Source organism: Rhodnius prolixus, unplaced genomic scaffold (genome assembly GCF_049639745.1).
Source record: "Rhodnius prolixus isolate KJV_2025 unplaced genomic scaffold, Rpr scaffold_2, whole genome shotgun sequence".
Taxonomy (NCBI): domain Eukaryota; kingdom Metazoa; phylum Arthropoda; class Insecta; order Hemiptera; family Reduviidae; genus Rhodnius; species Rhodnius prolixus.
Window position 1 is genome coordinate 59,114,803 of NW_027411592.1, and position 278,209 is coordinate 59,393,011.

At 34.0% G+C, this 278,209-nt stretch overlaps 9 protein-coding genes, 1 long non-coding RNA gene and 1 pseudogene across 24 annotated transcripts in view; 8 read left to right on the top strand and 3 right to left on the bottom strand.

The window, feature by feature from the left end:
- Nucleotides 1-6,522, top strand: part of LOC141448560 (N-acetylgalactosamine kinase-like) — a 9,240-nt gene extending 2,718 nt beyond the window's left edge. The window contains exons 4-7 of the mRNA XM_074116986.1: nt 38-195; nt 2,502-2,642; nt 2,756-3,029; nt 5,644-6,522. Of these exons, the coding sequence (XP_073973087.1) occupies nt 38-195; nt 2,502-2,642; nt 2,756-3,029; nt 5,644-5,843 (773 nt within the window). The 3' untranslated portion in view covers nt 5,844-6,522. The remainder of the gene's footprint in view (nt 1-37; nt 196-2,501; nt 2,643-2,755; nt 3,030-5,643) is intronic.
- A 3,293-nt stretch (nt 6,523-9,815) lies between these two features.
- On the bottom strand, nt 9,816-12,513 carry Atg101 (autophagy-related protein 101). 5 transcript variants are annotated; one of them, XM_074117025.1, is made up of 2 exons: nt 12,360-12,513; nt 9,816-10,867 (listed from the first exon to the last, which is right to left on the bottom strand). In XM_074117025.1, exon 2 carries the CDS (start codon nt 10,777-10,779, stop codon nt 10,123-10,125), a length of 657 nt encoding a protein of 218 aa, XP_073973126.1. In that variant the 5' UTR covers nt 10,780-10,867; nt 12,360-12,513; the 3' UTR covers nt 9,816-10,122. The 5 variants fall into 5 exon arrangements, with proteins under 5 accessions (XP_073973126.1, XP_073973129.1, XP_073973127.1 ...); XM_074117028.1 differs by lacking the exon at nt 12,360-12,513 and adding an exon at nt 11,483-11,615; XM_074117026.1 differs by lacking the exon at nt 12,360-12,513 and adding an exon at nt 10,954-11,091.
- Nucleotides 12,514-19,641: 7,128 nt separating this feature from the next.
- On the bottom strand, nt 19,642-27,004 carry LOC141448582 (uncharacterized). Its single transcript, XR_012455141.1, has 2 exons — nt 26,886-27,004; nt 19,642-21,151 (listed from the first exon to the last, which is right to left on the bottom strand). It is a non-coding gene; the product is annotated as an uncharacterized lncRNA (long non-coding RNA).
- Nucleotides 20,533-45,555, top strand: Unr (cold shock domain-containing Unr). 3 transcript variants are annotated; one of them, XM_074116970.1, is made up of 13 exons: nt 20,533-20,915; nt 24,331-24,499; nt 25,207-25,386; nt 27,334-27,539; nt 29,131-29,338; nt 30,051-30,293; nt 31,384-31,674; nt 33,956-34,273; nt 34,359-34,714; nt 35,510-35,757; nt 35,864-36,034; nt 37,117-37,288; nt 41,853-45,555. In XM_074116970.1, the coding sequence occupies exons 1-13, from the start codon at nt 20,533-20,535 to the stop codon at nt 42,091-42,093; spliced, it is 3,186 nt and encodes a 1,061-aa protein (XP_073973071.1). In that variant the 3' UTR covers nt 42,094-45,555. The 3 variants fall into 3 exon arrangements, with proteins under 3 accessions (XP_073973071.1, XP_073973072.1, XP_073973073.1); XM_074116971.1 differs by having other exon boundaries at nt 31,384-31,632; nt 41,853-42,354; XM_074116972.1 differs by lacking the exon at nt 41,853-45,555 and adding an exon at nt 39,535-39,751.
- Nucleotides 45,556-51,575: 6,020 nt separating this feature from the next.
- trc (Serine/threonine-protein kinase tricornered) lies at nt 51,576-202,498 on the bottom strand. Of its 5 annotated transcripts, XM_074116990.1 has the most exons (12): nt 202,362-202,498; nt 198,890-198,999; nt 68,750-68,891; nt 67,269-67,443; nt 66,357-66,521; nt 65,932-66,232; nt 65,647-65,826; nt 63,521-63,835; nt 54,466-62,487; nt 53,867-54,145; nt 52,873-53,039; nt 51,576-51,709 (listed from the first exon to the last, which is right to left on the bottom strand). In XM_074116990.1, exons 3-9 carry the CDS (start codon nt 68,878-68,880, stop codon nt 62,372-62,374), a joined length of 1,383 nt encoding a protein of 460 aa, XP_073973091.1. In that variant the 5' UTR covers nt 68,881-68,891; nt 198,890-198,999; nt 202,362-202,498; the 3' UTR covers nt 51,576-51,709; nt 52,873-53,039; nt 53,867-54,145; nt 54,466-62,371. The 5 variants fall into 5 exon arrangements, with proteins under 5 accessions (XP_073973091.1, XP_073973090.1, XP_073973093.1 ...); XM_074116989.1 differs by lacking the exon at nt 53,867-54,145; XM_074116992.1 differs by lacking the exons at nt 53,867-54,145; nt 202,362-202,498 and adding an exon at nt 202,216-202,355.
- Nucleotides 202,499-202,549: 51 nt separating this feature from the next.
- On the top strand, nt 202,550-208,111 carry Taf11 (TATA-box binding protein associated factor 11). The gene is made up of 4 exons (XM_074117029.1): nt 202,550-203,240; nt 203,797-203,884; nt 205,957-206,053; nt 206,679-208,111. Exons 1-4 carry the CDS (start codon nt 202,939-202,941, stop codon nt 206,810-206,812), a joined length of 621 nt encoding a protein of 206 aa, XP_073973130.1. The 5' UTR covers nt 202,550-202,938; the 3' UTR covers nt 206,813-208,111.
- A 4,446-nt stretch (nt 208,112-212,557) lies between these two features.
- Nucleotides 212,558-214,169, top strand: LOC141450069 (histone-lysine N-methyltransferase SETMAR-like; annotated as a pseudogene).
- A 122-nt stretch (nt 214,170-214,291) lies between these two features.
- On the top strand, nt 214,292-228,429 carry LOC141450070 (uncharacterized). Its single transcript, XM_074120106.1, has 4 exons — nt 214,292-214,448; nt 214,934-215,077; nt 227,561-227,692; nt 228,183-228,429. Exons 1-4 carry the CDS (start codon nt 214,403-214,405, stop codon nt 228,239-228,241), a joined length of 381 nt encoding a protein of 126 aa, XP_073976207.1. The 5' UTR covers nt 214,292-214,402; the 3' UTR covers nt 228,242-228,429.
- A 2,051-nt stretch (nt 228,430-230,480) lies between these two features.
- Nucleotides 230,481-235,097, top strand: LOC141450068 (uncharacterized). The gene is made up of 5 exons (XM_074120105.1): nt 230,481-231,672; nt 231,894-231,993; nt 233,374-233,481; nt 233,586-233,741; nt 234,706-235,097. The coding sequence occupies exons 1-5, from the start codon at nt 230,816-230,818 to the stop codon at nt 234,757-234,759; spliced, it is 1,275 nt and encodes a 424-aa protein (XP_073976206.1). The 5' UTR covers nt 230,481-230,815; the 3' UTR covers nt 234,760-235,097.
- Nucleotides 235,098-236,006: 909 nt separating this feature from the next.
- On the top strand, nt 236,007-243,585 carry LOC141448567 (uncharacterized). Of its 4 annotated transcripts, XR_012455133.1 has the most exons (6): nt 236,007-236,873; nt 240,378-240,477; nt 241,335-241,442; nt 241,551-241,807; nt 241,887-242,013; nt 242,097-242,718. XR_012455133.1 is itself a non-coding variant. In XM_074116997.1 (5 exons), exons 1-5 carry the CDS (start codon nt 236,014-236,016, stop codon nt 242,788-242,790), a joined length of 1,278 nt encoding a protein of 425 aa, XP_073973098.1. In that variant the 5' UTR covers nt 236,007-236,013; the 3' UTR covers nt 242,791-243,585. The 4 variants fall into 4 exon arrangements, 1 of the variants encoding a protein (XP_073973098.1); XR_012455132.1 differs by having other exon boundaries at nt 241,887-242,719; XM_074116997.1 differs by lacking the exons at nt 241,887-242,013; nt 242,097-242,718 and adding an exon at nt 242,737-243,585 and having other exon boundaries at nt 241,551-241,706.
- A 5,441-nt stretch (nt 243,586-249,026) lies between these two features.
- LOC141448568 (uncharacterized) lies at nt 249,027-277,961 on the top strand. Of its 2 annotated transcripts, none has more exons than XM_074116999.1 (5): nt 249,027-249,925; nt 251,781-251,880; nt 253,239-253,346; nt 253,450-253,605; nt 277,726-277,961. In XM_074116999.1, exons 1-5 carry the CDS (start codon nt 249,069-249,071, stop codon nt 277,738-277,740), a joined length of 1,236 nt encoding a protein of 411 aa, XP_073973100.1. In that variant the 5' UTR covers nt 249,027-249,068; the 3' UTR covers nt 277,741-277,961. The 2 variants fall into 2 exon arrangements, with proteins under 2 accessions (XP_073973100.1, XP_073973099.1); XM_074116998.1 differs by lacking the exon at nt 277,726-277,961 and adding an exon at nt 254,564-254,943.
- Nucleotides 277,962-278,209: the final 248 nt, after the last annotated feature.

Below are 278,209 nucleotides of genomic sequence, written 5' to 3' on the forward strand. Positions count from 1 at the left end.
AATTTAACTCTTGATCTACTCTTCACTTTATTTGCAGGTTGTGCAAAACATATCCAATTCAATCCAATAAGAACGTTGGATGTAAAACTTCCAGAGAGTATAGTTTTTGTAATTGCACATAGTTTGGTTACAAAGAATAAAGCAGAGTCAGCTGAATTTAATACAAGGGTTACTGAGTGCAGACTAGCTACACAGGTAATTAAGATGATAGAATAAGAATTGTAGAATAAGAATGAGTATACAGGGTGGGGCAAAAGGTATGAACCGGTTTTAAAGGGATGTAAAACAAAAACAATTCAACTTACAGAAATTATGTTTATATTGTTTAATTCAGTACAGAATCTAGTTTTTTTACATTAAGTTTGAAAGATGATATCACGTAGGTGGTGGCCGTCAGCCGCGATGCACTCTTGAAGGCGAATTCTGAAGTTTTCAACCGCTCTTCTGCACATTTCGATGGGTATTGCCGTAACTTCCTCTCTGATTCTGTCCTTTATGGGGGTACATAAAGGAAAAAGTTTTTAAACATCGTCCACATACCCAGGAAGAACTTAAGAACACAAAACCAAAATTATGCAGTTTGTAAAAGTGTACATTACGCTGAAATGTAATTGTATAAAGAGGACTGACTACTCCAACCATGAAAATTGCCCTGAAACAAATACTTTAGAATAATTGAATAAAATACAAGTTATAAATTAAATTTAATGAATACGAGGGTCGTTTGAAAAGTCCGTGCAAAGTCAGAGAGATAGCACCACTGGCGCGTATCGAGGTTAGGTTTAGTTAGTAGCATCTCTTGGAAGAACACACACCAAGTTTCAGCCAGATCGGTCTATTTCTTTGTGTTTGGCATTCGTTTGAATCGAGGAAGTCGAGTGATTTTCAAAAAATGGACGAAAAAGAATTTCGTGTGTTGATTAAACACTACTTTATGAAAGGCAAAACGCCCCAGGAGACTAAAGAGAAGCTTGATAAACATTATGGTGACTCTGCACCTTCGATTAGAACAGTTTATAAGTGGTTTCAAAATTTTCGGAGTGGCCATATGGGCACAAGTGACGCTGAACGTTCTGGACGCCCTGTTGAGGTTACTACTCCAGAAATCATTGATAAAATCCATGATATGGTGATGGATGACAGAAGAGTGAAGGTGCGTGAGACTGCTAGTGCTGTGGGCATCTCGAATGAACGGGTACATAATATTTTGCATCAACATTTGGACATGACAAAGCTATCCGCAAGATGGGTGCCGCGATTGCTCACGCTGGACCAAAAACGAAATCGTGTGAAGTGTTGCAAGGACGGTTTGCAGCTGTTCCAGAAGAATCCGCAGGACTTTAAGCGTCGTTTCGTCACTGTGGATGAAATATGGATACATCACTACACTCCTAAGACCAAAGAACAATCTAAACAATGGGTTACCAAGGGGGAATCTGCGCCAAAAAAGGCGAAGACCGTTCCTTCGGCCGGAAAGATTATGGCGACTGTCTTTTGGGATTCGCAAGGAATAATCCTCATCGACTATCTGGAAAAGGGTAAAACTATTACAGGTGCATATTATTCATCGTTATTGGACCGTTTGAAAACCGAGCTGCAAGAAAAACGCCCACGATTGGCCCACAAAAAAGTCCTTTTCCATCACGACAACGCACCAGCTCACACCTCAGCAGTTGTGGTCGCAAAATTAATGGAAATAGGGTTCCAACTCGTTTCACATCCCCCCTATTCTCCAGACTTGGCTCCCTCGGACTACTATTTGTGAAGAAATGGCTGGCGGGAAAAAGATTTTATTGAAACGAGGAGGTGATTGCAGAAACGAATGGCTATTTTTCAGACTTGGACAAATCCTATTATTCGGAAGGGATCAACAAACTAGAGCAGCGTTGGACGAAGTGTATAAGCCTAAAAGGAGACTATGTTGAAAAATAAAAAAGGTTTACCCCAAAAAATTAAGTAGTTTTTATTTTTGCACGGACTTTTCAAACGACCCTCGTATGTGAAGTTTACCGGAGAAATCTTGAAAAATCCGGATCCATTTTGGGGGGAAATCTTGAAAAAACAAAGGAACATTGTAAAAAAGGAAGTTACCATAATGAAATTTTCATAAAAATCGCAATTTTACTTCTCATTTATATCCTCTTTAACAGTATACAAGAGAAAGGTTAAACATTATAGAAATACTGCATTTTAGAGAGGTTATATATTGTGAGAGAGAGGGAGAAAGTTATTAACTTATGTAAAGTAAACATAAGAGTCAAATTTGTAAAAACCTTTTCGAATTCGGGGGACCTCAGTAATCGATATTTTCAGTAAAAACTCATAATCGAAAAGCTGTATTCGAAATTTCTCTACCTCATAATCGATAGCAGAAATTGTTTTTACGAGTTGTAAAAGATAGTAATAAACCAGATACAGGTTTTAATATTAAGTTTTATTTATTTACTAATTTTATATATTTATTCCAGTCGCCTTATTTGTATTTTACTTTTTTTTAACAGATTCTCGCAAAACAAAATAATCTTGATTGGACCAAATTTTTGAAGATTTTTGACTTGCAGGAAGCTTTAGGATACAATCTAGATCAACTTTTAGATATATTCAGCAATTCATTGCATGATGGACACTATACCAAAGATGAAGTGAGTAGATGGATGTTATTGTGATTTGCTTTCTAAGTAAAGGAAATGGGAAATGTATAAACTTTTCTTTTTTTTTTTTTAAAAAAAAAAATGTGTATTTTAATTTGTAATAGGTATGCAAACTGTTGGATGTATCACCTACTGAACTTGAACAAATATCTCTACCTCCAAATACACGACATTTGACCAAATATCTACTTCATCCAAGAGTGATGCACGTAGTATCGGAAGCACAACGTGTTAATACTTGGATAAAATTGACAACATCAGCTAGCGTTTCTCCTGCTGAACTGGGTAGATTGATGTCCCAATCGCACGACTCAATGTCACGTCTGTACGAAGCTGGTCATCCAGAATGTGATAAATTGGTAGAAGTTTGTATTTCTGGTTAGTACGAGTTGATTTTTTTTTTTTAAATTTGTATTTAAATTCTAATTTTCAAAATTTTAAATTTTAAAAATGTACTTAGATTTCTTGAGTTAAAATAGTGACTCAGTTTTTAAATAGAAAAGAAGTAAAAGCCGTAGCCATTGTGACCAAATGATGTTTTTCGTTAAGTGTCGAGTGTTTTAAGCAGTAAATACAGTTGGCCGAATGTGTACATTGTCAGAAAAGATGAAAATGGTGTAATGTGTTTAATCAAAATGGCCTTCTCTTTTAAAAGGGGTACGAGAAACCTTTGAGATCCTGGCATCCTTGTTTGTTTTGTTTCTAGAAAATACAAAAAAATAAAATTCCCCAAATATAACAGTTTATCGTGAAGTTTACGGATACCTAACGAAAAAATAAATAACTACGAGGGTCGTTTGAAAAGTCCGTGCAAAAATAAAAACTACTTAATTTTTTGGGGTAAACCTTTTTTATTTTTCAACATAGTCTCCTTTTAGGCTTATACACTTCGTCCAACGCTGCTCTAGTTTGTTGATCCCTTCCGAATAATAGGATTTGTCCAAGTCTGAAAAAGTAGCCATTCGTTTCTGCAATCACCTCCTCGTTTGAATAAAATCTTTTTCCCGCCAGCCATTTCTTCATATTGGGGAACAAATAGTAGTCCGAGGGAGCCAAGTCTGGAGAATAGGGGGGATGTGAAACGAGTTGGAACCCTATTTCCATTAATTTTGCGACCACAACTGCTGAGGTGTGAGCTGGTGCGTTGTCGTGATGGAAAAGGACTTTTTTTGTGGGCCAATCGTGGGCGTTTTTCTTGCAGCTCGGTTTTCAAACGGTCCAATAACGATGAATAATATGCACCTGTAATAGTTTTACCCTTTTCCAGATAGTCGATGAGGATTATTCCTTGCGAATCCCAAAAGACAGTCGCCATAATCTTTCCGGCCGAAGGAACGGTCTTCGCCTTTTTTGGCGCAGATTCCCCCTTGGTAACCCATTGTTTATTGTTCTTTGGTCTCAGGAGTGTAGTGATGTATCCATGTTTCATCCACAGTGACGAAACGACGCTTAAAGTCCTGCGGATTCTTCTGGAACAGCTGCAAACCGTCCTTGCAACATTTCACACGATTTCGTTTTTGGTCAAGCGTGAGCAATCGCGGCACCCATCTTGCGGATAGCTTTGTCATGTCCAGAATGTTGATGCAAAATATTATGTACCCGTTCATTCGAGATGCCCACAGCACTAGCAATCTCACGCACCTTCACTCTTCTGTCATCCATCACCATATCATGGATTTTATCAATGATTTCTGGAGTAGTAACCTCAACAGGGCGTCCAGAACGTTCAGCGTCACTTGTGCCCATATGGCCACTCCGAAAATTTTGAAACCACTTATAAACTGTTCTAATCGAAGGTGCAGAGTCACCATAATGTTTATCAAGCTTCTCTTTAGTCTCCTGAGGCGTTTTGCCTTTCATAAAGTAGTGTTTAATCAACACACGAAATTCTTTTTCGTCCATTTTTTGAAAATCACTCGACTTCCTCGATTCAAACGAATGCCAAACACAAAGAAATAGACCGATCTGGCTGTAACTTGGTGTGTGTGCTTCCAAGAGATGCTACTAACTAAACATAACCTCGATACGCGCCAGTGGTGCTATCTCTCTGACTTTGCACGGACTTTTCAAACGACCCTCGTATATCTTCATATAATTATTTTACAGACGTGATATTAATGTTTAATGATACTGATGTTTTTATGGAATTAAAAAGAGCTATTTTTTAATTCAAACTATTTTATTCTTTAAAACTTCCGAACCACCCGGAGACGTCTTTTAATTTTGATGGAAGGAAAGAGCCGTAGCTTCCTCTTTAAACTATGATTTCTGTGAAATGTTAGTAAGAATTAAATATGTTTTGAAACCCTGTTAATGTTATTGAGTAGGAATAAGGGGAAGGCAGTATAAATCGAGCAATTAGCTGTAACGAGCGATTGCTATAAGGAAAAGAACAACTGTGAAATACAGAAGTGTATCCAACGACAAGGATACATATCCTCCAGCTGTCTAATTTTACATCAATATGGAGTTTTAGTTGGCTGTGCAAACAATGATTGCCACGTTTAGAGATTCAGTAATATGTAGCATTCTTATCGTTACAAAAAAACAGATGTAAGAAAACCGTGGTTTAAATTATTATGTTTTCTGTTTTGTAAAACCTGGATACTCCATTACTGAATGATGGAGTTTAGGCGTTAATCTGATAGGAAGTCCCGTCGGAATAGGGTAAAAAATGGTTGTTATAAGGGGAGATATGATTGTGGTACAAGAAGACATGCTGAAGACAATTCGAGAAAGGAGACGGCAATGGTAAGAAAGACCATTACCGCTGAAAGAAAGAAGAAATTTCGCCCAAAAATGTATTTCCTCCCTTGATTGCCTGCAAGAGGGAGGAAAAAGAGAAGGCCAAAGTTTAATTGGGGAAATCACCTTCAATGAGGACATGGCCGAAGATTTAGTGTCTGGCTGAGGTGAAAGCCTTAGATTGGGAACCTTCTAAGGGAAACATTTTGTTTTGTTTAATACAATTTTGTTTAAACTGTTGTAACAGGTCCTGGTTGTCTAGGCGCTAGAATCACCGGAGCTGGTTGGGGTGGAGCTGTGGTGGCCATGACTAATAGAAATTCTTTGAAGCCATTTCTTGAACACCTAAAGTCTAATTTCTATCAGAATTTCCACGGTTCAATGGATCAAATATTATTCTCCTCTGAACCACAACAGGGTGCAGAATTATACTTGACCACCGCTTGATTTAAAAACAAAAAATAAATATAAGTGAAGGTAATTAATAAAAGATGTTGCTTTAAAGGTAATTTTACTTTGTTAAGTTCACTACTTTATAGCTTTAAAATGTAATTCCGTAATCTCTACTACTATTTTTTATTTAGTGTGTTACATTATTTTACATACAAGAAAACATCACGCAGTAATTGGTTGCTTGTTTTGTCTCTTTATTTATCTTTGTTCCTTTTGTTTGATGTATTAACATTCATTCATTACATGTGATTTTTATGTATCCGTAAATAATTTATCATTTAATTTGGCAACCAAGTATGTGGTTTAATCAAAACATCGCAATGTAGAAAGTTAATCTTTAGTGTCTGAAATTAACAATAAACTCTCTTCCCTTAAAAAAAAATAAAAAGAAAAAAACTTATTTTAGTGTGCTATTTTTTTGCTTAAAAAAAGTTAATTAAGAATCAGAAAAAAAAGAAAAATAAATTATTTTAAATATGTTATATGATATATTTATTTATTAATTACAAATAATTAAAGCTATTAACCAGTTAAGCGTGTTTGACGTGTATACACGTCAAACCAAATCTCGTATTACGGTGCGTTCGACGTGTATACTCGTGAAAAATATAAAATTGCCATTAAATATAGAAACTCGAAACTTTTATTAAAATACAATAAGAATATTATTTGGTAGGATGTTTCCTTTATCTTACCAATTAGGACTGCTAACTATTTTAAACGGAAGGGTATGGTGGGTGTCAGCCAAATGATAAGTGGTTGGTACATGTTTGGTCTCCGCATTAGAGATTGGGGAATTAGGCACACAAAAAAGAAGCTCTCTACCCTTGTGCAATGCCCGTTTTTTTTTACCTTAGTGGTTCAGACCTCCACAGTACGAGCATGATTTCATTTTGCACAGAATTCAAAGCTCTCTTTTCTTCTTTGTAAATAAGCTCTTGCGTCCCTAGTTAACTAGGCAATGCATAACGTAAAGCGGTGCAAGATTTTGAATGGGCACAGAATGCTCTGGTAATCTGTAAGCCCCCCAGAGAGTTTGCAGAAAAAGTCGCTTGCAGTGACTATTTCGAGACGTTGTAAACTTTCAGTTGTTTTGCCCTGCGTTCGACGTGTGTATAGGTCATTGTCTTGATTTTAATTCCGCACTTATTATAAGTTATGTATAATAAGTTATTTTTTCACTTAATAGCTATTATTATTCATAAAAAAAAAAAAATGATAAAAATAAATAGCATATTCAAAATAATTTATTTTTCATTTTTTCTTTTTTTGATCATTAAAATATTTGTCTAAAGCAAGAAATGTCACAATGAAGTAAGTTTTAGGTGTGAATTTATGACTGAAATTGGCAATAATCCTTATTTCTTCTTCTTTTGTTAACTTATTTCATTTCATGCTTTAAAAAAATATTTTAACGATCAGAAAAAATAAAAAAATTATTTTGAATATATTTTATATATTTCTGTACCTCGGAGGGAAAAGGCACCATGTCACAAAAAGTAAATTTTACAGGGGAGCCAAATGAAGATATTTTTCCAAATTCATTTTTTGTTCCACTTTTCCGGTTGTACTCTTTCCTGTACTTCTCACCATAATTATTTCAGTTGGTATGGCCACTTAACCTCCCATATTTTAAAATATTTTATTTAGATCTCCATTGTGAAAAAAATTTATGCCCATGTAGTGCCTTTTACCCTTAAGTAATGAAGTATCATAGCGCTTTTTAAAAATACATAAATCGCTTAATAGTAAACATACGACATTGTGCTTTACACCTCTAGAAAGAGCAACAAAAAATTTGTAAAATGATGCCAAAATCTGAAAATCGAAAAAAATGGACATGGTGCCTTTTCCTTCCGAGGTACAGATTTATTTTTGTTTTTTTTAAAAATAATGGAAGCAATTAAATGATGAGATAATAACTTTGTAGCAATGTTTATTTTCCTTCATTTTGACTAGTTTTGGAATATTCATCCTAAGCTTGTTTCATCAAATTCAGAAACAAACATAAACGATCTTTATAAACTAAACACTGCAGATGGATGAAAATCCGAAATAAATCAGAATTGAATAAAATTGAATGTTATAATAGACGCTATTTCATCCAAAGATTTTCCTAAAATTTCAATAAAGAGAAAACTTTCAAAGGAGATAGATTTATCATGAGCACTATTACGAGGTTACTATATAAATTTGAAATTTAGAATAAAAGTGTTCCTCGATTAAGTGTTCTGCAGTAATCCTAAAATGAATATCTGCATATACCATCGTCAGGGGTATTACAGCAAAGGAATAGATTTTCATTTCGAGTTTTCCCATGCACATCCGTTTAGAGGAACTTTGAAGAGAAAAAAATGTTGTTTTTCAATGGCCAAGCATATCTCAGAATTGTAAAATGGTAAGTAAAACACAAATTCATATTTTTGCTGCATTTTGTTTCGATATCCTTCAGATAACCCTGTGTAATAATTTAAGTTTTTTTTGTTTTCTTAAAAAACGGCTACCATGGTTTTCTATAAATTTTAGAAAATCTTTGCCTTTTCAATTGCATTTAACTTTATCCTTGACTTACCCACATTACATGTACAATAACCTTACCTCCCATCATCTTTTGACAGTTCCAAACCACTTTCCTTGGAGCTGCTAGAGTAATACCATTGTAAATTATGTTTTATATTAGCGGAGTAAAATAAATCAAGTTAAGAATATTTAATACAGGTCAGAGCAATAATAGATTATGGAACTCTCTATTTTTGGAAGCTTAAGTATGTTAAAACAACAAGTAGTTCTACGTTTATATAGTACTACACTATTGAGAACCTAAGAATGGACCGGTGTTTTAAAACAAAAAGTACGCAATAAGGTAAGCTCCTATATTTGAAACTTTTAATGGAGTTGCAGGGAAAGGCCTAATCAAGCAGCCATGATATGATATGACTATGAAATGCTCACGTGAGTGAATTATATATTCTTCAGTAGTTCTAAGGGAACAGCTAGAAAAACAAGCCGAGATAGGCCTGGTGGCAAGAGGAACTATGGTAGGTCGTGGATATGACCGAAAGGAAAGACTTTTAAGGGATTCACCTAATTCAGAATTGGAAACTTTTCAAAGCTGTTAAATTTCTTAAGTTTTAAAATTAAATTCGACTGGCCACCTTTTCAATGGCAATACTTATATTAGGAAGTATGTTTGTTCTTCATTAGTTTATAATACATTTTTGACAAAAACTGCCAACAATATAACTTAAATGTTTGTGGAAGATATGATAAACATGCAATAACAATTTTTATCATTCGATGCCGGGCGCCACAGTAGTCGAGAGGTTAGAGGCGATACCTGCGAAGCTAAACATGTATTGTGATACTGGGTTCGATTCCCGGTCTTAGGCCCTTCGATTTTATTTAATGGTTAATAAAAGAAATTTACAGTAAAATATGTTTGCTAGCTGCCTCCGTCCATGACTCCTAATTTGGTAGTTGGACGTTAAGCCCCTCTTGAAAAAATGGGTGATTACTTTAATTTTCATTCCAAAAAAAAAAGGTTTATTAGATATGAAAATCCGTCAGAAATTGATTTAGTTCCTAAAATTAGAACACAAAAATAACTTGTATATAATTTCTAAGACCTATCCTATATCCGGTAATTATTTTGAAACGTTTTATAGGTTAAGTGAAAATATACAAAGAATTTCCCTTCGCTAGAAAATCTTTAATAGGATGCCATTTTCCAGAGTGCAATTGATACTGTCCAAAAATGAAACTACTGAAGAGCATAATTTACTTGCTAAATATGTACACAAATAAACTTAGCTGGATTTTTTTTAACAAGGACTCCAATTGATATTTTTTGAGGATGTTACCTGCATCTTAAGGACAGTCCTGATTTCTAATAAAAGGAAAGGAATTGTTTTAAAAAGTTAGTACTTTTTTTAAACAATATTTATATTTAAATCATAGTTTCATAATAATTACTATTATTTTACTTCAGTTTTGTACAAACATTATTTACAGCAAACAATTGTGTGACATTTTACACCATGAAATATAATTATTTTTCTTGTTTTTTTCTCACTATAAATAAATTATATAGTATTTGTTAAGGAATTAAAAATTAACTGAGATGTAAATATTTTTAATTAATATTTAAATTCAAAAAGTCTAAAAAAATAAAAACACAGAAAAGAACGCTAATCGTATTTACATTGTCTTTATATATAATACATAATTTTCTGTTTAATTTACACAGAGGTATGCTTTTTTGTAACTTTTTTAATTAGAATGATAAGGTTTCTTTGATTAATTTCTTCATAGTTGAACCAACGGTATTCATGGACGGTCCCGATGTTAAGAATGACAACTTAAATAGGTATGGCTGTAAATCGGGATATGTAGTGTCGAAAATGAGGTCCACTTCAGATTGATTTGGCATTTTGGGCACATAATCATGTCGATTCATTACTTCGGCAATGTATAATATTTTCTCCGATAATAGTTCGCCAATTTTCTCTCTGTACAATTGCCTTTCATTCTCGTTGTTCAATTTTATTAATTGTAATCTTACATTCCATACTTCCCATGGAATACATTCTGTATGGAAAGGCCACCTGGTTTTTTTCTTTTGGTAAAACTCTAAAGATATTTGCCCTTGGCCGGGTCCTTCATTACCACGCAGCGCTTCGGAAAATCCAGTAATTTCACTCTTTAGTGTACGATCAAGATTATAGGATGAACAGCGTACATAAGTGAAATCTATAAAATCACAATCTACATCTTCATAGCCCACCGTACCAACTGAATAGCTTACCTCTTGTTTGTAACAGAATTTGCCAAGACATCGATGCAATAGTACAGTATGAAATATACTTGCCACTGCTTCGTCCACTTGATGGCCTTCCAGTTCAAGCTCAAAAGTTTGTGAACGGGCATTCATTTTTGGAACTTTCACCCGGCGGATACTTTAATAACAATGAGCTCATGACTAGCGTCTCCCTCAAAAATTCTACCAGCAGATCAAGCTCCTAAAAATAAAAAAAAAGTAAACATTTTGTATATTCTGTTTACATTACTCTTAATTCTCATAAATATATTTACAACACTATATTACTAAAAATAAAGTAATTTTCATTTCTATCCACTTGAATGAAACATTTTGTTGGTTTATTCAACAAAGAGAAACATGTCAATGACTTTAGCACATATTAAATGCTAACTCCTAAAGGTTATTATTCACCTCCATCTTAAAGGTTATAAATTATAACTGAGGAAAATAGTGACAGTAGAAGCTAAACTATGACAATTGATAATCTTAAGTAATGAAACCTTATTTTCACTATTTATTGAAGATGAAGAAACCAAAAAATAAAAAATCATATAGGGCAAAAACTAAAAATTATTTATTTAAAAAAAAGTTTTTGTTTACTTACAGATAAAGTCTACGATGATCAACGAGATATTACTAATCGACGTAACTTAAATAAAGGTAACGGTAATATATTAATGTTCTTACTAAACCTAATTTGTAAAATGTAACGCTATGTTATTTATATATTTACAACCCTAAAAACTATCAACAAATGTACAAAATGTTCAGCGAGAAGTAAAATCAGTCAGTGTTGCCATGTTGTTGATCTTACCTCTGTATTCACCTTCATACTACTACACCGATGAAATGTTAGTGCTTGGTTGTATGGATCATTCAGTAAAGCAATAATGTGGAGGGGAGAAAATAACTTCTTTTTTTTCTATTTTATTGTAGAAATTATATTAAATTTTAATCCCTCCAAATTTGTCTAAGTAATGATTAATAGCTAAAAAAAACTTATACATATTCGTGACTAGGCCATATTTTGCTCACATTTTCTATTTTTTTTTTTATAAACAAATCCATCATCATCATGTTCTTTTAATGAGTATTAATTGTTATTATTTATGTTTTAGGAATAAAATTTAAACAATTGATTCAGAACAGAAAAGCTTTTAATTGGACAATTGCATAAAATATAAAATCAAAACAAAATTTAATTGTTAAAATATTTTTGAACATTTAGAAAATTGTAAGCAATGGAGAGGGGCGCACATTTCATTAAATGAGAAGTTTGGTATCCTTGATCTTCGTAAACGAACGTAGTAAAAGAATTGGTTAATTATGCGATAAAATTAGTGGAAGACTAATGGATTAATTTTACAAATTGTAGCACACATGCTTAGCAGGTAAACAAGTTACAGTACACTCTTTAAACTTAATTTTTTTTTTAAATTTAAAATTTTGTTTCAATTTTTTAACTATCCTATAGAGGACAGTTTTTTTAAAAATGTTAAATAGAAATTCTTATTTTCCTACACTCATTATCAGTGGGATTGGAGCGTCAGCAAAAGTTGGTCACTTAAAAGAGAATAATAGTAGGAGAATTCGACTTTATTTATTAATAACTTTGTTTATTTAATAACTTTATTCGACTTTATTTCATGATAACTTTGGTAATCATGAAAACATAATGAAATTTAACATACTTGTTTAGTAGCTATACAATTCAATGCAACTGGAATCAACATCACTATGGTCTTCACTGTATGGCTCACAAAGAATTACTAGATATTACATCATACCAGAAGAGCGTGAGAAAGAAAAAAGATAAAGAAAAACTGACTCCACATAATGAATCAAAGTAAAAAAAAAGTAACTCAGAATTAAAATGATATGCGTATTAGACATATTGTAGAATTAATTTAAATGATCTTTAGATAAATAGATCATTGATAGTAGCAGAGGTCGCATTGAAAGTAGTTAATACCTAATATTGTGTTTAGTAGTTACAACAAAAGGAAATCATTCATGTGCGAACGCTCAAATGTCAACTTTCTTCAATCTAAATTCGTTAAACAAATCGCTAAAACTACATAAATTGTTCATTTAAGTGGAAAATACAATTAATCAAAAATTCGACAGCTACACTTTCACTTTCCTTCAAATTTAGAATTTCAACTTCAGATTCATTTTTATTGTAGATAATAGAATTAAGGCTTAAAACTTTCTCCTTAGACGAAAGCTTAAATTCCGCTCATTCTGAATCTGTCCTAATTCTGGAAAAAATATTTATCAAATGAAAATAAAAGAGGCTAAAATGTTCGGAATGTGGTAATCAAAATTTGATTTATCCCAGTTGATATTTATATGATGCCTACCATAGTATGTTTTTTCTTTTTTTATCTATGAAGTTCTCCTGTTTAGTTATTTGAGTTTTGGTGAATTTATTTGAGCGTTTAATTTTTAGTAATGTTCATTTTTCGTAAAATAAAAAAATGAGAGAATAAATTTAATAAATTTGAGAATCTGGTTTCCAACGTGGAGATCCCGGGTTCGAATCCAACCTTTTCTCTTCCTAGGAGCTTCTTACAGCTCCTGTTTGGTGATGGATAGTGTTTTCTGTAACGAGAGAACACTGTTCCGAGGCCAGCAGTTCACTAAAAAAAGCTCTGGGCAGCAATGACCTCAGATGTTAAAGCGTTTTAAATAAATACATTTTTAAGAAACTATTGATCAAAGCCAATAATTCAAGTAAGTAAGAACTTGTCATTTCTTCAAACTAGGAATGAATTATATATATTCATATATTTATCAAATCTTTTATTAAAAAATACTGGAAAATATATTTTAAATTGTGTTAAAGAAAACACTGCTCTTAACGATTGATTTTCAGTAATCACAAATTAACGATCTTTCTCGCCTCCTCAAGTTTCAGATCAGCTGATTTGACCAACAACTACTTAACTTTATAACATTTAAATTTACCGCCCTAGATAAAACATATGATAAGAAATTAATAAGGTTAAAACTTGTTAATTATTCTTTAATTAGTGTAAATGTTCATGTTTGTACATATCAATTTAAATTGCTTAAAAAACTTTAATAACCGATTCCTTACGAAATGAAGTTAAGTGAATACAATAAACACTTTTATTAATAATTTTTAATTTTAAATATTTGTAAGAATTTGGAAATGAAAAAAGAAATTTAGTTTCTAATAATTTCTCAAATATTTAATTAATAAATACGCATTAAATACATATTTACAGGATTAATCGGTTTGCCGCTGAGTATATCAAGATCTTGTGTTGACACCAATATGGCGGCATGTCGTCAGTGCTATGCTGTGTTGTGGTAAGTGAGATTTTTTAAATATTGCTTGAAATATATTTGAAAACTGATTAAAAATGTGTTTAATAAGTAGAAAAAATAATCTATTTATTTAATAATCAGAAAAACAACATGATAATATCGTATCTACAACAACTGGGTTAAATAAATGTACTATTCATTCCCCCCCACTCAGTTTTTCCTTAAATTATTTTAATTAATTTAAAAGAAGGATGTTGAAAATTTAGAAATTATTTAACTTGAAATAAAAAAGTTGAAAAATTTATTTTTAATCTTATGTCTCTCGGCTACTGAATAGAATGTAAAACATGTCGATTTTTTTTTTTTTTTTCATTTTTTGCTTTTTTAAGAAGTTACTTTCATAAATGAATTCGGTTAGATTTCTTTTTTATTTTTTACAAAAGATGCTTATTTCTATTTAGTTAGTGAAAAATTTGGTTTTAAAATCATATGGTTTGTAAATTTTCCAATAAATAATAAAATGGAATGATTTTGGAAATTCAAAAAACAAGTGGATTAACCTTGTTGGGAAATTAAGTGCTCTACTTTTTTCCATTTAACTATTGTATTTTAAGGAGTACGTATTTTTTTTTTTTTTTATTTTTAGAGTTTTTTAATTTTATCTTTTTTGTGTTTTATTTTTGTGAAAAACCCCATTTCAGTTGAGCTTTCCTATCCCCAGTTTAAATTTAATATCGTTTTATAATATTTTTTCTCTGCTAATGTTGATTAGGAATCTAATGATTTTTTAATGTTTTAAAACTGCTACCAACATAGAATAGTTTTAAAATCTGTTGTGCTAAAAACATTTTTAAAAGAAACGCGTCTTTTCATGTTGGTACAAGCTAAAAGAGATTTGTACGAAGTATTAGCTTCAAAGATTCTGAATTTTTCGTTTATTATATTTCCCGTGCACGAACCAATAAAAAAAACCTAAAAATTTGCAATTCAATGAAAACGTGATTGACAATTATGGTGATTAGTGTAAGATAAGCGTACCAGGTAATGATAAAAATGGATATTTATTTTGTTACTTCAGGCCTTCACTACTTACGACGATGACACTGTATGTTGGTAGTAGTCCTTCAAAGGTTTTTTTCTCTAGGAAGTAATAGAATTTGAAAAGGTACCATTTGGATAATTTATTATTCTAATGCCGGTTGAAGTTCATGGAATAAGATCGTAAGCTGTAAGAAATGTGAAAAGTCCCCACATCCTTCAAACTTGTAGGCCCGTAAAAGATTTCCAAGCTGTTTTTTAATAGATTGATCGCTTACTTCACAAAATGACTGTTGCTGTGTAAGTGGATGCATTTTCCTATTTACACGGTTATTGATATCTACTACTAAATACAGTACAGTAATAATCTAAGGTAGATGTAAGAGTACTAAGTGTTGATATAGATGAGTAATTTGCATCTGGTCATCAATACTTCAGGCTGTAGCATTCCTTCCACTACTATTATAACTAGGATTAGCCCAGAACTGTTCACCTAAGAAGGATATGGGAAAAGAAAGTAAAAAAGCAGTCCTTGATTGTAAGTCTTGAGTAAATATTTCCATTCAATGAGGAATTGTTTTCATTACCATTATAATTCTATGTTCGGTCATAGTACAATTTAAGCCTTGTCTTCTCCAGGAATTTCATTTTTTTTTTTTCATTTCTTTTTGAACTTGGTTCAATCCACCAAACTTAAGGTCGCCTATTTTGCTTTTCCCAATCTGATCGTAAGACAGCACTTCTTAGGATTGTAATCCTCTTTTACTCGCTGCCTATCTGAGATTATTTATTTGTTCGGACCATGCTTTGGCCGTGACCTTGAATAAATTTTAAATACTGCATACTCTCCTAAGAATTATCTTCTACAAGTATTTGTCCAAGTATTGGTGGAATTGTAAATATTTCAACCCTTACCAATCCCTGATCTCGAGTGTTGGTTATCGCTTGGAGCAGATCCCAGTTTCATTAAATAGTAATAAAAACGTTAGAAGTTTACTCAGAATATTAATTTATGAATTAAAACTATGTATGACTCAAAATTCTATTTTATTCTCAATATTAACACATTTTGGGCTACTTTCGCCTATCTTCAATGTAGAATATTGGGCCAATTTGGGCTTCGTCTGCATTTTTTATTCATTCATTCATTCATACTGTACTGTAAAGAATTTAAAATTTTTGTTTAAACTTATTTTAAATTCGTATAAATATAGATGTGTTTTGCTTACCATGTAAAAATAGTTTTTATAACGATAGTAAAAACGGTTTTTCTTTGGTTAGATTTGTTAAGTAAACTTTACTATTTTAATACAATTTTTTGTTCTTTCCAAACTCACTTGTAGTTCGAAATATATAGGCAGGGGTGGTTTTTGAACTTTTGTATTATGAAATATATAAATAGAATAGTGGAGACTGGAATCAATAACTAGTTTAAAGGATAATCCCTGTACCATGGTTCCAGCGTTCCTGGAATCGTATTTCCAGTATCCTGAGATCATCATTCTTTCGTGTTTGTCACTTACTGCGCCTATATTTTGTAGAAATATCCAAATGCAAGGGCAAAAAAATGCCACATCCTAATAGTTAATAGTTTTTTTTTAAAGAATTCATGTATGAAGGTTTAATAGTTCTCATCTCACTACAATTAGAAAACAATCTTAAGCTGTCAGTTCCTTGTCATTTATTAATATAAAAGTTTCTTGTTTGAGATATAATGAAAGGATGCCTTTTCTAGTTTTGAATAACTGGGGAAAATGTTTTTTTTTTTAGGTATTTGAACATTTTTTTTTCTTTGTACACAGCTCTAACAGTTTTTCATTTATCCAAGCCTATTGTGATGTGGGGTAAGCACCATTTTATGGGTGGGGAAGGGGATTAAAAAGAGGAAGAACATTTTGTGTTGCCAGTGTTGCCTCGTTCAAAGGAAGTTTTATGGGACAGCCGTCTTATTTAAAAGTTGTTTTATTAGTGATCTGCCCCATAGGCTTTATAATAATTCACTTAAATTCTTATTGAAGCCTTAGTAATATATTAATAAATCGCTACAAATATCTCATTGATACTGTTCATATTTAAATCTTTTTAATCGATAGCTTAGTTATCGTAGTATTCATTCAATGTCACTGATTCGAATTAAGGAATCAATTATTTTGTTCCCATAATGAAACAAGACTGTTTTAAATCTATTTAGAACGTCACTCGGAAGGTACAGGTTATTTATTATGTTCATTCATTGAATCTTCAATGTCAAAACATACGCTGCGATCCTTCTCTTTTTATAACCTTGAAAAGGTTATATTTTTCGTTTTCCTTAAAGTGAAACACTTATAGGTACCATTGTTAAAATCTAGAACCAAATTTAGATTTTTGTTTTTGTGAAACCCAGGTCTTCCACCAATCATTTAAGTGATTCTAAGTTCATGGAGGATCAGAACCTGTTGAAGAATTAGAATCATTTCGAAATAAAACATTATCGAAGGTTGAAAGCACAATAGATATTTTAATTAATGCCCCTTAATTCGTGGGTATGAGGAACTGGCCTTTAGTGTAGAAGGCAAATCGGATACTGAGTTCTGCCTTTTTTGCTATTTTGAATACCCTTCTGTTATTGGCTATACAGATGTAGTAATTTTGTAACATGGTCAAAAAAAAGAAGTTCCCTTTATATGCCGAGCAAACGTCATTCAGAAATTTTCTTGCATGCAATCCTCTGCGCAAAATTTATATGACAGTTCACACAGCAAACATGAGGGGGCCCAAAATTTTATCGTGATCACCAATTTGGCACTTTAAAATATAAAAATAAGCTTTTTCAACATTTCCGGTTATAAATATAGTTTTATCTTTAAAATAAATCGTCCACGTATGAAACTTATGCGTTAGATCTTTGCAACAATTGACGATTAGAATTTGCCCTTTTTTTTTATGTAAAATAGCAAAAAACATTCAACTACTAATATGACAAAATCAAACTAAACAGTAAAGAAACATACCCATGTTGCCCTCGAAGGTCCGTAGAATACATTAGAAATACCCACGGCTACCTCTGGTAATTTTTTACCTACTTCGGGTAAAGCCAGGTCAAAATACTTTAAGCAATCCCACCATAAAAGGGACAAAGAAGTACTCGAAAATGGGACGTTGTAGGGCATTTCTGTACTTAAATAACCACCAAAATGCACCCTAAAAAAAGCGTTGATGTTGAGTAGTACCACCAGTAAAATTATCTGTAGTCTAGTAACTTAACTAACAATACTTTTCAAATGTGTAATCTGTTTTAGAACGGTTTTCCCAAATTTTTGTAGATATTATATTTTAAATATAATAAAATTTCAAAAGTATTAATAAATATTTTATTAAGTTACCCCTACAGTGTTATCATAATTTCTGACCTTGAATTGAAAATTATTATTTTCGCTTTAAACATTTCTTTATTAAGCAAGATAAGAAACACAGTTACAAGCAACGCATTTTTACTGTCGAGAAAATAACCTCTATAGGTTAAAGTCTAGTGTGGTAGGCTCCGACAGTTTAGTTTTTTTTTTCCCGTTGTGATCGACACTTTTTTTTAAATATTTATATTTAGATTTTACTCACTTAAGCCTCGATGTTCGGAAGCAAAGAAGTCAATACTGTTAGAGTTGTAGGTGTATAAAAAATCAAAACATGGTTTTTTTGTTTTTTATTTATCATCAGTGGTTGTGATTCGCCAGTTTGATGCAGGACTACATATATCGTCAGAAAATGTATGTATGACAGAAACATAGTGAAAGTCATATTGTCTGCACCAAATTGACAAATAATCTTATGATAGATGGATAGGAAATTTATCGTAAACGTAGAAAAAAAAAGTGCAATCTACGACACATACAGCTAATTCGGGACATCTGGGCGCCTCAAATCGGTTTTGCCCTAATCAAAAAGAAAAAAAAAGAAGCGTCTCTTTAAAATCTATGCACAATAAAAGGCACATTTTAAATTGTGGTCATATTTTATATTTACTATTTGGATATACAGGGTGATTGGAAACCAGTGGTCCTTATGAAACCCCAATCGGGTTTTTGGCCGTAACTCCGCCAAAAATGAAGATACAGCATCGGAGGTGGAAAATTTGAAAACTAGACAAAAAAAACAACATATAGTTTACTTCGTGGGTTTTTTTTTTCGAAATTCCGCTTTCCTAAAAAGTTATTAGCGATTGGTGCGTTTTAAATGGATCACCCTGTATATTTGCCTAGTCATGTTTTGGAGTTTATCACAATACTCCCAATGTTCTTTTAAAAATTTTATCGTTTTAGTTGTAAGTTTTTCATACTAAATATCTTGTGATTTATTTCTAATGTTTTATTTTTATTTCATTCTGTTTCAGCTTGTGTATCTTTTAGATTAGGCAAAAGAAAAGTAAACAAAAAAGTTAAAATAAGCAGCAAAAACTTTTACATATATAGAAAGAAACAACCAAAAACACAAAAGCAACGATAAAATATTTTTAAAAAGAAAACAAAAAAGAAGCTCGACTTTAAAGAAACAAGAAATTTTAAAAAAGAAGAAAACTAAAAGGAAGAACTTTGTTAAGAAAAAAAATTAAAAAACACAATCGAACCCAGCAAGCATTGAAGACATCTGAGGATTTAATCATTATTATTTTTTCTTTTTTTTTTTTTTCTTTTTTAGTTGATATTCTAATTTAATAAAAAATTTATAAATTTAAAAGAACATCAAAGTCCCTAAATTATATCTGTGACTTTTTTTTAAAAGAAGAAAAATTGTACAAAAGAAAAGATTAAAATATAATTATATTAAAAGCTTAGATGTTTCAAGTGCTTTTTGTTTTAATTTATATGTAATAAATTGAATATAATTAAAAATACATAGAATATATACAAAAACAAAATACGTAAATATTAAGAGAAGTAATAAATTTTTAAAAAAAATCCAAAAAAAGTACCATAAACTACTTTATTTATCCCTCTCACAGGCTTTTCTTTTCCTGTCTTTTTTTATTTTTTTAAAAAAGAAGCCTGGAGAGGTTTTTGAAAACCATATAAGATTGGAATAGTGGCTTTATTTGTATATTTTAAGGAGTCTATTCTGTGATAAATAAATTATAAAAAAAAAAATAAAAAAAATAAAAACAAAAAATAAAAATTAAAAAAAAAGTAACAAATCTAGTTTAAGTAATAAGATATATATATATATTACAAAAAAAAAAGTGAATTTACAACTAAAATATATATTAAAAGAAGAAACGAAAAACCAAAAAAAAAAAAATATAAAAAAAATTAATAAATAAAAAATAAAAGAAAAAAAAAGTAAAATAAAGATCTTAACGTGAGTTTGAGTTTTATTTTAAAAGTAATTAGTAGGTTTTATTAAAAATATAAGTCCTTAAGTGTTAATGAAAATTCCCCTTAAATCCTTGTATGATTCAAAGTAAATAATTAAAAAATTAAAATAAAAAAAAACCCTTATTAAACTAGGTATTTAATTTATAAAAGTGCATACAAAAATATAAGAACAAAACGGAAAATGTCGAGCAATCCTCAGTGGAAATCATTCCAGCCGCCAACACTTACTGACACTTCAATCATTGACTACAAACCTATGCGTAATAGCGGAGGATACATTGGTGGAGGAGGAGGTGGTGGAGCAGGAGCAGGAGGAGGAGGAGGTAGCGGTGCCCGTACAAACAGTGCAGGAGGAGGTTATGGTACAGCCACAGGACCGGCTGGTTTTGTTGAATCTTCAGCCGTCATGAAAGATATGGTGGCCAATAATCTGTACGCCCAAACGCACAACAATTACGCAAATTATAATGTTTATGGAGGTGCTGCCGGAGGAGGTGGTGGTGGTGGTGGTCCTGCCAGTAATCCATCTTCTGGCCAACAATCAAATAATTCATCAACTGCGAGGTAAACAAATATCAATACTTTTACTAGACTCTTTGTTATTTTTATGTATGTTTTTTTCTTCTTTGGCCCCAATTGATTCTGTACATATTCTGCACATAGAGGCCCTTTTCCTTCGTCATCAAGGCGATATTTCACTTCCATGTTCTGAGTACATCGGGGTTGGAAACCAGTTGTGGAAGATGTCGCTGCGGTCCACGTACTTTGAAGATGTTAAATCTCGCTGACTGATACTGTTTCTGGAAACCATTAGGTTCTACATATTAAATGGTTCTTGTTCTCCAAAACAAACAAAAAAAAAGCTACAATGGTTTTTAGACCCTTCCAAATCATTTGCGATCAATTTTAGAAAAGAATGGATCATTCCAGAAGGAAGTAGATAGCAGAATCCACTCTTCAGAAACTTGTTTGCCCGAACCAAGAGGACTGGTGTTATCAATCTTACAGAGAATTGTACTGTAGGGTACAGAAAATTGGGTTTACTGAAGAAGAGTCCAGCACGAGAGACACTCCTGGCAATAGAATTGAACATTTATGGGAATTCAGCTGTTCAAAGCGAAAATGATCATGAAAGTGTAAAAAAGACTTCTCAGGCGTGAATATTAATATTATTATTATTATTTTTTTTTTTTTTTTGGCGCATCAACAGCTGAGGTCATTAGCGCCCGGAGCTTTTTCCAGTGCACTGCCGGCCTCCGGACAGTGTTCTCTCGTTACAGACAACACTGTCCATCACCGGACAGTGAGCTGTAAGAAGCTCCTAGGAAGAGAAAATCTAAGGGTCAGCTGCTGGATTCGAACCCGGGACCTCCGCGTGGGAGTCCAGTATGCTAACCTCATAGCTAATCCCTTCCCTTTTTTTTTTTTTATTTTTATTATTATTTTTATTAAAAAAGAAAGATAGAGAACGAAGTTGAAAGAAAAGTTAGAAATTTAAGAATCGTGAGAGAATGTCGTTATTTTATTGTTTAAAAGAAATTTCTGATTGTGACAACAAATCGAATTATCAGAATGTCTTGGTACTGAATGGTGTCTGAAAAAAGGAATTGTAGTTTTGTTCGGCGAAACAAATAACCCAGTATGTACAAAGAAATAATTCCACAACACTTGAAAAAACTACTTATGTTTGTTTGTACAATAAATCTTGCATTTGCAGATTCTTATAATAATAAAAAGAATCTTAATCTTTTTTAAAGAGTCCTTCTGACAAAATTTGATGACGAACTTAGGCCAAATAAGTAGGTAATTGTTTACCAAAAGAAAAACAATGAGAATTTTTTTTTTTTTTTGTATCTTTTAATAACTCAAAAATCTTAATACGAGATGTGTGGTAAAATTATTGTGTACTTTTAATACGGTGTATCATTGTTTAGTTGATTTGAGACGTGTGACTTGAAGTTTTAAGATTGTTAAATGATAAACAAATACACAAAAATTAAAAAACATGTTCTTATTTATAAATTAGATCAATGTTATGTTGTTTAGTCTTTTTTATCAGTATCACCTGCAAATTTCTGTGCCTGGGTTGATTGAGGGAGAAGTGTTCTGATAAGAAATCGTTATGCGGCAATATAATTTAATACATACAATTCGTATTAAATTGGATATTCAAATTCTCAATAGCTACGAGGGGGTACCCAAAAATAACCGGAATTGCGTTGCCGCGCATGGAGCTTATGTAGTACGCATTTCTGCCGCTAGACGTGTATAGCGCAATTCCTTGCCAGTTCAGTCCTGCCTGTGTTGTCTGCCTGGCTTGTTCTGTTCATCTGCAGAGATTGTTTTTACCAGCGCTGTTTTGTTCTTTTTTCGTTTTTTATGATGGCAAGTTTAAGTGAACAACGTGCAGCTCTGAAATTTTGTTTTCTACTCGGCAAAAATGCTGCTGAAAGTGTTTTAATGTTGAAAACAGCTTACAAAGATGACGCTATGGGAAAAACTCAAGTATACGAGTGGTTTACTCGGTTTAAAAATGTCGTCAAGTCAAGTCAAACATCAAAACAATGCTGATTTGCTTTTTTGATGCCAAAGGCGTAGTCCATTCAGAGTTTGTCCCCCCAGGTCAGACCGTCAATCAAACCTTGTATTTGGAAGTTTTGAAAAGATTGCGCAATAGTGTTCGCCAAAAAAGACCCGATTTGTGGCAAACAGGAGACTGGTTCTTCTTCCACCACGACAATGCACCTGCACACACAGCCATCTCTGTTACACAGTTTTTGGCTAAAAATGGCATGGTTCCGCTGCCCCACGCACCTTACTCGCCTGACCTGGCTCCGTGCGACTTTTTCTTATTTCCACGCATGAAAAAGGGCATGAAAGGTCACCGATTTGACAACATTGAAGAAGTCAAGAAAAAAAAGAAGAAGGAGCTGTCAGCCATTTCTAAAGATGACTACAAAAAATGTTTCGAACAGTGAAAGCACCGGTGGGACAAATGTATTAGTTGTAATGGAGAGTATTTTGAAGGGGATAAGGTTGTTCTGTAAAAAATTTGTAAATAAATAGCTTTTAAAAAATAATTCCGGTTTTTTTTGGGTACCCCCTCGTATTTATCAATATATTTTTATTTTAATATTACTTCAACAGAAGTACAAAATTAATCGCAAGTCTGAAATTCCCTTCATTTAGAAATGTGTTTATCATTTAATGATATACAAAAATAATTAAGTACTTCAGCTATCCGTCTATGCCAATCTCATTGGTAGTTGGATGTAAAGGCCTATAAAAATGTAGGCATTACATTACACTGTTCACTCGTTATTTATATTAGTTTTGTCCGTTTGTTTTTAATGATATTTTTGCAAACAGTTAAAATTAGTAACGCGAATAACATTTGTAACCTATAAAGATAGGTTACATTAATAGATTTATAGATTTAAAAAAAAACTCTTCAGTTTCATTTGGGTAAATATGCCATTTTTCTTTTAGTTAATTCTAGTTTGAACTATTTCTGTAGCTCTAAATGAAATAATTTTTAATTCTAATTCAGTTTTAATTTTTTATATGTATATATATTTTATTTACCCTGCAAAAGAGAAGGTAATAAACTATATTGTCGAGTTTCACTTTTTTTGAGTTTTCATTCCGTTTTAAGCTCCCTGTGAGGTGGTTCCCATTGGGAAACATGATTTGGTACATGCCAGTGACAATTTTGGACAGAATCTACTAACTGATGAAAGTGCAACTCGATTTTTGAGTTTATATATTTTACTCGAAACAGCTTCAACGATTTTAAACAACATAGTTGCTAATCAAGTTCAAAATTGAAATTAAAAGCTATCTATAATAACTTTTACTTGTATTTAACTTTTACATTTTTTACATAAAAGAAGCCTCAATTTTGATTGTCATTCCACCACTTTTGTTCATTAAATGTATTTTCTAATTAAATTTTATCAATAATTATTAACAATTTCAGATTCCCAATTGGTACATTCACCACATCCGACGGAGCAGATCTTTACAATGGAGACACAAGTTCGAATAACTCATACAATATGGGCAACTCTTCTAACAATACAGTCTACAACGATACATCTTTAAATAATCAGGGTACACGAGAGACTGGGATTATTGAAAAATTATTGGTAAATTTATTTTGAAAATTATTATTTAGTTTTAATTGTAGTATTGTCTGCCATTTATCAATGAATGAATGGTGATTAATTTTGGTTGAAGTAAATCCTACGAAATTTTCTCAAACATTGGCAACGGACTTAACTTTTTCTCAGGTATCTTGGCGTCCTTGAGCATATCCTAGCACAAAATAAGTCCTAACTCATACAATTCTAGCACTAAAAGAATAATTACGCCTAACATCAGGTGTTTGATTGGTTTTGGTGCAATGCCAAACAATAACCTTCAGTATATAAGCACTGATTGATTACTAAAATACAAATTGATATTTCTTTCAAACATTTTTCTGACAAGAAGTAACAGCTGTGTTGGGAGTTTGTGGAAATTTGCGATTAGACTTCTCTCTATATTGGCTTATCAGGAGAATGTGGCGTATTAAAAACAGTACGAGAATTTAAAGGAAGAAATTTTAATAAAAATTCCAAATATTTAAAACAAAATGCCAGTGAGAAATGAGAAATTATGGCCATGCTTTTTTTGTTTGAAGTGACAATAATAGCCCAATATTTTTCTTAACTTTAAACATTATTATTTACCATTTTCTCTATAAAAGTTTATTTTGTGTGTGGTATTTTTGTTAGGCAGATATAAGCTGCCGTCCACTTAAAAGTGTTTTTCTAAAATATTATTCTAAAATTTTATCATGTGCCTGTTATAGCATTCATACGGATTTATACAATGTTGCGAACGCCAAGCAAGACTTTTCTTCCACTTCAGCCAGTTTAGTGGCAATATTGAACACTTGAAGATTGGTGATCCTGTAGAGTTTGAAATGACATATGATAGAAGAACTGGAAAACCAATAGCCAGTATTGTTTCAAAAATAGCTCCAGAAGTGGTTAGTAAAATATTATAATTAGGTTTTGGTCTAGCGTATTATTTTGAAATTGAAAATATTTTGACATACTACTTCGAATAACAAATGGAATCGTGAACTGCACGAAAACTTGAGATTCCTCAAAACGGTTAATTCGATTTGTATTACGAGGTGTGGCTATTAAATAACGGGACTATTGCTGTAAAACATTTTATTTTAAATTTATACATATTTACTTATTATCACCTTCAATATACACCCCTTCCCTATCCCCACAACGCTCCATGCGAATTTACCATTGTTCCGAAACAGTGCTGGAAGTATCTTTTTCTGTGAACTCCTGCATGACGCGTGCCGCTTTTTCTTTCACAGCTTCAACGGACTGAAATCGTGTTCCTTTTAATGCAGATTTGACTTTGGGGAACAGATAAAAGTCACATGGGGCCAGGTAATGTTGGCCTAAAACTGGGATGTTGTACTTGTGAGACAATGCAGTGTGAGCCGGCGCGTTGTCTTGATGGAGAACCTATGACTTGTTCTTCCACAAATCGGGTCGTTTTTTCCTTACTGTTTCACGGAGTTGAGCAAGCACCTCACGGTAGTAATGTTGATTAATTAAAATCGATATTTTCATCCGTTTAGGACGTGGAAGGGCGACCCGGGCGGTCACCATCTTCGACGTCTTTTCGGCCATCTTGGAAACGCTTGAACCAACCAAAAAAACTCGCGCAAGGAATTAACATTCATCGCCTTAAACTTCTTTCAATAAAAGATAAGTTTCAGTAGCGGTTTTACCAAAGTTTCGATGTGAAATTTCACGACAATTCGTTGCTCTACTACATGTGTAGTATCATGTTTTCGGCAAAACGAAACTAACACCTCTTACACAAACAGACGGTTCCGTTCAGACAGATTTCTCTGCAAAACACGTGAGACGCTGCAAAGAGAAGGCTTTACGCTGCACAGCTGTCGGTTGTTAAGATTTGGCGCATGCATAGTTTTTCTGTAGAGCAGCATCATTCTTGTTATTTAATAGCCACATCTCGTAAAGAACTTTTAGAGATAAAGAACATAAAAATTTACAACTTTTATTTCTAATATTTTTCTTGAATATTCGATTAAGGGTAATTTTTTTTAGTAGGTGAGGGGGGAAATTAGAATTAGAAAAGGGACTGGACAGATACCCCACGGCACCACAGCCCCAAAAGCCTTCTTGACTTCTTGTGGGGGGCGATTAAGGAATACTTTTTTTAAAAAAAAAATCGTAGGTAATGCTTTCCAAAATTTCTACTAAATTTACAAGTGGCTCTACGGCTTTAATTTTGTTATTTTAATTAAGTATTACTACTTCGTTACCTGTTCACTATTGATAGAAATTAAATTTTTAAGTAAAATTCCAAATTTGTGATTTTTCTAAGTCCCAAAAATAATTTTTGAGGTTAGTAGCTACTTTTTTCTCTTATAAACTCTTCAGATTAATCAAAATTAAATGCTTAATTTACAGTAAGAAAAAGACTTACTTACGATCCTTTTCTTTTTAAAAAATGGAATGAAAAAAAATTCGAATCATTTTCTATTTACATTGACATATTCATGTGTTTATAAAATTAAAATAGCTTATTTCAATGTTTGTTACATCCGCTGATAAAATAAATATCCATATGTGATAAAAGTGATTATTTGTTTTATCATGTTAAGCTGCGGATGCAAAGTTATGTTTTTTTTATTTGTATATAAAATAAATATTTGTGTATATGTCTATATTGGCTGAATTAACATTCTTTATATATTACACTTTGTTAAGTATAATCTATCTGTAGTATGGATTTAGTAAATAACGAACAATTTAACAGTTCTGTTTCGGTAAGTATAACTGTAATTTCATTTTTAGCTTTTTGTTGAAAAGTAGTTTTTTACCTGAATAGTGTTTTTATTTTAATAATTTAAAATGTAAATAATTTATTAAAGGTTTTAAGTGAAGAACGTGTAACCGGGACTGTAACCACAGAATTACGAGCTGATGGATCCACAGCCGGCGGAGATTCACAAGGTAGGATCTCGTATGAGAATAGGGGAGAATGTTTCTTCTTACCATATACCAAGGATGATGTTGAAGGAAATGTTACCTTAAGGACTGGTGACAAAGTGTCGTTTCAGATCGCCACGAACCCTAGGTACATACATCATATGTTATTAGGTGTGTAAATGAGCAGGTATTGCATGCAATTTTTTTTTTTTTTTTCTGTTCCCACTCATTACTTACACATTATTTTTCTCTTCACTTTTCTCATATCTCTCAAAATAATTTAAAGAAATTAAAATAATAATATTTTATCTATGAAGGTGAAGGTTATTTTGTCATGGTAACCAGCTGTTTTAACCTTTGCGTTTTAACAATTCAACCCACTTGCTTGATTTAAGTTGTTTCATTTATCTATTCCCAAATGAGTTGTTTTATGGACCGCCAAAAGTTTCTTTCACTGTAGTTTGTGTGATTCACTGGCACTATATCATGATCGATGGTAGTTTAGAAGAATTGAAGCTGCAATCAATATATTAGACATCGTTTTAAGCCACTTATACTGACTACAATTGCTATCTGCTAAGTTTTTGTGCGGTTAGTTGGTATTTGATGTATTTTTTTTTTCTTTTGTTAACCATTTTATATGCATTAAACATACAAAAAGCTTACTCTGAACATGGTTAGATCCTGCATGTTTATTAATTATTATTATATATTAGTTAATGAATAAAAAGATTTAATGTAAATAAAAAGCAAAACATTAATAAATAACTCGGATTGGTCTAATAGTCCTAAATTTCTTATAATATATATTTCTGAATAATATGACAGAATTGAAGACGAACAAGCTGTGATTAAATTTAGGAAAAATATATTGTGTTCTGCGATATTGTATAAAACTTTTCCAGTTGTATTACAGTCATCCCTCTGTTATCGCGGTTAATAGGGACCAGAACCGACCGCGATAAGTGAAAAACCGCGAAGAAGAGTCATCCTCTCATTTTTAACATACTTACATTTTTAGTGAATGTATAATATCAATAAGTGTATATGAAACCATATAAGTGCATAGGTTATCATTAGAACATTAAAGAATAGTTTCAAACATGTAAATAAAATATTAATAGTATAAATAACATACATAAAATCATGTATAAATGATATAAATATGATACATGTGTTTGTGTAACTTACGTAGATGTAACTAAAGTGTACATACTGTAAATATGTTTTTTTAGAACTCTTTTAATCTAGATTTTGAATTGTGTGGGCACTCCCTGCCTTCTGCTAGCGTGCGGGGGCAACTTTCGTGCCATAATTCCTAAATTTGGAATTTTTGAACAATCCGCGATGTACTGAGGCCGCGTTAAATGAACCACGAAGAAGCGGAGGGATGACTGTACCTCTTTGTAAAGAATTTAAGCTCTATGTTTGATGAAACAAAGCAACTCATTAAGTATTTATACTTCCTTTTATCTAGAGTTGGAAAAGTCTTGCGACCCAGTAACATTGATTTGTTTTGGTTTTCTCTCTTACTCTCTCAGAAAACTAAGTTTTCCCTGTAATCCTTTGAATAATTTATGTCTTTCAAGTAGCTAGTGCTTTTCTTTTTCTTTTATCCCGTTGCAAACAAAGCAAATATCGTTGATTTAATATTTTCAAACAAACAAATTCTCAAGTACTTCACAAAAAAATTAATAATAATACAATCATTAAAATCTTAATTTTTATAAACTTTATAGGGGTAACCTTGGTGCAACACATGTACGTTTAGAAAATCCAGCTCATCCTGTCAAATATCAAGGAGTAATCTGTTCAATGAAAGAGTCGTTCGGTTTTATTGAACGAGCGGATGTAGTAAAAGAGATTTTCTTTCATTTTTCGGAAGCTAAGACAAAGGAAGAGTTACAATTAGGCGATGATGTAGAATTTATTATACAGACTAGAAATGTAAGTATTTATAACTATTTATTTATGTAAAATTACTGTTCGCTTATACATTCATTTAAATGATTTCAAACACCTCTCTGAGTGAGGTATTGTGGTGATTTAAGGTATTTTTCATTGTGTTTGATAGGAATAAAGTAGAATTTACTTGTAGATAGATACTTTAAATCCAGCTAGTTGCTCAAATGAGCAGTGTCTGTTTGTAATGCGCGTTAGGTCTTTGGTGTTACGATGTGCATGTGCTATGTTTTGCGAGTGTTTTAGTTAGTGTGAATGTGGTAGGTTGGATATGTTATTGTGGCTGATTGATTAAATGTTAAATAATCAACGAAGTATAAATATGTTAAAGTAGTTTATGCATCTACTGGCGCAACACACACTGATTACCCAGCGACAATTAGTTGTGTCTAAACGTCGTACCCAACTGAATAGGAAACCTCCTGTTCTTCATAACAACTATTAGACAGGCAGAAACGTGTTTGTGGTAGTAGGTTTTTGTAATTTTGTTACTTTAATACTATAGTTTTTTTGTACTTAATTCTACCTTCCATAAGTAAAATAGTTAACGATACCTCATATAATTGTAATTGATGAAACAGCAAAATATTACATCAACGTTTAGCTCAGTGTAATTGGTAGTTACAGAGAAGAAGACCAAGTAAGTGTTTCACATCCTTTTTTGAAAAAATAAAGTATCATTCTTTAATATTTTTAGGGAAAAGAAGTTGCCTGTAACATAACCACACTTCCGCCAGGAACTGTTGTTTTTGAAGACATTTGTGATGAAACAGTAAAAGGACAAGTATTAAAACCATTAGAACGTGGCCCACGATCTCATCAAAATACGGATCCATTACCGGGTAGAATTAGATACCGTGCACCCGATCATTCAGAAGTTGAAGTGCCATTTGGAGATAAAGATCAATTACGAGACTTTACATTAAGACATGGAGATTGGGTAAGTCCTATAAATATTTTTTGATGTCTAAAGGGAAAGGTGGAAAAGTTCTCGGCTAGACTTATTTTTAAAAAAATAAAAATAGGGACATTTATTTTTATATGTAAGTCAAGTCCCTTTGAAATTTCAAGGAATTTGTGAATTTGATTGGTGCATAGTAACCAGATTCACCCATTGTATTTATTAATGTTTCCTTTCTGGCGTGCAGTTGTTAACCCACGATTCATCCACATTGATGAGTCGACGTACAAAATCAGTTGGTTCTTTCTAATAAAGAGGTCTCATCTTTTTTGTAAAATTCGTTTTTATGTGATTCTCGTTTTAACAGATGTAGTCAGCCATCTTGTACAATGCTTTCTTATTTTTAATGGAAAATGTTCCATACTCTTTTCTTCTGATATGTTCGTCATATCAGCCATTTTATACAACTTTAATGGTCGATCGTTCACTTTATCGATAGTGTATTGTGCACCTTAACGATGTTTTCCTCTATCATTGCATTTTTGTGTAGTCCTTCACATGGTGAAATGTTATCACTTAGATATTCAGCTTCACTGTTGAAAACGAAGATCAAACTCCTTTTGTAAACCTATATTATTTTTGAAAATGTCGTTTGTTCCAATTTTTAGCATCGTTTTTCTTGAAATCTAGATGATCTGTTTTGTTGCATATGAAATTTGGGAATTTCATATTTTATAGAAAAGGAGAAAAAATATCGCTTGTACGTAATTTTTTTTCGATCTACCTTTATACAACTGACCGACAGAACAGTTTTAAAATGCTATATGGTTATAAGCCTGAAATTCTAATGAAGAGTATCCATTTTAACGATATAGCACACGTCTTTATTTGAGAAGCCGTGTAAACAAAGATTTTGTTCTTTGTCCAAGTACTTTGGTTAAAAATTTGTACTTCAATCCAGTACTTTATTGCTTAAGGATACCAACATTGAAAAACAAAATTATCGATAATAAGCCTTTTATTTGAACGGCTAAAGAACTTTTAACCTGCTCTGTTAGTTTTTGTATTTTTTAAAATATATAATGTAAAAATAAAAATTTATAACCCTAATAATTTTTTTCACAAACAGGTTTCTTTCCGTATTGCTACCGACCGACGAGACCAACTTCAAAGAGCTACCAACATTTCATTACTATTGGAATCGTTTGAGGTGTCCGGCGAAAGAAGAGAAAGAGGTGCTGTTGTCGCTCGTAAAGATAATTTCGGCTTTATTCGTTGTGCAGATCGTGATGCACGTATCTATTTCAACTATTCTGAAGTACTGGACATGGATGTAGACATACAAGTTGACATGGAAGTTGAATTCACCGTTGCACAGGTCTGGCGCTGCAAGTGCACTGAATTTTCTATATATGAATTGGTGTGTGCGAACTAAATTTTCTGAAGAATTGTGTTAGGTGTGATTGGGTTTTGGTCTTTTTAATAAGTTCAATTTTAAGATAATCCCCCTCCCCCAAAAAAATATATATTGCATTGGGGTTTTTGAGATATTTACAGTTTTCTTTTACTTTTTGCTTTCTGATTGGTAAGGAGTCGGAGAAATCGGAGAAAAGTAGTTTTAATAAAATTTTGTGTATTGTATCTCAAAAACTGAAAGCCGTAAGGAAAATGAAGCTTTAGATTGGGTCTGACCAGAGGATCTTACGGTGTCGAAGCGATAAGAATCCAGAAACCAGATAAACCACAGTTCTGAAAGAATTATTTACTTGTTTTTCTTCTTTTTTTTTTAGATATTCTCAAAGATGGCTCTATCCATTTTCTTTAAAATCTGTATTGTCTGCAACTCAAGAATGGTCGTAAATGAATGAGTTGTGAGTGTTGTTTACGCAATATTCGTAAAGTAAAATTGATGTAAAAGAACTCCTGAATGTTGTGCCATAAACAGCTTATTTGTATAAAAGGGACAGTAAAATAAAGTAATCGCTTAGTTATTCATGCAGGGCTTCCAAAAGAAACAGTTTTCGTTTTACCTTTTGCTAACGAATCCTTAACTGTTGAAGGAGCTGTTTTTACTGTCTTTACCATTGAAGTGTCATGGCGAAATAAAATCCTCTAACTAGAATTATATATGATTAGAGTTTGAGAAAAAAAAATAAACTTTTTAACTTAGTTAAACCTTTGGAGTAATAATGAAAGAAAGTACACTCCAGCTTTGTTTTTGTTCTGAGATGTGAAAACTTAGGCTTGTAAATGTTGATATGTAGCCTCAATAACGCAGAGCGTTTATGCTAGCAATTTGTGAAGTCAAACTTGCTGCTGCTATTGGGATCAAATTGACTAGTTTAACTAGCTACACGGTTTTTTCCTGGCTGGTAAAGCGAGTATTCCTGCAGTTCGTTTGGAGCTGCAAGACTATCACATCAATAATTGCAAAATGACGACAGAAGAGGTGTAGTTAAAGGCTTAGGGTTGGCTCTTGCCCACGTTAATTAGGAAGTAGTAAAAAAAAAAAAATCGTAACAAAATAGGTAGGAAAAGCGGTAAGAAGAATGACGCATCCATTAGTTTATTGAAAGAAAATTAAAGATCATCCTGCGTCTTTCAAGAATGTCTTTAAACCTAACAGTAAGCAGAATGAAGATTTATAATGCAATGAATGATCACACCCATTTGCTGTAGGTGTAGCGAAGTCTTCAGCTTTTGGTTGCTGAATGAGTTCAAAGGTTGTGTGTGAATCACTTCCCTACTTATTTCTAGGAAATAGCCTATAAACACGGCCAGTGTAAACAAGTTTAAGAGGAGCTAAAAAAAAATAAGGTAGTTTCTGAAAGTAATGTAGTAAAGTATGGAATGAATGAGTATTAAAATAGTTAAATTTTTATTTTTTTGTATAATTTTTTATTGAAACAATCTAATAATTCAACATTAAATTTGTACTTGCATAGATTCGTGAAGTACTTAAAACCAGGTCCTTAAAACAAATTTTTGACAATCTTCAATCCAATTTCGATCTGTTAACTTCAATAGCATTAATAATTATCATTCTTTATGCAAAATTTAATTTGTATTTTCATAATGGAATATTCAAATCGGAATTTTCTTTTAATTTCCTCTAATTTCATTTACGACGCGTAATTTTTTTTAAATGAACACAAAATATATTATGTTTATTTATTTTACTAAACAATACGTAATAATATGTATCTTAAAACAAATGCACGAAATAATGTGCACATTATAACCTGCTAATTGTGAAACTTCCCTTTGAAGTAAAGAAATAAATTTGTTTATTCGTTATATGGTGCATTAACGGTACAATATTTTTTGAATTACAGCTAGTAAATATGGTAAATATTATTTGTTAATTTTGACATATGTATCGTTTAAGTTTAATTTAAGAATGATTTAGCAATTTTTTTAATCAAATTATGTGAAAATTTAGAAACATTAAATTTAGGTTAAATATTATCGTGTATTTTTATAAAATTATCTTATTCTTAACTTCGAACCGCCAAGTTTGCCTTTAAATTATAATTCTTGTAAATTAATTTAAAAAAAAAATAAATAAAATTTATTGTTCTTAATGAAGTACCTGTTTGAAATTAATGGACCAGTTCTTGGTAATTATTAAGCTTATAAAGTTTTAAATTTCAAAAACACATGAATAAATCAATTAATATGTATTTTAAAATATATTTCAGGATGCTATGTCTAATTTTGCTAATCAGAAACAAAGCGCTATTAGAATAAAGACATTACCTAGAGGATCGGTTGTATTTGAGACTGTAGTGGAACGAGGTTGTGAAGGTTTGGTGACCAAAGAAGCGGCCTGGGTTAGCAATACCGGTGGTTGGATGAATAGGCCTGGTGTAGGTGCGAATATCACCAATGATAAATGTATGCAAGGTCCTCACGAAAATGGACTTATATTGTACACATCAAGGGATGGTACGAAAAGGTCTATACCTTTTAGCCCGACAGCTTGTATGGGTCAAGCATTACCTGCTCTTGGTGATAAAGTAAGTTGTTGGTTTTTTACAATTTTTTCAGAATATTTTTTTTAAATATTATTTATTTATTAAAAAAATAAATTCTTTTGCATAGGTTGAATTTAATGTGGCACAAGTAAAGAGAACGAAAGAATTAAAAGCTGTAGATGTTAATCTTGAACCAGTAAACAATAGCACAATGAACGGGCCATTAAACAATGGAATCTCCTTACCAGTATCACCGCCAACACAGCAACAACAACAACAACAACAACAACAACAACCGCAACAACTCCAAAACAACAACAATAACAATAACAACAATATTAATAATGGAATAAGAAATGGAAATGCGGCTGTAGGACATCACAATTCGACTGCACACTATCAAGGCTTCATTGCTGCGTTAAAGGACGGTTTTGGCTTCATAGAGACAAACACCCATGATTCAGAAGTTTTCTTTCACTTTAGGTTGGTGTTCATTTTGTTTCAAAGTTATTCATTATATATTAAAAGTAATGGAGATTTAATGATACAATTTTGAGAGTTTACTCAAAACCGACGTTATTTGCCTACAATTTAAAAGCCCAAATAGCGGACTAGGTATCAAAACGCAAAAATGTTTTAGTAATAATTTTTTGCTGATACGTTACTAACCCTGACTTCATACGTCATCCTGAAATGAAGACAATTCTTCCAAACTCTCAGACAGCTCTATCGTTTAATTAACCGACGGACATGTCTAAAACTCCCATGTCCTCCATTCGTGTATGCATTTACAGACCACCCGAACGGGTGGGAGTCGGTTAATCTACAAGCATTCCGAAGCAAAGTATCTCCTAGTGGATTCCGTGATTTCATCGATTGATTCAGCCATTCGACATGCATTATTGAGAACATTCTTTTCAACGGATACAGATTTGCCTGGCAGGCTGAAAATATTTTCTATAATTTATATTTCATCACATAGTGTTCAGCAGTTTCGATTTTTATCAAATAACCGGGACAAAATCATACATCGGCCATATCTTTAATCGGGACAACTCTGGTCCAAACGAGACGTTCGGTAAGTCTAGATATTACGGATCAATCATACTTGTCTAAAGATGTTAAACTTCAGACACCTTATAAGTAGCATTTAAAAAAGGAAACGGGCGTTCAATTTGCTCTTTAAAAAAAATGACCAAATCTAGAAACAAAATGCTTAGTTTTGAATTTCGAATCTTTCTTCCTTAATTTTTCTAGTACCATAATTTCCTGTTTCAGTAATTTTGATGGCGATACATCGTGCCTTGAGCTTGGCTCAGAAGTGGAATACACTGTTGGCAGCAGGACTAGTAGCGGTGGATCTTGCGCTTCTGCAGAGAACGTTACTTTACTGCCAAAGGGTACTATAGCTCCACACGTTACAATTGGTGAAGAAGTATTCACTGGTAAGATAGTTCGTCCATTGAGATGTGTAAATCCTGAACAGGCGACTTACTGTGGACTTATTACAGCTAATACTCCTTCAGGTTGGTTTGTGTAATGGATAAATAAGATCAATTTCGGTCTAGGAAATTTCTTTCTTTCTTTATATATCACAATTAAAAACTCACAGATGTAACTATTTTTCCGTAGATAACAGTGAAGATCATGTTGAATACGAGTTTGGTATCGTTGGGCTGCAGAATAAAAGGGAACTATTACAGGTCGGTGATGCTGTTAATTTCCAAGTGGATAGCGAAGGAAGAGCAGTCAATATTTCAGCAATCAGGAAGAAAAAAAAGTCAACAGTGGATTCAATAAAAGGTAATTATGGAAAGAGACTATAATGATACAAAACGTTTTTGGAGTTTTTGGTTTATTTTTTTAGTTAATTTTAAAGTATATCTAAAATTGCTCACATAAATTTTAAGGCAGTCGCATCCTTATACATTGAACATATTACGTGTTGAACTCCGTATTTTCAATGGGGGTTCTTACACCATAAGAACATTTGGCAGACAGACATTTTGCCGCGCAATATGAGACGTTTCCGGAGGATGTCAACCAAATCCCTTCCTTGAAGTTTATCTTGCTGTTAGTCTTATAAACTGAAACCAGCTGTTCTTTCTACTGGAACAATCTCAAAATGTGAAATACTTTCATAGCTTCACTATACCAGATGCTTACTTCTGATCTTGAGTAAAAATGGGAAGAAAATGTCAAAATAATCATTACATTGCTTATTTTGGAACTAAATTCTAAGGTTAAACCCATGAGTAGTGGTGAAAATACTACAAAAAAAATTCTACTTGGAATCCGGAGACTGTACTCGTACTTCTTTCATTACGATGTGACTTGGAATTTATTATAGCACTGCCTAAATGGTTTGTATAGGGATAAATAAGATCAATTTCGGTCCAGGAAATCTTTACCTAAAAAGATCCAACTTACGAATCCTGCTCCCATATCAACCGATTCCTTATCATTAAAAAACTAAGGGAAATTTTGAACCTGATTCCACCTCAAACAGTAGTGATGATTTAGACTTTTTCATTTTTTCAATCTCTTACCTCTGTACAAATTTCTTTGACAAATCTCCGGTACGTTCTCCCCAATAATGTCGTAAAACTTACAATTTTTTCTGATATTTTGGTTACAGATTAAAATAGCAAAGGTTAGATAATTGGATAAAATAATTAATCAAAGTAAATATTGATAAATTAAGAAAAAATGTGTCTTGTTCTGTGCAAATGAGAGTTTTGGGTTTAATTTGTAGTTTATTAGAAATCAAATATAATCAAAAAACCAGCAATCTATTAATAATACATTTTCAAATTCGAACTTTAAATAAAAAATAAATCAAAAAATCTGGTTGATTAATCAAGTATTTCTTGTAAAATTTATAGGGCAGTTTGGTTTTCTTTCTTATGAACTGGAAGAAGGAAAGAAATTGTTTTTCCACATGTCGGAGGTAAAAGATGGACAGAACAGTTTACAAGCTGGAGATAGTGTTGAATTTGTTGTGGTTACAAATCAAAGAAACGGCAAATCGTTCGCCTGTAATGTGTCAAAAATTGGGTAAGAAAATTCTAAACAACTTTAATTTTTTTAAGCACTATTTATTTCTAAAGAACTTTTATTACAGTAAAATTGAAGATTATATAAGCATGCAGTAAATTAAGTAATGAAACATATAATTAAATGTTGTCCCTTTTTAGCATAATCAAAATTTATTATGAAATTAATCCCTGATTAAAGTTGAAACATAGGATATCTTATGTACTTGTCAAAAAAAAACGCTGGATCCAGAAGATAGATTTTTTTTCAGTTGAGATTTATTAAAAATAGTATGTTAGTAGTCAGAAGTTTGAAGTATGGAATTTTGTTACTTGGATTGTGGTTGTTTGTCAAATGGTCCATCCAAGGAGTTGGTAATCTCGTCAGGTAAACCTTGAATTCACTTTCCTGGACAGATTACTACCTTCTTCCGCAGATTATAGCTCTATTGGCCGAAGGCATTTCAAAAGAGTAGCATGACGTTTATTTTTCCAAAAATGATTGGCAGAAAAGACACATGGTTTAGTGTAAGTAGATGTGTGTTTGTGCCCAATTTGGAGTGGAATAGTTTGTAGGTCGGTATGTTAGTTAAAAATAGTATACAAATAAATAGACCAAGGATGTAGCGTGTTTGTATCCTCCTCATACGACAGGCTTGTCAAGTTTCTGTTTTTTCGGCAATTCTTCAAGTAAATGTTTATTTTCTTATATTCTTGTGATCCATGGATTTTTGATCTTCCTGAGTTTAAAATGCCCTTGGATGAGAGTGTTTGGTGGCACCTCTATCTGAGGGCAGGGCTGTGAAATCGCCTAGCAGGTTCAACTTGTGAAGATGTTTGTTGAAGACTAAGTACCATAATCTTCTATAAATACTTATAAAAAAAATTGTGTTTTCCGTTTTCATCTTGATTTATAATTTGAATTTCCATCAATTAAAATTTCTAATTGTCTAGACAGTGATTTTCTTAATAGTCTACAACTCGTAGAAAATAATGATAAGAATAACACGCATATTGTTCAAATCATCAGGACGTTATTCAGTAGGAATATATTTTTTAAAAAAATGTATTAAGGATTTCTGTGGGTCTCTCAGCCATTTGGCTAAAGGATGTTTAATTTATATAAATGGCGAAAAAGATCGTAACTTCTGAATTAAAAGAATTTTTTTATTTATTTTCTTATATAGAAATAGAATATGGTAAGTTACAAATTTTAGGTTTCTGCCGAGAATCGTGAATTAGAAATGAACTAGCAAAATCTACTAAAATAGTAACCAGAATAATATAGTTTTCGTGACCGCAAATTTTCCATCCTAAATAGAAACCAGAGTTCATTGATGAATTCTCATTCATCGCCCATCCAGATTTCTCCAGATTTTCCGGGAAGATTATGGAAAAGTTATCCACTGATAAGAAATGAATCTTAAGGCAGATTAAAAATTAAATATGCCCCCCCCAAGCTAAATTAAATAAACTAATAAAATTAATTTAATTACCTGAAATAAATCCAATTAATTTTCTAAGTTTGTTTAAAAATTACGAATAGTGTGTAAATGAAATTTGTATGTATGATTTTAGCAAGTCTTTAAAAACTTACTAGTTTTTTTATATAAATTTCTTCATGGTAAATTTAATTTTAATTTAATAAGAATTATTTAAACAATAAAATTAAAAATGAAGAAATTCAAAAATATTTAAAAAAAAATCATACGATAATTTGGTAGGGAAATTTTGATACTTCCAGTGGCTTACCTGATACTCTAGTAACCTTGTGCATTGACTAAGCCGACGAATAACCTTCCTTCCTTTAAGTTACACATGGTTTATACCATTCTACAATTTGTGTTTGTCATGTTAGGAGAAGTTAGTTGATTAGTAACTAGTTGAAACAGTGTTTAGGTAGTTTTTATATTAGTGTTATACTATTTAATAATTTTCAAAATGGGGAAAAGAAAATGGAAAAAGTCAGCAGCTGTGGCAATTTTAAGGTGAATATAAAAACTTTTGCTAATCAGAAAACGAGCACTTTATTTAATGTTTTTCATTAAATTGATTTGCAAATTCGTTAAATTTGGTGCGGTCTGTTAAGCGTATTAAGAGTATTTGACAATTTTTCGGTATTCGCTACAATAAAGAAGTCTTCAAGTAATTTGTTTTCAGGGGATCGTTAAATATTTTAAAATAATGTTTTTATTTATGATAAGATTTTTTAGTTTTCATTACAAAATAAGTAATCATTACTTATTGTCCATTATTAATTTTTGATAGATGGGCATTATCGAGAATTGCAACATATCACAAGGAGTACGTAAACAACAATAATTGGTGGTTTTTATCGCTTCTATCATCCTATTAGAACTGAGATATGTTTTTGTTATTTAATTAATAATGGACTGAGTGGGAAAAAAATGAATAGCTATCGAAATTATTGCGCAATTGTCTGTTATTATTTTAATTGATGGTAATATATTTTCGACTATATACATATTTTTGTTTTTCTTTTACTAAGTAAGAGTAGGTATTGGAAATCATGCAGGTTTTCGATTTTGAGTTTTTTTTGTGGTCCCCTGAGTCCGAATAAGAGATTAAAAATTACTAAATTAGAAAAAATTCGCTGTCTACTTAGTCTTTCAATATCCGTCGTAACTCTGAAAAGAATAATCACACGAAGTTTAAACTTTATATATTGGTTAGGTATCAAAATGTTGTTGGAGAATGGTTTGTTAGAAAACCTTTCATTGTTAATTGCACTATATTCTACCTATATTATAATAACATTATAATGTTTGTATCTTAATTTAAAGAAAATCGGCTGAATTAAAAGAAAAAAGACGCTTAACTAAGTAGGTTTTTTTTTAATGATGCATCCAATTTTATGGAAACATCCTGCAGTGATTAAGAAACACATATAACTGTACAGCTATTATTTAAAACGCTTGCCATAAAATTCTTTTAATGGCCTCTTCTGATAAAGGAGATTGTTAAAGCAATTTTATTGACATGATACTTTGAAGGCAATTAAAATACATAAAAAAATGGATCTTTCTATGAGTTATGCTCCATAATATCCACAATGCAAGAGACGCATGCACAAATGAAACGAATATTTTTGAAAGCAGCGTGTTGCAGCGTCAGTATTGCAAAGTGAGATCTCGTAGCACTTATAGACCAAAAGAGATTTCAGATAAGTATTTTTATGGCCTGCATACATAAAAAAAAAAAAAACAATGTGAAAGGGCCAGTCATACACTTTACTAATACAAATACAGCTATTCTTCACAGATGGAATTCAGTTACTTAGTACATAGTAGAATCCTCAATTTACTTACTCTCATTTTGACTTCACTTTAACCTTCGTGTAACCTCCTTACTCAGTCAGCAAGTGTATTGCGAGACGGGAACAAAATTGAAGTCAAAATTACGACAACAGACTGATTAATCTACCTCTCTGATGACGGATGAAAGTCCGAATCCGTTCAGGAAGACAAACATTGATGCTACAATCGATAAAGTCGAAAGATATCATCTAACATTGCGGATCGAACCAAATTTTCAATAATAACTTTTTTTTTTTTTTTGTAATCTATTTTAAAAGAAAATCTAGTTTAAGAAGGCTCTGGGCGGATGCAGTTATTGTTTTTCTCTCCCTAAAGTTGTGATATTTCTGTTTTCTGTGCCGTGTTACATGTAATTTTAAAGGAAATGAAAAGATGTTGCCAGAATTCAAGTTTGGCTGAAAATATATTTTTTTTAAGGAAACTTAGTATAAACAGGAGTTCTACAAACCATTTAGATGAACATTGTTTACACCTAGAATAAACAATATTTAGCCATCTTTTATGAGCAAGCATTTATTGTTTATTTATTATTTCGTTCATGACTAATTCATTTAAGGTTTATTAGGAATGACTGGATCAGTAAAAAATGCATTTCCTTTACGCATTTATAAATGGTAACCTAAAAATACCTCGTATTTTGTGGTGAATATTTTTTATTTTTGAAATATTTCTTATTTTAAAGTAATTTTGTTTAAAAAAAAAAAATATAAGTATATTTTAATGAATTAATATATTGGTTTCGTCACCGTAAATTATTAAATTAAGGATTCAAAATTGGCGAGGAGTCTTGTGTTTTCTGTAGCTCAACCAACCCGCACAGCCAGGTCCTGAAGAAGACGAATATATTTGTCGAAATGTTGGCAAAAAGACCGAGTTGTTGTTTTTATTTGGTCCGATTTCTCGCCAATTTTTAATCTTAAGTATATTTATTAAAAAGGATTACAACAGCAACCCTTCGCTGGTGGTAATTTTTTTAGCCATTAAAAGACTGAAGATAGCTCTAAGAAGTCGTGAAATATTTTGTTTTTAAAAATTGTAATGATTAATACTGACAAATTTTTGGTTTTATTCAACCCTGGAACAATTAAAAAATTATTTTTAGATTTCTCTACTAAATTTACAAGATCTTTTGCATTGAGGCGTGAACTCATCGTGTTTTTCATTATCTGTATTTGCCCTGGACTCTTTCTAGTATTTATATTAATTAAACGAAAATGTTTTTTTTATATCGCTTTATTTGAATTTTAGTGATGGTTCAAATGGAAGTGGTACTGCAACGCAAGCTCCCCGGCCAGAACGTTTGATGTTAAGGCGATCATTACCTAGTGGCGATGAAAACGGTCCAAGATTGGTAGTTGTACGTCAACCAAAAGGACCATCCGATCAACCATGGTCCAAATCAGCTAGATGTCCTCGATGCCCTGGCCAGTTATTACCAATTTTGGCTGGCGGTAATGCAACATCTGCTACGGCTACCGCAGCAGAGTGATATCACGTTATTAGGCCGCATTTAAAACAAAAGCAGATACAAAAGTCTGCGATCTGAAAGAACAAAAAAAAAAAAAAAATCAACAAAAAAAGAGAAAGCTTTTCTATAATTTGAAGAAAAACTTAAGACCAAAAAAAAAAAAAAAAATTAAAGCAAGAACTAAGAAACAAAGAAAATTAATTAGGAAACGAGAGAGGAAAACAAGAAAATAGCCAGTAGCCGCAAAAATTTTGTCCCTTTTACTTCTCTGCTTCCTTTTTTTTTTTTTTTTTTTAAAAAAAAAAATTAAAAATGACAAAAAATAAAATTAAAAGAAGTTCCTCCCAACAGTTTTTTCGATGTTATTCGCAAATTCCTTATACGTTTTTTCTTTTTGAAAAGAAGGTGGTATACTTTTAAAAATGCTGTAATACTTCCTGAGAATTATCACGATAAAAAGAAAAAATAGATGAAGAAAAGTTGATTTTTTACAAAAAAGAAAAAAAAAGTACTACTTACTTATTAAATTTAAGACATACTTTTCTCTCCAGGGTGCCCAGACCGTCGGTGTGTCTTTGAATTTATGAATTTGTTTCCATGAAAGTGAGAAAGTTAAATATATATATATTTATAGAAATGCACTTGTGTTTTCAATAGTTTTTTTTTCTATTAATAATAAATTTAAAGTTGTTCTGTTCAAAAAAACACAAAAGAGAACTTTCTGCCCCGTGTGTTTGCAAAAGAGAAAAAAAGTCATTTACCTAGGTCCCTTAAGTCATTAATTATTTTGTTTTAATTTTGTTAAGACTAGAAAGTATATTTCTGTGATATATAAGGAGAGAGAGAGAGAGAGAGGGAGAATAAACAAAACAAACATGAGTATGTATTTTGTAGATAATACGTATTTAAGAAAATATAAAATAATTCAAACTCATGGGTTACACATTTTTATTTTTCAATTTTTAGTTGTTTTTCTCATTAAAAAAAATAAATAAATAAAAAAATGCTTAGGTAAAAGGAAGTCAAAATTTAGGGGTAAAAAAAGAGGAAGTAATTGCTTGATATTATATCCTATTATATTTTTTTTTTTTTTTTTAAATAATTAAGAATAATAAAGAATTTCAATCTAATGAAAAATTTACCTGCATTGTATGTAACAAGAAAAATAATTTAAAAAAAAAATGTAAAAAAAAATTTTTTTAAGGATTCGTGGCAAGTGGTAGTCTTCAATAACCTAAAATATATTAAGGTTATGATAGTTATAAAAATATATTTAGTCAATAAGGTGACGTTTTGTTTTGTTCCCAAATTTTTTTTTTTTTTTTGTGGATTACAATTTTTTCCCCCCCCCCAATTTATGTGAATTATATATTTTATTTTGATTCTTACTGCTAAAAATGAAATTGTGTTTCTAAAAAGGGGGAAAATGAGGTTGGTTAATTTTTTTTTATAATATGGGGTGGGATTATACATGTTGTCTAGATTAAAAAAAAAAAAAGACGCTGGTGTGGTAACCGTAGTACATATTTTGAAAGAGTTTGTTCCAACAAATATTTTTTTTTAAACTACTAATCTCGCAACTGATTTCGTGAACGGTTTTTGATCATAATTGGACGCAAATGTACGTACGCATTTTGAATACATGTGTAGTGTTATTTTGGTTACAGGAAGTTAAGTGAAAATTTTAAATACGTCTTTAAATAATGATAATAAGGAAGCGCCGCCAATGCACTGAAAAAAAAGCCCCGGGCGCCAATAACCTTAAGATGTTGACGCACCTTAAATCATTTTTTAAAAATAATAATAATGGAACTTAAAATCAAGATCTGACTTTACTGGCTTTAAACTTAAGCCAGGTCTTTCAGAGAATAATGCAGAGGAATTAGACTTCCGAGTTTGTAATCTCAACTTTTTCAGGGGGAGTGGAGTGACAATATAATTTTTATTTTTTCCATTAGTGCTTTAATTACTTCAAAATTTGATGCGGTAATTACTCATGTTGAAATAATTACTCTTAAATTTCTGTTAAATTTTTTTTTTTTTTATGTCAGTTGCAGAGCAGAAAGAAATATTTTTTGTTAGCCTTCTCAAAAGTAGCATGTTTTCCAGGATAGCAGTAGAATGCTTAGTGGTTATTTGGAGAAAAGCCTTATTAACGTAACTTAGTTTACAGGTTATTAAATGCCGGATCATTGATTTTAGAGAGAGAGAATTTAAGTAAAGGTTTCTCTAGAAAGCTACTTTCTTTTATGGGGAACCTGCGCAAAATATTTAGTAAAGGATTTAAAAATTTTAACGCATTAAAGTTGAAAATTTTTGTACGGATAGTTAATAATTTGTGAGCTAAATAGACGTGTTTTGCTTATTACATATATAGCGCCCTCGGTTAAAGTTCAGAATATCTGGTCACTTTCATAACTTTTTTTTTTTTGAAGTGACTACTTACTGTCTGTGAATATGACAAAAATAAAAAACGATAATAAGTAAATTTCTTAAAAACAGAATTTTGTGTTTTAGTTGGATTTAATTTGATCGAAGAACGTCAGAAGCTTATGTTAAAAAAAAAGAACGAGATTTGTAATCCCATTATAAAACAGTACCTTTAACTGTTCGTTGAAGCTTCTGCAACAGTGTTCCAAAATGATTCAAATACGAGTAATTCAGGAATTCTTATTCAGGAGCTTATTGTAATGTAATCAGTTGGGAAATTTTCAATTTGTTGGAACAGAACCCTATAATCGTTCACAAAATTGTAAGAAAATGTAAGTATTCGTTCCTTTCACATGTAAAATTGTAAAAATTTTTTTTTTTTGCTTAGAAAATGAAATTATATTCTTGTTTAAGTGATGCGTGTATTGTTGGAAGTACGAAATATTTTGAAATAATTAAATATAAATGGGCTCCATGAACTTTTGAATTTTTTAAGAAATAGTTTATTTTTAGCTCATTTAAAATTTTGAAAATAATTTTGTTCTTAAATATTTGTCGACTCTTTGTAATTTTTTAGTGTTGCAATGATGGTGGTATATCCTAAATTATATTACAAAATTGTGCTATCCCCCGCCCCCTCTTGCGTTGTTTTTGTTACAATCAGACACACCTTTAGGCACCGATGTTTTTAAGGAATTGGTATTTATTTCTTATGTATATATATTTAAATATATAATGTAAGGAACATTCAAAATACATATACTATATGTGCATGTAAACAAAACAAAAAAGAATCTAAAAAAACGTTAAATATTATTTTAAAAAAACGCTGCAACTTGATTTGATGATACAAGTCCTGTAATGGATTAATATAAATACATTATATAAATAAGAAAATTTCAAAAGAAAAAAAAATTGTACATCGTCGTAATGAGAACAAAACAAAGAAACTATTGTATTTATGAAAATTTATTCTCTCCTCAAAAAAGAAAAAAGAAAAGTCAAAATATGTTGAAAAATCAATAAAAGAAAACTAAAGACTTCATTTGAATATTGGACGCTAGTCAACATTCGAAGAATGTTTTTCTTTATTCAAACATTTCCCTTTTTTTAATTTTTCAGCGACAGATCGATCAGCTACTTGTTTTTGCGATATAGTTCAAACTCTCCATGTAATTCTTTCTCTTTCTGGCCCATCTTATAAAAAAGATGAATTTTGGGCCTTCGCGGAGCCAATCCAAAATATCCGGTATGTTATAAAAAAAAAAGGTGTTTATTAGAATTGTTTAAAAAAATTTATTTATTTTTTGCATTAGCTTTTCTGCACAAGCTTTTTTTTCAGCTTATGCAGCTTTTTTTACGGTTCTTAATTTTGAATTGCGCGCTCCCTGAATCCGTATGTTCACTATAACAATGGCGGTGGTACATGTGTGCATGTAACCTTCCCTTGGAAGGTTCACTGTCGCCGAAAGTTTCCGTGTCGTGCTGCTGCTGATAATAATGTCATTCTGTATGAGTTAAGTGTAAGAGTTAGTTAAGAAGTGGAATCCATATTTAAATGATAACGAAGGGTCATTAGGTTTTTGGTCAAATTTAGTTGACATAGCTTATTATTAGAAGAATCACCACGTAAATAAAGTATTGCTATCATGTCAAATTTTTGGTCTTGACTATTCTGTAGGAAATACGAGTCCCAGAAATGTATGAGAACACTAGCCTAAGTACGAAAAATTGCTGGAAGTTCGTACTTACTATTCACTTAGGAAATCCTTCATCCGGTACTGCCACTTTTCAGAATAGATACTTCAGTATGAGTAGGTAAGTAAATCTATTAAAGTACTATTAAAATGATTTATATTATTAAGAAGTTTTAAGTTAGTGTTTTCAAATTTAACGTGAAACTTGTAGGATGACCACATTTCATTTTATTTCTAATTCCAAACTAAATCCTTTAGTTGCTATTGAAAAAAATAGATGCTACGTTAACGTCTATTTGCTAATATTTACAAACAACAATCCCTATTGTTGCAAAAAAATTACAGTTATAAAGGAGGCTTTGCTCTATAATTTAAAGAAAATTTGGGAATTTTATCTTTTATAGAAAAAGAGAAAAAAATTGTCAAAGTTGGGTGTTTTTAAACGTTACGCTTTTTCGTGCAGTTTTTGATGATCAACCCTTATACAACTGTCCTACCGGACAGTTTTAATTATGAAGTGTGTGTTATACATAAAGTCGAGATTTCCAAATTCTGTGTCGACATGATTGATCATAAAAAAAAAGTGAGTCCGACTCGTAAAGTTATATAGTAAATATATAGTAAATTTAATTTCTTTCATTTACTATTTGTGATGCGACGTTTGCTTTTTCTTTAGAGAATGATATTATTTCAGTCAGAAGAATAATTTTTTGCTTTCACGTTTTACTGATTCAGTGTTACCTAATTTTCCCGATAAACTGTTTTTTTTTAGTTTGCCATCTTTGTTTTTCTCTTTTTCGCAGTTTGAACTTTTAAATGAAGCCAGATGTGTTCAATTGAAATCAATCTGGTTACTTGAGTGTTAAATCACTTTTGGGACTAATAAGAGCAATAATTTCTTTACATGCTAAGCGACGAAGCTTAGGATGATTATCCTATTGTAAAATTTAAAATGCTTGAGGTTCCTAATTTTGTTCCACACTTTGCTTTTACAAAATGTAACCCATATTCTTTTTTATCCATTATGCCTTCAACAAAAAAACAAAGCCCACAACGTAAGCTGTAAAGCACTCCGTCCTTTGCAAGTGCTGATTCCTCTCATACAATTAAATTGTAGGTACAATTATTTTTTTCTGTCAAATTCAGAAATAGTCTTTCTTCTACTTTTATCCGTATTTTTATCTTCCTAAAAAGAAAAGTTTGCTCTATCAAAGAGTATTAATTCTTTCCAGTTTCTTAAATCAATTGTCCCACTCATTTAATTAGATCGTTGAATAAATATTCGTTCCTGCATATTGTAAATTTTTTTTACCTCAACTAGTGACTGCCACTAGTTAATTTAATAAAAGTGTGGATTCGTAAAGAATAAAACTCGCCTGATTTATTAACGCATTAACATTTACTAGCAACTATTACTACTCACTACATTTACCATTCACAACAGTTTACTGTTACACACTTACTACGTAAATACACCACAAAAACTGTTCAACGACTGACTACTGGTCCGCACTGCAATGAATTGCACTAGACTCAACTGACTAACCGCCTAACTGGCTAACCCAACTGACTAACTGGCTAACTCTGAAGCACTCCACTCTGAAAAACTGACTCTCTCAAACTCTGTGACTAACTAACCGGCTAACAGCCCAACTGGCTAACTCTGCAGAACTCCCGACCCAACTCTGACTGACTCCAGCTGTGATTCCTCACTCCAACTGCGACTGTCTTACTCTTCCCCCAGTAACCCATTGGGGGGGGGGGGGCGCTCCCTTGGCTTTTACATGGGGTGGACCGTTATAGGCTTCGGTCATTAAACTCCCAGAACAATCTAGCCCTTTCTTCTCTCGCTCAGGTCAACTTCGTTACAATATATTTAGTCAGGTAACTAGTTTTCAAAAACCTCTGTCTGTAACTGTTTAATCCGAATTGTTGACAAACTGAAATTTGAAAATTATAACGACGTAATAGTTAAGAAATGCCTTTGAAATTTACTTTAATTGTCCAAAAAGTACATACTTTGTACACACCACGTACATACGTCTAGAGATAGGAATGGCACCTTAAAAGACGGTTAGTTTACAAAATTGTTATTCGAATTCTGGTATAAATCAAACTTTAATGATAATAATACTGAATACTTATTGCTCGTCGAATATTGGTCTGGGTAGAAAAATACTTGTACCAATTTTTGGGATTATTTATTTCAGTCTAGGTTTACATGTAAAAGGATTACGAATTTAGGTAATATTTTAGACTGCTTTTGTAGTGGGTATTAACTTTTATTTTATCATTGCAATGTCGTAATTGCAAAAAAGGTTTCAAAATGGAAATAAAGAAGTTTTTTATATTTGTAAAATTAACATGATTTTTATATAGTACTGTTTTCTTCGTCGCCCGTTCTTTCCTTCGCTGGTTTCTTGTCAACCATGATGTCTCAACAACCAACACAAGTTGAGGTGATTTCCTTCAATTTCTACTGTGAATAAATAAGCAAATGAAGAACTCTATGTACTTACCAAGCTGTCTTGTGGAACTGTTTTCAAGGTAGTCTTTTCAATTATTTAACAAATTCTAAGTATTTTCATTGAAAATAAAACCTTTTTTTTTTTAGGTAAATTAATCTAAATTAGAAAGGTTTTAATTTGATTGAAAAATACAGCAAAGTAAATACATGAATGCCGCCTGTAACGTTTTTCAATCAGACAATTTTTAGCAAAATTTAAACTTTTCATCCAAATAAAACCTCTTTTCTGGTATATTAATTCTGTTTTCGAGTAAACTAATCAAAAAATTATTCAATTTAATTTCTTGAAAAAAAGGTTCCATTGAAAAACGGTATATTTAAAGGTATATGAATAATATATTTTTGGACAAATTAACCCAATTCTCTATAAAATCGTACTGTATTCATGGAAATTCATACATTTGCATTGTTTAAAAATTATTTAACATCTTATAATCACATATTACTTACAGTGGCTCACAGTCAAAATGATACACCAGGTTATTTGTTAGAAATTGTTGAATAAGTAGTTCAAAATTATATTTAATTGAAAAAAAATTATTTATTTCAATTAATAAACAATAAAAATGAACCAATGATTTATTAATAAGAATAAACACATTTGTTTACAATTGACTAAGCTTACAGTGAAAATGATACACCGTTCTTTGCCCCTATCAACGCTGCAACTCTGTTTTAGCCATGTTCATTTAATTTAGTGAAAAATTAATTTACATGTATTTTACTATAAGCTACTATAATCATTTTTAACCAAATGCAACCTTTTTCCCAAATATAAATTTAATTTAGTTGTAGCTGATTTAAACTGCTTAAAAAGAGGTAGAATCTGATAGAAAGATGCTACGATTGCTGAAGTAAGTCTGAATGTAATTCAAATTATCTTCTACAATAATTTAATGTTCTATTATTTTTTTGATCCAGTGCTTTTCCTATGGGCTCTTTCTTCAGCCCTTTGCTGGCTTGCTGCTCAATAAAGTTCAGCTTTCATCTGGAATAATTACCTTTGAGGACTCTTCTTTACATTGACTGTAAATATGCTGAGGTGATTCGCATCTATTCCTACTCCTAGCACTAAGGACATCCATGAACCTTACTCCATACTACGTGATCTTCACACTGTTCTTCAGGTAATCTTATCCATTATTTAGTACTTTTAAAGGCATGTAACAGTAAATGAAACCTTTTTCGGGTAGCTTTCTTTTCCTTTCAATTAATTTTGCAGAAAGAAGTTTTTTTATTTTATTGAAAAATATGTCAACCGTACATATAAATACTGCATTATTTTTCAATCCCATATAACTGTTAAAATTTGTCAATAAATAAACCTAATTGTCAATAAAAATATGTGTAAAATTGAATTCATTACCATAGATAAAAAGGTTTTAGGTTCCTAAAAAAATTAGTTACGTTTAAATTTCAATGCTACAGCTAAAGTTATATTCATATTTCATTTTAATGAAAAATAGTTCATTAATTTACCTTTTTTCATTTTAATTAAGAAATTTAAACTAAATTGATCTTGTTACAAGAAAATTGAATGCAAGATAATTTATTTTGATCGAAAAATACTTCATTTTAAAAAAGTAAGGTTTAATAATACAAAGTTTTCTATTGCTTCTTTCTACAATTAATTCTTTCAGGAGATTTAAGTTTTAATTTATCGTTTCAAAGAAGAGAAAGCTTCTTAATAAACCATTGATTACATTCTATAATGTTGATTTTCAGATTATAAGCAGCTAATAATGGTGTAGTGCATGCAAAACTGTTCATCAACCTAAGCTAAAATGAAAAAGACAATGGGATTCTATCCGAAACAAATACACAAACAAAGTTTATTGATTGTTATTAAAAAAAAAATTATTGTAGTTGTAAAATGAATTGTAAAAACTTAATTTAACAGATGTAGCTTTTATGTAAACAAAAAAGGATGTATAGTTGGTAACAGAATAAAAAAAAACGTTATACTTGAAAAAATGTTTTTTATTTACCTAATTTTACATTAATTTAATGATTATACATTTTAAAAATCAAAATTGATGTAAAAATAACCAAATATTTAAAAGAATACAAAGAAAAATGGTTAAAACACTAAAAATTAAGAATAGTTCCAAAAATCGCCACCAGGTAGCAGCACTTGCTGGACTTGTATATATACAACAGTTCCAAAAATCGCCACCAGGTAACAGCACTTGCTGGACTTTTATATGGAACAGCTGTTTTAAAAATGGCCTCCTGGTAACACTATAAATACAGGTGCAAGAGCCATTTTCATTCAGTACGACTTGAGTGATGCAGGGGGGTATATCGCTCGTCTCTCCAAACATATCTAGTCTAGTCTAACATCCAACACCTCTCTCCCAAAGAATCATGAAGTTGAGTGTAATGGTTATGGAGATGTTGTCGCTTCGACGGTTCTCCCCACCCTGCCCCGCCCTCCCAGCGAACTTAGTTATATAGCCTCCCAGAGCAAGATGGCGGCCAATAAACTCACCTGTTCACCAGTGCCCACTAGATCGCCCAGCTGTGACTGTTCCTCTTGTACACTCTCACGACTCGGCCGGCCATTTTTAATTTTCCTTTTTGGTTTTCTTTTTTACTTCTACCACTCTCTAGACTGTGTAACCTACCTTTTAGGTTATCCTTTCTATTTTTTCGCATTTTCTTCACCACTTTGAATATTAATAAAACATTATCAACTATTTTCGTTTTATTTTTACTTTTTCATATTAATTAACAGATTTGATGGAAAATTAAATAAAATTATTTTTTTAAAGACTTTTTTAATAATTTTTTTTAACATGCAATTTTTAATTTTGATAAAATCATGCATATTACGTATAACTACTTACTTTTTTCTTTTTTTGATTCCTAACCAATGTTTACTGTTATATTCACACTGGATTGATGATTTAGGTCTTTTCACTAGGGCTTCCATTGATGAACAATTTTGTAGGCAGCACTCTGGGTATCACCAGTATTAATTCTGAAAATAATTATTAATTGTAATTTAAATAATTAAAATGTTTACTCAGTTTTACCTAGCATAAGAAGCTAGAGAAACACATATGTAACAATTTATGTATACTATAAAAATTGAATAAATAAGAATATTATTAAACTAAAAATTTTTTTTTTTTAAATAACCTAAAACTTTTCATGCAATGAAAATAAAATATATATCTCAAAAACACATGATTCCTTATTAATAAAATTAATTTGAATGGAAATATAAAATAAATCACATAGTTTTTGTCAATCTATCTACTAAACATCTCTCCAATTATTATGCCCATAATTTTTTTTTTTAAATTAGCCCATTAAATATACTCTAATCACAAACACAAATAATACATATTTTTGAGAATGTATATTTATAAACTTCTGTGAGTGAGTTTTTATTTTTACGTTTTTATGGGTGTGTGTTCATTTATTTTGTATAAGGAATGTAATACACGAAAAATGATAATATATTCTAAAAAAATGAATATATACGTAAAAGTATATTTAAAAGGGATATATAGTTAAAAGTATAAGTAAGCAAATTTAAAGAAAGCCGTGTACACAATAAATGAGAGATATGTAGTAGATTGATCGACAAAAACGGACATATTCGTAAATAAGTTACACAGTTAAAAATAGCTTACATGTGAGTGTAAGGTGGTCCTATATAATTCTAGAGAGTCACCAACATATGTTACATGTGAGTGTAAGGTGGTCCTATATAATTCTAGAGAGTCACCAACATGTTAAATGTGAGTATAGAGTGAACCAATATAAGTCTAGAGAGTCACCAACACGTTAAATGTGAGTATAGAGTGAACCAATATAAGTCTAGAGAGTCACCAACATGTTAAATGTGAGTATAGAGTGAACCAATATAAGTCTTAAGAGTCACCAACATGGTTAGATGTGAGTGAGTGTAGAGTGAACCTATATAAGTCTAGAGAGCCACCAACATGTTAAATGTGAGCGTAAGTTAGTCTTATATAGGTCTAGAGAGTCACCAACATGATTAAATGAGAGTGTAAGTAGGTCCTACATAAGTCTAGTGTGTCACTATGGTTAAATATATATGGTAAAGAGTGGACAATTATAAAACGTTTAAAGTCACCTAAATAAATTTGTATTAATTTAAAAATTGAATACCTGAAATGGTGCTCCGGTAAAAAGGAAGACTTTCTACATTTCTTGTGTTGTGCGTAGAAATGAATGAGAATCATCACCTCAACTTAAATGCATAGTGCTGAATGTAAAGTTACTCCTCAAGGCTGACTGAGAGCCAATGAATGGCCGAAAGACGAAGGCACTGAATACTGAAAAAAAAACTTATTTAAATGAAAATAATTTCCTACGAACAGTGATAGAGTAAACATCGCTCATCAAAGTTGTGTATAACTTAAGTGATTCTCAGTATAGTACAGATAATATTGTATACACACATAGTTTACGAATAATACAATAGCAATTTTTCGTATGAAAAGTAAAAATGTTAAATACCCTACTCCTGTCAGAGTAAAATTCCTAAAAAAACGTAAGATACAACTCTTCTGAAAATGCTTAAGTGAAAATAAAATACATTTTCGTCATCCCAAATGTTTGTGGATGGAAGCCCCTATGTTCCTGTTTATTTAGCGCCTAAACTGAATTTTTTGTTTAAACAAGCAAGAATTCTCATAAGAAATAATGATTTAATGTATGTATTGGTCAAGTTTTTGTGAACCTATACCGGGAAAAAGTTAAAATCTATTAAGAAACTGATATTGACGAGAATCAGATGCAACAGATATATTAACAGTGAGTAAGGGCAGCACAAAGAGAAAACTTAAGAATATAACAAGATATCAATGATAATAGACATTTTTTTTCGTCCTCTACAGAAGAAGGAAAATTAGAAAACATCGGCTACCTACAAATAAAGGATTTCAAAATGGATTCTGAAATATCAACAAGTTTAGAAACTTGTACGAATTGTGTAATGAAAATATTGGTACTTTTAAATAATTAAAATAAATAGTTCAAGAAAAACAAATCAAGTTTGGTTAAATAAGGACTGTTTTCTCGTAAAAAAAAAGAAATCAAATAAAATTATAAATTCTGCCGAAAATATTTAATAACGTAAAAATATTTACAAAAACATTACCTGGACGTCTAATGACCCGGCTCGGTTGAAAGTAGAAATATCTTGCCTGAAAAACAAATGGGTTCCGGCACAAAAGGGGTCGTAGATACGGTATTTTCTCTCCAACAGTAACTTGATCTTGATCGGGAAAAGAAAGTGTATGCAATCTTTACAGATCTGCAAAGGGGCATTTGATTCCCCACTTTATTAAAGAAATTTCCTTGGTCAATATGATAGCTAGCACCCTATTGTACTGTGGAAGAGATTTGGTCAGCCAAAATCGACGCCCAATATGCCTTGCTGCAATATGAAGTTAGAAAAATACTTAGTTTTCTTTATATTTATAAAGATGTTCGCAACCTAAAGATGATTTCAGAAGTTCTACTGAAAATGATAAAACGAACACAACCCGAAATTATGCTTTAACTTTAAAGAAACTCGGATCAGATTCCTAATTAACTGGTGGTGATATTTTTAAAGTTCACTGTACTTCACTTGTAAGGACATTGAAAAACTAGTACATTAGAAATAATAATTATATTGGATTCATCATTAATTACAGTCTTGACTTTTTTTTGTGAATGCTCCAATTAAATGGGTAAAAGTAAAAATTTACTCACCTTTAGCTAAATATGCCCAACAGAAATTGTCAATGAATACTTTTCTTATTATAGAAAACAACTTTTATTCCAATTACCATCGACAAAACACAAAATACTATACTGCTAATAAAACATATGTTAACCTCTCCAAAACATCGATAACTCAACTTCGATCCCATACAGTAATGAATAATGAAAATCTAAAGTCGATATTTTACGAACGTTCGCACTACTCGTACTCGAATGTAAATTATTAACACAGGTCAGCAACTTGTGTATTAACTTGATACTTAACTCTACTTACTTTCATTAGATCTAAGCCTGAAGACTTAAATTGAGGTTTTTCAAGTTTATTGATAGAAATCCCAATATTGCGTGTTATAAATGTAACTGAGACGACTGATGCAAACCAAAAAAACTTCATCAATTAACTTGAATAAAAAAAAACACCTTTCATGCTATTTACTTTGAAATATATTTGTTTCTTTTATTTTACAAACTACAAAAAAGAAAATTGTACACACTTAAAAAATATATTTATAATATATTTGAACACTTTCACCCCACAGTAACTCTAAATGTGCTGAAAGCAGTAATCATGTGGTGCCTAGTAGTACAATAAGTTTTCTTTCTAATGGCTGGATTAACAAAATTCACTTTGTTGGAGTTATATAAGATTTTTTTTATTTTTACAATAAACATGCATCATTAGAACACTTCACCAGTTACAGCCATTAGAGACAAATTTACATGTTTCTTTTAAAATCAATTTTCTAATATTGTTTAACTTTTCATCTTTTTTTAAACGTTTTAAGTTAATGTTTACTAAAGAAATGTATCATTTCACTAAATGAATATATATTCTAAATTATTGTTAACTTTTTTTTTTAATTTAAAAACATACAAAAAAATTCGATCGTTTATATAAACTTTTATTAAGAACGTAGAGAACATTTAAAATATATATTTCTAAACAAAATAAATAAATAAACATTAATTTTATGACTGGATTATTATTTTTATAAAGATCGTTTTTACAAATATTTTTTTTTATGTTTCGTATTTAAATATTTTCTAATTCGTTAGCTTTTTCTTTTGTAATTTTCGTGAAAAACGATCAAGAATAGCAAGAATGCCAAAAAAAAGGAAGAAGAAATATAATGATTTGAAATATTTTAATAAGTGAAGAGCAGTGTTCTGAAAGTTTCTGCTTTACTCTTTTCATAAACGACATAAAACCTTAATGAAAAAAAAGTGTAAAGTATGTAAATGGGTGTACTTAACCGAAGTATTCATGCAAATAAGCACAATTTAATGAATGGAGAGAGGGCTTTCACTCGACCTATAGTACTTAAAAAATACCAACTTAATTCTATTACAATGAATACATACCTTTAACTTTTCTGTTTACATCCAGTCAAATACTAATTGAATAATTTATCAGACTATTTACAATCCAAGCTATCCTCAAACCATTTCAGAGTTATCAAAAGCATTTAGCAAAACATTGGAATTGCCTTAAAAATCACCTCTCTGTTCAACGAAAAACAATACGACTGCAATATAGAAACCCTGATGGGATATTTAAAAAAACTTCATTGTTACCCAATTATTATTGTCTCTTACCAATTTTTTGCCATATACTAAGTAAATCCATGAAACATATCTACGAAAGTTGAGTTTGTTATAAAAGAAAGATACCTGTTATCTAGCCAATGTTGAACATAATATATTAAAGACGTTAGCAGAAATAAAACTATAGATTTGTTCCAACAAAACCCGCAACTATGATGAAACTGATTTGTGATCAATCAGAACGGTAAATAGAATCAGATCTACACAGAGCTAAATGTCCTCCCGGTCATAACACAACGTATACACTGGGAAGGTTATTGCTTTCAGTGGGAAGGTTACAATTTTATGGGCATGCGCACTAAATAATCACAAACCAATTTCTAACTAATAGCAGTGCCTGTTTGAACAAACTTTTTATGAATTTAAACTTTAAAGAAAGGTTATTATTTTTTTAAATTTAAATAAAAAATATTTAATTTATATTATAATTCATACAATTTTATTTAAAAGGCATTGGTATTTACCTAGTATCGATTTTTTTTTCTCTCTAAAAAAAGGCACTTTAATTTTTCCTTTTTTCCACGTATAAAAATACTTTTTTTTTTTAAATAAAAAATTACCTTCTATAAAACAACTCCAATCCAGTTAAAGATCAAGAATTTTAAGAAGATTGTGTTTTTATTGCTGTAGTATTGTCTTTGTTTAGAGAGAAATTTAAGTAGAGCCGTTATACTATCAAATAATAATGACAATACTTAATAAAGTTATTTCTTCAGGCTTTGCAGGACAATAAAAAAGAAAAGCAACTAGACTCACGTCTGTCTTAAAATGTTTTTCAGTAAAGCCATTGTTTCGGTACACTTTAATCTGGTAATTAAATTTTAAAGAGATGAAATTAATTAATGAAGAAGTGGGTTGGCGAAGGAATAGAAACAGTAAATTGTCAAAGAAGGCAAAAAGTATGGATATCTTAAAAGAAGGTTGTGGCTTCACTTGACGATGACTTATGATGATGGCTCTAACAGGACTACAACGAATGAGATCAGGTTTTAAACTTGAAAAGTTACGGATCTTGTGGAAAAATATTTGAAAGGCCCGATAAGATAAGGCCTGAACATTGAGGATGGATCAAGGTAAAAAGTTAAGGGGCGGGCTATGGTTGTACAGAGACGCGAAGCTTCAGGGAATTTTTAAAGAAAGACTTGGGAGTTATAATTAAAACGGATAAACGGGGAACTATTATTGTTCAATGATGATGGAAACAAAATGAGCTTTAAAGAGAGGAAGACACGGTGATAGGGAGTGAGGGGATAGGGAAAGAAAGAAGCAGGAAGCCTTATCAGGGATTGAGGCAGGCAAAGAAGGGATTATCTTAGGAGGGTCAGCCACTCTTTACTGGGTTTTACCTCTTTAGATGGTCTCCATCAGACCTGATAAAGAAAAAAAAAGCTTTTGACTTATTTTCGAGGTCGCCATTTGTAATGTTTACATGAACGGTTAAAACGCCCCATAGTCCCCATTCCACTTGCGAGTTTTCGATTGTAACGTTCGCTAGCAAGTGGAACGGGCAAAACCGCGGTCGTGAGCGTGATCGTTGTGAGCGCTTAGTGGAACGCAACCAATATAATCCCAGATTTACCTTAAAATAAAGGGCCATAACCTGGGTTTATAAGTATAAATAAACAGGTTTCGCGACCGTATAATTTATCAGAGAAGCCATCTTGGTAAAAAGGTTAAAGCACGACATTATTCCATCATTTCTCAATTTTTTTTAACAAATATTGAGTACCTTTTACAACTTCTTATCAATATTTAATACAGTTCTGTCATTATTATCCAAATTTTAATAATGGCCCATAACAGATTTACGGGAAGATGTGGACGAAAAGAATTGTCACTTACTAAATAAAATTTTGGTAATTCTTAACCAACAGTAAACAAAAAAATGTAATAGAATAAAAAAATAATTACAATAATTACAAAATAAAAGGAGGTATTTTCTTTTTTAAATTAAAAAAAAATTAGGATACAATTTTTTAGTTTTGTTTTAATATACAATATTTTTTATCCCCAATGAAACATGAAAACTAATATATATTTTAGAATGTACAAAATAAAAATAAAAAATTGCGAAAAAAGCTAACTAATATACTTTTCTTTAATAAATACCATGTTTCCTTAGAAACAAAAAAGATAAATACAAACATATATGTATATTTTTTTTATTAAAATATGTAAACTGAAGTAAACATAAATTACATCAACGGTGAAAGACTAAAAATATATACACGAAAAACACACGTTACCCTACCATAGAAAATCATAGAAATTCAAAAAAATAGTCAACATAGAACGCAAATCTAACGGAAAACTATACTTATACGAATTAAAAAGACATACGTACAATAGGCAAAAAAAGTAATTGCACACCCTGTTATTTTAAGGTTTCATATACAAAAAAATTCTCTTTTTTACCCAAATTACGTTTATTTAACTTCTTATATCAACACTATAAGTTGATAAATATAAATATGCAAAAGAGTCAAATAAATTAAGTATAAAGAACATAATGTTATTTTATACTGCAAAAAAAGTATTTGCACACCTGTAATTTGGGATCTCTTGACATGTAAATAAAACAAATGCCCTAACAAAAGAGGAATAACGTCACCTTTGGTACTGTCTATACTCCCTTTACTAGATTCATTAGTTTTAATTGTGTTTTCAATTAGTGCATTGAGATGGCTCCAAAATCTAGAAAAATTCCTGTGAGTGCGAGACAGGAAATGCTTATATTACATCGTGCTGGAAACAGTAATAGAGAAATCGGAAATAAAGTAAATTTATCGTTTGCAACAGTGAGGTATATCATTGAAAGAGGAACAACAGAAAATAAGCAGCGAACAGGTCGACCAAGAGCCTTAAATGAACGGGAGAGGAGGAAGATCGTCAAAGACACGCTGAGGAAACCAACTTACAGCGTTCAAAAACTTGCGCATGACCTGGCGTCTTGTTCAGGAAAGACGGTTACACCTCAAACAATAAGAAACGTCCTTCACAATAAAGGCATACGAGGCAGGCGACCCTTAAAAAAGCCATTTATTAGTGAGGTTAATAGGAAAAAACGTCTTGAGTTCTCCAAAGAATTTGTTAAAAAACCTGTTGAATTTCGGGAAAAAATTATTTTTTTCTGATGGAAGCAAGATAGAGGTTTTTAAACCACAAAATGTAATAACAATCTGGAGAAGAAATAAAACTGGTTTGAATACAAAAAATATATTAAAAACGGTTAAGATGGAGGAGGGAATATCTCGGTTTGGGGCAGTATGGCTTATTTTGGGGTGGGTAATTTAGAAGTTTTTGAGGGCATAATGACAGCTCGGCCTGACGTGGAGGTGTTGCGTGGCAACTTGAAGGCAAGTGCTGTAAAATTATGTATGGAGAACGATTTTCATTTCCAGCAGGATAACCATCCAGAACATACGGCCAACATTACAAACATACCTCCAATTTTGGCGTTTCAATATTTGATAAATAATCCAGTAATGTCATTGAAACAATTGCAATAATGACAGCAAAATCACTAATAAATTGCCTCACCTGGAAAAGGAGAAAAAAAGTGTGAATCGTTTAATCAGAAATTTGCTTATTTTTTCCAATATCGGGAAAATCAGACCTGAAATGATCACACAGCTTTATAATGCCCCAAGAAGATTACTGAACCCACCTCAATCACCAGACCTGAACCCAATTGAAAATCTGTGGCATATTCTGGACAGGAAAGTCCGCCAGACCTCTATTACAAGTAAGGAGCACTTAAGACAGATGTTAGTTAATTCCTGGAACCATTTATCAGATGAGGTGACAAGAAATTTAGTTGAATCAATGCCAAGGCGTTACAAGCCGTAATTGAAGCTAAAGGGATGCACACTAAATATTAAGGACAATGTTATGATTGGTTATGGGTCAACCAAATTATTTTTTGAAATGTTTAACTAGCTGTGCAAATACTTTTTTTGCAGTATAAAATAACATTGTGTTCTTTATACTTAATTTATTTGACTCTTTTGCATATTTATATTTATCATCTTATAGTGTTGATATAAGAAGTTAAATAAATGTAATTTGGGTAAAAAAGAGAATTTTTTTATATGAAACCTTAAAATAACAGAGTGTGCAAATACTTTTTTTGCCTATTGTATGTACATATATAATGTTATGTTTGTTTAAAGACTTAAATATATTAATACATATATTTATTTTTTATTTTTTTAAATAAATAAATACAAATCCCTGAAGAAATTATACACGGAAAAAATTTTATTAAAATAGAAAAAAAAAAGTGTCACAGAATACAAAACCATTTAATATTGGGAAAATGTGGTTAGGACTCGCAGTGCTGTGGATAAAACGAATGTATTTTATCCAATTCCTGGCCCAGAATTTAGACATTCATCCATTATCAGAGAGGGGACGGGGCATTGAATCAATTTGGTGCAAAAAGATTTGCTCTCTAAAAGATAATGGGAGTTATTCTGCAGCAAATAGTTTTTTTTTATACGATAAATGAGCCAGCTGATGATGGTCGCCATGGAAACGTATAAAGCCATTAATTATTCCAGCTGGCTTGATTTTTATCGACTAAAATGACCCAATACGAGAATTATGATTCTCTATGAAAGAAATGGGGGGGGGGGAAAGATATGGTAAGTACCAAAATGCTGTTGCCGTTTCTTTGCACCAACCAATTACTACCAGGGTAATAACAATAATGGCTTAGTTACTTACTGCTTTAAACTTAAATTATACCTCTGCCAAAAAAGTTGGTTTTGCCAAAATTGCATGCATGCAACATGAGATTAAAGTCCTATATCTGACTGACCTTAGCATAACAATGGATTCACCTTAAGGTACCCATCATTTAACTGGTACTGTAACACAATTGGGCTGTGAGTTATAAAAATGCAGAAATGTCTTTATAGTTGTAGTAAACTCATGACTCATTCGTATTTCTAAATTTTATAAAATGAAAAGTGGGATTTTAAACTATTATTATTTTTTTTAAATTATTATTTTACTGTTTTGAGCAACTTTCTGCCTAATTTATGTTACGAGAACGTGTAGATAATAATAAATATTGCATTATTTTTATTGTGTAATAGAAATTAAATTATGTATAGTCATAAAATTGTAACAAATAGACAAATCAAAGTACGATATCTCTATTTGAATTGGAAAAGTCGCTCTAAAACTGTAAAACAAAACAATATCTGTGCATTTTCAATTTAAGCATGTCACATGTCTAGCAAATTTTTTTTTTATTTTTACGTGGCGCATCGACTACGCTTGTATTTTATTACAGTACAACCTCGATTAACCGGGATCATGTTGAGTCATCATAAGAAACACCTGGATCGCGCGCCCGAAACCAAAGTTAATTTTCGGTGGCGATAGGAAAAATGTTTTTGTCTTCCGATGTACCATAATAATTGGTAGGCGTGGCAGCAACTCTTTTATACCTGGATTTTCTTGAAGGGTCCATTATGTATGGTATGTATGTAAAAACCCCAAAATATGGTGCAATTAGTACTGAAATTTCTTGGGATTATTTACCACGGTCTTACAAAAGATCCATGGGGATTTGACGTGACGTAAATGGTTGATTTTCAAAACTTCACGGTTATATGTAAAATATTTTTATGAATAATTACCGGCATTATATTTTAATCTTCCCAGAGAGCAGCAGAAAATATGTATGTAAAAAAAATAAAGAAAAGGATTGCCGCCTAAGATAGGAGTTGATCCCTCTGGGGACGATACAGTAATGTACGTATTACTATGTAATACTGGGTATTCCGTTTAAAACCGGGATTTCAGTTTTCCCCGGGGGTGGGTATAGCCGGGAGGACAGCCCAGTTAATCAAGGTTCTACTGTATTTTTTTTTTTAATTAAAAGCACTCCAAAATCTATGGTCACTGGCGCATTGGAACATGTTTTTTTAGTACACTACCGCCCTCAGTACAGTGTTCTCTCGATACAAAACAACACTGTGCAATACCGGATTTTTGAGATGGAAGAGAAAATCTAAAAGATCCGGTAGTTAGGATTCAAACCAATAATTGGGAATTAAGCAGGCTGAACTTTTCTTATCATTATATTATTTATATCTTTGTGTTCAAGAAAAAAAAAAAAAAAAAAATTGTCGGTGTGTGTGTGTGTGTGTGTGTGGAAGTGTGTGTGAGTGAAAGAGAGATAGAGAGAGAGATAGAGGAAGCAAGTTGACCGTTTTTATTACAAATAAAGTAAAAAAAATAAATAATACAAAAAAAAAAAATAAAGCGGGTGAATTTATTTTTTGGTAGGTGTACCCCGTTGTGTGAGTCCTTCAAACCTCTTGAATGTGTAATTTATAAATACCCAATCTTTATATATTACTTCACCATCTTGAGGAGCAGGTGCTGAAGCTGTAAAAAAAAAATAAAAAAAAATATTATTTAAAAAGAATTAGTTTAAGTTGAGAGGTATTTTTAAAGAAAAAGGTAATATTTACATTCTAATGTGTAAGATTACGACAATCGATATAAAAATCAAATAAAAATCAAGCGCTGGTGATTGATCTAGCTGTCTTTTTTAGGCTGCTGAGCTGAGTCTAAAATAGTTCAAAAAGTTCTATTTCTAGTTCTATGAAATATTTCTTTGTTGTGACCGTTAATCAAGTGACGGTCCCTTAGTAGGAGATTAAAAAATTGCTTTCTGTTGGCAATTAATAATCGAAGAGTTGCTAGGTCTCTCACAGCCTTACCAAATAAAAAAAACATCGCTATACTACTTAGGATATTTACTAAGTGATCCTGTGAATTGTAGACATGCTAGCCTTGAAATTTGAAAACAGGACTTACAGACTCTTTTCAAGAAAATTGATTTTTCTTTGTGGCCCCACAATTTACAACAACAATCCCAACAAAGAAAGCATCCAAAATTCAATATTATGACAATATTGTATTCTAAGCTCATGAATCTGATTTATCGTCGTAAGAAATGTAGTTATCTCAACTACTACTAGAAAGCGCTGCGTAGCTAAGCTAGAGAGCTACGTTTTAAGCGATGATACCCTTTTAACTGGGTTTAGTTGACTGGAGTCGCACTTCTTCATTCAATTAAAGGCACAAAAAAACATGAGGATGGGGAGCTGTTACACAACTCTGCCGGCACCTCCCAATTCTGTTTGACTGGATCATCTCCAGGTAGCTCAAACTTGATCTCCAGATTCTTTCTTTCGAATTTAGATCAAGAGACCCTTCTTTAAGGCTAAAGAAGGATGGTACCTCAAAGAGACTAAATGTAACACGCTACGATAGGCCAAGGTTGATTGAAATGGTTTAACCTTCAACCTCTACCACAAGAGTCAGAACAGCGTTTTGTGTCGCAATAATGAGTTGTTATAGCTCAAAATAATCATAACATTATATATATAAAAAATACACAACAGAAACTTACGAATTTCTAGTTTAACATCAGGAAAATCATCAAAATTTGATGTATCATCTATAGATTTAACATCTACTGGTATAGCGGCAGGACGTTCTCGCATATGATCCCAATCAACGCCTCTGAAGAATGGTACAGCGGCTCTTAATTCATCCACACCACGGCTACTACCTAAACGTGTTTCTGATTCAGCGCAAAACCTCATCACAGTTTCCTTAGCCTCTTCGCTAATTGGTACTTCTGGTGGAAAGGTTAACGTTTCACGCCAGGTCATCACTTTTCGATAAGTTTCCTGTGGATTTTCACTGCAAAATGGTGGATAACCTGCGCAAGGAAATAATAAGAATATATTCACAATAACTTTAGTTTAAAAAAATAAATAAATAAAATACATAGTCATAACAAGCATTTTTATGAAGAACAATGATACGACAACATGGTTTTCTTGGTAGAGCTAAAATAATATTTTGCAAATATGAAACTTGGAAGAGCTATTGTGCTTCTGAGAACCTTCACTAAATCGGAAGGAAATTAGAATAAACGTCTGAATGGGGAGCACAATTTTTCTTGTTCCTTACTACTTAAGGTCCTAAGTTACAGTATGAACAATATACTTTCATTCATTTTTTTATTCACCCAGCAATTGTAGTAGTAAAGTAAAAGTAAAACATCTTAGCTTTGCGGGTCTAGTCTCTTAACCTCCTAACATACTTTACAATAAATTTTTCATATTAACCATTAAATAAAATCCAAGGCAAAGACCTGGGGAATCGAACCCACTAAACCAACAATACATCTTAGCATTGCGGGTCTAGTCTCATAACCGCCTAACATACTTTACTATAAATTTCTCATATTAACCATTAAATAAAATCCAAGGCCTAGACCAGGGGAATCGAACCCACTAAACCAACAATACATCTTAGCATTGCGGGTCTAGTCTCATAACCGCCCAACATACTTTACTATAAATTCCTCATATTAACCATTAAATAAAACTCAAGGCCTAGACATCGGGAATCGAACCCACTAAACCAACAATACATCTTAGCATTACGGATCTAGTCTCTTAACCGCCTAACATACTTTACAATAAATTTCTCATATTAACCATTAAATAAAATCCAAGGCAAAGACCTGGGGAATCGAACCCACTAAACCAACAATACATCTTAGCATTGCGGGTCTAGTCTCATAACCGCCTAACATACTTTACTATAAATTTCTCATATTAACCATTAAATAAAATCCAAAGCCTTGACCGTGGGGAATCGAACCCACTAAACCAACAATACATCTTAGCATTGCGGGTCTAGCCTCCTAACCGCCTAACATACTTTACTATAAATTTCTCATATTAACCATTAAATAAAATCCAAAGCCTTGACCGTGGGGAATCGAACCCACTAAACCAACAATACATCTTAGCATTGCGGGTCTAGTCTCATAACCGCCTAACATACTTTACTATAAATTTCTCATATTAACCATTAAATAAAATCCAAAGCCTTGACCGTGGGGAATCGAACTCACTAAACCAACAATACATCTTAGCATTGCGGGTCTAGTCTCATAACCGCCTAACATACTTTACTATAAATTTCTCATATTAACCATTAAATAAAATCCAAAGCCTTGACCGTGGGGAATCGAACCCACTAAACCAATAATACATCTTAGTATTGCGGGTCTAGTCTCATAACCGCCTAACATACTTTACTATAAATTTCTCATATTAACCATTAAATAAAATCCAAGGCCTAGACCAGGGGAATCGAACCCACTAAACCAACAATACATCTTAGCATTGCGGGTCTAGTCTCATAACCGCCCAACATACTTTACTATAAATTCCTCATATTAACCATTAAATAAAACTCAAGGCCTAGACATCGGGAATCGAACCCACTAAACCAACAATACATCTTAGCATTACGGATCTAGTCTCTTAACCGCTCGGCTACCGTGGCGCCTCACCCAGCAATTGTTTTAAAGCTAAACATTGAAAGGAAGCAAAACTTTCGATTTCCTCAAAATTCACTTAAGTTGACTCCAAAAATCAGTTACAATGAGTAACTTTTCCAAGAAACTCAAATGCAAAGAGTTATCGGCATAAAATAGAACTTCTTACATACCTATAAGCATTTCATACATGATAACTCCAAGACTCCACCAATCACAACTAGGTCCGTATCCAGTTTGTAGGAATACCTCTGGAGCTATATAATCAGGCGTTCCTACGGTACTATAAGCTAATGCCCTTCGATTTTTCTTCCAACTTTCTGCTCGACGTTTTGAATCCATAGGATTTGTAGCTGGAAAAAGGAAATCAATTAGCAAAAGATTCTATAGTCTTCTAAGTCAAATAAATTGGATCTGATTAATTATTTTTGACAATTACATCATAAATCGTTACTTACTAAAGTCTGACGGTTTAGCTTGACTAAGATCTCTATAAAAATCCGTACGATGAGATTTCTTTAGACCAGTACATAGACCAAAATCAGACAATTTAATATGCCCTCGTGCGTCCAATAATAGATTATCTGGTTTGATATCTCTATGAATGAATCCAAGTTTATGAATGGAATCAATGGCTAGTGCTGTTTCCGCTATATAAAACTGTGTACACTCTTCCGACAGGGTATCCTTCTTCATTAGTAACGTCATCATATCACCACCAGGTAAGAATTCCATAATCAGGTACAAATTTATTGGATCCTACAGTAGGGGAAGATAAACTAGATTAGTAGTTTCTTAATTATTAATCAAAACAAAACAGAAATTAATTGATCAGGTCCTAGGACAGATTTAATAAGAATAAAAAAAGGGAAAGGTCTTTTACCTGGAAGGAGTAATACATTTTGACAACCCACTGATGGTCAGCTTCCACCAGGACGTCTCGTTCCGCCCTTACGTGAGCCACCTGCTCCTTTTCTAGCATATCCGCTTTTCGTAATATCTTCATAGCGTAAACGTGTCCAGTGTCCTTCTTCTGTACTAGTCGAACCTGGAAATTGAAAGAACATTTCTGTAGTCTCCTGGGCCAACCCACCTTAGATCCAGGTTGAAGAAATGGATATTAAAAATTTAATTCCAGAACAACAGAATTCATTTTAATATTATTATTATTTCTGCTTTTTTGTGAGCAAACTTTTAAATTTTGGTCCAAGAGAATTTATCCAGATTCCAAATTTATTGAAGTCAAAAAAAAAAAAAAAAGAACATGATGTTATCTCAAATTGCCAGATTTTGGATGCTGTATATTCAGATATTAATCAAAGATAAGAAGGTATTTGAAATAAAATGAAGTTGCCTAGTTATATTTTGAATCGTGTTTCGGCGTTCCAAAATTTAGCAAAATCCTTTTATTATGCAAGAAGCAGAAATATAAAATATAAATACGGAGTAATTGTAGATATTAATGGCTACAGAAGTAGATATTCAATCTTGGAATTATGGGCTGTAGTCACTTGAGTTATTGCAAGCTTTTATTACAACTTCCAAGTTGGTTTTCATTAAACAGTTTAGTTGAAAGTCCTCGCTCGCCTCTGCCCTGGCGTTCCAAGAAAGATACAGGGCACATTGAGCCTACTCTTGGCCTAAGGGAATATTCTACTTCCATAAGGAGGCCCCAATACCAGATTAGGTGGACCCCTCACATCAAAATATGCAAGTTTTACACCAAATAAAAACAAGCAAAAAATATATAATACTTATAGCAAAATCTTTTTTTAAATTAATTTTTTAAACAAACCTCTCCAAAAGCGCCTCGACCAATAACTTTTAAAGGTTCAAAATCTTCAACGCCTAATCTTGACCTTTTTAACCTCAAGAATTCCGTCTCTTTTTGAGCGTGTTGATTTCTTTTTTCTTGTTTTTGCGTTTCCGAAAGTCCTTCCTCTCTCAGAGATTCTTCCAGTTTGGCCAACCTGTTTTTTTTTTTGAAAAACAAAAAAAAATTAACATGTATTAACATGAAATATAGCATTTCTATCTAAGCAATTACCAATATAGGTTTTACCTAGTAAATTTTCTTATTTTTAATTCTGTTATGTGCAAAGGTTTCTTTTTATGTTTTTCTTTGTCTTAGTATGTAAGGTTGGTCAGATTTATCAATGTAAATATTAAGGCTGCGCAGTGTATATAGGCACTGCCACCTGGAACCTCCTTTTGTATAATTTGTATCTCTACTTTAAATTTTAAATTGTAAATAAACTTCTAAATTCAATTTTATTCTATTAAAATTTTCTTCAAAATTCTATATAAACTTTATCAATAAATATGTACATTACTTACAGTATATAAAATAACATTAAATTTAAATTACATCCTTCGTTACAGTTTAGGATGGACAGGCTTAGAGTAAGATCGGCCTGATGACCATTTTGTTGAGGAGGAGGAGTTCTGTATTAAGGCCAATGTTAAGCCGAGTTACTTGACTCGGTTAGACCACCAGGATATCTAGGATATTGTTGGGTCTAATTTGTCTGTTGAGGAAGGGTCTACTGTTTGGTAAGCGGAGTATGGCGTCAACCGTTGATCCGGCCAGTGCTTATACGTATACGGCTCCGAAGCATGGACCATGTCAAAAGTAGATGAACGGTCCTTGGCGGTATTCGAGCGGAGAAGGTTCTCCGTTATGAATTTATGGCCCTGTACATGATGGACAGAGTTGGAGAATCAAGGAAAAAAAAAATCGGGAGGTATATGCTTTGTTCAAGGAACCCCAGATATCGCCAAAATTCAGAAAACTCAGAAGACTGCGATGGGCTTGGGCACGTGGCAAGGATGGGGAGGGATGAAGAAATACCACACAAAAAAATTATGGAGGGCAGCGAACAAGGTCCCAGGAGGGTAGGCAGAACAAGAACGCGATGGTAGGACTGTGTGGCAAGTGATGCTGCGCAGCAAAGAGACGTCTGGCGGGCACGTCTTGAGGAGGCCAAGACTCTGCATGAGTTATAGCGCCATTTAAAAAGAAGAAAAGGAGTATGGCGTCAGTTTTCTCATGGTTTATTTTGATTTTGCATTAAATGCATTATTTGCAATCGACTAATTGTAGTTCAGAGTTCCTTTCCAAGGTAATTTACATTTAAAAAAGCATTAATTACATGCGTTTGTTCAAAATTGTGAGTTTGGAATAAATTCCAGCAACTGGAATTTATTATTTTACTTCATGGATTTTTTTCTTGAGATTTGAATTTTAATAAGTGTGACCACCAGCATGGATCTTACCTCTGTTTCCTCTCCATGTGCTGATGAATGAGATTGCTATAGTAGTTCTCCAAGGTGACCTTCGCCTTTGTCGCTTTGTCCAGGGTGTGACCACTGAACCGGACCCCACTTTCTGCAGCCGCTGTTGCCATGTCAAACAGTCCTGGAATCAAGCAAATAGTATCAAAATTTATTAATGCGGGAAAAACAAAACAAATCTTTTATCTTGAGAATAAATTAGTTTACGACTTTTATCACAAACTATAATTTTGTTAGAGAATAGTAACCAGAATAGTAACTGAATGGAAATGGCACACGGTTAGAGAAACCGGAACTTGGCTAGAATTAAAGGTGACAACAGAGAAGCTACCGCGGAATCGGTCATGTATGCAAACGCTTTTGTTGCAAGTTAGATTTCCCTGGGGCGCTAGTATTTTAGTTTCCGCTAGAGCCTGGTTAGGTTATATTTGCCCTTTTCTTTTTTTTTGTCTTTTATTTTTAAGCTTGATCGAAGAGCATGATGCTTGAAAGAGCTCAAATTTTCCGCTATAATAAAATAATTTCTTATGAAATAGCTAATATGCATAGTGGTATCTAGGCCTTGGATTTTATTTAATGGTTCATATGAGAAATTTATAGTAAAGTATGTTAGGCGGTTAAGAGACTAGACCCGCAATGCTAAGATGTATTGTTGGTTTAGTGGGTTCGATTCCCAGTGTCTAGGCCTTGGATTTTATTTAATGGTTAATTATGAGAAATTTATAGTAAAGTATGTTAGGCGGTTAAGAGACTAGACCCGCAATGCTAAGATGTATTGTTGGTTTAGTGGGTTCGATTCCCGGTTTCTAGGCCTTGGATTTTATTTAATGGTTAATTATGAGAAATTTATAGTAAAGTATGTTAGGCGGTTAAGAGACTAGACCCGCAATGCTAAGATGTATTGTTGGTTTAGTGGGTTCGATTCCCGGTTTCTAGGCCTTGGATTTTATTTAATGGTTAATATGAGAAATTTATAGTAAAGTATGTTAGGCGGTTAAGAGACTAGACCCGCAATGCTAAGATGTATTGTTGGTTTAGTGGGTTCGATTCCCGGTTTCTAGGCCTTGGATTTTATTTAATGGTTAATTATGAGAAATTTATAGTAAAGTATGTTAGGCGGTTAAGAGACTAGACCCGCAATGCTAAGATGTATTGTTGGTTTAGTGGGTTCGATTCCCGGTTTCTAGGCCTTGGATTTTATTTAATGGTTAATATGAGAAATTTATAGTAAAGTATGTTAGGCGGTTAAGAGACTAGACCCGCAATGCTAAGATGTATTGTTGGTTTAGTGGGTTCGATTCCCGGTGTCTAGGCCTTGGATTTTGTTTAATGGTTAGTAAAAGAAATTTACAGTAAAGTATGTTTGCTAGTCACCTCCGTCCACGACACCTAATTTGTGATAGTTGGACGTAAAGCTCGCCTGAAAAAATAGGCGATTACTTAATTTCCTATGAAATAAATTCTAGCAATAAAAAAATGCTACATATCCTTACAGAATTGGAAATCAAAATAAATTCTTTCTGGGAATGGCCTATACATGTTTCCCAAATGTTTTTTAGGACGACCCTAAAATATACATTACTACAAATGAAAAACAACTAACTTTTCTGCACTACTTCAATTTATAGAAGTATATAAATAAAGTAGCTGACATTGATAGAAGTCCATTAAGCATTAAGACAATATAAATCGAATGCCCATATCGATATATAAATAGCATTCCAATGCAGCCAATCTATATCACTTCCTCCTAATTGGTTGTAATTAATAATTCTATCAAGTAGTCAATCTTCTCCAAAAATGGTAACTAATCTTACTTATTTACTTTCCTTGGAGATCAATAGAAGGAAGCGCCGCTAATATACTTACAAACACACTGACAGACAGCAAGGTAAACTCACTCATATCCTATTTCCGGAGTCCTATCCTCTGATGATCTAGGACTCACTATAAGAAATAGTTTATTGTTATAAGGCGGCACAGTAGTAGTAGTAAATGCAGATGAAGAAAGAGGGGCACCCCGTTAGCGATGACCAACACAGTCGGCCGAGTGTCCACTTAACGGAACTTGGCTACAATCTCTTCTACTATCAAACTACATCTAGAGGGGAAGTAAATAGAACAGTGGTTTATTTTTGCATTTCCTTCATTACAATTAGTACACTGTAAGCTTCCATTGCGTAAAGAATATTTTTTTTGTTAATTTTATCAATTCGTAGCAAGCATATCCTAGTATCCATTATCAGAGGTGTAGAGATTCACTTACACTGTTGTTCCCTGTCATACACTACTGGAGGAAGGTTATATAGTGTTTACTTGTAATGCTAATATTCTGTAGATCATTTTTGTACAATTACTAACATAAAGTTAATGAAAACAAATACGTTTTTAAGGATTCTGTATCATTTGTAATGTTTTGCAATGATTAAATTGGAAATGTGCATCGTATAAAGTACTATTTCCAACATTATCAAATACATAAGTTTTTTTTTGGAATCAACCATTTTTTACACTTTACATGCATTATAAGTAGCTTGCTTACAAGTAGCTGACGATTCATTTTTCAATTCACTTACGATTCCCAAAACCAGTGAACATTATTGGGCCATTTACGTCGTTATGTGCAGCCTCATTATAGTACAACTTTAAAGTAGCAGCACTTGCAGCTCCACAAGTCTCAAAAGACGAGAAATTTATACGTAAAGTATGTAAGGCGGTTAAGAGGCTAGACCCACAATGCTAAGATGTATTGTTGGTTTAGTAGGTTCGATTCCCCAGGTCTAGGTCTTGGATTTTATTTAATGGTTAATATGAGAAATTTATAGTAAAGTATGTTAGGCGGTTAAGAGACTAGACCCACAATGCTAAGATGTATTGTTGGTTTAGTAGGTTCGATTCCCCAGGTCTAGGTCTTGGATTTTATTTAATGGTTAATATGAGAAATTTATAGTAAAGTATGTTAGGCGGTTAAGAGACTAGACCCACAATGCTAAGATGTATTGTTGGTTTAGTAGGTTCGATTCCCCAGGTCTAGGTCTTGGATTTTATTTAATGGTTAATATGAGAAATTTATAGTAAAGTATGTAAGGCGGTTAAGAGGCTAGACCCGCAATGCTAAGATGTATTGTTGGTTTAGTAGGTTCGATTCCCCAGGTCTAGGTCTTGGATTTTATTTAATGGTTAATATGAGAAATTTATAGTAAAGTATGTTGGGCGGTTAAGAGATCTAGACCCGCAATGCTAAGATGTATTGTTGGTTTAGTGGGTTCGATTCCCCCGGTCCTAGGCCTTGGATTTTATTTAATGGTTAATATAAGAAATTTACAGTAAAGTACGTTTGCTAGTCGCCTCCGTGCACGACACCTAATTGGTAGTTAGTTGGACGTTAAACCCCGCCTGAAAAAATAGACAATTACTTTACTTCTTTTTAAATAAATACATCCAGTCCTGATTCCATATTCTTGGATATAATTTATCCCAATCTAACTACAGTAAACACAATGGAACAAGAATTTAGTGAGGAAATATCAAAGGTCAAAAACTATTACTTATGCAACATTGTAAGCATTTACTAAAAACTCACACAGAGTTTGAACACACTAATGTTTTTTACTTTCCCTTGCCTTATATAAGTGTTTAAATAAACGCTAACAACCAACACACACACACACACTTGGAACACACCAGTCTAAACACACTTAAGAAAACTGCCTGGATCAGCTGATCTAACGAAAATCAGCTGACATAACTATTTACAAAAAACACTTATTATATGTGCTGACTTGATAAATGTGTTCAATATGTTTTTAAAAAGAGAGATTTATTTTTTAATTATTGATAATGCATTTCCCCTTTTTGAAGGGGGGGGGAGTTTTAGACCACTCTTGATTATTTATTGATTATTTAATCTTATGATTAGTTAGTTAATTAATTTATGCTTTTTTAATTTCGGCCTTAGAAATTCTCTCTTTTCAATGAAAAGTAAGAATACTTCAGGCTAGCTAACTTCTTGAAATTGAGTTATCATTAACAATTCGTTTTGCGATCTCTTTTACCCCTCCACCCCACTATAAAAAATTGAACACCTTTCTTGACTTTCATTTAGTGTCTTAACCTTTAAATTTACCCCTTTGTCGAAGATTTAAATTTGGTAGAATCAACAATAAATACAGAAATTGGGCTTTCTTATCTACGTGGTGTGGCTATTAAATAAGAGACTGATGCTGCTACAAAAGAACTATGCATGCGCCAAATCCTAACGACCGAAAGCTGGGCAGCGTAAAGCCTTCTCTTTCGTTTGCTGCCGTCTCACGTGTTTGTAGAGAAATCTGTCTGATCGGTACCGTCATTTTGTGTAAGAAGTGTTAGTTTCGTTTTGCCAAAAACATGATACTACACAACGCAGTACAGCAACGAATTGTCGTGAAATTTCACATCAAAACTTGGTAAAACCGCTACTGAAACTTATCTTTTATTAAAAGTAGTTTATGGCGATGAATGTTTATCACGTGCGCTAGTTTTTGAGTGGTTCAAGCGTTTCCAAGATGGCCTAGAAGATGTCGGAGATGATGATCGACCAGGTCGCCCTTCCACGTCCAAAACGGTTGAAAATATCGATTATAATTAATGAAACATTACTACCGGTGAGGTACTTGCTTAACTCCGTGAAAGAGTAAGGAAAAAAAAAACGACCCGATTTTGTGAAAGAACAAGTCACGGGAGTTCTTTCCATCAAGACAACCGGCGCTGGCTCACACTGCATTGTCTGTCAAGACGATGTTTCTAGCCAAGTACAACATCCCAGTTTTAGGCCATCCGCCTTATCCGCCCCATGTGACTTTTATCTGTTCCCCCAAAGTCAAATCTGCATTAAAAGGAACACTATTTTTCGGTCCGTTGAAGCTGTGAAAGAAAAAGCGGCACGCGTCATGCAGGAGCTCACAGAAAAAGACTTCCAGTACTGTTTCAGAACAATGGTACATTCGCATGGAGCGTTTTTAGGGATAGGGGAGGGGTGTATATTGAAGGTGATAATAACTAAATATGTATAAATTTACAATAAAATGTTTTACAGCAATAGTCTCGTTATTTAATAGCCACACCTCGTATTTATTTATTGTAAATTCTTTACAGATGCTATTTACCAGTTCCATCCATTTCTCCAACTCTCACAACTTTTTGCTTGTCTCTGTGCAATCTATAGCAATCACTTATCCTTAAAATGCCAAGGTTTTATTCCATTTCCACTAGTGATCTCATCTGAGCATTCCTTACTTATTTTTCTTTTACCTCCCTGGCTTTCCTACCAACCAGAAAATCCACCCAATAGTCAATTTTAAGACAATTACTAAAGTGACCATGCTTCTGCTTGGAACAGAATTACACTTTTAAAGATTACTATTTTCTGTATTATTCAGTTTCTCGTGAATATCTAGAAGGGGGGGAAAAAAACCGCTGTTATTAAAGGTAAGCTTGGGAAGTTTTGGGGGATATTCTATGTCGCAAAAAGATATTCTTCAAAGTTGTACTTTGACTTGAAGTTCAAACTATTTGAAAACTAACAAAGTTTCCAATAATATTAATTGGCTTCCTAATAAGGGAAATTCAAAGCAAGCTGTTGCATTCCACTTTTTAAGATAAAGATGCACACAAACTGAACACTTTTTAATCGCCTGTCTGTTAAGGCTACACAAAACAGCATTTTCGTCATGCGTTACAGAGTGCTAAATGCGCCAATTATAATTTTTACTATTGTTGTTAACGTGTGTTATCTAGTAAAGTAGATTTCGTATGTTGTTGATCCCTAGAAAAGATCATCGCAAACTACACAGCAATAGACGACGTATACTAAGAGCGCTCGTGTACCCCCAGCCTAAAAAAACACTGAAAGTAGAAATAGCAGCGTTAGATGTGCACATCGAATGAGGTCAGGCTAACCCTTCTCGGCCATATGTTCTATAAACACAAGATTTACTCTTGTCTCTTGCATTGCGATTGTACTCAGAGATAGCTTAATTTCTATCTAGAGAGGGGTCAACGCCTCTTAATATGACAAGTAATTCTAATTTTTGTTTGTTTCTTTTTAATTTTAGACATTTGTGAGAAAAAATGTGTGAAAAAAATTCTCACGACTTAAAATTTCACCTAACTAGCTTGAAAGTTTTACTAAATGTTAAGTTGGCTTCTCAAGCACAGATTCACTATAAGAGAAGGATTATGACTGAATCCACTTAAAAAAATCAATTCTCATGGAAAGTATCGTATTTCAACCATAAACGGAAGCTCAATGTATCACAAAAAGGAAGGAAGCTTATCGCCAATTTTAGACATAATTATTTATTAATTTTTGGTGCCAAGCTTTCGACCAGGAACAAGGGACATCTTCAGGGGATTACAGAAAGAGATTATACACTGTATATTGGATAGATTTTATATAATGGTTCGCAAAAACTTATATTAACAACTATTATAGTTCGTATAGTTATTATAGTTATGATGCTTATATAGTTTTTTTTTTTCACTTTATTTGTCATATTTACACCTACAACAAATGTTGCATCAAGTAAATTTGATGAAAGTGGTTAAATTTTCACATGAAAGACATGTAAGAGTCACCACCCATTGATGGGACTCTTTCTCAGTGGATTGCACTCACTAGCAGTAGGTCCCTAGGCCACCTCCGCTTCAAGCGACGAGGAGGATTGTCTGGAAGGTGAGGGGAGGAGAGTTGTTGGACGAGAGGATTAGGATGGAGAGCCAGGAAGTTGTGAAAGTTGCGGTAGCGAGACTTTATTAGGTCGGTTACAAAAGGGATGTGTGAAGGTCAGTGTGAATGGTAAGGTTAGAAATGTAATATGGATTTACATTAGTTAAAATCAAAGGTTGAATGTGTCTTCTATCCCGATTGTTTAGAGAACCAGTTAAGGGCAGAAGACAAACCAATCATTGAGGATCACTATGTTAATAAGAATAAGCCCTGAAGATGCGAGGATCTTGACCCTAGAGCGAAAGCTTCAAGAAAAAATGATGTCTTGAAATTCAAATCAGTCACCAAAAAAAAGAGAACTATACCACACCTACATAAATAGCAAAATCGATTTTCTTTCAATTTAGTATTTTAGCAATAAATTTATTGCTCAATTGGAACAGCCTTATCGCTGCAATTAAAAGTCAGTATAATAAAACTGTAGCACAAGTTATAAATAGGAAATAATCTCACTTATTCTTTTCCTTATGCCTAAAGGGTCCTTAAACAAGGAAACTACGTATCACCGACCCTCTTTTTAACAAATAAAGGAAGCTCTTGAGGGATGAAATAAGGGCAAATAAGTGAAGGGCAAATGGTTTATGTACTTTACAGTCATGCTGCTCTCAATTTGTTGGGAGCTTTGAATACTGTTTCGGTTGCTTGGTCCCCTGGTCACTCCGACCAGAACTTGCTGATGAAACGGCAATGGAAGGAGCTGCGATGATAACAATGACTCCTCAGCCCATTATCCCTGTATCCTATCGACGTTGTAGAACCGAAGTGGAGCAGTGGATTTTGAAGGAACATCGGAAAAGCTGACTGCTGTCAAAAACGGCTATAGTTGGATTTAGCAGGTCCCGGATCCGCCAGGATGGTTCACCTGGTTCAGGTTGGTTGATTGGACATGCGAATTTAGCGTACCACCTTTTCAAATACGGCCTTACCCAGTCTCGCCAATCTGCGCCGGCTGTGGTGAGTCCAATGAGACTGTCCGGCACTTTGTAGAGGTGTGCCCCGTTTAGTATTCTAAAACTAGATTTCACGTCTTCGGGAAGGTCAAATGTTTCCCTACCGGAGATTGTAGCATCTCTGGTAATGTTTACCAGAACTTTCTAGGTTTATTCAGTGCACTGAGGCGATTGAGTCACCATGCTCCCTAGTGTCCTGTTGCTCCTTTATTAGTTTATTGTATTGGCATCTGGCAACCTTTAGCCGAATTTGTTGTTAAAGTCCCGGTATCTCTTATGAGATGAGGGATGGGCGGGAAACAATGGGCATTTTGGATTGCCTGCGTTCCTTCCCCTTTTTGGTGGAACCGCCCTTCTAATACAATCTACAATGTACTTTACAGACCGCTGATTATCAGCTAACAAATGAAGAAGGGCTAGGAGGAGTATATCTTTGATTTTGTCCGGTGTAGCTTAGGTGTTTATTGTATTCCTGACCGCTTTCGAATTTACCTTCATTATCAGAGGTAGATTAACAAAGTTTAGTGTAGAAATTTCGAGATTTCTGTGTCAGCAAGTTTAGGGTGAAATGGTGACGTAAACTGAAAACTGGTCAGTGACATAATGCGTGCTACAACGAATAAAATCAAAGATACCGCCACCAATCACTGCGGGTCTAACCCATATTTTCAACTTATGACGTTTATTCTTATGACGTAAATCTTTGGCGCTGTTTTCGAGAAAAAGAAAACAATAAAAAATTAAACCATGATATATGGGTTTAAACCAAGCGGTTTTTGCGTCACTCACATCACTTAAAAAAAAAAACGAAATATCAGAATGATTGGAACACCACTTCCGCTTAACAGGTAAATGAGAGTACCTACCTTTAATTAATATAAAAAGAAAATGGAGGAAACGTACCTAACACAGAACTGCTAACGAGCAATTATTTATCCAAGGAGTCATTCCTCCCTCCACCAACTCTTTATTCTCTTTATTTAAACTCTCATTTGGCTGGTTTAAGGTTGCCCGGTAGAGCGAGCTAGAGAGAGGGTGAGCAGTAACCAATTGCCACGGTGTTACTTCCGGTAAACTACCACACACGCAGAAAGTAACTTCAACCGTTACGTTCAATGACATTTGGGGAAAATCTGAAACTATACAGTAAAAGTATTTCTACACTTCTCTCTAGCCGCTGTTAGTTTTTCTACTCGGAGGAAATCATACCTTTCACTTCCGCTTTTTAGTGATAAATATCCAAAGTTTACTGGAATTCTAAACGCGGAGATCCTGGAGGTTTGTGAATCCAGGCTACCGGGCCTTAGATTTTTTTTTTCTAGAAGCTTCCTCCAGCAACACTATTCGGCCTACAACGAGAACACTGTCCCAAGACCGGAAGTTTACTGAAAAAAAAGCTTTAGGCACCAGGATGTGCCTAAAAGCAAAACGGTACTTCCACGTCTGCCGATTTTCTGTAAATAGTTCCATATTTTTATCATTACTAAACAGGTGACGAGGAAGCAAATAAAGAGTAATGTCACCTGAGTCGAGACGTCTTACCACTTCCTTTCCCAGAGTTTTCCTTCACAGAATTTTTCTTTAAAAAAAAGGTTTTACTAGGAGCCGTTTTCCAAAAAGAAAACCCGGAAAATCTATTGAGTAAAGTGGTATCATCACGGTTGACCGAATTTCCCCAAAATTTTATTGTGACATCCTCTGATCGTACCTAAGCTAAACATTAGTTTGTACTCTCTGTGATTTTCCGTTTTGAGTTACGGGATAGTACTCACTATAACACCCAGAAAAGTCAGTAAAAATCACTATTACGTAATCAGGGTGCTCCAAAACGGAATTTCCGGTGAAAAATCTGAATAATTACAATAAAAGTAAGTAAAAAAGTAATTGCCTATTTTTTCAGGCGGGGCTTGACGTCCAATTACCAATTAGGTGTCGTGGACGGAGGCGACTAGCAAACATACTTTACTATAAATTTCTCATATTAACCATTGAATAAAATCCAAGGCCTTAACACTGGGAATCGAACCCTCTAAACCAACAATACATCTTAGCATTGCGGGTCTAGTCTCTTAATCGCCTAACATACTTTACTATAAATTTCTCATAATTAACCATTAAATAAATTCCAAAGCCTAGAGACCAGGGCAATAGAACCCACTAAACCAACAATACATCTTAGCATTGCGGGTCTAGCCTCTTAACCGCCTAACATACTTTACTATTAATTTCTCATATTAACCATTAAATAAATTCCAAAGCCTAGAGACCAGGGCAATAGAACCCACTAAACCAACAATACATCTTAGCATTGCGGGTCTAGCCTCTTAACCGCCTAACATACTTTACTATTAATTTCTCATATTAACCATTAAATAAATTCCAAGGCCTAAGACCGGGAATCGAACACAATACATTTTAGCTTCGCAGGATTCGCCTCTAACCGCTCGGCTACCGTGGCCCCCACACAATTACAATATCTTCTCTTACTTACTAACGTAAGAGAAAGTAATAATATAAACAGCTAAAGTCTCTTTGCCAGAATATAGACTCACAATTTCTCTTCTATAAAACCGCGTTTTGAATTGTACCTCAACTAGAAAAAAAAAAAGTAAAAAAAGTATGTTAAAGTTGGTTTTCACGCACGCCGATCGTGACACATGGGTACACTCTCAGATCTACTTCAGCGTGGGTACAGTCAACCTCATTATACAGTCGACTAGACAGAGTGTAACTAACAAAGCTGCTTTCGTCGTTCTCTCATTGTCGTTATCCATTCTCCAAAAATAATAGAAGAAACTTTCAAAAAAACAATTCTGTAAAACTTACTCTTAATATAAAACCCGAAGCTCGATCACCACTTTTACGGCCACTTTTAAATTCGTTTCATCCACGATTAAAAACTCGCGTCCGGTTCACGCAACTACCGCTATATTGTTTCGTTAATCCGAGAGAATAATTCTGACGGTTCCGAAAGTAAAAAAAAAAAATAATCGGATAGAACGCTGTTCTTTCTTCGAGCAGACAAGCCGCCTTCGAACCTAAAGCCTTAAAGGTTATGTTTACGTAAATATAATTCGAACAGCTGACTGACACGTAAGGTTTGCCAACTAACCAAAATTTCAATTCCCTGCATTTCTAAGGCGTTGCCTTCACTAAAATGTAAAGCCTGCCTGTTTATTGTTGAATGATTCTCGTATATATTGTTGTTAACAATATGCAAGGTTAAATTATAGAATAAAATAAATTAAGTGAAATATTCTTGTAGTATAACCATTCTAGTTTCATCGCTAAGAGGAATGTTTTTGAATGAGAATTTTTCCCATCTTAGATCTTTTCAAAAAATACTTTTTTTTCTGACTTAAGTCTGGGAACTTAGTGGAGCGGCGAGCAAAGCGGCGAAACAAGTTAACGTATGGGAGCAAAGCGAAGATAGACCAACGCTACCAAGAGAGAGAGAGAGAGAGAGAGTAGAGCAACGCTACCAAGAGAGAGAGTAGAGCAACGTGTTGTGACATGTTTCATTTCTTCGCTCTCATCGCGCTCAATTTCCAAAGGTTAAAATGGGATATTGCTGCATTTATTGGTGTAGTTTTTCTTTAAAGAAACCTCTGTGGGATTTAAAGGATCTTCTACATCACAATCGATTTGTGTTGGACAAGGAATGGGACAGGATTAATGGGGTTAACATTGAAATTCGTCCTAATTTCTTGATTAACTTGCCTTCAAAACTGGTTAGTATGTAATTTAATGTTGAAATAGACATTCGAAAATACGAACGAAACTTGCCAGGATGCTCCCGAAGTTGTTGGTGCAATGTGATGGAATTCACTATGTCCCGTTTATATCATGAACACTACTCCTGCTTCTAAACTGCTAGTAAATACCAAATTTTCAAGGAAGAATTTTCTTATGGAAATAATTCCTTTATCATGTCTCGTCGAATGGAGAAACACGACTAGAGTCGGTCACTATGTGACAGCGTCTCTTTGCTCGCTGCTCGTCGCTATCTCTCTGATTTGAAACAACTATCATCGCCGCTTTGCTCGCCGCTCCACTGTGTTTCCTTAGGGGGCCGCCGTGCAATAATGACCCCCTTGAGACATATGCAACTGCACTAAATTCCCAGGTAGGTTGAAAACAAGGTAGTCCTGTGGGCAAAGAGTTCTTTTAAGATGCACTACATCTAGCCAGCCCCCACAAAGTTCAAAATGCTGTCCCAATAGTGTCATTTATTAACTAAAACTTATTTTAGTTTTTAAATGGTCAGCAATTTTGGTGAGCACCCTGAATAAATATTTAGGTGAAAGTAACCGAACGGGTCGCGCCACTGTATTGTACTTTTAAGGACAGAAAACTAAAGGCTTGCATTCTCTGTCTAGTCATCTCTCTATCCTAAAAACTATTACAATAACATCTCATTGTTTGACTACCGCACAATAGATCTCCATTTTTTTTTTTTTTTTCATTTTTTAAACGTGTTTATTTTTGGAAAGTCTCATCATTTCACTTTCTTTCTTTTTTGACGATCTATTTCTTTCCTCTACTGTGTAATAGCGTAGGTTCTTTAATGGTTCATAATCAGCTGATTCAAAGTAGTCTACCAAGGTGACTTTGAAGATTAAAATAAAACTCTGATGACGTAATTTTTTATTACTAAAATTGTATTTTTTTTTGCTTAATACATCTTCTTCATTGTCAGCAAGTTGTAGTACGAGATTTGAAACATAGATGAAGTTGAAATCTCTACAAAAAAAAAAGAGATTAATCTATAGCTCATGAAGATCTGAAACCGGTGACGAATACAAAATAAACGTGCTTCGAGTAAGATTACAATCTTTTTTTTACTTATTTATTAAAGTAAGAGAAATTGAAAATGAAGAAAAAGAAAAATATTTCAATAAATATGGCTTAAAAGTTTCCGATTTTTCCGATCTTCTTTTTTTCCGGAAGAAGAAATTCTAACTGAAATTTATGAAGGCGGCTAAGTATAAAGGGACACACACCCATCGAAGACCTAGTGAGAGAGAATCATCTTCACAAGAGTATTATGTTTTCATCTGGTCGGGCACAAACTGACAGATTGAAGTGTTCATTTTAAGTTCGCCGTGGATATAAAACTAGCACTCTTCATCGTCACTATCAAAATACGTCCTACATCCAAACATTCACAAACAGTCTCTCTTACAGTCTAAACTTATGAAAACCACTTCACCAACTACTACAGAATGGCTAAGGAAAACAAAACAAGTTTATCTTTTGTATATATACAATATAAAAATTGATAGTGACGATAGCACTACACAGCTGACTAAATATTTTTATTAGAATAAGCCTTCATCCATCAAGCATAAATAAATAACCTTCCACTTCATAAAGTCAAAACTAATGGCGGGTACTGACGTCGTTGATTCTAAAAGTTTTTCTGGCAACTTAATTGACATAGCTTAATCCAGGAGGAAATAATTGTGAGAACTGGTGATCAGACAGAAGATAGCAGGAAATTAAATTGTAAAAAATGGCCGCTCACAATTAGTCCAAGTCATTTATTGTAGTCTAGGCGTAACCTTTAATAGAATCCCAGTCTAACAATACCCAAAAATTATGCTTAGATTCTTCTAAATGGCACGTAAATTATCACCTTCGATATCTCAATAACTATTATGATTAAAAAATTGCCTTTTATATTAGCTATACAGCTAACATTTCTCTACAATTGGGTAAAGAAATCACTGAATTCTTATAGCTAGGAAGCGAGTTATACAGGTTTGAAATTTGAACAGTTTAGAAACCTCCCAAATTTTAACCTTCTATATCTCAATAACTATTAAGAATAAAACATCGTCAATTATATCAGTTTTAGAATAAACTATTCTCTACAATTGGATAAAGAAATCATTGAATTCCGATGAACCGAAGGAGAGTGATAGAGGTTTGAAATTTGAACAGTTTAGAAACCTCCCAAATTTTAACATTCTATTTCTCAATAACTATTATCAATAAAGCATTGCCATTTATATCATTTATAGAGTAAAGTATTCTCTACAAATGGGCAAAGAAATCATTGAATTTTGATGAATATGAAGAGAGTTATAGAGGTTTGAAATTTGAACAGTTTAGAAACCTCCCAAATTTTAACCTGCTATTTCTCAATAACTATTATCAATAAAACATCGCCAATTATATCAGTTATAGAGTAAACTATTCTGTATAATTGGGTATACAAATCATTGAATTCTGATGAATATGGAGAGAGTTATAGAAGTGTGAAATTTGAACGATTTACAAAACCTCCAAATTTCAACCTTCTATATCTAAATAAATAATTATAACTAAAACCATGCCATTTATATCAGCTATAGAGTAAACTATTCTCTACAATTGGATAAAGAAATCATTGGATTTTGATAACTAGGAAGCGAGTTATAGGGGTTTGAAATTTGAAAAGTTTAGAAACCACCCAAATTTTAACCTTCTATTTCTCAATAACTATTATCAATAAAACATCGCCAATTATATCAGTTATAGAGTAAACTATTCTGTATAATTGGGTATACAAATCATTGAATTCTGATGAATATGGAGAGAGTTATAGAAGTGTGAAATTTGAACGATTTACAAAACCTCCAAATTTCAACCTTCTATATCTAAATAAATAATTATAACTAAAACCATGCCATTTATATCAGCTATAGAGTAAACTATTCTCTACAATTGGATAAAGAAATCATTGGATTTTGATAACTAGGAAGCGAGTTATAGGGGTTTGAAATTTGAAAAGTTTAGAAACCACCCAAATTTTAACCTTCTATTTCTCAATAACTATTATCAATAAAACATCGCCATTTATATCAGTTATAGAGTAAACTATTCTCTACAATTGGGTAAAGAAATCATTGGATTCTGATACCTAGGAAGCGAGTTACAGTTATGAATAAATAATTGTACCGCTCAATTAGATAATAGAATCTCGTAACATATTAGGGAAGCGTAGTGATTATTGCATAATAAAATGACTCAAGATCGTAGATTTATCCTCTCTAATAAATCAATCTAAACAGAATATATAAATGTAATGAATCATTAGGTACATTCACCACATAGATGCCGACAGACAGTTTGAACAGTATCGTGTCCCTCACGATCTATTTCCTTTCAAACTAAACGGTACTTCCAAGCTTTTGTTCTATTTATTATTATTACTGGGTGAAAAATCTATCCGGTTAAAAACACTCTCTTTTTTCCCCGCTAATATAAATGTATACGGTTATGAAATAATGTATATAAAATGATGGATAAACTATTTCTTAAGTGGGCTGAAACATTTTCTGTTGTTTTGATTACGTGATTCGAACGATCTTTTGAGAGAGAGGAAGCGGGAGTGTGAGAGAGAGGAAGCGGGTGAGTGAGAGAGGAAGCGTGTGAGAGAGAGGAAGCGGGAGTGAGAGAGAGAGGAAGCGGGAGTGTGAGAGAAAGGAAGTGGGCGAAGAGAGAGGAAGCAGGAGTGAGAGAGTGAGGAAGTTTGTGAGGAGAGAGAGAAATTGGGTGAGAAGAGCGGAAGCGGGAGTGAGAGGGAGAGAAATTGTGTGAGGAGAACGGAAGCGGGAGTGAGAGAGAGTGGAAGTGATGAGAGAGGATGCGGGAGTGAGAGAGAGTGGAAGCGGGTAGAGAGAGGAAGTGGGTGAGGAGTGAGGAAGTGGGTGAGGAGAGAGGAAGCGGGAGTGAGAGGGAGAGAAATTGTGTGAGGAGAACGGAAGCGGGAGTGAGAGAGAGTGGAAGTGATGAGAGAGGATGCGGGAGTGAGAGAGAGTGGAAGCGGGTAGAGAGAGGAAGTGGATGAGGAGTGACAGAGGATGTGGGTAAGGAGAGAGGAAGCGGGAGTGAGAGATAGAGGAATTGGGTGAGGAGTGAGGAAGCGGGATAGAGTGACAGAGGGTGTGGGTGAGGAGAGAGGAAGAGGTAAAGTGAACACCCAAACGAACAAACAATTTTTCTAAAAACCTCATTACCTTGAGAAACCCACGCAAAGCTAACTACACCATACAGTCCAATATCCCTTTCAGTTTTCTTGCAGACAGACAAACTTACATTCTTTTTTTCTCTTATCCTCTCGTTCCTTTTTTAACCAAGATTAACTTAGTTAATTACTCAGTTAATTAGTTAATTGATTGAACGTAGTTGAACGTTTATGAGTTCTCAAATTAAATAACGACTCCAATCTATGATGTTATTTTTTTTTTTTTTAATTTTTTTTTACAGCCAACATGATCCGAGTATATTAGGCCAACATTGTGCTGTCTACTTTACATGATCAGCCCAGTTGTTCACAATAATTGTGGGGTCCAGCTGCTGATTAATGCTCGATTTGTCTGGGATTCTTATCGTAAGCGGCGAACAAACGTTCAACGTTAAATAGCAAATAGGTCAGCTGGAAAATGACCATTTATTCCACGTTTTTTTTTTTTGAAAGTTTACCCCTAATTTTCTCTTGAGAAAATGTTGAACACTAATACGGACTTTAGGCAAAAATGACAATTTAATTGACAAACTGAAGAAAAAAAAGTAGGGGGACCAGCCATATGTTCTTGAATAGAATCTGCCCGACTGAAAGTGTCAATTAACTGAAAACGTTTTTTGCTCTCTAAAAATGCTCTTGAAATTCTAGGTTTGTATTTTTTTCAAGTGACCGTGAGAATAAAAGCTAAGCTTGGGCTTTGTCAGGTTGGACAATAAATATAAGATGTGCCTCTTACAAGATGATCAAAGAAACACAACTTCTTTAAGTTAAAAGACATATTAAAACCGCATAAATAATAAATAATACAGATAGATTTTTGTTTATAAAAAAAAAAAATATTACCTTATAGCATAATTATGGTTTCCAAAATAGTGAAAACTAGGTCCTTACCTAGAAAAGAAAGAAAACATAAATAAATAAATATAAGATACCTAAGAAATAAAAATACTACTCTATTACAAAAATATTTTAGTAGCAGTAATGTGGGAGAAGTGGCACAGTCTAGAAGTGGTAAGGATGACATTTACCGTCAAGGAAGAGTTTCCTCACAAAAGAAGACGGATATCAGCACAGAGGAACTTAAGCTTAGCGGAAAACTGACTCAATTACGAACGTTCACTTCACGCTCGATACCACTGCTGTAAGCTTCAAATTCAACTTAATCATCTTGCATTCATCAATTAATTTTTAATTTAGTTATGACGGGTTTATATTGAATAATACTTGAATACAGTGTAGTATCTATAGTTAGTTATCCCTTTCATATTTAGCAACTCCTTACAATCATTCTCGCCCGCATCAGATCATTACAGCTGTTTTTATTCAAGATGGCCACACATAAAAACAAAAAAACAGCCGTTTTCTTCCACCTGAACTTTGTATTTTAATTCATTCTAATTGTCTAGAGATGAATGCAATCAGTGTTACGCTATTCAAAGTTGAGGTTTTGTGGTTTAAAACAAAAGGCAATCAGAGATGAAGTAAATGACGGACTTGACTAGACTGGCGATTTTAGTTGGTGCTGTTTCAGTGGTTGGTTGGTTGGTTGGTTAGCAGATGCTTAAAGCTTAACTAACTACACAGCCCTTTGTAGTTTAGTAAACTCGGTAATCAGAGGATTTCTCCAATCAAAAGCCCCAAATTTCTGCGTGAATGCACTGATTGAAGGGTAGGCCTAAATAGTTAGTAGGCCTTTGTTTGTCAGAGAAAGTACTGTGCGGATTATAAATTATGATTGCTCACCGGAAATATCCACAGTGAGATTCCGGGAAAAAGAAAAAGAAATCTGGCGGGAACTCACTCACAACGTTTTTCAATTACCCCTCCACAAAATACCCTAAAACGGATTTTTCAGGAAAATTAATCAAATAAAAGTTATAGATTTGGGTGTAAAGTAAAGATAATTGCCTATTATCAGGCAGGCTTTGCGTCCAACTAACAAAGTTAGGTGTCGTGGACGGAGGCGACTAGCAAACATACTTTACTATAATGTTCTCATATTAACCATTAAATAAAATCCAAGGCCTAGACACTGGGGAATCGAACTCACTAAACCAACAATACATCTTAGCATTGCGGGTCTAGTATCTTAACCGCTCGGCCACCGTGGCAGATCTGGTTGTATGTAATACTTACAAAGTCAAAAGTAAATCATTGAAATTATATTCGAGAGAATTAAAAATAAAAAATGAATAATTTATTCAGGAAAGTATGAAATTCTGGTAGCGGAATTTTTCTTCAAATGCTGTATTTTGGTAATTCATTGAACACTCCTCTATCAAAAGACCAAAAGTTCCAAAATCATTAAATCATTAAATAATAATAATAATAATAGTAATAATATTAATAATAATAAATGACAAATTTAGTTTCTTCCAGTGAACGTGGAATATTTATAAATATAATGCAAAATGCAGTTAGCACGTCACAGTTGTCCTTGGTGGATCGGCGACTGGGCGGAAGGAATGACACAGTTGCCAGGAGTATAACCTTACTCCAGACTCAATTACTCACGTCTGCCTCCTTGACAACTTTGACATAACCAAGACGTTACCTCCTGCAAAACAACAGCTAGCTATTTTTAACTATTGTAAGTAATCCTAATTAGGTGGATTTATTTATTTATTTAAGTTTTGATTAAAATTAGCCAATCGGATGTTATCATTTTACCTATCCAGTATTGCCTTACAATAAATAAATTCAATAAATCAATTAACTGAATCGATTATGCACATTTTTTTTTTAGCCCCCAAAAACGACTCTTATGATTATCCTTCAACTTACGAGGGTCGTTTGAAAAGTCCGTGCAAAAATAAAAACTACTTAATTTTTTGGGGTAAACCTTTTTTATTTTTCAACATAGTCTCCTTTTAGGCTTATACACTTCGTCCAACGCTGCTCTAGTTTGTTGATCCCTTCCGAATAGTAGGATTTGTCCAAGTCTGAAAAATAGCCATTCGTTTCTGCAATCACCTCCTCGTTTCAATAAAATCTTTTTCCCGCCAGCCATTTCTTCATATTGGGGAACAAATAGTAGTCAGAGGGAGCCAAGTCTGGAGAATAGAGGGGGATGTGAAACGAGTTGGAACCCTATTTCCATTAATTTTGCGACCACAACTGCTGAGGTGTGTGCTGGTGCGTTGTCGTGATGGAAAAGGACTTTTTTGTGGGCCAATCGTGGGCGTTTTTCTTGCAGCTCGGTTTTCAAACGGTCCAATAACGATGAATAATATGCACCTGTAATAGTTTTACCCTTTTCCAGATAGTCGATGAGGATTATTCCTTGCGAATCCCAAAAGACAGTCGCCATAATCTTTCCGGCCGAAGGAACGGTCTTCGCCTTTTTTGGCGCAGATTCCCCCCTTGGTAACCCATTGTTTAGATTGTTCTTTGGTCTCAGGAGTGTAGTGATGCATCCATGTTTCATCCACAGTGACGAAACGACGCTTAAAGTCCTGCGGATTCTTCTGGAACAGCTGCAAACCGTCCTTTGCCACACTTCACACGATTTCGTTTTTGGTCAAGCGTGAGCAATCGCGGCACCCATCTTGCGGATAGCTTTGTCATGTCCAAATGTTGATGCAAAATATTATGTACCCGTTCATTCGAGATGCCCACAGCACTAGCAATCTCACGCACCTTTTCACTCTTCTGTCATCCATCACCATATCATGGATTTTATCAATGATTTCTGGAGTAGTAACCTCATCAGGGCGTCCAGAACGTTCAGCGTCACTTGTGCCCATATGGCCACTCCGAAAATTTTGAAACCACTTATAAACTTTTCTAATCGAAGGTGCAGAGTCACCATAATGTTTATCAAGCTTCTCTTTAGTCTCCTGAGGCGTTTTGCCTTCCATAAAGTAGTGTTTAATCAACACAAGAAATTCTTTTTCGTCCATTTTTTTGAAAATCACTCGACTTCCTCGATTCAAACGAATGCCAAACACAAAGAAATAGACCGATCTGGCTGAAACTTGGTGTGTGTTCTTCCAAGAGATGCTACTAACTAAACATAACCTCGATACGCGCCAGTGGTGCTATCTCTCTGACTTTGCACGGACTTTTCAAACGACCCTCGTACGTATAAGACGTAAAATATGTACACCTAAAAATGATAATTTTGAAAATTTATCAAAGACTACTGCAGTCAACAAACTACTTTTTTTATCTATGTATTATTTATTTAGAAAATTTATGCACGTAAACTACGGAAAAAGGAAAGTAGAATGACAGCAGATTTTAAAAATATTGGAAAAGAAATTTTCTAATAGACTGCAGCACCATTCATGGGAAAATGGGTCTTTATTTCTATTACGTACTTTACGACACTTTTCTTTTGTTAGCGTTTTTTTATAATAATAATAAAAAGAAAAAAGCACGCAGATTTTTCAATGCTTTCACTGCAAAGTTTGGCTTTTGTTATTTAATAAATTATCTATTCATCAATTCATGACGCAATCATCTCCTAATTTCACTTTTTATTTATTTATTTTATTATTTTCCCATCAATTGTTGATTACAATGAAATTGATTGTTCATTTTTTATTTTTTTGACATAATGGACTTCCTGATGACAAAGGAAATAATAGCTTATTGGCTAGTTTACAATAGTTTACTTAGGCTAATAGAGAAAGTGTGGCAATCGCACTTTCATTTCTCTTACTCACCCCTTAGGTGTGTTTTAGGGTGTGTTTAGATACATTTAAACGCCACGGTAGCCGAGCGGTTAAGAGAGACTAGACCCGCAATGCTAAGATGTATTGTTGGTTTAGTGGGTTCGATTCCCACTCTCTAGGCCTTGGATTTTATTTAATGGTTAATATGAGAAATTTATAGTAAAGTATGTTAGGCGGTTAAGAGACTAGTCCCGCAATGCTAAGATGTATTGTTGGTTTAGTGGGTTCGATTCCCCTGTCTAGGCCTTAGATTTTATTTGATGGTTAATATGAGAAATTTATAGTAAAGTATGTTTGCTAGTCGTTTCCGTCCAAGTCTCCCAATTTGGTAGTTAGACGTACAGCACGCCTGATAAAAATAGGCATTATTTTACTTTTTATCATCTATGGTGATGTAATGGCTACATTATTAAGTTTTATTTTTTAAATGAAACCAAGAAAGAACTGACAGTGTTAGTGATTGGCCAGAGAAGTAAAAAAACTGGCCAAGAATTAGGTCAAACTTTCTTACAATTGGGCAGAAATAAAAAGATTAGCGGGGCAAGAGTGAGGGGGCGGGTAATCTATAGAGTGAATGCGAACAGAGATATGGACCAGTCTGTAGTCAGGGGAATAACTTGGTCTACAGTTTTTGGTGTAGCAGCGAGGCAATCCACATGCTGTGCGAGGTTGATGCGCGGCGGCGTTACTGCCGCAGAATAATGCGGGATGGACACAAGCTTTAGTGACGTAATACGCGCGCTGGCTAACGTACATTTATTTTTTTTATGTACGCAAATATTTGCCGCAACATTTATTTATTTATTCATTCAATTTTTCACGTGTGGGGTAAAATGAGACTGCCATTTACGACAAATATTTCCCAAGGAATTCGCACACGTTTGAAAAAAAAATAAATAACACTAAGCACCACCATACAAGCATATTGCGTCACCGCAATGACGTATTTTGCTCGCCTGCTCAACTCTTTACGCTAATATTCTACGTCAACAGGTTCAAATGTGAAGAATCTATCTATATTCAGATATTTTAAACTAATTTTTTTTTTTTTTTGATACTTTTTCTTTTTTATGGATACTTTTTCTTTTTTCTTGTTTTTTATGGATAATTTTTCTTTTTTATGCTATTTTTATTGCATTGTTCACTTATTTAAATAAAAAAATTAATAAAAAAAAACAAAATCAGGGTTAAAAGATGTAATCTTTGAATAATAAATATATTATTATTTATTCATTTATTTTTTGACGCATCAACAGCTAAGGTTATTAGCGCCCGGAGCTTTTTTCAGTGCACTGCCGGCCTCCGGACAGTGTTCTCTCTTTACAGACAACACTTCCATCACCGGACAGTGAGCTGTCAGAAGTTCCTAGAAAGAGAAAATCTAAGGGTCAGCAGCTGGATTCGAACCAGGGACCTCCGCGTGGGAATCCTGTACGCTAACCGCATAGCTAATCCCTTCCCTATTATTATCCCTATTATCCCTATTATTATTATTATTATTATTATTATTATTATTATTATACGTTGAATAAGAATGTCGCCTGTAATGAGAGAGACGAGCAACGATGACCCTCAAGATGTTGACAAAGTAAAATAAAATGTGTCTTCCACAATTTCTTCCTCTTTATTTCCTTCCGCTTTCTTCTGCAACGGAACATCTTAAATTGTCTCTCCCCCCGCCCGCAAGATCAGAAGGTGGTGGCGCTCGTGTCGTTTGCTAAGTGGCGCTTTCAATATTGAGAGATTTGGACAGGAAGTCAAAGAATGGCAAACTATTTCAAGACCCTGTTCCATTTCCAAAATCTATGCTTATTTACCCATTTTTATGACAATTTAGCTTATTTTTATAGCATCAGTAAAATATTTAATAACATGGAACTAAGAAATTTTCAGAAAGTTCATAAAGTTAGCATGAGCACCTTTGGTGAGTTTTATTGTGAGAAAGTAAAAGTATTAAGTTGGGTGCTCTAAAGAAAGTTACTGAGTAGTGTCTCCAAAAAAACACGACCTGCTTGAGACACACACAAAGGCCCAAGTTAACTTCCGTTGTTATAACAGAACAATGCACAAGTCTAGTGACCATTACTTAAGAGAGGAGAGAGATCCTCAGCCTCTCTCTGTATGGGCCAGAGTTTCAGCATCACTTCACTGAATAGCCACACTATAACACAAAAGCAGCAGTACGATGTTGCTATTTCATAGGAGTTTAATTTCTTGCTTTGAGAAAGGAGTGCCAATTATTTACTGTTCTTGAGGGGGGGGGGGGTAATTTTAAAAGAAAGAAGTTTTTTCTCGCCCCCGCCCCCTCTTGCTGCTCCTTAGGATAAACTGTGGGAGTTTATCTTGAAAAAAAAAAGTTTTAGATTCAACATTATCGAGAAAATGTCAAAAATACTTGAAAATTATTAAAATCTTGTCGACAATCACTTCCGTTTTATAGATTTTATACGTAAACTGATTTTATCTTCCGCTATACCTAAACATAACGTCATCAAATATGAATCATCTGCAACTTTTTCTGGTTTATTCGTAACCGTGGACAAATAATTTTATTAATATGTCTTGGTCACTGACGATGCAGAAAGAAATGAAGCTAAAATAGAGTTGGCTACACAAAGGCAGAAGTAAAACGGCAGTGTTGATTTTATCATCACAAAGCTACCTGAGAATCGACTGTTTATTTTAGTTAGTCTTGGGGGCTCGCTGGACGATTACCTGGGGGTTGTTGTTAGTTTTTTCATTTTCTGTAAATAAATAATACAAGTTTTTTTTTTACCCCTAAATATCTTGTCTTAAAAAAAAAGAAGAAGTGTATCAATGTTACGTGATGATAAGCCCGTCTGTAGTCAAAATTTCTCAATAACTGCTCCAGTTATGGAGCTGGTGCATTTCAGAGTCTTGGAGGGGACGATCGATGCACAGTTTAAACGTAATGAAAAGATGACAATAAAGTTTTGCCCGTTTTCATCGATAGTAAAATAAATGAAAAAGTTTCCTCACAATAATTGACGTCAAGCTAACGTTTACTTACACACACACACATTCACAAATGACTATTTATAGTTTATATTAATTGGTTTTTTGATTAGTTCATTCCATTTCCACAACCAATCAGGAATCAGGAATCTAGAAGTAATTAATTAACAATAGAGAATTATCTTATAAACGCTGGAATTAGACCGCAACAATTAATTTAGTCTGTGAATAAAATCACTAATGACCCACTTATTTTTATTTTTTTTGAAAAAAATTCAAGTGAAACGAATAATAAATAGTTGAGTTCAAAAATATATAAATAGTTAAGTTCAAAAATAGAATTAATAAATAGTTGAGCTCAAAAAACATGGAATTAGTAAGCAGTTAAATTCAAAAACAAGGAATAAAACAATAGTTGAGTTCAAAGAACATGGAATTAATAAGCAGTTGAGCTCAAAAACATGGAATTAATAAATAGTTGAGTTCAAAAACATGGAATTAGTAAGCAGTTAAATTCAAAAACAAGGAATAAAACAATAGTTGAGTTCAAAGAACATGGAATTAATAAGCAGTTGAGCTCAAAAACATGGAATTAATAAATAGTTGAGCTCAAAAAACATGGAATTAGTAAGCAGTTAAATTCAAAAACAAGGAATAAAACAATAGTTGAGTTCAAAGAACATGGAATTAGTAAGCAGTTAAATTCAAAAACAAGGAATAAAACAATAGTTGAGTTCAAAGAACATGGAATTAATAAGCAGTTGAGCTCAAAAACATGGAATTAATAAATAGTTGAGCTCAAAAAACATGGAATTAGTAAGCAGTTAAATTCAAAAACAAGGAATACAACAATAGTTGAGTTCAAAGAACATGGAATTAATAAGCAGTTGAGCTCAAAAACATGGAATTAATAAATAGTTGAGCTCAAAAAACATGGAATTAGTAAGCAGTTAAATTCAAAAACAAGGAATAAAACAATAGTTGAGTTCAAAGAACATGGAATTAGTAAGCAGTTAAATTCAAAAACAAGGAATAAAACAATAGTTGAGTTCAAAGAACATGGAATTAATAAGCAGTTGAGCTCAAAAACATGGAATTAATAAATAGTTGAGCTCAAAAAACATGGAATTAGTAAGCAGTTAAATTCAAAAACAAGGAATAAAACAATAGTTGAGTTCAAAGAACATGGAATTAGTAAGCAGTTAAATTCAAAAACAAGGAATAAAACAATAGTTGAGTTCAAAGAACATGGAATTAATAAGCAGTTGAGCTCAAAAACATGGAATTAATAAATAGTTGAGCTCAAAAAACATGGAATTAGTAAGCAGTTAAATTCAAAAACAAGGAATAAAACAATAGTTGAGTTCAAAGAACATGGAATTAATAAGCAGTTGAGCTCAAAAACATGGAATTAATAAATAGTTGAGCTCAAAAAACATGGAATTAGTAAGCAGTTAAATTCAAAAACAAGGAATAAAACAATAGTTGAGTTCAAAGAACATGGAATTAATAAGCAGTTGAGCTCAAAAACATGGAATTAATAAATAGTTGAGCTCAAAAAACATGGAATTAGTAAGCAGTTAAATTCAAAAACAAGGAATAAAACAATAGTTGAGTTCAAAGAACATGGAATTAATAAGCAGTTGAGCTCAAAAACATGGAATTAATAAATAGTTGAGCTCAAAAAACATGGAATTAGTAAGCAGTTAAATTCAAAAACAAGGAATAAAACAATAGTTGAGTTCAAAGAACATGGAATTAGTAAGCAGTTAAATTCAAAAACAAGGAATAAAACAATAGTTGAGTTCAAAGAACATGGAATTAATAAGCAGTTGAGCTCAAAAACATGGAATTAATAAATAGTTGAGCTCAAAAAACATGGAATTAGTAAGCAGTTAAATTCAAAAACAAGGAATAAAACAATAGTTGAGTTCAAAGAACATGGAATTAATAAGCAGTTGAGCTCAAAAATAGAATTAATAAATAGTTGAGCTCAAAAAACATGGAATTAGTAAGCAGTTAAATTCAAAAACAAGGAATAAAACAATAGTTGAGTTCAAAGAACATGAAATTAATAAGCAGTTGAGCTCAAAAACATAAAATTAATAAATAGTTGAGTTCAAAAACATGGAATTAATAAGCAGTTGAACTCAAAAAACATGGAATTAATAAATAGTTGAGCTCAAAAAACATGGAATTAGTAAGCAGTTAAATTCAAAAACAAGGAATAAAACAATAGTTGAGTTCAAAGAACATGGAATTAATAAGCAGTTGAGCTCAAAAACATGGAATTAATAAATAGTTGAGCTCAAAAAACATGGAATTAGTAAGCAGTTAAATTCAAAAACAAGGAATAAAACAATAGTTGAGTTCAAAGAACATGGAATTAATAAGCAGTTGAGCTCAAAAACATGGAATTAATAAATAGTTGAGCTCAAAAAACATGGAATTAATAAATAGTTGAGCTCAAAAAACATGGAATTAGCTGCAGACTCGAAAGAAAACTAGTCGTATCAGTGAGAATGCTATTAAAAGTATTTTATGAATCTTTAAGGTTACTGGTGACGCCTTATTTTACGCATGTCAACGTCATTTTAAATGAACACTGGTGACCTAATTCCAAGTTTTTCTTTTTCTTTTTGATCACAGACAGGTGAAAATAGGTGTTACAGTTTGGTGCTTTGAGCCTGTCCAAACCTGCACAATTACTCCTTCACGATTGACACCTAGGGATCAAACTGAATACTCTTTTAACTTTTAATGAAAGATTTCTTGTCCTTGACGTCACTGGCTGGCCAAGGAAACTGATAATTTGTTACGGACCAGATTTTTCTCTCTGCTATTGAGAATGTCCCCTAGGATATTGAAGGGCACCTCTCCTTGTCAAACTTACAATGACTACTATAGCCTGCTGGCCTCTGGGACTTTATTTTACAGAGAAGAATGAGTGTGGGCGAGATCTACATTCTCTCCTACTTTAAACCTCTCTTAGTTCACACTTTTCTCTTTTGATTAATTACAGACTCTTACTTAAGAAAATTTACGACAATCTTAACCAATATTCTTAATTATCCAATATCCAATTCCGTAATGGCCAGAGTAAGTCTCTCTTTTAGAGACCAGTTTCAGCATATACTGTTTTGCCTTAAGGGTAGACTGGGTACCCAAAAAATGACATAGAATCATGGGGGCTCTCCATCAGAAGGCTAAATCAACGATCATTAAATCAATTAACTCTTCAAAATTTTTAGCCCAAAATAGAATATTAAAGATTTATTTCCAATTTACCAACAAATAGAGTCCTTAGGCCCAAGATGTTGTTCCTTACTCTTTAAATAATGTACATAACTGTAGTAACACTTCTAAGGACAGACTAACCATACGAACATCCCTTAGTTCAATTTCAACAAAATAGATTTCCCAAAGGACCCTTTTACCTACCGCGTTCTATACACACTTGCAAGTAAGTGATCATTGTAGGGAGTAAAAACACGTTGCATTTCTGGGTGGTAGAAGATGGCAAACCTACGCCCTGGATACAATCACGCGAAGAAAGTACTCGTACTACCAAAGGTTGGTGTGTCTTCTGTCCTAACTGAATATACATATTAATTGTTAACAAAAAATAAGCCCTGAAGATGACCTTAGTCCTTAAATGACTGAAATTAGCAATATTCTTTCTCCTTTTTTGGATTCATGAATAGGTTACCAAAAAAAAACGTTGAAAAATATTCTAAAAATTGATCTAAAACGTTATTTGAAACCATTTTTCCAGAGAAAATTCGATTAGAGAGTTTCAGTGAAAAGGAAATGGCAGGCTTTTCGTATCTCGAGAATTATTAGAGTAGGTACAATGCAAAAGATCCTGTTTCCCTTTACTTAATGGATTTTTTCCCCTTTTCCCAGATTTTCCAAAAAATTTCCCAACAATTATCTCTAGATTTTTGTTTTAGGGCATTCTACGAGGTGAGCATTTTTCAGGTTCTCTTTTAAAGGGACATTTCAGAATGATTTACAGTTTTACACTTGAAAATAATGCAATGAAAATTAAATAAGTTTCCCAGCTGATGACAGATTGGGAAATTACATAAATTAGAACGTTGACAATTTGTTGAAAGTCCAAGTCGTGCGAGTGTTCAAACCAGATCCTTAGATCTTACAATTAAAAATTGTTTTACTTATCTATTAGATACACTCTCGAAAAATAGGATTTTTTTAAACTGATCTATAAGGCATTAATTCTATGTCCTTCCTGTATATAACCGGAAATAGCACACGTTTGTTTTGCGTTAGAAATATGGCTGTATTGACTGTTTGCGCTTTTTTATTGAATACATTACAAGGAGAGAGAGACAGAAGTGGCGTGCTTGAAGGCTGGGGATACGCCTGTTATGAGATTCTATTTCTGGGGAAACAAATTGATTGATGAGGTTATTATCATATTAAAAAAAAAGGGAGGCTTAGGCTTAGCAAGATAATAATGACGACATTCGTTATGACGTAATGCGACTAAAAAGGAAAGGCTTCAAATATAATTGGGTTTTAATATTTATTTTTTTTGTAAAAAAAAAAAAAAAAAAAGAGAGAACACAGAAACAAGAAGTAAAGCTTCACTGCTTGAGATCAGATTAAGTCGGCATGAACATTCGACTTGGGTCTGGGGGGTCAAATCCGAGATCATAACCGGTGGAAACCGCCTACATTAAGATTTGTCTTGAGGAGTGGCTGTACAGTCAAAAGAAGAATTATGGCGTCTCGGTGTGAAATTCGGAAATGCCTGGAGTTGAACTGCACACCAACCTAAGGCTGGAAACATAGTGGAGCGGCGAGCAAAGCGGCGAAAACAAATACAAGTTAAGTATGGAAGCAAAGCGAAGATAGAGCAACGCTTTGTGATGTTTGATTTCTTCGCTCTCATCGCGCTCAATTTTCATGGTCAAAATGGATATTGCTGCATTTATTGGTGAAGATTTTTTTTTAAAGAAACCTCTGTGGGACCAAAAGGATCCTCTACATCACAACCGATTTGTGTTGGATAAGAAATAGGACTGGATTAATGGGGTTAACATTGTAATTCGTCCTTTTCTTGATTAACATGCCTTCAACACTGGTTAGTATGTAATCAAATGTTGAAATAGACATTCAAAAATACGAACGAAACTAGCCAGGATGCGTCCCCAAAGTTGTTGGTACAAGTGATGGAATTCACCACATGTTCACGTCTTGTCGTGTTTGGATCATGAACACTGCTAAGCTGCTTGTAAATACCAAATTTTTAAAGGAAGAATTTTCATATAGAAATAATTCCTCCATCTTGTCTCGTCGAAAGGTGTAACATGACTAAACTCGTCACTATGTGCCAGCGTCTCTTTGCTCGTTGATCGTCGCTCTCTCTCTGATTTGAAACAACTATCATCGCCGCTCCACTGTGTTTCCAGCCTTAATGTCGAACTTAAGAGTCTGCTAACTTGAAGTACAACCGGAAATCAACAAACAAAATTAAAGACAAAACCATCAGTAAGTAAACCATCATTTCAGCAAGTAGAGAAGATTGCATGCATGTACCAATAAATGATAATGATCCGACAGTAAACTGGGAGACAATGAGCAATGATGGAACAATAAGGAATAAGGGGACACCCTGCAGTGCAATACCTCCTTACACGATCAGAGCATCAAGGTCAGAGCACCTGACTGTCAATCAATGCGATATGGTGGCTTAATAAATCAAAATAGATCTTTTCTATGGAGCTAGGATCATTATGTTTTCCACTTCCTGTCTGACAGAACCTCCCTAAAGCCCAAGTTTCCCCCCCTTTTTTCTGTTTACAGTCAACTGATTGGAATAATGACGCAAAAGGAGCACGAGTTTCACTGATCTATGATTGGTCGATGATTCCTTTTTGCTTTATAATGAAAAAAAAAAAACCATTGAAAACGGTTTAACGGCTTATGGCTCATGTTTCCGGTATACGAGTAAAAGGGAACTAGAATTTCTGTCAAGAAAATCGGAATTATCGGATGATTTTCTTAATTTCTCTTATTTGCAATAGAAAAGAGGATGTGATCATCACATGACTTCAACCAACTAGCCTAACTTCCGGTGACGTGAACTGTCTATTCCAACTTTTGTGCACGGATTGGGGGTCTGCCACTCCACAGTTCAAAGACCAAGCAAGATCACTTCCTAAAACTTACAAGATTTGCAGAGAGAGGATATGCCAGGAACAGCCTTCGCCAGCGAAGAAGCGATTTCGTCTTAAGATAGAATTGTACTTTAAACGAGAGAAATTGGACACTTGGTGGCGATGATTTGTTGTTTTTTTTTTTTAACTTGTCTGGGTACAGAATCCAAAACCTATCCCAATATACTATTTTATTACTATAATAATTTGTTTCTCTCCCAGATCTTCAATAATTTATCTGTGGGGCTTCCTTAACTGAAAATGCTCGACTCTAAAGCTATTGTCACTAAAACTAGAACTATTATCACTATATTGTCTTCTGAAGCTATTGTCACTATAACTAGAACGATTTTCACTATGTGGTCTTCTGAAGCTATTGTCACTATATGGTCTTCTGAAGCTATTGTCACTATAACTAGAACTATTGTCACTATATGGTCTTCTGAAGCTATTGTTACTATAACTAGAACGATTGTCACTATATTGTCTTCTCAAGCTAATGTCACTATAACTATAAGTAGAACTACAGTCACTGTATTGCCTTCTGAAGCTATTGTCACTATAACTAGAACTATTATCACTATATTGTCTTCTGAAGCTATTGTCACTATAACTAGAACGATTTTCACTATGTGGTCTTCTGAAGCTATTGTCACTCTAACTAGAACTATAGTCACTATATTGTCTTCTGAAGCTAATGTCCCTACAACTATAACTAGAACTAGTGTCACTGTATTGCCTTCTGAAGCTATTGTCACTATAACTATAACTAGAACTATTGCCACCATATGGTCTTCTGAAGCTATTGCTACTATAACTATACTAGAACTATTATCACTATATGGTCTTCTGAAGCTATTGTCACTATAACTAGAACTATTAGGGAAGGGATTAGCTATGAGGTTAGCATACTGGACTCCCACGCGGAGGTCCCGGGTTCGAATCCAGCAGCTGGCCCTTAGATTTTCTCTTCCTAGGAGCTTCTTACAGCTCACTGTCCGGTGATGGACAGTGTTGTCTGTAACGAGAGAACACTGTCCGGAGGCCGGCAGTGCACTGGAAAAAGCTCCGGGCGCTAATGACCTCAGCTGTTGATGCGCAAAAAAAAAAAGAAAAAAAAAAACAAAACAAAAAAAAAAAAAAAAAAAAACTAGAACTATTGTCCCTATATTGTCTTCTGAAGCTATTGTCACTATAACTACAGTTACTATATTGTCTTCTGAAGCTATTGTCACAATAACCAGTTACTATGGTTCTCCATTAAACGCAGCTTACAATTAAACCAGGAAATAGAAAATTTCAATATGGGGGGAAAATGCCCTGGAATTTAGATGACTACTAAAAAGTTGACTTTGAAGAGCATGACGCACAACTAGCGATAAGGTTAAATCGTGATGACGAAGTACTATTTTAAGTATTGGTTCGAATGATTACCAACTCTCATTACTTACTGTAATAATCATCTATCGATCCTTGCATATTGCTGGTACTTGCATTTAACAATAGCACGTTATAGGATTCTGTTAATGTTCTAGTCATTATATAGTCGGTATTTTTTTAATTTTAAGCATCACAAGATATAGTTAGAGGAACTTTCAAAGTCGCGGGTTTATTAACTAAGCGGAGACACACCTGTTCTAGTTTTATTATTTTTTATAGCATTTAAAGGTTCATTCGCAACATCCGGTTATATCTCATTTACGTATTATTAAAGTTTTTGGATTCACTCTCTCACTCTCTCTCACTTTGTGAGCGTGTATCTATACAAGAAGTGGGTACAGATTGCAGTTACTTTAAATATGTTGCGATCAGAGAGAAAATCACGACTCTTTTGCTGCTTCAATGCGCATGTAAAGTCTTATTTCCCCCCAAAAGTTCAAGGTCTTTAGCCATTCATCCGGAGAAAAAAAGTCTATGGAATAAAAACAAACAACAAGAAAATGGTTCAATGAATTTCCTCTTCAGAATGAACATTTTGAGGACATGAGAAAAAAGAGATCTGAAGAAAGGGCTGGTGACAAGTGAAATAAAAGTCGCACGTGGCTAAATCAGAATTGTAAAATGGAAATCGTGTAAAAGTTAGACTTCGCCAGTAACTTATGGCAGTAAAACGTAAATAGAACTTATACTTAGTAAGCAAATAGGAAGACATTTGAATGATAAGAGCCAGAGACAGTAAAAAAATAAAGTAAGGTAAGGTAATGTCTATTTTTTCAGGCGGGCTTTACGTTAAACTACCAATTAGGTTGTCGTGGACGGAAGCGACTAGCGAACATACTTTACTATAAATTTCTCATATTAAACCATAAAATAAAATCCAAGGCCTAGACACCGGGAATCGAACCCACTAAACCAACAATACATCTTAACATTGCGGGTCTAGTCTCTTAACCGCCTAACATACTTTACTATAAATTTCTCATATTAACCATTAAATAAAATCCAAGGCCTAAACACCGGGAGTCGAACCCACTAAACCAACAATACATCTTGGCATTGCGGGTCTAGACTCTTCAGATGAGATGCCGACCAGAAGAACTAATCTCTGCACAAACCTGCCCAAACATAGATCTCTGCAAGAATTTGTAACCTATCAGTGTCACTATCACAACAAAAGCACACCTAATTGATGTACACCTATATGATAAAAATCAATCAACCAGTTTATGTTATGAACTGTAATTTTTTGGAAGGGGGAGTGGTGATTTACGTGAGATGAACATGATATGGAGGTTATTATATACTCGGTTTTGGTTACAATCAGGTGGTGATGGACACTGTTGTTGCCACTGCTTTCTGAAGCGAGTTTTGACTATTACTAGTTGTTAGGAGGGATCCCTAGATAATATGTAAACAATTCCTCTAACTTAAAAAAATCATCGAACATTTTGAAATATATTCCCAGCAAACTTCAGAAGACTGGTGTGACAGGAATAGGAAATGGATTCTGGTTTTTCTTTGCAGCAAAAGATAAATATTGAGAGGTCTACTAATGTATCGAGATTCCAAACGTTTTAATCGCAATCTAAAATCTGAAAAAATCCATCTAAGAACATCTGCGATTTCAATCGATCTAGGAAATATAAATGGTTTATAATGGTAACACTTTATTGTATCTCCAAAAATTAGCTGATGTAACATATGATGTCGCATACATTGATGAGTAATGTTACATATTTTTTTTAAAAAAAATTTTGTACATAAAATGTGGAGAAAATTATTAAATTATTCAAATTGATGAGTTAATACACGAAAAAGGTTTTGAATTTTATAGCAGAATTTAAAAAAGTAGAATAGGTCATCCGTGTTGTAAGGGGGATAAAGAAGTTCTAGTAATAGATTTGTTTTGATTGTTTCTATTGTTTATTTTATTTTGTACTCAATAAAAACATGTGTGCGGCACGATAACAGAATAATTAATCAGCTGACTACATACGATATTTACTTCCTCACCGATTAGGGAGGCTCTGTATTCTGCATGTTTTTTTTTCAATTTAAATAAATAAAATAGAAGAGGGAATTGGAGTAATGGTATAGTTTGCTGTTACTATACATGTTACTGACAGGAAGAGATTGGTTTGTCCGCCGGAAGTGTGAGTCTGGTTGGAAGGACTGAACGAATCAATCAGAGGACTAAGATCAAAGCGAGATTATACAAAAATAAGAATAGTTTTTAGTTTTCAAGCAAATTTTCATATCCGGAAATACCACTTCACTTTTCTGCGCATTAAAATTGAAAATGAGATAGTCGTGTGAGTGGGAGTCCCAGATTTTGCTGGTAAAAGTAAGCGCGAAGTGTGTGCTTATGTATGATTCTGGTTTTTGCCACCTGAATTAAACTAGTCTTTAATCTGCGTCTAATGTACGAGGGACCATATAAAGTTTAAGTTGGTAAGCTTGTGTTCCCCACAATCAATTTAGAACGTAATTACTCAAATTAGGCAATCAACTACCTTTCTTTTTCCCCCAATCTCCTGACTTTATAAATTTTGCAATCAAATAAATGCATTTATTTATTATTAAATTTATTTAATCAAATAAATTATGTTATCTATTGCAAATTTAAATTAGCAAAACATTTATATGAAAATATTCAAGAGATTTAAAAATGTCACCTACTAACCTGGATGTAGTGGGGGAGAAAACGACTCCTCCAACAGCACGTTGTGAAATACTTTCAACCAATGACCAACTAACGGACGAAGATCATTACGTCAGCAGCTGGATTTTAATGGAGTTTTTAATTGGATAAAAATTTAAATAATGGAGGAAAAAAAATGTTAGCTTTTTTTTTTTAAATAATAAAAAATTAAAATCTGATATAAAGACTCACACAACCTTCAGTAAACGACAATGGTCTTCAAACTACTTAAAAGTTAAACAAAAAAAAAAATATATGAGGCTTCTTTTTAAGAAATAAGTACCGTTATGAAATTTGGCCGCTGCTGTGTGCTACGGTCGGCATTTGGCGCATGCGCGCTGCAGTGCTGCGGTCGACATTTGGCGCATGCGCGCTGCAGTGCTGCGGTCGGCATTTGGCGCATGCGCACTGCAGTGCTGCGGTCGGCATTTGGCGCATGCGCGCTGTGTGCCTGTATCTGTCAGTAAGAAACTAGACGCTATTACGTGCAGAGCTTCAAAACAGCTCATCAAACGTTCTAGTTTTCCACGAATACAGGAACATTCTCTCAACATTATTCGAAGTTAAAGTAATTATAAATTACTTTATTTTCTATCTACTTTAAACACGCAGGTAATAAGACACACGTATTTTTTTTTTTTTAAGGCAAGCTTATCTATCTCTCGAGGTCATCTATTAATTTTTATTTTTCCATTACTTCTTTTCTTTTTTTTTATCTGTCTTTGTGTTACTTATCTGGGCCCTTATGGAGGAGATAAAGAATGCATTAAGCATGAACTGGAACGTCCTCGTTAATATGGTATATTTAACGTATTACGGGTGTCGTGTGTCCTCGGTAACAATGTCTGCAATAAAAAAACTTGCGCGAAGAGAGGGAGGTCGCCAAGTGGGCGGGGGAGAGAGAGAGAGGATAATAAAAAGAATGGCAGATGGCGCCTGCGTGTTAACGCCTTTAGTGCATCACACTGTCTCTCTCTGGCACCCTTTAAAAAAAGAAAATTTTCCTTTAACTCAAAATTTTTCCTTTAAAACACACCAACTACTCAATAAAATCGCACTACGAAAAAGGGAAAATTCCACTCCTCATGAAGAAGAAGGTAGCCCAAACTTAGAATACACAAAAAAAGTCATAATCTTACGAAACAGTATACTAAGAATGCCACACAGTTTTTCTAAACACAATACAGAAAATCCATAACTCTTTCGATTTCCTGAACACCAGAATACTGGAAAATCATGGACAAATACACACACTTGCCTGTTGCATCAAGTGGCCCTTGGTTTCATTGAGTTTTGACATCCCTGGTGTAGAGGATAGTTTTATCGTCTAAGTTTTGAGTTTATCTTCTAATTAAGGAATAATTCAGTGTTTTAACAGTAAACTTTATTCACTGTTTAAATCAATCTATTGCTTTTTGTTTTCTTAAATACGAGGGTCGTTTGAAAAGTCCGTGCAAAGTCAGAGAGATAGCACTACTGGCGCGTATCGAGGTTATGTTTAGTTAGTAGCATCTCTTGGAAGAACACACACCAAGTTTCAGCCAGATCGGTCTATTTCTTTGTGTTTGGCATTCGTTTGAATCGAAGAAGTCGAGTGATTTTCAAAAAATGGACGAAAAAGGATTTCGTGTGTTGATTAAACACTACTTTATGAAAGGCAAAACGCCTCAGGAGACTAAAGAGAAGCTTGATAAACATTATGGTGACTCTGCACCTTCGATTAGAACAGTTTATAAGTGGTTTCAAAATTTTCGGAGTGGCCATATGGGCACAAGTGACGCTGAGGTTACTACTCCAGAAATCATTGATAAAATCCAGATATGGTGATGGATGACAGAAGAGTGAAGGTGCGTGAGATTGCTAGTGCTGTGGGCATCTTGAATGAACGGGTACATAATATTTTGCATCAACATTTGGACATGACAAAGCTATCCGCAAGATGGGTGCCGCGATTGCTCACGCTTGACCAAAAACGAAATCGTGTGAAGTGTTGCAAGGACGGTTTGCAGCTGTTCCTGAAGAATCCGCAGGACTTTAAGCGTCGTTTCGTCACTGTGGATGAAACATGGATACATCACTACACTCCTGAGACCAAAGAACAATCTAAACAATCGGTTACCAAGGGGGAATCTGCGCCAAAAAAGGCGAAGACCGTTCCTTCGGCCGGAAAGATTATGGCGACTGTCTTTTGGAATTCGCAAGGAATAATCCTCATCGACTATCTGGAAAAGGGTAAAACTATTACAGGTGCATATTATTCATCGTTATTGGACCGTTTGAAAACCGAGCTGCAAGAAAAACGCCCATGATTGGCCCACAAAAAAGTCCTTTTCCATCACGACAACGCAACAGCTCACACCTCAGCAGTTGTGGTCGTAAAGTTAATGGAAATAGGGTTCAAACTCGTTTCACATCCCCCCTATTCTCCAGACTTGGCTCCCTCGGAATACTATTTGTTCCCCAATATGAAGAAATGGCTGGCGGGAAAAAGATTTTATTCAAACGAGGAGGTGATTGCAGAAACGAATGGCTATTTTTCAGACTTGGACAAATCCTATTATTCGGAAGGGATCAACAAACCATAGCAGCGTTGGACGAAGTGTATAAGCCTAAAAGGAGACTATGTTGAAAAATAAAAAAGGCTTACCCCAAAAAATTAAGTAGTTTTTATTTTTGCAAGGACTTTTCAAACGACCCTCGTATAGAAAATAGGCGTTTTTTAATGGACAATTGCTTGTTACTAAATTCTAAAGAGATTAATTCTAAGAAACAAATGCACTACCCACATAAAAGTAAAGTTTAAATCTACTGTAACATTTAAGATTTTCGCACTGATGACGTCAGCATAGTTGCATCGCTCTAATTCCTTGCAATAAACATACTTAATTCTTTTTCTTTTTTATGTTTTCTTCTAGCTTCAGCTCTTATAATGCAGCTATTATGCAAATACTCTTTGTGTTCATGTAATAATCATTTTACGTTTTTTAATTGAACAACAGAAGCTTGCATCACCAGCATTATTATAAAGAGAAAAAAAGTTTGTCTGTGTAAACCAAAAAATCTAAAAAATTGCCTATTTAAGATCGGACCTGCCCCACCAGATCGCAAATAGCGAATCAAAATTCCTCAAATTTTCATTTTTTTTTCTTTTTTTTGGGGGGTGGCTCCAGCGATATCCTATTTTTAAAATTATGGGCATAAATGCTACTCAAGTATTTGGAATATTTAGGAACATCGGAGTGGAAATGCAAATTTAGCGGTACCATCTTTTCAAATGCGGCCTTACCCAGTCTCTCTCCGAATTGCGCTGGCTGTGGTGGAGTCCAATGAGACTGTGCGGCACTTTGTAGGAGGTGTGCCCCGTTTATTCTGAAACTAGATTTCACGTCTTCGGGAAGGTCAAATGTCTCCCAACTGGAGATTGTAGCATCTGGTAATCTTTACACCAGAACTTTGTAGGTTTATTCCAGTGCACTGAGGCGATTGAGTCGCCATGCTCCTCTAGTGTCCTGTTGCTACTTTATTAGTTTATTGGTATTGGCATCCGGCAAACTTTTAGCCGGATTTGTTGTTTTAAAACCCCAGTATCTCTGTTGAGATGAGGGGTGGGCGGGGAACAATGGGAACCATTTTGGATTGCCTGCGTTCCTTCCCCTCTTTTGGTGGAACCGCCCTTTTAATACAATCTACAATTTGGAATATTTTCTCTGGAAAATTCTATACAGGATACTTCTGAAAGGAGAGAAAGGATAAGCTGTTCCTAAGGCACCAATCAACCAAGAAGAGCTAATTAAATGTGGCGCTATAATTCCTAGATAGATGAAAATTTCACACCTGAAAAACCACAGTAATGATTGGGTTGAGTTTCTCCAAGATGGCTGCCATTAAGTGCTCGAAACATCGTTCTGTAGATATAAAGTTAATATCTGGATGATTTCCTAGGGGAAGGACATTTAGAAGTATAAGTTGAAAGTTTTGCTGTAAGTTATCATGTATTCTCCATTTGTATGTGCCAGAGACTCCAGAGGAGCACTGGAGGAGAGTTACCGTTCTCTTGCTGGAAGCATGAGCACCACTCCAGGACTGTAGAGGTCGCCTACAGAGAATTGTTGTAAGAAAAAAGATCGCATGAATGTTCACACCCAATTTCTTTTTAAATACCACTCTTTCTGGGCAAAGGAAACCTTTTGATCTAGTGTACTTCCGGTCAAAACTTCGATACAGAAAATTTGACACACAGTACTTCCTGTGGGATGAAGATAAAAAGGAAAAAAAAATGGTGAAAGGAAGAGCAAAAGAAAAGGTGAACAATAAACCAGGTGTTAAGTCTGTAAGGTGGTGGCGTGGCCTCTCCAGGTAAACTCCTGCAGGATAAGGTCAATGCCTGCAATGCGCCGAGCCTGACGGTACGGAACTGTGCACTCAAAGGCACTCTTACCAATTACCACATAAAAGCAGCAAAAAAAAATAGAAGTTTTTAATTTGATAATATGCGATGTAATTTTTTTTTTGTTACTTCCTTTTTTTAGTGATAAGAGAAAGTAATGCGTAGAAAGTTTGAGGTTCAGACAAAACTACAAACATACAGACAAAACTACTGCCGACAGATACGAGTAGTTGACGAGGACTAACCTCACTCTGAACAACGACCTCAACATCCCCCATTCGTACAACACCAAGTCGAAATATCAAAAAGTTCCATACTGCTCTCACTCTAGTTGCTCTAATCTTTTCGTACTGTCGCTCGCCTTTGGCTTCTCCCCCCATTTAAAATGCCATTTCAAAATAAGAATATTACAGTGTAATATTTTTATAGTTTAATTATGTGTCTATAAGACGGAAGTTTGAAGAATTTTCTTTATTTTCTTGATGAAACTGGTTAAATTCACATAAAAGTCATGTAAGAGCAACCACCCATTGATGGAACTCTTTCTCAGTGGATATTACACTCACATCAGTAGGTACTTAGGCCACTTCCGCTTCAAGCGACGAGGAGGATTGTCTGGAAGGCTAGGAGAGAAGAGCTGTTAGACAAGAACATTAGGGTGAAGAATAAGTAGGATGAAGAATTTGTGGTAGCAAGTCTTTATTTTATGTCTGTGACAAAAGGTATGTCAAGGTCAGTGTAAATGGTGAGGTTAGAAATGTAATATGGTGTATTCAGTATTAAAAACGTAAAATCTTCAAAAGTAAGCAATCCTACCGGAAATGTCCCCCTATACTGATTTGTTTTTAGATCTTTTTCAAAAATGGCTACTTTTATATACTTTTATTCAAATTTTGGGTGAATATATATACATATATATAATATATTCGTACGTATACATAAGTGAGATGATTTACCTTCTATATATCGTGTAATTAATGGGAACCAATCGGAGCAAAGGCGAGTCCAAAGTTGCGAAAAACCGGCCAACCGAAAGTGCGGAATTTTACTGAATAGATTTTTAAGGAAGTCCTGTGACACAGACCAGAAAGAAATGGTAGAAAAGAAGAAGACGAAGAAGAAGACCATACGTGTTTTGCATACACTCTTCGATTTGAGACCAAGCATAAGTGACAACAGTTGAGGAGGTGGGCACGCGAGTGTATCAGCATGGGTAGGGAGGATGCAGACGATTGCATCTTGTGGAGAAGGCGACCTCTACAGTCCTGGAGTGGTGCTCTACTTCCAGCAAGAGAACGGTAACTCTCCTCCAGTGCTCCTCTGGAGTCTCTGGTACATACAAATGGAGAATACATGATCCGTTAACCAATAACTATCTTCTCCAGTCTGTTTCTAGTTACCTGTATTTTCTCCTACAGAGTTTAATATTGTAATTATACATTTTTTTATTTATTTATTAGCAATTAAATCATTATTCAACTTTGAAGTCTTTAAAAAGAAATTAATAATTACATGATTTATTGTAAATTCTTCGTGATTAAACCAATGAAAAGAGCTGCTTTCTGCTAAAGAGAGCAAACTACTAATTAGGTAAGGCAATTACGTCTAAAGAAAACCTAACTAGTGTGAACAAACACACACTTGGACTTCCGTTATGTTGCATATAACTATGTATTTAGCATAATTTTTAATAAAAAGTTTGTAAAATGTTTCCGGAACGGATTACTATTTTGACTATTTTAATATATATATATATTTCTTTTTGCAAGACGAATCTTTTAAAATGGTCCAGAGACTGGATGTGCACAACAAATATGGTTTTATCAAACGTAAGTGGTAAATCCTAGTTCGATCAAGATCACTGTAAGACATTATTATTTCTTTATCTACTATCTAAGTGCTCGTATTATAAGGAGCGGGTGTTGGTCTAGTGGTCAAGATAGTGGCTTCGTGTGCCGGAGATCGCCAGTTCGAATCCTGCGTATGACTACTTTTTATTTGTTAGAAAAAAATTGTTTACAGTAAAGTATGAGCTTCCGGCCCCTCGTCCACAACACCTAATTTGGTAGTTGGAGTTAAGATCCACCTGAAAAAAAAAACACGAGCTACACAAACTCTTTTGACAACTTAAAAGTTAGACGATAGGCTAAACTGTATCCTAAACAACAAAAGACTAATTTACACTTCTATTTGAATAAATCCAACTGGGCGTATGGAATAGAGCCGTGGGATCCAACCAAACGCACCAAAGAATGCAATCTCTATAATCTAAAATACTTCGATCTACAGTAAACGCTCCATTTTACGTCCACAAACCGGATTATATCGTACTGATCTTGAACATAACGTGCGTCAACATGGAATAGAGCTGTGGGGTTCAACCAAACGCACTAATCGCCAAAGAATTCAATCTCTTTAATCTAAAATACTTCCATCCATAGTAAACGCTCCATTTTAAGACTCTAACCGGGACTATATCGTACTGATCTTGAACATAACGTGCTTCAACATGGAGTAGAGCTGTGGGGGTTTAACCAAACGCCTCCAATCGCCAAAGAATTCAATCTCTACAATCTAAAATACTTAGATCCACAGTAAACGCTCCATTTTACTCGTCCACTAACCGGGACCATACAAACTAATCTTAACATCCCCTTTTTATCACCCAAATCGCCCAAAAACCCAATACAGGAAACTCCACTACAACCTGTAATAATCAAGTAATCAATAATAATAAAAAATAAAAATTAATATGACAAGCCAGTAAAATAAACACCAATAAAATTACAAAACGAATCATCAAGAAACAATAGGATAATTAAAGGACAATAGCTGGAAAAGGGGGACAGTGCTGCCCAAAAATGGGAGCCAATAGTGCACCTGGAAAGTATTCCCGCGCAGTTGTAACAGGAAAAAATAATTCTAACAAAGCAAGGACACGTTTCCTATCGGTTCTAGTAACAACAAGGAATTTGAAGTTTATTTCAAAATAGGAAAATAAATAATAAATAATAATACTATTGTATCAATACTAGCGTATCCCTGATCGGTTTCGAACTTTCAACCATTATCAGAGGAAATTATACGTTTATAATGAATTGTATAAAGTAAGCTTTTAGGAATTACAATAACTGATGTAATAAATATTGTGTATAATACTATTATAACCAAGTATTGCTTATAGGTTTATATAGTAGATAGATTAACTATCGAATATCGCTTGAGTAGCGTAATGTGTGCTTACTTGGCGTCTAATTGTACAGCTGGCTCCGTACGCGCCAATGACGCCACGAAATTGTATAGCGCACTTTCTTAAGGAGATTGTAATACAACTGTTTTTCCATAGAATGACTTATGGCTTTGTCCCTTAAATGTTTACGAACCCCTTAATGGTGAATTTAACAGTAGGATGGGTGAGAGGGGGGGCACATTTGAACAGAATTTACATTTTCTGTTCACGGAGTGCGCACAGAATCGTATTATTGAACCTTTTTATTTTGTTTTCTACAACTTTCAAGTCTTCTTGAACGGATCTATATCAATAAACGGTACTTTACATACATATCTATATTTTTTTTTAATTTAAAAATGTTGTGTCCAATGTTAATATCTGCCCCACTGGTGGGGGTAGCTTTGAACACAATATAAAATAGAAAGAAATGATATTACTTTACTCTGAATCTACCTTCTATCAGTTATTTCTCTCGACTACTACATTACTTTCTCTTTTAAACCACTGAAATCTAGTTCAAAAAATCAAGAAGACAGTTCAGTGTGATGGGTTTAGGAAGTTTGAACAAAATATTCGGGTTTGTTGCGCTCCTTAATGTAGTAATGTTCGGACCACTTTCCCCTTCTCTGCGGTTAAACAAAAAAAAAAAAAGTCACAAACTTGCAGGTCGGTAGGGCGGCACATTTTAACTGAGGATGTTGAAATGTGCCGCCCCCTCTCCTTCCATAAAAGAAAATATAATATCCAACACTTTTTGTGCAAGCTAATAGACTTTTTGTAAATATTAGATTTAAAAATACGAATTCCAAATGTTAATATGGACTAACAATAGTTATACACCTTACAAAATATAACCATTCCTCAATTCTGGACTTTACCAAACAATGAAAACGAAGGGGAAACTCTGTCAATTATACAACAGGTCTACCACAAAATAAAGAGAAAATTACCAATCATAAATGTTTAAATGGATTTTATTTATTGGTTAATATGAGAAATTTATAGTAAAGTATGTTAGGCGGTTAAGAGACTAGACCCGCATTGCTAAGATGTATTGTTGGTTTAGTGGGTTCGATTCCCCAGGTCTAGGCCTTGGATTTTATTTAATGGTTAATATGAGAAATTTTGTAGTAAAGTATGTTAGGCGGTTAAGAGACTAGACCCGCATTGCTAAGATGTATTGTTGGTTTAGTGGGTTCAATTACTGCTCTAAGCCTTGTATTTTATTTAAGGTTATTATGAGAAATTTATAGTAAAGTATGTTAGGCGATTAAGAGACTAGACCCGCAAAGCTAAGATGTATTGTTGGTTTAGTGGGTTCGATTGTATCACTTTCTCTGACTACTGGAAGAAAAAGTGAATCTAATTTCCGTTTCCTTAAAGATGAATAATTAAAACAGCGAAGAAATGCCCAGTAGTCAAAAACCCATCATGCATTCTAAAAATTAACACAGCCAGGAGCGGCGAAGGTATTATGTTGTTACAACACCAAATCAAAATACGCCCCACTACCCCCGAACACATCAATCATCACCAATACATTCACATACTGACACACACACGCCTACCGGTAGCCTGATAATTATGTAAATTGCGCAGCTTACTTTTTTTTTAATGTAATTACACTTTATTATCTACTGACCTTTTTTTTACAGTAACATGTAAATGGGAATATCGCCGCGTGGGTAGAGTGGGGGACAGGTGAAAATGATCGATTTTTTGAGGGGAGGGAGCTGATTCAAAGAATATCTGAAAATTATTTCATCCATATCGGGCCAAACAATAAGTAAGTGACTGGAACTAAGAACAGCCTGAAATTACTGTCCTGCTTTCAGAGTCTTGCTAATGTCTCACTAAATAGTTCACATCTCACCTCTATCTCTCTCTGTACCGGAAGTCAGTAGTTTACAAAGTGTGGCTATTTACACTACTTTCTAAATATTCAACGTTTTGCATTTCTAAACGAACACAAAAATTTTGCGCGAATATTTATACGAAATTTTCTCTTTAAATCAATTCTCGAATTTGTCTTATACGAACAATTTAAGAAAAACATGAAAAAAAAAAACCTAAATTGAATTTATAAATAAAATAAATTTAAAGAAAATTTGGGAAGCATTTCAATACAAAAAAAAACGGTTTAGCAATGCGAACAAAAACGAGATGTACAGACAAAATATACACAATGAACTGACCTCACTGATACAAAAACAAATAAATCATGACACATACATGGTGGGGGGGGTGGAGAGCTAGATGAAGTGGAACCGGCTAGAACATTTAAGTTAGACTAACCGCATGTTTAGTTCATGCCACGAACCCGATGTATTTAACGGGATATTTACCCACAAAGAGAGAGTGTGCACAACTTCTGCTTCAGCCTATCTACCGTATCTAGGTCAAAACAGCATCTTTTTCTCTTCTCTAGTTTTCTCCTACTACATCTGAGGCTTCTCTCTTCAATTGTGTTAGAGAAAGAGAAAGAGAGACTTACTATTGTCATTCGGTGGTTATTTTGAATCAATTATGAAGACATCATCGCTTCATTTATCATTTTACCATTTGTACTGCTTAATTTAATATCTTCATTTCCTCAACAATTGCTGCAAAAATGTAACCTCAGCAATGGTTATGAGAACTCTTTTTATTAGTAAGGAAAATGATAATAATAATAATAATAATAACAATAATAATAATAATAGTAGGGAAAGGATTAGCTATGAGGTTAGCATACTGGACTCCCACGCGGAGGTCCCGGGTTCGAATCCAGCTGCTGACCCTTAGATTTTCTCTTCCTAGGAGCTTCTTACAGCTCACTGTCCGGTGATGGACAGTGTTGTCTGTAACGAGAGAACACTGTCCGGAGGCCGGCAGTGCACTGGAAACAGCTCCGGGCGCTAATGACCTCAGCTGTTGATGCGCCAAAAAAAAAAAAAAAAATAATAATAATAATAGTAATAATAATAATAATAATAATAGATTTATTTCTAACAGAGATGTATATTTACATCAATAAATTTTAGTTTAAAAAGCAAAATAAAATAGAGATTTTATGTAGACCAAGCGGACATAGGGTAGGCCCGCAAAGCTAAGATGTATTGTTGGTTTTGTGGGTTCGATTCCCGGTCTCTAGGCCTTGGATTTTATTTAATGGTTAATATGAGAAATTTATAGTAAAGCATGTTAGGCGGTTAAGAGACTACACCCGCAATGCTAAGATGTATTGCTGGTTTAGTGAGTTCGATTCCCCAGGTGTAAGCCTGGGATTTTATTTAATGTTTAATATGAGGAATTTATAGTAAAGCATGTTAGGCGGATATAGGCTAGACCCGCAAAGCTAAGGTGTATTGCGGTACTGGGTTCGCTGTTTCGTCTCTCGTCGCCATGGTTTTTAATATGAGAATTTTTATAGTTCTAATATTGTATATACGGAGATGAGGCAATTGATGAATAATTTATTGATGAGTTCGAACCTTGAGAATATCAGCAAGAGAGAAACTCTTGCGAGTGTTCACACCCAGATTATTTTTCACAGCATTTATTTCCGGTCAAATGATGGAGGTATTGGTTACGTAACTATACTTTGGTATAAATGATAAAACTAATATGGAGCGGAAATGACGAAATACCCTTTTTTTTCACTACATAGGATTTACATTTCCGGGAAGAGATTGTTTACACCTATATACAGTATCGCTATGTATGTGTATACATATTTAGGTGAGAGTATTAAATGTTAACGCATGCGTGTTGGGATGCAACTAAACTAAAAAGAAAAAAGCAACGCACCCTTCACAGAACTGTTTAGTAAATAAAACACAATGGTTGCTTAGCAACAAGCCATATCAAGTTTTGGCTTCAGTGTGAGTGGTCAATTGAATTTTGGTGGCTAATCATATCAATGAGGGCAATATGGCTGAAATATCTTTAAGGTCGCCTGGATTTTTTATTTTTATTTTGGAGAATGATCTCTAAGTAGGAAGTGCCACAAAAAGTTTTAGAATTAGGGCATAAAAAGCTTTCTTTATGGATGCTCTGGTACCTACTAGATAAAGTGGACTAAAAGACTAACCCTGTTCCTCTAAGACACTAAAACTAAAAAAATAAAGTAAAGTAATTGCCTATTTTTTCAGGAGAGCTTTACGTCCAACTACCGATTAGGTACCGTAGACAAAGGCGACTAGCAAACATACTTTACTGTTAATTTATTTTACTAACCATTAAATAAAATCCAAGGCCTAAACCGAGAACTGAACCCACTAAACCAACAATACATCTTAGCATTGCGGGTCTAGTCTCTTAACCGCCTAACATACTTTACTATAAATTTCTCGTATTAACCATTAAATAAAATCCAAGGCCTAGTCTAGGGAATTTGAACCCACTAAACCAACAATACATCTTAGCATTGCGGGTCTAGTCTCTTACCCGCCTAACATACTTTACTATAAATTTCTCATATTAACCATTAAATAAAATTCAAGACCTAGACACCGGGGAATCGAACCCACTAAACCAGCAATACATCTTAGCATTGCGGGTCTAGTCTCTTAACCGCCTAACATACTTTACTATAAATTTCTCATATTAACCATTAAATAAAATCCAAGACCTAGACACCGGGGAATCGAACCCACTAAACCAGCAATACATCTTAGCATTGCGGGTCTAGTCTCTTACCCGCCTAATATACTTTACTATAAATTTCTCATATTAACCATTAAATAAAATTCAAGACCTAGACACCGGGGAATCGAACCCACTAAACCAGCAATACATCTTAGCATTGCGGGTCTAGTCTCTTAACCGCCTAACATACTTTACTATAAATTTCTCATATTAACCATTAAATAAAATCCAAGACCTAGACACCGGGGAAATCGAACCCACTAAACCAACAATACATCTTAGCATTGCGGGTCTAGTCTTTTAACTGCTCGGCTACCGTGGCGCCTGACACTATAACTAAAGAAGCCTGTTAAACCATTCCTTGAAAGAACATGAAAACAATTATAAAAAAAGAAAGAAACATAAATTAATAAAGATCTATGAATGGCCCTAATTAAATAGACAAGGAAGTCTAGTTTTAAAAAAGATAGAGAGCACGATAATAAAGTTAATAATGCAAATGTTTTTAATTCTATAACCACCATAATCAAATTTGGTTCTCATTTAAAAGCAAATACAAAATTATCGTATTTTAATAACTAGCGTAATTTATTTATTCCAGTTCAAATAAAAAAAAATAATAAATCTGTTACTAATTAAATTTCACTTACTAAGATAAGAATAGTTACGCGATCACGTCAAAATGTTTTCGCTTTCGAGTTCTCACCGGAAATACCCATTTTTTAGGTCCCTTGAGTAAGAGGAATAAGTTTTGGTTGGTCTGTCTGTAATTAGGTCATCTACAAAATTGCCACAAAGTAGAAAACTAGACGGAAGCGGAAATGTGATATTTCGCTTAGGTACTACCCAAGAGGATGCAACAAGGTTTTAGTTCAAACCGGTCAACCGGAAGTACCATTTTTGTGAATCGTATCTTTTCCCCCATTATTTTGAGGGTTCTCAAAAAGACTCGTAATACTTTTTCTTTTTTATCTATAACTTTAATATAGAGCATTTTTCACCCGGAAATTTGATTTCAGGTTACTTCAGAAGAGAATGACGGTTGGAAAATTCCCCTATAAAGAGCCATTTTCCAGAAAATTTATCTGTAAAGTACTATTATGTGTAAATTAGGTAAATTTATTGCTATTTCACCAAAACTTTCTCAGCCGGTAGTGTACGTATAGCTTTTTTACTCGTTAGATTTTCCACGTTCTCGAGACTGCTCTTTAATACACGTCGACACTTTTTCTTTTATGGATACTTTTGTTTTTATCGATACTTTTTCTTTTATCGACACTTTCTTTAATCGATTACTTTTTCTTTTATCGATACTTCTTCTTTTATCGACACATTTTTATCGATACTTTTTCTTTTATCGATACTTTTTCTTTTATCGATACTTTTTCTTTTATCGACACTTTTTCTTTATCGATACTTCTTTTATTGACACTTTTTTATCGATACTTTTTCTTTTATCGACACTTTCTTTAATCGATTACTTTTTCTTTTATCGATACTTCTTCTTTTATCGATACTATTTCTTTTATCGACACTTTTTCTTTTATAATTTTGCCAGGGAAATTTTCTTTTAAGGCACTTCTTAGCGGTCAGCTTTCTGTGTGATTGTTCAAACCAGATTATTAATTATTATTATTATATTTTTTAAATAGTTATTACGTTGACTGTACAGTACCTGCAAATGTTAAGTACTTTTTTATGTTTCTTAAAACATTTGAATTTTCCACAAAGTTGACAAGAAAAACAAAGAACTTTCTTTTCAGCTTAAGAAAATTAGTTAAGCTTTGCTATTATCTAATAGATAGATTCATAACTAAAAACTAATAAAAATTATTTATAGAACAATGAAAAACATTCCTAAATTATGATTTCATTTTATTGGTCTATTAACAAGTTAATTTTAAAGGAGAGAAAAGAGGAAGTAACAGCTATGAGGAGATAAGCAATTTAATATTTTTAGGTTATGGGAACAGATAAGGGAATCAGCTGAAGGCACAGCTGTTTATACAAGCTTTATTACTAGGTGGCCCTTCCCTGCACGTAATCTAGGGGAACTCCCATCCTCCCTCAGCCAGCCAGAGCACAAAGAGAGTCAGTCAGTGATATCCATCAGCGAACTAGAAAAGGGGGTTGTAATGCCGCTGATAACGTCAGGGGTAATGAAAGCAAAAGAGTGGGAAGTAGGAGGAGAAGTAAGACACGTGTACTGTATCTGAAAGTTGCACTCTTTTACGCAATGGGGAAAAAATATGCGTGTTACGCAAAAAGTGGGGAGGAATAAAATATGACGCATTATGTGTTAGGAACAGAGAGAGGAGAAAATACACTTTCTCTTACTTCCAAGATAAGGGGGGAATTTATGATGCAATTTTTCCAGTTTTTTTTTTCGACCGGAAATACACGTCACCTGAGTGATGTGAACACACAAAATGATTTTTACTAAAAACTAATATCCTCAAGATTCTAACCCCATCCCCAATATTTTCTGTGAACTCTTATTTAATTTTTACCAACATAAAAAATACATTTTATAAAAGCGTACTTTACTCTGAAATATGGGACTGTCTGGGAAATATGGGACTGGGTGCCCAGAAGGAAATTAGTGACCAAAATAAGGTCTCTCTGGTTTGGGTATCTGGTCATTCAGGGCATAAGGAAAACGAAGTAGCAGATTTATTGGCCCGGGAAGGCTCTGCGGGACACTTCATTGGCCCGGAGCACATGTTTTGGGGTTTCCAAGTGTGTTAAGGTCTGCGGCCATTAATTTGTGGGTGCAGAGTAGGTCTCAGGAGTGGTGGCTCGCCCACCACTGGACAGAGACAGGCGAAGGAGTTCATCAGAGGCTATTCGTCGAGGCTGACTGCAGAATTAATCCGTCAAGGCCGTGGGGCTATAAGGATAATAACTGGCCACTGCAGGCTCAGAAAACACATGCAGCGCATGGGCCTAGCAGATGATAGCCTTTGTAGGTTCTGCCAGGAAGAAGAGGAAACGGCACTGCACGTGTTGTTAAGGGGCTTGTATGGCTAAGGATGTTACTTCTCGGGGAGGAAAAACCAAGGCCTGGTGAGCTTTACTCAGGAGTCACTCTCCAGCATTAAGAGTCTGATCAAACGGACGGGTCTGGAGGGTGAGCTCTAAAGTCGGGGAGACACAATAGATCCAAAGGGGACGCAGTGGCGTAGGCCTTGCGGCCGCCCTAGTTTAATCTATTCTATTACTCAGAAATATAACCTAACAAGGAAGCACCTAAAATAACCCCTTCCCGGTGAAACCTCTTTTGTGAAGGTGGCACTTCCGGTTTATGAATTTATTGACTGAAAGCTATAGGTATAGTTGGTTGCTATGATCGATAATACCTAAACTACTAAGCTGATTCAGAAATCAAATTTGAACTTCTAGCGAAATTCGATGTTTCGATCATACTGGCTACACACAACAACATACACGTATCGACCAATTCATAATAACCACTTTCTTGGGGTGAAAGGGGGGGGCTCAGGAGACTTCAAAATCGATATTTTATTTGAAAAAATTCGATTTATAAAATTGTGTTACAGTCACAACTTCCTCTTACCTATCCTCGTAATCAGAGGAAGTGAAAAAAATTAAAATAAAACGGAAACAATCTTTTATTGAAATATTTGTGTATTCCCTATGGCGTCATATCAGTGTGTGACCACCCAATATGGCGGGAATTTAATATACGTAGTTATTAAAATTGTATTAATACAAATTTTGACCCAAAACAGTAATTTAAAAAGGAAAACATTTGAAATTACCTTAGTTTCCAAAAATACGCAAAATTTCTCCTTACCTGAAACAACAAAATATAGAAAAATTAATGGAAAAACAACATTGAAGGACCATAAAATCCATAATCCTAAAAGTTTATTATTATTAATAATAATTAAACCATTAAATATTAATAAATAGGGAAAATGAAAAATACCAGTTAAAATATGAATTGCACCTAACGGAAACGTGATCAGCCCTTACTTAAAATTAATTTCCAAAATCTGTTACGATCAGCCAATCGAATGTACGTATATATTTACATTTCCGGTTTAAGTTTAAACTCACGCGATGCATTTTGAGCGCCTGGTCTTCCTTTCAAACGAATGAAATGAAACCTCTTACAGAATTAGAAATAGAAAATTGCATCATTTCCTTCGGACTAGGTTTACCACTGTCGCCATCTTACTGAGAATCATTCTCATAACTTCCGGTTATAACACCGGCTGGTTCTCTTGTTTGTTTGTTCTCAATATAAAGAGACAAAAAAGTAAGTTTTTTTTTCTCACCATATGATTCAGTTTGCACTCCAAGGATTGTCGTGTACCATTATTTATACTAAACGGATGTGAATAGATGTGAAAGGAAATCGAGAGGGACATTGGAATTTCCCACAAGTGTACATGGAACCAATAATTCCATTCCCTGATAACCTACTTCTTTTGTTTTGTCCCATACAATTCATGGAATTTTTTTAAAAACAAATTAACCTTAAGCAGTTTGTTACTTTCTGTTATTAGGAGAAATGGTCATTATGTTAGTAAAGTAATTGCCTATTTTTTCAGGCGAGCTTTATGTCCAACTAACGAATTGGGTGTCGTGGACGGAGGCGACTAGCAAACACACTTTACTGTAAATTTCTCATATTAACCATTAAATAAAATCCAAAGCCTAGACACCGGGAATCGAACCCACTAAACCAATAATACATCTTAGCATTGCGGGTCTAGTTTCTTAACCGCCTAACATACTTTACTATAAATTTCTCATATTAACCATTAATTAAAATCTAAGGGCTAAGACCGGGGAATCGAACCCACTAAACCAATAATACATCTTAGCATTGCGGGTCTAGTTTCTTAACCGCTCGGCTACCGTGGCGCCTGCTACTTTACGTGCTTAAGTGCTTTAAACGGAAATGTCACATGCCAGGAACTCTTCGAGTCATAAAAAGTAACTTTTAGCTTCTATTCTAGATTATATTGCGATAATCTTCACAAGCCCCTACATTAAGTTGAAGTTTAAACTCGCAACTATAGCTAAATTTAAGAAATGCCCCTCCCCAAAACGGAAATGGACACGCTAAGGTCAAACAACCTTAAGCCAAAAAAAAACCATAACTTATAAAATTTATAAGCCACTTAGATCCCATTAAAATATTGCCGCGATTTACATATGATTTCCAATACTTTAATGCCTTGACACCATCTTAGCTGATATTTGTAAAAAACAAATTTACACGCGATATCCAAGGTCAGAATTGCTAACGCTTTTTTACAGTTATTATTAAAGTACAGATTGGAAGCTATATCAACCATCTACAGCATTATTAATGTGTACGTAACCTTCTACGGGGAATTTAAGTTTTTATCTTTTACCACAAATATCGTATCTACGCACAAATCAACGTAAATTTAAGGTAGATTTTTTTCCCACCGGATTTATGGTTATTTTATTTTTTCATTGAGTATATATATATATATATTAAATATATATATATATATAAAATTAAATATTATTTAACGCTCGTTTCCTTTTTCTTATCAAATAAATTTTATCTTCAACTTTTACCATTAATGTTATTTAGCAATATGTTAAATCGATTGAATTAGATAACGATTTATTTTAAATGTCGATATTGTATCATAATGGGTGTACCTACTTTCCCTTAATACTAAACTTATTTCCTATTGAAATGAACACGATTTTCTATATTCGATTATTATAATAATGATTATAATTTTAAAAATTAACTTTAAGTCATGTTATAGATCTACAGAGTTAAATGTAGAGTACAATAGAAGTTTACAGGAAATGGTAACAGCCAGTTTATAAACAAATAATCTAAACTAAAGTAATAGCCTATTTTTTCAGGCAAGCTTTAAGTCCAACTGCCAAATTAGGTGTCGTGGACGGAGGCGACTAGCAAACATACTTTACCTGCTATAAATTTCTCATATTAACAATTAAATAAAATCCAAGGCCTAGACACCAGGAATCGAACCCACTAACTAACAATACATCTTAGCATTGCGGGTCTAGTCTCTTAACCGCCTAACATACTTTACTATAAATTTCTCATATTAAACCATTAAATAAAATACAAGGCCTAGACACCGGGAATCGAACCCACTAAACCAACAATACATCTTAGCATTGCGGGTCTACGTCTCTTAACCGCTCGGCTATAGTAGCGCTTCAAATAAATCCATTCAGTAGAGCAGTAAATTCCAGATGTGGAATTCACTCAACTCAATACTATTTAATCGTAAGTAACTTTCCTTAGTGATATCACAAGGCACAGGACCGTACATTATATTGAAATAGTTCATTGGAGGGAAGTTATCCAATCCCGATTTCTAGAAATGGTGTCTTCCTTAGGAGCTTTTTACAGTTCATGGTTATGGACAGTGTTGCCATTAACGAGAGAGAATCAGTCAGTGTACTGAAAAAAAGCTCCGGGCGTATATAATCTCAAAAGTGCCCTAAATTTTGGAGTAGGGAGGGAAAGACACGGAAAGATGAAAATAATCTTATTAAAATGGAAAATTATTTTCTTTGAAAACCGTTTATGAACAGGGAAAACCATCATCCAGAAACTGATTCTAGTCTTTTCTTAAGATTAAATCGAAAACTACAATTTATATGTAAAATAAAATAAATAAAATAAAGCTGTAAAAATATATCCTTGAATTATACGAAATAATTTGCATCCTGTGTAATCAACTTTTTATTTACTACATGTACGAAAACAACTTTCAAATTTAATGTTGCAACGTGTGTGTAGGGATAGGGGGGGGATCAAAACACGTTATCTCGGGGGCGCAGATTCCAGCAGCGATCGTCCTCATCTCGCTGAATCTTCTTATCCTAAGTAGCCCTTTGTCTAATTCCAATTCCAGTATAGTAGCACATGAAAACATATCGCGAAGCAGGTATTTTGGTTAATATAAGTAGAAGAGAACAGTTTCAAGAACCTTTTAGTTTCAAAATAAATGCTGCAAGGAGTAAATACGAAGTGAACACTTATTGTGAGTGTATCTACAGTATAGAAACACTTATTGTGAGTGTATCTACAGTATAAATGTGGACGATATAAAGAGAAGGGAGAATGGGCAAGTAAAAAAAAATACAAAGAGAGGTGAAGGTAACACTGGTTAGATGTGATGGTCGGTCTAAGGAGGCAAACAACATAACCGTAGCTGGAACAACATGTACCGTTTCCTCTTCTCTGTTGTTAACTCTATTCGTAAAAATAACGGTCTTCAATTTAACGATCTTGTACCGGGGAGTAGGAGAGCCGCTTTTCTCTTGTGTTGAAGAGAAACACATCTCTTCTGTGGGCAACCCAAAGATGATTCGGAGAAGAACTGATGCCGCTCCTGTCTCATCAACATTCCTCTGCATATTAAATGAATAAATATTACTTATTACAATGAATCGATCAGTTCATTTTTTTTAAGTAATGTGAACTTTTAAAGCTCTTTAAATGTCATTCAATTCAAGTTCAATTTAAGTAGCAAAAGTTTAAGTTAGATCTGAGTATGTAAAGTAATAGCGAAGTTTACTGAGACACCACGATAGTCGAGCGGTTAGAGGCAAGGCCCATAACCCGAGTGGTGTATTAGGTTCGATTTCCTAGGTCTGAACACAAAGAGGATGGTTCTTCTTGGGCTACAATATGTACAGGACCTCCCTTCCGTGTTCTAAGAATGATAATAGTACCGGAAATAAGCTGATACATAACTTGTAGAGCGAAGAGCTTAACTAAAACGCGTCCACAGGAACCGCGGTTAAAATCAAAGACACCTGAACGTATATCCAAAGTTGTACCAAGTTTATGTACGAGAAAATCGTTGAATCTTTAGTGGCACTTCCGGTAGGCCGTTTCTTGCACGAGGTATGGCTATTAAATAGCGAGACTATTGCTGTACAAAATTTTATTTTATATTTATACATATTTACTTATTAGCACCTTCAATATACACCACTCCTATATCCCTACAACGCTCCATGCGAATTTACCATTGTTCTGAAACAGTGCTGGAAGTCTTTTTCTGTCAGCTCCTGCATGACGCGTGCCGCTTTTTCTTTCACAGCTTCACAGCGGACTGAAATCGTGTTCCTTTTAATGCAGATTGGATTTTGGCGGAACAGATCTAAAGTCACATGGGGCCGCGCCAGGTCAGGCGAATAAGGCGGATGGGCCTAAAACTGGGATGTTGTACTTGGCTAGAAACGTCATCTTGACATGACAATGCAGTGTGAGCCGGCGCCGCGGTTGTCTTGATGGAGAACCCCGTGACTTGTTCTTCCACAAATCGGGTCGTTTATTTCCTTACTCTTTCACGGAGTTGAGCAAGCACCTCATGCGGTAGTAATGCTGATTCAATTATAATCGATATTTTCATCCGTTTTATCTTATCTTAATAAAAGATAAGTTTCAGTATCGGTTTTACCAAGTTTTGATGTGAAATTTCACGACAATTCGTTGCTCTACTACATGTGTGTAGTATCATGTTTTCGGCAAAACGAAACTAAAACACCTCTTACACAAACGACGGTTCCGGTCAGACAGATTTTTGTCTACAAACACGTGAGAAGCTGCAATCGAAAGAGAAGGCTTTACACTGCACAGCTGTCGGTCGTTAGGATTTGGCGCATGCATAGTTCTTCTGTAGCAGCATCAGTCTCGTTATTTAATAGCCACACCTCGTATATACGAGTACATTAGATAACCCCATTCGCGCTAACACACACTTTTATGAGACTTGCGCAGTTTATATGCGCAAGAGGTCATTCTTTAAAAAGAAAAAAAAGAAAAAAACACCCTGCATAAAATTTGGGACGGACACGTTCCCTCTTACAGAACTAAAACAGATTGCAACCTCCTCAAAATAACCTTTATTTTGTTCAAAATTTCATAAATGTAGTTCCAAAAGAAGGCCTCCTAGATCAGAGCTTGATTAAGACCAACAACTACATCCTAGATAATTTTAAAATACTGGCAAATCGCGGAGGAGTTCATAAAGTGCCAGACAAATTTGGTGTAGGATGAAGCATTTAGCAATTACGTTCAGTTCTCTAATAATTTACTCGGAACATCGTTAAATATTTTCATTTTATTTTTATATTTTTATTTCCAGATGTAATAAAAAATTTTTTATTTCTTTATTTTTATTATTATCAGTTAGGATGGGCAAATAAATAATTTACGACCTTTACTGAATGAAGCAACAATTTTCTCATGAATGATTTAGTAAATTTTAAATTTACAATGATATTTTTACTTAAATATCATTTAAGTATTTATTTGAAAATAATCTGGGAATGGCTTATCATCAATTCTGGTGAAAAATATTCACACGACTCTTATCTAATTAAAATTTTCAAGATAAATCATTAACAAATGTTTTCCATAATCTAAAGATTAAAATATTAATATAATATTAAAAGTTTTTATGAAAAATTTTACCTTATTTGCAATCGACCACTTACTGCAGAAATGATACTGAAGAAGTAAGGTCTTCATAATTCTAATTGTTGGTTTAGTGGGTTCGATTCCCCCGGTGACTAGGCCTTGAAATTTATTTAATGGTTAATATGAGAAATTTATAGTAAAGTATGTTAGGCGGTTAAGAGACTAGACCCGCATTGCTAAGATGTATTGTTGGTTTAGTGGGTTCGATTCTCCCGGTGTCTAGGCGTTGGATTTTATTTAATGGTTAATATGTGAAATTTATAGTAAAGTATGTTAGGCGGTTAAGAGACTAGACCCGCAATGCTAAGATGTATTGCTGGTATAGGGGGTTCGATTCCCGGTGTCTAGGCCTTGAAATTTATTTAATGGTTAATATGAGAAATTTATAGTAAAGTATGTTAGGCGGTTAAGAGACTAGACCCGCATTGCTAAGATGTATTGTTGGTTTAGTGGGTTCGATTCCCCAGGTCTAGGCCTTGGATTTTATTTAATGGTTAATATGAGAAATTTATAATAAAGTATGTTAGGCGGTTAAGAGACTAGACCCGCATTGCTAAGATGTATTGTTGGTTTAGTGGGTTCGATTCTCCCGGTGTCTAGGCGTTGGATTTTATTTAATGGTTAATATGTGAAATTTATAGTAAAGTATGTTAGGCGGTTAAGAGACTAGACCCGCAATGTTAGGATGTATTGTTGGTTTAGTGGGTTCGATTCTCCCGGTCTTAGGTCTTGGATTTTATTTAATGGTTAATATGAGAAATTTAAAATAAAATATGTTAGGCGGTTAAGAGACTAGACCCGCAATGATAAGATGTATTGTTGGTTTAGTGGGTTCGATTCCCCGGTCTTAGGACTTGGATTTTATTTAATGGTTAATATGAGAAATTTAAAGTAAAATATGTTAGGCGGTTAAGAGACTAGACCCGCAATGATAAGATGTATTGCTGGTTTAGGGGGTTCGATTCCCGGTGTCTAGGCCTTGGATTTTATTTAATGGTTAATATGAGAAATTTATAGTAAAGTAGTTAGGCGGTTAAGAGACTAGACCCGCAATGCTAAGATGTATTGCTGGTTTAGGGGGTTCGATTCCCGGTGTCTAGGCCTTGGATTTTATTTAATGGTTAATATGTGAAATTTATAGTAAAGTATGTTAGGCGGTTAAGAGACTAGACCCGCTTTTAATTATTTGAAGACTAAACATCTGATTAAAAACAAAGAAGTATAATAAATCAGCGACCAAACAAATCTAGCTGTAAAAGATAAACAAAAAATTGTGATGACTGAACTGCCTTCATATATGTATTACATGAACTGATAAACATACCATAAAAGCGTACACATGTATACATATAAAGGCATCACGCCCAGTTTGGTGTGTCTAAATATTTAAGTGGCCTAAAATGTATATCTATTTATCACGTTCAATGCAAGATATAAAGGCGCCAGACCCGTAATGCTAAGATGTATTGTTGGTTTAGTGGGTTCGATTCTCGGTCTAGGCCTTGGATTTTATTTAGTGTGGATTTAATTGTGGATTAAATTACTTGATTTGCTTGCCAGACCTTGGTCAGCAACGGCCACAAAAGTGCTGATTCCTTGAAGACAAAAATAGGGGAAATCTCGCTTTCAATAAAGCCCTAAAGCGAGAAAAGTTTGCTGGATTTGTCACTATTCGGTATTATCAGCTGTTCTGATATGGAGCAGCTGATAGTAGTAAGGAGGGTAATCTTACTTATCTAAAAGCCTGAGCTTAGAAGGGATAAAAATCTCAGCAGTGGATGAATTTCCATAAAGTAAGCACATGGTCAAGATGGCGCAACAAAATGGGAAAGATAGCCTGTAGAGAAATGGACAGATTGGGTAATTTAAAGTCTCTCTGCAGATGTTTTGCAAAGATGGATTGATCACTATAGATTCAAGTGGCTTGAAAAGATAAGAAAAGAACAGAAGCTGCAGTTACGTCAGATGTAGTGAATGCCGTCCACTGCTTCGGATACCAGGTTACTAGCCTTAAGAGTACTCGGTTGCATTTATGGCAAATCTTTGACTCGATTTGGCGACCATGAGGACCACCTGAATGAACGAATAAACCATCTCTCCGGAGTATTATAGTTCTCAAGCTAGCAAAGAATCCCTGGGTCTTTCTTCTTTCACCAATCCGGAACTTCCGAGCTGATTAGTCCCCTTTTCCCTTAGCGGATATTACCCAGGACCTAGTTCACTGCGAAAAAAACGAATTAGTGATTGGCACGGGCTCTCCGGTTACAGGCTGATTCTCGGACGTGAAATTTAAAACGAACACACATACTTGTAGTTATGAACACTAAGATACCAGAAACTTATCTAATCAGGTTTGTTTAACCATTACTATTTTTAGTACAACCAATGTTAAACATTATTTGTTAATTTTTTTTTTGTACTGTACTTTGACAAAGACGTATTGTCGTCACCGGGGTATTGGATAATCCTACCAATTAATTTCTTATCATTAACAACAACAAATAGTGATTACATTCCTGGGAATGTATTTGCTCTGTGGCAATCACAAAATAGTCAAATACATTTTATCAGCTGTTAGAAAAAAACAATAAACAGAACGTGTGTTACACTTACTCGTACTTCATGACTGACTACTTCTTAAACTATTTTTCTTATATCTATTCAGGAAAGACTATCTCCCAATTGTAAGAATCGTGTTAACTGGCAATTTTTTTCCCCCAAACTTTGGTTTCATAATTGAGTTAAAGTAATACATCCTGCTTTTTACGAGAGTAGAAAAAAAATACTTTGTTAAAAAACTGTCAAGTGTATAAAATCCGCAATGAATTACGCTGCAGACTGCTGCATTACGCATCTATACCGGAAATACTTGAAAATATTTATTTTCTTTCATTTCCTTATTCATTTAAAGATCAATCAGTCATTTAATAAATATTTCTCAATTAGTAAAATTACAAAGAAAAGCTTATTTTTAAAAATTACAAGGAAAAATTGTAATTTGACTGTATCTAATTTATTGAATTTCGGTCAGTAAGGAAGAACCCGTCCCAGGGCTTAATGGAAGTCAAAAGTTATTTGGGCACATGTTTCTAGGATGTACTAGGTATCAGGAACTAGTTGCAGTGTTACCAACTATAGAATAAAAATCTAAATCCTCTTGAAATCTAGCTGGTTCCATTTTTTTTTTTTTTTTTTTAATTTTATTTTTGTAGCAAAATAAGTCCATGCGTCTGTATGTAGTGTATATATAAAGTTTGCCGGAAAATCCTAGGACTCATTTTCACGAGAATCCCATCAACATGTACAATTCAAGGAGTAAAAAAAGATCTGTGGACGTAATGTACGCAGAGGCTGGCGAATTACCGCTCGCTTATAGAATAGAAGTACTGTCCGATCGATATGTCTTAAAAAAATTAGCCACGAACCGGATAATTTATAATAAAATAAGCCAATTAAATACCGTAGTCCTCACTCACAAATATTGGACAAAAAAGAAAGGCCCCATTTACACAGAAAGTTTTATTAGAATCTCTACCTTTAGAGATAAGGTATATTCTAATAATAAGTTAGATGTGCACAACTTAAAATACGAACATTTATTGAGCGAATTAAGTGTTAACACTTCCTTCGACTTGATAAAGGTACCGGAAAAGATGAGAACCGCGGCCTTCGAAGATTACATTTCTTCCCATTATCCGGGCTCATATCGTTTATTTACAGATGGGTCCAAAATCAATAATAAAGTCGGAAGTGCTGTGTACGATCCGGTTCGGAACTATTTTACGATAATTAAATTAGAAGATGAGGCGTCCATCTATACAGCGGAGCTAATTGCTGTTTTAACGGCTTTAAAATATATTTATTCGTTGTCGGAGAAAAAATATACCATTATTAGTGACAGCCAGAGTGCGTTGTGTAAATTATCACATATACACAACCAGGCTGCAGGAATGAATCATATTATCGCAGAGATTGTAGAAACTATTGCCAGTTTTAAAGAGAAGGGAGTCTGCATTAATTTTTTGTGAGTAAGGGGTCATTGTGGTAAAAAAGAGAATGAAATTGTTGATACACTTGCAAAGGAAGCCACCAATAGTGGGGAAATGGCTAATTATCAATTACCACACACCGATATCAAGGGTATAATTGCAAAAGCAGCACTACAAAAATGGCAGACAGATTACAATAATGGTGATAAAGGTAGATTCTATAAAATTATGGCAGATCCGTTACCTAGACAACCATGGTTTAAGGGAACTGTCACTAATAAATGGGTTGTTACGACAATAAGCAGGCTGAGAGCGAACCACGCGGTGTGCGGATCGTATCTACACAGGATCAACAAAAGGTCCTCTCCTCTTTGCGTAGATTGTAACATGTAATAATGATATGTCCACGTTATGTGGTAGAAAGGAAACGAATGTTTGACGATATATACAGGTATTTAGATGCACCATTTCGCTACGAAGACATTATATTCTCCACCAACATTTATGTGCTTAAGTCGATAGCAGAGCTAGCAATGAAATATGAATGTATTTAAAAGTTATAGCCGATTAGAATGAATGGAAAAAAATAGATTAGAGAAGGATTACGGTGATTTTAATTTCGGTACAAGCTATAAGGATGGCAGGAATATAGAGTACTGATCCATCCATTAGTTGTAGTTTATGTAAATAGTTGTATATTGTAGAGGGATGAATGGGTGAAGCGAATGTATTTGTAAGTAAGAATGGAGAGTGAGTGATATTCTAGTGATAAGCACCTAGACGATGCTGGCTGTATGGCGGAAGCCAATGAAAAAAAGGAATTTTCTTCTAAATCGAGAGTTCTAATGTTAAATATAAAACCCTTCTTATCAGTACACAAGGACATAAGACCGTACATTTCACAAAAATAGTACTTTAGAGGGAATCTACTCAAGCTCTCTGTGCCCTTAATAGAATTTTCCTGGAAAAAAATAGTTCACATATAAGTTATCGATCTAAATATATACTGAAAAATCGATTCTGTAAAATGGTAATTCCAGTATATATATATATATCGAATCAATGTACATTGTAATCTGTTTCTGTAAAAAAATAAGTTCTACAGCCCTGAAGATGATCCTAGCCCCAAAGCTTGGTCAAAAATAATTAAAAAAATGACCGAAATTAAGTTTATTTGTTTAATTACCATAGATAAGATTCAATTAATTAATTTGTATCGGGGAACGAAGCCCGAAGCCTTACGACATCCAATGAGCCCCCGTATAGCTATAACCCCCGAGAATAACGGTGCAAGAGGGTAAATGGATTTTTATTGTAGGGTGTAAAGATGAGAAGTGTGTGTGTGTGTGTGTGTGGTGATGAGCTCGAGTTTGCCCGTGTGGGTTGGATTTTTTTTTTAAATTTATTTGTTAATTTACACCAGCACTAGATACGCTATTACGTAGTAACAATGGACAATAACTGACACAATTCACTAATTGAGGGGAGAAGTTACCCCCAGTGATAACACTCCCTAAGTCATCTCCTGGATTAGCAACTCTCTTCAAAAGAGGAGAAAATCGCGAGGCCACTGGCTCGTTTTAATCGCCAAGGAGGAAGATCCCAGAAGATGATGAGATGATAAATGACGGCGGACAAGAGGATTGGAAAGAGACCGCTGTAAGTTCTGATGAAAACTTTTATAGCGAGTTCGTGCCACCTGGACTTACAATCGTAATTTCCAGGTCTGTGTGGATAAGTTAGATCCCAAATAGTAAAACTGTAAATACCTATATCTCAAAAATATGAGGTTAAGAAGTCGAACAATACTAAGTGAACGGTCTCTATATATCCAGTATAATAACACTGGATAATGGTTAAAATATATACGATATATATATCGCAAAAAAAGAGTTCCGGGAAGCTCACAGTGGGAATAAATAAAGAAATAAATAACAAAAAAATATGAATGAAAAATGGGGATAGAAAAACTACAACGTCATGACAAAAGAAGATGACATACATTTCATTAAATGTCACCAGAAGAAGATAAAAAGAAAACAACAACAAAAAGAAAAGAAAAAGCAAAAAGAAAAATCGCGAGAGTTTATGATATTTCTTAGGGTGATGTCAGAAGAAGAAGGAGGATTATAAGTGGCCAATCAAAAATGATTTGGCACGCTGTGAATAAATGAGGTGAAAAGAAGAAGAAAGAAATGGTGAAAATCAGGCGAAAGAAATTGTTGTTAAGGATATATCTTCTTGGGGATATATCAGGGACAGCGAAGTAATAAAAGGGATATTTTCCCAAACAGGAAGTGGAAGGACAGACAGCCAATAGGGAATAATAAATGACTAGAAAATATAATGGATGCAAAAGAAAAAAAGAGGAAAACTGATGGGCCAAACTGTAGAAAAGTGATCCGAGTTTAGTTATGGTTAAGATCTAGGTTACAGTGACATCATTATGGAAATGGCAGACACGTAAATATCGATCAATAACAAGTAAATTAGATCAGCGCTGGTAAAAAAAAAAAAAAAAAATAAGATGACAATTTTAAACACGGATCACCCACTTTTCCTACGTCAAATGATGATGATGATGATGATGAAGGAAAATTATACAAAAGAAAAAAAAAGGACCATCAACTTTCATATCGAGAAAAGTTATTGGAAAACAGCTTTCCGGAAAATGTGATCCAACAGTTGTGCCACTATGGTAATCGAAAATAGAACTTTTAAGGTCGCCACAGTAGCCCATGCGGTTAAGAGACTAGAACCGCAATGCTAATATGTATTGTTGGTTTAGTGGGTTCGATTCCCCCGGTACCTAGGTCTTGGAATTTATTTAATGATTAATATTAGAAATTTATAGTAAAGTATGTTAGGCGGTTAAGAGACTAGACCCGCAATGTTAAGATGTATTGTTGGTTTAGTGGGTTCGATTCCCCAGGTCTAGGCCTTGGATTTTATTTAATGGTTAATATGAGAAATTTATAGTAAAGTATGTTAGGCGGTTAAGAGACTAGACCCGCAATGCTAAGACGCATTGTTGGTTTAGTGGGTTCGATTTCCCCGGTGTCTAGGTCTTGGATTTTGTTTAATGGTTAATATGAGAAATTTATAGTAAAGTATGTTAGGCGGTTAAGAGACTAGACCCGCAATGCTAAGATGTATTGTTGGTTTAGTGGGTTCGATTTCCCCGGTGTCTAGGTCTTCGATTTTATTTAATGGTTAATATGAGAAATTTATAGTAAAGTATGTTAGGCGGTTAAGAGACTAGACCCGCAATGCTAAGATCTATTGTTGGTTTAGTGGGTTCGATTCCCGATGTCTAGGCCTTGGATTTTATTTAATGGTTAATATGAGAAATTTATAGTAAAGTATGTTTAGGCGGTTAAGAGACTAGACCCGCAATGCTAAGATATATTGTTGGTTTAGTGGGTTCGATTCCCCGGTCTAGGCCTTGGATTTTATTTAATGGTTAATATGAGAAATTTACAGTAAAGTATGTTTGCTAGTCGCCTCCGTCCACGACACCTAATTGGTAGTTGGACGTAAAGCCCGCCTGAAAAAATAGGTAATATACTTAAGGTGAAACAGGCATATTTTTTTTTCTAATAGCAATTAATCGCCTATAATCACGTAATAACGAACTAAAGCCAAGAAAAAAAGCGAAAACTTGAGTTCGATTGGCGTTTATAGTAGTAGTAGTTGACTTTATTTAAAAAATACATTACAATAATAAAATAAATATGCATTTTATAATTTAATAATAAAGATTTATCCATGATCTATCGATCGTCGGAGGAGTCTATCTAACGGACATTAAAATAAATGCTATTTAACTTACATTTAAATTGAAAAAGAAAGAGCAATAATAATACAATAAAGATAAATGAAATAAATATCTGTATACATATTAAAAAATAAAAGAAATTTAAATTCATTACTAAAAGATTGGCGTTTATAGAATCCCTTCTTTATGGCGAAGAATTGTTCATGGTTTTGTGGGATTGGTTCATTAATCTCCCCCCTCAAAAAAAAAAGAGTAAAATTATTGTCAATTTTAGTAATATTTATTTATTTTTTTCTGTTGCCAAGCTTTCGATTTAGTGTCATCTTCAGAGGGTATTTGTTTTAACATTGTTAGCATCAAAGGTTGATATTTCCACTGTCCTGACTGTTCGATACACACAATACCTAAACAGACACTACAGAAGACCTAACAACTTTTAATGTTAACAATATGTAAAACATATTACAATAGGTCGTAAGCACTGAAGATGACCTAGTCCCCAAGGTCGTTAAGTTTGGCATAAAAACAACAAAAATATGTCTGAAACTGGCAATAATATTTCTAACTTTTAGAATTCCTTTAGAGTTATTCTTAGAATATTCTTAATGCGCATGTTCGGAAGAACGCCATTTTTACAGCTAAAAAAGAACATTTTCCTCTTTAAATTCTCCAACAAAACAAAAAATTTAATTTGCACCGAAAAAAAAAAAATTAAAATAATTTTTACAAATCTATGTGAGTTCAGGGTACTGAATTCCCTCCCCTACTACCGAAGATACCGGGTTCGAACCCAGCTGTTGGCTGTCAAGATATCCTCATTCTAGGGAGCTAGTTACCAAGTTCCCCTATCCATCGATGGACAGTATTATTCTGTTACGAGAGAGATAGAGAGAGACAGAGCTCACTAAGCCGTATATGCACTGAAAGAAAGCACCAACCCAATGACGTCAGATATTGGAAAAACCTTAAATTTAAATTAAACCATTTTCCAATAAAACTCGCAAACCCAAACGCACGCACAAACTCGATCATTTTCGAGTTACATACTTTTTTTCCGGCACGAATACTTTAAAATAGACAATTTTCAGTGAAAAAAATTTGAATTTCGAAACTTTGTCGCGATTGCAATAACTTCGCTTCCTTAATTTAGTAATCTGTCGGTAAATCCATTTCCAAAAATACAATAGTTACGTGAATTTTGGGCAAATATATAACATATACAGAGTGATCCATTTAAAACGCACCAATCGCTAATAACTTTTTAGGAAAGCGGAATTTCGAAAACACCCATGAAGTAAACTATATGTTTTTTTTTGGACTAGTTTTCAAATTTTTCACCCCCGATGCCGTATCTTTATTTTTGGCGGAGTTACGGCCAAAAACCTGATTGGGGTTTCATAAGGACCACTGGTTTTGGCAATGATTATGAAAACTACATAGAAAACTGTGAAAAATGACGATGATCTCGTTTCTATACCTCTAATATTTGTTGAGATATTTAAGATCAAAATTACAATTTTATCTATTCGTGAACGGTTTTCAATATTAATTTTCCACCAGAAATACACCAGTTTTGGGGAGGTCCTCTGACTGCAAAAAATGTTATTTGTGACGCAAAGAACAATAATAATAATAATTGAAGATTTTAAAGAATGTAATGGTTATGAGTGAGTCAGAATAAATTAGTTTTATCATCAAATAAAAGCAATCGTCACATCATTTTAATGTACTCCGTATGCAAGACTTCTTGAACTGTGATTACGGTAAGAATATCTTGCCAGGGAGTTGGTCTAGTGTTGTAAGTGGGACATCCCCAGTTCGAATCTCGTGTACGAGGGGGTACCCAAAAATAACCGGAATTGCGTTGCCGCGCATGGAGCTTATGTAGTACGCATTTCTGCCGCTAGACGTGTATAGCGCAATTCCTTGCCAGTTCAGTCCTGCCTGTGTTGTCTGCCTGGCTTGTTCTGTTCATCTGCAGTGATTGTTTTTACCAGCGCTGTTTTGTTCTTTTTTCGTTTTTTATGATGGCAAGTTTAAGTGAACAACGTGCAGCTCTGAAATTTTGTTTTCTACTCGGCAAAAATGCTGCTGAAAGTGTTTTAATGTTGAAAACAGCTTACAAAGATGACGCTATGGGAAAAACTCAAGTATACGAGTGGTTTACTCGGTTTAAAAATGGCGACATGTCGATTGATGACAAACCTCGTTCTGTACGTCCATCAACTGCCCGAATCGACGAAAATGTTGAAAAAATTCGAGAGCTGGTGTTCACAGACCGTCGACAGACAATTGATCAACTGTCAGAGAGTAGTGGGTTATCTTGGAGCTCGGTTCAGCGAATTTTAACGGAAGATTTGGGGATGAAAAGGGTTGCTGCCAAGTTTGTTCCTCGAGTTCTGACTGACAATCAAAAAGAACATCGAGTTGAAACATGTCGTGCTTTGAAACAACAGCTTGAAACTGATCCAGACTTTTTGTCAAAGGTCATTACTGGTGATGAGTCATGGTGCTATGGTTATGACCCAGAAACAAAGCAACAGTCGAGCCAATGGAAGACGTCATCTTCACCCCGATCACAAAAATGTCGTCAAGTCAAACATCAAAACAATGCTGATTTGTTTTTTTGATGCCAAAGGCGTAGTCCATTCAGAGTTTGTCCCCCCAGGTCAGACCGTCAATCAAACCTTGTATTTGGAAGTTTTGAAAAGATTGCGCAATAGTGTTCGCCAAAAAAGACCCGATTTGTGGCAAACAGGAGACTGGTTCTTCCACCACGACAATGCACCTGCACACACAGCCATCTCTGTTACACAGTTTTTGGCTAAAAATGGCATGGTTCCGCTGCCCCACGCACCTTACTCGCCTGACCTGGCTCCGTGCGACTTTTTCTTATTTCCACGCATGAAAAAGGGCATCGATTTGACAACATTGAAGCGGTCAAGAAAAAAACGAAGAAGGAGCTGTCAGCCATTTCTAAAGATGACTACAAAAAATGTTTCGAACAGTGGAAGCACCGGTGGGACAAATGTATTAGTTGTAATGGAGAGTATTTTGAAGGGGATAAGGTTGTTCTGTAAAAAATTTGTAAATAAATAGCTTTTAAAAAATAATTCCGGTTTTTTTTGGGTACCCCCTCGTATGTCTAAATTGTATTAAAAAAGTATTATGATGTATTAAGTATTATGAATGACTGCCCAACTCAGGTTATTGGCTCCCGGAGCTTTTTTCAGTGCATTGCCGGCCTCCGGACAGTGTTCTCTCGTTACAGACAACACACTATTATTATTTTTATTATTATTATTTTTTTTTTTTTTTTTTTTTTTTTTTTTTTTTTTTTTTTTGGCGCATCAACAGCTGAGGTCATTAGCGCCCGGAGCTTTTTCCAGTGCACTGCCGGCCTCCGGACAGTGTTCTCTCGTTACAGACAACACTGTCCATCACCGGACAGTGAGCTGTAAGAAGCTCCTAGGAAGAGAAAATCTAAGGGTCAGCTGCTGGATTCGAACCCGGGACCTCCGCGTGGGAGTCCAGTATGCTAACCTCATAGCTAATCCCTTCCCATTATTATTATTACCAAAAATGCTATGAAACACAGTTCTATTGTAATGACGTAAGCTACACAAATTTAACAATTTTTTTACCATTTAAATTTTCTAAATTTAGATTATATAACCAGAGAAGAAGGGCGAGACTACTAAATTACTAAATACATTAACAATTACATAAACAGTTACAGACAATAATTACTATTATGTACTATGTTCAAGGTTTATTTGTTAATAGTTTGGTTAATTATCATACAAAGCTTTTATTGTTTTAATAAAATTATGTAAATATGAGCATAAATATACAACCAATTACTTTGAAAAATTGCACGTAAAGTATAAAAAAAGATTTTCAAGATACCTGGAGGGGGAGGGACGAATGAATCAATGACAAGATTTGTGAGGCTAATTTCGAATTTCAAGCGGGCTTAACGTCCAACAACCAATTAGGTGTCGTGGACGGAGGCGACTAGCAAACATACTTTACTATAAATTTTTCATTTTAACCATTAAATAAAATCCAAGGCCTAGATACCGGGAATCGAACCCACTAAACCAAAAATACATCTTAGCATTGCGGGTCTAGTCTCTTAACCGCCTAACATACTTTACTATAAATTTCTCATATTAACCATTAAATAGAATCCAAGGCATAGACTGAGAATCGAACCCACTAAACCAACAATACATCTTGGCATTGCGGGTCTAGTCTCTTAACCGCTCGGTTATCGTGGCGCCTAATTTCGAATTTGAATTATATCCCACATGACTTGAAATAAGTTTTTAGGGATTTATGCCCCAAAAATTCAAATCTACAGCTTCGAGAGAGAGAGAGAGAGGGGGGGGGATAATTAAAACTCCCCCCCTGACTCGAAGGAACACCAATTTCACAATATTTGGCAGTAATTACTGAGAGAGAGCTCAGTTTCTACCCAGAGCGTTTCCAAATACAACTTCATATTTTTCTACATCTTTGTTACAATAAACTAGCAAAAAAAAACTAATTGGCACTGCCTTCTATATTGGCACAAGTTTAAATATCTTCTTTTAAAAACAAACAAACGCTCAACCAAGCGTTCCGTTATATTTAAGGAAGTTCAAACATTAATTCAAATCATTTTTAAATAACAGTTGAACAGCTGATTTAAGACGGTGTGAATTTCGAGAGAAATAACTTGGAATTGCTTTTAGCTCAGCTTGTGCTTCTTTTTAACTCTTGCTTTCCAATACTAGGAAATTAGGAACTGTTGTAATCGTATGAAAATTTCGAAACTCTGGTGGTCAATAATTGAAAAACGCCAGAAGTTCAAATTTGATATCAGGATTCCATCATAAACTTCGTACCTAACTTTTAAGCTTTTGGGCGAAATACCCAAAAGGACCGGTGGGTTTACATAATCGATTTTTAATTTTTTAGTTATTTTTCTTCGATTATCTCGAAAACACTTGAAACGATTTTTTTTAAACTTGGTATAATTTATAGCGCATGACAACTTTTCTTTGAATCATTTTCCTAGAAGAAAATATTAAGGGTTTTTCGCTTAGATGCTAATTTTCCACTCTTTATAGAGAAGAGAAGAATTAAAAACGATACATATTTGGTTAATAAAAAACAAAACGGCCCTTAAGTTTTTGGGTTCTTGTTCTAAGACTTTTAGAACAATTATGGCATATATATACGATTTAAACGTTTATAAAATGTATTCGGAAAATATATTTAAACCAGTTATACAGCTGCCAGTATCTCGATTCCTAAAAAGTTCTGTAACAGTGGCGTTAATTCTGACGAGTCAAGAGACCATGCGATGTGTTTATGATGATGATAACAAGCTGGGGATAGATTTATATACTCTTCAGAAGCTTTAGGATCTTCAGGGTGTTTATTGGTAATTCTCTACAAAACAGAAACAAAAGAGCAAGGCATTGAAGTCTCCAAACTTGGAATTCGTAGATAGAATCTCAGAATACTTTAGCTCTGTCTGTATCAAAGTGAAGAAATTATGACGTTGTAGGGCTCCTCTCCCCCCTTGCGAGAAATAAGAGAACGTAATTTAAAGGGAAAAAGTGGGGGGAAACCCCTTTTAACGTCACCCTACACAGATCCACTTACAGTGCGCGCGTGACGCTACCACTTAATGTGACGTATTATTATATTTCAGTTCCAGGGTGGTCTCCTGGATTATGCGGGTAGGTCACGACTGCAGAGACTCCACTCTCTCTCTGTACAGAAGAGCAGGGAGGGTTGAGGAGTCTGTTTGTTACCTGTGCACTAAAAGGGTAACTACTCAATTGAAGATTCCTCCAAGAAGCGATGTTCATGAACAAACAGTTTTTTTACTATCAAAAGTACACGCAGAGAACCACGCATCAAGTGGGGCCGTGGTGTCTTTCTAGCCAGAGTTTAACCTTGAAAATGTGGATAATTTTTTTTTTCTTCCTGTTACAACAGGAAGTATTTTTATTCGTGCAGATTTTAAAATTTAAATTTTCACCGAACATCCGCAATGAACAAGTGAAAAAGTAAGTTTTTAAAAAATTAGTCTGTCTGTTGTTTGTTCGTGTATGAATCAACCGTAATGCAAAAAATAATTATTGATTCGATTTGTGGCTGCAAAACTAAAGGTGGCTCAGAACCAGGGGGAATGGATTTTCATCCTAGGTCCGGTAGCTTTTATTGTTTCCCTTTGGGATTGCTGTATGTGTTGCCCAGAATTGCTTTGGATTTCCTCTTCAGTTGACGAATAATAAATCGCTCTTTAATCTTTGTAATGTAAAATATATGATTGATTATAGTTTCCAAATTGGGGAAAAAAAGAAAAAAGTAAGTAAAGAAAGGTAAAGTAATCGCCTATTTTTTCAGGCGGGGCTTAACGTCCAACTACCAGTTAGGTGTCGTGGACGGAGGCAACTAGCAAATATACTTTACTGTAAATTTCTTTTATTAACCATTAAATAAAATCCAAGGCCTAGACACCGGGAATCGAACCTACTAAGCCAACAATACATCTTAGCATTGCGGGTCTAGTCTCTTAACCGCCTAACGTGCTTTACTTTAAAGTTCTCTTGTTAACCATTAAATAAAATCCAAGGCCTAGATACTGGGGAATCGAACCCACTAAACCAACAATACATCTTGGCATTGCGGGTCTAGTCTCTTAACCGCCTAAACATAATTTACTGTAAATTTCTCATATTAACCATTAAATAAAATCCAAGGCCTAGACCGGGGGAATCTATGTAAAGAGAAGAAATAATAAAAACAAGAATACATAAGACAGAACACTTTTAGAAAAAAGAAAAATGAGGTCAACAGTACACTAACACATCAAATACACGTATTGAAGTTCACACAAAGACAGAACCAGGAAGTAGATCAAATATACTGGTGACTGTATTCTGGTAATACATAAAGTGAAATACATATTCCACAAATAAGGATATAAAGAGAGAGACAAAAAAAAAAGGGAACATGGTTTTATTTACTATGTGTGTGCGCGCGCGTGTTACATTTTTATGAAGATCGATAGCAGTACTCGATTATATTGCTTTCTTGTATTAAGTAGCTAAAAAAAATTGCATAAATATGTATACATGAAGCAGGCTACTCGACATAGAACACCTATAAATATACATATAATAACTGGTGTTTTTTTTTATAAGGGAGAGGGAAATTGCAAGTGTAAATCAGGACATTAAAAATATGTAGTACGCAAGAGTGTGTGTGTGTATCTGTGTCGGAGACAGGTCGATGCATGCACAACTTTAATGGATAATAACAAGAAATACTCCCACTCTTTTTTTTTTTATTGCTACTATAGATTTACTTAAAAAAATATAAAAATTATGATTAGATTTTTTTTTTTATATAAAATAATATCTTTTCTTAGGAAATATTATTTCAAAATAACTGATAACTCCTTAGAAGTGGTCTTTATAAAATTTTCTTAGAACAATATTTAAAAAAAAAAAAATAAATAAATAAAATAAAATAAAGTTATGCGAGGGTCATTCAATTAATAAACATACAAACATATTTTAGTCAAGGCAATGACGCTTAATGCAGGGGACTTTTGTGATCGAGTGTTAGGTTGGCAACCTTGCAACAGAGCGTCAGTCAGCTGTTCCGACTAATATTTATGTAAACTTTTTTATAAGTTACGATTGCGTTTCTCCGCTAGAGTAAAGTAAAAGTTATTTTATTAAGAACAGCGTTCTGTGAGCTGATTTTTACTTTCGGAGAGAATGAAACAACTGCTAAGATTCTCTCGAATGGGACAAAACAAAATTTCGTACAGTAGTTGGCGTAAACCTGGCGAGCTTTTACGCGCGTTGGTGGGACGGGTTTAATAGTAAGCCACAAAAGCGTGACTTTAGAGACCGCTCCAATAGTGCTCATAGTCTGATTTTCTGTCAAACCTTCGCTGATGAGGACACGTTCCGCGGATGGCAAAGTAAAGGCGTGCTTCTTCTTCTTCTTCTTCAAGGACAAAGCTGAACCTCACGTACGTCACAAGTGACGCTTTAAACCAGTGGGTGGACCCCCTATATAATTTTTCAGAAAACTCCATCGACCCCCACATAAAAGTAATTATTTTTATGATTTTAAACATTTATTGAAGTAATTTTACATTGTGTAACAAATAGTTTTTACAAAAAATATCTTAATGTTGAAATTTAAATACCTCTTAATATTATTAAATAATAAGTAAAGTAACTACAGTACTGCGTCTTAATTAATGAGATTTGTGTGTGCCTGGTGTTTCTTTGCAAGGTTCCACTATATTGGGTTTGAAATTGTTTTTCCTTCGACCCCCCTGGCTCAGATCGACCCCCTAATTTTGTTAAATAGACCCCTGGGGGGTCTATGTAGACCACACTTTGGCGACCTCTACTTTAAACTATTTGGCAATGTGAGTTGAAAGCTCCAACACAACCTCATTATCCTTACAGCCCTGATCTCTCCCATCTTCGTATTTTTTGCCTCTTTAGTACGATGAAAGTAAAAGCTTTGCAAGAAAAATCAAGTTCAGAACAGCATCGAAGAATTGAGGAAAAGAAAACTCACAAAACTGGCTTCGATCAAGGTAAAAAAGAATTCATCTCTGTGGGGATAAGAAGGTTGGATAAGTGCCTTGGTGGGGATTACGTAGAAAAATATAAACAATTATTAATTACTAGAATGTCCCTCGCAGATCTACATATATTTAATTAAGTACCAATTTAAAAAAACATCGCAGGAGATAGTTTTCTTGAGGAAAACTGAAAAATTAATTAATTAAAGAGATCCTTCCAATTAACCCCCCCCCCAAAAAAAACAAGATTCTGTGGTCCAAACATCATACTAGCAATATTAAGACATCAAGTAATATAACCAAATAAATGACCAAATAAAAACAAAATTAACATACCTGGTACAACGTCAGCAAAAGGAAATATAGATTTACAAAATGGCATACAAAACCACGCTAATCGTGAAGTTGATGAAGTCATTTAAAAAAAAAAAATGAAAAACGGTTCTAGCTAAAAAAAAAAAAAAATCAGCTAAAAAAATTGAATGAAAAACCAAAAATCGAATACACGAAATCGAAAGCCACTATATGCACATAAAAAGGCGTTTCAAAGTTATGTACAGTTACGTGATAATCAACGATTGTTATAAAACTAACTTTAAAAAAAAAAAATTGTAATAAAAGATAATCAGTAAATATAAATGATTTATTAATGTAAAAATTATAATTTTTCTTATTTTATCGTTAAGATAGTAAAGGAAGCCACGCCCCCTACTTGTTGACGTTATCTTATAAATTTCCAAGAGAGCTACAATAAGTATCCCAAAATAATCATAAAAAGTTCATAAATATCAAGAGGGTTTTTTTCTTTTTTTACAGAAATGAATACCTTCAGACTGGTTTAACGGTGCTTAATCTCTGGAGTAGGTTATCGTCTAAGGAGAAGGTTATGGTTACAATTAGGAAGAATTTCCGGTACAAAAAACAAAAAAAAAAATCTGCAATGAACACTCACACGATATCCTGTTGATTTACTTCAATTAAATTTTCTTGTAATTTAGAATTAAAAAGGTAGTTAGTTTACTTTTAATAATTACACGTGTAAGATGTAATAAAAATATAATTGAAAAATAGCGGGTACGTCAGAGAGCCGCCATTGGTCCGTATGAACCTTTTTAGGTCACTTCCCCTAGTATCATTACAGAAATCAAAAAATTTAAAAAAAAAAACTTTCTTAAAAAGTCGTATACGTGGTAGCCGAGCGGTTAAGAGATCTAGACCCGCAATGCTAAGGTGTATTGTTGGTTTAGTAGGGTTCAATTCCCGGTCTAGGCTTTGGATTTTATTTAATGGTTAATATGAGAAATTTATAGTAAAGTATGTTAGGCGATTAAGAGACTAGACCCGCAATGCTAAGATGTATTGTTGGTTAGGTACGATTCCCGGTGTCTAGGGCTTGCATTTTATTTAATGGTTAATATGAGAACTTTATAGTAAAGTATGTTAGGCGGTTAAGAGACTAGACCCGCAATGCTAAGGTGTATTGTTGGTTTAGTAGGGTTCAATTCCCGGTCTAGGCTTTGGATTTTATTTAATGGTTAATATGAGAAATTTAAAGTAAAGTATGTTAGGCGGTTAAGAGACTAGACCCGCAATGCTAAGATGTATTGTTGGTTAGGTACGATTCCCGGTGTCTAGGGCTTGCATTTTATTTAATGGTTAATATGAGAACTTTATAGTAAAGTATGTTTGCTAGTCGCCTCCGTCCACGACACCTAATTGGTAGTTGGACGTTAAGCCCCGCCTGAAAAAATAGGCGATTACTTTACTTTAATAATAGTTACGTGGTCATTTCCTGTATGGCCGTTTTGCAATATCACTTAACGGGTGATTAAGCCCAAGTTTTACACTGAAATTGGCACCAATTCAACTCCTCATCCAGAAGTCTTCCTTAGGCAAGTTTTTCGGGTGGGAAATCTTACAAATAATTCAAGAATTCTCCCCAGCATTAAGTCCACCAAGTTTCAAGGAAGTTAGAAATGAATCTGTTTAAATTAAGTTGCAGGCACTTCCGGTTCGCCAATTCTGTCCAAAAACCCTTATTAACAACCACACTTACCACTGATTTAAAAATAAACAACACATACAAATCACTTTTTTCACTGACACATATTATCATAATAAAATTGTTTAAATGAAAAACCAACATTCACACTAATATAAAGGAAATAATATTTAAATTAAATAGACCAATATTGGCTATCAATTATCCCTGATCTTGTTTTCCATTATTATTGATTTGTCCTTCATATGACCTTCAACGGACACGTAAGAAAACCAAATTGTTATCAATGGCCTTGTCATGGAATAGAGAAAACCATTTCAGGAAAAATGAAGAAAAACAAAATGAATAATGGATATTAGAAAAGCGATGATGGAAAGAAAAACTGTTGGAATTTAAAAATTAAAATTATAAATAAAATATGAATCAAAATTTTGGTATTACCAGACTGGGCCCCCTCCCACCCACCAAAACGAAAAGAAAAACCAAAACTAACAAAAAAATTAAATAAATTTTGAATATCCGGTGTATTGAAGCGACTTTCTTCAACAATTTTTACGTCAAATCTACGAATTATATCATTAAAGTGATGACACGTAAGAAAGACCCTGAAAAATTTATCCAAGATACATTATTCAAATGAAACCTACTGAACCTAACCTTGTACGCGGCGAATGCAGGAAGTTCAGAAAATAAAAAACGTAGAAAGAATTTACGAAAAATCTTAGAACACTGAAGAAAAAAATCATTCCCTGTAAAAAGTGGTACTTCCGTTTATGGTGTTTTCTTTATAGTACGGCCATTTTAGTTTTGAAATTTATACTTCCTTTATGATAAATTTATAAAATTTACCAAAAAGTTCCCATTAATCTAAAGTTTTTGATCACTAAAGTTACAAAACGAATCCCTTGGACCAGGGCCTAACCGAAATATTTACAGTTTCAATTCCGGTGATTTTTTTTCGTCATTCGAGATATTTATATACAGACAAACACACCTTTTTCTGACTTAAAGGACCCTCCCACCAATTTCCGGTCTTAACACAATTTCCAATACTGCAATATCTTTCCTTCCTATTAAGATGAAACTAGTAAAAAAAATTAGTAAAGTAATCAAACTACCAATTAGGTGTGGTGGACGGAGGCGTCTAGCAAACATACTTTACTATAAATTTCTCATATTAATCATATTAAATTACACGGCTTAGACACCGGGAATCGAACTCACTAAACCAACAATACATCTTAGCATTGCGGGTCTAGTCTCTTAACCACCTAACATACTTTACTATAAATTTCTCATATTAACTATTAAATAAAATCCAAGGCCTAGACCAGGGGAATCGAACCCACTAAACCAACAATACATCTTAGCATTGCGGGTCTAGACTCTTAACCGCCTAACATACTTTACTATAAATTTCTCATATTAACCATTAAATAAAATGCAAGGCCTATACCTAGGGAATTGAACCCACTAAACCAACAATACATCTTAGCATTGCGGGTCTAGTCTCTTAACCGCCTAACATACTTTACTATAAATTACTCATATTAACCATTAAATAAAATCCAAGGCCTAGACCAGGGGAATCGAACCCACTAAACCAACAATACATCTTAGCATTGCGGGTCTAGTCTCTTAACCACCTAACATACTTTACTATAAATTTCTCATATTAACTATTAAATAAAATCCAAGGCCTAGACCAGGGGAATCGAACCCACTAAACCAACAATACATCTTAGCATTGCGGGTCTAGACTCTTAACCACCTAACATACTTTACTATAAATTTCTCATATTAATCATATTAAATTACACGGCTTAGACACCGGGAATCGAACTCACTAAACCAACAATACATCTTAGCATTGCGGGTCTAGTCTCTTAACCACCTAACATACTTTACTATAAATTTCTCATATTAACTATTAAATAAAATCCAAGGCCTAGACCAGGGGAATCGAACCCACTAAACCAACAATACATCTTAGCATTGCGGGTCTAGACTCTTAACCGCCTAACATACTTTACTATAAATTTCTCATATTAACCATTAAATAAAATGCAAGGCCTATACCTAGGGAATTGAACCCACTAAACCAACAATACATCTTAGCATTGTGGGTCTAGTCTCTTAACCGCCTAACATACTTTACTATAAATTACTCATATTAACCATTAAATAAAATCCAAGGCCTAGACCAGGGGAATCGAACCCACTAAACCAACAATACATCTTAGCATTGCGGGTCTAGTCTCTTAACCGCCTAACATACTTTACTATAAATTTCTCATATTAACCATTAAATAAAATGCAAGGCCTATACCTAGGGAATTGAACCCACTAAACCAACAATACATCTTAGCATTGCGGGTCTAGTCTCTTAACCGCCTAACATACTTTACTATAAATTACTCATATTAACCATTAAATAAAATGCAAGGCCTAGACCAGGGGAATCGAACCCACTAAACCAACAATACATCTTAGCATTGCGGGTCTAGTCTCTTAACCGCCTAACATACTTTACTATAAATTTCTCATATTAACCATTAAATAAAATGCAAGGCCTACACCTAGGGAATTGAACCCACTAAACCAACAATACATCTTAGCATTGCGGGTCTAGTCTCTTAACCACCTAACATACTTTACTATAAATTACTCATATTAACCATTAAATAAAATCCAAGGCCTAGACCAGGGGAATCGAACCCACTAAACCAACAATACATCTTAGCATTGCGGGTCTAGTCTCTTAACCGCCTAACATACTTTACTATAAATTACTCATATTAACCATTAAATAAAATCCAAGGCCTAGACCAGGGGAATCGAACCCACTAAACCAACAATACATCTTAGCATTGCGGGTCTAGTCTCTTAACCGCTACCGTGGCGCCCTAAGACGAAATTATGTACAATAGCTTATGCAACAAAGTACGTGCAAGTTATTATGTAAAAGTTATCTATTATTTATCCACAATTGTTATACTTTTTACCCACTTTTTTTATGTATTTTTTTTTTTATTCATGTTTTTATAATGTTATCACATCATGTAACATCGTAACCACCAATTTAAGACGTACTTGAGTTCTACTCGTAAAATAATTTAATTGCTTTAATTATAAGAGAATTTTTTTGGAAAATATTTTCTAACTATGAAAGTTATTGAACCAAATCGCGAAGTTAGGCCAGAATATAAGGGAATTGCTAATTTATAACTTTAAATTTAAAATTGTATTTATTAACGATCAATTAAAAAAATAAAACTTAAATTTTTACTCTTAATCAACTAGCAAGAGAAAATATTACGTAAGAATACAGATTCTAAATTTTAGTATTTCTCGAATCGTTGCCAAATAAATAAACTTTTAGATAAAAACAAGCCCAAAACGGAAGTGCTACGGTTAATGAATCTATTATTATTATTTTTTAGTTTGTTTTTCTTTTCGGGAAAATAGAACTTTGTCAGCAGCTCATTGCACAGGATGAAAATTTTCCTTCGTTGAACTTCTTTCTATAAATTTTGCATGATAATGGCTCCATTATTTAACGAGACAAGTAAGAAAATTTCGAAGGGCAACGCAATAAATCTCCGTCGTAGTTCACAAAGTTCTTAGAAGTTTTAAAACACGACGATCTCTAGTCGTCGTCAACGCACATTATATATTATGTATATATAGTATGATGTGGACAAACAAACATCCAAAAAACAGGTGAGGAGAAACCTTTGTAAACAGCAATATCAAAAAAAGACTTGGGTGTAAATATACGCAGATTTAAATATAACTAGAGGCTACGCAGTCAGCTGATTTGTTTTTTGTTTTTTTTAGTTGATGACGTAGTATTATTTATTCATGTTTTTACGTGTGATTGTTTATGTTTGTGACTTAATTTTATTTTGTTCTATATTTTTTTTATTACTGCATTAATTTGTCGACAAATTTTTTGTTTAAAAACGCGTCAACAGCTGAAATCATTGACGCCCAGAGCTTTATCCAATTGATTGCCGGACTGCGGACGGTGTCCTCTCACTGAATACATTTGCAATTTACATTATTGCATAAAATTGTAGATATGTTGGAGAAAAACAAACGAATCTAATAACCCCTAGCAGAAATTTAAGGATACTAGTCAAGCAATGCAGCCAGTTAAGGCGGGTATAGCAAACCTAGGTTTTTTTTTGCAGGTGTAAGGAACTTAATCAAAAAAAAGTGTTGGTGGCATCACCGGAAGGAAGATTGGGAAAAGAAAGACCAAGAAGTTGAATTTGATAGGGATAGTAAGAGATGATTACGTGTTAGAAAAGGAAGCCCAAGGAAAACGGAAGCTATAGGATCTAAGGCCAAGTAAACATGGAGCATCTGCGAGCTCAGCAAGCAGTAACGATCTCAGCAAGAACACTGAACAGCTGATTTACCCAATCAATCGATCTTATTTCTTAAATTGTATAATTTCTTTTTGTACATTTAAATAATATTACATAAATTTTTAAAAGGAAAAACGAGAATATAAATTAACCCATCGCTGTTCAACCTTCAACTTTATAAGCAAGCAAAAAATAAAAGATAAAATGCCGAACAAAAATGAAATTACATGAAATGTATTATTTATTTTATCAAAGGTCAGCCAAAAAATAAAAAAAAAATGCAAATATTTTCTTTGGAAAAAAAATACATATATATAATTTGTAAAATTTAAGGCGTGTCAACATCTGAAGTCACATTGGCGCTCGCAGCATTTCTCAATACACTTCCGCGGCCTAAGGACCGTTGTGTTCTCTCGCTAAAGAAATCACTTAATTAACGGAGAGTGAGCCCATTAGAAAGAGGAAATCTAAGGATTAGGTAGCCTGGAATCGAATCTGGGATCTGCTCGTGGGAATAATCACTGTTATCCCTTCTCTTAGTGTTTCTTTTTTTTTTGGAAGTCGATAGAAAACTGCATCCAACATTCGATGATCGACGACTAATGGTTTATGAGGGGCAGTTGACATCACTAGCATCAATAATTAAAAGGAATTTTAGGGGATGGGGTAAATATCAATAGCGGAGGAGGTATTGAATGGTGATGGATACACACACAAACAGGAGGAAAGATCACCGAAGCAAGAGGTAGCAAGCACCTGGAACGGCTCAATGGAACGAACAGCTGTGCCCGCATTCAGCAGCTGATCGTACAGTCCGGTGACCTGAGTTTGCCAGCAGTACCATTGAGTAAAAGCACAGCTGACGCGATTGTAAAGGATAAGAACTACGTCTAAAATGGATAAACTTTAAAGAAAAATCTTATGTTGGCACTCACACTGACTACATTTAATCGCAGTTAACGAAATTTCAACTAAATTTTCTTTAATTTTACAATTTGGAAAAGAGCTGAAAAGATACTACAGGCTTCACAATAACCGAGCGGTTAAGAGACTAGACCCGCAATGCAAAGATGTATTGTTGGTTTAGTGGGTTCCGATTCCCCTGTTTTAGGCCTTGGATTTTATTTAATGGTTAATATGAGAAATTTATAGTAAAGTATGTTAGGCGGTTAAGAGACCAGACCTGCAATGCAAAGATGTATTGTTGGTTTAGTGGGTTCGATTCCCCCCGGTCTAGGCCTTGGATTTTATTTAATGGTTATTATGAGAAATTTATAGTAAAGTATGTTAGGCGGTTAAGAGACTAGACCCGCAATGCAAAGATGTTGGTTTAGTGGGATCCGATTCCCCTGGACTAGGTATTCGGGAATTTTTTGAGCAAATAATAGAATTTGAATACATGGATATTATTTATTATTAGAAATAGTAACACTGTACACTAAAGGATTGCCTTTAACGTTGAACTTCCGTTTAAAGTTAGTGTGATACTGTAATAATTCACAAATTAAAATAAATTAATAAATAAATGACGAAGTAAAAAAATGTGAAGTGTTGGAAGGAGAACTTAATTAAAATATTTATTAATTCACTTAACCTTAAAAATTTTTTTTTCTTATTTGTTTTTTAAAATATCTAAAAGGAAATGTTTTTGTTTACCACATATACTTCATACTGAAAAACAACGTAATAACTTGAAAACACAAAAACAACAAAAAGCAGTACGAAAAATAAAGTTGAATAATGAAATAATTTTATGGATTATTTTTTGCGGAAAGCGGAAGTGCACTGAGGAGGGGGCGCGTCGGATTTTCCGTTTAAAAGTAAATGAAAAATAATTATTGTGGGTATTGCGCCTTGGTAACAGAGCCGGCGATTAACGGCGATGACCGCAATACTTGCACGTATTGATGGTCAAGTATAAGTCATGCCCTTGAATTTTATATAAAAAAATCTTAACATGTATATTCTTGTACAAAAAATTGTTCATTTGTTACACGACAAAATGAGCAGTATTAATTGACTTACAAATATGGTAATAGCAGTGGTCAATTAAAACAGAGCTGCTATCAGGAGCGCAGAGGGAAGAAAACGGAAGAAACCAGCAATGGAGTTATGCCGTGTGGAAATAGCGTTCTTTACTTCCGGCAATTGACACCGTGTTTTTTTTTTGTAGCCGCCATTCCATTACTTCCGCTTTTACGTCTGCCTATCTAATTTTCTTTCCTTTACACATGGCTTACTCGACTATAACTAAACTTTTAAAAAGGCCTTAAATAAAGGCCTACACCACTACGACCCCTTTGGAGTGGCTCCCACCACTCCAGACCTCATCCTTTTAATCAGACTCTTAATTCTGGAGAGCAACTCTTGAGTGAAGGCTCCTCAGGCCTTGGTTTTTTTCCTCCCCCGAAGAAGTAACATCCTTAGCCACAACGAGCCTTTCCTCTTACTAGCTTCTTACAGTTCATTGATAAAACAGTGTTGTCCGTAACGAGAGAACTCTATCCGGAAGTCGGGAGTGCACTAAAAAAAAAAGCGCCAACAGATGTTCACGCGCCCTAGATTAAATTTTTAAAAAAACAGTATTATTAGACATGTTCATTGGAAAGGAATCTATGACGTGAAAAACAGCATTTCCGGTCAGTCAATTTTCCTCAAATTTCAAAATTTCCCCAGTGAATCCTTTAATAACATTTAAAATCAGAGGCGCCACGATAGCCGAGCGGTTAAGAGACTAGACCCGCAATGCTAAGATGTATTGTTGGTTTAGTGGGTTCGATTCCCCCTGTCTTGGCTTTGGATTTTATTTAATGGTTAATATGAGAAATTTATAGTAAAGTATGTTAGACGGTTAAGAGACTAGACCCGCAATGCTAAGATGTATTGTTGGTTTAGTGGGTTCGATTCCCGGTGTCTAGGCCTTGGATTTTATTTAATGGTTAATATGAGAAATTTATAGTTAAGTATGTTTGCTAGTCACCTCCGTCCACGTCACCTAATTGGTAGTTGGACGTTAAGCCCCGTCTGAAAAATTAGGCGATTACTTTACTTTTAAAAACAGGTCCATAAGACCCCCATTACGGACTAAAATTAAACTTTTAAAGTAAAGGATAGCTGTTAAAAAGTATAGAGATTGTGGTGGATAAAAATGTTAACGTTACAGGCCTGCCAACTTTTATAAGGTATACGTATTAAAAAGAAATAAATTTACCGCTCAGCTGATCATATAGGTTAGCTCAGCTGAGCAAGTCATTGTGAGAGGATTGCACGTGTAGTTTGTTGATCAAGTAAGCGGTACTTGTAAAATTCCTTTCACGCACTCGAGATCATTAAAATATAGAAAGAACAAGTAATTAGCCCATGACGTACATTCAATAAAATATTAACCATTTTAAGGCAATCAATTTATTGAAGTATGAATATAAATGTTTTTCCCTCCGCTTTAATAATTTATTAACTTTCAGTAGTGCCAATCATAAATTTCACAAAAAAAAAGTAATTATCGTATTGTACGGTAATATGGCAACACTGTTATTCTAACCACTATAATCAAAGCATATTAAAACAAAAACAAAAAATTCAATGCCACCCGCGCTTTCAAAATAGAACTACACAAAATAACAACAATAATAAGTCACACAGAAAGTGGTTTTTTACTCTACTTTTACGCTCTAGTGAATAAGAAAGAGTCGCAAAAAGTAAAAAAAAATTGTAACAGAGAGTGGGGGAAAGACAGAAACTGAAAGGGAGGTTACAAACTAGAAGGTTAGCTGTTTGTTTATTTGCTAAATATATCCACATCCTTAACTTTCGTGTCCGAGATCTCAGTAAGTGCGTAACAGCAAATCCTCCTCTAAACCCCCACCCATACTAAGCAGCTTTGCCAAGGGATGAGCATCTCGTAGTTGTCTATCTCCATTTTAAACTGCTAATTAGTGAAGGGGGTAAAAAAAAAAAATATATGAATCCATCTTTGAAAACAACCGTAATATTTAAAAAACATTAAAAACAATATTTGGATTTAGAACTCTCTTGTTGTCTTGTTTACAATGTAAAATACACAGAAACGGATATTTACTACAAAGTAATCTAGAGAGAGAGAGAGAGAGAGAGAGAGAGATCCACTGCTCTCTTGCAGCTCTTGATCGAATTTGACTCGTAAGTTGTAGATCATCACGAGTTTCCGCTTCCTATTCAGCTTCCGTTTCACACACACACGCACATCATTCCCTAAAACCACTTTTTTTGGGGGGGAGGGGACTCAGAAGACGTCAAAAAAACAGATATTTCCGGTTAAAAAAACGACGAAATACGAAACTTTCGACGTGATCACTACTTCCTTTACTTACGAGGGTCGTTTGAAAAGTCCGTGCAAAGTCAGAGAGATAGCACTACTGGGGCGCGTATCGAGGTTATGTTTAGTTAGTAGCATCTCTTGGAAGAACACACACCAAGTTTCAGCCAGATCGGTCTATTTCTTTGTGTTTGGCATTCGTTTGAATCGAGGAAGTCGAGTGATTTTTCAAAAAATGGACGAAAAAGAATTTCGTGTGTTGATTAAACACTACTTTATGAAAGGCAAAACGCCTCAGGAGACTAAAGAGAAGCTTGATAAACATTATGGTGACGACTCTGCACCTTCGATTAAAACAGTTTATAAGTGGTTTCAAAATTTTCGGAGTGACGCTGAACGTTCTGGACGCCCTGTTGAGGGTTACTACTCCAGAAATCATTGATAAAATCCATGGTATGGTGATGGATGACAGAAGAGTGAAGGTGCGTGAGATTGCTAGTGCTGTGGGCATCTCGAATGAACGGGTACATAATATTTTGCATCAACATTTGGACATGACAAAGCTATCCGCAAGATGGGTGCCGCGATTGCTCACGCTTGACCAAAAACGAAATCGTGTGAAGTGTTGCAAGGACGGTTTGCAGCTGTTCCAGAAGAATCCGCAGGACTTTAAGCGTCGTTTCGTCACTGTGGATGAAACATGGATACATCACTACACTCCTGAGACCAAAGAACAATCTAAACAATGGGTTACCAAGGGGGAATCTGCGCCAAAAAAGGCGAAGACCGTTCCTTCGGCCGGAAAGATTATGGCGACTGTCTTTTGGGATTCGCAAGGAACAATCCTCATCGACTATCTGGAAAAGGGTAAAACTATTACAGGTGCATATTATTCATCGTTATTGGACCGTTTGAAAACCGAGCTGCAAGAAAAACGCCCACGATTGGCCCACAAAAAAGTCCTTTTCCATTACGACAACGCACCAGCTCACACCTCAGCAGTTGTGGTCACAAAATTAATGGAAATAGGGTTCCAACTCGTTTCACATCCCCTCTATTCTCCAGACTTGGCTCCCTCGGACTACTATTTGTTCCCCAATATGAAGAAATGGCTGGCGGGAAAAAGATTTTATTCAAACGAGGAGGTGATTGCAGAAACGAATGGCTATTTTTCAGACTTGGACAAATCCTATTATTCGGAAGGGATCAACAAACCAGAGCAGCGTTGGACGAAGTGTATAAGTCTGAAAGGAGACTATGTTTAAAAATAAAAAAGGTTTACCCCAAAAAATTAAGTAGTTTTTATTTTTGCACGGACTTTTCAAACGACCCTCGTAAATCATAGAACGTTCAATGTGTTAAATTCTGAATATATATTATATATATTTTAAATCTCACTATAAGTATACCGGATGTACTAACGATTTCCCAAAAACTCAATGGATAATCGAAGAAATTTTGCCATAAAAAAAAACCATTACTAATGTGTCAATTGGTTGGCATTTCCTGCAGATAGAATGACGAAGCTGATAAATGCAATAGCAACAATCGGATGATACTGTTAGTTCCGGTACGTAAAAGAGATACGCCGACAATAAAACATATTGTTACAAATCCAGCATTGGGTAAACAGTTATTGAGCATTCATATCAGGAAATATTAGGCGTACTTTGGGTGCTATTTGTATATATGTATATATTATATAATATTTAAATATATACATATAATATAAATATACAGGGTGTTCATTTTAAGACAACTCAAATGCATTTCATACTTAAACAGTTCATCTGAGCAAAAAATGGTAGAGGTAAAATTTGTTGCCCGCCACCTCCAGTTTCAGAATGTGTGACTTGATTTTAGATCCCTGCCCGCATACGCGGCTGACGCGCGACCAAAAGTGAGGGTTCGCTGTTGAACCCCATTTTTATATACACAGTTTTAATGTGTTTAAAAAGTTATGAAAGAAACCGGAAAACACAATTCGATATTTTTAAAAAATTAAAGGTGCTAGGCCATTTCCAAAATCTGGTATTTTTTTAATCATATTTCAATTTTTTAACTTGTTATCAAAGAGAAAGAAGAGCACCGCGATAGGTCTTTTTTATGTATTTTTTCATCCCCTCTCTACTAAAAATATTGCCAAGGCCGTAAAGCTAGTATTTTTTCTTAATATCGGGAAATAAGTCGTTTTCCGAGTGATTTTTCTAAGAAAAATCAAATGTTAAGAGCTTTAGATGTTCTCAAGCATACACAAAATATCTAAAAATTAATTTTAAATCTGTTACAAACAAGAAGGTTTAATAATTATTTGGTAATTTTGGGAGAGTTGCGTTTAATTACCAAAAACATTGGAAACCTCCTGCCACATATTTAAGCGATCAATATCTATCGTGTAAAGGATCAAACTTATTCCTTAGTTTATCAAATAATGCACTTTACTCAACTTGTGAAGCATGTACTGTGCCTTCAAAGGTGCCGCCTCTGGCTCGCAAGCCAGGTTAGCCTGGAGGTTATCAACTGCTCTCTGTATCTGAGGAGGCACCACTACACCAACCACAGCCTCATTAATTATTATTTCCCTTGAGTAAAAAAAAAAAAAATTGTGGGTACTACTTTCAAGAGCGAGAAAGAAAAAAAAAATACCCTGAAAATCGATTCAATAAAGAGTCACTTCCAATCGATAGCAGAATCGAAACTAACTATACAATTTGAACTTCCTGCAAGTTATTGAGCTATAATGAACTCAAACTCAAAACACACACAAAATTGTGTAGAAAAAAAAAAAAACTTTTTAGGAAGCGCAAGAACTCATAAATAGAAAACTTCCGGTGAAAATTTAAATTTTGGGAAAAATTTAGCACAACCTCAATGTAATTTTAAAAATAATACAGATTACATGGTTTGCAGAAGATAAAAAAAAAAAAGGAAGGGATATCTGAGATGAATTGAAGGATTATGTTAGATACGATTTAGAAGAGTGCGATACATAACATACGTCGTCATAGCTCTCATAATATTGAAGTGGCTGTTTTGATATATACCTACCCTGTCCAAGTTGTAGAGTATTACGTCATTATCTTTGCAAATATTTGATTAGGATCGTGCAAGATTTCCTCTTTAAAGTGGAGAGGTGGAGAGAGAGGGAGAGGGAGAGGGAGAGGGAGAGGGATAGGGAGAGGGAGAGGGAGAGAAGAGCCCCCTCAAAATATCTCTGAGAAGAGAAATGTGAAAAAGCATCAATTCAATACAATTCAAGGACGTAAACTCAATGTTGAGAATTTTAGGGAACATTTAAGAGTATCTAAGTGAAAAGACTAAAATGGCACGTCCGCTGAAATAGTATACTCACTTCCCCCCCACAACCAAAAATTACCTCCCCTCCCCCCCCAAAAAAATCCTTGAAATAATATGAAAATGAAAGAAAATATTAAGATTCGTTTTTCTGCTAGTTTTCCTTTACGTGTTTTCCAGCGGAAAATTCTATTCGAGGAATTCGAAAATTCACAACAATAACACTGCCACTTACGTAACAAGTGGCAAGTTAATAAATGAAAACAATTTGATGATCACAAAACAACTTTGTAAATGGCAACATCATTTTTGAATACCTGATTATTAAATGTTAACATACTTTACTATAAATTTCTCATATTAAACCATTAAATAAAATCCAAGGCCTATACCGGGGGAATCGAACCCACTAAACCAACAATACATCTCAGTATTGCGGGTCTAGTCTCTTAACCGCCTAACATACTTTACTATAAATTTCCCATATTAACTATTAAATAAAATCCAAGGCCTAGACAGGGGAATAGAACCCACTAAACCAACAATACATCTTAGCATTGCGGGTATAGTCTCTCTTAACCGCTCGGCTACCGTGGCGCCTATAAAATAAAGACCAGATAAATAGAGAAGGGTAAACGTCAGCAAGTTTAAGTCTCATCATCACAGTTTTATTGCCGAATAAGGTGATGTGAAAAATGAACCTTCCATTATTATCACCTCTCTCTCTCTCTCTCTCTCTCGCACTAGTTCGCCCTCTAAATCGCTATCTCTCTCAGCACAACTATTTCTAGTCATGTCTGCAAAAATTCAAAAATAAAACGAGTAACTACATTATAGTATTGGGAAAAAAAAGACGTAACTTTGGTTTTTAACCGGAAATAACCGATTACATGTTTCTTGAACCAGAAAAAAGTTTTCCTACGAAAACATTTGGGCTAATATTTAAGAGTGTACGGTGAACTTAGAGTAGTCACTTCCGATTAATCGATTTTTCAAAAAATGAGATTCACAAAAATTTGATATCGATCTCAGTAATGTTTACTTAGTAACACAATAAAAGTAAAAAAAAAAACACGCGGGTGTTTGGTGACGTAAACAGGATATAAATAAATTTTTACATCGATTTCGATATTCGTATGCATGTTATTTAAATATTTTAGAACATTAAAAAAAAAAAAAAAAAATCTTATGAATTATAATAAATACATATTTGTTTTGTTTTAATTTGAGCTGGCGAGTAAGAGAGAAGATAATTTACTGTTATACGAGTGTACATAACCTTTGTGCTCCCGGAACTTCACTTTGTTCACTTTCCAATTTCAAATTACGCAAATTTAAATAAAAATAAAAACTAATATTTTTAAGTACATTATGTAATAATTATTTTTATTATTATTTTTTTCTATGGCGCCTTAAAAATGTGAGGTCACTGACCTCAAGCTTTCTTTTTTTAGTGCAATGCCGATTTCTGGACCACACTTTGAAGAAAGTAATTTCATCCTAAGTTAGCACGTGATAGAAAAACGAAAGCGTAAGTAATAAACGGAAATATCTACACTGAACTGAATAATCAACCTCTGACGATGAATGTAAATCCGAAAACGGTTAGAGATACAATAAATAGGCGTGTGCTACGCACGCGTGGTTCATCTCAATAAGATGGGATGTTGTTTTAAGCAACTGTCGTGATCTGGTAAGCTAGTAATTATTATCTCTTCACCTCGAGACCCGCAATGCTACGATGCGGTTTAGTGGGTTCGATTCCACCGTTCTAGGCCTTGGATTTTATTTAATGGTAAATATGAGAAATTTATAGTCAAGTGTGTTAGGCGGTTAAGAGTCTAGACCCGCATTGCTAAAATGTATTGTTGGTTTAGTTGGTTCGATTCCCGGTGTCCAGGCCTTGGATTTTATTTAATGGTTTAATGAGAAATTTATAGTAAAGTATGTAATGCGGTTAAGAGTCTAGACCCTCAATGCCAAGATGTATTGTTGATTTAGTGGTTTCGATTCCTGGTGTCTAGACCTTGGATTTTATTTTAATGGTTATTATGAGAAATTTATAGTAAAGTAAGTTTACTAGTCGCCTCTGTGCACGACACCTAATTTTGTAGTTGGACGTAATGCCCACCTGAGAAAAAATGCATTACTCTTATCTCTTCCCCAAATTGTAGGAACATCTGGATAGAAAAGAAACACACTTTTTGGAAAATCGAAGAGATGAATAGGCTAAAAGCCGAATCGATTGATTTCTATGACCCAAGAAAAAGAAATGAAATGTTGCGATTACTGGGAAATGTAAATACGTAAACAGATGATTTCCACTATCATCTTTTATGAACACTTTTCTTTTTTTTTTAAACAAAATCTTGTAACCTTCTTTCTGGATAACCATAGCGGTATTTTCCTCTTCTTCGAACGGCACTTTTCTAGCAGCTTAGTGAAAAAAAAATTAGGGATGACACTCGACCTTTTTTTTCTCAGGAAACCCAAATGGCAGTAAATACTTGGCTAAATTTTAAGAACTAGCAGCTACACCAGCTGTCAGGGGTCACAAAAAAAAAAAGAAGAAAAAAAAGTGTCTTCTGGTCAAACATCTGCAAAAAATCTAGGAAATTGTTCCTCCTTTCACTGTACTTAGGCAAAATGTGAGCTTAACAAACCCTACGGGGGGGGGGAAGGAAGGAAAGAATCAGCAGAAAGGACAGTTTTATAGAACTGCTGGAACATGTGCCGCATAGTCCTGCGAGGTGCCGGAGTAGTTTCTGACCTGGAGATAGTAAACTGTATTCCCAAGATTGTGTGTAACAACTGTTCTGCAAAAAGGAAAAAAAACAAAGATCTTGCGTACACATTTTACCCAATAATAAAAATTCATTTTTTGAATCAGGTGACCATCAGCTGGTGGTTTTAGTAGTTGTATAACTATTTGTTTTTATTTTATTTTATTTCATTTAAGGCACGCCAAAATCTTCTCTTTTTTCTTTTTCTTTTTTTTTTAAGAGCACTGCCGTCTCCGGACACTGTTCTCTCATTTAGAAAATCTACGGTTCATATAAAGTCGTGTGAGTGTTCACATGTGTTCTATGTAAAAAAAAAATAACAATATTCTTACCAACGATGGCCACAATTCTTACAAAGGTGCACTTATGTTCCAACAGACACACACACACACACACACACACAATAGCTCAGGACAGATAGTGGAAACCTTGTGTGCCGGGCAAGGAGGGGCAAGGATGATGAGGCATGAGGTCATTGACCCAATCATATGGCGACCTGTTATGTGCTTTACTTTTTTATTCTTTTTTATTTATTTTACTGTTAAAATATACATATGTATATTATTTACATTTCATAAAATATAATATCGATTAGGTAATCGAAATATTAAGTATCAACTTGTAAGTTTCAATTTTTCGAGATATTTTCAGAGAAAAATCGATTCTGAAAATGTGATATAATTGCAACACTACCCACTAAGTAATTCGACACTAAGTAGCTCAAAAAAATCATTTATTCCAAATTGAAAATCAAATTTTCGGTAAACAGTAATTGCCTATTTTTTGAGGCAGGCTTTACCTCCAACTACCAAATTAGGTGACAGTGGACGGAGGCGACTAGAAAACATACTTTACTATACATTTCTCATATTAACACCATTAAATAAAATTCAAGGCTTAAGACCGGGGGAATCGAATCCATTAAACCAACAATACATCTTAGCATTGCGGGTCTAGCCTCATAACCGCCTAACATACTTTACTATAAATTTCTCATATTAAAACCATTAAATAAAATCCAAGACCTATGTTAGACCGGGGGAATCGAACCCACTAAACCAACAATACATCTTAGCATTGCGGGTCTAGTCTCTCTTAACCGCTCGGCTATCGTGGCGCCTAACGTAATCTTAATACTTTTTATTTACCATATCGTAGGTCGCTTTGCAGTTAGTCAGTTGGGTTACATTATACGTAAGTTAACGACTTTGCAGTTAGCAAGTAATTTTTAAAAATCCAACAATAAATATAAGGAAAGAAAAACACGTAAAACCACTTAACGATTATAACGAAAAAAATAAAGAAGACTGGATAGCCTTGACAAGAAAAGTTGACAAGAAAATGAAAATACTTCAAAAATACAAGGAAGGAAAAATTAATAAAAATTACTAAAAGATAAACGACTCTTTATCTTCTGGAGCTCTTAGGTGGGGGGGGGGGGGGGGGGGGTAAAATACTTAAAGCGCTATCAAGAAATTAATATTAATTAATAAAAAGGTCAAGAGACTTAGAAGGAAGAAAAAAAAAACTGGAAGACAGTTCCTTCAGAATATTGATGAGGCAGCAAAAAATGTGATGTAATGATACCTCCTCTCTTCGTCATCATCAAGATTTTTTTTCCCCAATATATCCCCCAACCACCTTCAAACTGCAGACCAAAGTATGAAAAATCTCTGCTAGTAATTTTTCCAGTGCTCTGCGAGTTGATGGTGAAGAAAAAAAAAAACCGTTGCAGGCAGTAGTGGGCTAGAGCTCTGCGTCAACAGGTGGCTAATCATGGTTAGCGATAAGGAGCCTGGCTGGGGCATTAAACTAGTCACTTAAAGTTCTTATCGATACTGCACTGTATTCAAACCACGCCTTTTGAGATATTACTGGCCATATTTTATGATGTTATAATGATTTAATGTTCTATTCTAAAAATAAAAGCTTCAATAAATGATTATCACTAGAAGCAAAATATCAAAGTTCTGGAGGTTTTATATCCCAGTTTTTTTTTGAAAAATTAATGAATTCTTATTGTCAAACAGTAAATGTAAAACCATACTTAAATGGACATTTTAGAGGAATGTCTAAAGTATAACTTTTTCTTGAAAAATTATCACAAAATGGTTAACAAGTTACACGGGTACCACTACTCCCAGCTGCAAGTACCTCCTTCTCTCCAATTCCCTAATTACTCATGAGGACATTACACCACTGTTCTGGTGGTATGTGGTGTCAGATTAAGCAGCACCTCTAAATTACACAATGGGCATTTCGCATTGCCTTGCTAACATACCTTATTACAAATTTCTCATATTAACCATTAAATAAAATCCAAGGCCTAGACCTGGGGAATCGAACCCACTAAACCAACAATACATCTTAGCGTTGCGGGTCTAGTCTCTTAACCGCCTAACATACTTTACTATAAAATTTCTCATATTAACCATTAAATAAAATTCAAGGCCTAGACCACGGGAATCGAACCCACTAAACCAGCAATACATCTTAGCATTGCGGGTCTAGTCTCGTAACCGCTCAGCTATCGTGGTGCCTTCCTTCCCATTTTTGGTGGAACAGCCCTTCTAATAATACAAATAACAACTAAAACCTTTTTTCTTGTTGTAAGAGAAAATTGGACAGCGGATAGTTGGAACACGGAAGGAAATAAGAGATTCGCCGAAGAACCAGGAAGATTTCGTGTTTTTTTGTTTTTGTTTTCTTTCTTAAATTTAAGCGCAAAGTAGGTATGTAGAATGTAGGTGTAGGAGTGGTGTCAAAGAAGCGGGGGGTCTAATTCGGGGCCACTAGGTCTCCAAGTACTCCCTCTCTCACTGTCCACGTGGGTCTAGAGTGGCGCTATGCAACAGCCCGTCCATAAAGGCTCTACTACTCCACAGCTGGGGCCGCCAAATTACCACTAGTTAAACCAGGAGAGTCTTTCCCCACTCCTCTACCGCCTACAACTGCTAAAAATACGTCATAGACCAGTCTTGTTACTTTTATTGTGTACACACACACACTCACACTCCTAGCGTCTCTGTCTTCCTGGTGCCTAGAAGAACTGGATGGGAGACGGCGGCAGTAGACGGGTAGAGAACAGCAACGATCCCAAGATAAAAGGCCAAACCACCAACCCTGATGGTGGTGGGGAGAGAGCAAACCGGTTTCATCAATTCAATACGAAACCTCTTTTTCTTGTTCTATCTTGTTTACTTTTACACGCTATTAAAGAACGCATTTAAGGCGTTCTATTTCTGGATATGCTGAGCAGAATTAGCTTTCAGAAATTTAGCAAATCAGGAGTACAGAAATCTCATGAGAAAAACCACTCACTTGCCATTCTCGAGGTTCGAAACTTGAAACTTTCTCAAACTCCTCAACTAAAATTGTACCTTGCATATGGCATCTGCATACCTAGACCTAGATTACTACTAGATGGCTGTACTCAAAGATACAACAGAATCAAATGAATTTATTGGAGAGGATGTTTGATGAAACGAGTAGAGACAGATATGAAATTAAAGACATAAAAAATAAAAGTTAATAGAACTACAGAAGAGAGAATAGGAAAGCGGAAGCTGCAATGCTGAAGAATGGTACCCCCCCTCAAGAAGATGGTAAAATGGAACCCAAAAAGAAACAGAAGACAAGGAAGACTAGCTTGAAGATGGGTGAAGGAACAAGAGGAGTAGATAGATGTCGGGCAGAAGACAGGAAGGACAAAGTGACTTTAACGCCAAAGCAGCGATAAAAAAAGGGGGAGACGCCGTACAACAACAGTAAACCAGTAAGTATTTTAGAAATGGTACATTTGAGAAATGACCCAATTATTACAACCACACCCGCCCAACAGTCCTAAAATCAAGCTACAGTGAAAAAGTTGTTCAGTCATTACGACGGATAACTTCAGCAAGACTAGATAATATAATTACCATTACAGTTCCCAAAAATTCAGCTCAACAGGTTTTTTAAGAATATCGCAGGGGGAAATTGGAAAATATATTCAAGGGGATTTCTTACTTTCGGTCGCTCTAATTACCTCAAACTTGGAATTTGTAATCTTATTTTGATAGTTCTCAAAAACCAATGGTGAGAAAATTTATCTCTAAATTACACTTTTGGAAGAAGCTAAAACCTCATAAAAGTGTCGAAATTTATATTTTCAAAACGGGAAATTGGTTAAAAATAAAAAAATTTAATAGACCTAAATTGCCACGCATAAATCTAATTTAAAAAAATAATAATCCTTGGAACTTTTTACGAGGTAAATCTGAAAAATGAGAATCACTTCCGGTTAAGATTACAAGGCTTGTGAATATGATCGAAAGTTTTTTTTTTTTTACAAAATTTAAATTACCTTAAGCCACTATAGTTTTACCAAAACCAATGAAAAATGTCTGCAACTTACCTGAAACAAAAATAAGGTAAATGTTAAATTTCTACTATTCAAAACAATTATTCTATAATGAGTAAAATCATGAATGTCCCAAGGACGGATAAATAATAAAAAAAAATTTAATTAAATAAATTATCTACAAAGTTAAAATTAATATAAAAAATATATATAAAAACAATCAAGCGGCCAATTTTAAATCAAATCGTATCTTCAATAAACCCATGTTGTTTTAATCGATCATTTCGATTGATTTACCAAGTAATATTTTATTTCAATATGGCGCGTTTAAAACAGCTGTTATTTATTTATTTTTTAACCTAACTAGTGTAAAATGTGGTTGGGTCCCACACAGAGCTTATCTTTGATTGACAAGTATCTTTAATACGCAAGAGAAAGTAGAATTGAAGTTGCATTTCCAGTTGACGAATGCCAACAGTTTTTTTTTTACTTCCTTTTACAACTAGTAGTTACCGGAAGTGGTGATCGCTTTCCTGCAGATTTTGTTTGCGTATATTTTGTGCCATACTTCCTTCAATCAATATCTTTATTACGAAGAAAATTTACATAGATCAAGTTAACAGTTCTTCAATAAAAGATTACATCCGGTGGAAACTCGAATCTCTCAAATTTGACACATCCTCTTCCGTAGGAAAATAAAAATGGATTTTATTATAAACCGTTGAATATTTAAATTATTCATTTTTATTCTCGTATTAAAAAATAAAAATATATAGATTTTTTCAAGGTGGACCAGATTCAATTAGTTGGAAAAGGAGTGTGTGCTTTCCCACTTGATCTTCGCAGTCAGGACGCTGTAGCCAGATCATCTCACTCACTAGATTATTATGGTCCACCTTAGAATACAAGGTGAACTAGTTTAGATTTCAATTTTAATAAATATTATTTAATTTAACTAGGGATTTAGCTTTGTAGGTTAGCGAATACTGGATTCCCACTCGGAGGTCCCAGGTTCGAATCCAGCTGTCGTCTCCTTGGATTTTCCCTTACTAGGAGCTTCCTACAGTTCACCGTCCGATGATGCGACACTAATTACCTCAGATGTTGACGCGCCCTTAATTATGCGTGGTAATTTTTCTGATAAGGGTACCATTATTTTATAAAAAAAAAAAAACATTTCCCGAAGAGAAAATGCAACATAAAGTATAGAGAAAAATCGAAGGAAAAGCATCTCAAACTTTCTCAAGCTCCTAACTAAAATTGCACCTGCATACCTAGTAGACCTAGATTATTTTGGGACTGTTAGGGAGCGGTGTGGTTGTAATAATTGGGTCATTCCTCTAATGTACCATTTCTAAAATATTTACTGGTTTACTGTTGTTGAACGGCGTCCCCCCCCCTTTTTTCGCTGCTTTGGCGTTAAAGTCACTTTGCCCTTCCTGTCTTCTGCCCGACATCTATCTACTCCTCTTGTTCCTTCTTCCATCTTCAGGCTAGGACTCCCCGTTTCAGGAATTTCTCTTTGGCTCTTACAATTTTAGCCATTCATTTGGTTTTCCTTAATATTACTGTAAGTAATGAGAACCGTACACTACACATTTAACGGGCACTTTTCACGAGTAATGTCTACTTGATTTATTTTCTCTCTCTCCTCTAACTTACATATTTCCATAAAAGTCCCAACTTTTAAAAGCAAACCCCCACTTGTAAAGTAGGGTCAAAACTATAAACTAAAGCTATAAATTGACTTTAAAATTTATGACTGTCAGAAATTAGTTTATGGTAAGGCTCGAATCTTCAGGTAAATGACAGCATTTCTTACTGACAATTCTCTCACTCTCTCTCTCTATCTCTCCTTGGAACTTAAGCCTCTTACTTATCGGAAGTAGTAAAGGGACTACGCATTTCTTAAATTTGAAATTTTTGCACCTTTTTTTCTTTATTTATTCAAATCTAAGCAATCATTTCTTTTTATATACAATCCCTCACTAGATTTGGTCCATCCACTGGGGGGGATGCGACTGTAACTTGGTGATTAGAATCCCAAAACTGAAAGTACGACTTTAAAAGAAGTTTTTTAACGATCCCCATTTAAACTAAAAACTTAATTTAAACCAACATGTTATACATTTATATCGATCTAACAATTTTTATTCAATAATTTACCCACAAAAAAATCGATTAAAGCTACTACCGGAAATTGGTAGTTGGTGGTAAAGTTCTCTCTAAAAAGCCCCATCATAAAACGATGGTCAGCCTTTTGTGTTCGATTCTATTTTTTTTTTTAAATATTAAAAATTTGTTGTTAAAATTTTCCGAGTTTGTGGAAAATTTTAAAAACCGGAAGTAAACTATATTTGTTTGGAATTTTCCCTATTTTTACAAAAAAAAAAAAAAGTTCCGATTTTTTTTTTTTTTTAATCTTTTATCAGAATTTGCGACTGCAACGGTTGTTGCAACAAGCAAATGCGATGTAATATAATGTCCTGATTGAAGATTGGAGAAGGCACCCAGTGGCCACACTCCATTAACGTGATCAGATCGTTATACTGTTATGAGGAGAGAAGATTACGAGGCCATCTTCTCTTCAATCTCCTTGGAGGATTACCTGCTAATGTGGAAGAAGATAGGTGTGTTCAATTAAAGCAGTGGTTCTTAACCGGTGTTCCGCGAATATGGTCCAAGTGTTCCGCGAAAGTTCAATTTTAAATGTATTGAAATTTAGAAACTTAGGAATGATACGAAACAAAAAATTGTTCCTTTTTTTTTAATTTGAATTTAATTTTAAGTTCTTGCTAAATACCGAATTTCAAATTATTTAATGTTAGTGTTCCGCAAAAAAATATATACATATAATTGTGTACCGCTTCTTTGAAAAGGTTAAGAACCACAGATTTAAAGGGTTGAACAATTTTTGGGTCATGAAATTCTGTAAAATTATGGCCATTCTATATCTCCCACTGTGAACCACGTATTCGTATGAAATTTTGTTCTCTTGTACACTTTGTTTTTCTCAATTATAAACTATAGTTATTTTGTGCACAGATCTATAAATGGTGAAGATATAAAGGGTTGAAAATTTTTTGGGTCATGAAATTCTGTAAAATTATGGCCGTTCTATATCTTCCACAGTGAACCACGTATTCGTATGAAATTTTGTTCTCTTGTACACTTTGTTTTTCTCAATTATAAGCTATAGTTATTTTGTGCACAGATCTATAAATGTAGAACATATAAAGGGTTGAAAATTTTTTGGGTCATGAAATTCTGTAAAATTGTGGCCGTTCTATATCTCCCACTGTGAACCACGTATTCGTATGAAATTTTGTTCTCTTGTACACTTTGTTTTTCTCAATTATAGGCTATAGTTATTTTGTACACAGATCTATAAATGTAGAAGATATAAAGGGTTGAAAATTTTGTGGGTCATGAAATTCTGTAAAATTGTGGCCGTTCTATATCTCCCACTCTGAACCACGTATTCGTATGAAATTTTGTTCTCTTGTTCACTTTGTTTTTCTCAATTATAAACTATAGTTATTTTGTGCACAGATCTATAAATGGTGAAGATATAAAGGGTTGAAAATTTTTTGGGTCATGAAATTCTGTAAAATTATGGCCGTTCTATATCTTCCACAGTGAACCACGTATTCGTATGAAGTTTTGTTCTCTTGTACACTTTGTTTTTCTCAATTATAGGCTATAGTTATTTTGTACACAGATCTATAAATGTAGAAGATATAAAGGGTTGAAAATTTTGTGGGTCATGTAATTCTGTAAAATTGTGGCCGTTCTATATCTCCCACTCTGAACCACGTATTCGTATGAAATTTTGTTCTCTTGTTCACTTTGTTTTTCTCAATTATAAGCTATAGTTATTTTGTGCACAGATCTATAAATGTAGAAGATATAAAGGGTTGAAAATTTTTTGGGTCATGAAATTCTGTAAAATTGTGGCCGTTCTATATCTCCCACTGTGAACCACGTATTCGTATGAAATTTTGTTCTCTTGTACACTTTGTTTTTCTCATTATAAGCTATAGTTATTTTGTGCACAGGTCTATAAATGTGGAAGATATAAAGGGTTGAAAATTTTTCGGGTCATGAAATTCCGTAAAATTATGGCCGTTCTATATCTTCCACAGTGAACCACGTATTCGTATGAAATTTTGTTCTCTTGTACACTTTGTTTTTCTCAATTATAAACTATAGTTATTTTGTGCACAGATCTATAAATGTGGAAGATATAAAGGGTTGAAAATTTTTTGGGTCATGAAATTCTGTAAAATTATGGCCGTTCTATATCTTCCACAGTGAACCACGTATTCGTATGAAATTTTGTTCTCTTGTACACTTTGTTTTTCTCAATTAAAAACTATAGTTATTTTGTGCACAGATTTATAAATGTGAAAGATATAAAGGGTTGAAAATTTTTTGGGTCATGAAATTATGTAAAATTGTGGCCGTTCTATATCTCCCACTGTGAACCACGTATTCGTATGAAATTTTGTTCTCTTGTACACTTTGTTTTTCTCAATTATAAGCTATAGTTATGTTGTGCACAGATCTATAAATGTAGAAGATATAAAGGGTTGAAAATTTTTTGGGTCATGAAATTCTGTAAAATTGTGGCCGTTTATATCTCCCACTGTGAACCACGTATTCGTATGAAATTTTGTTCTCTTGTACACTTTGTTTTTCTCAATTATAAGCTATAGTTATTTTGTGCACAGATCTATAAATGTGGAAGATATAAAGGGTTGAAAATTTTTTGGGTCATGAAATTCCGTAAAATTATGGCCGTTCTATATCTTCCACAGCGAACCACGTATTCGTTTGAATTTTGTTCTCTTGTACAATTTGTTTTTCTCAATTATAAACTATAGTTATTTTGTGCACAGATCTATAAATGGTGAAGATATAAAGGGTTGAAAATTTTTTGGGTCATGAAATTCTGTAAAATTATGGCCGTTCTATATCTTCCACAGTGAACCACGTATTCGTATGAAATTTTGTTCTCTTGTACACTTTGTTTTTCTCAATTATAAACTATAGTTATTTTGTGAACAGATCTATAAATGTGGAAGATATAAAGGGTTGAAAATTTTTTGGGTCATGAAATTCTGTAAAATTATGGCCGTTCTATATCTTCCACAGTGAACCACGTATTCGTATGAAATTTTGTTCTCTTGTACACTTTGTTTTTCTCAATTATAAACTATAGTTATTTTGTGCACAGATCTATAAATGGTGAAGATATAAAGGGTTGAAAATTTTTTGGGTCATGAAATTCTGTAAAATTATGGCCGTTCTATATCTTCCACAGTGAACCACGTATTCGTATGAAATTTTGTTCTCTTGTACACTTTGTTTTTCTCAATTATAAACTATAGTTATTTTGTGTACAGATCTATAAATGTGGAAGATATAAAGGGTTGAAAATTTTTTGGGTCATGAAATTCTGTAAAATTGTGGCCGTTCTATATCTCCCACTGTAAACCACGTATTCGTATGAAATTTCGTTCTCTTGTACACTTTGTTTTTCTCAATTATAAACTATAGTTATTTTGTGAACAGATCTATAAATGTGGAAGATATAAAGGGTTGAAAATTTTTTGGGTCATGAAATTCTGTAAAATTATGGCCGTTCTATATCTTCCACAGTGAACCACGTATTCGTATGAAATTTTGTTCTCTTGTACACTTTGTTTTTCTCAATTATAAACTATAGTTATTTTGTGCACAGATCTATAAATGGTGAAGATATAAAGGGTTGAAAATTTTTTGGGTCATGAAATTCTGTAAAATTATGGCCGTTCTATATCTTCCACAGTGAACCACGTATTCGTATGAAATTTTGTTCTCTTGTACACTTTGTTTTTCTCAATTATAAACTATAGTTATTTTGTGTACAGATCTATAAATGTGGAAGATATAAAGGGTTGAAAATTTTTTGGGTCATGAAATTCTGTAAAATTGTGGCCGTTCTATATCTCCCACTGTAAACCACGTATTCGTATGAAATTTTGTTCTCTTGTACACTTTGTTTTTCTCAATTATAAACTATAGTTATTTTGTGCACAGATCTATAAATGGTGAAGATATAAAGGGTTGAAAATTTTTTGGGTCATGAAATTCTGTAAAATTATGGCCGTTCTATATCTTCCACAGTGAACCACGTATTCGTATGAAATTTTGTTCTCTTGTACACTTTGTTTTTCTCAATTATAAACTATAGTTATTTTGTGTACAGATCTATAAATGTGGAAGATATAAAGGGTTGAAAATTTTTTGGGTCATGAAATTCTGTAAAATTGTGGCCGTTCTATATCTCCCACTGTAAACCACGTATTCGTATGAAATTTCGTTCTCTTGTACACTTTGTTTTTCTCAATTATAAACTATAGTTATTTTGTGAACAGATCTATAAATGTGGAAGATATAAAGGGTTGAAAATTTTTTGGGTCATGAAATTCTGTAAAATTATGGCCGTTCTATATCTTCCACAGTGAACCACGTATTCGTATGAAATTTTGTTCTCTTGTACACTTTGTTTTTCTCAATTATAAACTATAGTTATTTTGTGCACAGATCTATAAATGGTGAAGATATAAAGGGTTGAAAATTTTTTGGGTCATGAAATTCTGTAAAATTATGGCCGTTCTATATCTTCCACAGTGAACCACGTATTCGTATGAAATTTTGTTCTCTTGTACACTTTGTTTTTCTCAATTATAAACTATAGTTATTTTGTGTACAGATCTATAAATGTGGAAGATATAAAGGGTTGAAAATTTTTTGGGTCATGAAATTCTGTAAAATTGTGGCCGTTCTATATCTCCCACTGTAAACCACGTATTCGTATGAAATTTCGTTCTCTTGTACACTTTGTTTTTCTCAATTATAACCTATAGTTATTTTGTGCACAGATCTATAAATGTAGAAGATATAAAGGGTTGAAAATTTTTTGGGTCATGAAATTCTGTAAAATTGTGGCCGTTCTATATCTCCCACTGTGAACCACGTATTCGTATGAAATTTTGTTCTCTTGTACACTTTGTTTTTCTCAATTATAAGCTATAGTTATTTTGTGCACAGATCTATAAATGTAGAAGATATAAAGGGTTGAAAATTTTTTGGGTCATGAAATTCTGTAAAATTGTGGCCGTTCTATATCTCCCACTGTGAACCACGTATTCGTATGAAATTTTGTTCTCTTGTACACTTTGTTTTTCTCAATTATAAGCTATAGTTATTTTGTACACAGATCTATAAATGTAGAAGATATAAAGGGTTGAAAATTTTGTGGGTCATGAAATTCTGTAAAATTGTGGCCGTTCTATATCTCCCACTCTGAACCACGTATTCGTATGAAGTTTTGTTCTCTTGTTCACTTTGTTTTTCTCAATTATAAGCTATAGTTATTTTGTGCACGGATCTATAAATGTAGAAGATATAAAGGGTTGAAAATTTTGTGGGTCATGAAATTCTGTAAAATTGTGGCCGTTCTATATCTCCCACTGTGAACCACGTATTCGTATGAAATTTTGTTCTCTTGTACACTTTGTTTTTCTCAATTATAAGCTATAGTTATTTTGTGCACAGGTCTATAAATGTAGAAGATATAAAGGGTTGAAAATTTTTTGGGTCATGAAATTCTGTAAAATTGTGGCCGTTCTATATCTCCTACACTGAACCACGTATTCGTATGTAATTTTGTTTTCTTGTACACTTTGTTTTTCTGAATTATAAGCTATAGTTATTTTGTGCACAGGTCTATAAATGTAGAAGATATAAAGGGTTGAATATTTTTTGGGTCATGAAATTCTATAAAACTGTGGCTGTTCTATATCTCCCACTGTGAACCACGTATTCGTATGAAATTTTGTTCTCTTGTACACTTTGTTTTTCTCAATTATAAGCTATAGTTATTTTGTGCACAGATCTATAATTTTAGAAGATATAAAGCAGTGGTTCTTAACCGGTGTTTCGCAAAATTTCAATTTTAAATGTATTGAAATTTAGAAACTTAGAAAAGATACGAAAACAAAAAATTGTTCCTTTTTTTTTTTTAATTTGAATTTAATTTTAAGTTCTTGCTAAATACCGAATTTCAAATTATTTAATGTTAGTTTTCCGCGAGAAAAATATATACATATAATTGTGTTCCGCCTCTATGAAAAGGTTAAGAACCACTGAATTAAAGGATTAGGATGAGCTGTTGTAAAGGAATGAAATTTTAAGAAACAAGTTTTAGTAAGGTCGTTAATGAAAGGGATGTTGAGATCATTATGAATGGTGAGGTTAGAAATGTAGAGCGGAGCGTTAAGTAGTTTTCGTAGTATTTTTTGGAATGTAAAGTCTGTAGGCGTAGAGAGTTGGAACGGTTTAGGTCGCAGTAACAGAAGGTAAACGTTTGGTTAGTTTCTTGTCTTTTCAGTTTAGTATGGGAGATTCCATGTTAAACTGAAACGACAAGAATTTTTAATTTTTTTTACATCTATGAATTTGAATAATTTTCTAGACAAAATTTGTTTAAACAGCATTTAAGTAGAGGGAAGATGGAATATGTTGCAAAATTCAGAGTTGGGGAAAAAAATGTATACGTATAGAACTTAGAAAACAGCTCTTGTACTGTCTCTCTCGCCTCCTCTGACATGCCTAACAATACTCCTCGACGTCTGAATCTCGTCAGTGGCCCCGCGACTTCCTTACAGTCTGAAGAACTAAACGCAATTACTCTCCTATCTCTCCTCTCTCCTCATATTCTCCTCCTCACATTCCTCTATCTCCTATAGAGAGTGCTACCGCGACTTCCTTACAGTCTGAAGAACTAAACGCCATTACTCTCCTATCTCTTCCCTCTCCTCATATTATCCACCTCACATTCCTCTATCTCCTATAGAGAGTGCTACCGCGACTTCCTTACAGTCTGAAGAACTAAACGCAATTACTCTCCTATCTCTCCTCTCTCCTCATATTCTCCTCCTCACATTCCTCTATCTCCTATAGAGAGTGCTACCGCGACTTCCTTACAGTCTGAAGAACTAAACGCCATTACTCTCCTATCTCTTCCCTCTCCTCATATTATCCACCTCACATTCCTCTATCTCCTATAGAGAGTGCTACCGCGACTTCCTTACAGTCTGAAGAACTAAACGTCATTATTCTCCTACCTCTCCTCTCTCTTCTTCACATTCTCCTCTCTCCTATAGAGAGTGCTACCGCGACTTCCTTACAGTCTGAAGAACTAAACGTCATTATTCTCCTACCTCTCCTCTCTCTTCTTCACATTCTCCTCTCTCCTATAAAGAGTGCTACCGCGACTTCCTTACAGTCTGAAGAACTAAACGCCATTACTCTCCTATCTCTTCCCTCTCCTCATATTATCCACCTCACATTCCTCTATCTCCTATAGAGAGTGCTACCGCGACTTCCTTACAGTCTGAAGAACTAAACGTCATTATTCTCCTACCTCTCCTCTCTCTTCTTCACATTCTCCTCTCTCCTATAGAGAGTGCTACCGCGACTTCCTTACAGTCTGAAGAACTATACGTCATTATTCTCCTACCTCTCCTCTCTCTTCTTCACATTCTCCTCTCTCCTATAGAGAGTGCTACCGCGACTTCCTTACAGTCTGAAGAACTAAACGTCATTATTCTCCTACCTCTCCTCTCTCTTCTTCACATTCTCCTCTCTCCTATAGAGAGTGCTACCGCGACTTCCTTACAGTCTGAAGAACTATACGTCATTATTCTCCTACCTCTCCTCTCTCTTCTTCACATTCTCCTCTCTCCTATAGAGAGTGCTACCGCGACTTCCTTACAGTCTGAAGAACTATACGTCATTATTCTCCTACCTCTCCTCTCTCTTCTTCACATTCTCCTCTCTCCTATAGAGAGTGCTACCGCGACTTCCTTACAGTCTGAAGAACTAAACGTCATTATTCTCCTACCTCTCCTCTCTCTTCTTCACATTCTCCTCTCTCCTATAGAGAGTGCTACCGCGACTTCCTTACAGTCTGAAGAACTAAACGCCATTACTCTCCTATCTCTCCCCTCTCCTCATATTATCCACCTCACATTCCTCTATCTCCTATAGAGAGTGCTACCGCGACTTCCTTACAGTCTGAAGAACTAAACATCATTATTCTCCTACCTCTCCTCTCTCCTCCTCACATTCCCCTATATCATATAGAGAGTGCTACCGCTGGGTAGCTTCTCTTCTCCTGCTCTCCTCCCGCACCAGTTCATCTTATTTACATCCTATTTACTTATTGTATATATTTATACAGATTGTAAATTACAAAATAAATGTAAAAAAAAAACTTTAAGAACGGAAGCATGAGAAAGAAACTTATTCTAGACCCAAAACGCTTTTGCTCCTAGCCTAGATATATTGCAAACCTCAAACGCATTTAAAGACGAACAAACAGACAAAACGCATTTAACTAATTAAGGAGGACAAAACAGAAAATAAATAAATAAATAAATAAAATGAACATTACTCCTGAAGACAGTTGTGTAAAAAAAAAAGTTTTGAAGAGAGTAAAATAGCAAGCAGCTCATGTGTCAAGGACTTAGAAACACGCCTACGAACTTATTGTGCAACGAAATAAACAAAATGTGAGCATATATAAACAATTGTGCGCGTGAGAGAGAGAGAGAGAGAAAAGGAGTGAGAGCAAGTGAGAGGGTGGGACTCAATGGAAACTAGGCCTTCACCATTCATTGAGGTTATATTACTGTTATAGCACTTTTTGCGGTTATTATATTGCAATATATATTGTGTATACTACACATAATCATTTCATAAATTGTACCACTATTTAATATTGTAACAGTTTTACAATTCCCTTACACATGACTAACCAATAGGAGGGGGATTTTTTTGGCCTCAAAAAGGAAGCTCTTTGTCCAACTTTAAAGCGGTAGCGGCTAGTAATTATTAAGTTGCTCAATCGCGTAACCTTTTTAGGGCAATTTTTTTTTTTTTCTTCTGACTTTATTTTCACTTCATTAAGAAGATCAGCTGGCCACCCCGGTGAGCTGCACAACCGTGTCTTGCAAGAGAACGCGTCCTGGCAATGCCGTGAGTTTGGAAACTTGTGAGGATCAGGATGTCAGGAAGCCTAAAGCCTTGGGGGTACCCAAAGGTATAGGCGGAGATCTTGGCAGCTTCAGAAAGATAGGCGCAACAAAAAGTGTATCTCGATCTTGCAAAGGTAGAGGTTACAAAAAAAAAAAAAACAAAAACAAAAAAAGTAAGGGGAGCATTAGCAATGCACTCGGATTGGATTCCTGTAGATTCCTGGGAAGCTTTAGCTGAGCCCCAAAGTTCCATTTTACATGTTCAGACAAGTCTGAATATCATTGTTAAAGTCGTTTGTTGTTTTAGTGGAAAGTTTCGATCGTTTGTTTCGAGAACTTTCAGTTCTTTCAGTTTTATTTAAGCAAATTAAAATTCATTCAGTTTATTTTTAACTTTTTTCAGGCGGGGCTTAACATCCAACTACCAATTAGGTGCCGTGTACAGAGGCGACTAGCAAACATACTTTACTATAAATTTCTCATATTAACCATTAATTAAAATACAAGGGCTATACACCGGGAATAGTACCCACTAAACCAACAATACATCTTAGCATTACGGGTCTAGTCTTCTTAACCGCCTAACATACTTTACTATAAATTTCTCATATTAACCATTAAATAAAATCCAAGGCCTACAGTCAGGGGAATTGAACCCACTAAACCAACAATACATCTTAGCATTGCGGGTCTAGTCTCTTAACCGCCAAACATACTTTACTATAAATTTCTCATATTAACCATTAATTAAAATACAAGGGCTATACACCGGGAATAGTACCCACTAAACCAACAATACATCTTAGCATTACGGGTCTAGTCTTCTTAACCGCCTAACATACTTTACTATAAATTTCTCATATTAACCATTAAATAAAATCCAAGGCCTACAGTCAGGGGAATTGAACCCACTAAACCAACAATACATCTTAGCATTGCGGGTCTAGTCTCTTAACCGCCAAACATACTTTACTATAAATTTCTCATATTAACCATTAAATAAAATCCAAGGCCTAGACCTGGGGAATCGAACCCACTAAACCAACAATACATCTTAGCATTGCGGGTCTATAGTCTCTTAACCGCTCGGCTACCGTGGCGCCCTTATTTTTAACTATCTAATTATAAGAGTACTATTTCCATTAGGTGATGAGTTTGACTTGGACTGAGCTTAAGTTTCAGTAACAAATAATAGAATTCAGTTTTACTTACAGGAACATTTTAATCCCCCTCTCCTTTACAACTTTCGTACAAATACACAAGAAACGTGAATTTACTGGAAAATAATTTAGAGAGACGATTATCCATCCCTTGCCCTCTCCATAAAGTCCTCTTAATCGAATGGTTTTGGGGAAACATTTTTTTTAAAATAAAATGTTATCGATCATGAGTACAGTTTGTGGAAGAAATTGAAAAGAGGATAAAAAAAACTCGCAACAAAACTTGGAAAAATTCCATCAATAAAGTGGAACTTCCGGGACATGAAATTGTCATCAAATTTTTCAATCCAATAAAACCGGAAATGATCGCAACACTGTTCCTGGTAAGGTTTTTCCCATTCAACTGCGATAGCTCTTTGATCCAACATAAATCGATTACGCCAATTAAATAGCTCTAGCTCACTATATAGATCGCGCGTTCCATAGCACAAGGCCAAGGTCAGTATAATCAAAGAATCCTCCACACTGACTACAACCACTGGTTCATTGTGATTGTGTTGCTCATTTCACTTCCTTCTTTACTCCACTCTATTCCTCCTTTTTGCGCATGTCTTCTTAATTTTTCTTTCAGGGCCTTACAAAAAAAAAAAAACAATTGAAATATGACGTACTTGCGATATAGGGGGGCACGGGAGTCAAAAAGAAGAAGGTCAATTGGTAATTTAGAGAAGTCAACCAATACCAACATAAGAAGAAAGAAAGATGTTACGTCATAAACACAGCTTTTTTTCTAAATGATTGTGGATTTTTGGCCATTTTAATTGTCAGTAGCAAAATAGGGAGGGATCAGACAGGAAGTGGATGTGATTTCCTCAAAGTTCTATTTCCTTCAAACTCGCGTACATTACACTGAAATGTAACCCTCTTACAGGATCTTTCGGTTAGATAGTTGTATTTAAATCTGCAAAATTTATACTTTAGTATAATACGTAGGAAGATTTGCATCTTTTCGGACAGCCAAGCTGCGCTGAAGGCCATTGTTTCCTTCAGGATCACCTCTTCCCTGGTCTGGGAATGTAGAGAAGAAAAGCCCTAGAACTACTGGCTCGGCACAATAAAGTTCGGTTTGGAATGAGTGCCGGGACATGTGGGGATTAAGGGGAATGAGAGGGCTAATCATCTGGCCAGGAATGGAGCTAACACTCTCCTTTCAATGGCCCGGAGGCCTGTCCTAAAGAACACCTGGGGGTTCGGTTCGTGCGGCTCTCCAGAGATTGGATCTGGAAGGAGCATGAAAAGAACTGGGTGATGTTAAAGACTGGGTGGGGTTAAGACTATTGCTTGCCTTGGCTGTGTAAACAAAGAACCAAAGAAACTCTGGGCTTGAGCAGAAATCAAATTACTCTGATTTCACAGGCCTATTCACATTCAGGGCATGGCAGGTTCAGAAAGCACCTGCACAAAATAGGGCTTATTAGCTCGGAACCGTTGTGCAGATTGTGTCAGAAAGAGGAGAAAATGGCCTTTCACCTGTTATTCGAGTGCGTTGCAATCGAGAGACTGCGTCACAGACCAGAGGAGATTATAGCGCAGAAGGAACTGATAGGGAAAGCCCTCAACCTTTTTAGAAGGGGAGGTTTCATCTACTAGACTTAAAGGGGAAGGCACAATAAGCCTCTTGGTGGCTGCGGTGCCGTGGGGCATGGGTCCCGGTCCCGCCTCTTAAATCTAAATCTTAATACGTACTGATAGTCTACATGTGGTAAGACAGTACAATACACAAAACACACGCACATTAGAGGCACACTTCAGAAATTCAATACCTAAATATTAGATTTAAAGCTCTATAAGCAGTAAAATAAAAAAATAAAATAAAAAAACACACACAGGAAACAGGTCAGTTAACCGGATGTGGTGAATAGTAATGATAAGCGTTTCACAAGCCTTGGTCATTGCTATTAATTCGTGCTCATTAAAATGCAATTTAAATGCATTATTTTAATGAACAAACCTAGCTAACTAACTATAATAATAATATACGTAGAAATAAACTAGAAATATATTAAACAGCTGGTCTTGTCTTTAATCAGCTGTTAGCATTATTCTTACTGTTGGTTTATTCAAAAGTAATATTTTATATAATACCAGATGTTGGCACACACAAGCTGAGTTGTGAAATGTAGGTCAATAAAAAACTCTTTTTTTTTTTTTTTCCTTTTTTTGGTTTTGGTAATTATTAAGTCGTGACAAGCTGCATTCTAAATGAGCAGAATATGGTGTGAACACTCGCATGACTACACCATTTTTTTTGCAACTCCTAATTTTAAAACACAATTAATTATTATTTATTAACAAAGCGCCACGATAGTCGAGCGGTTAAGATACTAGACCCGCAATGCTAAGATGTATTGTTGGTTTAGTGGGTTCGATTCCCCCAGGTCTAGGCCAAAGATTTTATTTAATCGTTAATATGAGAAATTTATAGTAAAGTATGTTTGGCGGTTAAGAGACTAGACCCGCAATGCTAAGATGTATTGTTGGTTTAGTGGGTTCGATTCCCCCAGGTCTAGGCCTTGGATTTTATTTAATGGTTAATATGAGAAATTTATAGTAAAGTATGTTAGGCGGTTAAGAGACTAGACCCGCAATGCTAAGATGTATTGTTGGTTTAGTGAGTTCAATTCTCTGTCTCTTGTCATTGGATTTTGTTTAATGGTTAATATGAGAAATTTTTTGGTAAAGTATGTTTTGCTAGTCGCCTCCGTCCACGACACCTAATTTGGTGGTAGTTGGACGTAAAGTCTGCCTGAAAAAATAGGCAACTACTTTACTTTTCTTAACACTATTCAGATGAACTTGCATCACTCTGCAAATTGCTTTACAACTAATTTTTTTTTTGTAGAATTATTGGATTTCCATCGACTAAAAATAGTAATTTAAACAGAAAATGAAATTTCAGAGAGAATCCACTTTCCCAAAATTGTCATCAATAAATTAATTTCCATGAAAAAATCATACAAACGATGTAGATTTAAAGAAATATATATTTTGGAGTAAAATTTTCCGTGATAACCTCCAACAAAAATAGTACAGTAAAGTGAACAGTTAAGGGGAGCAATATTAGATCCTAGAGGTAACACTAAAGCCCAGCCTCATTCAACTATCTAAATCTTTTAGTTTAATAATCCTATCAGGGTAATGGGGGCCCCAGTAATAATCTCATAGAGAGAAAATAGAAATTACTATTTTGTATTATTAATAGTCCTAAAGGGCTAGGTATTAGGAGCTTAAGCTTACACCTACCCGGACTTCTACAATCCTGTGAAAGTTTTACCTGTTTAAACATGTATACTTTGCCCCAGCGTATTTTCCAACGAAATATTTACTTTATTACCGGGTGTTGTTCGGTAAGAGTGTCTTGTATTCTTTTCTTTTTTGTGAGAATGCACCTAGTTTAACTGGAAAATCTCTCTCTTTCTCTCTCTCGCTAGAAAACTCTGAAAATTAAGGATGTTTTGAGCTTCCACAGGGTTTAGATCGCCGAGTAACTGGACACTGCTATGATGGATGATTTAAAGGGTACTTGATTCATGATTAAACTCGAAAAGTTAAAGTCTTAAAAGGCTAAAAAAAAAAAAAAGCTCACATTTAGAGTGGCTTATACTTCACTTGATTTGCGCTCCAAATTGATCCCTATTTCTGTATCCTTTTTTTAAATCAAATTTTGCCCAATAGATTCCCTAAGATACTACAGAAAAACTTCTGGATGAGGCTAAGTATCCCAAACCCTTCTCAAAAGACCCAAAAGCCTTATATAATTTACCCAAACAAGTCTTCACCCAATGAAATAAACTGATGCCCCTCTTACAAAACATTCCTTACCTATACGATATACCCATTACATAAACTCATTCCTGCACAGCTGATCAAATAACTATGTAGTATTTGATATTTCTGGGAGGCTGACCTAACTACTCCAGAGAACTAGCCCGAGCTGTACCAGTCTATGATTAAACAATAAATTATTTCCAAATCAAACCTACAGACAAAGGAAATGCTGCCGAAGTAGATGACGACATCCCGTCCTAGGGCAAAGCTTATAAAAAATACCATTCATTACTACCAGAGCATCAGAAAGAAATGTGATCCGATAGTTAAATTCAATGTGAAAATCTAAAGGATCAACAATAAGAGGCCACACCCAAGGTAAATAGTCTAGCTATTGGTTAACCCGGAAGAGGTAACATTGAAGTGTGTCTTGAAACCTTCCATGTTTTCCTTTCAACGGAATACTTCTTGAATCTTTCTTACACTTTGAAAGAAAAAAAAGTTTTGTAACCAGCCAGATTCACTGGGATGAGAAGTTTTCTTTTGAAAAGTTTCTACAAAGAGAGGAACTTTTATCAAGAAATTTAGCCCCTCCCCTAACTCTTTATATAATATAAAACACGGTGGAGTTGTGATACTGTTCTTTAGAGAGAAGAATAACGTGAACCACCAATTCCCCTTGCAAGAGTCGGGATGGTTTTGGGAGAAATTTCTTAAATAAATAAAACAAAAAATTGTAGACACATTTGAAATTGAAAATTCAACATGATTGCTACAACTTCCTTAGAAGAGAAAATGAATTTGATATATTTCCGGTTTCCCAAACGAAGAATAAAGTTTCGAGATTTCTGTTTAATTTTGTTTTTTGAGTAAGTACGTATATATATATATATATATATATATAAAATGCAGTTTTAAGGCAATCATTTTTAAAAAGAACCACTTGTTTGTTTGTCCATAATCTTAGGGGCCCTAAACAGAGTTTTTTCTTAAGATTAGAAAGAACTAACTCTTGAAATAAAGCATATTTCTGCACAGATGACAATAATCACTAAGGAACGGAGTTTTATGTATTTAAAAATGCCAAATATTTAACTAAAATATGCATTTATTTTCGTCAATTATGTGGAAAATATGTGATTTTCTTAAAATATTTTCTGGAATATTTAAGTAAAATGGACATTTTTTTTTTATGAAAATGGATTTTTTTGGGGGAGGGGCAAGTTATAATTATTTATACAACAAAGAACATTTTTACTATTTATAAAAAGATGTGTTAAATTTTCAATTTTGAAAACTTCACTCTTCGAAATTGTTTGCAACCACATGAAATTTCAAATGTTGGAACGTAAAGTGACGACGATCTGGGCGTAAGATGGACTTGTAACGACTAAAAGATCGTTCAACATCTACAGATGTTATAGGTGCCTTGCTGAAAGAAGTTATCTCGTTGGTTGTAAAGGGTACACGATGTTCTGAGGTGACTTCTGTTCCGCTGATAATATCAGAAATCTGGCAGATGGTCTCCCACCCTTTGTTCTTGCTCAGTACTTCTACCAGTTTTGATCTGATCAGATCTCCCTTACTCCCAGGTATTCCTTCCACCTTTTCCATGACTTTTTTAACGTTGGACACGTTTTCTGTCAGTCGAACATTTTGGGACTCAAGTTGGGTAATGGCTTGTGCAAGAAATACGCAATTGGCAGAAATGAATGCAAAGGTCGTTCCTTAAATTAGGTTTCTCGAATAAAGACTTGGCTGTATTTATCGCTACTGCTTCGTCTTCGAGATGTGATAGGACATTCTTGATTTTATTGTAGTTTTCATAGTAATACTGAGCTGCTTCCAGCCAAGTACCCCATCTAGTCAATATTGGTTCTGGCGGAAGGCACAAGTCTGGATAGAGATCTTTTAGCATTTTAATGCGACTTGGTGCTTTTAAAAACACTTTTTTAACCACTGTGGTTCACAGTCTGTGGTTCACAGTTCCTGTCAACCACCTCCCAATTATGAAAATATGCCCAAAATGAAAAATATGTACATATTTTGATTAAATATGTAGAAATATTTATTTATTTTAATCAAATATGTATAAATATGCGATAACATCCAAATATGTGGAAATATGTGAAATAAAAGTAGACTCAAACGGCTTAAAAAGTGTCAGTATGAATACTTCTAGTTGAAAAACGTCTGTAAATTGCCTAGAAAAAAATATGTAAATACATACGAATCCGTTCCCTAATTAATCACACAGAAAAAAAAAAATATATGAATAGATATATATTTCTCAACATATTTCCAAGACACCACCATAATCTTCTTACGCAATCACCCATCTGTTTGTGCCTGATCTTCAAAAAAACATCTCATTAGGTCTGTTTAGTAACAGCTAGCGAATAGTTTGACAAGGTCAATACTAAGAAAATTTCATTCTTACTTAACACAAAAGGAAAAAATTCTAAAAAATTAGAAACTGAGAGAAATACGAGAGATTAGTTAACTTAACATCACCATGACAACAAGTAGAGCGTTAAGAAAAAGAGAGCGCGGAAGCGAGAGAATTAATACGCGAATAAAACTACTTTAATGATTTTATTAAAAAATATTTGAAATAAAATATTAATCAGCTGATCTAAATTATTCGTAAAACTTACAATATCTGGTTCGATATAACTAACAAATACTCTGTGCACAACGTCGAGGACAATGTTGGTAATGGTTTTGGCGGTCTTAGCAACAAATGAAGTGGCCTACTCGATCGTGTACTAAGGACAGATCAAAGTATATCTTGATAATTGGTTTGTGTGTCTCGTCAAAGTAATCGATTACGTCAAAAATCTGACCTACCGGAAATGTCGCTTTATTTAATCGATTTTTTTTTTATTGATAATTTTTTTTTTTTTACTTTTAAGGTTTTTGATTCGTAAATTACGATAAAATGGGGAAGATTTGATTACAGCAATTTTTTTTATAGGATTTCCCTGTTACGTAGACCACCATCAGAAAGACTCCTCTGACAGACATTTCAAGTTGTGCCCAAAGAGAAAGTAAAATTAAATTTGGTGGACAGAGAGACAGACAAAGAAACAAACAAAAATTATTAGAACTAGTTTTTGGTAATGTTTTTTAATAAAGACAGCAGGAGTCTCTCCCTCTCTCTCTCTCTCTCTATCAGCTGACGTTATTAAAGTAGGCCAGAGTACTGTTATGAAACGGAAACAGCTGATTTCTTTTAATTCTATTTCTTTCCTATCTGGCGCTAGCTCACCTTCTATTGTTGTACGCGGGGCTCTGGTTAAGCCAGAAACGGCTGCAAATACTCACATGACTTTTTCCGTTTTTTTTTTTTAACATTAGTTTAGCATAAGAATAGATCTTAGTTCAATAAAGTGGTAAATGGGAATAAAATTATCGTCTTTAAGAAAAAATAAGTTTTTCAGCAATTTTCTCGTATTTAGAACCATAAGGAAGATATATATATAGAAAAAAATAGGTTAAATTGTATATTTAGAAGATCTAGGTTACTAGGAAACAGAACAAAAAAAAACTTATTATTTAAGGAAACAGATAAGTATACTTCCGGCTAGACACGTACGAGGGTCGTTTGAAAAGTCCGTGCAAAGTCAGAGAGATAGCACCACTGGCGTGTATCGAGATTATGTTTAGTTAGTAGCATCTCTTGGAAGAACACACACCAAGTTTCAGCCAGATCGGTCTATTTCTTTGTGTTTGGCATTCGTTTGAATCGAGGAAGTCGAGTGATTTTCAAAAAAATAGACGAAAAAGAATTTCGTGTGTTGATTAAACACTACTTTATGAAAGGCCAAACGCCTCAGGAGACTAAAGAGAAGCTTGATAAACATTATGGTGACTCTGCACCTTCGATTAGAACAGTTTTTATAAGTGGTTTCAAAATTTTCGGAGTGGCCATATGGGCACAAGTGACGCTGAACGTTCTGGACGCCCTGTTGAGGTTACTACTCCAGAAATCATTGATAAAATCCATGATATGGTGATGGATGACAGAAGAGTGAAGGTGCGTGAGATTACTAGTACTGTGGGCATCTCGAATGAACGGGTACATAATATTTTACATCAACATTTGGACATGACAAAGCTATCCGCAAGATGGGTGCCGCGATTGCTCACGCTTGACCAAAAACGAAATCGTGTGAAGTGTTGGCAAGGACGGTTTGCAGCTGTTCCAGAAGAATCCGCAGGACTTTAAGCGTCGTTTCGTCACTGTGGATGAAACATGGATACATCACTACACTCCTGAGACCAAAGAACAATCTAAACAATGGGTTACCAAGGGGGAATCTGCGCCAAAAAAGGGCGAAGACCGTTCCTTCGGCCGGAAAGATTATGGCGACTGTCTTTTGGGATTCGCAAGGAATAATCCTCATCGACTATCTGGAAAAGGGTAAAACTATTACAGGTGCATATTATTCATCGTTATTGGACCGTTTGAAAACCGAGCTGCAAGAAAAAACGCCCACGATTGGCCCACCAAAAAAGTCCTTTTCCATCACGACAACGCACCAGCGCAACACCTCAGCAGTTGTGGTCGCAAAATTAATGGAAATAGGGTTCCAACTCGTTTCACATCCCCCCCCTATTCTCCAGACTTGGCTCCCTCGGACTACTATTTGTTCCCCAATATGAAGAAATGGCTGGCGGGAAAAAGATTTTATTCAAACGAGGAGGTGATTGCAGAAACGAATGGCTATTTTTCAGACTTGGACAAATCCTATTATTCGGAAGGGATCAACAAACTAGAGCAGCGTTGGACGAAGTGTATAAGCCTAAAAGGAGACTATGTTGAAAAATAAAAAAGGTTTACTCCAAAAAATTAAGTAGTTTTTATTTTTGCACGGACTTTTCAAACGACCCTCGTATACTTCCGGCTAGACACGTACAATATCCTTCAAAATTTGAATTTTCCTGTAAAATTCAAATTTGGAAAATTTGTTAATGTTTCCTCTTTTATGAGAAGTAAAAAAAAAAAAAAAAAAAAAGAACAAAACAGGAATAACAAGAAGTAAACAACAAAATTAACAGCACGGAAACCAATAATTATGATGTCATGGATACCAACCTTAAACTTTAAAAAAAAAATGAAAAATCATTTTTAAAAATCTTTTTAAGGTGTTGTTCACACTTAAAAAAATAATAATAATAATAAAAAAGATACAAACAAAATGGTTCATATAAACCAAGGACAAATAAAACACCAACCAAACAATGGAACAAAAAAGTGTCGTAATTTTTTTGTTAACAAAACAAAAAAAATAACTAAATAACAAAAAAAGAACAAATAACGACAAAGAACCAAAAATGGGGGGGGGGGAAATATTAATACGTAATAATAATAAAAATTACCAAACTCTCGCTAAAGACATTAAAATAATTACGAGGAAATAAAGATAGAAATTTTATTTATATAGACCGTTTAAATTTCACTTCAAACGTTTTATCGATATACAGGGTGACCAGAGTTATATGCTCCACCCACTTTTTTTTTAAACGGCGGGAAATTTCGAAAAAATAAAAAAATAAATAAGATATGCATATATTTAGGACAGCTAATTATTCCAGTATTTTACCATAAGTAAAATTAGGGGAACTAAATTAAATTACAATTGAGAAATGAATAAATAATGTTGAATAATCTACTTGTTATTAACTGTGTGTTATTTGTCCTCACGAATATTTCGGTAAGACGAATTCAAGACTGAAATATTGCTTTAAATCCTCCGTGATTCAAATTTAAACAGTAGCCGACTCTAAATTTGTCTTTTTCTAATTTAACATGCATGTATATGTGACAACTTCAGAATCAGAAGAATAATTTGGAATAGAGTTAAAATAAAGTACCTATTTATACGAAGATATAATATACATTTTATCACAATTATAACTATTATGAACGAACTGGCCAGCATAAGGGTATGTGACATCTAATAAATTCTAAAAAATGTGAAGGAAAAGTTAATGCAGCAAAATTACTTAAATTATATCAACTAAGCTTGAATGAAATGTTGGGTACTTGCTGATTTGTGTACCTTTTGGCGTTTAATCAACCCTTATACTTAACTTTTTAAACTGTAAGTTTTTGTTAAGGAGATAAAAAACACGTATTTAATCATTTTTAGTCTAGTTTATTTTCAGTGATTGCCCCATTTTTTTAAACCCCTGTATCTCGAGATACAGCATCCAACTTTTGTTTGTCAAATGGAACGTTATATTTTTTTGTGCATATTTTTATAGTATTTGAGCTCCTAAAAACAACAAAAAAATTTTTTTTGAAATCGGTTAGATTTTTCAGAAGTTATGGTAATTTAAAATATGGAAAACAAATTTCAGTTTACTGTCAAAATTACGTTATTTTTTTTAAAAGAATCTGTTCAAACTGGGCACAACCAACGGATAGGCAAGCCAAAACTCGTGGAGTACCACGCTTTCCTTATAGCAGCACTTATGGTGGCGAAGTCAAGATCTAGGCAGGCTAGAGTTATTCGACGTTCAGGTAGTTTTTTCTACAAACGTTTGGTGTGGAGTTTTAGGAAATCAACTACAGAGAGAACTTAACTGGTGAAAGGTGTCCAACTTTTTTTTAAGAGACATTTTGCCAGTTCTGCTTGAAGATGTTCATCTACAACGTCGGCCAGGTATGTATTTTCAACAAGATGGTTGCCCGGCGAGAGTGGTTCGAGGTTACCTGGACAGAAATTTCCATGAAAAGTGCTTAGGGACTCATTGACCCATCCAATGGCCACCTCGATCTCTGGACTTAACCAAAATGGACTATTTTTTGTGGGGATACCTAAAAAAATAAAGTGTACAGTATCCTTAATCCCGTGGCTTCAGTCGATGATCTGAAACGTCGAATAACTCTAGCCAGCCTAGATCTTGACTTCGCCTCCATAAGTGCTGCTACAAGCAAAGCGTGGAAGTCCAGAGTTTTGGCTTGCCTATCCGTTGGTTGTGCCCAGTTTAAACAGATTCTTTTAAAAAATAACGTAATTTTGACAATAAACTGAAATTCGTTTTTCATATTTTAAATTGCCATAACTTTTGAAAAACCTAACCGATTTCAAAAAAAATTTTGTTGTTTTTAGGAGCTCAAATACTATAAAAATATGCAACAAAAAATATTTTTTTTTTTTTTTTTTTTTTTTACAAAAATCGTTGTTTTTACTTTAAAACTTTAAAAAGAAAGCAAAAAAAATTTTGAGCTCCCCAATATAAATTGTCCTCTATAAAATTTTTTTAAGCACGAAAAGTCTACCCGATATTTTCAAGTATTTCTTGAATTTCGGTTATACTTTTCAAGTATTCTTTTTTCAAATTTTTAAAAGCAAAATTTCAGCTGAACTTACCGGACATATTGTATAAAGGATTTCATCTACTTGATTTCCGGGTCTTTAGTTTCTTGGAAAACAATATAGGGAAAGCAGTGACGTCACGTTTGCTTCCACATATAATTATTATTATTATTATTTTTTTAGTGCAATTTGTAACCTTTGACTTCCTTATTTTAAGACAGCCTACTGATTAAAATTGACTATTGGTCCATCTAAAAAGAGTTTTCAATGAATTAAACAACTTGATAATCTAACACTGTTGGGTGCTCGTGGACACGTTTTCTTGCAAAAACAAACGTAATTTCTCGTACGAAGATAGAAAGGAATCCTGGGCAAATGATATACCGTTTGAAAGCCCACCCATTAGGCAAGGAAACTTTTACTAAAAAGTGGCCAGCACCTAGGTCTGATAATGATCACATAAGGGCCTAATGAGTTTTCTTAAAAATTTCGATTACTTCTATTCTCCTCCAGTATCCGGAGGAAGATTGAGGCTGTTTGGAGAATAATTTATGCTTCGAAATGGTATCAATTTTTAGAAAATTTATCTGTCTTTCTAACCGTGTCATCAGAATTGAATTCGGACTAAAACTTTCTGAGTAATAACATTTTTATTGGAAAAAAGTAATGTAATTTAAAAGTGACGTCGCTCAAGAGCAGTGGAAAATATGAAGTTGGCCAATACGTCATTGAACTCCACTTTAGATGTACTACACACAGTAGGCCTATGGACATTAGTTACTAACCAGGGTGAACCCACCCTGTATACTACATAAACTGTAATCAAAATTAGCTTCCGGTCAAATTACAAAATTCTAAATTTTTAAGAAAACAAATTTTTAATTACGTAATATGTAAAAAATACAGAAAATGAACATATTTGTTCTTAAAAGAAAAACAAAAATATTATTCGACAGAATGTCTGCCTTTTTCAACAGCTGTTTATAAAAATAAATGATAAGATACGAGTATAATAGATGAGAAGAAGGTAACACATTTTTCATTTGTTATCTTTCTGTTAGGCAACAGGATAATAACCTTCACTAGTTTTAAAACAAGCAAACAAGTTGAAAAAAAATAAATAAAATGAAATCTGTCAAAATTGCTATTAACGATAAAACATCGATTTTTCAAACCAGAAATCGAATTTTAAATTTTCGATTTTAAGTTTTCACACCGGAAATATATCCTTTTTTTTTTTTTAAGTTTTCTCGAGTCCAAAATTAAGAGTGAGGTTTTAAACAAATTGGTCCATAAGTTTGCATTCGCCTCTTTGGAGTTTTCAGAGATTTTTTTTTTAAATTTTAAAACGACTAAAATTTTAGGGCACAGATTGCCCTATTGAAGGGCTTTTGTTTGGCAGGAGAATGTGGAAATACTTCTTTTTTTTTATAAAAAAAGGGCTATTCAGTTTAATTATGATTAATAAGAATTGGTTACCTAAAGATCTTTATCTGAAAAAAATTAACGGATTGAAACTGCCATTCAGTAAACAGATCTACGTATTTTTTAATTTTATTTTTTGGAAATGGTATATTTAAATTTAAATTAATTATTTAAACTCCACACGCAATAGACTTAAAAGAACAGAACTAAAAACAAGACGCTATCGACTACTTAAAAGACTTTTAGACGATAGATCAAAACTCTCTCTGGACAACAAAAAGACTGATCCTACGCTTCTATTTTGAAACCCATCTGGGCTTTTGGAGCAGAGCTGTGGAGTTCAACCAAACGCCTCCAAACTCAGAAAGGATTCAAGTCCCTTCAATCTAAAATACTTCGAACTGCAAGTAGACGCTCCATTTTACGTGTATACCTAGACTATACATACTTAAAATCTTACATTTCTTTTATCACTCAAGTCGCTAAAACACGATACAGGGTACTTACTTCATTTTAACCTGCAATCTCATATAAATCCTCTAGCTCTAAAATCTTTCACACAAGACGTCTTAGAAAGAGTGGCCTCAAACACGATACAGGGTACTTCATTTTAACCTGCTATCTCATATAAATCCTCTAGCTCCAAAATCATTCAGACAAGACGTCTTAGAAAGAGTGGCCTCAAACACAATACAGGGTACTTCATTTTAACCCGCAATCTCATATAAACCCTCTAGCTCCAAAATCTTTCACACAAGACGTCTTAGAAAGAGTGGCCTCAAACACGATACAGGGTACTTAATTTTAACCTGCAATCTCATATAAACCCTCTAGCTCCAAAATCTTTCACACAAGACGTCTTAAGAGACAGTATGGCCTCGTGATCTCCTCTCAAGTGAAGAGAGTGACTAAATATAGTTCTGTGTTTTGGGAGTGTTACCACTGCGGTAACTTCTCCACTCGTTTGTATCCACTACTATACACTTCTATCATTGTCACTTATAGCATCATTGTAGCACAAATAAACGCAAAACCAAGAAAATTATTTAACACTGTTGTAAGATAAATTCACGTTCGAGTTTCAACCGGATGTTTTAATGAAACCAAAAGATCTATTTCCGGCAGAAATTTTGCTACGATCATTGTACTTCCGGGGGGAAAAAAAGAAAACTGCAAACCACTACGAAAACGGGGTACCAAAAAAGAAAAAAAATCAAATAAATACCTGTAGCATGTAAAACGGAATTGGCAGATTGTTCCGGAGCTGGCTGTGTCGTAGTATGGGTCAATTTGGAGAGCCAGCGTAGAAACCTGGCTAATATTGCACCGGCCGTGTTTGCTGTTGTTGCCGATGTTGTGGTCGTAGTGCTGGTCTTGAGGCGACTGTTCGGCCCAACAATTGTCCCTAATGTGCCTATGTTGACGGTATATTCGAGAATTTTGAAAAAGTAATGAAAAACAACTACCACTACTACGAGTGGAGTAGACGTCGTACACTTTTGTCACAAAAATATTTAGTATTCCGATGTTTTGATGGCCAAATCATCGGTTTTCTTTATAATTTTTCGTCTTACAAGTATCCATTTTTTGTATTTTTTTTTTAAATTAACACAGATTTGAAAAAAAAGGGACTTTAATTTAAAAAATTAAAAATAAAAATACTGATTTCTTCGTCACTATGATCACGAAAATATAACCACGAAATCACGGACGGAAACTCGCGTATCAGCTGCACGCAAAAAATTTAAAAAAAAAGGAAGTATTTTGCGTTAACGTGGTTAAACAATAAAATAAGAACACAAACACACAGAAACACAAATTTCGAGGATAAGATTATAAACCCCGAATTATGTTTTTATAAAAAAAGGAAAAAAAAAAAAAAATTCCAGCCGATCTTGACAGCACCTAGGACACGCACAACACTAACAGCAGTTACCGAACATCGTTACGTGGTTGACAGTCCAAGTACAGCGCACTCTACATGCCGTAACTTTTACCCCCACTCTAGCCAAATAAATAAATAAAAAAAATCCCCACCCACTTTTTTTTTTTTTTTTCTTTTTAAGCTTACAAAAAAAACAGTGACACTGAACTGACACAACAAAGAAGTAAAGCGCGCGCAAATAGCTGATAATTAAGATAAAGTGAGCGGGAAGTTGATTTGTTAGAAATACATACAGCTGATTTAAGCGCTGCAAAAATGTTATTATATTAACCGAGTAAGGTTATAATAGTTTTTTTTTTTTATTAATATTTAAACTATATTTAAACATCGATTTGGTATTAAATAATTTAACAAAAAATTGTATGAACAGCCCACGTGGTTTTCTGCTACCGCAATTTACGCAATAAAATGGTATTATAACGTAACATTATTACTAAAAACGTTATTTAAGGTGGGGGAGGATTTAAGGCACTTCAACGTCATTGGCGACCGGGATTTTTTTTTTTTTGGCGCACTACAATCCTTCACCGGACATTAAAAAAAAAAAACCCTGAGGAATTTTGGCAGCTGGAATCGAACCTACGATCTACAGTAAACTAACCAAACTCTAAATCTCTTCTCTTTAATCAGTTAAGCGTGTTTGACGTGTATATACACGTCAAACCAAATCTCTGTTACGGTGCGTTCCATGTGTATACTCCACGTGTTGTGAAAAATATAAAATTGCCACTAACTATAAAAACTCGAAACTTTTAATAAAATACAATAAGAATACATATTATTTGGTGGGATGTTTCCTTTATCTTACCAATAGAACTGCTCTAAGTATTTTATACGGGAGTCTCAGCCAAATGATAAGTGGTTGGTACATGTTTGGTCTCCGCATTAGAGATTGGGGAATTACGTACACAAATAGAAGCTCTCAACCCTTGGGCAATGCCCGTTTTTTTACCTTAGATAGAGGTTCAGACCTCACAGTACGACCATGATTTCATTTTGCACAGAATTCAAAAAACTCTTTTCTTCCTTGTAAAAAGCTCTTTGGCGTCCCTAGTTAACTAGGAGCAATGCATAACGTGAAGCTTTACAAGATTTTGAAAGAGCACAGAATGCTCTGGTAATCTCAAGTCCCCAGAGAGATTGCAGAAAAAGTCGCTTGCAGTGGCTATTACAAGACGTTGTAAACTTTTGATTGTTTTGCCCTGCCTGCATTCGACGTGTATACACGTCATTGTCTGATTTTAATTCCGCACCAACTGTGGCGGGGGTTTTTAAAAAACTAAACTCCACGCTTAACTGGTTAAAATTACACATGTTCGCACTAATAGAACCAATTTCCACAAATCACGAAAAAAAAAAAATTTCTTCAAATTTTGTGAATATTGGGTACAATTTTTCTCTTCCTGGCAACAGTGTTCGTCTATAATGAGAGTTCACTGTCCGGAAGTCGGTAGCAGTGCACGAAAAATAACCTTCGGGCGCACCAATCTCCATCCATCACAGATGTTGTCGCGCCTAAATTAAATAAATTCATAAAAAAAACTAAAGTGCATACATTACACTGAAAAGGAACATTAGAGGAATGTCTGTACAATTAAAAAAAAAACAAAAAGTTTTAAAGATCATGGAAGCAGTTTTCTAAATTTGCAATATTTCCTCTTGTTTTGTAGTGACAAAATGGTATGCAATTAGAGATAAGTCTTTACAGTCTTTTATATAACACTTTTTTAAAATTTAAATTAATAATTTGAAAACAAACAATAGGAACTCTATCGCTGGGCAAATGTTTTTAGTCAAATTTGGAATTTTAGCAAATAAAGCGGAAACAAAATAAATCAAGGCCTTCAGTAAAATGGCATTTCCGGATAAGTAATTTTTTATTGGAAATTTTGGCAGGTGACTCCCCCCTCTTTAATAAGGCCTTAAATTGAATTTTCGAGGGGAAAATGTTTAAAATACAGTTACAGACAAACACAAGCACAATTTGTACATAAATTTTTTAAGATTATTACTACTTAGCGTAAGTAATGGATGAGGACGGCGGCACCATTAGTGAAAAATTAAGAAATATGTTTGAAAAAGGCCGACAACAATGATAGGAACTTGGCTAGAGTAGTTGCAGTTCAGAATTTTGAGTGGAGGGAACTTGATTAGCGTAGTTTTTTAAAAATACAAAAGGAAGCCGACGTAGGCCCAGTTCTAGTTAGAAAGCCGACTAGTTAGGTTATTTTAATAAATTGTGTTTTTTGTATAAAATTACTGTTTTGACATCTTGAGGATGCTATTTTGAGTTATTACTCCCTCGCTAATAACTTTTTAGGAAAGCGGAATTCCAAAAAAAAAAAAACCCACGAAGTAAACTATATGTTTTATTTTGGTCTAGTTTTCAAATTTTTCACCCCCGATGCTGTATCTTTATTTTTGGCGAAGTTACGGTCACAAAAACCCGATTGGGGTTACATAAGGACGACTAGTTTGTGAAAACTACAAAAAAAACTGTGAAAAATGACGTTGACCCCGTTTCGATATCCCTAATATTTGTTGAAGATATTTAAGATCAAAGTTACAATTTTCATCTATTCGTGGTCGGTTTTCCAATATTAATTTTCCACCAGAAATACACCAGTTTTGGGGTGGTCCTCTGGCTGCAAAAAATTGGTTATTGGTGACGCTAAGAACAAAAATAATAATAATTGAAGATTTTAAAGAATGTAGAGTAATGTAATGGTTGTGGGTGAAACAAGGATAAATTTGTTTTATCATCAAACAAAAGCAATCATCACACCATTTTGATGCACCCAGTATGCAAGACTTCTTGACCTATGATTACAGTAAGAATATCTTGCCAGGGTGTTTGTCTAGTGGTTATGTGCGTGGTTTTGTAAGTGGGAGATCCCCAGTTCTAATCCCGCGTATGCAGTCATTTATAATACTTAATACATCATAATTAGGGAACGGATTCGTATGTATTTACATATTTTTTTCTAGGCAATTTACAGACGTTTTTCAACTAAAAGTATTCATACTGACACTTTTTAAGCCGTTTGAGTCTACTTTTATTTCACATATTTCCACATATTTGGATGTTATCGCATATTTATACATATTTGATTAAAATAAATAAATATTTCTACATATTTAATCAAAATATGGACATATTTTTTCATATTTTTCATTTTGGGCATATTTTCATAATTGGGAGGTATTGTGAACCACAGACTGTAGGGCTGTGAATCACAGTGGGTACAATGGTTATTGTAATTTACACAGAATGCTGCTAAACAGTGACGGGCACTTGTTAGTTCTTTGAAGTTGTCTGACGTTGTCTGTTCTTTCAGTTCGTTCGTTGAAGTGTCCAATTCATTTCGTTCGGTCACTTAGGGTATTCTTTTTTTGGGTGAAATGCCACGAACATCGGCCTCAAACAAACAACTGGTTGCTAAATATCTTCGCGAGTTTCCAGCAGAACTTTTTCGAAGTGATGGAGACATTTTGTACTGCACAGCTTGTGACAAGCGCGTTTCTTGCTCTCAACGTTTCCAAGTCACCCAACATATTGGCCACCGGATCGCACATAGAGAATAAAAACAGAAAGAAAGAGAGGACGTCCTATCAAGCCTTCCTTACATCTCCATCATCAGAGTAAGTCTACTCTGAGTACAGATCTGTGTCGGGCTTTGGTTAGAGCAGATATCCCTTTCCACAAACTTATTTATAATAATTGTAAAAATGTTCTTTTCTTGTATAAATAACTATAGCCCCCCCCCAAAAAAAAATCCATTTTCATAAAAAAAAATGTCCATTTTACTTAAATATTCCAGAAAATATTTTAAGTAAATCACATATTTTCCACATAATTGACGAAAATAAATGCATATTTTAATTAAATACTTGGCATTTTTAAATACATAAAAATCCGTTCCTTAATCATAATACTTTCTTTAATAAAGTGTAGTTATAAGCGGGATTCGAACTGGGGATCTCCCACAGTTGAACAAAATTATAATTTTTAAATAAAATATTTGTAAAAAGGTTCTACATATTATTTTTTCGTACAACCCGGGCTGACCTTCAAGTACAATGTTCTTTCTTCTGTAATACACTCCAAAGATATTATGAAAAAGACAGTAATAAATAAAAATCTTCGAAAAAAAAACATTCTTCTTCGTATTGAGGAGGATCACCAGAAAGAAGAAGAAGCATAATGCTTCTTAGCGACATGAAACAATGGCTACTACTTGTTTAAAAATAAAAAACAACACTTTAATGAGATGTTATTTGTTGGGGTGGCTTTTAGCAATAAAATGATTTCAAAAAGCTATTTGCGATTATTATTACTACTCCCATAATAGATTAAACAATAGACACTTTAAGGATAGATAATAACTAGAAAAGGAAAATGTAAATAAGAAACTATTTCTAAATGATTCATAGTAAATATATTTAGACAACCAGGCGGAGAACATAAAGAGATTACAAACAAACACCAGTCTATTGTGTTCAACGATGATAAGACTAACCCAACGACTGTGTGAGATAAGTCACAACAGTTTGCCCATAAATCGGTAAAAAAAATAATAAAACTAACAACTAAATAGCACATTTGATAATTTAATTATAACTTATCGTTAACCTACTAACTTAATTTTGCGTCTTTATTTAGAATCGGAAACTGGTTTGAAAAGGAAGTAATTCAATAGAAATTAGGTTTAAAAATAAAAGAAGACAAACTAAATTTGAGGACGCCTCAAATATTAAAAATAATGTTAAAATTGAACCTAACTTATTTGGGGGGGGGGGCTAACTCCTCTCAAAAAAAAAAGATGGTAAATTTTTAAAGTATTTTAAACGCTACGATGTTTACAAAAATTAAAGATTAATAAAATAGTAACAACATTAACAAGAACTATTTCTGAACTGTTTCGCTTTAACCCATTTTATAGGTTAACATCTATTCCGATCTGGGTTGTTGGGAATAACCAGTAATGATGTGAACATTTAAAGGGATAGTTAATAATTAGACCAGATAAATGGGAATGTTATCGTAAGTTTATATAGTTTTTCTTAAATAGCACATTAAAAAATAAATTATAATTATTAGAAAAACAAAAAATTAATGAGAAAAAAAAAGTCAATATCTTCAAACAAATACCCAAATTTACAGACGTTCCAACAGATAGCACTAGATATAGAGCAGCTCGCACAATCTAGTGGCCGTACTAGCAACTACTGCACACTAGTTTAGTGGTACTTAACAAATTATACAGGTTTATAACCTAGTATATGGCAAATATTTAATTCTTATAAATTATCATACAGATGGTGAACTCGTACATCACACTCAAAAGACACATTTTAGAAGGAAATGAATTCTCTAAAGTTGGCCTAGGAACTGTTTTCTTTTAAATCGTAAGTGACTGCAAAACGAATTTATACGTAGAGTCGAGAGAAAACACGTGAATTTCTCTTAACGATACCCGGAGATGTTTTAATTAATTTACAAAAATTTTCTTTTTCTTTTTAAAACTCAGAACGTTAATAGTTATTTATTTAACAAGTGTGGAAAGTAGTAGTTTTCCTGACGCGAGGCAGGGTTTGCACGCACGAGCGAGCGAAGCGAGGCGAGTGCAAATGCAAATTGCCGAGTTTGAGGAAAATACTTTAAACTCGAGTTAAATATTATATTTTTTCTGCAACTATTAGGGTTATTAACTTAAAAAAAAAACTAATCAGGAATCACTAGAATCCATTTTAAATTTCTATAAGGTAACACTATAACCTTTTTAACTGTTATAATTAAACATATCTAATTATTTATTAAAGTATTATTTTTATTTCTATATTCCTTTCAATTTTTATTTTATTTTTTAATATTCGTTTTTTAATTATTTAGTTACGTTAAATAAGCTTATTAAAGTTTTACAGAAAATATTTAATAACAAAACTTCTTATATCAAGGAAGCACAATGAAGTTTTTTTACTCACTAGTGAGGAAAGTGACACTAATGGGAATTTTTCCCCACTAGTGAGGTAAAGTTGGGCATTACACAGCTGATTTTAATTGAGTAATGAGAACATTCCTACATGGTTGCAGAAAAAAATAAATTTTTATTCTTACTAACATTATCCACAGTATAATATTGCTCGGGTCTATACGTAGTATAGTAATATTGTTTTAATTTATTTCCTTAATTTCTGCTGTTATTTTTATTTTCACTTTTTGTAAATACTTATTTATTTATTTAATTTCTGTTTAATCACAGGCCAAACTATTAAGGCCTCTATTTGTACCTGTATTTATTCTTAGGGGACAATTGTCCCAGAATAATAAATCTCTTTTCTATTTCTATTTCTATTTCTATAATGACTGAAACTGGCATAAATTTTTCATCCTATTGAAACTACGACTCAGTCATCAAAAAAAAATGAACAGTAATTCAATTATTTTATAATAATGATGTAGAATTTGGTGCTCAACTGTGTTTGGTACAAAACTTTCTTGGCTTAAATTACCACTAAAGGAAGTAGTCTTAGTAGTCCAAATTTTAATATCGGAAGTTGTAAGTTTAGGTTAAAACTCAGATTTCGGTATTTCTTTCCTCTCTTGGTAAAAGAAATTAGTTGCAATATTTGTTTAAACAAAATGAAAATTCCAAATAACATCTGTTGTTTTATAAATTCATCGTATGCATATGTTTGGGAGGGGGGCTTCTCTGTTGGCCGAGAAAACTGTTTAGATAGTGGTATTTTTAGAATTAGCTACATATCGATACATGGCATCATCATCTTAACTTGTGCACCATTCAAAAACAGTAAATTGTAAATTAGCCCTGAAGATGACCCTAGTCCAGGGATGGCGAACCTTTTTGCGGGTCAAATTTTGTTCATTTTTTTTTTTTTTTAGTACTAGCTCTTGGGTCACCACTAATGCCCATTTGCACAAGAGTTAAGTTTAAAAATTTTGAACTGAATATTTTCAAAAACTAAACATCTTCAAAAATTCAGTTGGCTTAACTGGGTAAAATGGGGACGAAACAAGTGGCTGTGGAAGTCTCTTTTTACAAACATAACCTGAACAAAACTTTACAAAAGTGTGTTTTATCGGAAGAAAAATCTAAATATGGTTATTTGCTTTGGGTGGTCGATTTTTTTTTGTAACAAACAAAATATGAGTAAAATTTTGTACATTTTATTTGATATTTTGTAAACACTTTTGTTTTATTTCAAAAAATACTACAAAAGCATTTGTCGTCATCTGCGTTTTAGAACTGGAAATGATCAAACTAAAGGTTATAGATAGCAATTTAAATTGCTTTTGTGTCAATGCGTGATTGAAAAAAAAAATACAGATAGAATATAAATTATCCTCAACAATTAGAAAAATCTAAATCAACCAGCGTAAACAAACAAATGGTTGCCTAGCAATTGTGTGGGTCAGTGAAAAAGCTTGCGCGGGTCATAGGTTCGCCATCACTGGCCTAGTCCCTATGACTGAAACTGGCATTTATTTTGTTTCATCCTATTGAAAATAATTGAAAGAAGCGAGAGAGACGGTCATAGACTTGCCCAAAACACCAATAAAATCCAAATATAATCCATAATAGAAAAAGTATTAAACTAATGTGAAAGACTCATAGGATTAATCCCGATGAATCCAAAGACTAGCCTGTTTTTCTTTTTTTTAAATAATATAAATGTAAATGAAAAGTTCCAAAATGTGTATGCTGAAAACTTAAAACGAATATTGATAAAAATAAATAAATTAACTATAGAATTCATTTTCAGCCAGCCATGCAGAAAAATAAATGGTCTAAAGAAAGAGGTTGCTGAATCAACAACAAATGCTTCCATTTGCAGAGCCAAAATCAACGGGAGAATTGAATTTTACTGAATTTTTCAGCAAAACACTAAAAAAAGAATTATTTTTAAAGAAAATTCATCCTAGTAATAATTATCAATAACTATTAAATGTAATAAAACGTTTAGCTTGAAAGAGTTATTAAAAATTACTACAACTAAATTGTTCGTCTTCCAGTAATCTTGATGACGTCACCAAAATAAATTTTATGCATATAACACAAATTTTTTTTAATAGTTAATTTCTAAAATGAAAAACCATGCATAGTCTCATGAAGAGTTAAAAAAGTTGATTTGGAAAAGCCATCTACAATCTGGCCGTAAAAGAGGAATCAGAAAAGAAGTAAGAAGTACGTACATTACGAGAGTCGTTTGAAAAGTCCGTGCAAAAATAAAAACTACTTAATTTTTTGGGGTAAACCTTTTTTATTTTTCAACATAGTCTCCTTTTAGGCTTATACACTTCGTCCAACGCTGCTCTAGTTTGTTGATCCCTTCCGAATAATAGGATTTGTCCAAGTCTGAAAAATAGCCATTCGTTTCTGCAATCACCTCCTCGTTTGAATAAAATCTTTTTCCCGCCAGCCATTTCTTCATATTGGGGAACAAATAGTAGTCCGAGGGAGCCAAGTCTGGAGAATAGGGGCGGATGTGAAACGAGTTGGAACCCTATTTCCATTAATTTTGCGACCACAACTGCTGATGTGTGAGCTGGTGCGTTGTCGTGATGGAAAAGGACTTTTTTGTGGGCCAATCGTGGGCGTTTTTCTTGCAGCTCGGTTTTCCAATAACGATGAATAATATGCAACTGTAATAGTTTTACCCTTTTCCAGAGAGTCGATGAGGATTATTCCTTGCGAATCGCAAAAGACAGTCGCCATAATCTTTCCGGCCGAAGGAACGGTCTTCGCCTTTTTTTGGCGCAGATTCCCCCTTGGTAACCCATTGTTTAGATTGTTCTTTGGTCTCAGGAGTGTAGTGATGTATCCATGTTTCATCCACAGTGACGAAAGGACGCTTAAAGTCCTGCGGATTCTTCTGGAACAGCTGCAAACCGTCCTTGAAACACTTCACACGATTTCGTTTTTGGTCAAGCTGGAGCAATCGCGGCACCCATCTTGCGGTTAGCTTTGTCATGTCCAAATGTTGATGCAAAATATTATGTACCCGTTCATTCGAGATGCCCACAGCACTAGCAATCTCACGCACCTTCACTCTTCTGTCATCCATCACCATATCATAGATTTTATCAATGATTTCTGGAGTAGTAACCTCAACAGGGCGTCCAGAACGTTCAGCGTCACTTGTGCCCATGTGGCCACTCCAGAAAATTTTGAAACCACTTATAAACTGTTCTAATCGAAGGTGCCAGAGTCACCATAATGTTTATCAAGCTTCTCTTTTGTCTCCTGAGGCGTTTTGCCTTTCATAAAGTAGTGTTTAATCAACACACGAAATTCTTTTTCGTCCATTTTTTGAAAATCACTCGACTTCCTCCATTCAAACGAATGCCAAACACAAAGAAATAGACCGATCTGGCTGAAACTTGGTGTGTGTTCTTCCAAGAGATGCTACTAACTAAACATAACCTCGATACGCGCCAGTGGTGATATCTCTCTGACTTTGCACGGACTTTTCAAACGACCCTCGTAAACTCCAAAAAATAAAATAAAAAATTATTTTAAGAAACACTCATAAAAAATTGTTACATATTCCCTACAAGATACGACAATGTCAATTTTGAACTAACTCTTTAAAAAAAATTGTCCGGATTTGAGATAAAAAAAAAAAAAAATTATTGTTTGTTCAAGTTCAAGTTCAACAACAACCTTCTATATCTCAATATCTATTAGTACTAAAACATTGCAATTTATATCAGCTATAGAGTAAACTATTCTCTACAATTGGGTAAAGAAATCGTTCAATTCTGATGAATAGGAAGGGAGTTATAGAGGATAGAAATTTGGAAGATTTACAAAACCTCTAAATTTCAACATCCTATATCTCAATAACTATTAGTACTAAAACATTGCAGTTTTTATACCAGTTATGGTGTATACTTTTCTCTTCAATTTGACAGAGAGTTCTTTAAAATCTGAACGATACGAAGAAAGATATAAAGGTTTGAAATTTGAACGAAATTTGGAAAAAACTCCAAAATTTAACTTGAAAAGTTGAAAAAACTTGTACATTGTTATGTTCAATCTCACTTCCTGTGGATTGATATTCTAAAGACTGAATACTCTGAAACGGTACTTTAGAAGAGAGACTTAACTTTACCACTCACCAAAAAAAAACAAAAAGACAGGTAGCACCATACAGTTTGCTGGGGAAAACAATGAAAACTTAAAACAGGCTTTACATACATACAAATTAATAACAAAGACTCAAAACAACAAAATGGAATCATTTTCGGGTAGAGATGGGGGGGGGGGGAGAAAAAGAAACCTCGATCGTCTTTAAAAATAAACGAAATCAGAGAGCGAATGAAGAATACACAAAGATTAGTATTAATATACGAACAAAATCGAACGAATTAAATCTAAAACTTACCTTGTGTTTGCACCGTTGATTGCTCAGTTTGTGATTGATTAGCAGGAGTCAGGTCTAACGCCCGAGCTGCTAGACTTGCCAGCCCGACGTCACCAGACACTCCATCCGTTCTATAATCAAGGGAGAAAAAAAATATATATATATAATTTCCAATCAATTAATATCTGAGAATAAATAAATATACATCTCAATGAGGATCAGAGATGGAGAGACAACCTTAAAATCTCACAATGACAAAAGAGAAATACAAAGCAGACACAAAAATTTAGGGATAAAAACAAAGGAATTATAATTACAAAAAAAAAAAAAGGGATAGAAGTATATCAAAGTTATATGGCCTTCGCAATTTATCAAGAGTGTAACTATATATTTATTTTTAAAGGAATATTTCCAAACTGGGCGACAATTGTATTGACAATACAATAAAATGATAACACCAACTACTGTCCCACAATGTTTTTAATGAACTAGATAATAACATCCGATAAAATTTGCACAATAAAAACGTTCGTTAAACAAAATAAATGAATTATATTTTTTTCAACAGTACAATTAATATTAATTCTAAATTTACCAAATTTAAAGAAAAGGGGGGGCCAGAAACTAGTTTAATTATGTGATGGATAGACACAAATTTGTAGGTATACAAGCAATCCTATAATTTCACCCTTTCCTGCAACTTGTAGGATAGGTAAAAAAAACACACTGTGCACTCCAAAAACATGTATAATTCCAGAGAAGAATGTTGCTGGAGAGTTTGGCCTAAGAGCGCTGGAACTAGGAGCCTATGGATGAATTTCCAAAAAAAAAAAAAAAAGTTACAGGCGTGACTGAAAGCTACAATCAGTTTAATCTTATCCGGAAGTAATAAATAGAGTAAATAAGAAATAATATCCTATCTGATGTTTACCTTTTTTATACCATTAATGGCTAAAGGATATGGGGCTAGCGTTGTAGGAAATGAAAAAGGCTGACGCTTTCTAATAAGGGGTTCTGCATCCTCCCACTAATTGCGATCAGTGGACCAATCCATTGGGGAAGATCTGTCTGAGCAATTATCCAGGATCTAGAGGTATGAGTAAAAACAGGCGGAATTTCTTTATAGCGAAATTCTGTATGGGATTATAGGGAGACTCCAATCCACCGCCTTAACGACTGTTGTTATAGTATCAATCAAGGAAGATTTTGGCAGCCTTGCTGTTACAAATTGTAGGAGTATACCACTTGGATTCGAAGATTTCTCAGATATCTCAATTTGGAGGGGATGCTATTGGAAAGTGGTCTCTTTTTCCCGTATAAAGATGAGTAAAAAGAGTGAAAATATTTACAACATCTTGGCCAAAACCTGAGTACCAGAAATTACAATCGAAACAAAACGGAATAGCTTTCTACGACTGTTTTTTTTTTTCCTGACATTTTCTGACCACTAATTACCAAGCAAGAAAGTGTTATGATCTTGAATAATTAGTGTTATCAACAGATCTTAAACCAGAAAAAAATGTACTTTACTATTCTGTCTGTGAAAATCATATGTGTCTAGGTAAGTATAACTAAAAATAGTTAATAGAAGAACATACTAATTAAAATTTGTGTTGGGTACCATCAACGGGACCTCACAATAAGATATCACTGATATGTTTTCAAAATAAGTATCACTTCTAAGGTTTCTAAAGATAATTTTTTAAAAAAAAAAAAATTACTGCTACGATTTCCTTTTAAGTTCGTACAAACATTTCATAAACGCAGATCTGTAGCTTATATTGGAATAATTTTTTCTAAGTGAACATTTTAGGTCATTTGAGGAGAAATTACGCTATTACTCCAACGTGTTTTTTCAGATGAATATAACGTTTTACAAATTGTACATTAGAAAGTGACAAAAATTCAGTTTTTGAAGAAAAGGTGTGATTTAGAAACTTTTGAATTAGAGTAAAATAAAGGCATGCCTACACTAGTTATAATCTCTTTTTTTTTTCTAATTTAGAGGACCTCAAAATATATTTTTCATCAAAAACACAATTTTTCGAAAATAATTTCATACTCTAAAATCAGTAAAAATTAACCTAGAATAAAACTCATCCAATTACACATGAAATTGTATATAAAATCTAAGCAAGAAATATTTAATTCAAAATTATGTTAGAGGAGTTAAATTCGTTCCAAGGAAATAACCCAATGTAGACTCTAATTTCCTACCGATTACTTTATAAATTATTATGAAAATTAATTGGGAAATAACCACTTCAACGAAAAATTTTTTTTTTTAGAAAAATTCTTTTTGAAAAACTGCAACTACTAAGCAGTTGGTTGTTTTTTTTTTATTCTACGTCATTGATAAAGGTAGTTGAACTTGACTATCACTAACGTTCTTTCAAAGGTTAGTTAAACTTTTAATCTATTACATAATATTGAGATTTATAATTCAAAAATTATCCCGATGAATTCTTTGAAAATAGGTATCATTTTCTCAATTTTATTTTATGACACACATAGATTATCTATCTATTCTTATTATAGTCTTTATTTTTGAAAGTTCACGCTTTAAAAACATATTTTTTTAAAAATTTTCACAAACACTTCTCTATAAAATTAAACTTCTCAATTAATAAATGAAATGGAGAATGTGCTGAACATTCGTTAAGAGAATTTTGTGGAAAATGTAGTTTTGGCATATCTCAACTTTGATTGCAAGAAATTGAACAAGAATTAATTAAAGGAAAAGTGATAAAATTTCAAACTGTTCAAGTCAAAACATAAAACAAAGAAAAAAATGCATGCAATTTTTCACTCCAAACACATCAATCCACAAGACGAATTTTCTAACAAAAAGTTTTAAAAAATATAAATTTCAATTTTTTCAAGTTGTTATTCTACAACAGAATTTAGTGCAACACAAATTTCAATGTTTGTTCAATGGATTTGTCAAAAATAAATAAACTTAGTAAAACTCCAAGCTTGGAAAAAAGTTTCTGACCTTTTTTAAGTTTTGTAATAAAAGCAAAAACAAAAATCAATTTCTTTTTTTTTTTTAAAAAAAAAGGGATTACCAAAATTAATTTACCTTGACCCTATCGTGATTATTGTATCCACTTTAATTGGAAGAAAGGAAGAACACAAATCACAAATGGCCTCACACAACTATCCGTTCCACAAATATATTTGTTTCAACAATAGGACTGTTTGTTTATTAAAAATAGAAATACAAATGACAAAAAGGACAGTAACAGAGGATTATGAATATGGATGATAATTTTTCCCCCTTTAGAATAATTTAAAATCTTAAAATTGTAAGTGAAAGAATAAAAAATAAAAAAAAAATACTGAACTCCTTTCACTGAATTGTCTCAAGAAAAACTAGTTCAGAAAGAACTCAAAGCAGTCTACAATTTTGTTTTTTTATCTTATTTAGTTCAGTAGCTAGAATTTCTTTTTAAAAAACTACACTTAAGTATTAAAAATAAACCGCACTTACTACAATATAATAGAAAAATTATTGATTTGGAATTGCGTCGAGGACAGTTTCTACTTTAAGAAAAAAACCTAGCGTTATCGACCATCAGAGCATGCGTGGGGTTATAGTAATTTTAAATTAAAGTCAGCTGTTTTTCGCCGACACTACTGACCTCTAGGCAAAAGCGCGGACTACTAGGATTTCTTTGATTTAGTTAACCTGCCCTTAAAATGATCACAGATTTTTATATGTTATCTTAAACTTTTACAGCTATAATTTTCTAGTGTTAATGAATAAAGTATATTATATATTTTAAATGAAGTATGCCATATATTTGATATGATTTTATGAAAATTCTACACAACCTGTTTAATTTGTAATATCCTGAAAACATAAAAAATTTTGGAATCTTACTTGCCACAATCAAAGTTTCCATTAAAAAATAGTTCCTCGATAATCTGAATTTGAACAAATTAAAAACCCCCATTGTGAGAGCTCTAATTTAATCTGGAAGGTTTTAAAAGCGAAGGTTATAAAAGTTACAGTCTACATAAAAGCAAGTTGATGTTTATGTTCTTTAAAAAACAAAAATTCAACAATGGATAACTTATTCTACAAAGATGACACAGTAAGTAAAATAAGCAATAATGATGAAAGCAATTCATTAGTTAAAAATGAAGAACCTAGTGAATACGATTCATTTGATGCTGGTAACATTGATGATGAATCTAAGCCAAGTATGGATAGATTGAAGTTTGAGCTTGAAGAAAGTCTAAATAATCAACCAGAACCTAAAGGACATGATTGGAAACGATCAAACAGTAGACGGAATTCTAAAGATAAAAAGAAGGAGATTAAAAGTAAGAAAGAAATTGAGGAAGAAGAAAGAGAAAAAATGCAGTAAGTACTATTTATTTTCACCAACTCTAATACTTTTATTGTGCCATTCTTCAGAAGCTTATTTAGTTGTTGAGTGCTTTATCTTAGAAACGTGAAAATGTTTGCTAATAAACTGAAAGATATGAAATCATATCTATCATAGAACTATGTGATTTTTAATTTTATTTTGGCTTGATTTGCTTTACTTTGTACTTCATTTTATCGCTTTAAAGAAAGCAAATAATGTTTACAAAATGTCGGGAGTTACCAAACATGGCTTATAAATTCGGACTGTTTAATACATCGATTTTAAATTATTTCCCCATTTACACAAAATGCATTTTAATGTTGAATTGTAACTGAATACACAATAAATAGCTTTTCTATCTGAGTGACTAAACAATAATATGAAATCAAATGAAACGTACCCTTTGGATTTTTTCCAATTACGAGAATCCAAAGCATTAATTTTACGCAATCAAGCTTGAAATTCAAGAAATAGGAATTAAAAGTGTAAAATTGAGAATTTAAAACTTTTTTTATAATCAGATAATATGATTTGTGTCCTATTTTCCAGAGTGCTGGTGTCAAATTTCACTGAAGACCAATTAAATCATTATGAAATGTATAGAAGGTCAGCTTTTCCAAAAGCAGCTATTAAAAGGGTAAGTAATAGTAAGCAGAAGTAAAACTTTGATTAGAATAAATGAATCTTAATGTGTGAAAAAATGAACGAAATTGGAAACACCCATACATCTTATGACAGATTATTTAAATTGTGAGGTACCTAGATCTTTTGTCGGAACAGGCTTTGGATCTTTTCTCTTGCGGTTGTTGCTCGATTTATTCGGACAGCAATGAATTTTAGACTCTGTTGATGTTATTTATTATTGTAGCAAAGTGGGTCTAGCATTGCGTACGGTTTCCCTCCTGTCTGAGGATACGTTTTAGCCGTTTTGACTCTTGCTAAGTTTAGATTGAAATAACTCCTTAAAAACAACAGAAGATGAAGGACATTTAATAATTGATTACCTACTACTTGATACGGTTAAATTTCTGTTTAGGTAAAATCTAATTAAACAAAACATTATACCACAGTTGCTCACACTTTTAGACGGCTAAATTCTGATTGTAAAAATGCTAATACCAAAGAGAGTGTTTTCAATTTTGTAGTTGAATGCATATTTGATTGCAATCGACAAATCTTTTCTCAGTACGTGATTCCAACTGTTTCTGCTCCTTGACAAATCTGAACTGTGGCTATGTTCGCGTAGATTCAGTCAAAAGAGAACTCATGGTTGATGCATCAACGGAAATAACACATATTTTTGTAATAAAATTGCTGGATTTGTTCATTGTAAAATGGCGCAATATGTTGAAAAAGTTTCTTTAGAAACAGTTCTAATGTTACTCAGCATCATCCCACCAAGGATGCGTTCCACTTGGCGACCACAACGACCAAAACATACTTTCAGGCGTTCCACTTGGCGACCGCGGTCGTTGTTGTCGTGGCGAAAACGTCACTAATGACGTCATTATTTTCGCCCACACAACGACCACAACGCCCCACCTTAAAAGCTGGGTCGAAGTGGGCGTTCAGAGTTGGCGCAATTTTTAAAACAAAATATGGCGACCGAAAAAATTATCTCATGTAAATGAAAGTACTATTTCATGTAAATAATAGAATGTGTTTCTCGAAAGTCTACAAAAAATAAATAAATAAATAAATAATTACTTATCCCTTTACATACTAAATCACTGAATAACACAAAATCATTTACCTGAAATAACTTTTAAATTCTTCATTTGAATAAAGATCAATTACTCTGATAGCTAATAATACGTGGCCTAAGTTTTCGCTTTTTATCATTGCGATTTTGTAAAATTGCATTCCACTCTTCATCGGAACTAGATAAAGAACTTTCTAAAGCATTATTAATAAATATCCAACTGTTGCCACAAAAGACACTTTAATTTTATTTAAACGTAAATTTTATAAATACTCCAAAATGCAATATAAAAAATTGAATTATATATATTCTTTTAATATAAGTCAACTTTACCAATAATTAATAAAGTTTATTATAACTGCTTATAAATGGGGTTTAAATTAATAAATAACCTCTTCAAGCTTCTAACTTATTTTCGAAGCCGCCATATGTAATGTTTACATGAACGGTTAAAACGCCCACAGTCCGTTCCACTTGGGTTTTCGATCGCAACGCCCACAAGCAAGTGGAACGGCCAAAATCGCGGTCGTGGTCGTGGTCGTTGTGGTCGCCAAGTGGAACGCACCCCAAGAAGCGCATGTTACCCTCCGTTTTGCTCTACAAGAAGAATGGGTTGTCGTGTGACAAGATACCCTGCCTCTGATGGACCTTTAATTTTCTTTAGAAGGCAGTCCTAGTAGTCAAATTTTAGTGAGCTAGAGAGAATTTTATTAAAAATTATTGTTGCCATAAACGATTTTATGTATTTAAGAAAATATTGAGCATTATTGTTTTCAATTTTGTAGTTGAATGCATATTTGATTGCAATCGACAAATCTTTTCTCAGTACGTGATTCCAACTGTTTCTGCTCCTTGACAAATCTGAACTGTGGCTATGTTCGCTTAGATTCAGTCAAAAGAGAACTTATGGTTGATGCATCAACGGAAATCAAACCTTGAAACCTGAATTTATTAATTACATTTTTTTGTGCAAAATTTATATATTTTTTGTTTTTTTCTCTTTTTAGCTTATGCAAACGTTAACAGGGACCTCTATATCGGCAAATGTTGTAATAGCAATGTCGGGTATTGCCAAAGTATTTGTGGGAGAAGTTATTGAAGAAGGTAAATATAAGTTTACTAGGTACAACAATCTATAGAGGTAGTAATGTATTACTTTTAAGAAGTCTTATAAGTTTATATTAATAATTATTTTAGTAATGATCATATTAAACAATAAAAAAAAAAAATACAAAACTTTGTATGTATATCTCAAGAGGTAGAAAGTTATAAAAAATGCTTTTTGAGGATAGAGAAATCAGGTTAGTTGTACACATTAAGTATTACATTAAGTTTAGAGAGAGAAGATAACAGGTCTCTTATTGTCTCAGAAAACAAGTATTTGCACATTTTTCTAAAACAGTCCGGGACACGCGAAACTTGTTTGCCACATTTGCGGAAAAAGAAAGTAAGTTTGCGGAGCTGAGAGAGAGACACGCGGAAAGGTTGGCTAACATTTCTCTGATCCTATCCATAGCTGGGGCGTGAAAGCTGAGAATCGCGGCTTACCCTTTCATTACCAGATGAAATATCTCTACTTGGCCGAAAAATCAGCTAAAAAAAAAAAAAAAACAACTCTCCCTACTGTAGAATCGCCCTAATTTCACTGGTGACCACAATATTCTTTAGAGTTTAGATATTTCTTTGTCAAATTATATTCCTAATTCATTTCGTCTTATTATTTTTACAGCCTTGGATGTCATGGAACGACAGGGAGATACAGGACCATTGCAGCCCAAACATCTGCGCGAAGCAGTTCGTAAACTTCGTGCACGTGGAGTTATACCAAATAGTAGAGCTCGTCGACCGTTTTTTAGGCTTTAAACATAAGGAAAATGTTTTCAAAAAATTGTTTACATATACATTTTTTTAGGTATATTAATTAATACTGCGATGTATCCAAGAGGTTTATCAAATGATTCCTGTTTTTAAATAATGTATATACTTTTTTCGTTTCTTTTTTGCCAAATATAGGTCCTATTTTTGTAAGTTTCAAAATTTTTTATTTCTGTACTTTTTTCTTGTTTATTTTAAAATGCTGTGTTTTGTAAAATGCAGTTTGTGATAGGAGATTTCTGTTATTCTTTTACTGTGTGTCTGTCTACCTGCGCAACGGTCTGCATGACTCAAATTTAAAGTTAAATATGAAGTTGCATTTTTTAATCTGGTTTAGGTGCCATCTTCCTACTCGGCAATAAGCTTTTGGACAAATCTAGCCGATTAGTTAAGCCGCTTTGAGGGAAACAGTTATTAGCTGTAGTTATAAGATTTGTATTCTTCTCGTTAAGAATATGTTTTATAGCTACTCTCGAAATCTCTTACTCTTCAGATCTGCTTTGAAGGAGGAGAAATTAGTTCAATTATCTCTAACTAGATTCAATTCTTCTTTGCATCTCTTAGATGGGCCCATTTACTTTGGTACTTCCAACACTGTGGTTCAAACCAAAAGCGCTTCCAATGGCGGCATTAAAAAAAAGCTGAAGATGAATGTCATGCTGAAAAATAATTTGTAAGGTAGAAAATAATGTAGTGCGCACTTAAAGCTGACATAAAACAATAGCTCCATTGCTACTGCGAATGTTGAATGAGGGTGCTGCAGTTCAACGATTATATTCTTCAAGAATCAAAGTGGAAATGCAGCGGTGAAAAAGAAATAATTGTTCGTAGTTACTATATTACTAATTATTCCCCTGCGTTGAGTGCTCCGTATAGCGTCTTAACCATGAGAAAGAAGGCACGCACGTCCTTATTACTAATTATTAATTACTTAGCTTATTTGGAGTTCATTTATTTACTGTTTTATTTGGCAATAAGAGTAAGAGACATCATGAACACCGAAAATCTAAGAGTACAGCGTGATGTAATAGGCATGAGGAGCCAGGAGGTCTTTTCACGTAATGATGGAAAACTTTCAACTAGGACAAAATGGGCATTTCGCGAAATCACTCTTATGTCCATCTGGAAACTATCCGAATCATCAATCATCCGGATATTTTTTTTAAAAAAATCTGGTTGCCATCAAAAAGTTAAGGAGAAAAGATTTAGAGTCAAGTGTAATGAGTTTAGAGTCGATTGTAATGACGCAGTAAGCACAAATAAAGTTACCAATTTCGAACTACCGTTTTCTTGTGTTATTTATTTATTTATTTTTGCACATTTACATTGTTTAAAATATAATGCCACGTCAATATAACATAAAGAACTTTGGTATAATAGTAAATTTTTTATAAATTCAAATAACTTTAGTCTAGTTTGAAGTATGATTCTTTCCACTTGTTTTCTTCAATTTCAATTAATATTGTAGTTACTATTTTCTATTAAAAAGTCATTACTATTATTCTTTAAATTGTGACTTTTTAGTTCCTGATTACTGCTGGAATTTTATTGTATACTTTATCAGCCAAAACAAGTGGGATAAAATTAAATTTTGCCAGATTTTAACTCCGATAAATAATTTTTCTTATTCCTATTGTTGTTTGCTTCTTATTTGTACTTATTTTTCATTCTTTAGATGCATGAATTATTGTAAATAAAGAGACTTAAGAGAAAACTAAGGTATGAAAATCTCTTCTTTTTTTAAAAAATCTGCACACAAAATTTCTTTGTAACACAAAGGGATACAGCGTGCTATCAACCCACTTATTGCTATTTCTCCCTTAAATAGCCACTTCTCTTTTCCTACTGGTAAATGGATAGCATTGGTAAAAAGCAGCTAAGTTTTACAACAAAAGCGATTTATGGAAATTCAAAAATATCTATAAAAATCACAATTATTCCTAATAAGTCAGTCATGAAGATGGTAAACATGACTGGAAAACGTAAAGGGAATAACAGCGGATTGGTCTCTACCAGTAAGAAGCATGTTGGGCGAACCGGATATGAAGGTAGCTATGAAACTGACTCAGGTAAGCACCAACCAAGAAGGAAATAAGGTAAGAAATGAACAAATTTACACAAATGTGACTAACAAAAGTACAAATGCGTACAATATAAATATGGAATACCAACGAACGGATTTGGGGGGACCCTTTTAACTTTATTCTGGAAAGTACTAATAAGGACGAAAAAGGGGATTTCGAGGTTGCACCCAATGTCAGTTGGGAAATTACTCCACGAAAAACACGTAGACATTTCCAAAAAAAAAATATCAACGGAATTAAAAAGCTTAGCATAAACAGATTGAGAGTAGAGATGAACAATTGGTGTATCTGCTAATAGATTATTGAGTTCCGTGATTCTAAAGGAAAATAGTTTCAAAGTCTACATACCCAGGATATTTATTGCAAAGAAGGTGGTGTAATTAGGGGTGTCTTTATATCAAGTTATCTATTTTCTGTTTGCAATCGTTTACTTGAAAGAAGATATTGGCTATATCTTTATTTCTTAAATTGCAAGCATCTTCCAGGAAGAATAGCTTTAACTTCTAAGCAAGCTAGAGGGTAGAAATTACAATAGCATTTTTCAATATCTAATATAATCGAAGTACTGAAGTTTTCAACGTCAAAAGCTCTTGTAATATTCAAATTCTCGCAACCTAAATTAAGGTAGAATCAGATATTTGTTTGTGGGATAAGTGTTGAACTGTAAATTTGTTTTCCCAGGTTTTCTATTATTATTAGATTTTACTAGAAAATTATGTTTTCAATTGCTTTTACTTTTTCTTATTGAGTAAAAAAAGAAACGGCAAACATGTAAAATTTTCGGTAAAGTGTTCTATCCAGAAAAAAACCGTTTTAAGTTTTCCAGAATTCGAAAAAGTGGCTTTTACAAAGTGAACTTTGGGTGCTTTCAATGGCTTCTAATTTTTTTTTTTACGACATAGACGAACAATTATTAAAATACATGAAAAATGATTAAAAAAAACAATCTTAGACGTTACGAGCTAGGGGTTCACAAGATAAGGGATAATTAATTCATAGTAAACGTCTACTTTGTCGGCGGCCATTAAGGGTTATCAATGGTATGATGGAAGTCTGGTAAACACTATTAAGAAGATTCTGACGAATAATTTGTTGTAAGAATAATGGCCATTCACTTGTCTGTGTATTCGATTATTCGGGATATAAGGGACAAGGAGATAGCGAATAATTTTATTTATGACCTTATGTCTACATGTTTTACTTGCCCATATTTTTACAGGATATACTTTTACTGGGGCTCCTTGAATTGGTTTAAGTTAAGAACCCCATTCCCTAAATAGTCCCTACAAAATTTTGATCCAACAACCAGTTTCAGTCTATTATAAACTTTATTATGCCGAGCTTTCTCGACCTAGGGTCTAGGGTCATCTTCAGGGCTAATTTACAAATATACGGTATAACATCATTAGATAAATCATTAGAATGATGTAAAAAAACAGTATATTGTAAATTAGCTCTGAAGATGACCCTAGTCCCTAGGTCGAGAAAACTTGACATAATAAAGTTTATAATGACTGATACTGGCAGGGCAGAATTTAGATGAAAAGAAGCCCTAGGCTAGTCCACTTATGAGGCCCCTTTCACCTCCAATTTTTAAGTTTGTAAATTACTTTTTATGTTTGTTTATTACTCATATGCGTAGAATTTCTCCTTATTTTCGGTTCAGTGTTTTAGTGTTCACAGTTTTTAGAATAGTGTAATTTTAATTTTGCTAACAATTTGAATGTAGGCCCCTCTTGTTCTTGAGGCCTTAGGCTGAAGCCTAGTTAGCCTATTGGTAAATCGTGGCCTGGTAACATGGCATACTTTAGAAAACACTTGTTTTTGTCTAGTATTGTATGTTGGCACGTGAAAATTTAACAATGATAATATTAATAATAATAATAATATCTTTATTAAGCCAATTTAGAAAGAAATAAAAACAAAACAATCACTGACAACATAAAGATAATATTCTTGGTTTTATAAACCATCAGAGGGAGCTGGCAATAATAATAAAAATAAATTAATAATTGCATACAAATTCCAAGATAGTATTTCTGACTTAATATTTTATATGGACACATTTCAATACTTAACGAACAAAAATAAATATTACATTTATAAATAAAAGCAATGAAATACTAATGAAGGGAAACGTATAGGGATTACACTACATTAAAGATTAATAATTATATTCTTGAACTAGGAAATACCTGTACTGCCAGGCCGTTTCTACAATAATTGATTAGTGCTTTGTAATCAGCACCATTTAAATAGTTTATTAACTCTTCCCGTGTAAATACAGCCTTTTTCAACCACTTCACGCGATACTCTTTTAGGATTGGACAGATTGCAATGAAGTGATAAGATGTCCTCCTCCTGCTGTGTGAGGTTGCAAAGCGAACAAAGGGATGAAGTGCTTGTTCCATAAAGTTTTTAGTAGAAAACTCGTTTTTAGCTTGTCCGGCAAAATCCCATGTCCTAAAGGATATATTAAATAATGAAGCCAGAATCAGAGCTAGATTCTAGCATTAATTTTTTTTTTTCATCTTATTGAAACTATTATTCAGTCTCCAAAATTAATGAACAATAATTATATTTATCACTTTAGCTGTACATGTTTTACTTGCCCATATTTTTACAGGATATACTTTTACTGGGGCTCCTTGAATTGGTTTAAGTTAAGAACCCCATTCCCTAAATAGTCCCTACAAAATTTAATCCAACAACCAGTTTCAGTCATTATAAACTTTATTATGCTGAGCTTTCGACCTAGGGACTAAGTAATCTTCAGAGCTAATTTACAATACACGGTATTACATCATTCTAAGGATGTAATACCATATATTGTTTGTAAATTAGCCCTGAAGATGACCCTAGTCCCTAGGTCGAGAAAGCTCAGCATAATAAAGTCTATAATGACTGAAACTGGCATTAATTTTTCATCCTATTGATTCATTCACCAAAAAAAAAATGCACAGTAATTATATTTATCACCTTAGCTGTACATGTTTTACTAGCCCATATTTTACAGGATAATATACTTTTACTTGGGCTCCTTGAATTGGTTTAATTCTTTGTGGCACACGATTTTAAACTAGGGATAAAAGCCCTAGTTGCACAGAATTTCTTTTATTATAAAAAAATGGAAATAAACATTCATTTCCATTATTTTATAAATGTAATCATCCCTCTCAAATAATCATCACTCTCGAAATAAGAAAAAAAGAAAAGAAAAAATTAATACCATTTCAATAGTCCTTTTTTAGTGTGGGACTCTGGTATTGTATAATACCACTATGCAACTAATGCTTTATATGATGTTCATTCAAACACAACTTTTTGACCAAAACAAAGCGGAACTTTGCAGAAAATACAGCACTGTCCTTCAGCGCACTGTTCCTTGAAATGTTTTAAGTTCCATGTTTTGACCCAATTTTTTATAAACAGTATATGAATTAACAACAGCTGCATCCAATTTAATAGAACAGTATGCGGTGCCACCATTTTTTTTTACTATCTCGGTCAAGTTTATAATAAATATAAAAATTATTTCACTTATTTTCGCATTTAGGTGCATAGCACTGCCAACTGAATGAACAACTTTAAATAACATATTAAGCTGTATGTATGAATAACTTCAACTTTTCGAGGTGGGTTAAAATATTGGGTTGGTGCAAAAATAATGCAGGTTTTTGAACTTTCATCTTTTGTTTACTTCTGCTTGCCAAGTAAACAAAGATAATCCTCCAGTCTAGGTAATGGATTATAAACAATGTTTATTAATGTTGTTTTTCCTCAAATATCAGTTTAGTTTGTGTTCCATTTTGTATGAGTTAAGACCTCCGATATTCACCATGTCAAAACAAGATTTTCGTCAAATTTATTTTTACGAGTTCAAACTTGGTCGAAGTGCGGCTCAAACTGCGCGTAACATCAATGTTGTTTGGGGTGAAGGAAGCATCAGTGAATGTACAGTGCAGCGATGGTTCCAAAAATTTCGTGTTGGAGATTTTGATATCGAAGACAAGGAAGGTCGCGGTAGGCCCTCTGTTGTTGATCACGACCATCTTAGGGCATTGGTGGAAGATAACCCTCGCAAAACCACTCGGGACTTTGCGAGAGAAGTTAGTGTTGACCACTCAACAGTCGTTCGCCATCTCGAACAAATTGGTAAAGTTAAAAAGCTCGACACGTGGGTACCCCACGAATTGACCCAGAGCCAAAAACATCGGCGTTTTGAAATTTGCAATTCTCTTCTGTTGCGCTACCAAAATGAACCATTTCTTAATCGAATCGTGACATGTGATGAAAAATGGATCCAATACGACAACAGGAGACGGTCAGGCCAGTGGCTGGACAAGGATGAAGCACCAAAACATTTCGCGAAACCAAGCCTGCACCCGAAAAAAGTAATGGTGACAGTGTGGTGGTCTACTGCAGGGTGTTATTCATTACAGCTTCCTAAATACTGGCGAAACAATCATGGCTGAAACATATTGTCAAGAAATTGACAAAATGCATAGGAAATTGCAAAATCTTTGTCCAGCATTGGTGAATCGGAAAGGACCAATTCTTTTTCACGATAACGCCAGGCCACATATCGCAATGCCAACTCTCAGGAAACTTCAGGAATTGAAATATGAAACACTTCCGCACCCTCCATACTCCCCCGATCTCTCGCCGACGGACTTCCACTTATTTAGACATTTGGACAACTTCTTAAGAGGAAAAAAATCTTAGGGACCGATGTGAAACCGAAAATGCCTTCCGCGAGTTTATTGAGAGTTTAAATAAAGATTTTTTAGAAACTGGAATAAGAATGCTTCTGACACGTTGGCAACTATGTGTTGATAATGATGGAACATATTTTGAATAAATAATCTTAGTTTTATACAAATTATAATAATTTTTTTTTTGGCATATAAAAACCTGCATTATTTTTGCACCAACCCAATATATCTTACCATGCAGCAAAAGCTAAACAAAAGGTGGGACAGTTTTTAACCAATCTAGCCCCAAAGAGTTAAGTTAAGAGCCCATTCCCTAAATAGTCCCTACAAAATTTAATCCAACAAGATCCCTTTTGGAGTAGGGATATTCAAATATTCCCTAATCCTTGATTTTTTTTTTTTTTTAAAAAAAAACTTATTTGGGGGAAGACTGATATCTTAAAACAAATATTTGTGCTGTTCAAATAACAGTATTTAGAATGGAATTGCCAGTCAATTACAGTACACGTACAGATTGTCTTTAAACAAAATAGTATTCTAGAAAATAAACAAAAAAATTCAAACGCAGGTTTTGTGATATGTGAAAAAAACGATTCTTAAGGGTTTTCTCTCTCACCCTCTCTCTCTCTTCCTCTTTTCTAGATGAGTGTAATTTTTTTTTTTACTTCTTTTTCGAGGTGATAGTTGGAGTCGTTCAGTGACCCGCCTCTCTTAGTGGGGGAAACGTTTCATGTGTTTTATCTTGTAATGGAATAAACAGTCCTAGAGTGGATGCCACAATGCCCGGTTCGCAGCCAATATTAGTATTTCTTATTTTCTCTTCTTGTAAGTTTATACAAATTTTTTCCTCCTTAAATTTATTTATTTATTTCATCTTTTTTTTTTTTTTTTTTTGTTTGTCCAGCATCTTGGAACAAGATATTTTCAATTTCCCTCGGCTCCTGCTCTCTTGATAAATGTTGGAACGATTAGTTTTTGCCCTTTTTAAATAATTTTGTCAATATACATGGTAGAGTGGGGGACATAATGATAGGCAACTGCATCTTAGTTGATTATCTTTTTGGTTCTTTTTGGTCACAATGAAATTATTATCTTTGAAACTAAAAAAAAAGATAAGAGATAACCGGCTGTTTCCTGTAGAGGGAGACACTTTGCTTTCTAATATGACTCTTTGATAATTTTTATTTATTTCTTATTCTAAATAAGTTTCTAAAAAATCAAAAATTTACTATTTTAGTACTTATAAGAAAAAGTTTTTTGTTCAATGATTCTTTTTTTCTTTTTTTTAATTAAAAATGAATTAATTTCAGTAATGTACATGGCATGCGATGGATGTGATTTGGATCAAGTAGTAAGAGGATGTAAGATACAACAAAGACAATGTATCTGCGGAATTGGATGTAGATCTGAATACAGATACAGGAGTCGTGAAGAATGCAGAAATAATTTGAAAGGTAAAAAATTTAACGAATAAATCAGAAAAATTGAAAGTTTAATTTTAAATATTAATCATTATATTAGATTTAGACCTTTGGATCCGTTAGCTGATATCATTAATCATTTTATCTGCCATAGCTTGATGGTATTTGTCCATCTTCTTTGGTCAATAATTGGTTTTTAAAAGGTTCGAGAAATTTTGGTAAATAATTCATTGGTTCTACATTTCAATAAAAAGAAGCAGAGTGATAGACTTATTAAGAGTTCGTCAAAAATCGTTGATTTTATCCCGTTGTTGCAAGCAATTTTTTTTTTTTGTTTTGTTCAGATTTTCATCCATCATTAGAGGTTTATTGACTTTAGTCTAGAGTATGACTGAAGTCAGTGTGAGGGGCTTGTCCGGGCTAAGGATGTGACTCCTCGGTGGAGGTAAAAAAAACCAAGGCCTGGTGAGCTCTTTGCCCAGGGAGTCGCTCTCCCAGAATTAAGAGTCTGATTAAACGGATTGGGGTCTGGAGGGTGAGCTCTAAAGTCGGGGGAGCCCACAATAGATCCAAAGGGGTCGCAGTGGCGTAGGCTTTGAGGCCGGCCCTAATTTAATCTATTCTATTCTATGACTGAAACATAGTGAATGTCGAATTCTCTACTACAAACTGCAAAAAACAAAAAAAAAAACAGTATAATAAACCAAAAGCAGCAGATATTTGATCCTACCTTCATGAAGCCCTTAAGGCAGTGACATAAAATGTTTTTAAAAATAGTTAGTCAACTGAAAAAAACTGCTTTAAAGAAAAGTCAGAAAACTTGAATAAAATATGCTTAACTCTACGAATAAAATCAACCATATCCAAGACCTGGTGGACCCAAACACCAATTTTCGACAGCCAAATACTCATGAGTCTACGATCTCTGAAGTTGGAAACGAATCAAGAATTAAGAATATAAAAAGAAAATAACTTTTCCACCTTCAGATTCAACCACCTGTGTACAACAGAATATCTTTAATTATCTTGCCCAGGGAGTCGCTCACCCAGAATTAAGAGTCTGATTAAGCGGACGGGGTCTGGAGGGTGAGCTCTAAAGTCGGGGGAGCCCACAATAGATCCAAAGGGGTCGCAGTGGCGTAGGCTTTGAGGCCGGCCCTAATTTAATCTATTCTATTCTATGACTGAAACATAGTGAATGTCGAATTCTCTACTACAAACTGCAAAAAACAAAAAAAAAAAACAGTATAATAAACCAAAAGCAGCAGATATTTGATCCTACCTTCACGAAGCCCTTAAGGCAGTGACATAAAATGTTTTTAAAAATAGTTAGTCAACTGAAAAAAACTGCTTTAAAGAAAAGTCAGAAAACTTGAATAAAATATGCTTAACTCTACGAATAAAATCAACCATATCCAAGACCTGGTGGACCCAAACACCAATTTTCGACAGCCAAATACTCATGAGTCTACGATCTCTGAAGTTGGAAACGAATCAAGAATTAAGAATATAAAAAGAAAATAACTTTTCCACCTTCAGATTCAACCACCTGTGTACAACAGAATATCTTTAATTATCTTGCCCAGGGAGTCGCTCACCCAGAATTAAGAGTCTGATTAAGCGGACGGGGTCTGGAGGGTGAGCTCTAAAGTCGGGAAGCCCACAATAGATCCAAAGGGGTCGCCGTGGCGTAGGCTTTGAGGCCGGCCCTAATTTAATCTATTCTATTCTATGACTGAAACATAGTGAATGTCGAATTCTCTACTACAATGGACGATCTCAGAAATCTCACACAACACACTCTTATCATTTCGTGCCAATATTCTTTGCTTCCCGAATCTGTTATTCTTTACTCTTATTCGCGAATTTTCCTCCTGCGCTTTTCTTCAAATTTGAAACGTTCATTGCCATAATATAGACCTTTAATTTTTCTTTTAAAACATTTCCCGAGGAAAATTCCATGTAGAGGCACTTCTAAAAGAGAGAAGTGGGTTGATTTATCTTTTAAGTATTGTTTCAATGTAATCTACGGTCCTATATTTTTTTTTTTTTTTTTTTTTGGCGCATCAACAGCTGAGGTTATTAGCGCCCGGAGTTTTTTTCCAGTGCCCTGCCGGCCTCCGGACAGTGTTCTCTAGTTACAGACAAACACTGTCCATCACCGGACAGTGAGCTGTAAGAAGCTCCTAGGAAGAGAAAATCTAAGGGTCAGCTGCTGGATTCGAACCCAGGACCTCCGCGTGGGAGTCCAGTATGCTAATTTCATAGCTAATCCCTTCCCTATATTATACACTACTAAGGATAGTTAAATATGTTGCTAAAATTTTGAATATGAATACAATTTTATTATTTTTTTAAATTCATGTACGCACATCTACTCCTATTAATTTAATAATAATTTTCAAACGGGAAACTTGTTTAAGGCTTCCCACCTAAAGTCTTATTTCAGCAATGAATGCTTTAGAAAATTGAAAAAATTAAATAGATTTTGTTGAACTTCAACGTTTAAAGAATATTTTTTAGAGTTAGAATGGTGAAAAAAACATCAAAAGAAAATAGTCATTTGAATATTTTAGCACCAGATTCTTTTTTTGTGAGAATTAAGTTTTTTTAAAAAAATGTTCTACTAACTAAATAATTCATACTACAATTTAATTTCCAATACGCAAAAAATCATTTCATTCAAAATGAAACTTTAAAAAAGATTTGATGTTCATAAAGAAGAAGGTATTACAGAAGAAAAATAATGCTATTTGAACACCTTGTCAGTGCTGACACCTGGTAGGAGATATAAGAACTATAAAAACTAAATGAAGTCGTTTTAAACAAATAGCATTTGTGAATGTTTTGTATTTGATTTTTGTTTGCAAAAAGAATTAAAAATAAAAACGCCTTGAAAATCTAGACTTTTTAAATTATAATAGATCAATTAACAAAATAAACAATGTCGTCATTTTAAATAGTTCTTTTATCATATTTCCTTCACCTTTCAGCGTCGGGTTATACAATACTATAGTATAATTCTTCTTCCCTCTAATTTACAGAAAAGATCAATTTCAATAACGTAAATTCTAGGCACTTTTTAAAAATGGACAGTCGTAAACATTATATTATTTAAGAATAAACCCTTTCATAATTAATTTTGAGAGAGAGAAAAAAAAAAACAATATAATAAACCAAAAGCAGCAGATATTTGATCCTACCTTCACGAAGCCCTTAAGGCAGTGACTTAAAATGTTTTTAAAAATAGTTAGTCAACTGAAAAAAACTGCTTTAAAGAAAAGTCAGAAAACTTGAATAAAATATGCTTAACTCTACGAATAAAATCAACCATATCCAAGACCTGGTGGACCCAAACACCAATTTTCGACAGCCAAATACTCATGAGTCTACGATCTCTGAAGTTGGAAACGAATCAAGAATTAAGAATATAAAAAGAAAATAACTTTTCCACCTTCAGATTCAACCACCTGTGTACAACAGAATATCTTTAATTATCTTGCCCAGGGAGTCGCTCACCCAGAATTAAGAGTCTGATTAAGCGGACGGGGTCTGGAGGGTGAGCTCTAAAGTCGGGAAGCCCACAATAGATCCAAAGGGGTCGCCGTGGCGTAGGCTTTGAGGCCGGCCCTAATTTAATCTATTCTATTCTATGACTGAAACATAGTGAATGTCGAATTCTCTACTACAATGGACGATCTCAGAAATCTCACACAACACACTCTTATCATTTCGTGCCAATATTCTTTGCTTCCCGAATCTGTTATTCTTTACTCTTATTCGCGAATTTTCCTCCTGCGCTTTTCTTCAAATTTGAAACGTTCATTGCCATAATATAGACCTTTAATTTTTCTTTTAAAACATTTCCCGAGGAAAATTCCATGTAGAGGCACTTCTAAAAGAGAGAAGTGGGTTGATTTATCTTTTAAGTATTGTTTCAATGTAATCTACGGTCCTATATTTTTTTTTTTTTTTTTTTTTGGCGCATCAACAGCTGAGGTTATTAGCGCCCGGAGTTTTTTTCCAGTGCCCTGCCGGCCTCCGGACAGTGTTCTCTAGTTACAGACAAACACTGTCCATCACCGGACAGTGAGCTGTAAGAAGCTCCTAGGAAGAGAAAATCTAAGGGTCAGCTGCTGGATTCGAACCCAGGACCTCCGCGTGGGAGTCCAGTATGCTAATTTCATAGCTAATCCCTTCCCTATATTATACACTACTAAGGATAGTTAAATATGTTGCTAAAATTTTGAATATGAATACAATTTTATTATTTTTTTAAATTCATGTACGCACATCTACTCCTATTAATTTAATAATAATTTTCAAACGGGAAACTTGTTTAAGGCTTCCCACCTAAAGTCTTATTTCAGCAATGAATGCTTTAGAAAATTGAAAAAATTAAATAGATTTTGTTGAACTTCAACGTTTAAAGAATATTTTTTAGAGTTAGAATGGTGAAAAAAACATCAAAAGAAAATAGTCATTTGAATATTTTAGCACCAGATTCTTTTTTTGTGAGAATTAAGTTTTTTTAAAAAAATGTTCTACTAACTAAATAATTCATACTACAATTTAATTTCCAATACGCAAAAAATCATTTCATTCAAAATGAAACTTTAAAAAAGATTTGATGTTCATAAAGAAGAAGGTATTACAGAAGAAAAATAATGCTATTTGAACACCTTGTCAGTGCTGACACCTGGTAGGAGATATAAGAACTATAAAAACTAAATGAAGTCGTTTTAAACAAATAGCATTTGTGAATGTTTTGTATTTGATTTTTGTTTGCAAAAAGAATTAAAAATAAAAACGCCTTGAAAATCTAGACTTTTTAAATTATGATAGATCAATTAACAAAATAAACAATGTCGTCATTTTAAATAGTTCTTTTATCATATTTCCTTCACCTTTCAGCGTCGGGTTATACAATACTATAGTATAATTCTTCTTCCCTCTAATTTACAGAAAAGATCAATTTCAATAACGTAAATTCTAGGCACTTTTTAAAAATGGACAGTCGTAAACATTATATTATTTAAGAATAAACCCTTTCATAATTAATTTTGAGAGAGAGAAAAAAAAAAACAATATAATAAACCAAAAGCAGCAGATATTTGATCCTACCTTCACGAAGCCCTTAAGGCAGTGACTTAAAATGTTTTTAAAAATAGTTAGTCAACTGAAAAAAACTGCTTTAAAGAAAAGTCAGAAAACTTGAATAAAATATGCTTAACTCTACGAATAAAATCAACCATATCCAAGACCTGGTGGACCCAAACACCAATTTTCGACAGCCAAATACTCATGAGTCTACGATCTCTGAAGTTGGAAACGAATCAAGAATTAAGAATATAAAAAGAAAATAACTTTTCCACCTTCAGATTCAACCACCTGTGTACAACAGAATATCTTTAATTATCTTGCCCAGGGAGTCGCTCACCCAGAATTAAGAGTCTGATTAAGCGGACGGGGTCTGGAGGGTGAGCTCTAAAGTCGGGAAGCCCACAATAGATCCAAAGGGGTCGCCGTGGCGTAGGCTTTGAGGCCGGCCCTAATTTAATCTATTCTATTCTATGACTGAAACATAGTGAATGTCGAATTCTCTACTACAATGGACGATCTCAGAAATCTCACACAACACACTCTTATCATTTCGTGCCAATATTCTTTGCTTCCCGAATCTGTTATTCTTTACTCTTATTCGCGAATTTTCCTCCTGCGCTTTTCTTCAAATTTGAAACGTTCATTGCCATAATATAGACCTTTAATTTTTCTTTTAAAACATTTCCCGAGGAAAATTCCATGTAGAGGCACTTCTAAAAGAGAGAAGTGGGTTGATTTATCTTTTAAGTATTGTTTCAATGTAATCTACGGTCCTATATTTTTTTTTTTTTTTTTTTTTTGGCGCATCAACAGCTGAGGTTATTAGCGCCCGGAGTTTTTTTCCAGTGCCCTGCCGGCCTCCGGACAGTGTTCTCTAGTTACAGACAAACACTGTCCATCACCGGACAGTGAGCTGTAAGAAGCTCCTAGGAAGAGAAAATCTAAGGGTCAGCTGCTGGATTCGAACCCGGGACCTCCGCGTGGGAGTCCAGTATGCTAATTTCATAGCTAATCCCTTCCCTATATTATACACTACTAAGGATAGTTAAATATGTTGCTAAAATTTTGAATATGAATACAATTTTATTATTTTTTTAAATTCATGTACGCACATCTACTCCTATTAATTTAATAATAATTTTCAAACGGGAAACTTGTTTAAGGCTTCCCACCTAAAGTCTTATTTCAGCAATGAATGCTTTAGAAAATTGAAAAAATTAAATAGATTTTGTTGAACTTCAACGTTTAAAGAATATTTTTTAGAGTTAGAATGGTGAAAAAAACATCAAAAGAAAATAGTCATTTGAATATTTTAGCACCAGATTCTTTTTTTGTGAGAATTAAGTTTTTTTAAAAAAATGTTCTACTAACTAAATAATTCATACTACAATTTAATTTCCAATACGCAAAAAATCATTTCATTCAAAATGAAACTTTAAAAAAGATTTGATGTTCATAAAGAAGAAGGTATTACAGAAGAAAAATAATGCTATTTGAACACCTTGTCAGTGCTGACACCTGGTAGGAGATATAAGAACTATAAAAACTAAATGAAGTCGTTTTAAACAAATAGCATTTGTGAATGTTTTGTATTTGATTTTTGTTTGCAAAAAGAATTAAAAATAAAAACGCCTTGAAAATCTAGACTTTTTAAATTATAATAGATCAATTAACAAAATAAACAATGTCGTCATTTTAAATAGTTCTTTTATCATATTTCCTTCACCTTTCAGCGTCGGGTTATACAATACTATAGTATAATTCTTCTTCCCTCTAATTTACAGAAAAGATCAATTTCAATAACGTAAATTCTATGCACTTTTTAAAAATGGACAGTCGTAAACATTATATTACTTAAGAATAAACCCTTTCATAATTAATTTTGAGAGAGAGGAAAAAAAAAGCAATAAAATAAACCAAAAGCAGCAGATATTTGATCCTACCTTCACGAAGCCCTTAAGGCAGTGACTTAAAATGTTTTTAAAAATAGTTAGTCAACTTAAAAAACTACTTTAAAGAACAATTTTGTGTTAGTGTGGTGATACTTAAAAAAATATTTTCTTTAAGGTCAATTAAACATTTGAAGCAAAATTTAATGAATACAATTCAAGACTTAAACGACAAGTACTAAAGAAACTATACGTACTTGCTAGCATGGCTACTTGACAGTCAATTAAAACTAACACTAGTTAACAAAAGTGTACTTAAAACCCAAATCATGAAGGTCTGTAAAGCATTCCAATGTACCCACCATATTTAAGTCTCCAATCGCACCATCAATAAAGAGCTTTCTGATCCACTCATAAAGGACTTAATATCAGTTCGATACAAAAACTTTTCACTCTCATCTTTCTGACCATCTTAATTCTTAATTGCATCAGCAATAATTAAGAAAACCAGACTGTACAGAAAAGTTTTAGGAAAAGAGGATATATCTCTTCTCAACTACTGGTAGCACCTAGGCTCTTTAGGGAAGTCCCAGACAGAGCTACCGGCAGATTGGGGCAACGACTCTTGAGTGTCTTAAACACCCTCCCAATCTATGGAAAGATACATCTCCCTATCCTTGAAACTATGCAGATTTTCTGGGAAAATTTACAACGCCCTCCTAAGACCTCGTTAGACCAGGAAAAGCTACTCACTCCAAGGGAGCGCGTACAGCTTTAGAAGTTTCGTTCTTAACATTCACCAGTTGCCATCTATCCGTCAACACAATGGTTTGAATTGGGTTGAGCTAAAGATTGATGATGGGTTCGATATAGAACCCAATTAGTTACATTCATTAACTCATACTGTAGCCCCTATGAATGCTATGGTTTTTTTTTGGGGGGGGGAACATTAGTATAACAAAATTGAGTGTTTACATTGTCTGGATGGAATCTCAAGATCCCTGAAGAAGTGGCTAATTCCATTTTGAGAACACACACTCTTCTCTTACTCATAACACCTTCATAAGTAACTAAGTGTGTAACTTCTTAGTTTTACTTCTTCCCAATCAATTACATACACTAAATCTAACCACCCAGGGCATATGCTTATACTTATCGAAAGACCTGCGAAGCTAATATGTATTGTGGTATTGGGTTCGATTCCCTGGTCTTAGGCCTTGGATTTTATTTAGTGGTTAATAAAAAGAAATTTACAATAAAGTATATTTGCTAGTCGCCTCCGTCCACGGTAGTCTAATTGGTAGTTGGACGTTAAGCCCCGCCTGATAAGTATATGCTTAGACTTATCAAATGTAATTATGTCTAACTTTCAAGTAATTAACTAAAACGATGTGCTAAAACTTGATTATTTACGGAATAAGAATAGAACATAATATGAGATTCAGAATTGAAGTTTTTTATGCAATAAACTTTAAAAATGTTATTCTTGTTATTGTAACTCTTTAAATTAGTCAAACTTTATTAATAAACTATTTATATAACTACCTAACTATTTTTTGTTAACTTAAATGCTTAAAACAATCCATTAAATTAATTTTAAGTTGATCACCATTTGATTTAAGTAGTACTAAATATAACTTTTATAATCAGTCTATTCTCACAAATTTTAGATTGAGTTTTCAGTTCTTCAAAGCCTGAACAAGTTATTGAGTTTTAGGTCTGAAAAAAATTTTAAACTGAAAGGGGTTGGTTGTGGGGGTGTTTTAGGGCACATGTGCTTAACAGATGGTCTCTAAGTACAAGCTGCTTTGGATGTTTTTCATTTTTTTTACAAACTTGAAAACATTATAAAAATTCTTACCGTCACATATTCTTATATGATTTACAAGATAATTGATTAAATTCAAATTAAAAAAATAATAATTTCAATTAATTTATTTAGAGTTATTATTTTTAAGATTAATCAAAGATGAGTTCAGTAACATAACAAACGTTGCTGTTGTTGAAAAGAATTAAAAATATATATATATATATATATATATACATTTATAGAATTGATTATTTTAATTTATGGTTAAACTATATGTGGAGTTCAAGGCCAGATAATTTATTGTAAATAAGTATTTATTTTTTACAATTTAACAAGCAGCGATTTCTCGTAATTTTGCAGATATGTATTAAGTTTTTATACTACATTGTTTGTGAAAATTTTATTGTAATTCATCTTCAATAATCTTGTCTTAGATGTCGCCATTGCTTTGATAATTCTTTTTTTTTTAATATTGTAAGTTTATATTATACGAGGGTCGTTTGAAAAGTCCGTGCAAAAATAAAAACTACTTAATTTTTTGGGGGTAAACCTTTTTTATTTTTCAACATAGTCTCCTTTTAGGCTTATACACTTCGTCCAACGCTGCTCTAGTTTGTTGATCCCTTCCGAATAATAGGATTTGTCAAAGTCTGAAAAATAGCCATTCGTTTCTGCAATCACCTCCTCGTTTGAATAAAATCTTTTTCCCGCCAGCCATTTCTTCATATTGGGGAACAAATAGTAGTCCGAGGGAGCCAAGTCTGGAGAATAAGGGGGGATGTGAAACGAGTTGGAACCCTATTTCCATTAATTTTGCGACCACAACTGCTAAGGTGTGAGCTGGTGCGTTGTCGTGATGGAAAAGGACTTTTTTTGTAGGCCAATCGTGGGCGTTTTTCTTGCAGCTCGGTTTTCAAACGGTCCAATAACGATGAATAATATGCACCAGTAATAGTTTTACCCTTTTCCAGATAGTCGATGAGGATTATTCCTTGCCAATCCCAAAAGACAGTCGCCATAATCTTTCCGGCCGAAGGAACGGTCTTCGCCTTTTTTTGGCGCAGATTCCCCCTTGGTAACCCATTGTTTAGATTGTTCTTTGGTCTCAGGAGTGTAGTGATGTATCCATGTTTCATCCACAGTGACGAAAGGACGCTTAAAGTCCTGCGGATTCTTCTGGAACAGCTGCAAACCGTCCTTGCACAACACTTCACACGATTTCGTTTTTGGTCAAGCGTGAACAATCGCGGCACCCATCTTGCGGATAGCTTTGTCATGTCCAAATGTTGATGCAAAATATTACGTACCCGTTCATTCGAGATGCCCACAGCACTAGCAATCTCACGCACCTTCACTCTTCTGTCATCCATCACCATATCATGGATTTTATCAATGATTTCTGGAGTAGTAACCTCAACAGGGCGTCCAGAACGTTCAACGTCACTTGTGCCCATATGGCCACTCCGAAAATTTTGAAACCACTTATAAACTGTTCTAATCGAAGGTGCAGAGTCACCATAATGTTTATCAAGCTTCTCTTTAGTCTCCTGAGGCGTTTTGCTTTTCATAAAGTAGTGTTTAATCAACACACGAAATTCTTTTTCGTCCATTTTTTGAAAATCACTCGACTTCCTCGATTCAAACGAATGCCAAACACAAAGAAATAGACCGAACTGGCTGAAACTTGGTGTGTGTTCTTCCAAGAGATACTACTAACTAAACATAACCTCGATACGCGCCAGTAGTGCTATCTCTCTGACTTTGCATGGACTTTTCAAACGACCCTCGTATTATAGAAAAATATTGCAAAAACAATTTGTTCATCGTTTTTGGTGACTGTTCCATTAATCCGAAACTAAAAAAAAAGATTATTGCCAATTTTAGACATAATTTTTCATTACTTTTTTTCACCAAGTTTACGTCCTAGGGACGTAGAATAGAATAGATGAAATTTGGGCGGCCTCAAGGCCTTCACCACCGCGCGACCTCTGTGGATCTATTGTGGTTTCCCAACTTTAGAGCTCACCACTCCAGACCTCGTCCGCTTAATCAGACACGTTGATTCTGGAGAATGGCTCCTGGGTAAAGCTCCGAGGTCTTGGTTTTTCCTTCCCGAGAAATAACATCCTTAGCACAGGCAAGCCCCTCAAACTGACACAACACGTGCAGTGCCGTTTTCTCCTTTTCTTCCTGATAGAACCTACAAAGGCTATCATCTGCCAAGCCCATGCGTCGTAGGGACTGTTTTTTTTTTTTTTGCCTAAAATTTGAACGATTCAGAAAGGATACCGGGCGTAAGGTTGACTCGCAAAATCGTGAAGCGTTCCACATTTTTTTTTTTTTTTTTTTTTATGCTAGACCTGTTTTTTAGACCTGCAAGGCTAATTATTATTGGTTGTATGGTTGTACTGGGCTCGATTCCCCTGGTCTAGGCCTTGGATTTTATCTCTAATGTTTAATGTGAGAAATTTATAGTAAAGTATGTTTGCTAGTCGACTCCGTACACGACACCTAATTTGTGGTAGTTGAAAGTAAAGAACGCCTGAAAAAATAGGCAATTACTTTACTTTTTACAATTTTTTTTCTCCTTGTTAACATTAAAGGTTGGAGTGCCTTCTGTCCTCATTGTTTAGGTACTGAACCATTTGGTATCCAGGCAATCGAGATTTAAAGCTTGGCAGGTAATAAAGTAAAGTAATCGCCTATTTTTTCGGGCGGGGCTTAACGTCCAACTACCAATTAGGTGTCGTGGACGGAGGCGACTAGCAAACATACTTTACCTTAAATTTCTCATATTAATCATTAAATAAAATCCAAGGCCTACAGACCGGGAATCGAACCCACTAAACCAACAATACATCTTAGCATTGCGGGTCTAGTTTCTTAACCGCCTAACATACTTTACTGTAAATTTCTTTTATTAACCATTAAATAAAATCCAAGGCATAAGACCGGGAATCGAACCCACTAAACCAACAATACATCTTAGCATTGCGGGTCTAGTCTCTTAACCGCCTAACATACTTTACTGTAAATTTCTTTTATTAACCATTAAATAAAATCCAAGGCCTACAGACCGGGAATCGAACCCACTAAACCAACAATACATCTTAGCATTGCGGGTCTAGTTTCTTAACCGCCTAACATACTTTACTGTAAATTTCTCATATTAACCATTAAATAAAATCTAAGCCCTAAACCTGGGGAATCGAACCCACTAAACCAACAATACATCTTAGCATTGCGGGTCTAGTCTCTTAACCGCCTAACATACTTTACTGTAAATTTCTTTTATTAACCATTAAATAAAATCCAAGGCCTACAGACCGGGAATCGAACCCAGTACCACAATACATATTAGCTTCGCAGGTCTCGCCTCTAACCTCTCGGCTACCGTGGCGCCTTTGGCAGGTAATAAATGAAAAATTGGCTATAATCAATTGACAACTGAAATTGGCTATATTTAGTCTTTTTTTTCTCTTTTTTTGTCTTTAGTTAGTCATAATTAGGCCGATCATTTTGGTTTAACAAATTATTTATTGTATTTTTTTTTAAACAGAATTATTTTATTAAGTGAACTTAGTGTAATAGTGAGTGCAATTATCTGTTTTATTTATTTATTTATTTTTAGTTTAAATTTCAAGTTTTAAGAACATTTTATTTAAGTGATTATAATACATACATAACTAACATCTTTCATGATGATTACTATAGGTAAAGTATCAGATGTATGCAGTACAAAACCATGTGCAAATAATGGAATCTGTATGCAAACACCTATGTCGCCGTCGATGTACAAATGTCGTTGCGAGGGAACCGGTTACTATGGCAGCAGATGTGAATATCGTAAGTTTAAATTTTCTATAGGTAGTTTTGAAGCTAACTGAGGTTTAGTTACGAACATGCAGTGGGTAATGTTTTTAGCGATTTCCCTTTGAATAATAATTTTACAAGCAATATCATGATTATGAACTGTGTGTGTGTGGCATTGCATATTAATGCCGATCGCTGTTTATTTCTTGAGGACTATAAATTTTTATTGAAGTTATAATAATAATTTAATTATTAATATAAAAAAATTAAATCATTAAATTTTTTTTAATGACATAATGTTTTATCACAGTTTTATATTAGAGATGATAGTATATAATAGCGTGTAGACAGATTCCGGAAGTGCTCTTCATTTTGTGATACATATTATCTATTGATATAATATATTTTTTATTTTTTGTTATTGAGTTTAATAGCCTACTCGCTATAGTAAGCAGATAACTGCACTTTCTAGAGTCAATCCTCTTTTAAAACTAACGTTTTCTTTTATGATTCTATTTTACAGCCTGTCCGTTACCAGGATCAATAGTTCGATCGTTTCCACACGAGTGTATAGTGATATAATGTTTGTACATAAGTTATGATTGAAAAATGATATTTTTTTCTTATTTTTATTTAAAAATAAAATAACAAAAGGAGTTGAAGAAGCTGGACCAAAGAGTATATACATTTTTGTAAGGATTGGAACAATGATTTATCTTGCCAATAATGTGCCAATTACCTAGAATTGTAAAATAATAAATCTACTTTTTTTTTTACCATTTAATAAAAAATGAATATTTTTTTTAAATTAATAATTTAAACACCTAATTTTCTAACTTTCTCTTACTATAATTGGCTAGGAAATTATTATCGATATGTCTAATTTTAGATTTCAAATGATTCACTCCCACTACGCCCTCTATCATCCTGAACATCCCCTACAACTTATCACTTCATAAGCCGACATACAGTCATCCTATCACAAAATTCAGATCCCACAGGTGCAATTCGATCCATCCAGAATCAACTACAAATCCTCGAACCATAATTTATGGTGAAAAAAAGTTAACGAGGCCAAATCATAAAGTACAACTCTCCATTCTATCTGAACTACATTTCTATCTCATAAGTGCGATATATTGGACATTACCCACGACAAAAGCCGTTCCGTAGAACCTCCGGAATACTCAGACTCAAGCAACCATCAACAAAAGCAAGGCAAGGTTGATGTGGAGAATATTGATATGGAGAATTACGAGGGTCGTTTGAAAAGTCCGTGCGAAAAAATGGATGAAAAAGAATTTCGTGTGTTGATTAAACACTACTTTATGAAAGGCAAAACGCCTCAGGAGACTAAAGAGAAGCTTGATAAACATTATGGTGACCTCTGCACCTTCGATTAGAACAGTTTATAAGTGGTTTCAAAATTTTCGGAGTGGCCATATGGGCACAAGTGACGCTGAACGTTCTGGACGCCCTGTTGAGGTTACTACTCCAGAAATCATTGATAAAATCCATGATATGGTGATGGATGACAGAAGAGTGAAGGTGCGTGAGATTGCTAGTGCTGTGGGCATCTCGAATGAACGGGTACATAATATTTTGCATCAACATTTGGACATGACAAAGCTATCCGCAAGATGGGTGCCGCGATTGCTCACGCTTGACCAAAAACGAAATCGTGTGAAGTGTTGCAAGGACGGTTTGCAGCTGTTCCAGAAGAATCCGCAGGACTTTAAGCGTCCTTTCGTCACTGTGGATGAAACATGGATACATCACTACACTCCTGAGACCAAAGAACAATCTAAACAATGGGTTACCAAGGGGGAATCTGCGCCAAAAAAGGCGAAGACCGTTCCTTTGGCCGGAAAGATTATGGCGACTGTCTTTTGGGATTCGCAAGGAATAATCCTCATCGACTATCTGGAAAAGGGTAAAACTATTACAGTTGCATATTATTCATCGTTATTGGACCGTTTGAAAACCGAGCTGCAAGAAAAACGCCCACGATTGGCCCACAAAAAAGTCCTTTTCCATCACGACAACGCACCAGCTCACACCTCAGCAGTTGTGGTCGCAAAATTAATTGAAATAGGGTTCCAACTCGTTTCACATCCCCCCTATTCTCCAGACTTGGCTCCCTCGGACTACTATTTGTTCCCCAATATGAAGAAATGGCTGGCGGGAAAAAGATTTTATTCAAACGAGGAGGTGATTGCAGAAACGAATAGCTATTTTTCAGACTTGGACAAATCCTATTATTCGGAAGGGATCGACAAACTAGAGCAGCATTGGACGAAGTGTATAAGCCTAAAAAGAGACTATGTTGAAAAATAAAAAAGGTTTAGCCCAAAAAATTAAGTAGTTTTTATTTTTGCACGGACTTTTCATCGCCAGTTTCCGTCGCCCTCTAATAATTGTTGACACAACAACTAGAGGTTCTAAGAATATATTTGTTTTTCTGGAGTAATCTCCAAATTCCCAGCATTTGACAATTACTGCTTCAGCTGTAAATTTTCAGTAGCTGAAATCTGGGACTGGATGTTCTTCTTTGGATATTTTACTATACGGGCCCAAAAGGGCTTTGAATGCGTGGAGCTTAGAGTCCTTCCTTCTCGTGATTTCCATGTATTAATTTTTTGTTTTTTAAAAAAAAGGGAAGTCTTGAAAAATTTCATCCAACATTATAAACTGGATGATGCAATTTCAAATAAAACTTACGTTTTAATTATGCATAAAACTGGACTTTAAATAAATAATTAGAAAAAGAATTCACAAAATGACCGTGACCTCGGTTGGAAATAAGAATATTCTATAATCTGTACTGAGGAAAATGTTAATATTACCAAAAAAATATCGTTTAGGTCTTGTATATGTATATTGTCCAGTAATTTATTACTTCTATATAAAAAATGTATAGGTGACAGCTAGAGTAATGTCAAAAATTACTGTAATTTGCTTTAGTCCTTTTTTCTTTTGTAAATTTAATTAATAGCCTCTTTATGTCGTCATCTCCGTAATTAGTTACTACTTTTCTTAAGTCTAATTTGCATTAATTATTAAATGTTTTAATAGTTTATAAAAAAAATCGATATTATTATAGAAATACAGGTTATATTAGTAAAGTAAAATTACACATCGATACTAGCAAACAGTATGGCACCTCCAGAGAACGATCGGTCTTATTTACGCAAAGGTTACGATAAAGTTGGCGGATGGATGCTGAGATCAGCAACTGTGTACTCCTTGGATATTATCTCTTCTACCAAAGAGAAATTTTTATTTTGTATTCAACAAGCTGTACATATAATAAGTCTGGTCATAATGTGGACATTGGCCATAAAAACGATTTATATTTACAATGATACTAGCGCCATTTTAGAATTTCTACATTTACTATTTGGTGCAACTGTACTTTGGGTGCAAACTTTAAATTACATTGTGAAACGGGATAGTATGGAGAATATGATGCTTTATATTGGTAAAGATTTTTACGATTATCCAAATGAAGATATGTCCGAAGAGAGGGAAATAAAAAAAAATACTTTGGATTGGTATGAAAAATTTTGGAAATTTTGCTTGATAATTACTGGATCCATATGCTTTTTATTTATAATACGTATTGCATTGATGTTTTTTTTTCAACATCAAGAATATGATTTAACAAAAGAAGCTCATCCATATCTTCTGTTAAAGGTCTACTATCCGATGGATTTAAACAATCCAATGTATCTAATTTTTGCAGTAGCACATCAACTCGTCATAATAGCTTCGGCAGTAGCAGTTTTAAATGCACAGGCAACTGTTTTTATTAGATTTATTGGTTGTATGGTGGCAGAATTTCGAGTGTTGGCCCATTCAATAGAAAGGATGGAATCTCGAATACATTTTTTATGTAAGCCGAACATTGAGACCGAGAAAATCGGTAATAAAGAATTGTATGTCAAGAAATTCCATGAGTGCAGTATAGTTTGTTTGAAAAATAACATCAAACATCATCAACAGCTTGTGGAGTAAGTACATAATATTCTATTACTATCTTTCCCCGAGACCCCTGAGTACTAGAGTTGGACGTTAAGCTCTCTCCTGGAATAAAACTGACGAAATAGAACAAAAGCTTTAAAGTCAGTCGGTAATATAGTTATAGCCTAAACATTCTCACAATAAAGTGTCTTATTGTATACATCTTATAAAGAAGAAGTATTTAATAATTATAGTTTTTTTATTATAACAGTTTCTTCATCAGTCTTCAGGATGTCCATGGATTTGATTTAAGTGCAGCATTCTTAGTTGCGGTCATCGTCTTGTGCTTTGGATCGTTCATGGTTATTGTGGTGAGTTTTATTTCATTTTTTGATCACAAAGATAAATTTAAATAGAGAAGTAAATGCACATACGGCTTTCTCCTAATCAATACAACGCAAGGTACTAGATTCAAAATTTTGTCTTAACACTTTACAATATTATTGTTACTTGATATTAATTTTCTTTAAATTTGGTTTTGGTTCACAGTGATATGATATTAAGGGAAAAGTGACGAACTAGCTACTCCGGAATCCCTAGTGATTGGCTAGTTGTGTGTTGTTTTAGTCGGTACAGCAAGACTTTTATTATAGTTTCCAACATCAAACAAGTAATCAATAAATTAATCAATTTACTAAAACTACTAAATTTCAAAGAAATGTTTTTATAGGATAATTTGATTAAGGGTACTTAAAAATGAAAATGGCAAAATAGAAGAGGAAATAAGTGAAAAAATTTGTTGATGCTGTTGAAAGTACCTTTTTAAGAAAGAAATAAGAAACATCTTCAAAGACTAGGCTAGCGTTAGATAAGACTTTGTTCCTACCAATTTTACTTCAGCGAATTTTGGATTCTAAGGGCTAGGCTAAAAAAAGGCCAGCTCCAAGCGATGGAAATACGATGTACCTCACAAAAGTGCTTGGAAAAACAAGGTACTACAAAAATTAGAAATACCACTATCCGAAAGAATCTGGGTGTGGAACCAGCAACGGACTAAATTAGTGCTATTCATTTGCGATGGTTTTTTTTTTACTTGTTACTGAGATTTCCAATGATCAGAGTGGCCAGACGAGTATATGAAGCAAAAGGGGAAGAGAATTGACGTAGGGGTCGTTCAAGGGGAACCTGCGAGGAGGATATTTTAGCGATAGAGTGATGTCCTGGAGAAAGAGGAGGGAGCTTGCTGAGAACCGGAATGAGTGGAAGCAGCTCTGCAAGGCCTCTACACTGCAATGGCGGTGGAAGATAATGGATTTTTGTAGATTAATGGCACTCTTGCGGGAAAAGGTAACTAGTCTTTCTTCTGGAGTATCCTCCAGTGTAATGTACGGTCTTATTATTTGTATACTTTTACGCGGAAGGTCAAGTGAGTTGCTGGAATTCCAGATTGGAAGAAGTAATACTCGGCTATTTTGAGTTTCCAGTAATAGTCCTAGGCAGTCGGTCATAAGGCCCATCTTCAATAAGCTCGTCACTTAGATCTGAAATTTTTCTTTCACAGAACAGTAGCGTGATTCTGGAGAAGCGGTGACGTCACAATTCCAATTCTAAAATATAGTCAACGGTAAAGGCTGTGAATACCAAGTGCCAAAATGGAAACAACAGAAAGAAACACTCATGACCAAATTTTCTTTGGTGACGCAATAGAGGTGTTCAATTAAAGGAAAAATCGTTTTTCTTTCTGTTTTCAGGGATTAAAGAGCAATTTAGCAGACTGCTTGGTAACTATTGCTCTGCTGACTATGGAAATGACGAACATCTTTTTTCTTTGCTACTTAAGTGAAGAATTGGAAACTGAGGTAAACAATTCCTAGAGTTACAGACTAGAATATCGATAAGAGTTTGTTACATTACCTATCTATAATCATAAATTAAAAAATACAAAACAAATATTTTGTTGCAGAGGCTAAAATTTTGTGAAAGTCTACAATTTATGAATTGGCGAGACATGTCGCTGAAATTTAAGAAAATGCTGATTATTATCAATGAATGTAACAAGAAAAAGTTTTTATTGAAAACTAATACAGGTGTGACCGCCTCAAGGGAGACATTCTCATCGGTAATCACTTTCTCAGCTTTCTCTTACTGCAGGTTATAGAAGGTTAATTCATTGCTAACCCAACAAAGCATATACCAATGCGTATCAAATCTCTTTGAAGGTTTGCTATTCCTTGGTGCAAAATAATCTACGTATGAATTTTAAGAAAAAGTAAGTAAAGTTAATTGCCTAGTTTTTCAGACAGGGCTTAACGTCCAATTACCAACATCGTGGACGATGATACTATGAAGATTTTTGAATTGTGAACAGCACGTGGAATTCGAACTGGGGATCTCCTATTTATTTACTCGTATTCTCTGGCGAAATCCTATCGAAGATTATCGTTGTTCTATTTTTAGAGAGAAACATGGCACTTTTCTGCCCAAAGTCGCTTCTGAGCTCTTACAGCTCAACCAATGAAAAAGAAAAAATAAAGCTTATAGAGATCCAGGTCATCAGATATCCGGTGTCAGAAATCTGGAGACTTGTACAATAATATCCTCACTCAGTTTCCACATAGCCCAGATAATGTGCCTTAAGATGTATGGTTGCTTATATACATGTCTCGAAGGCTTTACAAGAAGGGGATAGGTGGGCACAGACCAAGCTATACGTAGATAATTCCTAAAATTTAAATAGAAGCATAAGAGAATTCCGTGTCCATGGAAGACACAAAATAACCCTCCAAAAAGGCACAGGACAGCCAGCCCTCCCTCCAGGCAGTTCTTAGACTCCCAGACGACCCTAGCTTTTTTCAAAACGTCGAACAGCGCGAAGCTCCCTCAAATATCGTACGATGCACTTCCGTAACTTAATTTTATAGTTAGCTTTTGATGGAAATAAGCTAAAAACAAATTTTATTGACACCCAAAAAACACGAAATTCTTAAAAAAGAAATCGATATATTTCCATTTTTAACGTAAGTATGAGAAAGTGAAAATTAATAATTTGAAATATAATAATACTCCTGTTTTGTCTGTTTTAGATTTTGACCACAGCTTATTCGTATGTTAATGTTTTAAGAGAGTTTTTTGGGTAATTACCTAAGTAGTTCATCCTTCTGGAAATTTAGAAAAATATTTTCATGAATTTTGCTTAGAACTAAATGTGCATTTTTATTATAAATGTTTGGCTTATTAATTCATTTAATTAGAATAGATTATTGCTTGTATCAATTGTTATTTTAAAATGGAAAAACATTGTATTTTGCAGATGATAAAGTTTTGGCTAATCTTGGTTGATTTTGACCCTGTAAAGTCATTTTATTATTATTATTATTTTTTGCGATGCCACTCCGTCATCTTTCGTGTCTCTTTAAGAACGTTTGATGTTATTAAAAAATGGACGACCTTCGTCTTTTTATGTTTATCTACTATTTGTGTTTTATTAATACGTTAATGTTTAAACAATACATTCATTTGGTTAATCTTGTTAATTATCTGGTAGAAAGCTGATGGTAACTTAAAAATGTATTCGCACTGGTTACAGTAATTTTTTTACTGGAAACCGAGGGGACCAACCATAAACTAAACTAAGAAAAAAGAAAGGAAAATATCAAGAATATAGAAACTCTCTACTTCGTGAGGACTTTTTGTTACCGTCACACATTAATACTTGTTAACAAAGCAACTGGAGGTTCTAAGAATGTTTTTGTTTTTCAGGAGTAATCTCCAGATTCCCACCATTTGGGAAATGCTGGTTCAGCTGTAAATTTTCAGTAGCTGAAGTCTGGGACTGGATGTTCTTCTTTGGATATTTTAACTATACGGGCCCAAAGGGGTTTTGAATGCGTTGAACTTAATATCCTCACATCTCTGATTTCGATGTAATATTTTTTAATTTTTTTTTTTTTTAAGAGAAAGGGAAGTCTTAAAAAAATTTCATCCAACTTTATAACTGGATGATGCAATTTCAAATAGAACTTACATTCTAATTACGCATAAAACTTTGAATAAATTATAATTAGAAAAAGACTGCACAAAATGAACGTGACGGCGGGATTGGAAAAAAGAATATTCTATAATTTGAAATGAGTAAATTGATAATGTTTTACCAAAAAAATATCGTTTAAAACTAGCATATTGCTAGTTTTTTTTACTAGTAATTTTTTAGTTCGCAATAAAAAATGTATAGGTAAGAGCTGGAGTAATATCAGAAATTAATGTAATTCGTTTTTGCTCTGGTTTTCTTTGGTAATAATGAATGTTTTAATAATTTATAAGAAATCGATATTATTATAGATGTTTGGGCTATATTACTAAAGTAAAATTACCCATCGGTACTAGCAAACAGCATGGCACCTCCAGAGAACAATCGGTCTTATTTACGCAAAGGTTATGTTAAAGTTGGCGGATGGGTACTGAGATTCGGAACTGTGTATTCGCTGGATATTATCTCTTCTACCAAAGAGAAATTTTTATTTTGTTTTCAACAAGCTGTTCATATAATAAGTCTGGTCATAATGTGGACTTTGGCCATAAAAACCATTTATATTTACAATGATACTAGCGCCGCTTTAGAATTTCTACATTTAATATTTGGTGCAACTGTACTTTGGGTGCAAACTTTAAATTATATTGTGAAACGGGATAGCATGGAGAGTATGATGCTTTATATTGGTAAAGACTTTTACGATTATCCAAATGAAGATATTTTGTCCGAAGAGAGGGAAATAAAAAAAAATACTTTGGATTGGTATGAAAAATTTTGGAAATTTTGCGTGATAATTACAGGATCCATATGCTTTTTATATATATTACGTGTTGCATTGATGTTTATTTTTCAACATCAAGAATATGATTTAACAAAAGAAGCTCATCCATATCTTGTGTACAAGGTCTATTATCCGATGAATTTAAACAATCCAAATTATCTAATTTTTGCAGTAGCACATCAACTCGTCACACTAGCTTCGGCAGTAGCAGTCTTAAATGCACAGGCAACTGTTTTTATTAGATTTATTGGTTGTATGGTGGCAGAATTTCGAGTGTTGGCCCATTCAATAGAAAGGATGGAATCTCGAATACATTTGTTATGTAAGCAGAAAATTGAGAACGGAAAAATCGGTAATAAAGAATTGTACGACAAGAAATTCCATGAGTACAGTATACTTTGTTTGAAAAATAACATCAAACATCATCAACAGCTTGTAGAGTAAGTACAAAATATTCTATTACTATCATTCCCCAAGACCCTTGACTGGTAGAGTTGGACGTTAAGCCCTCCCCTGGAATCAAACAGACGATTACATTAATTTGCTCTTAATGTTCCTACTTTAGTCTTCAATAAGCCTTCCACTTTCTAGTGAATGAGTTTACTGGCAACCACTCACAATTTTTTATGAAAGTAATGTAAAAAGTGCACCTAATTTGCGTAATTTACATAATTTTAATACCTTCTCAGCTTCTTTTTCTTTTTTTTTTTACTTTAACAGTACATAAATAAAACCCTAAATGTTCCTTTCTAAGTTTCTTACATCGACCATATAGAAGCAGTCCAACATAAATTTTTGGACTGATTCATTTAGAGACCAAACTGGACAATACAAAAGACACTTCTTACGAACAATTGACTATAGATCTCAATCTTTTGACACTCTATAGCCAAAAGATAAAACTCGAAGCTAATTAAGTCGCTAAATAGACTGCCCACGATTACTTTAATAATTTCCATGAACTATTCTACTTGATTGTGAACAGCATGTTCAGGATTATACAGAGCTCAAATGTATTTCATGATTATAAACGGCTGATCTGAGCAGAAAATGGTAGAGGGAAAAATTTGTTGTCAGACACCACTAGTTTCAGAATGTGTGACTTGTGATTTTAGATTTCTGCCCGCGTACGCGCCTCTAAAAGTATGGATTCGCAGATGATCCCCATTTTTATATACACAGTTTTAAAGAGTTTAAAAAGTTATGAAAGAAACCGGAAACCGCAGTTCGATATCTTCAAATTAATACGAGTTTATTAATCATATTTCAAATTTTTTAACTTGTTATTAAAGAGAAAGGAGAGCACGCGATAGGTCATTTTTATGTATTTTTTCATCCCCTTTCTTCTAAAAATATTGCCAAGGCAGTAAAGCTAGTATTTTTCTTAATATCGGGAAATAAGTAGTTTTCCGAGTGATTTTCTAAGCGGTAATCAAGTATTAAGAGCTTTAGATGTTCACAAGCATAGACAAAAGTTCTAAAAAATAATTTTTCTTCTGTTACAAACAAGAAGGTTTAATACTTTTTTGGTATTTTTGGAGAGTTGCTATTACTGAAAAAATTATTAATAAAATATTTGGTTAATAATAAAACCAACGACTGTTTTTGTCTTCATTTTTCTGTATTATCAATGTTTCTCAGACATACGCAAGAACTTGTAATAACATCTTTGTTTTTCATTAAAACTGTCCGGTAGGACAGTTGTATAAGGGTTGATCGTCAAAAACTGCACGAAAAAGCTGTAACGTTGAAAAATACCCAACTTTGACAATTTTTTTCTCTTTTTCTATAAAAGATAAAATTCCCAAATTTTCTTTATAATATAGGGCAAACCCTCCTTTATAACTGTAATTTTTTGCAACAACCCAGATTAAGTAGATTTTGAGAAAAAAGTTGCCGAAAATGAGCAAAAACGGCATTTTCAGAAATTGTTGTTCTTGTTGTTGTTGTTACCTTTTTTGTAAACTGCGTAGCGCCTAAACGCTCCGACCGATTTTTGAGAATGAGGAGTCATACGATTCGGAATTTTATGTAGATGTGCCTTTTGGGGGTCTCGACGCTTTACATCAAATGGGGGGAGGAGTTATATGTAAAGGCCCTTCTCAAAATTATTATTTATTACTAATAAGTAATAACTCTGTAAATGTTAAACCCGATTTTGATAAAATTTGGCAGGATGAAAGGTTTAGGGTACTCTTACGTAATAATAAAAATGTTTTCGCAACCCTAAATTTCTAATTAGTGCGTTTAATACTTTTTATTTATCTATCAAATCTAGGTTGTTGCAAAAAAATTACAGTTATAAAGGAGGATTTGCCCTATATTATAAAGAAAATTTGGGAATTTTATCTTTTATAGAAAAAGAGAAAAAAATTGTTAAAGTCGGGTGTTTTACAACGTTACGCTTTTTCGTGCAGTTTTTGATGATCAACCCTTATACGAGTACAACTACCGGACAGTTTTAATTAAAAGGTTTCAACAGTATATTTGAAGAAGTTACCAAATCGACGAACTGTTACACCCCATGAATATTTTCTTAGTTTACTGACAAGAGCCATGTCCGACACCGTGCTTATTAGTAAATAAAAGTTGCCTTGAGAGTCAGTAAAACTTAAACGTTAGAGCAATAAACAGCCATGAATGTTCAACCTCGAGAAGGCCACACTTTCGGACCAGATCATTGGATGACCGGTTACCAAGTCCATTTTACAAATGGACGGTTTTCAAAAGGCTATTTTAACCAGTCCTAATTTATTTAACCCTCAAACCACAAGATGAATTTTCCTGACACGAACACTAAGTTAGGGTCGGATCCGACCCGATACTATACTCGTATTTTCTTACTTACAGTGAAAAACTCCAATATAACACAAAATTTATTTCTACATAAAATGTATAAATTTTTTAATAAATTGTATAATTTTATGGCACAATTACTTTAGAATAGACTAATACATGAAGAAATGAACTTGAAAAAGGAACCTTGTAAAACAGTTAACAAAAAGCTTGAATGAAAATTAAAGTAAAATAGTTGTGTGGTAACAAAATTATCGCATCATTATGGAAAAAAAAATCATTTGATCGCCATTATCAATGGGAACAAGTAGGACATATTTTCCAGTCGTAAGGAGTAATTCCTTTGGAAAACGCTCGTTTTTCAGTTTACAAGAGGTTATCCTACAAGAGTTGCGTCAAGGAAAATGCAAGATTCTTGAGAAACGTCGAACGTGCATCTCCAGAGTAACTTTCTTCATTTTTGTTCCACTTGTACAGGACAAAACGTATAACGTTAATACCAAAGTCGGGTCGGATCCGACCTAGAATCTGACTTACTGACAAAAATAAGAACCTAGAGAGCGGAGTGACACTTACCGAATCGGCGGAAACAGTGTGGGCTCTTCCTAAGGACTCACAGAAAGGGTATACCGAGTCTAATCGCTAAGAGTTAATTGTGGGGGGAACAATGGAAATATATTTTCGCCTCGGGTCGAATCCGACCCGCATCTTGTGGTTTGAGGGTTAAAGGAACCTCCCAAGTCCATATGGACAATTGGGTCTTTTGATGTTGTTTTAATAATTACCGACTGACTTTAAAAATTTTTTGTTCTATTTCGTGGACCAAGAAATTTCTCGCTACCTCGCTAGAGAGGACATTTAGATGAAAGGAAGTCTGCGATGAAACTTCTTCAAGTCAAAATACTTGACTAGAATAAATTGACTTGCCCAGAATGTTTCCGAAAAAGGGCAGTTTCATCGTAGATTTCCTTTTTTTCTAAATGTCACATCTTTGTTAAAGATAGCCAACTTTACTGGTACACGAAATAAAATAAAAAAAGTCAATCGATAATACAGTACAGCCTCACCATTCTCACAATAAAGTGTCTTATTGTATACATCTTATAAAGAAGAAGTATTTAATAATTATAGTTTTTTGATTATAACAGTTTCTTTATCAGTCTTCAAAATATCCATGGATTTGATTTGAGCGCAGCATTTTTAGTTTTTATCATCGTCTTGTGCTTTGGAGCGTTCTCGCTTCTTGTGGTGAGTTTTATTTTATTTTTTGATCACAAAGATAAATTTAAATCAAGAAGTAAATGCACATACGGCTTTCTCCTAATCAAAATACAACGCAAGGTACTAGATTCAAAATTTTGTCTAAACACTTTCCAATATTACTGATACTTGATATTAATTTTCTTTAAATTTGGTTTTGGTTCACAGTGATATGATATTAAGGGAAACGTGACGAACTAGCTACTCCGGAATCCCTAGTGATTGGCTAGTTGTGTGTTGTTATTAGTCAGTATAGCAAGACTAAGTATGCCGAAAGAATTCTTTTATTATTGTTTTCAACATAAAAACAAGTAATCAATAAATTAATCAATTTACTAAAACTACTAAATTTCAAAGAAACGTTTTTATAGGATAATTTGATTAAGGGCACTTAAAAATGAAAATGGCAAAATAGAAGAGGAAATAAGTGAAAGAATTCGTTGATGCTGTTGAAAGTACCTTTTTAGGAAAGAAATAAGAAACAACTTCAAAGACTAGGCTAGCGTTATATAAGACTTTGTTCCTACCAATTTTAACTTCAGCGAATTTTGTATTCCAAGGGCAAGGCTAAAGGTGCATCTTCATTAAGCTCATCACTTAGGTCTGAAAGTTTACTTACACAGAACAGTCACTTTAGTGTGATTCTGGAGAAGTTGTGACTTCACAATTCCAGTTCTATAATATATAGCAAGCGGTCCATAGGAAAATAATTTTTTTTTAGGAGTATAAATTCCAAGCGTCAAGAAGTAATCAATGTCAAGAAACATTTGTGGTCAGATTTTCTTTGGTGACGCAATAGAGATGTTCAATTAAAGGATAAAACCATTTTTCTTTTCTGTTTACAGGGATTCAAGAGTAATTTTGCAGACAACTTAGTAACTATTGCTATTCTGAGCACGGATTTGTTGAACATTTATTTTTTTTGCTACTTAAGTGAAGAATTGGAAACTGAGGTAAAACAATTCCTAGAGTTATCGTTAAAAATATCGATTTTTGATTTTGTTACCATTACCTATCTATCATCATAAATTAAAAAATACAAAACAAATATTTTGTTGCAGAGGCTAAAATTTTGTAACAGTATACAATTTATGAATTGGCGAGACATGTCGCTGAAATTTAAGAAAATGCTGATTATAATCAATGAATGTAACAAGAAAAAGTTTTTATTGAAAACTAATACAGGTGTGACCGCCTCAAGGGAGACATTCTCATCGGTAATCACTTTCTCAACTTTCTCTTACTGCAGGTTATAGAAGGTTAATTCACTGCTAACCCAATAATCCCTATACCAGTGTCTTATCAAAACCCTATGAAGGTTTGCTATTCCTTGGTGCAAAATAATCTACTTGTGACTTTTAAGGAGAGTAAGTAAAGTTAATTGCCTAGTTTTTCAGGCAGGGCTTCAACGTCCAACTACCAACATCGTCGACGACGTCACTGTGAATATTTTTTCTCAAATAAAATGGTAGTTGCACGTGGAATTCGAACTGGTGATTGATCTTCTACTTGAAAATATTTTAAGTAAATATTTCAGCCTTTCATTTAGAAAGTGATGTTGAAAGAAAACAGATAAAACTAAAATACAGTCCTATTTCCTGTTCTAGCTATTCCGGTGAAATTGTAGCGAAGATTCTTTATTAAAGAGAAACATGGCACTTCTCTGTCCAATGTCGCTTCAAAGCTCTTACAACTCAAGCAATGGAAAAAAACAAACAAAGTGATCCAGGTCATCAGATATCCGAAATCAGAAATCTGGAGACTTGTACAAGAACATCCTCACTCAGTTTCCTCATAGCCCAAATAATGTGCCTTAAGATGTATAGATCTCAAAGGCCTGTCTCAAAGACTCTAAAAGAAGGGGGGGGGATACGCGAGCTGTCCACGCTACACATAAATGACACATAAAATTTAAGCAGAAGTATAAGAGAGTTCCATATCCATGGAAGACCCAAAATAACCGCCTAAAAAAGGCACTGGACAGCTTTTCCTCCAGGCATTTTTCCAGGAACTTTTTCAAAACGTTTGCATTATGCGAAGCTATCCTCAAGTGTCATATGACACACTTCCGTAACTTAATTTTATGGTTAGCTTTTGATGGAAATCCAAAAACAAATTTAATTGACACCCAAAAAACACGAAATCCTCAAAAAAAAAAATCGATATATTTCCTTTTTTAACGTAAGTATGAGAAAGTGAAAATTAATAATTTGAAATATAGTAATTCTCCTCTTTTGTCTGTTTTAGATTTTGACCACAGCTTATTCGTATGTTAATGTTTTAAGAGAGTTTTTTGGGTAATTACCTAAGTAGTTCATCCTTCTGGAAATTTAGAAAAATATTTTCATGAATTTTGCTTAGAACTAAATGTGCATTTTTATTATAAATGTTTGGCTTATTAATTCATTTAATTAGAATAGATTATTGCTTGTATCAATTGTTATTTTAAAATGGAAAAACATTGTATTTTGCGGATAATGAAGTTTTGGTTGATTTTGACCCTGTAAAGTCATTTTTATTATTATTATTTTTTGCGATGCCTCTCCGTCATCTGTTGTGTCTCTTTAAGAACGTTTGATGTTATTATAAAATGGACGACCTTCGTCTTTTTATGTTTCAATGGTTTATCTTTGTGTTTTATTTATACGGTAATGTTTGAACAATACATTCATAAGTTTGTTGATCTTGTTAACTATCTGGTAGAAAGCTGATTGTAACTTAAAAATGTATTCACACTGGTTATAGTAATTTTTTTTACTGGAAACCGAGGGGACGAACCATAAACTAAACTAAGAAAAAGAAAGCAACATATCGTATCTACAATATAGAATCTCTCTACTTCGTAAGGACTATGAGCTAAAATAAAAAAGTTAACTAAACGGGATTATGCATTCTGTATACATGATGTAGAATAAGCAATAAATGAAAGTTGTGATATAAAGGATTTCTGGAACTACATCGACTGGCAAAAAAACAATAATGCCATTCCAGATGCTGATCCACTTCAATTACTTTTATTCTTCGAGTTAACCTGTTTGCCGAGAATTTCTCAAGTGTATATAGTAAGTCTGTTCCAGATACCGCGACCAATAAAGATGTGATATCTTTGAAATCAGTGAACATCTCAATGATAGAAATCAGCACAGAAGATGTACTAAGACAACTGTCTAATGTGAACATCAGAAAAGGTACAGGACCTGATGGAATACCATCTGCAGTACTAAAAAATTGTCATCTTGCCTTGGCTCCGATTCTGGCTTCATTATTTAACAAATCCTTTAGGACATGGGATCTTTCCGGACATGCTAAAAACGAGTTTTGTAGTTCCGGTTTACAAATCTGGAGATAAGAGGGATGTTACAAATTTATATAGACCAATTTACATTCAATCAGCAATTGCGAAAATTTTCTGAAAAGTTCTGTAATTGACATTCTTCGGACTTTACTCAACTATGTCATCCTTAGTGAATAGCCATTCTGGTAGATCGACGCTCACTAATTTCTTACTATTTGAGGACTATCTAAGGAGAGCCTTAGTTACTGCCAAACAGGTCGATGCTGTATATCTCGATTTCGCCAAAGCTTTCGATCGTGTCAATCGTTCCAAACTAATTCAGAAACTATCCCCATTATGGGATTCATGGATCACAACTTGACTGATTTTATTCCTACCTCACCGTAAATAAGACATCAATCTGTTAAATACGTACAAATCACAAATGTCAAACATTTCTTGCATCATCTGGTGTACCACAAGGCTCTATTCTTGGCCCTTTTTTATTCAAAATTTTCAACAACGTTCTCAATTCAGTAAACTTTCTGCTTTTTGCGGACGACTTAAAGATTTATACTGCCATTAACTCTGCGGATGACTTTCTCCTCCTCCAAAACTCTCTTCATAGCCTGAATGATTGGTGACTTGAAAATAATATGAGCCTAAACATCTCTAAATGTAAGGTAGTATCCTATCATCGTAGTCGGACGTGTAGAAGCTTCGATTATTCTCTTCATGCTACAACACTAAGTAGATCTAATGTAGTGAAGGACCTTGGTGTTACGTTCTAACCTTTCATTAAACCTCCTCATGAACTCTTATAGTCACAAAGGCAAATAAAATACTTGGCTTTATATCAAGATCTACTCAAAACTTTAAAGAACCATAGATTCTCCTTTACAAAGTAATGGTACGACCTATTCTTGAGTACTGTTCTGTTTTATAGTCTCCTCATCAGAAAACTTATGTCAACAAGTTTAAATCACTTCAAAGAAGATTCCTAAGATTGCTCTGGTTAGAGAGATAAAAGCCATGACTGAAGTACCATACGATGACATAATGGAATTTACTGGTTTGAATACTTAACAGTTTCTTAGACAAGCCACAGACTTAATTTTTATTTACAAAATACTAAATAATAATATTAACTGCCCTGAACTGTTATCATTGTTGAATTTTCATGTGCCAACATACAGTACTAGACAAAAACAAGTGTTTTCTAAAGTATGCCATGGTACTAATTATCGTGAAGTTCAGTTATTTTCCAAAAGTTGCGGATCAAGTTAATCTTCTACCCACTGTTTTTTATTTATTTAACACCAACATGATCGAATTGAAACGTTTTTTAAATAATTGATTTTAAAATGATTGGTACTAAGGAAAACTACGAACAAATTGATTGTGATACCATTAAAATTTATTAACTAAAGTATATCTATTTTTAAAGTACGAGTATATTTTATAGTATATATTTAAAGCATATCTATTAAGTAAAGTATGTCCATATTTTATTTCTATTTCAATATATGTACATTCTATGAAAATGTATATTCTATAAGTTATTGTATGTTATGTAATTATTAAATGTTACTTAAATTATATTTCATTGTAACTGGGTGATGGCCCGCATTGTAAATAAATAAACAAATAAAAACTTCTTATCATAGAACCGTTGTTAGTACTCTATTTAGAAAGGGAAGGCATTTTGATCGTTCAAAGACACGATTTTTTAAGTTTTTCACTCGAAATATCTAATCTGAGGTCCCCTGAGTCTGAAAAAGTAATCAGTTTTTGGACCAAAACAGCGAACTGGAAATGTCTCTTTACTGCTTATTATTACTATTATTTGTAGCGGTATTTATTTAATCTCTCCGGTAGCCGATAATAAATGGGAAAATGTGGTTTTCACTAAAACACTTTCCATTATACTTACTTACTTTCGTACCTTGGGAAGGCACAATAAGCCTCTTGGTGGTTGCAGTGCCGTGGGGTATGGGTCCCGTCCCGCCGTGTAAAATCTAAAAAAAAAAAAAAAAAAAAAATCTACTTTAGTACCTTTATAAAATTCACTACAGACAATGCGACTTGTTTATTTTAATAGCCGATAATTTTAGATTTAACAAAACTTTATGTTGGACTTTAAACGGCCCATATTAAAACTGTCCGGTTAGACAGTTGTATAAGGGTTGATCGTCAAAAAGTGCAATTCACAAATGCAATGCTATCCATCCACACTCCAACTACAAATCTTCGAACCCTGGTTTCGCTTTATGGAGAATAAAGGTTAACGAGGCTAAATCATTAAGTATACTCTCCAGTCTATCTGAACTACATTCCTATCTCATAATAATAATAATAATAATGTATTTATTATTGATCAATTACAAAAGCTACTATTTACAAATAAACGGATTCATACAAAGCATGGACAATAGTCCATCTGCTGAGTTGCGTCGTAATAGTTCTTTAATTTTCATACATATATGTATATATTTATAACAAAATAATAATAACTCTTGATATAAACAGAAAAATAAAACCAAAACTAAATAGAAAATAAGCAGTAATACTTCCAGATTCTTTAAAATATATAAAACAAATAAAATTATATTATATTTTTAGTTATTTTAATGGTAATTAAGTATTATAATTTTCAATTAAAAAACTCCTGTATTTCCAAGCATTAACGTGGTAATTATATAAAGCTGCCCAGTTCTGACCATTCAAATAGCTGATACATTCTTCTTTAGACAAATATTTCTTACCGAACCACCTTACCCTGAACTCACCCAACACCGGGCATACTGCTAAATAGTGGAAAGTATTTTCTATGGCCTTACAATTACACATTGTACATAACTGAATCTCCTCTCTCCGTGTTATATTGTAATTTAAATTTAACAATTGACCTCTTAACTTTATTATTGTTTTCATAAAATTGAAATTAACATCGTCAGAAATATAATGATTATTACCTAAACTTAAATTTAACTCACTATACAAACGGTGATACTGGGAGTTTTGAGCTTTTACGATTAAATTGTTCTTAAAATCATTTCTAATATTCCCCAGTAAACCTTCAAAACATTGTTTAGTCTCATTAATGAAATAGTAACTGTTTTCCCAGCTACACTTTTCACAAATTGCTTGAAATTCCTTATACCAAAATAGTTTTTTACTGATTATTTCCCTTGCCAAAATTTTTGGGATTCTACGAGGGGGTACCCAAAAATAACCGGAATTGCGTTGCCGCGCATGGAGCTTATGTAGTACGCATTTCTGCCGCTAGACGTGTGTAGCGCAATTCCTTGCCAGTTCAGTCCTGCCTGTGTTGTCTGCCTGGCTTGTTCTGTTCATCTGCAGAGATTGTTTTTACCAGCGCTGTTTTGTTCTTTTTTCGTTTTTTATGATGGCAAGTTTAAGTGAACAACGTGCAGCTCTGAAATTTTGTTTTCTACTCGGCAAAAATGCTGCTGAAAGTGTTTTAATGTTGAAAACAGCTTACAAAGATGACGCTATGGGAAAAACTCAAGTATACGAGTGGTTTACTCGGTTTAAAAATGGCGACATGTCGATTGATGACAAACCTCGTTCTGGATGTCCATCAACTGCCCGAATCGACGAAAATGTTGAAAAAATTCGAGAGCTGGTGTTCACAGACCGTCGACTTTGAAGTTTTGAAAAGATTGCGCAATAGTGTTCGCCAAAAAAGACCCGATTTGTGGTAAACAGGAGACTGGTTCTTCCACCACGACAATGCACCTGCACACACAGCCATCTCTGTTACACAGTTTTTGGCTAAAAATGGCATGGTTCCGCTGCCCCACGCACCTTACACGCCTGACCTGGCTCCGTGCGACTTTTTCTTATTTCCACGCATGAAAAAGGGCATGAAAGGTCACCGATTTGACAACATTGAAGAGGTCAAGAAAAAAACGAAGAAGGAGCTGTCAGCCATTTCTAAAGATGACTACAAAAAATGTTTCGAACAGTGGATGCACCGGTGGGACAAATGTATTAGTTGTAATGGAGAGTATTTTGAAGGGGATAAGGTTGTTCTGTAAAAATTTGTAAATAAATAGCTTTTAAAAAATAATTCCGGTTTTTTTTGTGTACCCCCTCGTATTATTAGGCAGAAGCAACACTTTTTGAATATATTTCAAATGCAGTTGGAGAGTAGATATGAAGGGCGGGTCAATTCCAGTCTTCAAATATATTACAAAATTTGGTGTTGACCTATAAAGTGAGAAGAGCCTTTTTATAAAAAAGGTAAACAATTTTTCTGTTGCCTCTATACGCAAAAAACCCCACACTTGCGCAGCATAGTTCATAATCGCTCTACTGACAGAGTTAAACACTTTTGACGATAAAGGGACATCTTTTTTTTTAAAAAAAATTTCTATCTCATCATAAAGTACGATATTTTGGACTCTACCTCGACAAAAGCCTTTTTGTGAAATCTCCATACCCAGACTGTAGCAACCATCAATTAAGCAAGGCAAGGTTGATGTGGAGAATATTGCTGTGGAGTATTAAACTTTAGATAAGTTTCCGTCGCCCTCTAATACTTGTTGACAAAGCAACTGGAGGTTCTAAGAATATTTGTTTTTCTGGAGTAATCTCCAGATTTCCAGCATGTGGGAATTGCTGGTTCAGCAGTTCAATTTTTAATAGCTGAAGTCTGGGACTGGATGTTCTTCTTTGGATATTTTACTATATGGGCCCAAAGGAGCTTTGAATGCGTGGAGCTTAGAGTCCTTCCTTCTGTGATTTCTATGTATTAATTTTTTGTTTTTTAAAAGAAAGGGAAGTCTTGAAAAATTTCATCCGACATTATAAACTGGATGATGCCATTTCAAATAAAACTTACGTTTTAATTATGCATAAAACTTTACTTTGAATAAATAATAGAAAAAGAATTCATAAAATGATCGTGACCTCGGTTGGCAATAAGAATATTCTATAATTTGTACTGAGAAAAATGTTAATGTTATACCAAAAGAATATCAGTTAAATCCAATATATGTATATTGCATAGTAACTTATTAGTTCTATATAAAAAATGCATAGGTTAGAGCTGGAGCACTATCAGAAATTACTCTAATTTATTATTGTTCAGCTTTTCTTTTGTAAATTTAATTAATAGTTTCTTTACGTCGTCATCTCCGTAATTAGTGGCTACTTTGCATAGGTGCAATTACTTTAATTATTAAATGTTTTAATAGTTAATAAAGAAATCGATATTATTTTAGAAGTTCGGGCTACATTAGTAAAGTAAAATTACACATCGATACTAGCAAACAGTATGGCACCTCCAGAGAACGATCGGTCTTATTTACGCAAAGGTTACGATAAAGTTGGCGGATGGATGCTGAGATCAGCAACTGTGTACTCCTTGGATATTATCTCTTCTACCAAAGAGAAATTTTTATTTTGTATTCAACAAGTTGTACATATAATAAGTCTGGTCATAATGTGGACTTTGGCCATAAAAACGGTTTATATTTACAATGATACTAGCACCGCTTTAGAATTTCTACATTTAATATTTGGTGCAACTGTACTTTGGGTGCAAACTTTAAATTACATTGTGAAACGGGATAGTATGGAGAATATGATGCTTTATATTGGTAAAGACTTTTACGATTATCCAAATGAAGATTTGTCCGAAGAGAGGGAAATAAAAAAAAATACTTTGGATTGGTATGAAAAATTTTGGAAATTTTGCGTGATAATTACAGGATCCATATGCTTTTTATTTATAATACGTATTGCATTGATGTTTTTTTTTCAACATCAAGAATATGATTTAACAAAAGAAGCTCATCCATATTTTCTGTTAAAGGTCTACTATCCGATGGATTTAAACAATCCGATGTATCTAATTTTTGCAGTAGCACATCAACTCGTCATAATAGCTTCGGCAGTAGCAGTTTTAAATGCACAGGCAACTGTTTTTATTAGATTTATTGGTTGTATGGTGGCAGAATTTCGAGTGTTGGCCTATTCAATAGAAAGGATGGAAACAAGAGTACATTTCTTATGTAAGCAGAACATTGAGACTGAGAAAAACGGTAATAAAGAATTGTATAACAAGAAATTCCATGAGTGCAGTATACTTTGTTTGAAAAATAACATCAAACATCATCAACAGCTTGTAGAGTAAGTACAAAATATTCTATTACTATCTTTCCCCAAGACCCCTGACTGGTAGAGTTGGACGTTAAGCCCTTTCCTGGAATAAAACAGACGATTACATTAATTTGTTCTTAATGTTCCTACTTAAGTCTTCAATAAGCCTTCCACTTTCTGGTGAATGAGATTACTACCAACCACTCACAATTTTTATGAAAGTAATGTTAAAGTACCCTTAATTTGTGTAATTCACATAATTTTAATACCTTCTCAGCTTCTGTTTTTTTTTTTACTCCAACAGTACATAAATAAAACCCTAAATGTTCGCTTCTAATTTTCTTACATCGACCACATAGAAGCAGTCCAACACAAATTTTTGGGCTGATACATTTACAGACTAAACTGGAGAATACAAAAGACACTCCTTACGAACAATTGACTATAGATCTCAATCTTTTGACACTCCATAGCCAAAAGATAAAACTCGAAACTAATTAAGTCGCTAAATTGACCGTCCACGATTACTTCAATAATTTCCATGAACTATTCCACTTGATTGTGAACAGCATGTTTACGATTATACAGGGTCTTCATTTTAAGTCGGCTAAAATGCCATTCATGATTAAACGGCTGATCTGTGCAAAAAAAAAATGGTAGAGGAAAAAGTTTGTTGCCCGTCATCTCTAGTTTCAGAATGTGTGACTTGTAATTTTAGATTCCAGCTCGCTTCCGCGCGTCTAAAAGTATGGGTCCGCAGATGATCCCCTTTTTCATACAGACAGTTTTAAAGTGTATAAAAGTTGTGAAAGAAACCGAAAACCGCAGTTCGATATCTAACAAAGTAAATGTGCTAGGCCATTTCAAAATCTGCTATTTATTTATCTATTTATATTTACTGGTTATCAAAGAGAAAGAAGAGCACGTGACAGATCAGTTTTATGTATTTTTTCATCCCCTTTCTACTAAAAATATTGCCAAGGCAGTAAAGCTAGTATTTTTCTTAATATCGGGAAATAAGTCGTTTTCCGAGTGATTTCTAAGAAAAATCAAATGTTAAGAGCTTTAGATGTTCTCAAACATAGGCAAAAGGGCTAAAAAATAATTTTACTTCTGTTACAAACACAAAAGTTCAATACTTTTTTGGTAATTTTGGGAGAGTTGCGTTAAATTATCGAAAAAATTATAATAAAAATTTTTGGTTAATAATAAAACCGACTGTTTTTTTCTTCAATGTTTCTGAGACCTACGCAAGAACTTATAATAAGATTTTGGTTTTCATAATAAAATTATTTCTGCAACCCTAAATTTCTAATTTTTGCATTTAATACTTTATTGAACAGTTTATTTGAAGAATACTTTCCAAATCGGCGAACTGTTACGTCCCTTGAATATTTTCCTAGTTACTGACAAGATCCATATCCGACATCGTTCTTATTAGTGAATAAAAGTTGCCTTGAGAGAGACACTTAAATGTTAGGGCAATAAACAGCCAAGAATGTGAACCTCTAGAAGGCCAAACTTTCGTCCGGATCATTGGATAGTTACCAAAGTCCATTTTACAAACGGACTGGTTACAAAAGGCCATTTTTAACGAGTCCAAATTGATTTTGCCCAGATGGGCAATTTGTTCTTTTGATGCTGTTCTGATCATTATCAACTTACTCAGAATGTTTCCGAAAAAAGGTCAGTTTTATCGTAGTAAAACTTCAATTTTTTTTCTAAATTTCCAGTTCAAGGTAGCGAACTTTTCTGGTACACGAAACAGAACAAAAGCTTTAAAGTCAGTCGGTAATAATAGTTATTGTCTCACCATTCTCACATTACAGTATATCTTATTGTAAAGAAGAATTATTTAATAATTATAGTTTTTTGATTATAACAGTTTCTTCATCAGTCTTCAAAAAATCCATGGATTTGATTTAAGTGCAGCATTCTTAGTTGCGGTCATCGTCTTGTGCTTTGGATCGTTCATGGTTATTGTGGTGAGTTTTATTTCATTTTTTGATCACAAAGATAAATTTAAATTAAGAAGTAAACGGCTTTCTCCTAATCATTACAACGCAAGGTACTAGATTCAAAATTTTGTCTAAACACTTTACAATATTACTGATACTTGATATTAATTTTCTTTAAATTTGGTTTTGGTTCACAGTGATATGATATTAAGGGAAACGTGACGAACTAGCTGCTCCAGAATCCCTAGTGATTGGCTAGTTGTGTGTTGTTTTAGTCGGTACAGCAAGACTTTTATTATAGTTTCCAACAACAAACAAGTAATCAATTTACTAAAACTACTAAATTTCAAAGAAATGTTTTTGTAGGATAATTTGATTAAGGGTACTTAAAAATGAAAATGGCAAAATAAAAGAGGAAATAAGTGAAAGAATTCGTTAATGCTGTTGAAAGTACCTTTTTAGGAAAGAAATAAGAAACATCTTCAAAGACTAGGCTAGCGTTATATAAGACTTTGTTCCTACCAATTTTAACATCAGCGAATTTTGGATTCTAAGGGCTAGGCTAAAAAAAGGCCAGCTCCAAGCGATGGAGATAAAAATGTACCTCACAAAGGTGCTTGGAAAAACAGGCAGCACAATAATTAGAAATACCACTATCCGAAAGAATCTGGGTGTGGAACCAGCAACGGACTAAATTAGTGCTATTCATTTGCGATGGTTTTTTTACTTGTTACTGAGATTTCCAATGATCAGAGTGGCCAGACGAGTATATGAAGCAAAAGGGGAAGGGAATTGACGTAGGGGTCGTTCAAGGGGAACCTGCGAGGAGGATATTTTAGCGATAGAGTGATGCCCTGGAGAAAGAGGAGGGAGCTTGCTGAGAACCGGAATGAGTGGAAGCAGCTCTGCAAGGCCTCTACACTGCAATGGCGGTGGAAGATAATGGATTTTTGTTGATTAGTAGCACTCTTGCGGGAAAAGGTAACCAGTCTTTCTTCTGGAGTATCCTCCAGTGTAATGTACGGTCTTATTATTTGTATATTTCTACGCGGAAGATCAAGTGAGTTGCTGGAATTCCAGATTGGAAGAAGTAATACTCGGCTATTTTGAGTTTTCAGTAATAGTCCTAGGCAGTCGGTCATAAGGCCCATCTTCAATAAGCTCCTCACTTAGGTCTGAAATTTTTCTTTCACAGAACAGTAGCGTGATTCTGGAGAAGCGGTGACGTCACAATTCCAATTCTAAAATGTAGTAAACGGTAAAGGCTGTGAATACCAAGTGCCAAAATGGAAACAACAGAAAGAAACACTCATGATCAGATTTTCTTTGGTGACGCAATAGAGGTGTTCAATTAAAGGAAAAATCGTTTTTCTTTCTCTTTTCAGGGATTAAAGAGCAGTTTAGCAGACTGCTTGGTAACTATTGCTCTGCTGACTATGGAAATGACGAACATCTTTTTTCTTTGCTACTTAAGTGAAGAATTGGAAACTGAGGTAAACAATTCCTAGAGTTACAGACTAGAATATCGATAAGAGTTTGTTACATTACCTATCTATAATCATAGATTAAAAATACAAAACAAATATTTTGTTGCAGAGGCTAAAATTTTGTGAAAGTCTACAATTTATGAATTGGCAAGACATGTCGCTGAAATTTAAGAAAATGCTGATTATAATCAATGAATGTAACAAGAAAAAGTTTTTATTGAAAACTAATACAGGTGTGACCGCCTCAAGGGAGACATTCTCATCGGTAATCACTTTCTCAGCTTTCTCTTACTGCAGGTTATAGAAGGTTAATTCACTGCTAACCCAACAAAGCATATACCAATGTCTTATCAAATCCCTGTGAAGGTTTGCATTTTTTGGTGCAAAATGTGAATTTCTAAGAAGGGTAAGTAAAGTTAATTGCCCAGTTTTTCAGACAGGGCTTAACGTCCAATTACCAACATCGTGGACGATGATACTATGAAGATTTTTGAATTGTGAACAGCACGTGGAATTCGAACTGGGGATCTCCTATTTATTTACTCGTATTCTCTGGCGAAATCCTATCGAAGATTATCGTTATTCTATTTTTAGAGAGAAACATGGCACTTTTCTGCCCAAAGTCGCTTCTGAGCTCTTACAGTTCAACCAATGAAAAAGAAAAACATAAAGAGATCCAGGTCATCAGATATCCGAAGTCAGAAATCTGGAGACTTTGTTCAAGAATATCCTCACTCAGTTTCCATATAGCCCAAATAATGTGCCTTAAGATGTGTAGTTGCTTATATACATGTCTCGAAGGCTTTACAAGAAGTGGGATATACAGGAAGTGGGGCACAGGCCACACTATACGTAGATAATCCCTAAAATTTAAATAGAAGCATAAGAGAGTTCCGTGTCCATGGAAGACACAAAATAACCCTCCAAAAAGGCACAGGGCAGCCAGCCCTCCCTCCAGGCAGTTCTTAGACTCCCAGACGACCCTAGCTTTTTTCAAAACGTTGAACAGCGCGAAGCTCCCTCAAATATCGTACGATGCACTTCCGTAACTTAATTTTATAGTTAGCTTTTGATGGAAATAAGCCAAAAACAAATTTAATTGACACCCAAAAAACACGAAATTCTTAAAAAAAAATCGATATATTTCCATTTTCAACGTAAGTATGAGAAAGTGAAAATTAATAATTTGAAATATAATAATACTCCTGTTTTGTCTGTTTTAGATTTTGACCACAGCTTATTCGTATGTTAATGTTTTAAGAGAGTTTTTTGGGTAATTACCTAAGTAGTTCATCCTTCTGGAAATTTAGAAAAATATTTTCATGAATTTTGCTTAGAACTAAATCAAGCATTTTTATTATAAATGTTTGGCTTATTAATTCATTTAATTAGAATAGATTATTGCTTGTATCAATTGTTATTTTAAAATGGAAAAACATTGTATTTTGCTGATGATAAAGTTTTCGCTGATTTCGGTTGATTTTTGACCCTGAAAAGTCTGTTTTCGTTTGTACCATGATATATTATGATATATACCATAGATATTGGGTGCGTTCCACTAAGCGCTCACAACGATCACGCTCACGACCGCGGCGATTTTGCCCGTTTCACCTTGCACTTGCGAGCGTTACAATCGAAAACTCGAAGTGGAATATGGACTATGGGACGTCTTAACCGTTCATGTAAACATTACACGACCTCGAAAATAAGTCAGAAGCTTGAATAGGTTGTTTTTTAATTTTAACCCCGTTTATATGCAATTATAATAAACTTTATTAATTATTGGTAAAGTTGACTTATATTAAATATATATATATTATAATTCAATTTTTATATTACATTTTAGTGGAGTATTTATAAAATTTACGTTTAAATAAAATTAAACTGTCTTTTGTGGCAACAGTAGGATATTTATTAATACAACGTAATAATGCTTTAGAAAGTTCTTCATCTAGTTCCGATGAAGAGTGGAATGCAATTTTACAAAAGCGCCATAGTGAAAAGCGAAAACTTGGGCCACGTATTATTAACTATCGCTGTATTAACAAAGTGTTATTCAGTGATTTAGTATGTAAAGGGATAAGTAAATTTTTCATTTTATTACTTTTTTTTAGACTTTCGAGAAACACATTCAATTATTTACATGAGATAATACTCTCATTTACCTGATATAATTTTTTCGGTCACCATCTTTGCTTTTAAAAATTGCGCCTAATTTCTGAACGCCCACTTCGACCCAGCTCTAACGGTGGAGGGGCGTTGTAAGCTTTGCGTGAACGAAAATAATGACGTCATTAGTGACGTTTTCGCCACGACCACTACGACCGCCGAGGTCGTCAAGTGGAACGGCTGGAGGTACATTTTGTTGGTTGTGAGCGCTTAGTGGAACACACCCAATGTATGTATGTAGTTGCTACTGAGTAAGCTCTATGACGTCCAACAGGGGGAGGGGACCAAGTTTGTAAAACTGAATGCAAGCGATATCTATAGGCAACGTTTGTAACTAACAGCACCCTTCTCGTCTTTCTATTTAAAATGACGCCGCTCTACGAAAAGGTGGCTTTCATTTTTATTGAGATTATTTCTGAGATTTGTTAATTTTTTTTCTTGTTTAAAAATTGGCTAATTAATATTATTAAATAATCATTTCAAAGGAGACTGTGGGGTGGGGGTGATTTAAATTTGAAGAGAATAAAATATAAATTATAAGGTCTAAATATTGGAAACTCCCAACGTTAGTTATCTAAGTTGTTGATAGGTAGCGCAGGTGCCTTTATTTCACGACTTCTAGGACAGTCAATGAGTCTTGTGACTTTTTAATTAGATTTCAACCAATTTTTTTGCGCTTTTTTTTTTTTTTTTTGAACTTAAAAATTCATCAGCAGATTTAATTCTTTCAAATAATGTATCGTTTTTAAAGTCACAACTTATTATGCAAAAACTACTTTTGAAAGAAGGCTACTTATCCTATTATTATTATTTTTAAAATAATATAAATTAAGTTAAAAAAGCTACGTTTAAATATAAGAGGAAACTACAAAATATGCATTTCCGGTGGAAAAAAAAAGAAGTCAAATACGTAAATCTAACATGGTCTCTAACAAATTTCTCTCATTGCTATAAAAAATGGATATTAAAGGCTAACTAATAATGAATATTAAGAGAATGCTTTTATTTTCTGGAATAAAGTCCTCTATTGAGAGGGGGAGGGTGGAAGAGGAAAGCTCTAGTATGTGCTGAGCACGTACGTAGTATGAGTTTCCATAGGCCGCATAAGAAGGAAGGCAGTCACAGTCACAGACAGCATGTGACTACAGAACGTACTCTAATGAGCCTAAACCTAGACGCGCCTCTAGTTGTGGTGGACCGAACTACTAAAGAGTTGGGGGTCTAACGCAAAATGAAGGTCTTTTTCCAAAACGAGGGCGGGGGCGGATATTTTTTTTTTTTTATTATTATTTTTCCTTATTTGCATGAACGCACTGTTTATTATTATTTTTTTTTATTCATTTTATTAGTATTATTATTTTCATTATATTTACTCTATAACATAAATGAATCTCGTAATTTGCGAGTCTGACCACCAATACTAAATGCTGGAATAGGAGCGCTTATTAGGCGTGCCTGGCATTAATTATTTTATTTTAACGCCATTTTGAGGATACGTTTACTCGCTTTATATCATTTTTCCCATCCATCATTTCGTAAAAAAACCCTATTTTCTTTCTGTTATTGTTATCGTAAATGCAATCGCGCAGATTTTAAATTTTTTTATTTTAATTTAAGTTACCCTGGTAACGAAAGAGTAATTTAATGCTCCATAACACCTAATGGGTTTCGGAATTTCAGGCATCATCAGAAGTAGATTAATGCCTTTGATGAAGAGAATTCCGACTTCACTTATATTTACGGCTCACACACACACACAGTTTCTTATTGATGAAAGCTCGAAACCAGTCAAAACATGAGATTAAATCAACGATATTATCCAATATGGTGGCAATCGAACCATATATTCAAGTATTTTTCTTCTTACTGTACTAGCAAGCGGAAATATTACCATCAGTAAAATTTACGACATGAATTTTGCAACGGAAGTATCTTTTTTGAGCACCCCCTGAATCTTGAAAAAGTGCGCTTGTTTGTTAGTTTTTTCTGTTGTTGTGAGCAAACGTTTGTGGTTAAAAGCAGGGAAAAACTGTAGTTTCCTGCGATTCTACCAGAATGCGTGCTGACCGCAATGTACTGGGCTAAATCTCTCTCTACCAGATTTTTTTATAGTTTTTTTTTTCACTATTTTAAATTAAGTTTGACTTGATTATCAGTGGTGATGACTAGTGAGTTACTCAGGGCATTCTCTCTCTGGCCCTTAACACTAAATCGATATATATCGTTTAAGGTATGGCCAACAAATCGATCGTGAAACGATTAGTCTCGACCAAGAGTCGATAGGAGACGATCTTAACCGATCTTTCCCGTAATAGAAGACTACTTACTGATTCCCGTACTGACTGATTCCTTTGTTCGGATATCCCCCCCCCCAAATTATGATTCCCTTTGGTTAGAAACATGCAGACACAAGCATTAATGATACGTCATTTAAAGTGAAAAGGTAAATCTGTATTTTTCCTGTAGTTTACTTCTCCATTAATACCCCATTAATAAAAGTTTGTTTGTATTAAATATCAAGATTTTAATAAGTAGATTGCGACCAATTTTTTCAGAAAAAAAGATCGATTGTAATATACAGAAGTTTGGCCATCTCTTTATATTAACGATTAACGATTAGATTGCCCCACGGCACCGCAGCCACAAGAGACTTATTGTGCTTTATCCCCTTTGGATCTAGTAGACGAAACATCCCCTACTAAAGAGGTGGAGGACTTTCCCTGCTAGTTCTTTGTGCACTTCTATCTCCGTTGGTTTCAAAGAGCTAAAGATTTCATAGCGCTATCACTCGTTGCAATCGAACAGCCAGTGAGAGGCTGTTTCCTCCTCATCCAGCCACAATCTGCACAACGGTTCCAAGCTAATAAGCCCTACCTTGTGCAGATGCTTCCTGAACCGATCCCTGAACATACAAATACACGGTATTTTTTTGTTTCCTGTTTAGGAGACCACAAAACTTATTATTTCCGGCCCAAACTCAAATTTAGAAAATTAGGCACGATCGTAAAACTCTTCACCTTGGGAAACATGTGGAAGTAATACAAAAATGAGAGGAGCACAAGTCTTGGGAGGCAGCAAAAAAATACCCACCTCGGCCGCCAATATGTCCAATTATAAGTTATTCAATTTACTGTAAAAGGTGTTATTTGTTTGGATCGTATTTCCAGGTTATTATTGGAAGGTTATACGCGTGTAGTTGGATCAAATGAAACATACGGGAGTATGTAGCCAACTGCCAGTATGAGTAACTGAGCCATGTACAACAAGGGTCCGCTGAAGTGTTAATACTTTACGGGGCTGCCTTCTTGATAGATGGACCGTAAACTGATCCACCAGAGTACAGACAGTGACGTGGGTAGAGGGAGGTTTAGGACAGACGCCTTTAGCTAACCTTCTCAAACGGGACCGGGCAAATTTACCACACTTCGTATAGCAGCACACCACCACCTGTACGCTGGATCGTATCACACTCCAGTCCCCACCTAACCCTCGTTTTCTATCTCCCTCACTCTCTCCCTCTGCTCGCAACCTCTCCGTCTACTAATATGTTGTGTCGCTTTAAGAACGTTTGATGTTTATTACAAAATGGTCGACCTTCGCGTCTCTTTATGTCTAAATGGTTTATCTACCCAGAAAAGTCTTTGTGTTTTATTAATATGTTAATCTTTAAACAATACACATATAAGTATGGTTAACCTTGGAAGTAGCTGGTAGAAAGCTGATGGTAACTTAAGAAGTATGCGCACTGGTTATAATAATTTTATTCGGAAAACGCAGAGGACCAACCATACTGAACTTCTTATCATAGAATCGTTGTTAGTACTCTATTTAGTAAAAGTAAAGTAATTGCCTATTTTTTCAGACGGGTTTTACGTCCAACTATCACAAATTAGGTGTCGAGGACGGAGGCGACTAGCAAACATACTTTAATGTAAATTTCTTTTATTAACCATTAAATAAAATCCAAGGCCTAAAGACTGGGAATTGAACCCACTAAATCAACAATACATCTTAGCATTGCGGGTCTAGGTCTGTTAACCGTCTAACATACTTTACTATAAATTTCTCATATTAACCATTAAATAAAATCCAAGACCTATGACCGGGGGGAATCGAACCCACTAAACTGCAATACATCTTAGCATTGCGGGTCTAGTCTCTTAACCACCTAACATGCTTTACTATAAATTTCTCATATTAACCATTAAATAAAATCCAAGGCTTAAGACCGGGGGGAATCGAACCCACTAAACCAACAATACATCTTAGCATTGCGGGTCTAGTCTCTTAACCGCCTAACATGCTTTACTATAAATTTCTCATATTAACCATTAAATAAAATCCAAGACCTAGACACAAGGGTATCGAATCCACTAAACCATCAATACATCTTAGCATTGCGGGTCTAGTCTCTTAACCGCCTAACATGCTTTACTATAAATTTCTCATATTAACCATTAAATAAAATCCAAGACCTAGACACAAGGGTATCGAATCCACTAAACCATCAATACATCTTAGCATTGCGGGTCTAGTCTTCTTAACCGCTCGGCTGCAGTAGCGCCTTACTCTATTTAGTAAGGGAAAGCATTTCGATTGTGCAAAGACACGATTTTCAATTTATTCACCCGAAATATCTAATCTGAGGTCTCCTGAGTCTGAAAAAAGTAATCAATTTTTGGATTCAATACAGCGTACCGGAAATGTTTCTTTACTGATTATTATTATTATTATTATTTGTAGCGTTATTCATTTAATCTTTCCGGTAGCTGGTCATAAATGGGGAAATGTGGTTTTAGTGTTCCAATATACTTACTTTAGTACCTATATAAAATTCACTACAGATCAAATGCGACCTGTTTATTTTAATAGCGGATAGTTTTAGATTTAACTTAAGTTTATGTTTTGCTTTTAAACGACCTTTATTTTAGATAAAAGTAATGGGTTCCAGTTAAAATTTAACAACTCCAAGAATCACTAATTTTTAAATTTTTCCAAGTAGTGGGTTCACAAGAAAGAAAATTGGAAAATAATTATTTGGAAAGTAAGAAAAATATGTCTTGAAATGATTTGGTAAAAATTTTTCCTTTTTTTCTTTTTCTTTTTTTGGTTTATTTTTAAATTAGTAAATCAATTAGAAACAGATTAGAATTGTTCATCAGAATGTTGCGTGTTGTGTTTTACATTTGTGATGCAAATTAATTGGCTTAGTAAAACGGTAACTGTTAATTTGTATGCAATGCATAGCATACAAACAAGACCGAACTAACCATTATTAAACTATAGCCTGATTAAACACCCTTACCGAGAGTGCGCATGCTCAGATTACTTCTGTAGAGAGTAACATTTAAAGATGGCATTCGTGTTTTTCGGACACGTCTACTTGGAGTAATACGAGGGTCGTTTGAAAAGTCCGTGCAAAGTCAGAGAGATAGTACCACTGGCGCGTATCGAGGTTATGTTTAGTTCTTAGTAGCATCTCTTGGAAGAACACACACCAAGTTTCAGCCAGATCGGTCTATTTCTTTGTGTTTGGCATTCGTTTGAATCGAGGAAGTCGAGTGATTTTCAAAAAATGGACGAAAAAGAATTTCGTGTGTTGATTAAACACTACTTTATGAAAGGCAAAACGCCTCAGGAGACTAAAGAGAAGCTTGATAAACATTATGGTGACACTGCACCTTCGATTAGAACAGTTTATAAGTGGTTTCAAAATTTTCGGAGTGGCCATATGGGCACAAGTGACGCTGAACGTTCTGGACGCCCTGTTGAGGTTACTACTCCAGAAATCATTGATAAAATCCATGATATGGTGATGGATGACAGAAGAGTGAAGGTGCGTGAGATTGCTAGTGCTGTGGGCATCTCGAATGAACGGGTACATAATATTTTGCATCAACATTTGGACATGACAAAGCTATCCGCAAGATGGGTGCCGCGATTGCTCACGCTTGACCAAAAACGAAATCGTGTGAAGTGTTGCAAGGACGGTTTGCAGCTGTTGCAGAAGAATCCGCAGGACTTTAAGCGTCGTTTCGTCACTGTGGATGAAACATGGATACATCACTACACTCCTGAGACCAAAGAACAATCTAAACAATGGGTTACCAAGGGGGAATCTGCGCCAAAAAAGGCGAAGACCGTTCCTTCGGCCGGAAAGATTATGGCGACTGTCTTTTGGGATTCGCAAGGAATAATCCTCATCGACTATCTGGTAAAGGGTAAAACTATTACAGGTGCATATTATTCATCGTTATTGGACCGTTTGAAAACCGAGCTGCAAGAAAAACGCCCACGATTGGCCCACCTTTTCCATCACGACAACGCACCAGCTCACACCTCAGCAGTTGTGGTCGCAAAATTAATGGAAATAGGGTTCCAACTCGTTTCACATCCCCCCTATTCTCCAGACTTGGCTCCCTCGGACTACTATTTGTTCCCCAATATGAAGAAATGGCTGGCGGGAAAAAGATTTTATTGAAACGAGGAGGTGATTGCAGAAACGAATGGCTATTTTTCAGACTTGGACAAATCCTATTATTCGGAAGGGATCAACAAACTAGAGCAGCGTTGGACGAAGTGTATAAGCCTAAAAGGAGACTATGTTGAAAAATAAAAAAGGTTTACCCCAAAAAATTAAGTAGTTTTTTTTTTGCACGGACTTTTCAAACGACCCTCGTAACTAAAGTAGGGAAGTTATGGTTTCTTTTACTACTCTAAGAAATTGGGAAATTTACAGGTTTTTGAACGAGGATATACTAAATTCACCCCAGTATGCAAGACTTCTTGAGCTATGATTGTGGTAAGAAACTCTTGCCAGTCTGTTGGTCTAGTGGTCAAGAGCGTCGCCTTTGTAAGTGGGAAATACCTTGTTCAAATCCCACGTATGCAGTCAATCATAATACTTAGCACATCATAATACTTCTTCTTTTTTTTTTAATAAAAAGTAGTCATTCGCTGGATTCGAACTGGGGATCTTCCACTTACAAAGCAACGCTCAAGACCATTAGACCAACACCCGCCCATCCATGGGCAAGATTTTCTTACCGTAATCATAGGTCAAGAAGTCTTGCATATGGGGTACAATAAAATGATGTGATGGTTGCTTTTATTTGATGATAAAACAAATTTATCCCGATTCAACCACAACCATTACATTACACTAGATTTTTGAAAATCTTCAATTATTATTATTTTTGTTCTTTGCGTCACAAATAATAATTTTTTGTAGTCAGAGGACCTCCTAAAACGTGTATTCCTGGTGGAAAATTAATACTGAAAACCGATCACGAATAGATGAAAATTGTAACTTTGATCCTAAATATCTCAACTAATATTAGGGATATCGAAACGGGGTCAACGCCACTTTTCTCACTTTTTTATGCAGTTTTCATAATCATTGTCAAAATCAGTGGTCCTTATGAAATCTTGATCAGTTTTTGGGCCGTAACTCCTCCGAAAATGAAGATACAGCATCGGGAATGGAAAATTTGGAAAACTAGACCAAAAAAAACATATAGTTTACCACGTGGTTTTTTCGGATTTCCGCTTTCCTAAAAAGTTATTAGCGATTGGCGCGTTTTTAAATGGTTCACCCTGTATATAGGGCGTGAAGAGTTATTTCCTAAACTGGGCAAAACTTAGGGTTCCATAAAAACAAATACTGATCAAGAACTGCTACCATCAAAATTTGTTTTTTTTTTTTTGCCTAGGGAGGGGAAAATGATTTTTCAAGAACAATGTACTGCCTTCCCCCACCAGGAAATCAGGAACCAAAAGATCATTGACAGATCCCACGAAAAAACGGCGGCCAATAAAACCAGATATCAATTTTGGAACTTTCTGCGAGTTTCCGTATCTCAGTTACACTAACCACGAACTCCACAGACAGACAGACAGATTGACAACAGGACAATGGACCCAGGGGAACTCAAAATAAATATTTTACTGGTGGAAACATTGAAATAAAAAATTTAACACGTTGGCAAACATTTCCTCTTATTTTTCCTGTATGACAAGGAAGGAAGTAGAAAAATACAGTCTACATTATGTTGACACGACTCGGCAGTAAGATTATAAATTTTGATTTAAAAAGAAAAAACCGTGAAAAGATTAGTATTTCAGAGTTTATAATGCACCCAAAACTTAATTTAGAAAAATTGGGTCTGATTAGCGAAAGTTTAATGACGTGGTCATTACGGATGGTTGAGAACGGTGTTGTTATGCATAGAGGGAAAAATAATGTTATTTTAGATGTATTGGTAAGCCTGGTTTTTTTTTTAGGACTTTTTTTTTTATACAGTTGGTGAGGAAGTGGATAGAGGTTAGATCAGTTGTTTTAGGAGCTAAAATAACCTGCACTTTCCAGCTCATTCGACATTGACACACTATGACGAGCTTACTAATAAAATGTATTGTCGGTAATGGACACATATACCATTGCCCCCCCCCCACACGCATAAATCGATCTAAACCTTGGCTAGTGTAGCCAACAGTGTTTACCGGAAAGAGACAGCAAAACTCCCTCCTCTAACTCGCTCTAAACTTCGTTAATGCCGGGTCTGCAAGGGTGTAATTAACCCTATACCACTATTAGTACGAGTTCAACCCTGTACCATCTGTAACTAATACATTCCAGTATACGTATTTGAATTAGAAGATACATTTTTTATGTTTTTTTTTTTTAATTTTAATTATTCTTAATTATGTTACCCATTTTTATTATTCTACCCCTTGCAACGATTATAAGACACATTATGTGTGGATTTTTTAGGCGTTACCGGTAGCCGAGCGGTTAAGAGACTAGACCTGCAATGCTAAGATGTATTGTTGGTTTAGTGGATTGGATTCCCAGATGTAGGCCTTGGATTTTATTTAATGGTTAATATGAGAAATTTATAGAAATGTATGTTAGGCGGTTAAGAGACTAGACCCGTAATGCTAAGATGTATTGTTGGTTTAGTGAGTTCGAGTCCCCCTGGTCTAGGCCTTGGATTTTATTTAATGGTTAATATTAAAAATTTACAGTAAAGTATGTTAGGCGGTTAAGAGACTAGACCCGCAATGCTAAGATGTATTGTTGGTTTAGTGGGTTCGATTCCCCCTGGTATAGGCCTTGGATTTTATTTAATAATTAATATTAGAAATTTACAGTAAAGTATGTTAGGCGGTTAAGAGACTAGACCCACAATGCTAAGATGCATTGTTGGTTTAGTGGGTTCGAGTCCCCCTCGTCTAGGCCTTGGAATTTATTTAATGGTTAATATGAGAAATTTATAGTAAAGTGTGTTAGGCGGTTAAGAGACTAGACCCGTAATGCTAAGATGTATTGTTGGTTTAGTGAGTTCGAGTCCCCCTGGTCTAGGCCTTGGATTTTATTTAATAATTAATATTAGAAATTTACAGTAAAGTATGTTAGGCGGTTAAGAGACTAGACCCACAATGCTAAGATGCATTGTTGGTTTAGTGGGTTCGAGTCCCCCTCGTCTAGGCCTTGGAATTTATTTAATGGTTAATATGAGAAATTTATAGTAAAGTATGTTAGGCGGTTAAGAGACTAGACCCGCAATGCTAAGATGTATTGTTGGTTTAGTGGGTTCGATTACCGGTGTCTAGGCCTTGGATTTTATTTAATGGTTAATATTAGAAATTTACAGTAAAGTATGTTAGGCGGTTAAGAGACTAGACCCGCAATGCTAAGATGTATTGTTGGTTTAGTGGGTTCGATTCCCCCGGTCTTAGGCCTTGGATTTTATTTAATGGTTAATATTAGAAATTTACAGTAAAGTATGTTAGGCGGTTAAGAGACTAGACCCGCAATGCTAAGATGTATTGTTGGTTTAGTGGGTTCGATTCCCCAGTGTCTAGGCCTTGGATTTCATTTAATGGTTAATATGAGAAATTTATAGTAAAGTATGTTAGGCGGTTAAGAGACTAGACCCGCAATGCTAAGATGTATTGTTGGTTTAGTGGGTTCGATTCTTCTGGTCTAGGCCTTGGATTTAATTTAATGGTTAATATGAGAAATTTGCATTAAAGTATGTTAGGCGGTTAAGAGACTAGACCCGCAATGCTAAGATGTATTGTTGGTTTAGTGGGTTCGATTCCCCAGTGTCTAGGCCTTGGATTTCATTTAATGGTTAATATGAGAAATTTATAGTAAAGTATGTTAGGCGGTTAAGAGACTAGACCCGCAATGCTAAGATGTATTGTTGGTTTAGTGGGTTCGATTCCCTTTGTCTAAGCCTTGCATTCTCTTAATAGAATCAATTTTCCAATTTTTAAGAAAAATCAGCTGACTCGGAAGTCCCACTTAATGAATTAATTAAGTGTAATTTTTTTCTTTTCAGTATTTTGACATTTTCCGGAAAATTCGATGTAGGGTATTTTATGGGAAAGTGTAGATTCCGCGTTTTTTAATTTTTCACTTTCCTGAAATGAAAATTAATCTTTTGGTCTGTCTGACAGTTGATATCTGACAGACTTTTTTTTTTTCTTTTTCTTTTTTTTTTGTCGTTACAATCTATTTCGGAAAGCGCAGTGACTTTTGGGAAATATTTAATGGGTTCAGCTGTCTCTTCACTGGGGACATATACGATTTTGTGTTTCTGTGAAATAAATAAAAATTTAATAAATGAACCCGATGTATTTGTAACTTATCTTCCTGTGGTTACGTAACTTGAAAAACGGGAAATTTATTTTAGTAAGGTTTTGTAAAGAGATTTAAAATTTTAATAAATACTTTTAATAAATAATTCTAGAAAAAATTTGACGTATTAATCAAAAACGTTTAAATAAAATAATAATATTTCTTTAATAAGTGGGTTTTTAGTAGTATTTGATTTTCAAGTTTACACACTATATTTTACGTTATTTAAAATTATAATGAGAAACCAATGAACAAACAGTACCTTACTCCTATTTCATGGTATACCGTCCTAACCGCGGTTAACAACCACAAAAACCTCAATTCCACACAAACCATGCACCACTAAATGAACTATATTATTTTCTTATAGCTTAATATAGTGAAACCACACCGTAAATGAAATAGAACTGAAAATTAAAATTGTACAAAAAAAAGGGAAATAGGGTCTTATATTTTGTTTTGTTTGCATTTAAATAATTTAAAGGAAATAAATGGAGAATAATTTTTTTAAACTTAGTATTTATACTAAAAAGATATAGAAAAAAATGTTCCGATCCAAGGAGATAAACCTAACATTTGTTATGCCAAAAAATACAAATGAATCTCTTTGGCCAACGAATTCTAGGTTTCAGAAATACTAGTTAGACTATTTTGCAATACATGTAAGTATTGCTGTTAGACTATCTAGATTATTTAACTCAGCGTTTTCCAACCTTTTTTGGCTCACCGTACCACTTGGTAGTACTTTATGCTGAAAAGTGATTGTATTTCGTGAAATTTGTTATTCCCGAGTGTGTTATTTTATTATTATTATTATCTTTATTTGTATAGAGATACCAATGTATCTGTAACAAAGGAGTTCCAAGTTCATGTTCACTTTATAAACTTTGTAAGATGTAAGATCTTAGTTTTAAAACTTTTTTTAAATAATTAAAAATTGCGTACATATTTTTCTCTTCAAAATTATTAATTAATTTACAAAGTTCTTCTTTAGGATTATTATGTTTGTTTATATAGAGTGGGATTCTAAAACTTTCATAGACTGGCCCAGCTGATAAACAATTAATGTTTCCGGCTCGTTCTTATTACACATTAAACACTGGATCTTTGGGGTTTGATTGTACAAAATTATATTATTGATTTTTAAATTTAATAACATAAGGGGGCCACCCGATCTTATTTCGGAAAGAATTCCTATAACTTGAAAAAAGAAATGAATTTATCTAAAATATTGTTGCCTAACATTTTTTCGACTTCATTTTAAATCAGATAAGTGCAAATGTTTTTTATTATAGAAATATTAGAAATGATTTTATTATAGAAATATTAGGCGCCACGGTAGCCGAGCGGTTAGGAGGCGAGACCCGCAATGCTAAGATGTATTGTTGGTTAGGTACGATTCCCGGTGTCTAGGCTTTGGATTTTATTTAATGGTTAATATGAGAAATTTATAGTAAAGTATGTTAGGCGGTTAAGAGAATAGACCTGCAATGCTAAGATGTTTTGTTGGTTTAATAGGGTTCGATTCCCGGTGTCTAGGCTTTGGATTTTATTTAATGGTTAATATGAGAAATTTATAGTAAAGTATGTTAGGCGGTTAAGAGAATAGACCTGCAATGCTAAGATGTTTTGTTGGTTTAGTGGATTCGATTCCCTGTGTCTAGGCTTTGGATTTTATTTAATGGTTAATATGAGAAATTTATAGTAAAGTATGTTAGGCGGTTAAGAGACTAGACCTGCAATGCTAAGATGTATTGTTGGTTTAGTGGATTCGATTCCCTGTGTCTAGGCTTTGGATTTTATTTAATGGTTAATATGAGAAATTTATAGTAAAGTCTGTTAGGCGGTTAAGAGACTAGACCTGCAATGCTAAGATGTATTGTTGGTTTAGTAGGGTTCGATTCCCGGTGTCTAGGCTTTGGATTTTATTTAATGGTTAATATGAGAAATTTATAGTAAAGTATGTTAGGCGGTTAAGAGAATAGACCTGCAATGCTAAGATGTTTTGTTGGTTTAGTGGATTCGATTCCCTGTGTCTAGGCTTTGGATTTTATTTAATGGTTAATATGAGAAATTTATAGTAAAGTATGTTAGACCGTTAAGAGACTAGACCCGCAATGCTAAGATGTATTGTTGCTTTAGTGGGTTCGATTCCCGGTGTCTAGGCCTTGGATTTTATTTAATGGTTAATATGAGAAATTTATAGTAAAGTATGTTAGGCGGTTAAGAGACTAGACCCGCAGTGCTAAGATGTATTGTTGGTTTAGTGGATTCGATTCCCTTGTGTCTAGGTCTTGGATTTTATTTAATGTTTAATATAAGAAATTTACAGTAAAGCATGTTGGCTAGTCGTCTCCGTCCACGACACCTAATTGGTTGGACGTTAAGCCTGAAAAAGTAGGCAATTTACTTTACTTTACTTTTTACTTTTATTAGGTTTGTGTTTACAAGCATTCTAATGAGCAATTCTAATTCTAGATGGGGGTTTGAAATCCAATTAATCATTTGTGTTTACAGGTTTTGGGAAAATACTCCATGAAAGACTAATTTTAATCCTGTTAAATGTGCTATTATATTTTCTCGTATATCTTGAGGCAGACTAACCTAACTACCTAAACTAACTGTGTACATATTAACAACTTTACTGTATAATATTGTTAATTAAAATAATTTTTATGTATTATAGGTAAAAACGTTTCTATGATACTTTTATGATTTAATTTTTCATGTCCGCCATTATTGATTATTTTTCGCGTACCACCAACCAGCAACTCGCGTACCACAGGTTGGGAAACGCTGATTTAACTAATTGCTAACTTTTTCATCCACATTATTAGATCTACCTCTTTGATAAGACGCTGATCACAAACCGGTTTAATTCTAGTGACTAAATTAATGATTAAATCATAGGTAGAAGCTGTAATTTAGTTATACTACGATCCTAATCTCGTTATAACTTAGCCTTTGTAACTTTAGCCCTTGTTAACAACTTTCCTCTAGCTCACAAAGTTGAACGATTGCATTTATTGTCAACTTAGTAAAATTGAATTTTGTTTTTTTTCCACAAAAACTTCTTGATTTGAAGTCTTTTACGAGTTTTAAGTTGCTAATAATTATATTTAAAATATACGTAAACCGAATGAATTCTGTAGCCGTGTACGACCCTCAGAAATTTGTGCACTATCATTCTTTGCTAAGCAAGGGGTAAAGACGTAAAGGTGGTAGGTCTATTAAGTATTTCGTAGCCGTAGTAGAGGGTAAGTATGATCCCAGTGATGCTAAGTAAAGTTAAGACCCGGTTTTATCAGCTGAGACATACTCAGAGAACTGTACTAAGTGAGGAGGAAATCGTTGGAGACAATCTTCCGCGCAAATTGATACTTCCGAAATTTACAGTTTCAGCTTCCTGTAATTTTTTTTTAATTATTTTGTTCACACACACAAACAGAAAAATCCTTTTACAACTCTAACGGCTTTTTCCCCCACTCCCCCACTCTTGAGAGTACTTTTACAGCGGAAGGATCAAATTTATAGCTCCTACATTCAGATGGGGATCAAATTCATAGCTCCTATATTCAGATGGGTAACAAATTCATAGCTCCTACATTCAGATAGGGGATCAAATTCAAAGCTTCTAGATTCAGATGAGAATCAAATTCATAACTCCTACATTCAGAGGGAATCAAATTCATAGCTCCTAAATTCAGATGTGGATCAAATTTATAGCTCCTGCAATCTGATGGGGATCAAATTCATAGCTCCTACATTCAGATGGGGATCAAATTCATAGCTCCTACATTCAAATGGGGATCAAATTCTTAACTCTTAGATTCAGATGTGAATCAAGTTCATAGCTCCTACATTCAGAGGGAATCAAATTCATAGCTCCTACATTCAGATAAGTATCAAATTCATAGCTCCTAGATACATTTAAATTACGCCCATATTTTGACGAGTAAGCTAAAGAGGACATTGTCAACATCTAAATGAGGCCCTTAGAAAAAACAAACAAACAAAAGAAGGTTATCATAATCTCTCTTCCTAGAACCTGAATGTAGGAGCTATGAATTTGATACCTATCTGGATATTAAAAGCTATAAATTTGATTCTAGTCCAGTAAAGTGCTCGATTTTCTTCAACTGAATTCCCTGAAGTGTCACGAGTTTTCACATTGCGAATTCTGTCTCTTTTCACATATTATTATTAAAATATTCATTTTATCATGAAGCCGAAGCAAGTATAGTAAAGAAGTTAAACATTTGTGGTATTTTGTCAACCAGTCACATGTATCTTCTTTTCTGTTTAATATTAATGGAATAAATTGGGATAATACATATAAATTACTGGTAAGCACACAGGAGAAAATGGGAATCCTATGTAATCTTATTAGGATTTTTTTCAGCCTGAAGCCATAAATAGAGTGGTACTACCAGGAGTAAGTGTTTGTATGTGGGTGTAGAAACGAAATATCTCAACAACAACAACAAACCACAGGAAGCTGTATTTAGATTGGAGCCAATCAGAGGAGGACCTGAGTGTAAGATGGTGAGCCAAATTCCTCTACCCGGAAGTACCCATTTATATTGAGGATTATTGAGATTTTCTGGAAATAAATCAGTTGACTGGACATCTGGAATGAGAGGTGTTACCACCCCATCCATCGATGGCTCTCCCAATCAGACAGTTTATTGAACTACAACCGAGTAAATCACGTGGGAGGGTGTGGGCCACAGTCATTTCAATCGACGCCTGGAATTGTCACTTAAAATTCCAAGATGAAAATGCTTGGTCACTGAGAGTGGGCTTGTAAGTGATGAAACAGACAGAGTGGGGCTTGCTGAAAATTTAATCATCAAAATCAAATTTCAAATTGCAACTTTCAGAATAATTTTCTGCTGTATTGATGAGGCGTCCATCAATACAGCGGAGCTAATTGCTATTTTAGCGTCTTTAAAATATATTTATTCATTGTCGGAGAAAAAAATATATGTACCATTATTAGTGACAACCAGAGTGCTTTGTGTAAATTATCACATATACACAACCAGTCTGCAGGAATGAATCATATTATCGCAGAGATTGTAGAAAGTATAGCCATTTTTAAAGAGATCGGGGGGTCTGCATTAATTTTTTGTAGGTAAGGGGTGTTCATTGTGGTATAAAAGAAAATGAAATTGTTGATAAACTTGTAAAGGAAGCCACCAATAGTGGGGGAAATGGCTAATTATAAATTACCACACACCGATATCAAGTGTACAATTGCAAAAGCAGCACTACAAAAATGGCCAGACAGATTAACAGTAATGATAATAAAGGGAGGATTCTATAAAACTATGGCAGATCAGTTACCTAGACAACCATGGTTTAAGGGGAACTGTCAATGGGTTGTTATGAGACAATAAGCAGGCTGAGAGCGAACCACGCGGTGTGCGGATCGTATCTTCACAGGATCAACAAAAGGTCCTCTCTCCTCTTTGCGTAGACTGCAATGAGGAGGAGGATTTCAAGACAATATAATAATGATATGTCCACGTTATGTAGTAGAATGGAAACGAATGTTTGATGACTTATACAGGTATTTAGGATGCACCATTTCGCTACGAAGCCATAATATTCTCCACCAACATCTATGTGCTTAAATCTGTAGCAGAGCTAGCAAAGAAATATGAATGTATTTAAAAGTTATAGCCGAATTAGAATGAAAACAAGAAAATGATTAGAAAAGGATTACGGTGATTTTAATTTCGGTTAAGCTATAAGGATGGCAGGAATATAGAAGTACTGATCCATCCATTAGTTGTAAGTTTGTATGTAAATAGTTGTATATAGTAGAGGGATGAATGTGTGAAGCGAATGTATTTATAAGTAAGAATGGAGAGTGAGTGATATTCTAGTGATAAGCACCTAGACGATGCTGCTGGCTGTATGGCGAAAGCCAATGCCAAAAAAAAGGGGAAAAATTTTCTGTCGATTTTTTCCCCGTTTTCCTTAAGGGACTAGTACGCAGAAAGCTGCACCATAGTTCCGGTCTCCAATTAAACCCAAAATTTTGAATTTTTAGAGTTCCAAAGACCAGAAAAAAAAAAAAAAAATTGAGGCCTGCATAGAACTTAAGCGTAATAAATAGATTTTAATACTACGTACCAAACCCAGCATCCCTAGAAGTCCACCCTCAATCTGTTGTAGAAGAACTTTATAAGCCACAAAAAAATGTAATTTAAGAGATTTTAGTCTCGCCAGTGAAACCTAGAGGGGCGGGGGGTCGTACTTTGAGGGCTACAGCTGTTCAAGTGAAATAAATCTTGGAAACAGAATTTTTACCACTTTTGGGGCTACAAAAAAATCTCCCCCTCCCTCAAACCTCGATTCTTTCCTTCCTTTCTGGGGACACCCAAACCCTAAGTGATAGAGAGGAACGACTGTTCTTTTTTTTTTTTTTTGGAGGGGGCGGATCACACATTCATTCCCCCCAACATGCTCTCGATTTTTTTTAAAAAAACTCCCCAAATTATTCCATTCTGCGCGCATGGTTTCCATTCATCTCTGCTAGAAATATTCTACAGTATTCCGCCCCGATCTCTGCTAGAACTATTCTACAGTATTCCGCCCCGGTCTCTGCTAGAACTATTCTACAGTATTCCGCCCCGGTCTCTGCTAGAACTATTCTACAGTATTCCGCCCCGGTCTCTGCTAGAACTATTCTACAGTATTTCCCCCCCGGTCGCTGCTAGAACTATTCTACAGTATTCACCCTCCCCCCCGAATAATTACCACCCACCCTAAATGATTCCCTTATAACGATGCTCTCTCTCGCACTCTCTCTCTCTCTCTCTCTGTGACCTCCATTTTCGGCGTTACCTTGGCGACACACATTAAATCACTTTCTCCCGTCGGAATCCACAGCCAGCCAATAAACTGTACTTAAATTAACCAAGTCTTTTGGAAAATTAGGCCTATAATAATTTTCCTGTTTTAAGCTTCTTCTTCCTTTTATTTTGGAAAATAGGGTGTGTTTTCCCGAGCTCCAACTTTAACTGGGGAAAACTAATTTATTTAATGTTAGTTAATTACCATATTATTTAAAGAGATCGAACTTAATTAAGTTTAATTATATTTACAGCAGTAAATTACATGCTCTCTCTCTAAGGTATGTTTTAAGCCTAACCATGAATTTTTCATTTAAAACAAAATTTTCTTTTGAAAAGTTATTAATTAAATGTGATATTTTCTTGCTTTCTACTTTACTGGTTCCCGTCGTTCAGAAATTTTCATTAGAAGGAACCATTAGAAATAACGGAAATTCCAACTTCATTTTTCCTTTAGGAAGTTAGCAATTAAAAACATCTCCTAACCGGAAGTAAGACTTTACTGACTTTTTTTTTTAAATTTCTCGGAAAACAACTCTATGAATTTTCTTTAAACTATACAGGGTGAACGAGTAATGTCCATAGGCCCACTGTGTGTAGTACATCTAAAGTGGAGTTCGATGACGTATTGGCCAACTGCATATTTTCCACTGTTCTTGAGTGACATCACTTTAATTTTTTTTTTTTTTTCTAAAATCATTACTTTTTTTTGCAATAAAAATGTTATTACTCAGAAAGTTTTAGTCCGAATTCGATTCTGATGACACGGCTAGAAAGATAAGCTAAATTTGCTAAAAATTGACACCGATTTCGAAGCATAAGTTATTCTCCTAACAGCCTCAATGTTCCTCCCGATGCTGGAAAAATAAAAGTAATCAAAATTTTTAAAGAAAACTCATTAGGCTCTTATGTGATCATTAGCCGACCTAGGTGCTGGCACTTTTTATAAAAGTTTCGTTGTTTAATGGGCTTTCAAACGGTATATCATTTTCCGGGATTCATTTTATCTTCGTATGAGAAATTACGTTTGTTTTACAAGAAAACGTGTTCACGAGCACACCAACAGTGTTAGTTTATCAAGTTGTTTAATTCATTGAAAACTCTTTTAGATGGACCAGTAGTCAATTATTAAAGTAGGCTGTTTTAAAATAAGGAAGTCAAAGGTTACAAATTGCACTTTAAACAATTAAACTTCTGATTTCACTGAAATATTTGAGAAAATGTTAGGAAATATAAAAAAAAATTTAAAGTGACGTCACTCAAGAACAGTGGAAAATATGAAGTTGGCCAATACGTCTTTGAAGTCCACTTCAGATGTACTGAACAGAGTAGGCCTATGGCAGGGGTTGGCTACCCGCGGCTCGCGAGCCGCATGCGGTTCTTTTATCCGAATTTTGCGGCTCTTCAGCCTGTCCAAAATATATTGTATATTTTAATTTTATTGAAACAAATGAAAATTTCATTTATTAATGTAAAAATATTTTTTCAAAAATAATTTTAAATGTGATTGGTTTGAAACTGAATAGAATAAAATTAAATACAGTTCGTAATATATAGGACTGCTGCCATTTTCATTCAAACACAGGATTAGTTATTATTTATTTGTTTATTTACTTTGCAATATGTGAAAATAAATATATAAAACATTTAAATGTTATTGAATACCATAAAATAATAATTTGTGAATAAAAATGATCTACAGAGTTCTTTACACTATCATCCTTGCGGCTCTTGGTAAGATTTATTAAAATTATTTAAGGATAAATGCCTCTCTACTTAAAACAGGTTGCCGACCCCTGACCTATGGACATTACTTACTACAGGTTCACCCTGTAAGTGCAATAATTACAGACATAGTAGAACTGGAATAACCTTGCTCCATTAAATCAACTTGGAATTTTAGTTATACATTTGATGCTCGTCCAACGTGATAACATCGTTTAATTAACTAATACGCCATTTTAGAGGGAAACCTTACCACAAGCCACCGCCCCCCCCCCCACCAAAAAATATTCCTAACCGATCTTTTCCAGGAGAAAATGTCCCACAAGATAGTGCTTTGAATAAGTAAAAATAAAGCAAAAAGAAAATCTTTTCAAAACCGTTACGTGAAAATGATAAAAATTAGTGAAACATCGGTTCAATAGAATGCCGACTTCCGGTTAGATCATTTCGTCCAAAAGCTTATTGGTGGGGGTGGGCCCAATTTGGGGCGCCAAAATAACAAATATGAATTAACTCTAGATTTTACTCGAACTCAGGTTATAAAACATTATCTTCCAATAAAAATCATCTACAACTTCAAAGTCTTTCCTCTGATAAGAGGAAGTTATAAATTTTTGAACTTTAATTATATACGAGTTAATGAATTTCAAACTTTGAAAGTCTTAGTCCCTCGTTAATTAGTAAGCTTCTTTTACGAATAAAAAGCTGGTTCTTAAGAAGTAGGGAAATGTGGATGGGGATTTTAAGGAAATTAGGTTCTTGAAGTTTGTTGATGACATCACTTTGGAAAATATTTTAAAAGCTTCACTGATTGATACGTCTTTGATTTTAGGTTTTTATCAAGAAGGCATCCGTTTTTAAGGGCCAAGAATTTGAAAAAGTGATAAAATTAATTCAAAATTCAAACCTGTATAACTCTCTTCCCAATCATCAGAATTGAATGATTTCTTTACCCAATTGTAGAGAATAGTTTACTCTATAGCTGATTTAAATAGCATTGTTTTAGTTATAATAGTTATTGAGATATAGAAGGTTGAAAATTGGAGGTTTTGTAAATCGTTCAAACCTCTATAACTCTCTTCCCAATCATCAGAATTGAATGATTTCTTTACCCAATTGTAGAGAAAAGTTTACTCTAAAACTGATATAAATGACATTGTTTTAGTGACAATAGTAATCGAGATATAGAAGGATGAAATTTGGAGGATTTGCAAATAAGTGCAAAATTCAAACCTCTATAACTCTCTTTCTATTCATCAGAATCCAATGAATTCTTTACTCCATTGTAGAGAAAAGTTTACTCTATAATTGGTATAAATGGCAATTATTTTTTTTATTTTTTGATAATAGCAAAGAACAATTGCTTTCCCTACCTGTAACATTATTGGAGAAAAAAAATTCTCCTTTTCTTAATTTCCTAGCATCGTAAATCTCACTTTTTGTTGGATGACGTAATAAGTGATAATTTAAAAAAGAATAGGAGATAATATTATTTAGAAATTTTTCGTAAATGTGTGTACGGAAAGGGAAGTTGGAACAGGTTAGCTTTTCTTCTGGTAATGAGTGGTGGGGAAAAAAGTATAAAAATAATGGCTGACGAAGAAAAACTGGACGTAAGATATATATACTGTTGGCAGTGAAAGTGAAGTGAGGAGATTTAGTAAAGTACCTGCGTCAAAAGGGGGTAGGGGAAGGATGTAAAAGAAATGATATGCCCATTTCAGGGCAGGTTCAAAGACAAATAAAAAAACTTTTAACAAAATCTGTTAGAAAATACAATTAAAAATTATATTATCAGTCTCCAGGAATAATTACAGGACTCACAAGTTTTTGTTTAAGATAATAAAAATAAGAAAAAGTACTTACAGGAGTATTTAAACTGTCCGGTAGAACAGTTGTATAAGGGTTGTATATTAAGATTCGATTTGACCGGAAATTTCGCGGTACGTTTGTTGGGTTTTAAAAAATTAGCACTTAGATTTTATTATTTTAGAGTTAGGATAAAATGGATTCGATTAGGAGAGAGTCAGTTCTGTTCTGCAAGGGATGGTAATAAGATGAATCTTTAAGAATATGAGTACATCAAGAATGATGAGCGGATCAAAAGAGGAAATAGGGTCGATCAGCTAAATGTCACACAAGAGTTGTTAGAATGGCGCAGCATCCAATTAATTACACAGGATTGGGCTGAAACTGGGTGAGAGACAGACAATGTGGTTCTTAAAGCTGATCTAGAACTTCCTTCCTTGCGATTACTTCCACCACGAGAACCCAAATATTGTTTCTGGTTTTTCCACCAAAAGAGATCAACATACTATTGGCTTAAGCCAACTGTATCCATAATCCTATAGGTTGTAAACTAGAAGAGTTAAAAAGGGATAAACAGGAGCCACTAACCAATGTACAGTGGTGGAAAAGGCTTTTCGCTGCAAGAGGATTGGTAATTCTATTTCGTGTCCTAATAGAGAAAACTGTTAGGACATACTGTTTTGGTTTATGTCAGTGCTGGGGGTAGATGTTAGTGTAAAGTTTGGGATAGGGACTTTCATTTGGGCTATGTGAGCGAGCTATCCGCCAGCCACAGAGTAAATACGGGAAAATCTAGCGGTAGAGGGTGAGTGGGGGAAGAAATAAGAGTGAGGGGAGGATTTCAGCCTATCACGGTTTGGATTTATGGTACCATCTGATTAATAACCACTCGAACTACAAGCGGAAATACTACGGCTAAGCTTTTCCCACGGCTTCCCCGCTGCTATTACAAGAGATTTGCTGGTGTTAGAGTGTTTGTTAGTTGTTTAGTTCAAGTGATAAGTTTAAATATGTTAGCAACACAGTTCGTTTTACAAATGATAACTTTTCAAACTACCATGTGTTTAGAATAATTATCTTGCCTTAAAATAGGCCTAATTTGCTTAAAATTAACCTTTAGCTAGAAGGAACTCACGTATATATATTATCCATGTTAAACATGTTTTAGATAAACTTCCTGTGACGCACTTGCCACCCATTATAAGTACATTTAGTGGAGCATTTCCAGAATTTCCTACTGGGATATGGATTTGAAAAATAATGGAACCAAATCCGGCTGGTCAGAGTTCAAAAAATGTTGATACTTTAATCCAAATTTTGCCATAGTTAAAACGGCAGCACTTCAACGTTCATCGATTTTGTCAAAAAACAAAAAAACTTATTGTGACATCCGGTTGCGTCACCAAACAAAAAAATAAAATTTTCATTTTTCACGATTTTTCACTCATTTAAAAGGCCTTGGTCGAAAGTAAAAAAAAAAAAGTAGGAAAATTTGTTTTCTGAAACCATAACTCTAAGTACTGCTTGACGGATTTTTGACAAAGTATAATTATTACCAAATCCAAACAGTTGTCAAGTGCTTTGAGACAAAAAGCAACACGAAGTTGACATCCCAATTTGGACATCTTGAAATTATACTGTATACCAAACAA

Coding starts and splice junctions, on each gene's coding strand:
- Atg101 (XM_074117025.1), bottom strand. CDS start 10,779: ATGAATGCCCGTTCACAAACTTTTGAGCTTGAACTGGAAGGCCATCAA.
- Unr (XM_074116970.1), top strand. CDS start 20,533: ATGTCGAGCAATCCTCAGTGGAAATCATTCCAGCCGCCAACACTTACT. Junction 24,500..25,206: donor GGATTATTGAAAAATTATTG/GTAAATTTATTT, acceptor TGCCTGTTATAG/CATTCATACGGATTTATACA. Junction 37,289..41,852: donor TGTAATGTGTCAAAAATTGG/GTAAGAAAATTC, acceptor TTTGAATTTTAG/TGATGGTTCAAATGGAAGTG.
- trc (XM_074116989.1), bottom strand. CDS start 68,880: ATGGCAACAGCGGCTGCAGAAAGTGGGGTCCGGTTCAGTGGTCACACC. Junction 67,444..68,749: donor CACATGGAGAGGAAACAGAG/GTAAGATCCATG, acceptor AAAAAAAAACAG/GTTGGCCAAACTGGAAGAAT. Junction 63,836..65,646: donor CATGTATGAAATGCTTATAG/GTATGTAAGAAG, acceptor TTCCTTGCGCAG/GTTATCCACCATTTTGCAGT.
- Taf11 (XM_074117029.1), top strand. CDS start 202,939: ATGGATAACTTATTCTACAAAGATGACACAGTAAGTAAAATAAGCAAT. Junction 203,241..203,796: donor GAAGAAAGAGAAAAAATGCA/GTAAGTACTATT, acceptor CCTATTTTCCAG/AGTGCTGGTGTCAAATTTCA. Junction 206,054..206,678: donor GGGAGAAGTTATTGAAGAAG/GTAAATATAAGT, acceptor TTATTTTTACAG/CCTTGGATGTCATGGAACGA.
- LOC141450070 (XM_074120106.1), top strand. CDS start 214,403: ATGCCCGGTTCGCAGCCAATATTAGTATTTCTTATTTTCTCTTCTT. Junction 215,078..227,560: donor ATGCAGAAATAATTTGAAAG/GTAAAAAATTTA, acceptor TGATTACTATAG/GTAAAGTATCAGATGTATGC. Junction 227,693..228,182: donor TGGCAGCAGATGTGAATATC/GTAAGTTTAAAT, acceptor TCTATTTTACAG/CCTGTCCGTTACCAGGATCA.
- LOC141450068 (XM_074120105.1), top strand. CDS start 230,816: ATGGCACCTCCAGAGAACGATCGGTCTTATTTACGCAAAGGTTACGAT. Junction 233,482..233,585: donor GTGAAGAATTGGAAACTGAG/GTAAACAATTCC, acceptor ATTTTGTTGCAG/AGGCTAAAATTTTGTGAAAG. Junction 233,742..234,705: donor CAAGGGAGACATTCTCATCG/GTAATCACTTTC, acceptor TGTCTGTTTTAG/ATTTTGACCACAGCTTATTC.
- LOC141448567 (XM_074116997.1), top strand. CDS start 236,014: ATGGCACCTCCAGAGAACAATCGGTCTTATTTACGCAAAGGTTATGTT. Junction 241,443..241,550: donor GTGAAGAATTGGAAACTGAG/GTAAAACAATTC, acceptor ATTTTGTTGCAG/AGGCTAAAATTTTGTAACAG. Junction 241,707..242,736: donor CAAGGGAGACATTCTCATCG/GTAATCACTTTC, acceptor TGTCTGTTTTAG/ATTTTGACCACAGCTTATTC.
- LOC141448568 (XM_074116998.1), top strand. CDS start 249,069: ATGGCACCTCCAGAGAACGATCGGTCTTATTTACGCAAAGGTTACGAT. Junction 249,926..251,780: donor CATCATCAACAGCTTGTAGA/GTAAGTACAAAA, acceptor TGATTATAACAG/TTTCTTCATCAGTCTTCAAA. Junction 253,606..254,563: donor CAAGGGAGACATTCTCATCG/GTAATCACTTTC, acceptor TGTCTGTTTTAG/ATTTTGACCACAGCTTATTC.